The sequence below is a fragment of the Pararge aegeria genome, chromosome 14 (genome assembly GCF_905163445.1).
Source record: "Pararge aegeria chromosome 14, ilParAegt1.1, whole genome shotgun sequence".
NCBI lineage: Eukaryota > Metazoa > Arthropoda > Insecta > Lepidoptera > Nymphalidae > Pararge > Pararge aegeria.
The window spans coordinates 11,355,591-11,610,928 of record NC_053193.1 but is presented as its reverse complement, the minus strand read 5'-3'; the positions used below and the strand labels follow the sequence as shown (position 1 = coordinate 11,610,928).

At 35.7% G+C, this 255,338-nt stretch overlaps 7 protein-coding genes across 9 annotated transcripts; 2 read left to right on the top strand and 5 right to left on the bottom strand.

The window, feature by feature from the left end:
• Positions 1-9,470: 9,470 nt before the first annotated feature.
• On the bottom strand, positions 9,471-25,234 carry LOC120629503 (inositol polyphosphate 5-phosphatase E-like). The gene is made up of 14 exons (XM_039898447.1): positions 25,112-25,234; positions 24,554-24,684; positions 23,892-24,021; positions 22,893-23,025; positions 21,825-22,499; positions 20,211-20,330; positions 19,521-19,649; positions 18,599-18,756; positions 13,720-13,992; positions 12,914-13,014; positions 11,996-12,121; positions 11,512-11,629; positions 10,926-11,067; positions 9,471-9,649 (listed from the first exon to the last, which is right to left on the bottom strand). The coding sequence occupies exons 1-14, from the start codon at positions 25,164-25,166 to the stop codon at positions 9,535-9,537; spliced, it is 2,406 nt and encodes an 801-aa protein (XP_039754381.1). The 5' UTR covers positions 25,167-25,234; the 3' UTR covers positions 9,471-9,534.
• A 4,423-nt stretch (positions 25,235-29,657) lies between these two features.
• Positions 29,658-31,463, bottom strand: LOC120629235. Its single transcript, XM_039898104.1, has 2 exons — positions 30,884-31,463; positions 29,658-30,339 (listed from the first exon to the last, which is right to left on the bottom strand). Exons 1-2 carry the CDS (start codon positions 31,229-31,231, stop codon positions 29,761-29,763), a joined length of 927 nt encoding a protein of 308 aa, XP_039754038.1. The 5' UTR covers positions 31,232-31,463; the 3' UTR covers positions 29,658-29,760.
• A 1,002-nt stretch (positions 31,464-32,465) lies between these two features.
• Positions 32,466-49,669, bottom strand: LOC120629470. The gene is made up of 21 exons (XM_039898411.1): positions 49,507-49,669; positions 49,234-49,426; positions 48,429-48,601; positions 47,296-47,534; positions 46,829-46,928; positions 46,028-46,215; positions 45,498-45,605; positions 44,997-45,163; positions 44,021-44,259; positions 41,528-41,679; positions 40,758-40,899; positions 39,509-39,704; positions 38,472-38,644; positions 37,498-37,736; positions 36,965-36,973; positions 36,462-36,474; positions 35,991-36,062; positions 35,688-35,875; positions 34,965-35,072; positions 34,169-34,335; positions 32,466-32,697 (listed from the first exon to the last, which is right to left on the bottom strand). The coding sequence occupies exons 1-21, from the start codon at positions 49,667-49,669 to the stop codon at positions 32,466-32,468; spliced, it is 3,261 nt and encodes a 1,086-aa protein (XP_039754345.1).
• A 4,755-nt stretch (positions 49,670-54,424) lies between these two features.
• Positions 54,425-126,130, top strand: LOC120629127 (putative inorganic phosphate cotransporter). 3 transcript variants are annotated; one of them, XM_039897917.1, is made up of 9 exons: positions 54,425-54,505; positions 55,434-55,575; positions 112,212-112,396; positions 116,007-116,246; positions 117,346-117,555; positions 118,218-118,382; positions 120,937-121,153; positions 123,613-123,851; positions 124,644-126,130. In XM_039897917.1, exons 2-9 carry the CDS (start codon positions 55,440-55,442, stop codon positions 124,827-124,829), a joined length of 1,578 nt encoding a protein of 525 aa, XP_039753851.1. In that variant the 5' UTR covers positions 54,425-54,505; positions 55,434-55,439; the 3' UTR covers positions 124,830-126,130. The 3 variants fall into 3 exon arrangements, with proteins under 3 accessions (XP_039753851.1, XP_039753852.1, XP_039753853.1); XM_039897918.1 differs by having other exon boundaries at positions 54,425-54,571; XM_039897919.1 differs by lacking the exons at positions 54,425-54,505; positions 55,434-55,575 and adding an exon at positions 86,387-86,594.
• Positions 126,131-129,625: 3,495 nt separating this feature from the next.
• LOC120629126 (RAD50-interacting protein 1) lies at positions 129,626-143,989 on the bottom strand. The gene is made up of 14 exons (XM_039897916.1): positions 143,650-143,989; positions 143,056-143,297; positions 142,493-142,648; positions 141,551-141,723; positions 140,737-140,951; positions 139,625-139,871; positions 138,363-138,540; positions 136,836-137,025; positions 135,204-135,375; positions 134,352-134,473; positions 133,257-133,438; positions 132,378-132,552; positions 130,888-131,015; positions 129,626-129,987 (listed from the first exon to the last, which is right to left on the bottom strand). Exons 1-14 carry the CDS (start codon positions 143,815-143,817, stop codon positions 129,777-129,779), a joined length of 2,559 nt encoding a protein of 852 aa, XP_039753850.1. The 5' UTR covers positions 143,818-143,989; the 3' UTR covers positions 129,626-129,776.
• A 1,749-nt stretch (positions 143,990-145,738) lies between these two features.
• On the top strand, positions 145,739-155,020 carry LOC120629193 (lysophospholipid acyltransferase 7-like). Its single transcript, XM_039898035.1, has 7 exons — positions 145,739-146,060; positions 148,277-148,593; positions 149,402-149,553; positions 150,128-150,339; positions 151,133-151,306; positions 151,780-151,918; positions 154,199-155,020. The coding sequence occupies exons 1-7, from the start codon at positions 145,831-145,833 to the stop codon at positions 154,439-154,441; spliced, it is 1,467 nt and encodes a 488-aa protein (XP_039753969.1). The 5' UTR covers positions 145,739-145,830; the 3' UTR covers positions 154,442-155,020.
• Positions 155,021-160,379: 5,359 nt separating this feature from the next.
• Positions 160,380-192,101, bottom strand: LOC120629098 (pro-resilin). The gene is made up of 6 exons (XM_039897858.1): positions 191,925-192,101; positions 172,168-172,235; positions 167,930-168,064; positions 165,307-165,954; positions 165,069-165,180; positions 160,380-160,550 (listed from the first exon to the last, which is right to left on the bottom strand). Exons 1-6 carry the CDS (start codon positions 191,927-191,929, stop codon positions 160,490-160,492), a joined length of 1,029 nt encoding a protein of 342 aa, XP_039753792.1. The 5' UTR covers positions 191,930-192,101; the 3' UTR covers positions 160,380-160,489.
• Between the last annotated feature and the right edge of the window lie 63,237 nt (positions 192,102-255,338).

The window sequence follows — 255,338 nt, the reverse complement described above, 5'->3', positions numbered from 1 at the left end:
CGTTTCGACAAATACGATACATATCACTGAAGCTTAGTATACCAGTACAGTAAGTAACGTAACCCTAGTACAAAATAACAAAACTCGCAAGCGATCATTTTCGAATATCGAGTTCGAAAACGTGGGGATGGACTTAAATAAACTCGTTTTCTCACTTATTACATTTGCTCTATATTCGGGCAGAGTTTCCTCCTACAAATACTGTTACAGAATAAATGTTCGACAATGCAGTGCCTTTACACGGCTCAAATAACGACCAATAATATTATAAGATATTAGTTTTCTATCAGTTCGTTCTAAACTATATAATGATTAAACTCTTCGGAAAAACATTAAATATTGAGACTAGAATTATAATAAAATTCAATATGAATGAAAAGAATGAAACTTGTAGTGACGTCACAACATGTAATATGGCGTATCTGTCACGTGTCAATCGCTAAGATAATACTTTAAACTTATTAATGCTTGTTCTAAGTCTATGTTCACAAACGAGTGTAGGTACATGTAATAAAACCGCCAGCATATGCGACTGGCAAGGTTGATGCGTATTATTTTGGCGATGTTGCAAGTTCCAACGATTAGCAACGCGTCAGAGCTAAAAGTATAATAATGTGTGGAATTCGATACATAAATATTCTCATAGAAACGCGTCGCGATAGTACACTCGCAGATGGCAACATCCAGCCCGAAATAACGATGATTATTAAGCATTTATTTTAGTTTGATCGGTGGTTAATCAAGTATTGAGTTGACACGTGAAAAAGTGATCCTTGTGAGGTTTGCAATCTCGCACTATTGGTAATAGACTAATGGGTATGCCCACACTTGTCAAATAACAGTCCAAATATGCAAGAAATATGAGTCTGTTTTTTTAATACGCTATCTTTTAAGAATATGAACTCCAAGATTTGCGTGTTTGTGGACTAGCGTAGTCTGGGCACAAGGTAATTTGTTATCAATTAAGTACGAAGTCCCGTTTGGCAGATTTGATAGTTATGTACATTGTACAAGGGCCCTGATTCTCTACGAAACAGAAATTGCAAACAAGCACGAAATGACTGAACATTTGACTTCAAAATTGATACCTCTCCATACAAGAGTGGTCAAATTTAAAATCGTCCCATAAAGGATTGTAATTTTTATGTTACTAATTATTGTGGAAACTAGGTACAAAATCTGGGCTCGGGGCCTTTCCCTATTACATGCTTCTGCCGATTTTAGGGTAAGAGTCACCAAACCTAACCAAAACATTTACTGGGGATTTAAATAGTTAAGATCTGAAATTCATCAGTTTCATTCAACAAAAGCCACTGGGCAACAGTCATAACTTCACTTCTTGACTTAATCTGTGGGTACATGATACTAATAAATTCACCCATATATTAAATTATAAACGAGTGCTTTAGCATTATATTTTATTATAAATCTAATTTTAGGCTGTTTTATAATTTAACTTTAATTATTAGTTATTGATCATTGTTTTTTTAAATATTACTAAATAAGTATGTTATTATATTTATACAATATATGTCGTATGACGTTCATAAATACATAACATAGTCTAAAATTGAATAAAGATTATTGATTAGCAACAAAAGCAATATTGCTAAACTCTCTAGTCTTATGACGAAATTCGTAACATTATCCGCCGCCACAATCATACAATGTAAAATAGAAATTGACAATCATTGTATAAAGAGGTGTCAAAATTTGTGTCATAAAAAGCATTTCGCGCCCGAAGATTTCAATGCCCAGATAGAATCATGGCCCAAGTATTATGTTATTAACAATGAATTAAACTAATCTATTTTATCTGTTATATTACACCATTATTTAATAAAGCTTTCATTTAAGTTTCTAGTTTAGTAATATCGTAAAATAGTAAAAATACAGGGCTACAGTATATTCTCTCTATAATATCTATCTAGTTATGCTTATGTTATGTACGGATAGCAAAATGTCTTTTATAAATTATTGAATTATTAATTATGATAAAACTATATTAATAATTAATAATACATAGTCGAAATATAACTACTGTAAGGTACGGTTTTTTTTTTAATTAAGTATAATAGTAAATCGTGCTCGTAAACTTGAAAAGAAAAGAATTAAGTACATAACATACGCTCAAAGCTCAAGCATAGCACGTGTAAGTTCAAGTTAACAAAGTTCAACTTAATCAAGTTAACATACGTGTCAGTGACTATACTTTACTGTTAAATATTATTATCATTGAAAAAAAGTTATTTCGTATGAAGATGCGTACGCATTAATTCTTCATATATAGCATATAGATAGATTTAAAAATAAATTAATATTCAAGAAAATTGTTTCCGTTGAACTGAAAATTTGCACTTAGGGCACAGAAATTCACGGATTTCAGCGTCAACCTTTAAATAAATAATGAAACAAGGTATTATATTGTTTCTCAACTAGTGTTACTTTTTCGGTTGCACTCGACCCTATGACTACTATTTTAATCTACTGTACATTTCCTGTTGATAGTTACTTACATTATTCCAGTGGCATAACTAATCCAAATTAATATTTTTATATAGTGCTATGTATATTTGGCCCATTATAGAAATATGTAATAGTATTTCTCAACTTTACGCACTAATTCTCTTTATAAAGTAAATTAAAATTGTCATAAATAGTGGTGTCTTTTTCGAGAGAGAAAATAGTAAAATGGAATGTCACTACTTTAAGAGTTTAAAATTTAGTTTAGTTTAAAGAATTGTAAGCAACAGAATCGGCGTGGTTCTCATACATAGTTAGGACTCTTTGCGAGCAACTGATAGATTAGAAATCACTGGAACATTGTAGAACAGCCATATATTACAATTTAGTGCTCGAATAAACGTATTGGATCTTTGGATCCAATACGTTTATTAAAGTTAAAGTTCCAGTAAGTGTACTGGATAAGACTAAACGGGCCGTTAAGGTGATAGATACATGGATCTTGTTGTATTTAAAAATCTGCTAATGTCTTTACTTACGGTATATGAAATAGACTATTTTGTTATAATTGTATTGATATTATTCTAGTTAAAACAGTTTAGCAGTTAACATACCTCTATAACAGCAATTAACTTGAGCGGCCAGTCAGCAAAGTTAATCACTTGTTGGAGAATTTCGGGACATTCGTTTACACCAATATTCCGGAAAATCACTTAACAGGCTGCTTAGGTAACAATCATTGATTCGAGAAATTGTGCCTTAAGATAGCAAAAATCGTTTTTTTTGCATAATTGCAAACTGATGTTGTTTGTATGACCATAGTTTTATATCAATATAATTACAGCAAAATAAACCTTAATAGTTATTTAACATATGGAAGACAATCTGGTTTTACTACATCTGCATTATGAAATATATATCATGTGTCACTTATCGATTCATAGCCTAAAAAATTGTCAAAAATTGTTTGGCTGACTAGGAATACATATTTAGTCTGTGGAATTGTTGATGTAAGTTATCTTAATTAATACCTATGCAAAATATATAGTACTATTACATTAAGTTTACAGTATTTTAGTATACTGTAGTACAATTAGATATGACTTATAAAATATAAATATATACCTAATATAAATTCCTAAACACTGATGTTTAATAATATAAATTTAATGATAACCCAAAAGTATACAAGGCGACTTTTTCAAAGTCTTATAAGACGAATTATACCTACACAACATTGGTAAAATAATTTGAAATATTTGATAATTCATGGTACGGTGCATTAAGAATCATCCCATAACAAATGCGAAAGACGCGTCCAGGTATAGAGCCTATCATTGTACCTTATTTACTCTTTAGCAAAATCGGTATAGCTCCTCATCATAAAGCTTATAATATCCCACTTGATAGTTATTACTAACTAGAGATAGAAATAGCTAATTCCCGTTTAGCGTGCTCGTAACCGAGACCGAAAGCTTAACGTTTTTTCGGGGCCCGAATGAGGGTCGTGCTTCGACTACTAACTACTGTGATCACCAACCCGTCTGCCGAGCGTGGTAATTAGGGGCAAACCTTTCTATGTTGGACTGTTATAGTATATTGATGATGATGACAAAAGTCAATCTGTCATTTGAAAATTTTGGATTAGATTGATCACTATTTCCGATCAGTAGTACTACTTGATTTGAGCAAAAAATTGCATCACTAGTTTAGTAATATGAACACATATTGATAATTGAGTTGTTTTATATCGGATAGATTAAACGGGCCTTAGAATTAAGACGATAAACAAGTTGCCTTGTATAATTTGAATACGGGTAACATATTATCGGTGACTAGTATTTAAGTTGCTTATATCGTAAAATTGACGCTTATTTAGAAACAATTCCGTGTAGACTGAACGAAAAGATGGATGGAAACAAATTTTGACGTTAATTGCGTGAGAGAGAAACAGAGAAAACTGTATACTGTATCCTTTTCTCATACTCGCAAATAACGTCAAAGTTTGTTTTTTATTTTCGCTTTTCGTGGTAAAGTAGGGTTCCAACCCTGATTAATATCTGATACTATCAGGGAGGGATGTACATTTTTTAATTTTATATACCAAGTGGAATAGGGAAAAATATCAAAACAGAAATTGGGCTACTAGAAGCCTTTTCTTGACATCTCCATGTCCATAATACAATATGCACTTTACTTAATAGTTTTTTTAGAATTAGTTATAGAACCTACCTCTTATTTTAGAATATGACAACAATTTAAATCCTATTTATGTAACTGCAGAATCGTAACTGCCTATTTCCCAAGGATGTGGAAAGATGCATAACGAGTTTTAAAGGAGTGTTGTAATTTACAGTAATGGATTAATCAAACAAGTAAAATGCAGCTTTTATTTTAATTTCAACAAATACCAACAACCCACGAAACTATCTTTATTCACGTCATATTCATTAAGTAATTTCTTATGAAAACTGATGAGGTTTCAAATTTCCTAGCACATACAATTTGAGTACTTCACAGAAACATTACTTGCCTCTACCGTGAATCGAAACCCAGCCCTCACTCCTACTTTCATAAGGCAACGGAGTTTGTTTAAATCAAATATCGCTCGCTATGCACTATCGGACATCTTTGGGAAAGGCAGCTTTAGGATCAAGGCTCTCGAAAAACGTTACTTTGTACAAAGAAAAATACATGCGATGTCCAGCGATTTCAGAGTAAAAACTCTGGTCTCGAAGAATTTGCCGCTTCGCTATAGGTATTAAGGAAGCCTTCAGCCTAAATACGATTCCACGACGATTAAAGATTCCTCTACCGCGGTATATTTCAAATTTTATGACGTATGACGTCACTACGAACACTTTCTTACATTTCGTAAATCGTAATACTTCCATAGATATTGACTAGGTTCAAACATAGATCACAGCACCTAGAATTGAAATGTTAACATTTCTCAAGACGGTTTACCGTAGTAAGGCAGTTTTAGATACAATATTAAAACTACGAGTAATCTAGAAAGCTAGAAACTTGAAAAATAAGCTGACATTCTGTCTGCTTCCTAAAGCTTAGACCGAGTCTCAAACTTCGCTCGAATGCATTGGTAGATTTAACACGTGTAACTAAACATACGCCTTCTGTCTCATATGAGCCCGTTAGGATTCCGTCTAAGATTGGGCCGATCATTAAGTTTAGAGGTCTCCTTGTCAGACGAAAAAAAATATAAATTGGGTTTTTTTAATAATCTTAAATCCATTCGAAAAATGAAAAATGTGATAATAAAAACACAAAATACCACACATTGTGGCAAAAACCATAGACAAGTTGGGTAATTGAGTTGCCTAGTGAAAATCGATAGGTGAAGAATGTATGCCTAGAAATCTTCTCTGATTGGGCGTTACTTAGGCATTGCCTTGACAGTCGTTAGTGAAAACGGGCACTAGAGCCTCTATCCAAAGCGGGTTGACGGGTGATGATTTTCACGTGTAATTGATAATAACCGTGACCAAAAGCTTAACGTGTTTTCAGACGCACTTGTCAAACTCTGGTATGGTACTGAGAGTTTATTTATCAAAAAAAACAATACCTAAAGATCCGGGTATCGAAATCCGAACGTTCTAATCTGCATTTGAACAAAATAACTTAACAGCTGGTTTTTTAACGAACTGGCCCGAATACCCTAAATATCAACCGAATTATTGACTAAGAAAAATTTACCCATATCAAATTCAAATAGAGATGAAAATAACATGTGATAAGTGGAATGTGGCTCGGTCTACGCAGATTTACATCATTGGTCAATATACCTACAGAACACAACATAAAGTCCGTCTTTAACCGCCCGTTAGTTCTAACACTTTACAATAAAGACTTGTACTACTCCGTAGTGTTCAACCAATCAAACTATTGAAATACTACTCCGAAACTAAGACTTCTTAATCACTGGCAGCTAGAAGGTATATGCACACACATCAGTCATATCTCCGCCATGTCACAGCCTCACTGATTTTTAAAATAAGTCACATCACGACTGGAGGATCATATACAATTTTGACCGGTAACGTGGCTTGTGTGAACCAAGAGTCTTAAAATGGTGCCCATCTATAAAGATGAACGGTAGTCGTCATAATATTCTGATTGGTGATACCTACATTTCACGTTTGAGCGAACCGTAAGTCTTCATATTAATATGTGTGTTCTTAGCATTAAAGTCCGCATTATATTTCTTTAATGAGAAAATCTACACCGTTGTTTAATTCATTTAAAATCTATATAAATAGTTTCAAGCTCTACAATAAGATTTAGTAATAATATTTTTTTGGTATTATCTTAAAGATCAATACATAAAAGCAATACGTCTTTTCTTTGTTTCATTTTGCATTAAAAGATAAATTAAAGCAACAACATCTAGAATAACACATCTTTTTGTAACATTTTGCATTAAATACTTAATAAATAATAATCAGTTTTTTTGGGAAAAACACTAAAGCACACAGGTCTAAATACTAAAAACAAAAACATTTGATGTCACAATTAAGTTTGCAATATATCCAAAAACTACATACTTTGTCAGAAAGTATAGACTACAAACGCAAAAGAGTTTATCTATACTGTAATATAGCATTCCAAGTTATTAAAATGTTACCTTCATGTAATTTAATATGAAATTATTACATTACATCACAAAAAATCACGACAAACTTTTATTGGTAATGTTATTTTAATGTGGACGTGTTATTTTACAAAAGTTTTATCGTGTTATAGTCTGGACACATAACTTACACATCTGCTATTAACCTACAGTTTTATGTTAACTAAGCTCACAACATTATTCTCGCAATAAGTAAAACAACCAAAATTAGTTATGATAAAATAAACAATATTTATGCAACAAAAAATTGCCAATACAAATATTTAATGAGGTTAACACAATTCTTAATGTTTAGTTTAAAATGCATTAGGTTAGGTATTGCTCTAGGTTCATTACCTCACATGAGTATTGTAATTTAGTCACGTGCATATTTAATTAATTAATTGATGTATCTCTTTTAAAAATCTACTGTTTATGTATTCTGATCATTTCATATCCTTAGAAAGGAAACACCACGACTTATATTTTGTTTGCAACAACTAACTTCATAAATATTGACATAATTTAAATTGATTCAGTTACATGATTTTTGAATAGGACATCTTTAAAATTCGGACGCATAAAGTTAAGTTACATCTCGTCCGTCCCATGCGACATTGGCGGAGTTATTTGTACCCATTTAGTACAAAGGTGAATGCTAAATCAGAATTGAAATTTATGTCACAATAACATTGGACTTTATTTTCACCTCTGTCGTGACTGATGTGAGTGAATGAACCCTAATACTGCCTAACCTAAAAATCAATAGTTATATGACTAATCTCATAAATATTAAACTATAAAATAGATGTTTTGTACTAAATTAAATAACATAAAACTAAACAGGATTTTGTGCGTAATATTAATTATAGAATATCAAAGATACAAGCTACAGTCAAGCGCGTAACCAACGTTGGCACAAAACTTCGATATCTTAAAATCCTAAACACGTAAGTGGATAGCCAATGTTGGATCAGACATTGGTCCCAATATTTAACCTAAAACACTGCCTAAAAAGTTTATATAAGTTATATGGTCAAGAAAAAAGATTTACTATTATGCTAATATACCTTATAGGTTACACACAGGTGAATGATAACTAAAAATCAAATTATAGTTTTGGGAATAAGTAATAATAAGTAACTGCAATAATCTTTATTTCACAAGACTCGGGTTTGACTAGATTTAACTTTTTCATTGACATAATATCTTATTCATAATCGTTTACGTACATAAAATAAATGATATCTACTTAAAGTAAATGTAACTAATTTTTGCTATAATAGCTAATACTGCAAAAAACATCAACTAAAATCCACTAAACGAAACTATAAGCAATTCTTTTAACAATTTTTTTTTCATTTTCAGCAATGTCAATTTAGTTTAGTTTTGTGAATCACAGAATACAATTAATATTTTAAAACTATAAAAACGAATATTAAATAAATAATCAAATTATAAAAAAATTATTAACAAAATATAATAATATTCTTTGGTGTATAAAATACATGCTAATTTTTTTATTAAAAATTAAATAAATATATTTCCGGGAATGACTCTTTTCACTAGTTTAAAATTATATCATTTGCTACTAAAGGAGGATAAAGCTAAAAACATCAGCGTACTACACTGAACTGAATTTATATTTTAATCCCCATGACAAGTTTAGTAAGCTTTTGCTTGCGTTTCTCATATATAAACAGTATAACGTCAAAGAAAAATGGACTTAATGACGATCATTTCAGAGTCGTAAATTTTGTACACCTCATATCATGACATCCACTAAGGGAGCCGGCTGCAGGGACGATTTTAAGCATTAAAATAACGACGACGAACGACGAAGTTACATTTTACTCTGAAGTTTATGAACTTCAAATGTTTCGAAACTCAACATTTTTTTTTAGTTTTAACTAATTGATTATAAGAAATAAGCATTCTTGGCTACTCAAAAACCTTAGGACCTAATATGGTGAGATGCCCTGATGCCGTAGCAATGGTAGTTCTTCCGCTAGGCGGAGATACTGCATCAAGAGTCGCTGGTCACAACAAACAAAGACTCTTAGCGGTGCACGAGTAACGGTTCCTATAATGATGAGCTTAAACCATCCAAGCCACTGGATATGACACAGCAGTGCTATATTCAATTTTTTCTTAAATTTTTTATAATCGAAACAATCTTTTTGCTACCTTTTATTGCAAACCTTATTTTCAAATTGTTAATAATAAGAAATAGCACATCTACATAAAGGAAATCTCATTGTATTGATACTATCTTATCACACTCGTTTTTTTTTAAATTTTAAAAACATACTCTAAACTCAAAAGTATAATGAGTAGATTTTTTACATTATAAGACAAGTCAGTAAAATACGATGTCTGTTTTTAGCTTTAAAAAGTAATATTTTATATGAGCATATTATTATATGATTTTATATAGTGAATAATTACTGGAGGCTACATACAGCAGAAGTTCCGGGCGCGTGGTCCAGAAGTGCGCGTCGACGTTTTATTCCTTCCAAGTAAACTTCCCTATTGAACAAACCGGCCGCCAGTGGGACTCTGGAATTATAAAATTAAAAAAAATATATTTTTCATACTGATACCACGAAAAAAGGTCACGTGAAATGTAAAATTTCATTTTATGGGTATATGTATATATGTACCACCTAACTATTGTCTGTATTTTTTATCTTCGCCATTGGTTGCCTGAAAGAAATGGCTTTGAAGCGATGAGGCCGCAAAATTGTATACGTTGTTTTCAAATTCAAATTCAAATTCATTTATTTCAAGTAGGCCTACTTTATAAGCACTTTTGAAACGTCAAGTATGTATGTTTGTGTGACTCTACCACCGGTTCGGAAAGCAGATTCTACCGAGAAGAGCCGGCAAGAAACTCAGTAGTTGCTCTTTTCCAACATCAACATTTACAATCATTTGGCTATCTTGCGGGAGATGAGAGCGAGGCTGGCTGCTTCCATTCTAACTTGTCATTGAGGAATTCATCAAATGTCTAGTAACCTCGCTGTACTAGATGCGTTTTTACACATTTTTTAAATGTATGCATAGGTAGGTCAAGAATTTCCTTAGGAATCATGTTGTAAAAGCGTATACTCAACCCCACAAAGGAGTTCTGCACCTTTCGCAGACGATATGCAGATATCACTAATTTATGACCGTTTCTGGTAAGTCGATTGTTAATTTCAGCTTTTGATTTATAAAGAGTAATATATCTTTTTTTATGTACTTTTTGTGGTGTGCAATAAAAGTATACTCATTCATTCATTTAATACTCGTGTAGCCTGCGGATTACCAAACACTTATTTTACCGAACATCCGTAATACTCATTCAGTACCTTATTTAAACGGTATTGGGGAATAAAATAACCCTTAAATTACACATTTGTATCCTTTTAAATATTAAACTGCTTTCTAATTGGCTTTCCATTTAACCGTTAATAAATTTGATTAGTCCATCTGATGAAAGTCTGATGTCTCGATCTGATGATGAAGATGACTCTACTAAACATCTTTTTCAACGCTCACCTCTAATTTTCATTACGCTTTCTCAATTAATCTCACAGGTGGTAATGATGCAGTTTAAGACGCTAGCCGGCTAACCTGTTAGAAGTATAACACTTATATTCAATCCAAGACCGCTCTGTGGCATCGTTCCGTAACGCTAGATCGCTAGGCGGCCCCTGCCGGAGATCGTACCTGGGATCTCATACTTCCGTACTCACCACGGCACCATGTACTTTCCATAAGAAGCGCAGTTTGGTATTATTTTGCACCAATTTTGAGACGTGCGCACTGAAACTGCTAAAAGAAAACTTACATATCGGTGCCAGGTCTTAGAGCAGCTGAGAAAAGCGCCCATACAGGTTTGTGGTCGCTCGTTACAACAGATTGCACGGAGTTGTAAGCGATGCATTTTAAGGCAGACGGCGGTGTGGGCAGGCTGTTTATACGCCTGAATCCTAGAAAATGAGGCGACATGAAAAAAATATTCAACAAATAAACATCGAATTATTTACAAAATATACAATTAAATATAACTCGCAATATTTATCTCTACAGTTATTTTATGTGTGAAGTCTTAAAACCAATGTATGGACTACTGTCTCAACCCATATCATTCTAAGAGACTCACGCCCTTTTTTGGGCCGATAATTGGTTGATTAAATATTTATCGCTGAATAAGTAAGAATATAAAAAAGATAAGAGCTATTTCAATAAATAAACTGGGTAGTAAAAGAATAACATTTTGCACTATTATTCTCGTATCCTGGCAAAGCAAATTATCTCCATTTTCCATTCCGTGTAATAGACGTGCATTTTGTGCAAAATTTACAAGGTAACTTTTTAAATATCGAAAATTGGGCGTTTTACCCTAAATGTTTTTATTTAACTTTTAATAATACCTGCAAATGCGGATGACGAATTGTTGCCCATAGACCTCGCTTTGTAGAGTATGCGATCAGTATACGCCGGCGCTCTTTGTTTACTTGAGGTATCGAACTGTTGACTTCCCGGGTCGTACTGTGATGTATAAATAATTATTATTATATACAGAGTATATATAATAATAATAACATTCCAAAAGATATAATTAATTTATTTTTTTCAAACGCTGTCTTCAAAGTGAGGCTCACTTTGAAACATTGAAAGAAAGATTAACAAAGTTTTGTTTGATTATCTGTGCCATCTTTGACAACGTTTATAATCAAAATGTCTGGGTATATTATATTTAATTTAATTTAATTTTACTCAAAATAAGGAAAGAATACATTAAAATCCAATTACTATTATAATTTACTTTTTTATATTAAGGTATTCTTTGCTTGGTACACATGTATTTTATATCTTTCTTGCTCAAAATGAGATTAGATTATAAATAAATATTACCTTGTAAGTAGGGGGAAAAGTGATAGGTGCTTCTTGAAAATCCCTGAAGGCGGCACCATCTTCAAGGACCACGGTCAGTTGATCTGCATGCAGAAGTCCGTGGGGTAAATGGGGGGGTAAGGGGAACTGCGAACAAAATCAAAACTTTATATGTGCATTTCCAATTAAAATTAATAGCACAAGTAAAGTTTACTAAAATTACGAGTTGTAATAACATAATGTATATGTATTGCGGCCAAAATGCAGACAGAAATGATAAAAAATACAGTTTTTGCTATCGATTATAGAGGGCCTTCTAAATAAAATTCCACAAAACAGCCGTGGTCGCCTAGAAAAATCGTATTCTCTTGCCTTGAAGGTACTCAAGTTATACATGGCAGATGACACAGTTGCCGGCAGGGCATTATAAATCCTACCGGAACGTATCAGAAACTTGTATAACAAAACCTTTCGTGTCGAATATCAACCACATAAGGGTGCAAACGCTCACGGCAACTCGCTTGTTTTTATTTTTTTATTATTTGTTAAAACTCTTTATTTGTACACCACAAAACAGTTAGGAAAATAAAGGACCAATAGAGAGACTAACACACACAGAGTCCAAAGGTTCCAAAGATTGCCTGCAAGAGATTGCTTGCAGCAATAAGGCCACCTTTGCATGTCTACATTGTGTACTTTATACTCCTTACTGTTTCTTTTCCTGTATGTTATATGTATATTCTAAGAATTTGATTTATAAAAATATTCATCAGTCATTTTAGTACCCATAACACAAGCTACGCTTACTTTGGGGCTAGATGGCGATGTGTGTTTTGTCGTTGTATATTTATTATTATTATTATTATACGTGCAATAAAGTGTTTCTTCGTATAATCTGGAGTAGAATACAAAAGGCGGCCTTATCAATAATGAACTCACTTTTGTTTGCTCAATCCATCTTAAAACCGCTGCTCTAGGTTCGCCCAGTCTAAAGTTTAGGTCGCCACACCAGAACACGTAGTCGAAATTGCTTGTAACATCTGAAAAGAAGAGTGCTTAGGTAATAACCTGGAGGTTTTCGTTTCAAACTCATTGAAGTTATTTTAAATATCATATTGGACTAATAATCGTTTACGAGAATTTTAAATGTGAAATTTGAAAAATGAAAAGTTGGTAAGGGGTTGACCAGATATTTAAAATCGTATAGGTAGACTCGTTGAGTCGGTGCACATACTTCGAGAATGTGTTGCCGTGAACAAATCTGGTCTGCCTTTTTTTTAGTTCCACTAGAAGCCCTTGACTGTAATCTCACCTGCTGGTAAGTGATGATGCAGTTTAAGATGGTAACGGGCTTTGTTTATTGTTAGGGGTATGGCAGATATATTAAATCCATATCTCTAATCGGTTTCTACGCGGCATCGTACCAGAGCGCTTGATCAAGCGGTAAGTCTTTGTCAGTAAGGTGGTAACTAGCCAAGACCGAAGCCTCTCACCAGACTGCACCAGAGAAAATCGATTTATAATCGAGAAATTATAAATTCCCAAATCGCCCCTACCGGGGATTGAACGGGTCCTCCAATTTAAAACTATAGCGCTCACCGCTCCGCCAGGGAGGTCTTGAAATACTTCGTTTTGCGTCTTTACAGCTAAATTAAATTTTAATATATAATATTCTATTTTCAATTACGATAATAATCACGATAAAATCAGGGTTAAGACACAACAAACTCTAAATCTTAACAAACCTTTACTTCTATGCCGGCACGGCAAATTTTTCGGCAAATCAATTGACCGTATTATCCTCTTGATATCCGAGAGTCGCTCCTTAACTTTCTCTTGATGAGCGGTCAGATGTGCAGTAACAAATAGAAATGTAGAGCCAAATAAGGCGAAGGATATTGCAACAGCCCCTTTAGTTCTAAAGGCGGTTCCCGGACGGACAGATAGACTAGCATCTTCTGGCAATGAGCAGAACCAGATGAGATCTCTTCGTATAAACACTGTCAAGTGAATTGTACCTGGAATGGTATGCGTGTTGTAAAACAAGAGTCAAGTTAATGCTATATAACTCGTTCGCTCTTACGTACAATATGGTCTCAGTAGCTACGGTCGTACTTATAAAACTTATCTCAATAACATATATAGCTTACAGTTAAGAATTTTAAAAACTATTGTCTCCAATTCCATTAAATCTAAATACGACGGTAAAGATCTAGGGCTTTTTAATCATTGTAAAACATTAACTGTTCAGGAACAGTTTAAATATACTTTATTGATGGATGAGTTCTTCTATATTCTAGAAGATACTCCGGAAAAATGAACATCCTGTACATACGCGGACGATGACGGCCAACCGCATGCACATTACGCGCGCTAACAATACATACGGTGAGCGAACGACCGCCTTTTTGGTTCCACGATTCATGAACGAACTGCCTTCAACGTTGATCCAAAATGTAAATATTAAAAACATTAAGGGTAAACTCAAAGAATACTTTTTAGCGAAGTTAGTTAGTTGGCTGACTCTTATTTGACTTTGTTTATATTCATTTATTTTGGTACTTACTGCTATTAAAAATTAATATGTTTTTCCCACAGCTGGTTTTATTATTCTAATTAACACCTAAGGTAATCGTTGCAGATAGGCATCGAGGACAAACCTCTGTGGTTTTTTCGGCGCTTTTATACTAACCATTTTAATGTAATTGTTTTATTTGATAAATAAAAAAAAAGTGTATCTTAAGCGACATCACGCTTTCTATAAGGTTTGTTTGTTTGTTTGAAATATTTATTGCACACACACATTTTATACAAAGTAAACACAAATACAGAAGATATTTAGAATATAAAATAGAGCGTGCAAAGGCGGTCTTATCACTAAAGCGATCTCTTCCAGACAACCCTTGAAGTTAAGAAAAACGAAGGAACGGGTTGGTGCAGCAATTTAAGTTTAAAATATATTATATCTATATATATAAAAGAGGATGTTTGTATATATGTCATCGATAAACTCAGAAACTATTTGACCGATTATTATGAAAATTGGTATGCTTATGTATTTTTTCACGGAGAAGGTTTATATGCTATGCCCATTGATGTAACTCCCCACCAGGCGGCGCTGTCAAGTATCGACTTCCGCCCCGTTCAACCGATTGTCATAAAAATTGGTATGACCATGTATTTTTCCACGGAGAAAACGAACATGCTATGTCCATTGATGTAACTCCCCACCAGGCGGCGCTGTCAAGTATCGACTTCCGCCCCGTTCAACCGATTGTCATAAAAATTGGTATGACCATGTATTTTTCCACGGAGAAAACGAACATGCTATGTCCATTGATGTAACTCCCCACCAGGCGGCGCTGTCAAGTATCGACTTCCGCCCCGTTCAACCGATTGTCATAAAAATTGGTATGACCATGTATTTTTCCTCGGAGAAAACGAACATGCTATGTCCATTGATGTAACTCCCCACCAGGCGGCGCTGTCAAGTATCGACTTCCGCCCCGTTCAACCGATTGTCATAAAAATTGGTATGACCATGTATTTTTCCACGGAGAATGTAAATATGATGTCCATGTTATTAAATATCACCATCATATAGCGCTTCAATGCATTAAGTTCTATAGCGATCAACTGATTCAAAATTTTATATGCGGCAATGAATGCAATAAAATGTTTTCTCATTAAATTCAATGAGTTATTTTAAAACTTATATTAAATAAGAAAATAAAAGAAATAACTAACCTTCATTTGTAAACAAAAAAATATAATTTATTTAAAAAGCAAATCAGCTAACTTCAAATATATCATTTGTTATTGAAAATAAAAATAAAGCAATAAAATAAAAAATAACTTATAATTATTATTTTAAAATAACATGATCATGTACTAAAAAATTGATTTGTAATTTTAATTGTAAGTGTAATTTAATGAAAGTCAATAATACTCTTAATTAGTAAGTATACTCAAGACTTTAATAATAATATTATTTAATTTTTTTTTTCTATTTACAATTTATAAATAGTTAATTTAAATTGTAAATAGAAAAGAATTAACTAATTAATTATTTATGTAAATAGATAAAACAGGTGCTACACAAATAATATTATTTACAATGCCACGGAAAAAATCAAATATCGGAAGATCAACGAGAAATACGAAGCAACAGGCAACCAGAAGAACTACAGAAACACCGCAACAACAAACAACACGATTAGAATCAAACAGTCTTCGAGCTTCGTCTTTGAGAGCTAATGAAACAGATAGTGAACGTGTTGTTCGAGTTACAGACCTACGATCAAGAGCGTCTTCATCAAGAGCTGCCGAAAAACCTGACGAACGAGCTCAACGTTTAGATGATCAAAGATTAAGACAAAATCAGTTAAGAACTAAAACCGATCTTAATAAAGCAGCCTTTAATTACGATAAGAAATATGATTACAAGATCCATCCCGATGTGGTCATTGGTTCAATGAATGTAGTATGTCCGCATTGTCGCGCTAAGAAGTTTCAAAAATAAACTGCCGGTTTGTGTTGCTCCAACGGCAAAGTTCATTTACCACCACTGGTTGAACCACCAGAACCTCTTCTTACCTACGTATCTGGAACTACTAAGGAGTCTAAACATTTTCTTCAGCATATTAGAAAATACAACTCCTGTTTTCAAATGACATCGTTTGGAGCAACAAATATTGTAAAATATAATCATTTTATGCCCACATTTAAAGTGCAAGGACAAGTATACCATCAAATTGGTTCACTTCTCCCAGTACCTGAAGAAAATCCCCAATTTTTGCAAATTTATTTCATGGACAACGTAGAAAAAGAGATTGACCGACGATGCATGTTCAGTACGACAACTAACCGGGAAATTATTACTAAATTACGGATTATGCTTCATGAAAATAATTGTTTGATTAGAGATTTTAAATCTGCATTAGAAGGTGCGACAACAGATGATTTCAGGGTCATTATTAGAGCAGATAAAAAACCTTCGAATGAGCATGAAAGACGCTTTAATGCACCCGTGGCTTCTGAAGTCGCAGCTGTAATTGTTGGTACAGAAATTACAAAAAGAGATATATACAGAAATTATAGCTCGAACCACTTGACGGATTGGGCTGGAATTTTGCACACAGATAGTTATTACAACGTAGGCGTCCGCTAGGAAAGGATTTTTTTAAATTCCATCAGGGTTAAATATGGGATGAAAGTTTGTAAAAAATTCTTCATTTATCAATTTATTTTTCAAGCTACATCAATTAAACTTTGATTTTAGGTTTTCGATTTATAATAAAGAAATACGTATTTCATAGGGGATCAAAATTTATATGAAAGTTTCTGATTTTCTAAGTAATTTCCGTTCATATTTTTCTATAAGCAGCAAGACCTTTTTTTAACCCTTTGTAGTAAATTTACCAAATCAAAAATAAAACTTAACGTGAGCGAAGCCGCGGGCAAAAGCTAGTATTATATAGGTGTGATTATGGTCAATATATAGCCAATACTGAATCACATAAGTTTATTATTACAAATAATATTATACCAAAGATATTTATTTATTTTAGAAAAATATACCCTTTTTTCCAAAATTCTACCAAAAAAAATCCTCTTTTCTTTCAGACTACCAACGAAATGGTACTCACCGAAAATCTGTTATAATACTGCATATCTATACTAGTTTTAAGTAGCCTACTTACTTACTCGTTGACTGTTATCAAAGATAGTAAAATTCTTTTAAAACTTTAAACATTATCATGTCTAGTGAGCTACTTGGAAATCTGTTAATGATGTAAGCTTATACGACAAACATTACATCATGACATCATAATATCAATAGTTTACCCACATTCTCTCTTCCACATACCAATCAGGTGACATGATTTCATTCTGATGCAATCGGGGTAATTGTAACAATTAAATTATTTTCATCTACAAAATAGATTTATGCATGTCTCTAATTCTTTATGCAATTAATAACGCATGAAATGTATTGTTGACGTCATTTTGGCAACACTCCATACAAAACTCAAGTTTGGCGACATATGGTTCTGCCACATAGAAATGAACAACGTTGTAAAGTATTACATAATACGATTTCAGATTACTTTATTACTGAAACTCCTTAGACAAACACTTGGAAGAAATAAAAAAAAAATATATAATAAAAATAAGAAAACAATGAAACACACTTGTTTTCAAGATATCGTCGGAATGTAGACCTTTATTTTGTCAAAGGACTTTAAAATACCTTTTAAACATACGTACCTTTGGTTACTATATTCGAACCAAGCTATATAATAAAGAGTGCAGGTGCAATACCTAAAAGTATACGCATAAACCTGTGTAAACGCACGCACTATAGGTCTTCAAAAACATCTTCGGCGTTCCTTGGTCTAATCGTATTTTTAAACACTATGTGCAACGAAATTTACAAACGGTCAACGGTCAGGTTATCACTGTGAGGCAGGTTGTAGGTAGGTTGTTGTACTAGCATTTTGTATCTCTCTTTGGTCAGTGACTGACCTGATTAGAAAAACCCTGTGTACAGTATAACTTTAGATTACTACTTCAAACATAAATAGATCTAGCGAAAATATAAAAGATAACATAGATATTCACCTAAGTAGTAAGAATGCAGTAGTAAATGTGATGGACCCAAAACCTCCTGTATTGTTATTTCCCATTCGGTTCTTTCGGAATATGACTCTTGTGTGCCAATGGCGAAAATATCTGGCACATGTTCCACTTGGTTGGGAAAAATAAAATCTGCCAGCTCCCTTAAAATATAAAAATTAATATAAAAAATATACAAGGGTATAATATTGATTTTTCTTTATTTAGTCTTCATCTCTCAATAACTTTAACACCATACTACCATAGGTCTTCAAGATTTTTGTATATCTTAATTCGAATTAGAGTTTGCTATCAGCACGGCTAGCATGGGCAGCAGACAATTATCTCCCCGGGGAAAAAATAAAAATCTTTCATCTCCCACAGTTTTATCAACTCTTAGAGCAATGACACACAAGTGAGAATAATATTTGTTATAATAAACGGGTTTGAACTTCTCCTTTTCCATGTTCTCATGCTTTAGCATCATGTTAATTATATCACGGCATCAGGGGACATCAGCAGTGCTAAGCCGCAGAATATAAAAAAAGTGCCCACTCTAATGTAAGTGTGAAATAAATGTAGTAGTTAAGAGGTAAGTTGTATTAATCCTTTCCTAATATTATAAATGTGAATGTAAGTTTGTTTGCTACGCTTTCGCGCGAAAACTACTAAAGCGATCATCATGAAACTTTGCACACGTATTCTTAGAGGTATCAGAAGTAATATAGAATACTTTTTATTAAAAAATTATATATATTTTTTACGAAAGATAAAAAAATGTTTGTCGAAAATCTAATGTATGACTATAGGTGTAGACTATGTACGCAGCGACCCGAAATTTACGCGGGCGAAGCCTCAGGGAATATCTAGTACTTATATATAATTATATACTACTCCACTAAAGTTTTAAGTTTAAAAAATTTCATACCTTGGTGGTGCTTGTCCATTCATATTCCAGGTACCCACAAATATTCTTACTTCTCTATCAGGAAAAACATGTTCTAATTCCGCTGCACCTAACAGTGAATGGGATGCTAATCTTCCATATAAATAGTTCCTATAAGAAGAACAGTTAATACAATATAAGAATAAGGCCTTCTATCAACCAATATTAAAATCTATTGCTAAAAATTTCTATTTGTTCTATTTCTCTCTATTTGTGCATAAGATATATATAATTTTATACAATCACAGTTAGTTATGTTATGTTAGGAAATTTAAACAATGGTTTTGGATGTCACAAAGAAAGAGATAGATAGCATTTTACTCTTCAAACATACAATTTTTCAATATTATGGTTAAGTAAATTGAAATATTTAAAAAGATTTAGTGTTGGTTTTTATCATAAATATATGATATTTATCTTGTTGTTTCAGATAATTAAAAAACATTATTAGTATTTGTTTCATGGTTAAGTCATCATCTAACATTTTAGTAATTAATTAAACGTGAGTTAAAAAGACATATTATGACACACAAAAGCAATGCTCCCAAGCAAAGGTTAGCGTAAATCTCAAGATCAAATATAAATATAGTTTTATGTTAACAGATATAACAAATTTGGGTTATATAGACCAATTGGAAATAGTCAATTTGACCAAGTTTTAGCTGGCCATACCTCTCTTTTGCCTCCTGCGTAGGTATAAGCCTCAGGACCTGTGCAGCAAGCAGGGAATTGCGAACCAAGCTGTCAGTGCTCCCCGCACGAGAAGCTGACCTTGTGATTGTTGACTTGCTCCTAATTAAATGACATGGTATACAATGGACAGTACATCAGCAATACATGAAATGTTAATTTTAAGGCAGTATCATGTTTTATTAGCGTCTGTGTTGGTTATACTGGCATTGTTCACCTCAGTGCCTCAATCAGCAAGTTAAGTAAATTCCCTGTTATTGTGACTAACATGTTAAAATAATGTTTTAAAAGCCCGCCAATTCACATTGAAGCAGCTAGTAGGCCCATGGTGTGACTCTTTTATTAGATAAGTCTTAGCCCAGCCAGTGGACAGTGGACATTAATAGGCTGAGGCTTATGAAGATATTTAATGGGATAAACATTGGATATATATTAAATGTTATACGAGCAAAGACATACACCAAGCAATTTAATGTTCTGGTATGATGGTTTATAGAGACTGATAAGAGAATATGTGTTGCAATAACAGCCAAAACCCTTTATGTCACATATTCTAAACTGTCAGATGAGAAGGCAATGCACAATTTTTTCATCAAAAATAAGATTTGTATCTTGTAAGAGTGAAACAAGATTTGTAAGATTAACTTCGGTTAAGTGATATGTTCACTTGACTGCTTTAATTTTTTGCAAATAAACAAAAGGGATTTTACAAAAACATATACTTGGAAAGGTCACACAACAACTTTTTTCTGTTTTATACAAGCACTAAGATCTCTTTGAGCATACTAAATAATTATATATAATTCCAGAACTCAGTTTATTTTTTATGGTGTTTTAATTCATCTTCAGACAGGATTGTTTGTGTTTCAATTTATAATTGCAATTTTATTTTATTGGAAATTAGTTACTTAGTACCTTTTGTATTACATATATATTAAGAAGTGTGTTCATCAGTTGGTCATACTTTCTTCTAGTAATGGAGCAAATGAACAGATCAATCTTTGGTTTATTGTAAGTTGTGTAGACAGTTAGGGCCTTATTAATTAGCCTAGCATAACGTTGGAATAACATGTTTACACACTCTGACATTTGAAAGGTGCTGTCAATTGAAAAGTGTTCTAACATCATACCACATTTATTAATAGAGAGTTTAATGTCAAATTACAGTATCAGTTTTATTCTTGTGCTACATAAGAGTAACATAGACTAAGTTTTATTCCTAAAATAAATCCACATGGTCAAATATGCAAAAGCTAACTTAGTATATAAAAAATCTTAATTCTAACCCATCTGCTCTAGATTATGTATGAATTTAATAAGAACACCCATTTAAAAAAATCATGTCACTCTACTATAAACAAAAAAAAAATGTGTGTATGGAAGAAGTTATACTCTTTTGTGGTTAATCGCAAATGTTTTTCGCCACAGTAATTTTAACCAGTGTAACATCTGTAGGTGCTAGAGGCTAACTTAGGTTTACACTCAGATTTTCATAACTTACCAAAAGACCAAAACAAGTATAACGTCAAAAATAAATTTTAAATGTGCTAAAACCTTTAAGACCAGTGTGCTGTAGTTAGAGTACAGAAAACATACCTTCGTTTACGATCTAGCGAGCTGCTTCTATCACTTTCCGGAGATGATGAACGGTACAATGGTTTGGACTCATTAGATATCAAATGATCTGCTGATAGCCTCTTAACAAATAACTTACTCTTTGGTTTGATACCTTCAAATGAACCTGAATGTTCAAAATACTTTTTTACATCATCACTTTTTGGAAAATTAACAGTTACTTTAGGTATCTCTTCACTTTTAGTTTGGGATACTGTGTGATCGCTTAAACTATTGTTGCTGGAGTTATTTACTGGACTGCTTGGCCTTGATACTGAATCTTCTTTAGAAGATTGGGGTTCCATCAAACTCTTAGGTCGAGATCTTCTAAAGAAGGTTTTACAACACTTTTGGTTGCTCTCGTCGTCATTGCAGTGGCGATGGTTGCTTTGGATGGAACTATCACTAGCCTGTTCACTATTTGAATTCTGACGATGTTGATAATTATCCACGCATGCCTCCGAGTAATGTGCACTTTGTGCTATAAAGGGATCAGCTGGGGACATAGGGCGAGAGTGCGACTGACCAAATTCATCATTTGAATCTGTATCAACATAGCAGCCAACTTTAGGTGATTTCTTCACGAACAATCGTTTTCGAAGGGATAATTTTTGCTTGGTTCTGGTGGGCGACGTTGTCATGTTTGGTTTAAAACCACTATAACAACTAATTTAACTTACTAATTACATTTTTACTAAATATAGACAACATAACCTACAATATTATCTCTGTGTCATATTGTCATTTTCTGAACTGCCAAAATGACATCTGGGAACAGATACGTTTAATAACTAGGCACTCATGTTTAAAATATTTATCTTTAATTATTTCACATAACATTCCGATAATACAATAGTGATGAAAATTAAGCATTGACAGTATTGTTTGCATTATGGTTACTATGGTAACGTCTTGTTAGTTAGCCGTGGTGAATGTTTATCAAATTGGCCATCTAATTAAAAGCTATGTACAAACCAGAAACAATATTAACACTAATTATTAACAGGTTTCAAATAAAACATAAACTATATTTGCACATAGAATAAACACATAGCAAAAAATAATAGGAGTGTATTAATCTGTCTCGTGATTGCGCTTCCAGTCCCTGGCACAAGAAGGTTTTGTCCAGTGAATGGTGGATTCGGTGACAGCGTTCCACCTACCACTGATTCTATCCCGTTACCTGTGTGATTTAAAGTTACTTGAAGTGCGCAAATTAAAAAACAAAATAAGCTCAACCACAAAAGGGCTCTGCTTTCTCAGAACCCAAGTCCGCTGAGTAAGTAGATAGGTGCATACTTATGCCTATAAGGTACCATAACGGCATTGGTGCCAAATACCCTCAAGTAACTATAACTGTCTCGTAATATTTCTTTAAATTATGTCGACGACCTCCCTGGTGCAACGGAGAGCGCTGTGGAATTAACGGGGAGGTTCCGGACTTGATCCCCCGGAAGGGGAAATTTGGGATTTTATAATTTCTAAATTTTCTCTAGTCTGGTCTAGTGGGAGGGCTTTGCCGTGGCTAGTTACTTCTTTACCGACAAAGACGTGCCGCAAGCGATTAAGCGTTCCTGTACGATATCGCGCAGTCGCCGACTAGTGGGATGGGTTTAATATAATTGCTATTTATATTATCCCTTAAAGGTTTCCATCTAAGACTGCATTATAACCAGCAGATGAGATTGCATTCAAGGGCTAACTTGTAGTGGAATAAAAAAAAATCTCTACACGGATATTGATCTACCTGCCTGCTTTATTTACCGCTACCTGTTAAACTGTTGATTAAAGTAAAATAAGTAAGCTATCCATCTAGTACGAAAAAAGTCATTCTCATTCGAAAGTAGAACGTTTCAGCCACCATATTGAATTTATTTTAAAATTATTTATTTTAAATATTTAAGTATTCTAATGATCCCATAAATCCGAATCTGTTCAGGCATTTAGAAATTATGGTGGAATTAAGAGCATAGGTACACACATACATGAGCCCTGAAAATATAACACTGTTTATTTGGGAAGTCGTGTAATAGGTAGGTAGGCACTTACCAATATTGCAAAGATCATTGGTGCAAGCTCGATAAAATGTTCGAAATGTAGTATCCGTCACTTCATGATTGAGGTAATCTGGCGCATCTTCGCAACCACGTAAGAAGCTGGCCACGACGCCAGAGGGGTCCTGTAAATAATAAACGTAATAATTATGATCTAGACTAATAAGCACTTTAAAATGAGTAAAAAATCAACTCTTAATAAATATTTTCAAGACCCAATCCGTGAGCCACAACACAAAATTTGTAATTTATCAATAAGATTTGTTATAGTTCGCAACATCTGCCGGCCGATTCAGTAACTTTTGCCTTTTGGTGAGAGGCCTTGGCCGTGGCTAGTTACCAAGTGCGTTGACTGTATCATCTCTTACCGCCAAGTGAGATTGTATCGCACTTGGTGGTAAGAGATAATGCTGGGCTAACTTGTGGAGGGGGAAAGTTTCTGTGAATTGTGACATTAGCCAGTGGTCAACTGGTTCAATTTTAATGTGGGGTTCCTTCTTGCAAATAGTGTTAAATCGCAATGGTTAAGTTCCGCGAAGTTTCGTTTGTGGATCGCGAAGATTCAATGATTGCTGTCGCAAGCCTGTCGTGAGATACGAAATCACCCTACGGGGTTTATTGTGCAGCGGATGAAAGTCGTATAGAAAAAATACTTACAATAAACTCCTGACGCATGATTGTGCAATACTGGTATCGACACTCGACCCTACGTGTAGTGTTCGTTATCGTGAGGCAGGATAAGTCGGTGTCCACTGATGAAAACCCGCACGCATAACATCGGAACTGACCTATGTAAAAAAATCCTATGATTACTCTCTTATTTCTTCGATATAGCATATCAATATATTCAATACTCTAATATATGTATTTATATATAAAGTACATTTAAGGTTTCCTCACGATGTTTTTCATCACCGCAGCAAGTGATATTTTAATTCCAAAAAATGCACTTAACTTAAAAAAGTTAGTGATGCGTTCTTGGACTCAAACTCGGCCCCCCGAAAGTGAAGTTAAAGTCGGAAAACTAACTAGCGTATTATAGATAGGTATCTATTGCTACTAGGTTTTAGCAGGCTTTTTGCGTCACGCTAAACTGTTACGTACAGATACCTAATATCAAAACAAATTAGAAACTGCGCCAATGAGCTTGTGAAAAGATTAATGTCTGTTTTAATTTTAAAAGGAAGTGTAACAAGTTTATTCAACTCCACTTACCGGCAGATTTTCCAAAAACACAGACTAATAGAAGGAATATTATTTTTGTATACATTTTCTTTCCACTAAACGTAAATAAATATTCATTACACTGGATCTAGCTACGACTACGACTGATTGCCTTTTGTTCATTATCTAAGTTCTTGTCAATGGAATCTATATTATCTTATCAAATTATTGCTAATGTTAATAAGTTTTTGAATCACAGTGCCGATTTGGTAAATCTTACTTTATATATATACTAGCCCTCCCCGCGTCTTTGGTTGCGTACATTGTACCTAAACCTTGTAAAAGTTTTGTCTAACGCACATTAAATATAAATAAATATACTATGACAATACACACATCGCCATCTAGTACCAAAGAAAGCGTAGCTTGTGTTATGAGTACTAAAATAACTGATTGATACTTTTATGAATAATATACCTACATAAATACTTATAACATATAGATAAACACCCAGACACTGAAAAACCTTCAAACATTCATCACACAAACATTGTCCAGTTGTGGGAATCGAACCCACGGCCTTGGCCTCAGCAAGCAGGGTCTCTGCCAATCGGTCGCCAACACATTCACACAGGCACACTCATTTGCTACAAAATAAACCGTGACCTACCACGTCGCATCGCTCGCCTGCATTATTACGTCGTTTTGCTTGCTTCTAAGGGTCGTAGGCTATATTACTAGCTGTAAATTCTGTGCTACATCTGCTTTGTTTCTTTCGAATATAAACGATATCACCTTCTCTTAATCTTTTCTGAATTTCTTATCGCGCAAAAAGTATTAAAAATTCATAAACAAATAAACAAACTCTTTGCATCTTATCAGCTTTTTTATAAATAGGTGCCTATAGATATTAAATGCGGAAGTGTGTTTGTACGTGTTTTCTTTATCCTTCTTCCACTCATAAACGGAGTAATGGTTACACTTTTTTTGCATCCAGATAGTTATTACAAATATTATACTCAACTAACGTCACTTAAACGTTAACATAAGTCTTGTCATTTTATATAGAGAATCAAACCTCAAAGAGAAAATTTGACAAATTGATGTTACTTCAAAGTTCGAGTTTGTTAGCGTGATAAGTTACACGAGAGCTCTCGAACCTAATTCCCTGTTTCTGTCGAAAAGGATAATGCTTGTTGTCCATACAACGTATGGCAAAAATGAACAGGCATGATATTATTGCATTATATATTAATCCATTTTAATTTCTTTATCCCTGACTTTGTCGGGTCTATTTTAGCAGTATTATTTTCAAAAGCGAGTTTTCTGGACAGACTTTGTCCAGAAACTAAAGAGTAAAGTTCTACAAGAAAATGTTAACAATATTTAAATAATACTGTTTTTACTGATGGTAGTAAGGGGACTGGTCGCAATTAGCAGCCCAGTCCAGGTACAGTACCCGGTGGTTATCTTAATAGCCGTTTCACCGTACCCCGCGCCCGCGCCTCCGACCCTCTGTGCGTAATCGATTGCCAAGCAATTACCGCCAGACATCTTGTCTTGCTAACGGAATGAACGGTGGTTTCGCATTAGACGGATCCCTAGTGAGCATAGCAAACGGCAATAGGCAATTCTTAATAGCTATAGTATAATTCTTAGAGCTTTTTGGGATAGAGCTCGTCCGAGCAAGTAATACGACGATGAATGAATACACTTTTATTGTACACCATTAAAATACAGAAAAAAAACCATGCTTATTTCTGCCGCTAAACAACATTGTTAGCACTCTGTTCAGGTCTGAAGGGCGTGAAAGTGAAATTACCGGCACATCAGTCCATAGGTTGATGGTCACAGGGCGTCTCGGTGCAGGACGTCTTGCTTGCATGCCCTGCGTATGTTGCTCTGCTTGTATACGCTTTTATAATATGATTCCTAAGGTAATTTTGGACCTACCAATGCATATGTTTAAAGAATGTGTTAAAACACATTTATTACAGCGAGGTTATTATACAATTGATGAATTTCTTAATGACAAGGTTGCTTGGAAGCATCCGGCTCCGCTTTCATCTCTCACAAGATAGAAAAATGAATTTTGATGTAAAATGTAAATTGTTAATGTTGGAAAAGAGCAACTGCTGAGTTTCATGCCGGCTTCTTCTCGGTAGAATCTGCCTTCCAAACCGGTGGTAGAGTCACTACACACAGACAGACTTGACGTTTCAAAAGTGCTTATATTAGGCCTACTTGAAATAAATGAATTTTGAATTTTTGTAAAAATCGCTAAAAAGATATTTTTTTAAAACTGCAGATTTTATAGTGCTTTTAACTTTTAGTACATAAAACTAATGCAAATCCTATATTCAGTTACCTTATTTGTAGATTTTTAGCAGTCGACCAATCAGAAAACATCGGTCGCAATGTTGCTCTCTTTATTGGCCTGATTTTCCACTGACAATAAAATCTACGTCGGTCGGGCAATTATTATATAAGTTTTATAAAAAAGGTAAGTAATCCTTATTTGTATATTCACGTTATATTTTCTTCCACCTGTATGCCCAGGGCAATGTTCTCTATAATGTGAAAATACCCTCGTAATTACAGACTGCTTGGCTGCAGCATGTCGCTAAGACCTCACATTACCACTTTGATTAAACACAGTTTTACAACACATGTAAACAGTGATTTTTTTCCGTCAAAAATGGACTGACCCTTTATGTTTAACTAGATAGATACTTAGACTGACTTAGATTTTTGACTGCGGAACGCAAGGTCGTGGGTTCGAGTCCTGGGTCGGGCCAATGAATAGTTTTTTTTTATTTATTCTACTACAAGTTAGCCCTTGACTGGAATCTCACTATTACTGGTGGTAAGGGATGATGCTAAGATGGTAGCAGGCTAACCTGTTGGGGAGTATGGTAGTCATAGCCCTAATCGGTTTATACGCGACAATGCACCGGAACACTAAAGGCGCATTTTCACTAGGCGACATGTCGCAGATACTTGTCGCTCGACATTCACGTAGTTGTCTCTGCAAAAGTTGTGGGACAATGTCCCGCGACATATGACTCGTTCACATTGGCCAGTCGTGATCAGTATGTCGCCCGAGGAAGTAGTGTTGTTCAGTGCAGCTTACATAATTATTCGGAAGACATTAGCAAAACGTAAAAAAAAGAGGTGGTGGGTCCGGGAATATTTGCTCCAAAGGGAAAGTTCAAGTTTAATAACCAGTCTTCGAATGCGCGATGGATCTTTCGAAAATTTTACTAGAATGTCTAGAACCGATTTTGAGATACTTTTAAATATGGTTGGGCCGGCCGTAGTCAAGCAAGATACAAAGTTTCGGAAATCTATCGACCCTCACATCAGACTCGCTATAACATTGAGATACTTGGCAACTGGCGATAGTTATGGTTCATTGTCCTATACTTTTAGAGTGTCAAAATCAGTAATTTGTCATACTATACCAGAAGTTTGCAAAGAATTGATAAAGGCATTAAATTCTTTTGTTAAAGTAAGTATTTAATATTATTTAATCTCATGTACCCTTACTTACAGTAATAATACCATAAACGTTTACCGTAAGTAAGGGTTACGGTAAACTATATTGGTATTTTAAATTTTATATTGATACTTAATATTGTATGTTAATTTATTAATATTATTCTTGTATTTCAGACGCCAACCGATGTAAATGAATGGAAAGAGAAATCTCGTAATTTTGAAATATTATGGAATTTTCCTCACTGCATCGGAGCGATAGATGGAAAGCATGTGTTACTAGAAGCGCCACCCAATTCTGGCAGTGATTATTATAATTACAAAGAGAATTTTAGCTTAGTTCTCTTAGCAATTGTGGATGTTGAGTATAACTTTGTATATGTTAATTGTGGTGCAAAAGGGAAGTCGTCTGACAGTGGAGTATTCCAGGAGACTACATTTTATAAAGCACTTAATGAAGAGCAACTGAATTTACCAGATCCTGAGCCACTGGTCCAAGGTGGTCCGAAAATACCATACGTTCTAGTGGGAGATAGTGCATTTGCACTTTCTGAAAACATGATGAGGCCCTACCCCGGCATTCATGAAAAGGGAAGCTTAAAGCGGATTTTCAACTACAGGCTGTCAAGAGCAAGAAGAATTGTTGAAAATGTTTTTGGCATTATGTCTGTAGTGTTTCGCGTATTTCGTAAAGCTATCCCATTACGTCCAGTAAATGCTGAATTAGTTGTAATGGCTTGCGTGTACCTACATAATTTCCTGAGACGTAATACAACTTCAACCGCGAGGTATACACCAAATACCACATTTGATTTAGAAGACGCTGGTCATAATGTTGTGGAAGGTTCGTGGCGAAGGGAGTTGACAAATAATAATATGAGGAACTTAAGTAGGCAAGGCAGACCTCCTCCTCAATCCGCTCAGACAATAAGAAACCTCTTTGCTGAATATTTCTGCAGTGCTCAAGGAAGTGTCCCATGGCAAACTATTCAATCATAGGCTGCAAGAAATTTGAATGATGTTTTTTATAGCTTTGGGCTAAAGACCAAGGAATAAATGATAATAAACTTAGCATCATATAAAAAAAACTACTAACTAATAAGTTTTCATTATTTTTAAGTATTTATTAACTATTATTTTTTAAAAATCTATGTTTAAGTGACAGAAAATCAACGTTATTAGTATTATTATAAGTATTATAATTATTCTTTGTTCTGCGTTTCTGATTCAAAGTGGGAAACTAGTTCTTCAATATTCTCAATTTGTCGTAATTCTGTGAAAGTTGGTGCAGTTGGTGCTTCATTATCATTATTAACATGAGAAGCATTAGCAGTTACTATATCATCATTAACAGAATTTGTCGAATAGGATGACTGTTGAGGAGCAGAACGGTATCCATAACTTTGAGTATGGCTTGAATTACTTCCCGTTTGGTATTCTGCATAGTTGTATTTTCCCATCCTAGCCTCTAATAAGATATTATTAATAAAGTACTTCGCCTGTAGCACAGCATGTTCATTCTTTATATTTCTTAACTCAGAAGCTACATAGTCGGCGTAAACTTGAAATTCGTCTTTTGGTTGATCCATCCTGGCTTTTGCGCTCTTCATTATTTCATATACCTCACTCAGATCATCTTTTTTCCTTTTATTTTGAGTATTTGGAAGCGGCACCGGTATTGGTTGAGTTGGTAATGGCGGCGACGTTGATGCCTCTGGTGGTTGCGTTAATACTTGCGATGCCACTGGTATTTCTTCGAGTGCCACCGAACTTTCGGATGACTATAAAAGGAAAAAATCAGTGTAAAACAAACATTAAATCACAGTTTCGCAGGCGAAGAACAAAAGACAAGAAATAAAAATAAATTGTATAAAAAACTACAGAGATTTTAATTGTGCATTTATTACCAAAGGAAGATTATCTATAGAATATAAGCTGTATTTTTATACGACTGCTTGAAAAAAGGAGTATATTGTTTTCAGGGTTCAAGTATGTATGTATGTATGTGAGTTCCTATATTCCACCATAACTTCTATACGCCTGAACGGTTTTTATGAATGAGGTATTGTTAGAATCCTTAGCTTATTACATAGGCTAGTAAAATTAAAAAAAAATTGATGGGGTGACTATGGTCCCGCATTAAAGACTGAAGTTGAAAAAATTTTTCGAAAATGAGATTAAGTATACTATCATCAACTAGAAAATGATGAGTAGATTCCAAAAATATATAACACTATAGTTCAATATCCAGTGATGCACAAAAAAAAATGATTTGTAAACTGGTACAAAATAAAAAAAATAGAAACAATATTAACGGGAGCTTACCTGAGTATTCATAGTGTCCATACTGCCTGAACTTGTCGACCCTTTTACTAGGAAAAGCAGCGAATCATACGCAAACCAGGTACTTTTGTGAACATCCCCACTTCCACTTCCAGTGGATTTTGAGCTTGCAATTTTTTTTCTCTCCCTGAGAAACTGAGACCTTAAGTTATGCATTTTTCCCTCGACGTCTTTTCTAGGTATATCTAATGTAGTCGCGATAGATTCCCATGCATCATTTTTTTTAATTTTGTTTTTATAATCACGATGTGAAGTGTCCCACAATAATTGCGAATTTTGATACATCTCGATCAGGGTCAATATATTCTCGTTGGACCACACTACTGCCATTTTCGCAACACAAAGCGACACACGTTTTCACCACTCAAAGCCTGTCCGGCGACTGTCGAGGGACACGAAAGTCGCGCGCGTCGACGCTCGCAGACCATCGACTAGCGACAAGTTGCGCGACCCGTAAATGTCCCAAGCGACGTCGGACGACGTCGGGCGACATCGCGCGAGACACGTGAATTTCGTGTCGAGCGACAGAGTCGCGCTACAAATGTCCCCTAATGAAAATGCGGCATAAGTCGCTTAGCGGCACGTCTTTGTCGGTAGGATGGTAACTAAGTATGTATTATATACGTGATATCACGGGCGGATTATGCGACGCGGTTGATTCGGGGTGCAGTGTAGAATAGCGGAAGCAAGTTTGTATGGGAAACTTTTCAAATGCTAGTAGGTATAATAAATAATAAGTTAAATAATAGTAATAAGTAAATAACAGTAGATAATTTTACGTCATTACACATTTCGTCATCGTGCATCGCCATCTAGCCCCAAAGTAAAGGTAGCTTGTATTATGGGTACTAAGATAACTGATGATTATTTGTGAATAACATAATATATAAATACTTAAAATATACATACCTATAAACACGTCATCGTGCATCGCCATCTAGCCCCAAAGTAAAGGTAGCTTGTATTATGGGTACTAAGATAACTGATGATTATTTGTGAATAGCATAATATATAAATACTTAAAATATACATACCTATAAACACCTAGACATTGAAAAAAAAATTTCCTCATTTAGGAATCGAACCCAACCTTAGACGCCGAAGAAGGGCCACTGGCCACTATGCCAAACGGTAGTCAATAATGTAGGTCTATGTGTACCAATTGTATACAATTGGTTGCAAGATGATAGATAGGATTAACGAGAAATACAAAACCAGATTCAATGTTTTATTTGTGCTACTAAAGGAAATTATTCAGTTGAAGCAGATATGAGAGCTAAGTAATTCGTTGCTGTCCATTTAGGATTTACATCTTCTTTAAAAACCAATCAATTTTTTAATCGAACTTTGAAGTACCTCAGTGAATGACGGTTAACAAAATTTTAAAAATAAAATAAAAGTTGCTTCAATCCTTACGTACTATTGGGCTCAAAAAATCGTGAACATCTACAGAACTACGTTTTTAGTTCTGTGCACAGAACATAAACATCTACTGTCTAGGTATACTGGCGAATAGCAAAATATCACGATTTTACTTAGCCGGCCTGAAGTTGGCTATTCGACGCTATATGCTCCATATACCGCTGTTGCCTCTGCAGCGATGAAAATGCAATATTTCGATGAACATCAGAACAAGAGCGAGTATCATTCCATACACCAACATCAACAGTGCGGGGTAGAAATCAGTCATGTTGACCGAGTCGAATATACCACCGTGGGCTATACAAGCAGGTTTCTTAGCGTATATCATCCTATTGACACGGTCGTTTAGTCCATGTTCGTGGTTTCTAGTCAATCTGTAATATAAGTTTTAGACGAACATGACTTTGATGATATTTATAAGTATGAGTAGTTACGCAGCAAACGAAGATTTCAACGTGGTTAGACACATAGACAAACTAAGTAAGTAAATTTACATATCATGGACTAAACACTATTTATGAGTTACCTACTCCGTATAATTTGCACTGGTAAATAAACTTGTTGTATTCTAAGTATTCTAATATAGACACTCTTAATTATTGATACGTTCATCTATAAACACTTAGTGAAACAACAACGCCTCAAACAAATGATCCTAGAAAGCTGTAGGTACTATTTTGCCATTGTTATATTTGTAATTTTATGTATATTTGTATGTGTAATAAATAGGTGTGGGATTGAGTATTCGCTATTATAATATGATTCCTAAGGTAATTTTGGACCTACCAATGCATAAGTTTAAAGAATTTGTTAAAACACTTTTATTAGGTACAGCGAGGTTACTATACCATTGATGAATTTCTTATTGACAAGGTTGCTTGGAAGCATCTGGCTAGCTTTCATCTTTCACTAGATAGAAAAATGAATGTTAAAATGTAAAATGTAAAAGCAACTGCTGTTTCTTGCCGGCTTCTTCTCGGTAGAATCTGCCTTCCGTGGTAGAGTAATTACAAACAAACAGACTTGATGTTTCAAAAGTGCTTGTATTAGGCCTACTTAAAATAAATGAATTTTTAATTTAGAATTTTTTACATATTGCTTTCAGACTTTGCAGTACAACTGCAACAAAAGTATCTTACTCTTTGGAAACCCGAAAGTAAGAAAAGAGAGTGGGGTAGGGTTCCTTTTGCAGTTGCAGAGCTCTTGAGATCCTTTTGCACATGTAGGTATCTTCAGGAAAAGACTGAAACTCTGTTTTAGCAATTTCAAAAAGTTGCTCTTGTCACGCCAGCACGGAGTTTAGGCATAAAGAGGAATTATACATTAAATAATTGCTTTAAAGTTGCCTCATATCTGAATCCAAATATAATTTCCAGATAAGTAAGTAAGCTCATTTTTTTTATCAAGTATCATATAAATTCAAATCGAATATTTTTAATTTAAATAAGTATATTTTCAAGTTTTGCGTTTTTAAGTCGGGCATATTATATTTTTGATTGCGAAATTGAAGCTTTCTTCTTGTACCGAAAGAGGCGAAAATTACTAACAGCATCATCAACATATCAACCCATTAGCGCCCACTGCAATGCCCAGTTATTCCCACAATGAGTGGTCACTGTAGTGTGGGGTTGAGGCCGTAGTTCACCACGCTGGCCCCAGTGCAGATCGGTGGACTTCGGTTTCCTCACGATGTATTCCGTCACCGTTGAAGCAACGCACACAACTTGAAAAATTGAGATGCGTGCTGGGATTCGAACTCAGCCCCCGAAAGTGAAGTCAAAGTCCTACCCAATGGGCTATCAACGCTTCACAAACTACTTTAGTGCTAAATACGCAAATGGTTACCCAATCTTGTATATTTCTGTGAACGGCGAGTTCTTTTTACAAGTCAGCCACGGCTTGTTCTCTTGTATGTACTGTATCTCTTGCAGTCCACACTTTTCGTGTTCTAGGAAAAATCTTTCAACCAATCTGTATCCTCCTCCAACAAACATGTTGAATGCGAAGGGTTTCTGTAAACACCGAAATAAAGTTTTACTTGTGTACTTCATTTTTAAATTTGTCTCTGGGTGTCTAGGGTGGACTACTGATCTACTCCGAAATTTTATCGTTTACCTTTTGAGCGTTTTTAGTGTGTTATTGGTAGTCTTTCAACTTCTATATAATCTAAATCACGGAACATACAGAAACCGGGATACAACTAATATTTAAGCATCAAATACCACTCCACTTTGGAGTTGTTTCTCGAACAAACGGTTAGTCACTTCATACATCATAGGAAATCTCCTAGTATAGGACTTTATATAGTTAATCTAAATAAGAAGTTATTCATGGTCTCCACGATACAGGTTACCTAGTGTGGAGACCATTAGCAATTGATTTTTGTAATCTTTTTGAAAATAAAGTTATTTTATTTTATTTTTTATACCATTTAGCAGGTTAAAGTGATTATGTTACCTCTAATGTTCTAAACGTTTACCGTAAAATGGGAAAATGAGCAAAAGTTTGTGAGCTAGCAACATTTCGCGAGTGTAAACTGAGACGTGCGCGGGGCTTTCTCACTGTTTTTGGACACAATGCACTGCATAAAATAATGGCTGAATGAGGATTCTATGTATATTCTTAATTCAATGCAACTAACTTTCTGCAATTTCTTGACTCCCTCTTCTAAACTCATAAAACTTGGTTTGTAGCCGCGAGGTGCTATTTTCTTTTCGTAAATAGCTTTTCTAACGGGTTCAGTAGACGTCTGAAAGATTAGTCTAATTACTTAGTTGTCATAATAATATATTTTAAATTGGGTTTAATTATCGCTGATTTACAAACACAATTAGGCGAATTACAAGACATAGCACAAGTCTCCTCCAAAATGAGAAAGGGTTAAGGCCGTAGTCCACCACACTGGCCCAGTGCAGATTGGTGAATGTCTTGTATTGATATTAAATAAAAGAATCAGCTAAGCAGTTCGTGTTGACAGTATCTAAAAAAAAACAACACAATTTGCGTAATTTACATAAACTAATAAGGAAAAACAATATTTTGATTTAAATTTTTATTTCTATTTGCTTCAGTTCATTTTAAGTTTGGGGCTTTTACACAGAATCGTACCGGACGGCTTGGCGGCACGTCCTAATTGGTAAGGTTGTAATTAGCCATGACCGACGCATCAGACTAGACCAGACCATCCAAAATTCAGAAATTTTTATTCACCAAATTTTAACCGTTGGTGATTAAACCCTGGACCTTCCATACATAAGGCCACTACACTAACCACTGCACCACACAGACTATCAGGTATTCAGAATAAGAATAAGTGGCCTGTTAATGATGAATGTTAAAAAAAACTTTAAAATGTAAAACTTACAGAAAAAAAATGCCTGTTATAAGGTGTATCTTCAACACCCAACTCCATTTTAGAATTTAGTAGATCTGTTAGCGTTTGAATCTCGTTGGAGCTCGATTGCAACAAGGCGACGATGTTCGCAGAATACGAGGTGTATAGGAACAAGAATAATAAGAACATGAGAAACATCACTACACGTCCTAAAGTTCCTTACAAAGAAATATTAATTTAAGTTAGTAAGTAAGAAATAAGAATCAAATATTTTTATCTAAACATTAATGCGAGAAATGTACAAAAGTGTTAAGGTTCAATACAATCATTTACCTTTTAATTCAGTATAGGTTCCTTGCTGAGTGACCGCGCCGATAATCATCATTGCAATTTCACCAGTACTTGCTTTTAAAGATGTTATGTGAGGCTATAAAAAATAATGATGCTTAGGTATTAGGTATGAGTAAAACTAGGTATATAAATTCGTATCAAGTAGAATTGAACAAATTACCAGATGAAATCCTTGAGATGTCTATTATTAGGTTCAAAGTTTATATAAAACGTAAGCTTACAGAAAAATCCTAGTATAAAATTAAGGATTACATGTATGATAAATCTTACTTCATAGGTCAACATTAACTGGTCTGTGAGATGGTGATAGCAAAAAAAAACTTGGCTAAGTTTGTTGTGGGCTTTTCTTAGACCAGGGCGCGTTTGGAACCCTCGTAGCTTTAGTTTTAAGTTTACGAATGCAGTTATCACCATCACTAACATTACTGCTAAGTACACGTTAAATGTATGAACGCTTCATAAGTGCCTGTGATATACAATTCTCCTCGTGAATCCAACCTTTTTTGAATTTTTGAATTTTGTTGAATGGATCACACTTACACAAATCTTACCCAGGACCTTGTAGGTTCCGATTTAGATTTTTTATGACATAAAATAATGTGTGTGTACAATGCATGAAATATAATAGTCATTTACTCGTCTCGTACGACATTCGTGGGAAGAGGAAGGGTGGTGAAAACTGTATTCCGATCTGCCGTCACCACAAAGCAAATTCTACTCTTACTTCTACTTATTTTTATTCTTCTAGAATATACCTATTATCTTATAATAATAATAATAAATATAAATATACTACGACAATACACTCATCGCCACCTAGCCCCAAAGTAAGCGTAGCTTGTGTTATGGTACTAAGATGACTGATGAATATTTTTATGAACAATATACATAAATACTTAGAATATATATATAAAAACACCCAGACACTGAAAAACATTCATGCTCATCACACAAACATTATCCAGCTGTGGGAATCGAACCCACGGCCTTGAAACTCAGAAAGCAGGCTCGCTGCAAACTGCGCCAATCGGCCGTCCAAATCTATACAAAGTGTAACGGAATTACGAAATACTGTTGAGGGTTGCAAAGTATATTTCATAAGGAATCATCCTGTTAAAAATATTAAATCAAACGAAGCATTTTTATTTTTCCATACAACGTAATTTAAAACATTCTAAGTGTTTACTTGTGACAACCCTATTGAAGATAAAAGACCGACACGTGCATAGTACCCACGCTACGCGACGCTTACCTAAAAAAGGACCAGGAGTAATTTAATTTTACTTTTCATAGTGATGTTAGGGCTGTTTCTTTCAGTAAAAACTATGGCCATAGTTTACTCAAAACTATTAGCGTTTCGGTTTCACAGATAAGTCTCAGAGACAGTAAATAATGTACCTCTAAAGCCTCTGAAGTATTATTTCGCTTTGTATTTACACGTTGTATAACAACTTTCACAAGTACTGACGGAATTTTGGTAGGTACTTACACTGTCTTTGTTTTGCAGTTTAACACTTTCCCAGCGCGCATTCATATAAATAATGACCATCATCAAAATGATAACTCCAAATATACAAAGCCAAACTGTTGGCTTAAACGGCAAAATGAACAAATTGTTCTGGTACGATAGTGACGGTTGTCGAAACACAAACATAACCGTTGCAGTTGATGGGTATGACAAGTACTCCAGAATTTTCAGTCGTGGTTTCGTTATGAATATTACTGTACCTTTAAAGTAAATAAATTGTAAATTATTTGTATACTAGCTTTAATTGCCCGCGTTTATTACGGTTTTTTGCAAATCATTTGTTTTCCTGGGATTCGTTACTTTGCGGCCTTTTAACGTTCTCCATTACAAAAACAAACAAACAAACACATTTTCGCATTTATAATATTAATAAGGATATTAGCATAAAATGTAAAGCTTTTTGTGACAGAGCTCGTCCGGTAAGTATCACCGTCGAAGCATTTCTGTTATCCAGTCTGAACGACGTGGTTGCTAGTATAACAGGTATGTGAGGTTTAACACCTACACATTTATGATTTATGGACACAGAGCGACTATTTGTAGGACATGCTCCTTGCATGCCCTGTGAAGAGTTGCTCTGTTTATAGTCTTTGGTTTTCCACTTAACATCAGGTAAACTATACCATAATAACTCAAAAAAACAAAACAACATAAAACTTTTATTTCGCTGTTGCCGCCTTCTCCGTCCGTGTTTTAATAAACAAAAAATCTTAATGATTTTTAACAAACCCCGCGGAAACCCTTTGATTTCCTAGCATAAACAATAACCTATGTTACTCTCCGTCCTTCCAACTAACTCTACACCAAAGTAAAGTGTATTATTTGCTAAGTTATGGCGTTAAAAAAGGACTAACAAACAAAAAAAACAAACGCACCGTCGCATTTATAATATTAGTAAGGATTATGGATATCACTCAAAACTACAAAGTACTTACCAGTTAAATCGGCCGCTCCTCGGACCAGGTCACCAATCATCCCATTGTAAGTGCCATTAACGACGTAGCCCCAGGTATCAGTGAAGACAAGGACCCGGGTCGCGTTCATAAAGTCATAAAGTGGAGTCACTTGGCGTGTACTGGCTTTTGATACGAAATCTATGTGCAGTTCGCTCAACCTAGTATATTAAAATAGTTGACACAATATTAAAAAGCAATTCCTTTTTGGTGCCCGGAATCCTGGGCACCAAAAAGGAGCACGTTATTATAAGTTAATTAGTTATTAAGTTAGCGAAACGAAGCGTAACAATTGTTTGAACTAATTTTGTCAAGGTGAATTAGCTTTGAGGAAGAAGATATCTCTAGGCTATTAAAACACCTAGATCTCTAGGTAGGGGCGAACATATACCTACATCGCAGGCGATATCTAGAAAAAATATATCTATATGTTTACTGTGTTTTAAAAGGTAAATAATACCTACTCCCAAGTAGCATTATCTATAATGGCAAAAAAGTAGTATACGATAGTGTTTCAAGATACTTTTTTGTATAAAGAATTAATATATTTTATAGTAAGTCTCTAACTCCCTACAAGAGACTTATATGTATTGGACGTCAATCGGTTGATGATGATGAAAAAATATTATTAAAATCAAACCTAATATACGCCGACAACCACGCCCTTTACTTCGGAATACAGTAAAACTTGGTGGCAAAAATAAGCGTGTCAGCACGGCTAGCATGGCTGGGAGACAATTATCTACCCGGGGAAGGGATAAAAATTGATCGTCTCTCTAAGCTTTGCCAACTCTTAGAGCACTGAGACCATTTCATTACCAGTGGAAATACTATCCAAATAAGATATGTGTATAAACTTCTCCTATTCCATATTCCCGTGCTTTAGCAGATGGACACGTTAAATACATCCCTTGTCAGGGGATATAATTTTTGATTACTGCCTATGCTAGCCCTGATGTAGTACTTCCCCCCTCACCAAGCTCGGTTACAAAAAGCTCTACCACTTCTAAACTACTTACTTGAGATTTAGTGTCAACAAATCTGTCTTCGTTGCAGCGCAGCTCACAACCACAGATACACTTATGGGCATTCCTTCTAAATTCTTCCGTCCTATAGTGATTGAGGTGTTCGAAGTTGTTAAATTCAAACCAAGCGGGGTCCATTTACCAAAGGGTTGAAACTTCCACACATTTGAATTGGATTTTAATTTGTAAACTAGGTACAAAAAGTAAGACACGTGAATACCAATTATAATATAAAATATATAAGTAGGTACGTACATACGTTTACACCTACGCAATATTAATAGCCTACCTATCTTTTAAATTTTAATTGGAAATATTATATGGCAAGGTTAAATTATAAAGTTCACAATAAAAATTATACTACGATAAATAGGTACTAGGTGTTTATTAAAAAAACTAATAGAAGTTTTAATAATAGTCACACTAGGACCTTTCAATACTTAGGTGGCGAATGCAGGAAATGTTGTTTGGTAATATTAAAAAAACCCGGCCAAGTATAAGTTAGATTTAGGCACAGAGGGTTTCTCTTAGAATGGATGTGAAGGTATAAGCGATCAATTGCTTAAACGCCTTTTAAAGAAATAAATATCCCTTTTGTTTAGAAAGTTATCAAAGAAGAACAGAACAGTTAAAGTTAACATTTTCTTTGTTATTATATCAAAGTTTCAAGTTTACAAAATAATCATGGTCTTTTTCTAAATAGCACCTAAATAAAAGTAGGTCCGTACTTAGGCTGTATGTACATAATAATGGTCCTACTGTTAAAATTCACCCATAATTATAGTACTTCAATGACTCTTTGAAGGCAAATTGGCAGGTCAGGTGGCAAATTGCTTCGAATAATTACTGTATAGTGTAGTATTGTGTATAGTATAGTATATAGTGTAGTGCAGTACTGTACCCCTTATGCCTACTTCAAAATCTTGCGTTTTGGAGGAGGCGTTCGGAGGCGTAGGTATTATTTATTTCTATTTTGCTTTGATAATTGATTAAAATTAGAATTTTATTGGATCAACGTCATCATTTTCTGCCTATTTAATGTCCCATTACAAACCCATCCATCACTTCCTCGATGGAGGTAAGTTTATAGAGCTTAGACGCGCCACGCTTCAACCCAATACAATTTGGCGAGTTTGATTTAACAGATAAAAAAAATATTTTGGTCAGCACTCAGCTAAATTATCATCTACCATTTTGCAATCAAGATGGCGATACTTACTCAAATTCAGGGAAAAATTGTTACCATCCTTTTGTGATAATATTACTTCTGAATCCAGTAATATGCTGAGGTCATTCAAATCAATTGGTATTTTGTTATTGTTAACGGAATTCCTATTAATTATCAACCAACGGTAAGGATTGCGAAGTTTTCTTGTTGCATTGGCCTGGATATAACAACATATAATTAAAATAGGCACCTACACGAAATGACTGTCCAATGGGTAAAAATGAATAATAATAACCAATGTTCTAAAATAAAATCTAAAACGTTTTCGGAACCACCGCAGCGAGGCATAGTGCCTAAGATGCTGGCAGCATTGACCTTCGAATGGCCCAATTAATTCTTTGGCAAAGGTAACTGCCAGCTCTAGGACCATCGTTAACTCCTTTTGGCAGTTCTGCCCACTGCCCTAAAGTCTTTACTCCAAAAGGCACAAAAATGAAACTACAGCAGTAGCAGCCGCACCCAGCATTGATGGCGTGCCCTGATTGTGAGATGCAGCTAAGGTATCAAAACACGTAGCATCCCAAACAAGCGAACTTCCCAGACTTCAAGGAACAACTGTCATACCATCAGGGTCTCTGGCGATCGCTAACATTAAAATTATTTGTAATTTTTAAAACTGACATAGGAAGACCCTTGATCTCACCTAGTATGTATTAAAGTTCAAGATGGTAGCTAACATGTTATGGGCTATATCAGTTATTTTATAAGCCTATACCGGTAAAACGTAGGTGTACATGTAGACAGCATGATAAAGTAGTCACAACTTTTAAATTCTTATAATTTACCTGTTTCAAAAAGCCTTTGGTGGCTAATCTATCCAACTCGACTACAATTACCAAATCATTGAATCCAGCAGAATCTTCAAAATCTTTAATGAACTGAATAGTTCTCGGTGGCCGCATGTTATTTAATTTATTAACCAGCTTTATCTTCTTTGCTTCAAAAATGGTACAATTAAGTTTATTAATCTAGTGTTTACTTAAGTAAGTAATAATAATGTATGAAATATTGATAAAATAGCTGTTGGTCGTTTGTGTGTTTCGCTGGGAATCGTTTACTATCTCGGAATGTCTCCAGTATGTGCCCAGCACCAAACAAGAATAGAGAAAAAAAAGTCTTACGTGCTTTCCAACAATCATACACAATAACACTAGTCGGTCTGTTGTAAGAATTTATAACGTCACCAATCATTTCGATTTCATTATCAAATCCGTGCCCATTTACAAACCCTGAAGCAGCTACCAAAATTATACAGATATTCATCATTATTTTCAAAATTACAGATTTCCACTATTCTGTGTTTTACGCGACAGTGGCAGGTTTGCAAGAACACATGATATTCACTTAAACCCGTATTGTTTTGCCGTAACTATTCATTTTGCTAATTACTACCTTTTACACGATAATTACTAGTTGTAAACTACTCGGTTGCTAATCGCATAGGAGGTCTTTGATTTAATATATGATTGCTAACCGCTCTAATGTCACGACAGGACTTACAGTTGAAGAGCCCATCCATCTTTATTCTATACTCAGCCATTGATGTGTCACGGGCCATAGCTGTAAATAGCCAACAACGGAGAGAGAGGGATTTCGTCGCTTATAATAAAACACTGAAAATGCACTGTCTTAAATCTTAAAGAGAGACAAATAGAGAATTGGTGATTTGTAAAATTTTAACTGGCATAAAGACTTTGTTGTGTGCATAAATACAACTTTACTTAAAAGTATGCTATAACAAAATCATGAAATAGTTTGTTGGGCTCTTTGACTAATGTTATTAAGTTCTACCTTAAATGCTTTTCTTTATTCCTATCCTAAAAAATACATAGTATTATACCGGTTCAATAATAAAAACGTAATGTACTCTAAGCTTAAGATTTAAATAGCTAATTTAACAGAGTTTGATTTTATTCCGAAAATAGATGGTTAACTAATTAATTAAACAAAAACTTTTAAATTAGCAATCGTTTATTTTAAGCATAATTAACTTACAAAGGTCAATCACAGAAGGCAATAGCTTAATTAACAATAAAGGTATGGTATAATTATCGGGTAATTACTTGAACACTGGTTATAATTTGATAAACTTGACACTATATTCATTAATAAAACGGGGAGCTTACAAGTTTCGCTTAGAGCAATTTTTATTTATTATTAATCTTTATTTATTTTTAATATTGCTGACATTTTATTTCAGAATTCTTTCCGTACTATGCTGGCAGGTTTCTAGTTTACTAGCGTTTGTTCTCGATAGGGGATCAAATTTGGCATCCATATGTCATGCAAGGTATTAGGCAATTGTTGAAAAGTTTTTGTTTCGTATTTACGGTTACGCATAGAACATTGAGTCACATCGTACGAAAATACGTGCGACACGATTAGTACCGTGGCCAGCACCTCTGTTCGAAGAACAAGATAAGAGAAAGAAATATCTTTGGACATTTATTGATAATGTATAGAAGGCTGGTTGGAAAGGTAATACGGCTTAGTATAGGGAGGGATGTGGTTTTTGAGGAACTTATTAAAGAAAATTTTCTGGATAAGTTTGAAAACAATCTCCCAGAAACAGAGAAATATTCGCAGGGCTTACAAGGAACACGTCTGCAACATTCTGAAGTACATGTTTAGCTTCATCCGGGGATGTGTGCGAAAGCTGTCCCGTGGCCTAACAACCACCAGGCGCCTCGTTGGAACACCGTGGGGTTTTAGTCGGTACGAGTCCGACATAACAACTGTCACACCATGCCTCTCCGTGGTGCGGTGGTAATCCTAAGGATTTCCCCACGGGAAAAAAAGGTGTTTAGCCTCATCGGTGTGTAATAACACCAAGAACCGCGCCCTTCAGACCGTAACACAGCAATGCTACTTGGCGGCAGCGGTAATCAAGGCGGTGTTTAAATTTAGCTGCATTAGGTATTATTGATACTAAAGGTGATTTCCTAATAACTGTTTACTTATCTAAACAAAGAAACAGAAGCTTAATAGTTTTTTTTAAACTTTGATTGTTTTATTTTTATTTTCTAGCATGTGAAGCGTTAACAAATTAATTTCAACACTTTTTTTTTCTACTCGTCAGTGCAAAATTACTGGTGGCAGAATGATTAACGCACAGGGGGACAAACAGACAGACGCAATTAAATTTGTTTGATAAGTGTCTCATTGTAATATGGATCTTTGAAAAGAAGATCGAAACTCCAATGTTTCTTACTAGACGGTGCTACAGTTGCTATAAGCCTAATAAAAATAGGGCATGCCGTAGCTTTAGTCGTAAAGACGACGCATTACGCCATGTTCAACCTTATCCTTGATTTGGTATCGTCTATGGTATAAGATTTCTAATAAAGCAACAACCAAAGCTATTAAGGCTCCATAAGATAGCACCAGCAAAGCTGGATAGCAGTCAACCATGCTGACTGAAACGAAATTAGCCTGCCTTCCCGAGCATTTAGGCCGTTTTTCGTAGAGCAGATGATTTTCCCGGTTCTGAAGCCCATGTTCTTGCAAACGCTTCGTCCTACAAAAAGAATGAATAAATTAATTTGCTTCTTTGATTACTAATAATTTAGCAACCTGAAGACCCTCGTAGGGTTGCCACAGATATTTTATAACATACTAGCTAAACCCGGCCTAACCACCTTTGCTTTTGATAAGTTTGCTAATACGAGTACTTTTAAAACCCTACAAATAAAGTCGAGATAGTTAAGCAGTGTTTTTACATTTAAACTGAGAGCAGTTACAAATGCCAGAGCGTCATAAAACACTGAATAGCTATGCCAACGTTACAGTGTCCGAGAGGTCCATAATATTATACTAAAACAAATTTTGATTTTTTATTCCAATGTAACTGTTCCAAGTTTATGCCGATAGCTAACTATCAAATAGTTTGTGAAATAATCCAGTGTGATGAATGGACAGACAGACAGACAGAAGGACAAAATAATAATCGGTAATAAATAATAAATTTTACGGAGCCCTTAATGATCTGCCATTGAAACACAATGTCATACTAGCAGACTTGAAACATCATCATCATCATCTTATTACCGGCCCACTACAAGACACAACACCGCTATTACTAATATGTATTGATAACACCGACTCACTGAAAGACTAGGGTAGAACGAAATGTTTATACTGCTTATAGAAACAAGCACAACATAAATAATAAATTAAAATAGGTACTACGACAATACACACAACGCCATGTAGTCCCATCTAGAATAAGACACTGAAATTGTACTCGTTTCTTACCCAATTTTGAACATTTCCATAAATGGTGTGTTTTTCCTTACAGCGAGCCACGGATCAATGACACGCAAGTATTGTATTTCCTTAAGACCGCATTTTTCGCCTTCCTCGAAAAATTTTCCAACGAATTTGTATCCAACACCAGTTTCCATGTGAAATGCGAAAAGTCCCTGAATAAAAACATTTTTCAGAAGTCGTCTATTACGGCTACTACACCATTCAATCGGCAGGGCAGAGTACTTTAATCTGTATATCATTTAAATACTTCCTCATAGAACCTTGATTAAACTGAGCCATTATTGTATCAAAAACATTGTGCTTAATTTGGTTGTCTCTGAAGTATTTCAGCGATAATGTGCATAAGAGACATAAAGAGTGTGTATCTGTGATTATCTTCACGTTAAGAAGATTTACCAAATATTGTTGTGTATGAACTTAAACTCAAATGTATGAACATTAAAATGGTAGATTAAACATTAAAAAAAAAGTGTAAGTTAAGAAAACCTTTTTTATTTCCTTGACTCCAGCTTCCATAGTCATGAAACGTGGAGTCGCACCAGGAGGTGCCACTTTGGTTTCGTAAATAGCTTTTCGAACAGGCTCTGTTTCCGTCTGAAATCATATTCATCCTGTCGTCAACAAGGTCATTGGTCTTGTCACCATCATCTCAAATAAATTGGCTTCACTTGTCTCGCGGACTTGTGCCACTTGTGTCCTCCTTATGAGGAGGCGCCCAAAACACATTCAGTTCGACCAGGTCAATCAAACAACGACCAACAATGCATTCCAGATTAAGGATATTACACGGATTCAACCTCTGCAAGGCGTCTTGGTCGGCGAAAACGATTTTTAGGTATCATGTGGACGTGGGTTCGTGACTTAACGCTAGTCCAACAAACCCAAACTGTCCAAAACGTCACAATAATAAAATCATACACAGATACAAAAAGTATCAGATTAACAACACAGATTTAAGTAAAGAATGAATGGACTATGCTTACAAGAGTATATAGTAAGTATTTTAAAATATTTACCGAAAAGTAATATCTATTGAACACAGTGTCGTGTACTCCAAACTTGATCCTCGAGTGTAACAAATCATCCAATGTTCTGATTTGCGAAGAACTTGATTGCAGGAGAGCTACTATGTTGGCGGCGTAAGACGTATACAGGAATGTTACTGTCACGAATAGAAAGATTAAAACTATACGTCCCAAGGAACCTGGTTTACCAAAAAAGGAAATATATTTATTTAATTATTAAATAAGTATTACTCAATTTAACAAAAGCTAAGTTACTTAAGTATACATCTGCAGGAAAGGCCTTTCGGTCACCAGGTCATGTCAGTTTTGACTCACAATTAAAGATTTACACTGCAATTCATTCCTTCTTAACATAGCATATCCATGCTTCTTAGCATACATCTAAGCATTTAGTGAAGCATGCTTATATATTGTTATAAAGGTACAATGGCATAGTTTAGTAAACTTCCCTCGATAGGTCTTTGGCATGTATGTATCTTATTTTAATATAATAGTTCATAGACAGATAGGTACATGTGGTACTTAAGAGATAAGACACAATTTAACTGTCCTAAATTTCAGAAGATGTTCCAGGTACTTCGTAAATTTAAAATTCACACAACATATTTTCATTCAACGTAATTTGTTTATTTTTAATTTGTGATTTTCATTTATTCCTTTTTCTTTTATTCTAAAATAATACGGTGTATGGATTTCATTAAACTTTCACTCTACTTGTTATTGCTTCGTTATAGCAGTCGTCTGGTATGCTTTAATTTAAATATTTCGTGAACTAATTTCCAGTTACTTTACCTTTAAGTTCAACAGTGCTACCCTGTTGACACGTAGTTCCAAATATAAACAAGCCCACATCTATAAGGTTAGGTCTTAAAATTCCTGCATCTTCTATACGCTGCAATGATACAATAACTATACAATTATCAATACAATATACAAATGAAGCCATCCTAACCATTTGCTGACTCATATTATGTATTCACAAAAGATTAACTTTTTTGAATTCTAAACGTTTCTGAAGTTATACATTTCAACTTTCATCATTGGCATCATTATCACTTCAACCGATAGACTTCTATTGCTGATGTCTTTTGAAAAGATTTCTATAAGGGATTCAGCCACCCTGTGAGTCACTTGATATCTTTCATTGAATTTTACATTACTATTTTACTTGATTAAGAAGATACAAGACAAACGGACGGACTCAGTACCATGACCTTACTTTACTCGTTTAATATATAATCTGATATAAAAAAACTTACTGATACACAATGCCTTGTACGTCTCCATTCCCAAAAAGCTACCACAAAGAGGACCAAATAAATCAAAATCAGCAAAACACCAGAACCAATCCACAAGGAATATTTGAAGGACAATAAGAACAAATTGTTTTCATAAGAAAGTTTTGGTTGCTGAAACACGAATTTGGATCGAGTGGGCGTTGGGCTTGAGATGTATTCCACTACAGATAGACGTTCGGAGGTAAAAAACATCGGTGATCCTGAAAAAACATCATAATTTAATATAGAGCAAATAACGCGGTTTGATACTTTAACTTTATTACAGCAATTAAGTTCTTTACTAAAGTGACTCAAGAAATGTTATTTTTGTACGATATGTGCTAGCGATATTTAGCTTTCTCTAACGTATCCGTAATAAATTTTTCAATAAAATTTGGATTATCTTTAATTTATTATTAAAGGACAAGTCCGCATGGAATAGTGACAACAGCTACTGCAATGGCTGTAATCGCCAGACTGAATAATACTATGCGCAAGAATTCCTGCCTTCTGTTACCGGATGATTTTTAACATCAATTAAAAAAAAAATGGAGACTGACTGAATAGCAGACAACGCCAAATATTAATCGGAGGACCTAGAGATTTGAAATTAGGTAAATATACTGAGCCATTATTAGTAACCGTAAAAAAAATAATTCAACCTTTTAAGATTTGTTTTAAATAATTTAGCAAATAAAGTACACCATGTGTTAAATTTAAATTTAACAGTATATTTGTTTGCAAAAATATTTAAATTAACTCTTCTATTGATAAATTTGTGATCCGTCGGTACCGCTTAATCGGTGGCAAAGGGTCGATTATTTGAGGGGTGTGTAAGATAATTGGTTGTAGAAGTCTCTATATTCTAACACCCTCGGGTATTTCAGCTCGGTAATTAATGTATATGTTTCAGTAGCTCTACAATTTACTATACACCTCCGACCTCGTGGTGGCTGCCGGAACGAACGGGCGACGCGATCGGTGTGGTGCGACGGGCGAGACAGCAATCCGCACGTCGCTATTGGAAAGTCATCAATATCGCATGGCCGGCACGTTAGGATTTACTTAAATTACATGCAATTTTTGTATAATTATAATTATGAATTTTTGATTACCTCCAATCTCCACTTCTTCTCTTACCAAGTAGCCAGTCATGCCATTCCAGGTATTGTTGCGTCGGTAGCCCCATGTATCTGTGTAAATGTACTTTCTCCCAGCATTGAGAAAATCTAGCAGCTGATTCGTTGTTGGGAAGTTTACCTTGGTTATAGTGTCTATATGGTCATTCCTATTATATAACAAATATATGAATTAACCTTACAAATAAATAAAATATGTGTTTATCTGGAATTTCAAAATAACTGCATCTTATCAACTGCATACTTGTATGATCATTTTGTTATTTAAACCAGAGCAAAACTGAAATCTGTCTGTTTGTATTTTAATCGTCAGAAACAGTAAAAAAGAAATTCTAAGCGGACGTTGTTACGGGTGTTAATCTTCATCGACTTCAGTTATCCTGATCCCATTTTTTATTTTTATTATTTTGTTTGTTAATATAAGTGAGTACATCGATTATTCTGGGATTTTGGACCTTCAATAGATGAAGCCGTTAAGTCTAGAGTGTATTATCTATAATTGCAAGAATTTTAATAACTGTGGTGCAACCGTTTTTCAAACAGCTTCAATACCTAATAAGAATATTTTGATTGCCATTGTGGAAGCACTTGACTTATAATAGAACAGCAAACTTTAGGTAATTGCTATTAGGATTTTTTAAAGGCTGACTTTAAGCAGTTACAATGACAAATGCAGTGGTAAGTACTAACTTAGTACTTTTTTACTTAGTAACAAGCAGGTGGGTGTTAGAGTACGAATGTTTTAGTTTTAGCAACAACTCTTATGAATTAAAATTCTTACACTTCATCCGTCAGATGATTAATGCTATCATAATCTGTTAAAACATAACAGATTTTAATTTCATAGTTTTCTAAATTGCGCCTTCGTAGAGCGGTGATTTTAGTGAGGTTCGATGTTTCTTGTAATCCATGACTTGTATTCCAGGCGCCGATTGGCTCAATTTTCCATGCACTTTCTGATCCTATTTTGTAAACTGTAACATACGATTTTCGTATTAAAATAACTGCAGAAAAATAAATTTTACGTAGGTATCTATGTTTTAAACAAACTTACTTTTATATATTGCGTAGGTCAAATTATTTAGCTGATACACAGCAAGAACCTCAGAGTCAACCAAAAATTCGACATTTTCAAAATATTCTGGTAGAGTTAAATTATTTTCAGAATCATTTGCAGTTAGACCTATTAGTATCCAACGGTAAGGTGCCGCAAACATTTTTGCTGCACTATACTGTAATTTAAATCAAACATCGTATTCATTTTATTATAACTACGAAACTTTAAAAATTTTAGTGAACGTAAAAACTAAAATTTTGAAAGTTTTGTCATTAGCTATCCATTTAACCAGGCTAATCTTTGGACCAGCTGGACCGATTTTTAAGGGCGTATACTGACAGGAAGAGGAGTTTTATGGAGGCTTCTTTTTATTCTGTAAATATCTTGCTACCCCTTGGGGCATTCGAAAATTGTATATACGTCCTATGTTTTTCAAAGTAAGGCACATTAAAATCTGCAGTTAGGTAAAATGGTTAAATTAAATATATAAAAGATTTTGTTCTAAAAATATTAAAAGGCTTGTATAGGAAAATTTTAATTTTCAGTAATCGTAGGTGGGCTAAGTTACGCCATAACTGCTAGTGAGATAATATCTACCATTTTCATTGAATCCAGAGCATCGGGACAACTAAGGTCAGCCAAAAACATTACATGTTGCTTCTGTTCTAAGTATTGAGGCATATCGCCTGGCTCTACAAATACCATCATATTTTGTAGATACGCATTTTTTTCTCCCAACGCCGTATACAGTTGCACTTTTTTATCTGCGGACAAAAATATTAAAGTACTTATGGCTATTTACCATCTAAAGTTACGGTGCAGATTCCGTGGTTAGGTTAAACATTTTCGGACCCAAACTTTTAAGGCGCTCAAAACTAACAAACTGCTAAAAATGTCTCAAAAAGTTGATGAACCGTAAACTGGAGGTCCACAGAGGTCGTACAAAACCTATAGGTCAGGTTGGTTTATTGAATGGAGAGTTATGGACAATAGGGTTTATGGAGTTACGATTTGAATGGATCAGCTTTTGATCTCATAAAAACCTTGACTTATAAAAAGCCAAAGCTCTTTAACTACTTAACGATGGTGATTTTGACTTATTTCTTACAAGATGACAAGCACGTTACAGCAATAACTGAGGACGGCTTTTCTATAGAACTCAGAATCTCTGAAATCAAGTATGCTTCTATAGTAAACTCTGAAAAAACTACACGCAACGTCAAGAAAAAAACCGCAAAACCGGCTTTCTCCATTGTGCAAATGGGGCTAAGGTTAACGGGAAAATGAAATTCAAAATTGCAAAAGTAACAAGCTTATAAATCGTTTTTTATTCGTGAAAATAAGTTTGAACAACAAATTGGCCAATTTTCGGAAGCCATTATATTAAAGGTTTCAATGGCAGGTACTACGTTATGAATCAACTTCGATCATGGACTCGATTCGATTTGCAATTTTGCCAATACTTTTTTTTTTTTAAACGTATGTACGCTATAGTGTAATAATAAGACAAGATCCATAACTAAAACTATGCACACAGCGACTGATATTCAAAAAACACTAACCACTATTTTTCGAAATCGACGCAATTAGTCATGTAAGTTGCATTTGTCTTAATTAACTTATCTATACTTATAATAAAACTGTCACTGGAAGATTAAATATACATTAAATATATAGTGATGATGATGATGTATTTTGAAAATTTTAGACCGGGGGATGCTTTATAATCGATACTGAGTCCAAAACAGATTTTTATTTAATTTAACAGATATAAATAAAATATGGGGTAGTGGTAGCTGTTATTCCGGGTAAACGGCCAACATATAGGATACTTTTTATTCCGATAAACAATGAGTTTCATCCGGGAAATGGGATGAAATTTTTTATCAATTTTACTTCATAGCTCCGTTAAATTTGAACGGATTTTAAAAATTCTTTTTTATTTGAAAGTCTATCTAGCATGTATTGCGTAATTTTCATGAAGATCTGATAAATATTGTCGGAGATAAAGGACATAACTTTTTACAGCTTCAGAGACGAGTCATAAAGCATTTGGGACAACGATCGAAAGCATGCGTACCATCCTACTAATATTTTAAATGCGAAAGTTTGTGAGGATGTATGCATGGATGGATGGATGGATGGATGGATGTTAATTACGCTTTAACGCCACAACGAATAATCCGATTTGGCTGAAATTTAACAGAGACATACAATATTTTCTAGCTCATAGGCTTTTATCTAACCCGGAAAAGAAAACAGTACCTAAAGAACAGCATCGCTATATTTTCCGTCTTTAAAAATCCGCGCAACGGAGATTTGAAAGACCTGAAAAGTTACAAAGGTTACTTTTGATATATATTACTTATTATATAGAGACATTTTGTACAATAAAAATTAACATCATTTATTCAATATTAATCATTTCATTTACTACACATGTATAGTAAAAATATAACCCTCCTTTTGGAAGTCAGAAAAATAAATCATAGCGCTCAGTACTTTTCGAACCACATTCATAATTTAACACGAGTAAAAATATTTAGCGCATAATGAAGTGGGCACTGGTCAGCTATAATATTATAAAGCTTTTGAATTTGTTTCATTAAACGCACTAATCTCAGAAAACGCTGTTACGAATTCAATTTTTTTTGGATTGGTAGTATCAATTTAGCTTAGCATCACGCCAGCTACCCAACCGCCTACTAATTTCACACTCAAATTGCACTCTCTTCAGTGTACCACATTGGAATTCCCACCAAATGACTGCTCCTGTGCAATTCTCGATAAAGAGTCTTCCATGAGGTATCTAGGAGTAATAATCGATGAAAATCTAAACTGGCACCCCCACATTACAGCCCTTTCTAATAGAGTCAGAAGACTTATTCCAGTATTTAGAAACCTCCGTGATATTGTCGATAATAAATTGATTACACTGGTTTATAAAGCGCTGTGCCAATCTCTTCTGATCTATTGCATATCAGCTTGGGGAGGAGCCGCTACCACGCATATGACTGAGGTGGAAAGAGCTCAAAGAGCTATTATAAAGGTCATGCTTACTAAGCCCCGCAGATTTCCTACAACTGAACTTTATACAATTTCCAAACTTCTTACAGTACGGCAACTGTATATCCTACGTAGTATTACACGGTACCACCGGACCTATCGAATCCAATCTATTAAAATTTCTCCCCGTCGTCGACCTACAATACATATTCCTCGAACAAACAGTGCATTTGCACAGCGTCAGTTTTTGTACTTAGGGCCATTTTTATATAAAAACATTAATAAAAAACTAAAAATAACACATTTAAATAATTACAATGTTACAAATAAACTGAAGAATATGCTGAGTCATCTAAATTATCAAGATACCGAAAATATAATTCGTTCGTTAAGGTAAATTAACTAAATATGTATAATATTTTATTGAATATTAATTTGAATAAATAATAAATAATCACCCACACACATGCACGCACACACACACTAACTACACACACACACACACACACACGCATGCTCGCACACACACATAAACACACACACTTATGTACGTATTAAATACGGGCACAGCACATATGGGAAGACACTGACCCCCAAGACACGGGATATCCTAGTTTGGGGGTCCAGGGTAATTTTAGAAAAAACATTGTACTTCTAAGCAAATAAAAACTTTTTATTATTATTATTATTATTATTATTAATTATGGGTTACGTTACGTTAAGACCAATGGCTATCATTACTGAGAAATGTTGCAAAAACTGCAATAAATATCCTTTTTGAGAGATTCCGATGCGTGCGATGCGTCAACGGTAAACTTTACGCCAAACGACGGAAGTATGTAGTAAGTATATAGGAATTGTCGGAATTGTTTTTTTTAAATTTCTAAAAAACAGTCTGTTACATCATACGAGTATTTTTTAAAGTTGAATCATGCGCAGACGAATACGCGAGGGTCCGCTAGTTATAAACTAAAGTCTACTATAAACTCGTTTGGAGTATGGAAAATCGAGATAAGTACGTTAAGTATTTCCAAATGAGGCTACGATTTGCAAAGTGCAAATATCATACCAAGTAGTAGTAGTAGTAGAAGAGTACTTGTAGATGAATGGCGGATCAGGCTGGAATGCAAAACTGGATAGCAATACAATAATAGATACATTCTTAAGTTTCAAGTGTGTTCGTAATCTGTGATACATGAGTGCCTACTGTACAATAATGCAAAGAGCCTAAATAAATAATTTAATAAGTTATCAATTATCTTGATTACGTATATCAATACATACGCGCATGACCAAACGGTAAATAAAAATCCGTTTGGACATGCGCGTTTTAGTAAATACGTAGGTAGGTACAAAACAGGCGACTAAACTGTTTCCTACTCCACAAATGGGTCATTATAGCTACTTTAGTATTCTTCGGTGAATCTTTTCCTTGGAATAGAATTAATAATATAAGTAACGAAAATATAGAGTAAGAATAGGAAGGAGTAATTTTTAAAATCATTCACATATTTTGCTGTCGTTAGAAAGAAAACAATCATGCTCCCAATATAATTTCTACGAACTGTTAACAACAGTATCTAGTAAACAAATAGTTTTAGACACTAATGACTAAAAATTCCATATTATATCATAGCTGTGCCCATTTTGTGTGCAAACAAAGGTACTTTTCCGTTAATTTACTGTTACTAAATAACTAACTATTTGTTGGCTTGTAGATGTTGTATTTACTTATAGGTTATCAGTGAGAACATCATTAAATTAATAAATTATATAATATCCCAGTGATTGTCCAGTTCTGTTTCACACCAGTTGATAGTCTGACCTGTTGATGTAACGCCGCTGTTTAATTAACTTATATACTATAATTAAATTACTACAAAATTTAATATAATATAAAAACTGAAAACTAAATATTTTATTACTAAGGTTGTTTTAGTCAATACCTAAGTGAGTGCTATTGAGAGTGATAAGAGTGTGTTGGTAAAGAGTGGGTGTTTATTTAATTAACGGTATAAACACATTACCAAAACCCAACGTGTTGCAATGTGACCAAGTACGACAAAATTTAACGCTGATTTTATTTATGACATTGAAAACTCTACTAAGCACTAAACGTATCTTTTGAGACGTTATATTAAAATTTATTAATCATCATACAAGAAATATATTTTTTTACGTCTCGATTATGTTACTGTATAGTGTTATATGTCGCGGGTTTATGCAGTTCGGTGCAGAACCTCCGGCACCACGCGTCTTTCATTCAGAAATTCCTGTCTTTTAGTAAGATTATTTAGGTATTATTTACGACTTACTTACTAGCATTTGCTTTTATCATACTTTTCGCTTTTCTTTTGTTGTAACTATTCTCCTTGCCTCTCCACTTCTATCACTAGTAAAGATCTATTTCAGAAATAAGTGTTTCCTTCTCCACTTCTTTTCTTTTTTATTATTGTCACTTTTTTTGGTACAAAATTAAGAATAAAAAAGATTTGCTTGCACGCGCTTAAAACTAAAACTAGTAACTTATTCGCAATGTAAAATGGGATAGCATATCAGGCTAGTTTAAAAGCTCAAAATTCTGTACAATGCTACAGCCATTACACCTGACGAAACGTTTGTAGTATAAATATGTGTGGTTTGCTTTTACAGCTTCTGTAACCTGTAAAAGTTTAAAAATAATTAGAAGTAATTTTCGTTTATTATTAGTTGTAAGTAAACAGTTTGAGCTTTATAAAATATAAGTAAATAATATATGTAAATGTTGTAATACTCGAAAACGATTCATCGCAAAAGAGCGTGAAAGTCCAGTACTAAGGGTTAGATGCGTCATAACGTGAAGACTGAAGTCACATAGCAACGGGATCAGGTGTCGGAAATATGTTTCTACCGGACATTAATAAGAATTATGTGATTAGGTGGCAATGAACTGTATTGAAAGAATAATATTGGCCAGTAGTTCTATCGAAACTATATATAGCAAGAAGAATGGTCCGTCGACATCTGAATGGACACCGTTGCTGGGACGCCCCAAGAACCAATACGTGAATCCGGCATCTTGTAAGTAACTTTACATTAACGCTATAACTTACTGTATTCCACAGATAACGGGCTCAAAAATAGGTCATTAGAAATAGGTACAGCTATAATATACATCAAATTAGATATACAGAATATATTAGGTGTTGGCCGCGACTTGATCAGCACTTTTCGCCAAGTTCAGTGATTGTATCGAAACTAGGGTACAAACAAACAAACATACAGACACACGTTGCGTTTATTATATTATTATGATTGCAAAATACACTATGATAATTATGATTACACAAATTGTTTATATTGATTCTTAATAGATTTGCACTTTAAAGTTTACAACGTTAATAAAACGATCAATGCATAAAATTAACGATAATGTTTTTTTTAGATGGGTAGATATTATGCCAACGAGTATGTACGTCTTGTCTCTTGGTAAACTTAACAAAAAGTGTTTTATTTGATACCAGCCTTAGAGAAGGTACTTACTTCATTATTCTCTCTCCCAATACCCGTGCACCCTGCACGGGTGGTAATAATATCCAAATAAAAAATGTTTGTCATCAAACGGGGGTAATCATCATTTTCTATGTGGTAGCGCAGTGTGGCAGGTGGATAAATGATTCCCGATTTTATCCCCTGTCAGTGGATAAAATCGGGATGTAAAAATGCGGTCTCCTGCCTATGCTAGCCGTGTAGAACCACTTGCTTGGTCCGTCAGTTATTAAAATTAACAAATCACCGCACACCCTACCATATATAGTACCCTAGTACTTTTTGATAGAGTAAATACCTTAGTGAGGATAAAAGTAAAGAGAGACCCTGTATTTGAAGCCAAAACTAATTTTTAATCAGTATTTTCAGTCATCGTCATCAAAAACCCATTACCGGTCTACAAAAGGACATAGGTCTCCTTTCAGAATGAGAACGCTGGCCCAATGATGATTGGTAAACTTGCCCACGCCCTTGAGAACATTTAGGAAATATTTTAGGCATGCTGGTTTCCCCAGGATGTCGTTGTCGTTAAACTAAGTAATAATTATTTGCTTATAGCGCATATACACAATTAAATAATAAAAAAAGTGATACGTAGGTACACTTTGTAAATAAGTCGTAAAGAATGTTACTAATTAGAAATTATTTGTTACAAGGAGCACAAGTAAACAAGGTTAGTTACATCCACGACACAATACGCTCATAATAAAACTACATACTATAGGTACATCGTGAGGAAACCTGCATTCCGTAGAGCTCTCAATAATATTCTCGAAGTCGCTTGGCCGGCGTGGTGGACCTAAACCCTTCTCATTCTGAGAGGAGACCCTGTAGTTGGCCGGTAATAGGTTTATAATTTATTTATTTATTTATTTATTTATACTCTTTATTTGTACACCACTCAAAAAAACGAGACAAAAAAAGAACAAACACATGAAGAATGAAGCAGGATATAATAATGATAATGCTGTGTGAAATAAGGACAACCGAACTTTCTCATTTTCATATTTATATGATATTGATATCAGTTATCTTGTGCTAAGACCCTCGGTCCCTCACAAGACCAGACTAGAAAAATTCAGAAACTATAAATGTCATCATCATCAAAAGGTTGCTGTAAAGCTGTGGCTTCCCTTCGCTGAGTAATTACAAGCACATCAGGCAAAGGTTGATGGACACTGGGCGGCACTTTGTACGATGTATTCCTTGCATGTCCTGCGAGTTTAAAGGCGTTGGTTTGTATCTATCATCCGGTTTTTACTAACAATCTTCATCTTTATCAACTAATTTATGGTCCAATACAGATACAGATCTACGTAGAAACAGTAGGCATTGGCCGTAGTCCAACTTCCTGTTCCAAGACTTAGAGAGAGATTGGAAGACTTCATACGTCTTTGAGAATATTATGGAGAACTCTCAGGCATGCAGGTTCCCTCAGGACATGCTTAACTCCGAAAAGTTATAGCTGCGTTTCCGGGTATCGATCTCGGTCCCAACGAAAGCGAGGCAGAGTCCTAACTACTGGGCTATCACTGTTTCATTTACTCAGAATTTTAAGTTAAACTAACTCCTTTCCTCTAAGCTTTCATAATTTTGATTAAAGTTAAATATTCCGTGTACTCTATGAGGCATGATTCTGAGTGATTTCATCAATCATGTCTGCTTTCTGACGATCATGGAAATCTTCCACAGTAAACTAAGTAGGTATATACGTAAACAATTATTTCAACTAATATGTTTAAGGAGAAGTAGTGTTGCCCAAATTCAGTCTTGGTCTTGCAGTCTTGGTCTTGTTCTTGCGTTTTTGCAAGACCAAGACCAAGAACAAGACCGCGTATTTTTAGCAAGACCAAGACCAAGACTGACCGTGCAAGACTTGAGCAAGAACAAGACATAGCCTGCAAGACTCTTGCGTCTTGCAGCTAGGACTTAGCGCTATTTCACGGAGTAGTTAGGTGTAACAGTTCGGTGTATAGGTAGGTAGGTACGCTTAGGAATTCTATGAGACGCAAAAAACTTTATCAAAGAATATGAAAAACTGGACCTATGCGCATTACGACTAATACCATAAACATAGCGAATAAAAAAATATCTATTAAAATCAAACTGAGTGCATGCATAGTTATGTTTTAACCATCGGCACTTTGATAATACGGCATCAAAGGTTTTGTACTTACTTCTTAAAGAAATTTGCCGCTTTTCGGAAGTACATGGTTATGATACACGCGCCGGCGGCTTCTTTTGAAATCTAAAACAATCGTTGCCGCCGCGCCGAAATCATAACATTTGACACTATTCATGCAAAATAATTTCGAATTTTAAGAGTACCTACAGGTGTTCCAAAGAATAAATAAGTTTCAGATTGGTGATTTTAGATTGGTGGAGGACGCATGAGACAGAGTATCCGATTTTATCGAAAATGGCCCGTGATTTTCTCTCAATACCTGCAACTTCAGTACCTGCTGAGAGGTTATTTTCTAAAGCATCATTAGTAATTAGAAAACATAGAAATAGGTTAAGTGATGAGTCAGCCAGATGGTTACTTTGTATTAATTCTTGGTCAAAAGAATTGATATAAAGTATCATAACCTAATGATAAAGCTGTTGATTTGTGTTGTATTTTATTTTTTATTCAAATAAATGATAAATCGTAAAACTCTTTTATTAAATTTCTTATAAGTTGAGGGTTCAATCTCTTTCTAGACAGATAAGTATTGTTCTTTAAAATACAGTCAAGTTATTGTAATTAATTTGTTTTTTTACATGTTTTAGCAAATGTAAGCTTATAAATCATAAATGTTTATTAAGAAACAGTTACTTCCATGGAAAACGACATATAGGTCAGTTGATTTTTCGAATTTCTTATCAAATCTTCAGTTATTTATTAATCTGCTTGATCTTTACTATGGCTATGTTAATTCAAGCTCACAATGTTCCAATTCTAATACGTTTTTCTAAGATTTAAAGTAAACTTTAATAAATAGTAATAGACTAATAGGTAATTGCAAGACTTGCAAGACTCTTGCTGCAAGACCAAGACCAAGACCAAGACTGGGAGCGCAAGACCAAGACCAAGACCAAGACCAGGTGTATTGGCGCAAGACCAAGACCAAGACTGGCTAAGTCTCGTCTTGTTCTTGCATTTGGGCAACACTAAGGAGAAGTTGCTACCTTGTGCATTAACTTTTCGGACAGTTACTAGCCAGCGGCGAAGTCATTTCCATATAAAATATTCAATGAGTACACAACCGGCACTGGTTTCTTTGCGATAAAACTCAATATATGTTTAACTAATGTTAGTACATTTCATAGTAAAGTGATTTTACTTAAGTTTATAATAGGTAATACTTAAGGTGTTTGATTTTTTTTTTTCATTTTCTTAACTTGTTGTGAAGTAGAAAAAACGAGTATAAATAAATAAAAATCAGTATTGTAGTTTAAAGTAAATCTAATTTTAAGATTTTTTTATGTTTTATGGGTATTATTATGCCTTTGTCTATACCCTCTAACAGAAATATAATCCATAAAAATTCATAACTTAAGTAAGCAATAATTAACTTAGAATAAATGGTAAACAAGATTTCTTTAGAGTTGAAGGTTAAGCATTTTTTATTTATGAATCCGACAACAGTGAACTTGGCCTTAAGTTGTAGATAAAACAAGTAAAGCGATAAGTAAATGTTAATGCACTTTCATAATGGCACCGGTAACTTGAGATAATGGCAACTGAATGCGTTTAGGAACAATCATATGGAAATATAAAATGATAAAATCTAACCGATTGTATCTAATTTAGTCAAAGACAGTGAGCGATTAAGTGTTGGTTTTTGATTGGGTCATAGAGTTCCGGTAGCGAAGGTATAAAGTGGCTTAGGTTCCCGGAAGGGACTAGATATTTATTTAACCTAAATAAATTATCCGGCCGATCGCTACATAGCGCGTCAATGCTGCCAGTGTGATGGGCACTTTTTGTCCGGGAGTAACCTGACCAGCTATCATGGGCAGGATCAATTATATCCCCGGGGAAAGAATATAAATTTATCTTCTCCCATAGCTTTATAAACTCTCAGAGCACGGGCGCACATGTGGAAATAATATCCAAATACTATATGTGTATTAATAAACAGGGGTAAACTTCTCCTATTCCATGTTCCAGTGATTTAGCAGATGGGCACTTTAATTAAATCCCTTGTCAGGGGATATAATCGGGGGATATAATTTTTATCTCCCGTCAGTGCTAGGGGGGGTCTTTTGGCGAAGCGGCCTACGCTTTTTACGCTTTATCCTGTATTATTATTGAAATTAAGACTGTTATTATTATTAATTGTAGCTTTGAGTTTGTAAATTTTTATAATCATCTATTAACTTCTTAATATATATAAATAATATAATATTTATCATATATATGTCAATCATCATCATTAGCAACCCAATACCGGCCAATACAGGGTGCGGATCCTCTCAGAACGAGAAGGATTTACTCCGTAAGTGATTCAACACGCTAGCCGATTGGTAGAGTTGGTAGAGTTCACACGCTTTAAGAACATTATGGAGAACTCTCGATATTTTCTTCTATAATTTAAAAACGCACATAACTCTGAAAAATAAGAGGTGCGTGCCGGGGGTCGAACTCGACCCACTAGGGCTACGTTATCACCGCTTGCACCGCGTATATAATATAATATAAGTACTTGACTAGAAAAAGTATCTGACAAAAGGGTCAATAGGAACGCGAATATAAAATCGATGAAGGCCTTCTTTTTGCAATTTTATGCAGCGTAACTACCAAGGGACGACAATTTATTTTAATTTTAGAACACGGAAATATTAGTTTTTTTCTTAACCAAAGGTACAATAAATGGCACTTATCTATTGTCAACCAAGTTATTGTGTCTCTTTTCAATTTAGTGCTCTTTTGTGTGCTATGCTTCAACTTGTACCTACTTATATTGAAGTACATAATGGATTGTTAGTTGCACAATTTACAATGTTTACTGCCTGGACATACATACTTACTGCATTGCTATAAATTTTCATGCAATCCTTCTTGGTCCTAGCAAGTTAGCTACAAATTTTTAATGTGTTGGAAAAGAGCAACTGCTGAGTTTCTTGCCGGCTTCTTCTCGGTAGAATCTGCCTTCCGAACCGGTGGTAGAATCACTAAAAACAGACAGACTTGACGTTTCAAAAGTGCTTATATTAGGCCTACTTGAAATAAATGAATTTTGAATTTTGAATTTTGAATTTTGAATTTTGAATTTTGAATGCAATCCAAAGGTTCAAGTCAATTATTTATTATTAATTTTGTTTTTTTTTTTAAATATATAGAAAAGTGTGAAGTGCTTGATTGCAATCACACCTGATGGTAAGTGATGATGCAGCCTAAGATGAAGCGCGCGAAGAATTATAGGTATCTTGGAAGACGGAAGATGGGAGGGCATTCCAGGCCTTTGCGGCGCGGATCGGAAAGGAAGAAGCAAAACGCTTCGTACGTGTTGATGGTATTTCAACAACGTAACGGTGCAGATTTTTTCGGTACCTGGCAGTTCGATGGTAGAAAGCCTTTCGGGAAAGTAATGCGTCATCAATGGCCCTTAACCGTCCACTGTTGGACTAAAGGCTTCTCGAAGCGGGAGGGTTTGTCCATAATCACAACGCGAGACAGACGATTTTTTGATCGCAGGAGATGGTAGTATTCTAGTATACCAGCACAGAGAACGCTGCTGCCCATTTTCCGTTATATACCCTTAGTCGCACGACACCCGTGGGAAGAGAAGAGGGGGGTGAGAACTGCATTCTGATCTGCCGACATCAAACGGCATCACATGGAAACCGTGGCGTGCACTCAGTTATTTACCAGGGTATACATACAGCACGAAGATTGCATCAAATGCCAAAAATTCTCCTCCTATAGGAGACTAGTTAGACGAGTAACTAGTTATATTACAATTTTAGGGTAGGCAGAGCTTTTGTGCATGTATGAAGTGAAACATAAAATGATAAAATCTAACCGATTGTATCAAAATTGGTAAAAGACAATGAGCAATGAATTTGATTGCATCTTAGAGTTGCGGTAGCTTAGGTTTCCGGTAACTCCCACTAGAGATTATTGGAACCTAAATAAATAATGAATATAACTTATTAATAATATATGAATTATGAACCGTTATCATCTTTATCAACATGTTTTCGGGCCACTAGAGCGTACGGGTCTGCTCGCAATGATTCAGAAGAATTTAGGCCGTAAGTAGTTGACACGGGAGAGATAAAGGATTTAATACCTGACCTCTAATCTGTAGTTTCAAGATCGTGACATCGGGATTCGATTGCAATGTGCAATTTTTTTTGCATTTCATTAGTCGTCGGGTTAATCAAAAATAACATTTTATATGTATATTAAAGGGTTTTTCTTACACTCGGATAAATTATCAGTAGAATTTATTAATAAAAACGACCAATGTTGACTATTGTCTGCATAGGTATATAGTATTTGTTATATTTTTAACCCAGAATTTTAATAAATAACGCAGAAAAACGTACTTCAAATTTTAAAAGGTTACTCTGCTATTTTTATTAGTTTTTTAGCTTTTTATATTAGCGATTTTGACCCACTTTAAACGGCTAGATTTCGTTCAAACTTTGTAGATTTATTGAGATATGACAATACACTAATCTGAAAAGATTATTCCAATTTTCAATATAAAAAATAAGATTTTTTAGTTTTTTCGAACTATTAATTACAATTACTACAGCGCCATCTAGACCCAAATGTAAAAAACCCTAGACCCAAAAGTAAAAAACCTATGGCGTTTCCAACAGATGGCGTTCGCGTACCTAACAAATTCCACAGAAAACATTAAGCTACTAGATGGTAGAGGGCGTTAGCTGATACTTTTTAATGGGCTGTTTTAAATAAGTTATCACGGAATTGATAGTAGATTAGATCAAATAACAGTTTAAAATAAACCAAACTAAAAAGTAGAAAATAAATAATAGTTTAAAAAAAACTAAAAAACACGCTTTTTATAGAAAACCGAACTAAAAAATAGAAAAGAAATTTTAATAAATTTTAATTGAGAATAGTGTAAAAAACATTTCAATAAATATAAATTAATAATAGTGTGAATAAAAAAAAGAAATTTACTTAAAAAAAAGCGTGGCGTGCTTTTTAAGATATTAACAAAATAATAATCACTCTACTCATATCTGTCAATAAAATATTTATAATATATTATATTCTTACTTTAAATTTATTAAAATTTATTTTCTATTTTATAGTTAGGTTTTCTATAAAAAGCGTGTCTTTTAGTTTTTTTTAAACTATTATTTATTTCTATGTAGAATGTTTTGTAGAAGTAATCTGGTAATGCGGACAAACATTTAGTCAGAAATAGGGTCAATATTGACATATATTTTTTAGTTGTGAAGAACTACATACTGGTATTAATAGTTTCAGATCTTTCAACCTCCTTTAGCAGCACTCTGAACCTTAAGTAACAAAATACATAAGTACACATAATATATGTATATTGGTTCCTAGCTACTATCTGCGTAGTTGTTTAGTTTATTACGTATAAAATTAAATGCATACTAAAAACATATAATTTTCGAGTTGCGATCGTAAGTCACTTGGCAATTTTGCACTGGATCACATCTCGGAAAATTACAGTCAAGTCGTCAGAACCGGTCCTGCTGGTAGCAGTAATGTAGCCAGACAGTCTGCCGCGCCTAGTCATTATGGGCAACCAATAATTACCTATCTGTAGAACCGGGAATCACAGCATAGCATTTTAATGATTTAAATTCCCTTCGTCATTATCATTAAACTAAGCTACTGAATTATGGAATGCACTTCCACAATTCAGTAGCTTAGTTGCATTAAACATAAGACAGTCGAAGTCATTGGGCATATTTATAAATGCTGTTAAGGCTCATATCTCGCTCAGTAAAGACGTCTATTATTATTTATTTATCCACTCATATTGAAGTATTTATGGTATGTTAAGATATGTATTAGTATATTTATTTTTTATATATAATACCGATATTATTTTTGTATTTGTGTAGTCTGGTTTATGTATTAGTATGTAGATATTCGTATGTACCTAGTACTAAAAAGTGTACCCCACCTATTCGTTTTAGTTTTCCTAATCCTAAGGTTGCCTGGCAGAGATCGTTAATTAGCGATAAGGCCGCCTTTTGTATCCTGCTTCATTCTTCATGTGTTTGTTCTTTTTTTTTGTCTCGTTTTTCTGAGTGGTGTACGAATAAAGAGTATAAAAAAAAATATTGTCGGCCTCCTCGGCGCAGTCGAGAGTACTCTTAGGTCTTATCTTAGAGGCCTTGGAGGTTCATGATTCCCCGGTAGAAATTTGGGAATAAATAATTTCTGTTTTTCCCTGGGTTGGCAAAGGCTACTGATGAATGATGATGAACACGATGACGAGAATTTTGTTATTGTTTAGCGAGGACTCAGTGACGACGAAGTTAATGGGCCTGGCTGAAAACCAGTGCTGCGCTTTTTAGTATGCAGCTATATTGAGCCAGATACTTTGTCAAGTATAAAAAAAAATTATACTTTAACAAATTTATGACACAAATGTAACATTTTACACAATAAAGACGATTTTTCTTTCTTTCTTTCATTAAGAGCTAGTCCGGATTATGGAAAACATCCGCACCTTTTTATCCTCTTAGTTTGTTGGTCTCGTGCGGAACTTCATATAACACACACTACGAACTTTCCGCGCGATTTTTGACGGCTTTTACTTCGACTATTAACTTTAAAACACTTTTATCCGCCACGCAACGCGTGAAATTTGTATCAAACCACGGTTTTTAACGAATTTTAAATCGCGGGTTCGTATACTCTTTGCCTAATATGATTGCAGGATTTCGAAAAAAAACTATTTCAATCAAAGATTTGTTTTTATACGCAGCCGCGTGGAAACTGTTTAGTAGCGGGTATAGGTATGTCATACATCTAACAGGTTAGCCCGCTACCATCTTAAGACTGCATCATTACCACTAGGTGAGATTGCAATTAAGGCCTAACTTGATTTACAAACTTCTGCGTACAGGGACTCCTCACATAAATGAGATACTCGTAGTTGGAGAGCAACGACCCACCACGTGTTAGAATGCGGGTTGGCGAGCTTTAAATATTATAACCACTAACACGAGATAATAATTTAAAGCTAGCTATCTTAACTTGCTCTCCGGGGCACTGAGTACACCCCTAATTTCCTACATCCAGGACCTCGTGAAAATTCCTACCGAGACCAACGAAATAGTTTTGTATTTTATTAGGTATTTACAAATTTTCCTAAACACTACCAGTCCGATTCTGATGGAGGTTTTTGCCTTTGGTAGTCACCTCATGGCAGCAGACCGATTTTGAATGAATGAATGAATGAATAAGTACACTTTTATTGTACACCAAAAAAGTAGTTACAGATATAAACATAGAGCAAGAGAGTACAATTTGGTGGCCTTATTGCGCTACATAGCGATTTCTTCCAGGCAACCAAAGCTGCAAACATAGAAAAGAGGTTGGTGGTGCAATCAAAGATTAGATCAGTTTTAAAAATAATACAAATATATAAATCCCTACGAATATTATTAATTTCAATGAAAGTTTGTTTGTCACGCTTTCACGCAAAAACTACTTCACCGGTCCTCATGAAACTTTGTACACATATTAGTTAGAAGAGATATAGGATACTTTTTGTCCCGACATTAAGCTCGGTTCCGTTGGGAGAGGGGATGAAAGTGTTTGACGATTGTACACCATAACTCCGACAAATTATAACTGCCGACCGAATGGCGCAGTGGGCAGCGACCCTGCTTTCTGAGTCCAAGGTCGTGGGTTCGATTCCCACAACTGGAAAATGTTTGTGTGATGAACATGAATGTTTTTCAGTGTCTGGGTGTTTATCTGTATATTAAAAGTATTTATGTGTATTATATTCATAAAAAAATATTCATCAGCTATCTCAGTTCCCATAACACAAGCTACGCTTACTTTGGGGCTAGATGGCGATGTGTGTATTTTCGTAGTATATTTATTTATATTTATTTATTTATAACTGATTTATATATAATAAATATAATAGTTATATATATTATATCTTGTTATATATATATATATAATATAGTATATTATATATAATTACAATAAAGATAAACATTCATGAAATTACCCATAATAATGTAATCTAATAAAAATCATATACAACATGTATAATTATGTACGATTTTGTATCTCAGTTGATACCAAATTTAGCCACTGTGGAAAGTTGGCTCCCAATTACTTGTTAAATCTATATTTTGCATTCTGAAATCTAAGTTTCCAACTCAGTTCATTTCAGCTCGGCAGGTATAATAAGATAATGTTGGCAGATATAATAACATAATATATGCTTAATTATATATTTGGGCGGTTTTTTATACAAGCTTTCCACAGTGGCTAGCTGAATTTGGGTAGGTACAACTGTGATACAGAATCGCTCTGCTTGAGATATTGAGGTCATAGGTATTTTCAACAAAATTTACTTGTATTACTAGGGAATTGCACATTGGGTATTACTGTCAGTTTACGCACACCGAGTGATTCTCCAACTTAAAATGTTACTTTTTTTATTCTTTATTGCTTTTATAAGTGAATATAAATAAACAAATGTTGAGAAAAAAGACTATTTTTAACACTTATGATATTTTTAAATCTCTTTTTATTATTTAAACTAATTAAAAAATTGTTTAAAAAAGTTCTATCTTTGACGTCCGTGTGTCTGTATGTGCGGATCCCGTATCTTTTGGTCACGACAACAAGCGAAATACTTCACTTATCGAGTTGGTTTTTTTTTATAGGCTTTTTTTGAGGAATATAAGCCTATTACTTTTCACGGTATAATTAGAGGTAGTTTAATTATTATTTACAAATAATCTCAATTTTATTGTAATGAATGAGATTATGAGGCGTGCACTATTGGATTTTCCAACTATTCTAAATATATTAGATTTGAATAAAATTTAATTACAAGCTATGTCGAAACTTGAAATTACTTGATAGTACCTTTACCATAGATATCTAATAAGTGGATAAGTAGTTGCAAAGTAGCCATACAGTCTGCCACGCCTAGTCATTAAGTACCAATATGGAACCGGTGCCTAGCGGAACTGGACTTGTACATAGGCATCTAGTGGACACTTAATTGGGTGTCTACCAATTACTTTTACATACGCACTTATCTATCTTTTTTTTTTATCAACGACAGGTTTGCGCTGGACTACGATCTCACTTGATGCCAAGCACTTAAGAATGTGATACAATTTTCCTTATTTATCAATAGCCTATAGCAGTCCACTTCTGGACTTCTCCACACAGTCCACAGACAATCCTCTTATATCGCAGTAGATGGTAGTAGTAGTACAGAGGAAGCCGCTGCCCGTTCTCTGTTACATCCACTTAGTTGCCTCGTACGAGAACCGCGAAGAAGGGTGTTGACAACTGTCACACGGAAAAAATAATTCCTAAGGAAAAAAATATTTATTTATTTATTTACGTACTAAATTTTTCTACAGTCATTGATTAACAAGTCAAACAATTCAATACCTGTCCAATTCTAAATTCCCTTTATAATTCATCTGATCACAACCCATTACGGGTCTTCTGAGAAGGGTCTAGGCCGTAGTGGACCACGCCTTTGAGAATATTATGGAGAACTCGCAGGCATGCATATTTCCTCACGATGTTTTCCTTCACACTTAAAGCAAGTGATATATATATATTTTTTTAATAAATAAAAATAAAAAGTTCTCCAGTCGTGGGAATTGATCCCGTGGGAAAAAACACATAACTTAAAACATTTAGAGGTGCGTGCTGGTATTCGAACTCGACCCCCCGAAAGTAAAATAGAAGTCCTAACTTAAATGAATAATTGTTGAAACTCACTTATTCTTTGTAAAGTCAACCTCTCCTGACGATACTCCTGGTTTCGGAACGAAACGTGCGTAGAGGACAAATTGCTGAAGATCTGTTTGGTCCGGAGTATAAAGATTTAGAAGAAATTATAAATTACACCATACAGATTCTCCTGCTTTTCGCGGAGTAGGTATTGCAAATCAAGCTCATTTTCCAAATGATATCTTGTTATTAAAAAATGTATTAGAAATATCTGCAAACTCTCACGTTAATCTCAATATTACTTTTCGTTCCTAAACAAATTCCTTTCTCATTTGGTATTTTTGTATTAAAATACATGACAAAATTAACTTCAGTAATTTATAACTATACTACTACTGTTATACCTATCTAATTAATTTCGTTCTGCACTTTTTAATATACCTACTGTGATTGGAAAACTTTTTTTTTCGCTTTATACGCTACATTTTTCTTAGGGATTTTTCTCATTCATTATGGATTTTTCCTGCGATTTATCTATGTACATTCATGCTGGTACTAATAAATGGATGGTTTGCCGTTATCATTCTAGTCTAGTTTAGTTCTAAGTTCAAATGTGGGTTATATTGATAAGGACTTGATTGTTACTAAGTTGGATATGTACAACATTACATTGTATAAAGTAAAGCTAATCTCTGCGTGTGTTTGCATCATATTACACTGCAATCAACTTTTTTGACCCCTAAAAGTCGGATTTATGTTTTTATTTTTATTATATTACTAGAAGGTTCTTGTCTGCAAACTTACCTGGTGGTGAGAGATAAGGCAGTATGAGATGGTACTGTGCTAATCCGTTAGCGGTATAACCGTTATTTTAAACTCATATCCCTTAATCGGTTTTCATCAGGTTCATAGAACACTAAATATCTAAAATATATCTCTATCTATAAATATAGCGTCTAGTAGGTACTACCGAAAAAGACACGGCGCTTAGCGTTCCGGTACGATGTCGCGTAGAACCGAAGGTGAGATGAGAAAACCTAAAGATATATATATTTTTTTGACAATGTCAAATATAATATAAACTTGATCCAAATCCTATTTTATTCATGCAGGCGTATTTATACGAGAACCTATATTTTGAAAGGAACAGTAGTCCGGAAACGGGGTAAGTTTTGTAGGAGATATAGCGAAAAATATACTTATTTATCTATTTTCAATATATTGTCTATTGTAGAAAAATGTCACATAATTTGCATTTAACGGTAAAGGAAAACATCGAGAGGGTTCCATGCTACTCTTATGCTTTTTGATGGGATTCACTCATGGGAAATTATTACAAGAAAATGGCAATTTCCTAACTCCCGTCTGGTATTGAGCATTGTGTGACAGATAATGAAAACAACTGTGCCAGCGTCGTAGACTACGGCCGGTGGGCCGTGGGCCGGTATAATGGGTTGATATGACGATGATTATGACGAATAAAAAGCAAACTCTTGGAAAAGTGTTTGTTGCCAGTTATGAACTCATGGCTCCGAAACGTAGTCCAAACTAATAAAAGGTTTCATAAGAAGGCTCAGAGACTCAGGGTCAATCAGCATTTGATGGATAGAGCTATGACCGAAGTATCTCTACGTGATCAAATCAGGAATGAGGAGATCTGTAGAATACCCAGAGTTACTGACATAGCTCAATCGCGATGCGAAAGAAGTAAAGGGCGGGGTAACAAAGCTCGGACTACCAATGGACATTGAGTTGCTGAAACGGTGACCTCGCACCGGTAAACACAGCGTTAGTGAACCTCAACTAGGTAGACGGATGACATCCAATGGAGTCCAAGGGCCAGCTGGATCCAAGCGGCATAAGACCGTGGTGATTGGAACTCGATACGGAATACCTATGTTCAACAGTGGCCTATTGGTTGGCATAATTATAAGTCTCAAAATCTTATAAACGACCCAAACAGGGCCAACCTGATCTTCGTGATCCTTTTTCCGAAATGATGACCGACAGAAAAAGTTCATATGGATGGCAAATAATAAACAACTGTCGGAAAAAGGTAGAAATTATGCCACACAAAAAGAGCGCTGTTAATGTATGTATTGTAATTCTCATTGTTCTACATATTACGAGAAGTTACCGGCGACCTGGTATTACGGTTCGTCCATTATGTGCTTTATAAAGTAAAGTGAAAAGTAGCGAACATCTCAGAAGTTCTCTTCGTGCCAACCGTTTCTCTTATCAGTTTGTGTCGTACCGGATCGTACAATCACTTGGGGGCAGGTCTTTGTGGTAACTAGCCACGAAGCTTCCCACGATTTAAGACTTTATTTTTGTTAGCTACATTGGCCTATTCACTAGAAAATAGTATACCACGACCACGTAAAACGCAATAAGAGCGACGCGAAATATTACTTCAAGTAAGTAAAATTCAAGAATCTTAAGCACTCAACCGATCTCATTGAAAGTTAGGCTAGGAAGTATAGCCTATATGTTTCATATCTAGATAGGTGGTACTATCAGTGAAAAACCAAAGATCTACAGATCAAAGTGGATACGCGTAAATATTCAAGTAAATTAAATTGTAATGTAGAATTTTTCAAATGCAAACCCAGAATGGGATGCCCAGTGCTCTTTTTGCGTGGAAACAGCTATATTCTTTAAATATATAATAAATCTATACCTTTCTACCTTTGTACAGTGGCTACTGCAATATTATTTATTTAGTTTGTAGATTCTAATGACTTCCCAAAATAACTCTTATTTATCTTAAACAGGACACGACGATTTGTGAGAAAATCAATATCTACAGACATAAGTGCTAACGATTTCGCAGTATTTAACAAGGTCAATACGACACGATTACGACAGGCAGAAAATATTTATGGAAAAAAAATACTTCAATTTGTTTGATTCATTTCTTTTACATACCATGGTATATATGATGTACCTATCTAATATACCTAAACCAATTATTGATTCCGGTATTTCTTTATGCCGTTTCTGTTATTCCTATTTGGAAATATAATTTAATGAGGAGCCTCCTCATAACAAAGGTTGCCGTAAGAAATTCCTTGTAGAAAAAGGACGCATTTTCATGTTTAATTTTATTTTCCTATCTACAAACTTGTGCGGTTTCTATTTATTTTCACATGAGTACAGGAGGGTACAAGGTGTTTAACAGCCTATGTACATACCTAGATAGCCATTAGGTAGCCACATATCCATCTTAAACAACTTTGGTGGTTTACACGGTCACAATTTGCAGTGTTGGAAGGCCACTTTATAATCAACACCCGGTGTCCACCGAATACTCCTTTTTATTTAATATAAGATCTTTGTTATTAAATCAGGGTTTGAAACCTTTAAAGTAGCTGAGTTTAGGTTTCTTTAAAAATGAACATAATTTTTTTATTTTCCTTGCGATTAAATATTTATTCCTCTTCATGCATACGATTTTTTTTTTATAACATAAGTTAGTATATTATTATATGTTTAACAGTCTATGTACATACCTCCTAGCCATTCGGTGCCCACATATTCCACTAAACTTGGATGGTTTTACACGGTCACAATTTGCAGTGTTTGCCAACATCGCAAATTGTTTTTTTTTTTTTTTTTATCAAATAAAACAATTACATTAAAATGGTTAGTATAAAAGCACCGAAAAAACCGCAGAGGTTTGTCCTCGGTGCCTATCTGCAACGATTACCTTAGGTGTTAATTAAAACAATAAAACCAGCTGTGGGAAAAACATACTGCTACACTGTAGAACGATAGGAACTAAGTAAGCCTGTAAATTTTAATATTTAATAGTAGTAAGTACCAAAATAAATGAATACAAATTATACGAGATACAAAAGAGTGTTGATAGTTGATACACCCACCTGTGGCCAGCGAATATGCCTTTTTGTTCCAAGAGTAGGTAAGTACTTACTCTTAGAAACATGAGACTACGAGCTTATAAAGGTGCATTTAAAGGGTTGAAAATAAAATATCTTTTTTGCTAAACTGAGGAAGGGCATATTAAAAGAGTTTTTCAAAAATCGATACTTCAGTAAGTGTTTAAGAACAAACAGCATCGAAACTCTTAGTTGTTTGAATCCGGCTTCCAAAATAAATACCTTGTTTAAACAATGTTAGTGGTATTCCCCACAAGGTTTGTAATATGCGCCAAAATATTTATTTTATTCAAAAGGGTTCTGAATATATTACCTTACATACACGTCCACCGTTTTCCTTTCTTTTTTCAAAAATGAAAAGCTGGACTGACGAGAATTATTATAGTATCGACAATATCTCATTGAAAGTCCGGATTCCGAAATATAACCTATCAAAATTCTGCTGGTGGCACCATCATCATAACCGGCCCACTTTAGGGCACGGGTTTCCTGTAAGAATGAGAAGGATTTAGGTCTCGACCGCCACGCTGGTCAAGTGCGGATTGGTTGTGTTCACACGCCCTTTAGAACTTTTATGTACTCACGACGTTTTCCTGCAGCGTTAAAGCAAGTGATATTTAATTGCTCAAATCAAAGACGCACGTAGCTCCGAAACGTTAGAGGCGCACGTCTAACGTTTTGGAGGGCATCGAACTTACTCATGCGGAGTGTAAAGTTTAAGAAATTATAAATGACTCCATACAGATTCTCCTACTTTTGACGGGTTATAGCAAATTAAGCTTAATATTCATAGTTAAGACTAAATAAACAAAGAAGTTCGCGGGCTCAATCCCAGAACTTTAGAACTTTAGATTTATGATTCTTCCTGGTCTGATCCAGGATTCTATTTTATTATATATGGTGCATTAAACTTCAATTATTTGGATAATAAAAAAGTAAAGTGACAACCCTACTGCTTCTATCAATATTTATGGTTATTTATCCTAACATACATATTTAATTGTAAAATATAATGTGTTTACGAACACTCTTTCCTAGAATTAATTAGTAAAGCTAAAATAATACATTAAGCATATTATCGATCGTGTTATTCTAATTTGCTAGTAGCAATAGTTCGGCAGCTAGGATAGTTTGCACTACAACCAGTCGCTTTTTGGAGACTGTATAACTACATTATTTAATGATTCTTTATAAATTTAATAATAAAACAGCCAGAAATCAAAAAAAAGTTTTCTATACAAAAACAGAACAAAACTTGGTGCTATGGGTACTAATATATAGGGTATAATATACATAAATACTTATTATATACAGATAAACACCCGACACTGATAAAAAAATCATATTCATCACTCAAATATATATTACACTGTGGGAATTGAACCCACAACCTTCATCCAGAAGCAGGGTCGCTGCCCAATCGGCCTTTAATTATTAGGTACTAGCTGTTGCCCGCGACTTCACCTGCTTTTGTTTTTGTTTTTCGATAGATATGTGCCTCATAAATGTGGAAGCACTTTATGTATTTAGGATTGCTAAGCCTGGTGTAAAATCGTCAAACACTTTCATCCCCTCTCCCGAGAGAACTGAGCTTAATTTCGGGATAAAAAGCATCCTCTATTACTTCTAATACCTTCAGGAATATGTGTACAAAGTTTCGTGATGATGGGTTTAGTAGTTTTTGCGTGAAAGCGTAACAAACAAACTTACAGTCACATTTATAACATTAGTAGGATAGGGATTTTCATTCGATATTTTACGAATTTCAAATTATTGCCGTAATATAAATCCGTCATTTCATTAGGTATAGATGATTATAAAACCTAAATTATTTACTAACTGCCGCGTTTTTAGCTGATCACGAGATCCTAGGTTCGCTCTCCGCATTCCGAAAGTAGTTTTCCGGACTGGTTGGCAACCGAAAATAAAACCTAAATCGTGTTTAATTTATGTCCTCAAACTGGACCCAGTCGGAAATCAATCCGAGAACTTAGGCCGAGAGGTCGTCAAAACACAACATGGCATTCCGTCATGTTTATTTTCTTTTATTAAGTATCCGCAGCATTTTAATGAGTGGTTTTCCTTTCGTTGTCCAAGAGGGTTCATTCCATTATACACATAAATTCAAACAATATTTGGTCATTTGCATAACCAACATGGGGCACCCATCCCGTTTGTTTTTACCCTTAGAATGACATTTTTCATTGAAATCGTACAGTCGTTTTCGAGAATCGAATTACTATTACGCCTGAGAAAATTTGAAGGGCAATTAAAAAGTGGAATAGAAATTGCAATAATAATTAGAGAAGAAATCTGTGTATATGACTTGACCTTAATACAATTATCAGTATTAGAATTTAGGATCCATCTAACGGTGTATGTTCCTGTATACGATAGAAGGAGATGTTACTTTGCTAAAGCAAATGATAAACGCTTAACACCAAGGTTATTTTGCTATGGTGTAATGTATAATTTTGTGATTCTTTGTACTCATAACTACACTCTTCCAAAATTCAAATAATACCTAAACGGACTCCACAACGCACATCAGCAAAGTGACTGCAATTGTGCGTTGTAAAGGCATCATTAGCTCGGGATTCTTCGGTAACGAATGTCCAGAGATTAGATAGCATGTTGAACTATGAGTTTATTGTAAAGGTACTGTAGCCTTGGTACACGATTTGCTCATGAGCAATCGAGGAATCGAATAAAAACTCTGTATCGTAAAAGTAGTATGGACCTAATTTCAAAAATAATCTGTATTTCCAATTTTTGTGTCATCAACGTTCTATTAAAAGTCCGAGATAAAGAGAGAGATCGATGTTACTCCGATGTTCCAGTATTTCCAAACTCGAAAACGACTCCTCGATTGCAAGCGAGCGAATCTTGTACTTAGGCTTAAGTATTCTCTAGCTGTGTTTCGTTTCAGGACTCACTATCGAGAAGCCCCATAACAGAGGCAAGGTCGGCCAGTGCCACCGATGCCAACTGTACGGCCATTCCGCAAGGAATTGTTTCGCCCGCCCTAGGTGCGTCAAGTGCCTGGGCGACCACGGCACCGCCGATTGCTCCCGACGGGACCCGACCGTCGACGAACCACCGAGCTGTGTACTCTGCTACACCCAAGGGCACCCCGCGAATTATCGCGGATGCCCAAAGGCGCCGCAGTTTACACGGCGCAGGGGTCCGCCGCCGGCTCGGAGACCCGCAGCACAGCCCGCCCAACGCTTCGTCCCAGCGCCGGTACCCGCTACCAGCGCATGGGCCAAGCCCCTTAACGGAGCGCCTAGCGCCTCCGCCCCCGCCCCCGCACCGGTGCCGGTAGCCCCTCAGGCCACCGCACCGGCAGCGGCCCACCCGGCCTCAGCGCCCTCGCCCATGCACCTATCTCCGGATATGGACCCCCTGGACTTCATCCAGTACCTCGTGTCTGCGGTTGACATGAACGAGGTAAAAGTATTCTTTGCAAAGGCAAAGGTCTCCCTCAACCAGGCTATGCGTGAGCACTCTAGCCTCCTAACAACCATCGGGACTATCCAAAAAGCAATCCGTTAATGGGTAGTACATATAAAGGTAGGGTAAAACCACACTCCCTGGCAGTCAGCTTCTTTAATGCAAACGGCATTATCGATCAAATGCATCAAATCCGTGAATTTATATGTGCACAACAAATCGATATCTTCCTAGTGCAAGAGACCTTCTTAAAACCTAGTAGAAGCGATCCCAAAGTTGGAAATTATAACTTAATTAGAAATGATCGGACCACCAACCGGTTGGGTGGTACCGCGATCTATTACAGAAGGGCTCTTCACTGCACTCCTCTCGATCCTCCACAGCTTACCAACATGGAAGCCTCCGTATGTCAGGTGGGTATGACCGGCCATCCGTCAATCATACTAGCATCCGTTTATCTCTCACCGAACAAAACCTTTTTAGAGAGTGACTTACTCGCTCTCCTCTCCTTAGGTGACTCTGTCATTTTGGCTGGCGACTTCAACGCTAAGCACACCGACTGGTCCCGCTCCACTAACGCGCACGGACGACAACTTAACATACTTGTCAGACGACCCGACCTCAACTTTATCGTAGTTGCCCCAGACTCGCCGACTCGCTTCCCGATGTCGGATAGTTCGATCGACCGACCGGACATACTCGACATAGCGCTCCTCAAGAATATCACCCTTCAGGTGAACTCTGTGGAAGTGCTATCCGAGCTATATTCGGATCACAGACCTGTCAAACTACAGCTAGGCCCCGTAGGCCCCGCGATCCTCCCGACCCGTAAAGTCATCGACTTCAAGAAGCTCTCCGGGCTACTCGAAGCGAAGGACTCTGTGCACCTCTCTAAAATTCCTGACGTCGTAGAGACATTAGAGCAAGCCCAGGCAGCCTCACTGCACCTGACCAACCACGTTTGTGACGCTACGAGCGAATGCTCCCGCGAGATGCCGTGCGGATTTTACCGCATGGTACTCACGGAGGACGCGCGAGAGCTAATCACAAACAAGAATAGGGCATGACAAATATCCGACACGACAGAATCGGTTAGAACTCTGGAGAGCCCAGAGGAAGGTAGTGTCTATCATTACCGCACTCCGACACGGACAATGGGACAGGTTCTTGGGGGAGCTCTCGCCATCGCGTAGTGCGTTCTACAAACTGGCGAAGGCTCTCAAAATGACCCGCGCTCCCGCCCTCCCACCGTTAGCACGCCCCGACCTTCCGCCCGCCTTTGAAGATATCGATAAGGCTGAATGCATGGCTGACTGCCTCGAATCCCAATGCTCTCCGAGCACCGTATCCATTGATAGGCCCCACGTCTTGCGAGTCGAAAGCGAACTCGCAACAATCCTCTCGACCCCTCCCGATGGTGAACCTCTCGCCCCGACGACCTGCGATGAAGTTCATACTATTATCAAGGGTTTCCACTCTAAGAAAGCCCCAGGCCCCGACGGCATTACCAATAAAACCCTAAAGTTACTCCCAGGACAAATTATCAACCTACTTGTGGTAATTTTTAATGTATTCTTGGCAAACTGCTACTTCCCCAACCAGTGGAAGGAAGCAACAGTCATAGGTATCCACAAGTCGGGCAAACCCCGCGACCTTCCCTCCAGTTATCGCCCTATAAGCCTCCTCAACACCTTAGCAAAGGTGTATGAGAGGGTAATATTACACAGACTGAAGGCAGTCGTAGAGGAGAAAAACCTCCTTAACGACGAGCAATTCGGCTTTCGAGCCAAGCACTCTTGCGTCCACCAAGCGCACCGCCTCACGGAGCACATACTGGCAGGATTCAATCGATACAGACACATGAGCCCCACTGGGGCCGTGTTCTTAGACATTGCCAAGGCCTTCGACAGGGTCTGGCACGCCGGCTTGTTGTACAAGCTGCACCATCTGGGCGTGCCAGCTAGTCTCGTTCGTTTGCTGCGAGCGTATCTCACCGATCGCACATTTCGCTATCGTCTAGACGGTACGCTCTCTTCCCCTAGACCCATACGAGCGGGAGTCCCTCAGGGCTCCGCGCTCTCCCCACTTCTATACGCGCTCTTCACGAGCGACATTCCCCGAGACCTACCGGCGACGGTCAAACTGGCCCAATTCGCCGACGATACCGCTCTCTTTGCGACCGATCCCAAAAAGAGCAACATTGCAAGTCGACTCCAAAAGGCGCTCCACCTGCTGGGCAAGTGGTTCCGCCTCTGGAGGATCGAGGTTAACCCCGAGAAGAGCGCAGCGGTGCTCTTCACGGGCAAACCGAGAGGCCGCTTCACGGTAAACCCCGCAGAGGTCACCCTCTACGGGCGTCCCATACCCTGGCAAGACAAGGCCAAATACCTGGGAGTAACGTTCGATCATAGAATGAGCTTCACCGCACACATTCGCAAGGCCCGCAACAAGGCTGCGTATGTGATGGGTCGTCTCTATCCGATGATTTGCCGCAAAAGCAAATTATCCCTCCGTCACAAGGTAACCTTGTATAAAACGTGCATACGTCCCATTATGACATACGCCAGCGTCGTATTCGCCCATCGCCCTCACAGCTCCTACAGGAGCTTTCAAGTCCTGCAGAACAAATTTATGCGTATGACCACGGACAGTCCGTGGTACATGCGCAACGTAGATCTCCACCGAGACCTCGATCTTCCCACCATAGCCCAGTACATGAAAACATTATCAAAGACCTACTTTGAAAATGCAGTCCGACACCCCAACCCCCTAGTGGTCGAGGCGTCCACTTATACCCCCGTCCCCGACGTCGAACCAAAGCGGCGACGTCCGAAGCATGTCCTTGACGACCCTGACGACAAAATAACTACCGACAACGTGTCCCAACAACACACACACACGCAACATTCACAGCGTCTTCGCCGGCGAAGACGAGGGCCCCGATTTCTGACGTCATCCGGACGTGGATCCTTACCACGGTCACGGGGGCGTTCGGACTAAACAATGATTAGTCCAAAAGTCCACCAACAGTCAGATTAACGTCGAACCGAGCCGAGGTCCGAGTCCTCGCAGGAGGCACCCTCGGGTCGACGTCTCCCATACTCCCCCCGATGTCGTCGAGCCCTGGGGCTCTTCTCATGGCGAGCTTTCGCGCTCGCCCCACTCCCCCGGTGACGCCGTAGCAACCCCTTAGGAGGTTATCGGCAAGTGTCCTTCCGAAAAAGCAAAAAAGTAGCTGTGTTTCGATATTCGATAACGTGCCAATTTCACACTAAGGTTACATATTAAGTGGTTCCACACGACAATATTATAAGAGTGGAATTTTACTCACACTATTTTATTTTTATTTTAGTCTCTCCGAATAAACGATTGACGGGATTTTTATTTAAATGAAATTATACCCAATTTATAACATCATCAGTAAATTACTTGGCTTGTTTTGTGAAATAGGTATAAATCTGATAGTTAGGAATTTATTGTATATTTTGATGATAACCGTTCAATGGTCTATTGTTATATGTTAGGTCAGTGGCCCCTTTGGTGAACTTTTGAGTGTCGGGTACAAGGAAAAGTTATACTGATCCCTTTGTGATCATTTTGACCGCTGGCTGGCAGTGGGCAGCCACCCTGCTTTCTGAGTCCAAGGCCGTTGGTTCGATTCCCACAACTGGATAATGTTTGTGTGAAGAACATAAATGTTTTTCAGAGTATGAGTGTATCTTTATATTATAAGTATTTATGTATATAAGAAGTTATGTAATTGCTGGTGTCATTTCAGTTATAACCTTATTATACATTATACATAATATGCAAACAGCTTGGGGTCAGTGTGGAGGGCTTGACTCTAAATCCATCACTCTTATAATAGAGTGTGCCTATACTAAGTACTAGGCTAAATTGGTATTAAATCAATAGTTTGGTAGCTACGTATGTACGTATTATTTTAAACCATCTGTCCGCGTTATGTCACAATGATGTAATATTATAATCTTTGTCAATGTTATTTACCGAAAGACTTATCTTCAGACACAAGCAGCAAGCTGTGTTATAGAATAAGTGTTTTTCACAAGTACTGATGAAGAAGTAATGAAGATAGACTACATAGACCCACCAAGCTGCCAAAATGATGGTTGGTGGCCTTTAACGACTATTTTCACAAGTTAGTACCAATAAATCGATGGCATAACTTGCTCTTCAAGGCACACAGCCATTTTCCTTACTTCAGACTGGTACTGTAAATTTATAAGCAGAAAAACACATCGCCTTTAAATATTTTCACGGACCACTGGACCTCGTGGTCCGTGGATTACCGTGCTAACCACTTGACCAACGAGGCAGTTATAATCATTATAAGCCGATTAATATACCACTATTGAGGACAGGCTTCTTCTTTCATGTTCCCTCTACGATTCTAAAGTGCAGGTTGATGGGTTTTTAACAGTTATACTCGGGAATAACTCCGTCATTTACAGACGGAATAGCAACTTTTTTTTCGGTTTGAAAGGGTTTATTCCGAAACGGTCCCATTTAAATTTCACATACATCAGAAGAGTTTCTGAGACAGATAACGGAACTCTTCAAAATATTACAGCAAATCAACCGCGATTGCTGTTATCGTAGAAATATGCATTTTTTACGCAATCAGAATCACACATAACATATACTCACGCCTGTACACTCGAAAGTGTCATGCAGACGTATTTAGTTTATCGAGGTTCACCCATATTTTCCATCAAAATAATTAGTAGTCGCAATTTTTTTTTTGACAATTGCTAACGCCCCACATTTTTACAGTGATATGAATTTTGTTGGTACCAATAATTTATCCTTTATCTTTTTAGTTACATTTAGTATTTTAAGCGAGTTGATCAGTTTTTTTAAACTAATATGTTTGAAATGGTCTGATGACATTTGGTTCGCAGTATATGATGATGACGGCAGATCAGTATACAGTTTTCACCACCCCTCTTCCAGCGGGTGTCGTACGTGGCGACCAAAGGAAATACCTGAAGACGGGCAGCAGCGTCCTCTTTTCTACTACTGCTATCACTAACCCGTGTGCTATGCGTGGTGATTATTGGCAAACCCTGCCTTTGGGAGAAGCCTTTAGTCCAGTAGATGACTATTATAACACACGCACAGGTAAAGTACATATTTTTTGTAAATTGTTAATGAAATCCCTTGAGACAACCGCCCAGAATAAATATGTCCGTCTTTGGCATTGCCCTAATATTTGGGGTAGCCTTAACAATATAAGTAACGCGTGGAAACCGATTAGGGATATAGTTTAATGTAACTGCTATACCCCTTTTTTATTTTAAAAAGCTTTATTGCCCTAACTATGGGCAGGACGGAGGTTATGTGGGACTCCCCACATGACCTCCGTCCTGCCCATATACCCCTACCCCCTTTTAGTCCCACATACCCCCTTTAGGGGGTATACCCAAAATAAAACCAAAACGGCATGTCCCTCTTGTTAGCTTTGTTAGACGCCCGGGGAACCCATGTAAAACTCCCGGACATCTACCAACCACCCCAACCGGTTGTTGGGGCTCCCGAGAGCGAGGAGGGGATGCACTGCCGTACCCCTTGCAGGTTAACCGCTTACCAACTTAGACTGCATCATCACTTATTGCAGTCAAGGGATAACATGTAGTAGAATAAAAAAAAATGTGGCTGATCATAGCGACGAATATTTTCACGTTATCTAACTTAAGGGCCAAATAATAAACGGGTTCACATACGTAAGTTCCCCCGCCATATCGGATTTTCCAGTCCAGGCCCAGTGACCTACAAGAGACGTAATCGTCGAACAACTGTCAAACATATCAAAACTGCATAATGGCGCTCATTCAATTGGAAAACTCTCTAATCACATGGGTAGAACGAGTAAGTTTAACTATATATAATACCTAGCGGACCCCAGCGCCATCTGTCGGACTAATTTGTGAATCTAAATCATCCAGGGTGCCACCCAAACGTATACCAAAAAAATTCATTCAAAGCGGTCCAGCCGTTTAGGAGGAGTTCAGTGACATACATACGCACACAAGAAATATATATATAACTAGCGGACCCCAGCGCCATCTGTCGGGCTAATTTGTGAATCTAAACCATCCAGGGTGCCACCCAAACGTTTACCAAAAAATTCATTCAAATCGGTCCAGCCGTCTAGGAGAAGTTCAAAGACATACACACGCACACAAGAAATATATATATAAAGAGTGCTAGGCATATTACATTGAGTTTGCTCACGAACTAATTTATGTTTATCTTCCTCGTTTATTTATAATATGAATAGCTTAATGCAGTCTACTGCTGGATCAAAGGCCTCTCCCTTCTCCCTCTCTCCTCTCCTCTCTCGCGCGGCTTTATCCATAATCACCAAGCTGGGCAGGCGGGTCTCCCATCATGGTATTAGTAGAACAGAGGACGATTCTTCGTTATATTAACCTAGTCGCCTCATACGACACCCGCGGAAAGAGGGGTGGTAACTTTATATAATCATCGTCTTAGCAACCCATTACCGGTCCACCACTGGACACCTTTGAGAACATTGCATGCAGGTTTCCTCACGATGTTTTCCTCCACCGTTGAAGCAAGTGATATTTCATTTGTGTAAAACGCACACAACTTAAATAGGTTAGAGGTGCGTGCTGGGATTTGAACTCGGGCCCCCACTGGGCTCATCACTGCTTAGTAAATAATTCCGTTCTTTAATATAGGTATGATATAATTGACGGGCCAAGCAAATTGCCCACGTGATGTTACTAAGAACTTAGTAGAAACCCGATGCCTATAGACAGAGCAACAGTTCGCACGTCTGGCAAGGCCGCAAGGACATGTCCTGGAACCTGCTGCCCTGTGTTCATTAATTCTGAGATGTAGGTGTTAAGCCTCGTATACCTTTGAATACACCGGCAACCACACTATTTAGACCGGAACACAGTGTTGCAACAGTATTGGTAAGCGGCAGAAATAAGCATGGCGGTAGAACCCTGCGGTTCTGAGACGCATGGCAAAGATGGCCTTTTGGTTTTCGAGTATATTCAAATCTAGAGAAAATATAAGCATCTTCTATGCAAGAGCCCAAGCGTCAGTCTATACTCTATACATATTAAAAATCGAACAGGTGGCAGAAAAACGGTTGTAACGTTTTTCTTTCAAATCATTGAACCAGTTAAACCGGGTCATTCAGAAGGCTTTCAAACAGAAAACTATCCTTCCTTAAAGATAATGTAAGGAAAATTCTACGAGCGAAAACTAACAATTTGAGGATGTGCAATGTAACAAAAGAACTATTAAAGAAAACACATAACACAAACAAAGACACATAAACTTTATTTACTTTATCTAAAACTTCCGGATCAAAATGAAATAAGGTTGATGCAGTCTTTTTAACCGAATTCATATTAAGTAACTAAGAACTCAATAATTTTTCCATTAAACTTACGCGGCGATAACATCAATAGATAGTTGGTCAACATTACATAGATTTTTTTGCGTGTATTTCTAATTTAAGCATATTGTACGTAGCATAAGCAAAACGTTCCTTACCTTTAAAGAAAACGTATTTTTAGTTAAATTTAAAAAAAAAAAAAACATTTTAGAGATAATTACATACCATACCATTTATAGGCTGACTAACATCTCTCAACTCTTTTAATGGTTCTTTTTCATTTTTGACTTCGGATATAAAGGGGGAAGAATTATTTGTTCTAATATTTTTCGCCATAATATTTTTTGACCTTGACAGTTTGACAAAATCGGTAGCATTATTTTTTGAGGTGATCATTTCTTGCTCAACAGTATAGCCCGAAGTGTTTATGTCTTTTTTGAGAGTAACATTTTTTCAATTAATGGGTTTTTTATAAAATCTAGATTTTAAAAGCTACGTCTTGTCAGAGTCGGTGTAGTTTATCCCAGGTTTAAAATCAAATTATCCCAAATTATTTATCTTTTTTTTCCTTTTCCGTTCTTTGCAATGTCTTCATTCTTTTTTATCTTATTATTCCTCTGCTTAGCCTACGCATTTTTTGTGCTGTGTCCGATGAAATTATTTATCTTAATTCAAGACATCAGCAATCTTAGTTTTACAATTTAAGGTCTAAACAACCAGTCTTTTTACTTCCTTGATGAAAGCATCGTCAGTGTAACGCAACAATATCTCGGAGTTGTAAAATCTCTTTTTGACTTACAGTTGTAGTTTCGCATCCTTAAAATAAAAAGAAATGGTCTAAGATTTTTAGGTATACAATTGAAGGTAAGTTATTGCAGTCAAGGGAACACTCCGGGAACAACCAACTCCGTCAGGGCGGAACTTCTAGCCCCAAATAACGTTTATATACGAAGGCTGACATACTGGCCAGCTAAAGTAATAAATTATAGGCATACCTATGCAATAATAAACCTTAACAATTTCACTAAAATTTAGAAAATAGTTTAAACACAAAAGTACTTACTTACGTGTCATTTTGACACCTATGTTCACACAGACTCACAACCATTGTCGCTGAAGTGACTAAAATAGCTGCCGTCGCGGCGCAACACCTGAAGCCTTAACAGTGCACTTCAATTGTATTGCTATCACTTTTCCTTATATAGTTATAACTTTTGGAACAACTTACCACGGTTACTTCCAGCCCCGCTATCTTACTTGCAGACAGGGAAAGCACTGAAAAGAAATCCCCTAGCGATCCCAAAGTCCCAAACTTAATAAAATATACTATGCACTATAGTAAATACACCCCTAGTATTTGTTTACAAAACGTTATTGATATGGGTTTTTACGATTATGGAACAATAGGTTACCATCTATTCTACGATTGAAGTATTGAACCGTAAAACCGATATCTTCATATCGACAAGTTTCAGTTTGTGCCGCCTACGTCTCTTTGACATCGTAGAACCACTGAGCTGGATATATTCCACTAATGCGTTTCCTGGTATGGAGTCGCCATTCAAGAACTTTAGGACCCTTATCGCATTCAACAGTTCTCTGATGTGCCCACCTATTGCCACTTTAGGTTTGCAACTCTGTAATCTATATCGGTAACTGTGGATTTTCTGCGGACCTCATCTCTCTTTATTAGATCATGTATTGATCTACTTCGTCGAAAGTTCAAATAGACTCAGGTATAGCATAGCTCTCTCTATCAGCCCTACTTTTTTAAACGAAAAAAAGTAGGTATACAGTATTATGCAAAAGTGCACACTAAACTTGACCGTCGTGTTACAAATAAAACTGGTTCCATTAATAAATGCCCCGGAAGTGTGTCAGTGACATAACGTTTAGGTTAAGTTTGGTTTGTGTAATTTTTATTACCTGACTTCAGAAAAGGAGGAAGTTCTAAACTAATGCGTATTAATATATTTTCTTTCTCTGATTTCTTTGAAATTTTTTAAACTGCTTCATGTGATACTATTTTAAATTGGTAGAGAAAAATCACTAGATTGTGTCATATAATAGTAGTTTTATAACCAATAACTGCAATAACAAAAATCATTCGCCTTATATGTATTTGCCTAATTTGTTATAATAACTGTAAGGCAACATTTCGGCATCAAACATAATAATATGTAGCGTGATTTACACCAAAAAATCTGTCATATCTACTCCCAAAGCTAGCTTTTTATATATATTTTATTCTAGCACAACCAACAACAAAAAGGTTCGTTGTTCAGCTTATTGATTTGTTGTCGTATTAAGCTTATTTGATGCTAAAGTTTGTTCATAGAAGCCAATTACCCGCGGTTTCGAACGCACGGAATTTCCTAAAGCACAAAATAATCTAGCGCACAAATTGCTACACTTTCCTGTCTTACTCACATACATACACACGTTGCATTGATATACTTAATAGTTTTGATTAAATTTAATCTTTTATTTCTAGAGTTCCTCTTAACACAACTATCCATTAATACGGTATGAACTTATTTTACTTATCAGAAATTGTACACTATAAATTGGAAGTACTTAATGTTTGAAACAAAATGGTTTACCATTTGTATTGAAGTTTAATATAAAAACTGCCTCGTTGGTAAAGTGGTTGGCATATTCAACTCTGAATTACGAGGTCATAAGTTTGATCCCCGTGCCGAGTCAAATATTATTAGCTATTAAGTATTTTTTGTAGATACATTCTCAGTACGTTAATACAAGACCCGATTTAGAAAATTGGTGTTTTTTACCCTCGTGTCAGCCTCGGATCAGAAAGCACCCTAAGGGACAAAAATAGGATGTGAAAAAACCACAGTAGGTAGTAGTTACAGTACGGAGTTAGGAAATTGGTGGTGTCTACTCTTATACTCTGAAGAGCTAGTTAATCCGTCGCGACAGTAACGGTTATTATCTCTAACATGTAAACAGCCCGTTAATTCGCATATAAAGAGTGTTTGTTTGTTCGTTTTAAGTATTTATTGCTCACACACATTTTATATAAATTAAACACAAATACAGAAGAAACTTAAAATAATAAAAATAAAATAGAGCGTGTAAAGGCGGTCTTATCATTAAAGCGATCTCTTCCAGACAACCTTTGACGTTAGGAAAAAAAAACGAAGGAACGGGTTGGTGCAGCAATTTAAGTATAAAAAATATATATTTATATATATACAAAATAATTTTAATAAACTACTTACTCATAAATTCTTATACTACATACATATTATACATAATACATATAAGTATATACATATTTAAGCAATATACTACATACTATAATATTACATAGATAAGAAATGGTTTTCCAAACGCTTCTTGAATACATTTACAATTTGAATACATTACAGGGATTGAGCCTTACGTATGTCAGCAGGCAGGGAATTCCAGAGTCTAACACAATTAACCGTAAAAGAGTTACTATAGTATTTAGTAGAGTGGTGGGTTTATGCTCTAAAACCTTCTCTCTTATGAAAGTGGCGGCCTGTGCCAACCAGTGGTACATTAATGGGCTAATGAATGATAAAGTATATAGATGAAGTCGTTTAAAACCTTATCCTGGTAATTGGTGCAGTGTGAGTGCGCAGGCAGGCTATATAGAGGCAAGGTGAGTGCGCGGCCACTTGATTTCACGTCTACGCCGCGTAAACCTCGCGCGCGTTATCGATGCGGTCGCGCAAATCGCAAACTTATTCGCCCACGTTTATCCGATCGTCTAGTTGAAATAAATGAAAGCTTGTGATATCTATACAAAAACACGTTGATTATTAAAGGACTTTACGTGCTTTTTTTATTGAATGGTGAATTATTGTTTTTAAAATGTTGACCGGTTGGCAGTTACTTTTGTCGAAATGTAAGTATTTTTTTTTATATTATTGCTTGCGAATTCATAGTGATTTTGGTCTTTTTTTCAAACAGTATTTGCGTATTAAGGTATATCTGCGGGGCGACTTTTTGCGTCTTTTATAATTTCTTAGGAACTAGGAATTTTTATTCATAGTTACAGGTATTAAAATATGCTTTTTTATATATTATTTGATTGTTATAGTACATAGACAGATTTTAGTTATACTAATTTAATATTTTACAATTTACTTAGGCTTCACTTACTATCATTATTGATCGTCATCCTAATTACCGGCCGACTACACGGCACGGGTCTCCTACAACAGTGAAAATGGTTTAGTCGGGGTCCACCACGCTGGCCTTTGCGGATAGGTTTATGGAGAGCATTATGGAGAACTCTCAGGCATGCAGATTTCCTCACGATGTTTCCTTCACTGTTAAAGAAAGTTATATTTTAATTGCTTAATCGCACATAACTTAGAAAAGTTTGAAGTGCTTGCTGGAATTCGAAGTTATCCTATCATTATTACACCCATCTAATGACGTAAAAGTTATATATAATACCAAATACAAAATGTGACATTAATATTAGATTTAAGTTGTTTAAGTCGTAATAAGGTTGTAGGTATCTAAGCAACTCATATTTTGTATCAACCTCAGTTTTATTCAAATGTTATACGCCAGAAATGTCTGAATGGGTGTAAATGTTTATGTTCACAACAAATAAATAAATAGGGACTAGTAAGTAGAAGTAACTAATAATTCTATAGTAAATAATGCTTGTTAAACTGATTTTTTAATAAGATTCAATAAGTTAACAGTTACAATAAGTTAAGGTAAGATTTTTAATAAGTTTTAAGAAAACGTTAGGTATTATTTATTACCTTAAAAGACTGAGCTCAATAATAAACAAACTGAGAAATTCTCGTTTTACTCTTCATTTTAAAATAGCAACCGCCAATGTTTCTATCAGAGATCTAATTTGAGAGCCTATTTTATCAAAGATCTAAAACCTACTTGTTTCGGTGATCTGTGCTGTGCAGTGGCGTGCATAGAGGGTAGGTATGCACAGGGAATGCAGATTATACAAAATTATAAAAATCTGAGTACGAGATAAAAAAATATAAGGATAGGCTTTGTAAGAGTTATAAAAAGCCCACTCTTACGTTTTTATAACTCGTACTGGATGAACATAACTCATTTTATATCATCTGCATACCCCGTACGCCACTGGTACTGTGGTCTCTTATTAAAGGTTGAACTGTATATGTTACCTTATTATAGTTTAGGAACATAGGTGTCCTTGCTAATATTGATAAATAAACAAGTGATGTTAGTTTTAATTTGAACAATAAATTATGTTCCTCAAAAAAATTATAATAAAATCATAAAATACATAAATTAATTCCATGGTTATCATATGCACTCACGGCCGTGACAATTAATTGATTACTCCACATTTTGCATACCAGCCTCCCGAAACCTGTTATGACAAATGCGTTGAAATAATAATAATTATCTGAATTATATGTAGGTATAGTATTTTAATGAACGACTCGCCCGCAATCTGGGTGTTGTTGCCGAAAATTGAAATATTTAATTATAATCGCATTAAAGCTCAAATTTGCCTACAATTCTTTAGCTCGAGCTTTTGACAGAACGTTGGTAAAACGAAAATCTGAAATACAGGTTTAAAGGCACTAAAAGGAGATACTTTAGGTGCATTTTACTTTGACGATACAGACTTTACAAACACGAGAACGACTCCTCGATTACGAGTCAGCCTATCTTGTGCTAAGGCTACATAGGCTGATAGGAATGTGTTAAGCATATTCTAGTTGTTGTTTAGTGGTAAATATGATCATCTTCGGTGCACGAGGTCCCAGGTTGAATCCCGTTTTAGATCAAAATTTGTTAGTTATTGCGTTTTTTATGTAAGAGAGATTTTGAGTAAGGTAGGTGTAATATGTGTTTTTCACCCCTTCGTGAGGAGGGTATTAGTTCTATTCACAAGTCATTTGTAGTAGTAGACACAGCTTTCGTGACAGTGGAACAACTTACTATTGCCATGCTCATTTATGCTGCCAAGCAGCATTGTTTCACTTCACTGTTTTAAGTTTTCGGTTTCAATTGTACATCTTTTTCTACAAGGAGCATTGTAAAAAAGATAGCCTTACTTTAAGAACTGTCGGTTTAGAGTTAGTGTATAACAGAATTGGTACCAAAGGCTGTTATGCAAGTATCTTAATAGTATTGTAGTGAACAGGGTACAGTAATTGTTTGAATCGTTGCTCATGGAGTTCCAAAGTGCTGTCACAATCAATCAAGGAGAATTAAAGGTTGAGAAATAGGTAAATCTTCTATATAAATCGTGAATGAGGTCGCGTTCTGAAACTGGCATTATTAAGTAAGTGAGTAGATAAAATTAAAATAAAACATGAAGATAAAAACGCGGGAAGGCCGAGTTGCGAAAGTTGTCGGTTTCAGTTGATACCAATCTGTTAAACTTAGAACCGTAGATACTTACCACTAGTACAAGTTACAGTGTAATTCGACTATCGAAACACTGTCATGATACCCAAAGCGTTCTCATAATTTCACGTTAGATCGGAACAATATAAAAGTAACATAAATTTTTCGCCCCCAACGCAAAAACGACAGGGATTTATAAGTTTGACGTCTGTATTGTATTTCCGGGACAGATAAACCGATGCATCCGTTTTTGATGAAAATCGGTCCAAGATGGCCGCCACCATAAAACGGCGAATTACATATTTTTATTTTACGATTCCCTCAATATGGTTATTTTAAATTTTTAATTTATAAATCTTTAGTATTATGTGAGAGCTCGCAAATTCTATTAAAGCCAACTTTAAAGCAGAATCGTTAACAACTTTTATGGTTTTATAGTCTTAAATGTTGTACATATAGTGCTTATTTTATATGATACATTTCGCAGAAAATATGCGCTGTGCTCATGAACTTTTCATTCAATCCACACCTTTGTTCCAAATGCGAAGCATCATAAGCACTACTAATTCGCAACGCAAAAATCTGGAATGCCCGTTTTGTCTTCCCTGATACCTATAATATGGAATACTTTAAATCAAGTTTGAATTGACATCTTCTAAGCAAGCGCGATCCATCTTGCGTTGCATTTTAACGTACAATCAGGTATCACTGCAGTCAACCACTGTTCTATACATAAAAATTTAAAAAAAGTATTCTGCTGGAAGAGTAATTTCCATTTTCTCTGACCTTAAAGTATTTTAAAAATGTTAAGTTATTTGGATACTCGAAAATGAGTATGTCAGGAGCGCAGAAATCTTGAAAGCACTAAGGTTTCCCCTCTTTCATTGTACTCGTAGGTACAAGAAAACTTTTGTTTGTTTAAATAATTCACTTAAACGAATTGATGTTACTTTATTTGACCCTTCTTATGAAAACATTCCGTTTACAAGGTACAACTCTACAATATGTTATAAATATTGTAGAGTTTATAATACATTGAAAATATAATATTTTAGTATAGGCCTTAAATCTAAATACCTACCACGAAACAAGCGAGCTTGAGGAAAATTTAACCGCTGCGAAGGTTTCGAAGTGTCAACACAATTTATGATTATGAGTAAAACAACCTTTCCTCAAATATGCACCCCATTAGGATGAACCCGAACCTAATAATATAATATGTATTTTTTATTTATGTTTGTTTTTATCAACTTACACCATTATATGGCTATTAATGTCAGGCACAAGCCTCCTCTGTCATAGAAGACAAGGTTTAAGAGATTAATTTTATACGTATTAATCCTAACTAATATTATAAATGCAAAAGTGTGTTTGTTTGTTGGTTTGTCTTTTCTTTACCTTGATTTTTGGGATTGAATCAGAAGGACGGAGAGTAACATAAAGTGTTGTAAAAAACAGTAGCAAACTCGGACTAAGAACGCGGGAGTAGTGGTGCAGTGATAGGATATTGGTTAGGACTTCGGTTAAACTTTTAGGGGCCTCAGGGTCACAGTTCGAATCCCAGCACGTATCGGAACTTTTTAAATTATGTGTGTTTTAAGCAAATGTCACTTGCTTGAACGGGATAGGAAAACATCGTAAGGAAACATTCATGACTGAGAGTTCTTCATAATGTTTTCAAAGGCGTGTGGAGTTCACCAATCCGCACTGGGCTAGCGTTGTGGACTATAGCCTAAAGCCCGTCTCATAGTGGGAGGAGTACCCGTATCGTAGTGAGCCGGTAATTCAGTTGAAATGATGAAGATGATGTTAATGATTAAGAAGAAGAACGCGGGCAACAGTTATAATATTCTTAATTTGATTTTATCTGGCGAAGATGAAAATGGTTTGCGGTTGTCATATATTATATCCATCGATGATGAAATTCTACAACGCCGAAATTATTCATTTCAATCTGGCATCTGAATGCCAGATTGAAATATATCTGCCATCTGAAGATATTGGATGCGATTGATTATTTTCTTCGGGCGTGAGTAAAATTCCTGGTTTAAACGATTGCATTACGAAGGATTCTTGAAGCACAATATAACATACCAGCCAATGGAAATATTGTATTGGAATGTTCTGTTTCTATTATTTCCGCGTAAATGAGAATAGATCATTCACGCTTCATAACTAACTAATATGCATAAGAAATGTGATACGGTGCGATGTCATTGTTATCGCAATTGAATGAACTGAATGTGCCATGTCCAAACAAATCAATATAAGGTGTTTTATCTGGAGGTCTAGGATTTAATAAACTCCGTAGGTATTTAAATTAATATAATTAAATCAAATCAAATGTCTGTCTTGTACTTTTTCTTGCCTTTGTACCAGTATTTGTACTGTCAGCACTACTAATATCTAAGTATTCCTTGTCCACCCACTTCCATCAGACGTCACTTCAAATTCGTTCACGCAAACTATCCATCTCTTTTTTGGTCTTCATCTGATCGATCGATTGCGAATTTGCAGAAGTATTTATCACAGCATTTTATCTGGAGGTCTTTGATTTCATTTGCCATTTTTAAATCCATATAAATAAATCAAAATTAAATCTCTGTCTAGTAATTTTTCTTGAACTTCTTCTCGTCTTTCTTCCATTGTTTGTGCTGTCAGCACTACAATATTTATGTCCTCTTTATCCACTCACTTCTATCAAACGTCATTTCATTTTTGACAGCCGGTTGGCGCAGTGGCCAGCGACCCTGCTTTCTGTGTCCAAGGCGGTGGGTTCGATTCCCACAACTGGAAAAATGTTTGTGTGATGATCATGTTGTGATATTATAAGTATTTATGTGTATTATATTCATAAAAATATTCTTCAGTCATCTTAGTACCCATAGCACAAGCTACGCTTACTTTGGGGCTAGATGGCGCTGTGTGTATTGTCGTAGTATATTTATTTATTATTTTACTAGCTGTTGCCCGCAACTTCGTCTGCGTTTGATTTTTTTTTTTTGATTTGGCATTAAATTTAGTTGTAGTTCTAAAAAAATTTAAAGTACTTAGTATAGCTAAGCCTTGAATGAGAGGTTTACTGCTGTCCGCTGAGGAGTTCTGTCCTCTATCTCCAACCACAGTTTGGACAAAATTAAACACAAATTATAACCTCTATAGTACAAAAATAATTATTTAAATCGGTTATAATTTGTCGGAGTTATTGTATAAATTGTCAAACACTTTCATCCCCTCTCCCAAGGGAACCGAGCTTAATGTCGGGATAAAAAGTATCCTATATTACTTCTAACACTTTCAAGAATATGTGTACAAAGTTTCATGAGGACCGGTTAATTAGTTTTTGCGTGAAAACGTAACAAACCAACTTACATTCACATTTATAATATTAGTAGGGATGTATTTATTATGCTCAGCCTTTTCACCCAATCTCTTTCACACAACCCACCCCTCTCTCTTTAGGTCTTGGCCTAATTTTTTTTTCATTCCACATCCCATTTTCTATGTTCTTTTTTATAGTTATAAGTAACCGATGTAACGAACAGATGGCTTACTTGGTAAGTGGAAAACTATCGCCCATTCGCAGAACAACACTTCGCAGGGCATGCAAAGAACACGTCCTACCAATTGCTCTTTGTTACCATCAACTTGAGGCATAATTGTTAAGCCACATATGCCTATAATTACAGAGGCAACAACGCCCTTCAGACCGGAACAAAGCAATGCTGCAGATATAAGAATTGCATTAGCACCTAGTTACTTTCCCGGACGGGTTCTGGCTAAAAATTCTCCTGCTACTAAACTATCTGCTTAATTATATCAAAATCCTATAACAGTCAACTGCTGTTCAAAAGCTTGTTTACCCATAATCACCACGCGATAGTAAAATAAAGAAAGAAAATGAAAAACTACAATGAATTCTAAAGATAAAAAAAAAAAATCAGTTAACATTAGTTAAAATGAAACACCAGTGGCGTGCATAAACTTTTAGTCATGGCGGGCAAGTGTAACAAATCTTATTTAACAAACACAATTTAACTATTGTTACGTAGCTATTAAATTTTTTCAATATATTCGCTCGCTTCGTTCTTTTGTCACAGTTATTAAAATTATTATAGCCATAAAAATATTATCGCACAGTCTGCGAATGAGTGTCATACTTTTTCCTCTGAGCCTCTGCCGCCTAATAATCCGAGCTTTAGAATTAAAATAACTAATTTAAAAACATAGAGCGTATGAAAATGATTGTGATAGGCGTTAAATTCATTATCAATATTATCAGCCCATTATCTATGAGAATCAGAAGAGTTTAGGCCGTAGCTCCCGACACTGCCCGACTGTGTATATATATATATATCTGTGGCATGCATATTTCACTACGTTGTTTTCCTTCAACGTTGAAACAAGTGAGAATAAATTGCTTAAAACGCATATAAGTCCGAAAAGTTAGAGGCATGGAATAAGTCGCTCCGAAAAGGAGGCCTTAGTCTTACGCACTTAATGTCCTTAAGTTCCTGTTATAGTATAAAGGATTACGTTAACGATAAGAAAGCTTGGGCGAGAACTATTGCTCTAACCAGGTTGCTTCTCAAATATTTTCAAATGCAAATGTGAGATGGTGATAACAAAACGAACACCCAGCTAAGTTTGTTTATGGACTTCTTCTTAGACCAAGGTGCGTTTGGAACCTCTCCTAGCCTTAGTTTTAAGTTTACGAATTTAGTTAATTTATTTCGCCATAACTACTACGCATCTAAAGTGCCATCTATGTCCTATTTGAATAAAGAAATACAAATTTACTTTGACTTTGAAAGCTATGATCGTTTCAAATAATAAATAATATACAAACAAGCCTCGTCTACTCATAAGAGACTGGGATATCATTACTACCTAACGAATATTATAAATTCTTAGGTGTATTTGTTTTTTTTTTGTTAGTTCATTTGTCATTGCTCAACAGCCTGAATAAACAAACAATCAACTTGACTTTTGGCATAGTGATAGTTGAAAGTATGGAGAATAACAAATACTTTTTATCCCCAGAAAACTAACCGTTCCCAAGGTATTTGTGAAAAACCGTTGTAAACGCGGACGAAGACGCTGGCAACCGCTAGTAAAATAATAATTAATAATGATTAACCAATCTACCTGAAGTTGGTGTTAAATTTGAATTCACACTTTGCGTACCTTTTCGTTTTTATAAGAAGTAAGCCACTACCATGAACTGTATTATTGGCTTTGAAAATACTAATTAAGTGAATTATATAAATTTTTAATGCTCAAAAAAAAAAGTATAATCACACGAATTAAGTAAGTAGTTTGTCGATTTAAAACCGGATTCTCAAGCATGCAAATAATTTACACGCTCTATACAATGTTGTGAATTTTAATAACCATTTTGTTTGCCACCTTCATTAATTTCGTTGGTTTTTATTGCCATTAGCAAAGAATTCGGCAGCACGCATTAGTGGCTCAAAGTTATGCATGCAAAAAATTTCGGAAAACCTCAACTCATAGTTTCGTAAATGAATTTTAATGAATCTTTACTCTTGACCACTTCAAATTAGTAAACATTATTAAAAAGTATAAAATAGTACGAACTTGTATTATTGTATCCTTAATTGCAACATTATAAATCCTTTCCTTTCAACTTTTCCCATTGCTAAGGATCATTGGAAAAGATAACTTATAGAGTTAAATATTTCAAGTCAATAACTTTTGTAGTTTATTATTTGAAACTTATTTTGCAAAATAATGACAATATAAATAAAAACACGAGTTACTTATCTCTCATTTAACATGTAAAGTAACTAATTTAATACTAAACATTCAAAGAATTAATAAATAGTCCTGGAAAGAAACCAGACTGTGTTAAGTTTTTTATTTTCTCTCATATGCTAGAATTAAATGGTTACAGCTTTATTACGTCATACTTGTAACTTTATAACTCACTAATTTCAACTTGTGGGATAGATACTTCAGACATCAAATTCAAATTCAAAACTTCTTTTTTCATGTAGGCCTATCACAGGCACTTATGAAGCGTTCATACATATAATATGTTTACATGATTGTAAGGGGATGGTGATAACTTCGTTCGCCAACTTAAACCTAAAGCTACGAGGGTTCCAAATGCGCCCTGGTCTAAGAAGGGCCCACAACAAACTTAGGCGGGTAAATTTTTTTTTGTTATAACCATCTCACAGTAAATTTATATTACGCTTTGAAGTTAGAGCAATTCACACCCAAGCTTTTTTATCGTTTAAGTAATCCTTAACGTTATAATAGGATTTTTCTGTAAGCTTATATCTATATATATATAAAAGAGGATGTTTGTATATATGTCATCGATAAACTCAGAAACTATTTGGCCGATCATTATGAAAATTGGTATGCTTATGTATTTTTTCACGGAGAAGGTTTATATGCTATGCCCATTGATGTAACTCCCCACCAGGCGGCGCTGTCAAGTATCGACTTCCGCCCCGTTCAACCGATTGTCATAAAAATTGGTATGACCATGTATTTTTCCACGGAGAAAACGAACATGCTATGTCCATTGATGTAACTCAAAGGCAAAGGTCACTGACTGACTGACTGATTGACTGATCTATCAACACACAGCTCGAACCACTTGACGGATTGGGCTGAAATTTTGCACACAGATAGTTATTACAACGTAGGCGTCCGCTAGGAAAGGATTTTTTTAAATTCCATCAGGGTTAAATATGGGATGAAAGTTTGTAAAAAATTCTTCATTTATCAATTTATTTTTCAAGCTACATCAATTAAACTTTGATTTTAGGTTTTCGATTTATAATAAAGAAATACGTATTTCATAGGGGATCAAAATTTATATGAAAGTTTACGATTTTCTAAGTAATTTCCGTTCATATTTTTCTATAAGCAGCAAGACCTTTTTTTAACCCTTTGTAGTAAATTTAACAAATCAAAAATAAAACTTAACGTGAGCGAAGCCGCGGGCAAAAGCTAGTTTTATATAAACTTGAAACTTATTGAGCACATTAAAAGCTCAGTACGTGTCCCATTATTGGGCACAGGCCTCCTTTTACGTACGAGACGGGTTATAGAACTAACGATTATTTTTTATGTATTTACTCCAGATATAAAATATCTGGAGTAAATAAACTAAAAACTCCCGGTTGGTGCAAAGAATTTCTTGTCAAAATATCCCAACACAAATTTCTGCCCCGCCCTAGAAACCTGTCTTCCGATATACATGGAATAACATGCTACTAGAGCAACGATCGAGTGTCTTAGAGAAACAGAGGCACTTTGACACAAGGAAAACAAAGTAACGAACCCTATAACTCAACCCTTGGTGACCTCACTTGCGCGGTAACCGCTACCTATGGTCATAAAAGTGGGAGGTCCCGGGTACGTTCTCCGGCAGGGTATTTTTGCAATTTTAAATTCTGAATTTACTTTGATCTGGTCTGGTGGGATTGGCAGTGGCTAGCTACCATCCTACCAACAAAGACGTGCCGCGAATCGATTGAGCGTTCTGTAACATGTCGCGTAGAAACGGATTAGGAGTATGTTTTGCCACACCCTTAATTGAGTGCCATTTCAAATAAGAGGTGTAGAACCTTAAGATTCTCACGCTTTTACCTGCCACCCGATTAGATAGATTTCATTAAAGGCCCCAGCAACTCAAATGAATAAAGGATTTAAATTAACTTTCCTCTATTATGTCTTTGGGAAAATCTATCATTTGTGCCGCCTACGCTGTTACGAGTATAAACATGATTTAATGGATTAAGGTGAAAGGGACTAGCCTGCTCGACGACTCTCCTGCAAACGATATTAAAGCTAAGGCTGCACCGCCATTTAAGGCATGATGGCAGTATCAAAGAATAGCTAAAATATTGTATTTATCTAATGTTATTATAATTCATGTATTAAGAAAAAAATATTTTTATTTATATTCGAAGTGAGATTGGTATTTTTGTATTTTTGTGAGATTGGTTTTAAATTAGGCCTAAATATAATTCTCATTTTGGTATTTATGTATTTTGGTACTCTTGGCACTATCCCGTTCCCTTGCTGTAAGCTCTATCTACAAAGCTTGCCTGTAAGAGATTACTTGCAGCAATAAGGCCGCCTTTGCTTGTCTACATTGTGTACTGTATACTCCTTTTCCTTTATGTTATACGTGCAATAAAGTGTTTCTTCTTCTTCTAATTAGAAAAACAATAAAAATAAAAACAAACTAACATTATTCATTTATAGTTATTTATTTAAAAAAAAACTGTAAAATCTAGAATTCAAAATTTTGACGTCCCGTCTATAGAAACATAATTCTTTGCGTTTGAACTTCGAAATTCTCTGCGTACATCGAGCGTTTTAGAGGAGAATTTACGAAATGAACGCCATTGAGTGTTGCACTAAATTAAATCCATATACCTTATTTATTTCTACGCGGTATCTTACAGGCATATGAGGCTTATAGACCTTCAAAAATTCAAATTCAAAGTTCAAATTCAAAATTCATTTATTTCAAGTAGGCCTAATTAATAAGCACTTATGAAACGTCAAGTCTGTTTGTAGTGACTCTAACACCGGTTCGGAAGGCAGATTCCACTGAGAAGACTCTTTTCCAACATCATTTTAAACTTTAACAATCTTTAGAATTTTTCTGTTTTGTGAGAGATGAGAGCGGAGCGGCCTGCTTCCAAGCAGCCTTGTCGTTAAGGAATTCATCAATCGTGTAGTAACCAGGATTTGTTAAATGTGTTTTAATATATTGCTTAAACTTAGGTTAAAGTAGATCTAATATTACCTTCGGTATCCTGTTATAAAAGCCCACGCAGGATTTCTATACTTTTCTCAGACGATATGCAGATATCACTAATTTATGTCCGTTTCTAGTTAGTCGACTGTTTATATCGACTTTTTCTTCGCCTTAGATACTCGTAGATGGACACAGGGCGGCACTTGTAGGGCTTGTTCCTTGGATGGAAGTGAAGTGTTGCTCGGTTTATAGGCGATGGTTTTAAAATAAGGCCTACTTTGTAGGCGAATTACTTTGTCGTTTTTTAAGCTTCTTTAACGTTTCTGTGTATAAACAGCTTTAAGTGTATCAGTTGGTACGCCTGCGAAGGTCACACGTGATTCAAAGATTTACGATAGTTTAGCAAATTGAAGGCTTGTTGGTGTGGTGAAAGGAACTTACTCATATCAATACTAAGTGTTAACATCCAAAGTTTACCAACTAACTCGTTAATACTGTTTAGCTCGTTTAATTCCCAATGTTGAGGACTTGGGCTCAAAAAATATACAGCCAGGAGGTAGAAAGTTGACGTTCTCCACCCGCTTGCCTTAGAACGCATTTCGTGTTATGGATCCAGGTACTAACTGCTTAGTTCGATTAAAGTCAGAGCAGCGTAGTAAGTTAAAGCTAGCGGTCCGCGTCCAGCATTGAGACATAAATAAGCTGATGATGTTAGTTTTTTTTTTTTATAGTTACCATTTTCGGGACATGCAGATGCCTATTTAATTTTAATTGGTAAAACATTACAAGCCTAGAAATAAATAAATAAATAAATATACTACGACAATACACACAACGCCATCTAGTCCAAAAATAAGCGTAGCTTGTGTTATGGGTACTAAGATAACTGATGAATATTTTTTATGAATAATATACATAAACACTTATAATATATAGATCAACACCCAGATAAACAAACCAAAACTTAGTAGGGAATGCTAGCAACACGTCCTGCAAACTGCCGCCCTGTGCCGATCAACCTGAGGTATAGATATTAAATGTCATGTGTATATAATTACGCCGGCAACCAAGCCCTTCAGGTCGAAATGCGGCATTCCAACAATGGTGCTTGGAGGCAGAAATAAGCATAGCGATAATACCTAAACTCCTGTGAGTTTCAGGATGCGAAGAATACTAATTTTAGTAGTTTGTGTTATAATAAAATAAAATAACCCACTTCCGGACGACCTCTGCCACAAAAAAGCTCTACTAAACGCGCTAAATAAATCATGGTAGTTTTCAAACAGTACCTAAGTAAAAAGTCTCACATAAAAAAACTAACACTGGTTTTATGTCTACCTAGTTTCATTTCATCATACATCAAACCTATTAAATACTTAATAATACTTATAGACAAGGAAAAGCTACTGTTTTAAATTGAGTTCCCACGTAAATTGAATATACGCTTTGCTACGCAACCATGGTATGCATTCCATTAATTCCGAACGAGAAATAAACTCTTGAAAACATCGCTGTAATATTATGAATTTTGACTATACTTTTCCTTTATGCCTAAGCCTTTGACTCGGAAAATAATGGCACCTGTTAATAATTACACTAGTCTATAAAGTTAAAACGTTTTTTTTAACACGAAAACGTATATCAAATTTTAAACTACTATTTGCAACAACATGTAAGAAAAAGACTTGGGGCACTGGGGTCCAGGCTTCATTGCACACATGGTAGAATTTAAAAAGATCAGATCTTAATATTAAGAAACTGATTATGGCATCAGAATTGCATTGCATGCATTTCATGGTTGTAACTCCCACTTAACATCATTTCTTCTCCTTGAGACTGACATGGATGAGGTACATGATATACTCATGAACCTGAAGTCCAATAGCGCTACTGGCTGGGACAATATCCCAACCAGCTTTCTCAAGTTAGCTAAACAAGAAGTTGTCCCAATTATTGTCCATTTAGCGAATTTATGCTTTAATAAGGGAGTTTTTCCCTCACTTTTAAAGAAATCTGTTATAACTCCGGTGTATAAGGATGGGGATAGAGATGATGTCAATAATTATAGGCCTATATCAGTTTTACCTTCTTTATCAAAAATTTTAGAAAAACTCCTAAATATTCGGTTAATAAAATTCTTGAATAAATATCAAATACTATCAAATTCACAATTCGGATTCAGACAGGGAAGATCAACTGAAGATGCAGTAACTGCTATTACGTCTTTTATTACAGAGCAAGTTGATTTAGGTAAAAAATGCGTCTCAGTTTTTCTTGATCTCAAAAAAGCCTTCGACACTGTCTCTATCCCGATTCTTGTGCGAAAATTGGAATTGATCGGAATAAGAGGAATAACGCTGGAGCTATTCAAAAATTATCTTTCAGTTCGTACTCAGAGAGTTAAAATTGATCGACACGTTAGTAGGGATTTAGACATTACATACGGAGTCCCACAGGGAAGTGTCCTTGGCCCTACTTTGTTTCTAATATACATAAACGATCTGTGTGAATCGGAGAAAAGTGGAGCCCGTATTTTTTCATACGCCGATGACACAGCAGTCGTATTCACTGGCAATGACTGGGATCTGTACGACGGGATTCGGAATTAGGAATGTCGCGTATTGCTCTTTGGTTGAATAATAATTTGCTAACAATTAATACTCAGAAAACAAATTATATGTGCTATTCTTTAACCAAAAGGACAGAACCTAATATTAGCTTCTCTGTCAAAATTCATAAATACAGTTGTAGCGGTGATTGCGATTGCAGTTGATCGGTTATCCAAAAAGTGGAAAAAGCTAAATATTTGGGTATAGTTTTAGATCAGCGACTCTCATGGCATAATCATATTGATTTAGTAAGTACGCGTATTAGAAAACTTATTTGGATTTTTAAGAAATTAAGGCATGTTGCATCAACTAACATACTTAAGACAATTTACCTTGCTTTAGCTCAATCTATTATAACCTATTGCATCCCCGTTTGGGGTGGTGCTACTAAAGTAAAGTTTTTAAATGTAGAAAGGGCCCAACGTGCCTTACTTAAAACCATGTATTTTAAGCGTTATCATTTCTCCACTGACAATCTTTATAAGCTTTGTGACCTATTAACTGTCAGAAAATTGTATATCTTAAACTCTATTTTGAAAATGCATAAAACAACAAAGTTTGATACTAGTCGACTAAGTGGGAATAGAAGAATATGCAATGTTTTACTCAGTCATAGAACAAGGACTGCTTTTGCTCGTCGACAATACATCACGCAAGCCACCACTCTTTACAATAAAATAAACAAAGAATTAGCTATATACCAAAAAACGTTTTTTGAATGTAACAAAACATTGACAGCCTGGCTGAAGACACTAACCTATGAAGAAACTGAGGTGCTTCTTCAGTTTATTTCTATTTAAAATGTAATGGATATAGACGCACTTAATAACATGTACACACACACTCACACACAAACACACACTCACACGCGCACACACACAAACATAAACACACCATATATACCAAGACACACTACTCAATCGTTTTATTTTAATTTTATCTTGTTTTTGCTATGGAAGAGTAAGGCCTCCTGACACAGGTATTTTGATGCTTACTAGGAGGTCTTTACAACATGTATCATTTACAATGTAAGAAACGAAATAAAAGATTTTTTTTTTTTTTTATAGAATATGGCATTAACAATTAAGAGGGCTCGTGTGGTAAGGTAAAAAAAATGATTAAGAAATTAAAATAGGATTTCTCCGACAATATCCTAGTCAATTTTATTCACATTAAGTTTGCCCGTGTAATAGTTATACGCCTCTAAATACCTAATGGCGCTGTATGCTTAATAAATGCTAAAACAGTATATTATAAATAAAATTACTGCAATACTAAGCAAACCGACGTTACTAGTAATTCAAAGCAACAAAAGATCTTAATTTCATGGTCTTCTGACATTGCAGTCTGAACAAATAAATTTCAATTTATAACCTGCAGCCCACACCTGTATAAACAATTCGTCTAAATTCTTCATGATTCAAGCGTCAAAAATTCATATCAATATACATTTACTTAGCTTTTAGAACACTTAAAAATAAGGTTAATTTTCATTCTCGTGATGATTGTATTACATCATATACCTACTAATAATCAAAGCCATCATTATCAATTCATTACCGGCCCATTGTAGGGGGTCTCCTCTCACAGATGAGCGAGAAAAATAAGAGTTTATACAGTAGGGTGATAGGTCCTATATATCACCATTATTAACATGTTGCCGGTCCACTACAGGGCATGTATCTCTACTTATAAAGGGTTTATCTTATCTTTAAAGGGTTTAGGAAGTAGTCCACCACGCTCACCGATTTCAGATAAGTAAACTTCCACGCCTATGAGAACATTTTGTAGAGCTGCATGCAGATTTCCTCAATCCACGCAATCTTTTCCTTCACCGTTACTGAAAGTAATATTTTTATAACTCGGAAGTTTGAGGAGATGTCGAGGAGATGCCAGATATCGAACTGTGTCCCGCCGAAAGGGACGCTGAAACCCTAACCATTAGGCTATCACCGCTAAGTACCCATAAGTATACGCTTGTACCACGCGTCGAAACCAAAATTATTCCTGCCGAGTAAAGACAAATTGCATGGTATGAACGCACAAAAAATTTATGAAACAAAAACTCCTTATAATTATTATAAAGTTTGGTTGTACCTATTAGTAACGTGACGCTAATTTTTGACCGAATATGAAAGGTTTATTATTTTATTGAAATGATTTTTGAAAATAAAAAAGTTACGAGTAGAATATGAAATACAGTATTTATTTACCTTCTTTAAAGAAGGTTCTCGCTTGACCAAAAAATCATACAATTTAGACCCGAGGTAGGTACCAACTTAATATTCTAGTCATTAATTCCTTTCAGAATCAGGTTATAATAATGAGTGCCACGTTGAGGTATGTATACAACGTAGTACGTACATTAACGTATGCATGTTACACCAGAGATTACTAGTTTAAAAACTTTTTCTGTGCATTAATGCATTTCTTCTATTTTTTAGCAACGGAGTTTTGGTTCCACATGATTCAATTTGGATATTTATAATTTCTGAATTTCCCTTTGTCTATTCTGGTGGGAGGCCTTGGCCGTGTCTAGTAAGGTCTGTCCAAGTCGTGCCACCAAGTGTTTTAGCGACTGATCGGGGGTATAGGTTTATACAACTGACAAACCATAAAAGGATAGGCTGCTAACATTTAACATCTATCATTAGTGTCCAGGGACACGGAGATTATACAACGCTAATTTCTTAACTTTAGTCGGATACTATGAATTTATACTTAGTCAAAAAAGTTTCAATACCCAAATATCTGGTTAGACCCTGAAATCGAACCCAGCATCTCTAGATCCGTAGTCCGTAGTAAGCGTGTGTGTGCGCGCGCGTGTGTGTGTGTGTGTGTGTGTGTGTGTGTGTTTGTGTGTTTGTGTGTGTTTGTGTGTGTTTGGTTATTCTTGAATCTGAACTTGTAAAGCTTACTAAATCGTCGCTGTGTTTTGTCATGTGTCATGTGTTTTGTTGTGTGTCATGGGAACTAAGATCACTGATAAATATTTATTAATGAATAATATATACATAAAAACTACACATACTTAAAAAACCCCAGACACTGAAAAACAGCCATGTCCATCACACAAAGATTTTGCAGTTATAGAAATCGAACCCACGGCCTTGGACTCAGAAAGCAGGTTCTCTGCCCACTGCGCCAATCAGCCGTCTATTATTATTATATTAAATATCCCTTGAATTAAAAACGGAAAAACATGAGAGTGCTTTCGTGTCTCATATCAACTTTTTGTAGTCCGACATGTCACTGGTGTGTTCTTTGGCTAATAGTGCAAAATGGACACCGCCAGCCTGTCTGCCGATGGCAACTGGCCCCGAGCTGCCATTGGTCGATGGGATCGTTCGACACCGGAATGCAACTGCGGTTCAATAGAAATCTCTGCGGGCATCGACAAAAACTAACACTTCTAACGAGTTTCTCAATACCAATGCCAATTTAGGTAATCGAGTCGGCGGGAACGCGCCCGGTTTCTCCACATTGCGACTTTTTTGTAATGCATCATTATGGGCGAGCGACACTGATGATTCGGGCGCACCATGCGTAGGATTACCAGCTCTCTTGGAATGCGGGGATACTTCTATAAGAAAATACACATCCCGATCCAGAGTCTGCCTTTGGATTGGAATGTGTCTTGTTCAGTGATTGGAATAGGTAGTGCAATATAATATTATGATTATAAAAGGTATTATGTTAATTATCTTAATATTATTCACTTAGACTAAATGCTCATTTAGGTTTCAATTAAAATATTGGTGTAAAATTTAAAGGAATCGAATAGTGAAATATTATTTTCAATAATATTATACATATAAGAATTTGAATAGTTACAATTGTGGATTTGAAGTGTGACATAAAAAAACGATTTTCGTTCACTTTTCAATAGCCAGTAAAAACTGAAACATGTCAATAAATTTTAAGCTATATTTTAAGCGTTCTGTTGAAACTTGAAAATTTCTTACCCTGTATCTACGTATTGCTTAGTTTTTCTGTCAGTTCCAAACAGTGTGATCACGTGTCATATCTATTAAATCATTTGACAGCGATGATTTTTGTGTTAGTGTACAAATTTTGAAGTTTGTACAAAGAAAACCATCTCCGTTTTAGACACTGTAAAAGACTCTCAATTATAATTACAATAAAAACTACCATATTTGGACAAATAAACAATCTTCTCGACTAATTTGAACGGATCGAATGCTTAAACTGGGGCATCCTGAAACTATACCTTACCGGGTAGACACCATAGCCACAATTTGATACTTCGTCAACGGTAATTTTAACGGGCGCGCCTGTCTTAATATTCTAAAGGAGTAACTATGAAACGGAAATGTTAAGTCCAATTCGGTGACCGGCGAGGGCCGTAACATAACGAGGCTATTGTTCCAACTAAAACCTATAAAATCCTATTACCTCTTACAAGCATGATATTATATGACTCGTTCTCTCTCGGTTTTATGTACCTATATTATTGAACGCTCCATATAAATTCCTGTGACTGAGACAAGGCGTTGGACCAAGACGATCCTAGACTCTTATCTAGGATCGTCTTGGTCCAACAACTCTGACCAACCAGCTTGACTACGGACTTTCAGTAGGGGAAATATAAATATTATAATTTTAGTTAGACATCATCATCATTAGTCAACCCAACTACAGGGCACGGATTATCTTTCAGAATGAGAAATGCTTAGGCCGTAGTCCACCACGCTGGTCAAGAGCAAACCGGTAGACTTCATAACTACAAATTTCCTCAAGTGACTGACTATTTATCGTGTTTATAATATTTTCGTGCCGGGAATAGAACACGCCCCCCTGCCAGAGCGACCAACGTCCTAATCACTAAGCTATCACCTAATCACTTTTATCGACTGATTATGATGGATTGCTTAAAATACAATTTAAAATCTATTAAGATTCTATTGTTACTTAAAGTAAACATTGCTACCTGAGTCCTAACTCCTACGTAATATACGCAACTTCTTGATAGCAACAAAAAGTTAGCCTCGAGAGTCTTTACGGTACTTAACGGTCAATCACATTGTATTTCAACAATTTTCAACTACAATGAGTAGTATAAAAAAACTATGTCAATCCGTTGGCGACGTTGATCAATGCATTTCATTTGACAATATCTGCAACGCTCCCAGCCTCGACACGGTACAATACACACAGTACGTCATAGGTAAGTACTTTAATGAAAATTAAATTATACACGATGTCCCAGTGACCTTAGAGTAACATAAAAAAAATACGTACTCATTCTAGCTCTACATAAAAAGTTATCTGCAATCGTTGCCAAAAAACTGCGTAGGCATTTACCGCATAAAGGGATGCGACATCCAAGCATGCAAGATGATCGTCATAGGTAGGTAAGCATCTTACTACAAATTAAATTATAGTTGATGTCTCAATGGTCTGTAAGAAATTAAAAAAAGAAAAGAATTGATTTGACTTTTACAATTTATCATCTCATTCTCTCTTGAATTAGTAGGAAGAGAAGAATACCTACTACAATTTTAAGGGTGAAAAGTCTTCTTAGTTAAAAGTACCTCCTTATTATTTTCGCCAAAAAAAACTCAACAAAAACATTCCTTGAATATATCCTACCATTTCACTAGGCTATCACCTCGTATAAAACTAAACATATATATTTAAACCTACAAGTTACTAGCACGTCGTAAAGATTAGGACACCTTGTACCTCCGACCTGCCTTATTCGCCATTCCCATTGTCCATCTGAACAAATCTCAGTAATTATATATGACACAGGCAAGGTTTTTCTACTTGAAATTCCTTATTATCTACGTGACGGGTTTCGTACAAAGCGGAAATATTATAAGGAAACTGGATGTGATGCTTTGTTGTAAAACAAAACAGCATAATTGAAGAGTAACCGAGTTATGTTAAGCGGTAAGTTGGCTTAGGGTGGACACAGACGGTGAAAGCCGTTGGTGCTCTGGTCTATACAGTATGTAAGACTAAGTCGCTACCGGTTTTGTTGGGTTACCAGGCTGATATGGTTTGTATGGTGGTTGCCCGGCAGTCTAGCGATGTGAGCGAGAAGGATATGTGGTGGCTTTTAGTTCTGGTACAACACCCCCCAAACACCCCTCAGCGGAAAGAGTAGCACATGAACTTCGTCCTGCCCACAAGAGTAGTCATAAAATTAAAAAAAAACATATTTTATTTTAATAAAATTTACCATAACGTGGTTTTGAATATATTTTAAAACTTTCTATCATATCTATTAGTTAACTTAGAAATGATTGAATAATGTGTTCAATGTATTATTAAAAAAAATAGAATAAATACAGTTATAAGTATATTCTTAGAGCTTTGCCCACCGCTATAAGGATTCATATGTAGGTCAATTCCTCATAATGGTTGCCTGGAAGAAATCACTATAAGTGGTAAGGCCGCCCTTGTTACACAAATTTAAATGACTATGATGTACCCTTTGTTCTCTTTTATTTATTTCTGTTTTGTTCTTGTGTGCAATAAACTATTTTGAATTGATTGATTGATTGATCTTAATTTCTACTAGTTATGGTTTCCATCCATTTATTTTATATTCAATTCCCTACTAATTATGTATAATAGGTATGCGATAAGCACAAAAAAATAATATTAATTCTTTGAGACAAGTCAATCTGGGTTCTAATCGGTCGTGTGTGCATACCCTTAGGCCTTCTGACGCATCCGATCTCGTTAATTTGCAACCTTTACGGCCACTGCTTCGTAAATTGATAGTAAACTTTTATTGTTAGAATATAACGGAAGCTAATAACGTTGAACGTAATAATTATTATAATGGTGAGACATCAACCTACTTAAATAGGTAGGTAGGTAGATAAATCGATGTAAGATTGCGAGATCGAAATCTTGCAAAATTATAATACTGTGCATTTAGGTTTCTTCACACAGGACGGTACGACGACAAACGATTAGGTTATAATATTTTCCAGAAGACGGCCTTATAAATTATATTAATTCTAAATAAAGTCCTCGAAAAGCAGGAGAATCTGTATGGTGTAATGAATAATTGTTAGTGGCTTGACAAATATTTATTTATTTTATGTATACTCTTTATTTGTAAACCACTCAGAAAAACCAGAAATCATAAAGAACAAACGCATGAATAATGAAGCAGGATACAAAAGGGTGCCTCAGCGCTAAGTAGCGATCTCTGCCAGGCAACCTTAGAATTAGGAATCGAGAAGGGCTATAATATAATATCATCACGCTAAGCTCAATAGTTGCATAGCACAAATGAAGAATGTTTCAAACAAAGGGTTATTTTTCCTTTTGAGAGCTGCGTGCGCATAAAATCATGTATGACAAAGATGTTCCCCTTTAAAAGTTCTAGAAAAAGTCTGCGACAGCATATGTCTATCTCTTGTCTATCTCTTAAGCAGTGGCGTGCATAGAGGGTATGCACGCCACTGCTCTTAAGGTTGTCTGATACGCGGACGAAGTCGCGAGTGACCGCTAGTATAAATACTGAAGGGTAGGCTTTTTATAAATCTTACATTGCCTATCCTTAAGTTTATTTTAACTCTTACTGGAGATTTTCTACATTTTATATCACCTGCATACCCTGTGCATACCCGCTATGCACGCCACTGCTCTTAAGGTTGTCTGATACGCGGACGAAGTCGCGAGTGACCGCTAGTATTAGTATAGATTACAGAGTATCTTACATCATGACTGACTATTGTTTAGTTTCACCAAAGAAACTAAAATCAATAACAATGCTCCAAACTGCAATGTAACAATAGGTACTTATTGCCAGCTGATGTTTGTTGTATACACAGACATTTTTAGCCGTGGTACGCAAATGCTACGTATTATTAATGGGGGTAATTGCCTAGGATAATCGCAATTAGCATACATAGCAGTAATAGAGCTGTCTGTGGTAGAGCTCGTCCGGGGAAGTACCATAGCCGTGCTTATTTCTGCTGCTAAGCAGCATTGTTGCAATGCCGGTCTGAAAGCGTGGTTGCCGGTGTAATTACAGGCACATGAGGCTTCTTCTTCTTCTTCCTCTTCTTTTTCCTCTGGGCTTGTCTCCGTACTTGGTCGGCCGGAACCTTCCGTTGTACGTAGTGCCACTTGTACGGCTCCCCGCTGGGTCACTCCAGCCAGCCGAGCTCACTCCAGAAGCTTAGCAGGCCGCCCAGGTCGCAGTGCTTCAGGGAGTGATGCTGGGGAGCCAAGGTATGCTGCTCGTTGTTCTTTTACTCCTCTACATTGGAGTAGTACGTGAGTCGGTGTTTCATCTGCCTCCATGCATGCTCTGCACAGGACTGTCGGTTATACATAAAATGAAAAGGTGTTTGTTTAGTGAGCAATGTCCTGTTATCATGCTTACTACCGTCCTTAGTTTTTTCCGACTTCGTTTTAGTAGTTTGGTTGTTAGTCGTGTGTTTTGACTAACTAGAAACGGACATAAATTAGTGATATCTGCATATCGTCTGAGAAAAGTACAGAAATCCTTTGTGGGGATGGGTATATGCTCTTATGACATGATACCGAAGGTAATTTTAGATCTACCTTTACCTAAGTTTAAACAATATATTAAAACACATTTAATAAATCGTGGTTACTACACGATTGATGAATTCCTAAACGACAAGGCTGCTTGCAAGCAGGCCACTCCGCTCTCATCTCTCACAAAACAGAAAAATTCTAAAGATTGTTAAACTATAAAATGATGTTGGAAAAGAGCAATCTGCTGAGTTTCTTGCCGGCTCTTCTCAGTGGAATCTGCCTTCCGAACCGGTGGTAGAGTCACTACAAACAGACTTGACGTTTCATAAGTGCTTATTAATTAGGCCTACTTGAAATAAATGAATTTTGAATTTGAATTTTGAATTTAAGTTCGGAAAGACCTCCTTGCACATGAGGCTTAACACTTACGCTATAATGAATGGACACAGGGCGGCATGTTAAAGGGCATGTTATACTCCTTGCATGCCCTATGAAGCGTTGCTCTGTTTATAGATGGATTTCTACTTACGATTAGGTGGACCGAATGCTTGGTCCGTCCGACAATTATTACTATAAAAAAAACCTACCTATTAAACTGACTTCAAAAAGGCGGCCTTATCACATATAGTGATTTCTTCCAGGCAACCATTATGAATTGACCCACATATGAATCCTTAAAGCAGTGCGCGAAGGTTGAAGAATATACCTACATATTCAAGATCAAGAGATCTTGAATATGTAGGTATATTCATTATTATCATGCTAAAATATTTATCCTTTTTAAATAAATATATACTACGACAATACACACATCGCCATCTAGCCCCAAAGTAAGCGTAGCTTGTGTTATGGGTACTGAGATAGCTGATGAATATTTTTTTATGAATATAATACACATAAATACTTATAATCAGTGGCGTGCACTTCATACATGCAGAAAAGCACTGCATACCCAAATTATTGTATATAACTCGTATTGGAGGGGATTTTTTCCATTTTATGCCATGTACCTGCTTTATGCATACCCTGGTCAAAAACCCTGTGCACGCGACTGCTTATAATATACAGATAAACACCCAGACACTGAAAAAGATTCATGTTCATCACACAAACATTTTACAGTTGTGGGAATCGAACCCACGACCTTGGACTCAGAAAGCAGGGTCGCTGCCCACTGCGCCACTCGGCTGTCAAATTAATTCAGTATTCTATTTATTATATATTTTTTTAATAAAACATTGAACACATTATTCAATTCTTTCTAAGTTAACTAATAGATATGATAGAAAGTTTTAAAATATAGGACAGGGTTTTGGTATACCCCCTTTAGAGGGATTCCCACATAACCCAACGGTTGGAGATAAAAATAAAGCTTTTCCACCACGCCAAAAAAAACAAAAGGTATCATGTCTCTACATAATATACATTGTTTATGTCGCATGCCTCTTACATGCTAATCGAAATTTGCGTGAATTACAAAACAGCTCTGCAATAAAACTGGCAGAGGAAGTTGGCGCTTAGTGATTTATATTCGTGTGATTTAACTTGAATTTATTTTAAGAGGAAGGAGGAACTCATTACGCCACTAAATATGCGAGTTGCAATTGATCTTTACACAAATGGTGTGAACGTGTGTTGTGTTTGTAAGTGCAAATCCTAGATTTATATGTATAGATGTACGTTAATAGGTTTATTTAGCTTCAGTGGAGAAGCGGATTGCCTAGTAGTTAGCACAACAACCTCACTTTCTGAGGGACAGAATTCGATCGTTACGTACCTTGGAAGGAAACTTATATATAAGTATACTTATTTTGATTCGAATGATTTGAAAACCCTAAACTGTATAACATTATTTTATTAAAAAGTAGCAGATGATTTTTTTTTCATGTGTTTGTTGGTAAAATACGTTCACAAAACACAATTCCATTAACACCTTAACAACCCTTATTGAAACAAACAAATGCAGTTCTTTCATATGATACGTCATTTAATATGATAAGCCCCCTACTATACTATAGTACTATACTATAATAGAGGTCAGTGGGTAAGCCCCTTTTTAATTTAGTGTTCACCACCTTAGATACAGTTTTTCTAAATTTTCAAATGCAGTATTATAAACAAGGATTGTCTATAACCATTCCAAATTTCGAATCAATGGCATTATTCTTAGGCATGACCAATACTCTCTGTTATAACCAATAACAGACAGATGGCCATGACAGATGGCCATTCGCACCAGAAGGAAACGTTTTACGGAATCCAAGAAAACAACGTACAAAAGTAAATACCTCTTATACTTTCGTGATGTTTGTCTATCATAATCCTTTTAGACAGAAACTACACACCATGTGTACTACAAAGTATTTATTAAATTGAATACGTAATAAAAGCAACACGTGTGTCAGCAGACTTACTTAAGCATCTGAATATTTAATGATTATTGGAAATCTACTTGACGCTGCACTTACTTGCCTAGGTAAGCTAGCTTGCAATTTCCTACTGCATCTGAGTAAATATTTAAAACAAATCACTTACGTGGGAGAGAGAAAGTTTAAGGCATACAGGAAATGCTTTCGCAGTTTGTGGAACTTTTATAACTGGATGTTAAGGTTATGCTCAAATCATGCAGTTCTTAATTCTCTATTGACGTATTACGTTCCCTAATACGTAGGTAGTAGGATTACTCTATTGTTTAATATTTATTCTAGATCGTAAACTTATTTTTAAAATTCTTTCCTACACCATTAATCAAACTCGGATAATATCTGTCCTGTTTTTAAATGAGCAAAATCAAGGAGAGATCTTTATGACAGCGAATTTATCTTATATGATCCATCGATCCATCGATGCGTTTTCGCTATTCGCTTTACGAGATCTTTATAAGCAAATACTTATAAGAACTACCTTGTCTCCGCACTACGCAACGGAACATATACTTGATGAGTCTTATGTGCCAACATAAAAAAACGAGGTCCTGGCGGCTTGGTCCGATTCCGGAGCCTGAAGTAGGCTGATGCTAACAAAGTAAATTTTCGTATTCACTTTTACTTTATTAATACTATAAATTTGTAAGTGTGGATGTTTGTTACTCAATCACGCAAAAACGGCAGAATCGATTTGGCAGAAATTTGTTATCGAGATAGATTTCTAGACGTAGTCTGGAATAGCACGTAGGCTATTATCTATCGCGGGAAATAAGAGAGTCTCCGCAGGAACAAAAACCTTAATCCACGCGGACAAATTCGCGGGTATCAGCTAGTAAAAAATAAACGTTTTATTTAATTGTTCACAGTATTCGTGATACCACAGCGATGGGTGATGGCAATCATGGGTTTCCTGGCAGTGGCGAATGCGTACACCATGCGGGTGTGCCTCAACATAGCAATCACACAGATGGTGAGGCGCCATGCGTCCACAGCTGCCTACGAAGTTGGCTCGTGTCCTGGAGACGTAGACGAAATTGCAGCTGATAGTAAGGTTTGTATAATTAAACTAGCGGTTACTCGAGACTTCGTGGCTAGAATAGGCAGGAGACGACATTTTGGATCCCAGATATCCACTGACAAGTGATGTTTATTTGTCCACCTGCAAAAAGCCCGGCGACAGAGAAAAGGAGAAGTTTACCCCCATTTGATATTGCTCGTATATTATTTGGATATTAGGTACATTATTACCTGTGCGCTCAGCTACAGATAGTCGATAAAAGAGTGGAAGAGAATAAACAGTCCTCCTTTTGTCCTTACCTGTGGAGAAAATAAATAAATAAATATACTACGACAATACACACATCGCCATCTAGCCCCAAAGTAAGCGTAGCTTGTGTTATGGGTACTAAGATAGCTGATGAATATTTTTATGAATATAATACACATAAATACTTATAATATACATATAAACACCCAGACACTGAAAAACAATCATGTTCATCACACAAACATTTTCCAATTGTGGGAATCGAACCCACGGCCTAGGACTCAGAAAGCCGGATCGCTGCCCACTGCGCCAGTCGGCCGTCAAAGAAGAAAATGTCTCCTGTCCATGTATTTCGTTCTATACTTCTCTACTTCCGTTATTCTACACAAAACCTATCGTCAATTTGGCTTGCGCTGTTACTTTATTTGCAATTTTCACTATTTAGTTAACATTCAATCCTGAAACTTAAATTTGTCTCCTTTGAGGTGTGTCAAAAAACCACCAAGACGTTCACTGCTGCGTTATGCGGCTTTTAATGTGTGACGCGATAGTGACATATTGAATCAATAAACGCGAAATGCGAATAAGCGTACATCATTAACATTTTCATCTACCCATTATGGGCCCACTACAGGGCACGGGTCCCCTCTCAGAAATAGAAGGGTGGCCATAGTCTACCACGCTGGCCAAGTCGTGATTAGTAGACTTCACACGCCGTTGAGAACATTATGGAGAACTCTCAGGCATCCAGGTTTTCTTACCATGTTTTCTTCCATACTTTAAAGCAAGTGATATTTTAATTGCTTGAATTAAAAAGGGACATAACTCTGAAAAGTCAATGATGCGTATCGAAGATCGAACTCGGTCTCCATTAATGGAAACCCGAAGCCTTATCCACTCTACTATCGCCGCCTATATGTCAAAATAAAAATGCTTATTATAAACGTGGCGCCATATTGCACAGCGATTAGCATTTTCTTTACGTTCAGTTCATTAACGTTCTCATTTCGCGCGCACCTACTTTTGTTTCGATCTCTTTGTTCTGCGGTCATAAGTCCTACGCGGTCCAATAACAATTTGAATTGAAAGTGGAAGCCACAATTCGACCATGACCGCAAAAACTGGCTGTGAGTAACCCTTTAGCGTGGATAAATCGAAACCTGCAATCTATTAATAATCCACTGCTTACAGGTTAGTAACTTCTCAGGGGAACAATAAACAATTCTTTGGCAACCTGGGAATCGAATTCAGGACCTCGTGATCATATGTGCAAGTCCAAAGAGGCAGTATTTTTTTAATTCAACTACAAGCTAGCCCTTGACTGCAATTTCACCTAATGATGGGATGCTAGCGGGCTAACCAGTTATGGGTCTGGAAGTTACAAGCCATAACCGTTCCTAATCGGTTTCTACGTGAAATCGAATTTATAGAAATAGAAATTATATTTCACAAATTGCTTCTGCTGGAGATCGAACCCGGGACATTCCGGGACCACAGCACTCACAGAGTTATGGATTGTATCTATGCTCGAAAACTAACGGAGCCTACCAGTACAAAATCACGTACCTACTAGGTACAAATAGTAGTAGATAGGTAGTACAAAGTAGAAATGAAATACATAACGCAATTTTAATCATCAACAGCTTATTCGTTTTGGTACGCTTATAAAAAAAAACTAAGTAGTTCGATTTAAAAATCTTTCACGGTGAAGATTGGATATTTTGAATTGAACATTCAATCAAAGGCGTTCGTCAAATCAAACTATTCCGGGCGCAATATTACCACGTTTTTAACGAACCTAAAGAGCAAATGATAAAAAATACAGGTCATGAGGTAAAGAGATAGCTATAAGTCGAACGCTCATTCTGCGGTTTGCAAGACGAAGCGATGCGGCGCGACGCAAAAAAAATTAGTGCTTTTTGCCTATCCCTGCCAGCATTATAAACGCGAAATATTTTCTGGTTTATACCTACTTTCCTATTAGTGCATACAAGACTTTATTGCCCATTCAAAATTTCAACTTGTAGCCCTCAAACTTAGTTCAGGACAGCAAAGCGTCATTACACTGCGCGATGTGTCGCGGTGATAGCCTTGTGGGTCGGCTTCACTTTCGGAGGACCGAGTTCGAAACCCAGCACGCACCTCTAACATTTCTGTGTTATGTGCGTTTTAAACAATTACAATATCACTTGCTTCAACAGTGAAAGAAAACATCGTGAGGAAACCTGCATGCCTGAGAGTTCTCCATAATGTTTTCAAAGGGGTGTCGTCTCTCGAGTCCGCCAATCGGCACAGGACCAGCGTGGTGCACTACGGCCTTAACCCCTTCGCATTGTTGAAAAAGACCCGTGCCCTGTAATGGTCCGGTAAGGGGTTAATATAATGATGTGACGCCTGTCAGGTACACATACAACTAATGAGCAGTTTACTTGTAGAACACGACGTCAATGGGTCCCAAATTGAACGCAGTGATGAATCTTAGATGCTCAAAAAGATAGCACACGGTCATTCGTTACTACAATACATCATTAATCATATTAAATTAATATGTTATTAGCCATTAGGTGATCATTCTTTGAAGACCCCCAACGATGCCCTTCGTACCGGTAAAAGGGTTATTTTTGATAAAAGTACTTTTCCAAGTTGGCTTCTGTCCTCGACTTACGATCTTCCAGAAAACCTCTTTTTATCGCAAAGCGATAGAGTAACCACAACTAACCCTTTAATGCTGAACAGCTTTTATTTTAAGACTACCTAGAAGAGAAGAATGAATGGAAAGGGATAAGAATTACTTATCAATAAAAAACCCATTCCATTCCCTTGTTTTTTTATGAGTTTTTAACAGACTTCATAAAAAAGATATGTTTTTTATGTATGTTCGGGCATAACTCCGTCGTATATATATATATATATATATATATATATATATAGATGGATTTGCAATAAATCTTTTCTGTTTGAAAGGGGCCGTTCCGACATGTTCAATATAGATCTGACGAGTTTCGGAGACTGACAACGGAACTTTTCAAAAATATTTTCTCGCGACTGGAGCTTTGTATCTTTACATTTTGGTATTTATGTATATCTATCAACACTCTTGGCACTATTCCGTTATCTTGCTGTAAGTCCTATCTACAGGTTGCCTGTAAGAGATTGCTTGCAGCAATAAGGCCGCCTTTGCATGTCTACATTGTGTACTGTATACTCCTTACTGTTTCTTTTCCTGTATGTTATACAGCAATAAAGTGTTTCTTCTTCTTCTTCTTTATTTATACAAATATTTATTTACTTTTAATTGGTAAATTATATATTTTAGGTGTTGTTTTTTATTTTTGGAAAAAATTATTATATCTCTATAAATAGTACTTTTTAACACTATCTCTTTTGATTACAGGAAATAAGTGGATACAATTGGGATGAAGAAACACAAGGCATCATACTTAGCGCCTTTTACTACGGTTACATTGTAACGCATTTACCTGGTGGTATGCTGGCGGAAAGGTTCGGTGGGAAGTACTCCCTCGGGTTCGGCGTGCTTAGCACTGCTGTTTTCACGCTGATGACTCCATGGGCGGTGAACATGGGTGGTGCTACAGGACTGATTATACTACGAGTGCTGGAAGGTTTGGGAGAGGTAAGGGATTATAAGATGTTTAACAAAATAGGCTATTATTGTTGTTCTATAAAACAGGGACTATAAGAAAAAGGTAGGGCGATGAATAAAAATAAAAACCTTTACTCAATTAACTTGCTCTTTAAAACACTAATTAAGAAAAACAAGTTTCTACTTACAGTATGCATAATACGATACAGTAGTAACTAGTTAAATATAGATGAATGTAAAAACTTCGGAGATCAGGTTAGGTAAAAAACTCTTATGCAATGTTGGCAAAGCGAAATATCTTCAAGGTTTTTGCATAACGATTATAATAATAACAATAATAATTTATTGGATCAAAAAGGTTACACGCAATATCAATATAACCATAAAAAGAAATAGAATAGGATACAACATAACAAGTAAAACAATTTCACATAAATTGATAAACAAATGTTGAATGCACATTATAATGATGTTTGCCTGTTTTTATTGATAACCGGTGGACTCCACATTAGGCGACCTGTATCGTGGAGTCCAGTTAATAGATTTCCAAAATCGATTGCCCGGCCAGAAACGTGAAATTGTTAAAGGTGACCATTTTAAATATAAATATTACAGAGGTAAAAATAATAATAATGTAAGCAAATAAGTATATCTATACAATCTTTAAATGAAAATCGAAATAATACTCCAGAGGCTTTAGAGGTACATTATTTACTTTCTCTGAGACTTATCTGTGAAACCGAAACAATAATAGTTTTTGAGTAAACCATTGCCATAGTTTTTTCAAGAAATCAGATACAGCCCTAACGGCACATGCAAAAGTAAAATCAAGTGACTCCTGTCACTTTATTAGGTACACGTCGCGTAGGTACTATGCACGTATTGGTCTTTTACCTTCGATAGGGTTGTCACTACATGTGGCACTTAGAATGTTTTGAATAAGTTTGTGTAGAAAAATGAATATGCTTCTTTTGATTTAATATTTTTCCAGGGTGATTTCTTATGAAATATACTTATGCACCCTTCAATAGTATTCTGGAATTTCGTTAAACCTTGTTTTTATATGTATATAGATACATATAATGTAGTAGGTAATGGTAAGATAAATATTATTCTTTGAAATCCTCAGGGTACAACATTTCCTGCCCTAAACGCAATGCTGGCTCGATGGGCTCCAGTATCGGAACGAGGACGTATGGGATCTTTAGTGTTCGGAGGTGCTCAAATAGGGAACATTGCTGGAACGTACTTCTCCGGACTAGTGATCAAGGAGACTGGGGAATGGCAATCGGTGTTTTACCTCTTCGGTAGCATCGGCATTTTATGGTTCATACTATGGGTGCGTATTGAGTAATATATTTTAATATGTAAAATTAAACTAATGCTTTTTGCAATAATACATAACCTTTAATGAAAACACCATTTAAAAGGACTATAAACATATATACTACGACAATAAACACATCGCCAACTAGCCCCAAAGTAAACGTAGCTTGTGTTATTGGTACTAAGACAACTAATGGATATTTTTATGAATAATATACATAAACACTTATAATATAAACACCCAGATACTGAAAAACATTCAATTTAATCACACAAACATTTTCCAGTTGTGGGAATCGAACCCATTGCGCGCGCCAACCCACGCGCGCCAATCGGCGTGAAACTTTGTAGGGAATTAGAAAGTTATCGACGACTTTTTTCGGTCTTTTTACCTATTACAATATCAGCTCGGTTAACCTTCTCATCAGATGTTCATCGGCATTCTTGGCGCAGCGGCAATCACAGCGCTTATAAGTGGTAGGTCCCGGGCCGGCATATTTTTTAAATGAGCTTTAGCGGACACTGCCAAGACCTAAAAAATTGTAGCTAAATGCTACAATTTTTTAGGTACGAGTGAAAAATCCAGGACCTTGAACCGCAGTCAAATACACTAACTACTAGACGTTATGTTCCTGGGCTAATAGAAATTTGATTTTGATAAACTTTATTTTTCAGGCGTTGCTGTGTTACAATGACCCCGAATCGCATCCCTACATTTCCGATAAGGAGAAGAAGTATTTGGAAGAGGCTCTCGGCAGGCACCATAGCACTCAGCCTTCAGCCATTCCTTGGAAAGCAATTTTCATGTCCGTTCCCTTATGGGCTCTAGTTTGCGCACAGGTATGTACCTATCTCTCTTCTTCTTCTTCTTCTTTGAGTCCTTCAACACCTGGTGGTGCATAGGACCGAGACTACTTTTTCCATCCAGACCTATCCCGCGCTGTAGACTTAAGCGTGTTCCAAGATAAGTTTGAAGCCTTCATTTCCGCTTCCCGAGACCGCTTCCATGTTGCCTTCGGCCTTCCGCGTCTTCGTTTGCCTTACTATACCCATAGCTCTCAAACTAGCATATTCGTATACACTATAGGTACATAGGGTATAGGCTATAGGTATGTACGGTGGATGGTTCGTAAGGAACACTTCATCTTACCTACTCTTACAGGGTTTCCTTCCAAAATGAAAAGGGTTTAGGCCGTAGTCCACCACGCTGGACCATTGCAGATTAAATAGATAATAAATAATTAATAAATAAATATACTATGACAATACACACATCGCCATTTAGCTCCAAAGTAAGCGTAGCTTGTGTTATGGGTACTAGGATAATCGATGAATATTTTTATGAATAAAATATATAAATACTTATAATATACAGATAAACACCCAGACACTGAAAAACATTCATGTTCATCACACATCGAACCCACGGCCTTGTCCCATAAGCAGGGTTGCCCACTGCGCCAATCGGCCGCCGAAGCCTGGTGGGGTTTACACGTCTTTGAGAACATTATGGAGAACTCTCAGGCATGCAGGTTTCCTCACGATATTGTCCTTCATCGTCAAATCTAGTTTTCTTATGATTGCTTAGTAACGCACATAACTGAGAAAACTCGGCCCTCCGAGTGTGAAGTGAAGCCGAAGTCCTAACCACTAAGCCACTGAGCCACTGTAGCCTATCACTGGATAGAACACTTGCGGCCTTATTAATAAACGTAGCATAAAATCGATATATCTATAAGAAGTGTTTGGTCGCACATCAATCGACAGCACCTTTCAAATGTCAGAGCGTGAAGAAACACTGCATAACTGTTCCGCCGTTATGCTGCGTTTTTAAAAAAGCGTCTGTTGTGAGTTTTTTCTGTATCGTACAATCCGCATGGTACGTAGTATTACAAGATGGTATCATAATTTTTCGTATTCAAAAAAGGATAGGTCGTATAGTTAACTGGTGGGACACTGTTGACCTCATTAGGTACCCATTCACATAGAAAGTTGATTTTGATTTAGCAATGTCTTGAAATCCGGATGAATTGCAAAATATTTAATTGCATCAATATTATATACTTACTCTAAGTAAGTAGGTATTTGAATTTTATTTCCAAGAAAACACGACGAATTACATTGGACATACTCTTAGCGAAGTTATATATTTCATTTACTATAGAACCTGACATGAGCTGAAACCAGCATTTAGCTTAATTTCAATGCCATTGTAATGTTTATCCGCACAGGACAATTTGTGCGTTAATCTGATTTTCAATGGAAATTTAATTTTTTTTGTTGTCTAAAGTCCTATATCATTATAAAATTAAATAATCGCTGAGTCCTACTCAAAGGTAAAAAGTTTTGCAAAACATTAATTTAACCTGATAATTTTTTTATATTCCAAAAAAAATTAAATGAATCATCACGCCATGTAAAGTGTAGCAATGTAAGCGCTTAAGTAACTTAACATGACGTTTAAGTTTATATGTAAGTATAAACTATTCATATGAATAAACTTACCTAAGTCATAATAAATCATACTGGCTCGGGGATTCCCATTGAATTTTCCAAATCGACTTCAATGCAGGTATCCTACATACACCGGCACCTGCTAACGAATACTTATAAGGAAAACGAAGTGTCAACTGTTTTTATTTGGTACCTATATTTGTCAAGTTACACAACCATGAGCATGTCAATAAATTACGCTTCTTGGATTGCGGACCTCGCACAAATCAATGTTAAGGCTATTTTTAATAGCGGTTCCTTGAGAATTTGAATGGGCCACGTTAAGGTTGCGCTTTTCGCGTATTTTCTGCATACAAAAGTGCTTTGGTTGATTTATGAACTATCTTTGTAAGTTATTAACTACGCTTTAATATCGATTTATATTAGCCCTACGACCTTAACGTAGCGGATATATGTATATAAGAAAAGGCTAAATTGCAAATGAATCATAATTTCAAATTAATTCATTTATTTTTATTCCTACCTATTCTTACTACTAAAAAGAATCAGAAAATAAAAAGAAGCATACCTATTGGCAATCACTGTGAGGCAACCTTAGTATTAGAAAAACAACTAAACCGACAGCATGTAGGAGTATATGATTACTTATTAATTACTATAAACATACATGTTTACGAATAACTACAACTATAATTTGTATAATTTCATTAATATTATAACTGATTACTTAATTACCCTAGGATATACAAAAAGGTGATTTCTAATATATTTTATATCATAGTACCTACTTAAGATCCATCCATAAATTAAATAGAATATTATCTATTAACTCACCGCGCTCACGCCGGTTGTAGATCTACAAGCTAGCGTTCGCTTAAGTCCGCGAATATTTCAATATGTTTAACTGATTTATTGAGAAGGTAAATCTTTTTTGTCGTAGATTGGACACGATTACGGATACTTCACGATGGTGACAGATCTTCCGAAATACATGACTGGAGTACTAAAGTTCGACATACATAGGACTGGAACGCTGGCTGCCTTGCCGTATGCTGTTATGTGGATAAGCTCGATCATCTTTGGATGGATGTGCGACAAGATCGTCAAAAGAAAGTGGATGACGGTCACCAATTCGAGGAAGACATTTACGACTATCGGTGAGTGAGATATTGTTAAACAATCTTTGCCAAATTTTTTTAACTCTAGGTGTTCCTGTTTGGAAGGCTTAATTTTTTATTTTATTTTAATCCTCTACGAATTATATAATGACTGGTATACCACCTTGAGTTTAAGATAGTAGCGGGCTAAGCTGCTGTTAGGAGTATGGCAATGATATTCACCGGTACAATCGGTTTATAGAACGCGAAATCGCTTGGTTGCACGTCTCTGTCGTTTGTTTTAGAAAATGTTTCTCCGGTATATATCGATCTTCTTTTTCGGGTGTCTTATAAAATAACCGATAATATAGACGAGGTACCTTTTTAGAACTGATAAGATGAAAATGTATCTTCGTAAAATCATTCTCATAATCAGATACCTACATCAATCATTTGATAGTTAAATATGCACTAACTACTTAACAAAATATTTACTCGTTCATTGAAATTGCAGAAATTATGATGCCGCGAAACCGTTCTAAATACAACAACAAGAAAACTCTTTAAGAACATCCTACCTAAAGGCGCGCGGAACGCGTGGCGTAGGTTTAAACCTTGTGGTTTAAAGTCATAATAACTGTTATAAGTCCTATTGTTGAGCTCTGAAGTCTTTCCGAGCTCTTTTGTTTTTATTTCAACGTGTTATCATATCTGACCTTTAAGGAACGCATTCTGGAATTTATAACACGGACAGACGCTATATAAAAATAGCCATTTAAATAAATAATATAACATAACTGATGGAAAAACCAAGGGTTTTTGACGGTGCTGTTGTCCGTTAAGAGTTCCCTCCTCTCCTCCTATCACTAAATTTAAATGGGATAGATAGCTATTATCTAACGTCGTTGTCATTTATTACCTATGTTGTATTTATTACCTGTGGCCTACAATGTTCGGTAGGTACATAGGCAGGTACTACATATGAAAGTACTTATGACAAACTGTCAATTATTTCCAAGAGACTTCTTGAGAACTTTTAACGGTACTGCATTTAATATATTCATTACACGATAACTAGTTTGCACAAAACTGCAATTTCATTTTGCAATTTAATTAACATGTAACTACCCTCTCCTCTGCTACCCTAATGATACTTAAGCCTGTTTTCACTAACGACAAACAAAGCAATGCCTAATCTAAGGATATTCCTAGGCATACCTATGATCAATAGTTATAAATAAATAAAAAAATATACTACGACAATCCACACATCACCATCTAGCCCCAAAGTAAGCGTAGCTTGTGTTATGGGTACTAAGATAGCTGTTGAATATCTTTATGAATATAATACATATAAATACTTATAATATACAGATAAATACCCAGAAAACAATCATGTTCCTCACACAAACATTTTCCAGTTGTGGGAATCGAACCCACGGCCATGGACTCAGAAAGCAGGGTCGCTGCCCACTGCGCCAATCGGCCGTCGGGAATCATCGTCGGTCTTAATAAATAGGCATTCGATTTAGGCACAGAAATAAGAATGTTCTTAATTCTGTGGATTTAGGCGATTCCGGGCAATAGAGTCGTAAGTAGCCGCGACCGATGCAACAAAAACACCATACATTCGAACAATGGGATCAGTAAAAGCTCGATGAAAACATACGATCTCTCGCTTGATTACTACATTTCTTAAGCAATTTAAGTAATTAGGTTCCGCTAAAACATTGCGAGTGTATGATCAAGATCCGCGAGGGCCCGATGAATACTAATCAAAGCCGTTTGAGAAAGCGTGCCGTAATGCTTAAGCCGAGCTATTGTGATGTGTTCCGGCAGATTGAGTTAATTGACATTGCAAGGTCGATAATTAGAATGCATGTCCGTTCCTTGCAAAAGTGAAATGTCGCTATGTTTTGCAAGATCGAACACTTAGACCTTTAGAGATTTTACACACGATCTGATAATGAAGACAAGTTTTACCTAACCACATATTTAAGCGTTGCAAAAGCTTCTTGCAGAGTATAATGTCAACGTAGGGCAATACATTTTTTGTTCAAATTCATCGTGCATATAGAAAGGCCTTACAAATAAAAATAAAACAACTTAGGAATAACTATTCAGTTTTGTCAGATTTCAACCGGCAGCCACGCCAAAACAGCGTTGATGATTTTTAGGGTCACAAAAAGGGAAACTACATACGGAAGCACTTCTCCGGACGCGCTGTTACCAAGTTCCCATACTAGTAAAAACGTCCAGATGTTATAAGAAATCGAAGTGCCTAGTTAATTACTTAAAACGCATATAACTTAGAAAAGTTAGAGGTGTTTGCTGGGATTCGAACTCGGCCCCCTGAAAGTGACGTCGAAGTCCTACCCACTGGGCTATTACTAAACAAGAAACCTTGTATTTTCCGTTTCGGACTATTTCAAGAAAAAAAATAGCTTCGTCACCAATTTTGTCTACAAATTCACTGGCCTTTAATTCCATGAAAACTAATAATAGATCTTAATTTACAGCATCCGTCGGACCGGGCATCTGCATGATTCTGGCCTCATACTCAGGATGTAACACGGAAGCTGTCGTGATACTCTTCACAGCATCCATGGGCCTCATGGGTGCTTTCTATCCAGGCATGAAAGTAAATGCATTGGATCTAACCAGCAACTACGCGGGAACCATTATGGCAATTGTAAATGGTATCGGCGCCATCACAGGCATAATCGCACCATACCTCGTTGGTTTGCTGACACCTGATGTGAGTATTTGGCAAACAATCAATTCGTTATCCTATTATAATGCTCGAAAGTATTTGACTACGAAATGCCAAACTACAAAATAGGGGCTTATTTAAATTCTGGATAAAATAGTTGAGCTTAACCTAGCTAACATAAGGTAAATGTTGCAACTAAAAATCTGATATATGGGTAAAGAAAATTTATACAATGCATCTACATAATGCATGCAATTTAAGCGTAACTTATTCTTTTACTTTTCTACCTAAATAAGTCAAAATTTCTGATAGCTTCCTACCTACTGCAAAAGAAGGGATTTAACCGGCCAACATATTATATAACTTGCAACACGTAGGTGTTCAAACAAACCTTCGGGTTCAGTTAGCTTTCTAAACAGTTGAGATATTAATTTTCGTTTTGGATTTCGTTACGTACAGATCTTTAGACAAGGGTAAACTAACTGCCTCGTTAGTCTGGTGGTGAGCATGTTCGACCGCGGATCACGACGTTCTGGGTTCGACACCTGCCCTAAGTCCAAGCAAATAGTATTGTCTTAGGACCAGCCAGGAGTTTTGAAAGTTCCTGCTCCTGATGTTGACGACATTCGGTAGTGTCGGAGCTTCCGTCCCTCTATCCTCTTCTGTCCTTCCACCTTCATGGTCAAATGACTATGTGAATATGAGAGAGGGAATAGAGTGCACCGGAGTTTACACTTATCCATCCCTTATATAAAACCTCTCTGGAGATTGACCACCGTGGCTGAAATCGGTCAGGAAAAAATTGTGTAAAACCTAATACAATTTCCATTTTCACAGAGCACACTTACACAATGGCGATTGGTGTTTTGGATTACGCTGGCCGTTTTCATCGTGACCAACTTAGTGTTTGTCGCATGGGCTTCTGGCGATGAGCAGTGGTGGAACTCCTCATCCCAAGACCCGAAGAAGCAGGAGGTCGAGGCGGCGACGAACCAGACCGTGCAAAGTGAAGTTAAATTGTAAAGACAATAATAGTTGACGTCGGCAAAACACCAACGGTTATTAGGTGAACAAGGTTGACTAACACTGTAACTGTACGAGAATAGAAACGATCGAAACGATGAGGCTATTATCGATATTCAATCGATTTCTTATACCAATTCAGTGATGTAAACCATTACATTACATTACAGAAATGTTCCGACCGCAGGAACCCATTGCGAAACATATCGAACGCAAAAAATGTTGAAACTACAACGGATTTAATCAAAATTCCGAATAGACAAGAACTAAATAGATTTATCGAAAAAAAAATGTGTTGAAAGTACAAAAATCTGAACTTCTTTAAAATAATTAATTTATATACCTTGGTATTTATACACCTGAAGTATATCTTTATATTGGCGATTCATTGAATCCTCTGCCAGTGTTATGTGATAATAATAGTTTAATAGCACATTCTAATGAGGTGACGACGTTTAGAATGTTTAATAAAAAATATTGATACTTAAAGATATATCTACGTACCTACATGTATCACGGCCCCCTCCCTCTCGGGGCTCCCTTTCGGGGCGACCTGCAGGGTGATTACGTCACTTTCCCATACAATAAATAAACAAAAGTGACGTTTGACAGCAGTGATTGCAAGGTTTACGCCTGTCGCGAGATACGTAATCACCCTGCGGATTTGATCGCCGGCACAAACGTCGTAACTTTTCGAAGTTATGCGCGTTTTATAATTGGAGCAATTAAATATTACTTGTTTTAACGGTGAAGAAAAACATAGTGAGGAAATCGGCATGCCTGAGCGTGATTCGTCTACTAATGCGCACTTAACCAGCATGGTGGCGTGGCGGACTACCTTCAGCCTAAAACTCTTCTCATTTTGAGAGGAGAGCTATGCGTCTATTTTAGCGGACTGGTAATGAGTGGATGATGATGTACAATGTACATATTACCATGTCTTTGTTCTTACAGTTAGAATAACGAAATGTGGTTCAAATGATTTAGACAGTGAATAAGTCTTACTGTATAGAAAAGAGCTCGACTGGAATCACGGCTGATGGTAAATAAACATATCGCAGAGCCTGCGAATGGAAGAATTGTAAAAAGTATAGCATTAATTATAGTTATAAGACTATTCATAAGTACATGAAATGAAACAAAATCCTTCCTCTAGTTAAATTTCACGCAGTTTTGCTAAGAGGTTTTAATCGCACTTATTTATTTAATGCCAACTGGGCACATCTTAGTAGGGTGTATACACATTAGCCGTCATATGCCGCTACATAGAAGCGCGGCAGCATCAAATTCAAATTCAAAAAATTAAGTGTTACTTTTCTGGGTATGCTTAAATTAAAAGTGCGTTTCTAATTAAAGCAATTTCATAACACTTTGTTCAACGGTGAACGAAAACATCATAAGGAAATTCCATTATTGCTCATCAAAGGATTCATAACATTCTCAAAAGCGAGTGAATTCCACCAATCCGCACTTGGCCAGCGTGGTGAACTGCGGCCAAAACTCTTATCAATCTGAGAAGAAACCCTTGCCCTGGAGTGGGCCGGTAATGATTAAAATTGTTCTCTTACAATTGTTTCAGTATTATCAAATATTGCTACACTACCTAATGATTATTTAAGGTTTGCTTGTTAAAGTTTACGAATTTGACAGCGATGCTCTACAAAAACCACAGTCGCACTGCTGCACTGCGGTAAATTGCGGCAGATGTGAACACATCATTACTTCTGCATAAGATATTGCGAAGTGCGATAAATTCTGTATTAAGTCGATACTCACATAAGAATGTAAATATTATGTATTTATTACATCTTTATTAGGGCACATTATCGAAACATAGGTACTTAGTTGTTCACATAGAGTTTTATTGTGAAAAATTTATGAATGGCTGTGTACAAACTGTAAATAAGTGTTATTTTGGATACGTTTCACAATGTGCATTTTGTGCCATTCTGTTTGTGTGGTAATGACATTTATCTAATAAAGGCCAAGAGACGACGGTAAAATAATGTAAGTGATGTCAGAGCGTATGCTCGAACTTTATTTAAGTAGTACTATTTGAATTTTACTAAACGGATTTACTACGCTATCAGTAATAATATGTTTACAAGGTATTTGTAATAATATGTTTACAAGGTATTTTGCTTTGTATCATAACGACTTAATACTTTTCTACCTTGGTTTTTCAAAGTATTATTTTGTCTCTATTTTGAAGTATTATCTTTCTTGAGATTTATGCATTCTTTGGTGAACTTAAAACTCAGATCGCCTTTTGCACAGTTTATTTACTGTTCATCTCTTGTACTATAATTCCTTCACTCGTGTTACATTGAAAATGGTTAATTATAAATGGTTATGAATCTGAAATGTAAGCTATTTATGAGTATAACATCTGAGATATTAGATTAATTTTGTACAATAAACATTATTATTGGTATTAATTATTGTTAAATAAAATATGAAGTAACTATTTATGTATTTTATTTTTTTAATCCCATTCTTAATATCATGGTAATGCAACAGTAGCTTATACATTGACGTTATCCAATTAATTAAAATTATATTACCGTGCCAAGGCCAAGGTTTTAATTAAGTCCAAGATATTATTTAAAAAAATATATACTGAAATAAATTGGACGTGTATAAACGAAATTGATCAAACCCTCATTAAAGAAGTTTTGAGACGCTCTGACATGGAAAGTGGCTGTCAGTTGGAATGTGGCAAAACAATGCATAAATATTAAAACGTTATGCCGCACTTATTTGCAAGCAATGTCACAAAACTACCTCAATATAGATTGGATCTTTTTTTTCTTAGCTACGTCCATCTTGAATTGTGTTTTTGTACGCGCCTAGTGTGAGATTTTATACCTAGGTACTTTTACTTGTTAGATAGAGTGAAGGGTAACGATTTGTATGGAATGTAAAGAGCGCCATCTAGTTAAAATACTGATTGCAGAGTGTGGGCATAAAATCTATTAGTCTTCAGTCAAAATCATGATCATGCTTAGCCTATAGCCTATAGCCTAAAAATATCATTTTAGAATAATATTGCTTGAGGCCATAAGCCTCCTTTTAGGAGAGGGTTTAGATCAGTGGAACACAAAACTCCATTTTGAAAATAGCTAATGCGTACGGCGTTGTATTAAAAAAAATTACTTTACACGAAATTACATTTTTCAATCTCGTTTCTCAAAACTATGACTATGGACTTGACTGGTATTTTTTTTTAAGAGCAGCACAAAAATAGACAAAACCATAGAAGTAAATAATAATAACAATTCCTTCGAATATATTTTTTATAAAATCATTTTATAATAAAAATAATAACAACATAAAAAAATTACAAATTAATCAACCTAACGCTTTCATACTTAAAAATGAATCAACGAAATCATGACATATACAGATAATATATTTCTGCATACATTACATTGTAGTGCAATGTCTGCAAATTATACAAAAAAAAATTAAATACAATGTAAAATACACAATTATACAATTTTTACACTTTCTCAACTAGAACTCCAAACATTTATAAATACGCTACACTTACAGCAAACATACATTGTACGAAATCCAATAAATGTAAACTTACTACACTATACATTTTGGACACTTTCTCAACAAGTACAAACAGTTAAACAACGACAGCTAGAGAGATGTATTAAGTTAATTATGTTATTATAGTTAAGAGTTATATATAACAACTTTTGTAGCTAGCACACACTGCGAAAAAAATAAGGGCGATTTTTCCCTTAGATATTCCCAACCACGCACTGTTAATACATTGTCTTCTGATTTTGTATTATGTTTATGGTTTCCCAGCATATACGTACTTACTGATGCATAACTATCATAGTTCAAAAAATAATTTACGGGAACTAAATCCGCACCGCAACGCTTTCAATTTGTATTATAAATCTAAATCTTTGCAAAAGTGTGTGGATCTCAGGAATTGCAAAAAATGCACGCTTTTCCACAGTGCGAGCGAAACCCCTGGACACATATAGGTAAATACAACAAGAGCAAGAGTAGTGTGATATTTATCAATTTACCATTACATTTATATATATAAAACATACCAATACAATTTTTTTTTAATATAATTATATAATTGTGCATGCAATACACAATTATACGATACAACATACTACTGACACCAATAATACAGTATTCAATAAATAATGTATACATAATACATTTATGTATACATAAATAATGTTTGACTTAAATATATGATATTATACTTATTTTTTTATAGGAGGAGGCGTATGATTTAAATAACAGACACGTGAGCTTAACTGGTCTTTAATTATGTCTAGGACTGAAATTGAGTTATTAAGAAAACAAGAGATTAACTAAAGTTTTTTAAATTCATAAAAATCTGATAAGGCAATTTTTATGCTCAGTGAACAGAATAAGACATTTTATATGTAGAATACTCAATATTTACTAAAAACTTGCCAGATTTTCACCATACGTGCTATACTTTCTACCATTAATACAGAGAGCTAAACCTAAATCCTGTAGTATTTAATATCCCTTTTAAAATAAACTCGAGCTTAAGTAACGTTCAATTGTCTACTCACATTAAATCGTTATTCTCATTTAATTAAATTCAGTTTGCTACACAAGTAAATCTTCTTTAATTTTTCAACAGATAAACAAAACTATTGCAATGCGAATACTATGTTTTAAATAATTAATGTTAATATTAAAATTTGCGAACAAGTTGCCCGTTTCGTCCATTTTAGAAAAATTAAAGTCACTTGAAATTTCAAAATGAATGAAAATAATTTGAAAAAAATATGTCAAAATAATTAAACAATTTGTCTGTATAAACTAATATAGAACTATATATATATTCAAAGGAATACAGTTAAGACCAGCCTAAACACTCAAGTGCGATGATATTTGTATCATTTAGAGGCTACCTCCTTCGTAACTTCAGAATAATTCCATCACCGATGTATGTGTCGCCGCACTACTGAGATCGGTTCTCTGGTTTAGGATTCTGGCTACTTGGTCGGGATCGATGTGTGTAATACCACTATTGCTGAGGGTGCAAGCTGCTTCTTTAGGTTGCTTTGCCAATAGGGAGCTCAAGTGTCTCGCAACTTCGTAGTCCAAGTTCAGGAGTTTGCAGGCCTCAATTAGCCTAGCGTGAAAAAAATTCAAAATGTATCATAATAATACAAATACTATGTATCCTCTACTTTATCTTACTTTTCTTATAATGTAAAAACAATCTTTTTGTTACTATTTGTTTTAACTACTTTGTTACTATTTTGTTCTAATTGTTTTTATTTATTTCATCGCACTCGTTTTCTAAACATACTTTACACTAAATAATGATAATAATAAAAAAAATGTATCATAATAATTTATATACAAATACTATATATTCTCTACTTTATCTTACTTGTCTTATAATGTAAACAATCTTTTTGTTACTTTATAAAACACACTTACATAAAGGGAATCTCTATCTACGTTGTTTGTTTTTATTTATTTTATCGCAATTTATTTTTTAAAACATACTTACTATACACTAAATAATGATGAAAATATTGTTGACATTATAGAATGAGTGAGAAAAAATACACTAAAGGTAGTGGCGTGCGCGTCACACGTGCACAAAAGCATTGCCTACTATTCGTATATAACATCTTTCTGCTTTATCAATAAACCTGTGCACGCCACTGTATGTAGGAGATACTATGTTTCACTTATACTTGTATCTCTGTCGAGTGATCTGGGCTCTGGCGAGTTTAAGGGCATCGAAGGCTATAACCTTACGCGAGTGAGAGGGATGCAATCATTCGCCGAAACGAGATAGCAATATTAGAATGCACAGAATTTTCTTTGGGTGCAGGATTCACTCTTCTCTTAATTCAAATCCTATTACAACCCAAAGGTCATATGGATTTCGCTACGAAATTACAACCCCTCTTAGCTTTATGAATAAAACGACATACTTTACCTTAAGACAACAGGTCTTGTAATAAGGCATTGGCGAGTGGTGTGAAAATAAAAGTTTTTTAGTTTTTTAACTTACTTTGGCAGCGGCTTCTTATTCGAAGTGTACGTGTTAGTAGGCGCGAACGCAGGCACAAGGTTTCTCTTCACATCGTACGTGATCTGCAAGGTGCCTCCCGTGTTGAACCAACTCTCTAATACAACCTCCTAGAAGAAATGTACACTATATATTTATTTATTCACTTAGAAAAAACATACGCCGGCGTGATCCTAACGTCGTAGTGGAATAAAAAATGAAAAAAGCCTACATCGCTTGCACTGGCAATCCAATGGACCGGTCCGCATAGTGATTACGTATCTCACAACAGGCTTGCGACAGGCGTAAATCTTGCGATCATCGCTGTAAAACGTCACTTTTGCATACAAAAATTTGCAAGCCATAGAATGGAAGATTGTAGCACGGAAGACGTTATGTTATATTATAAGACCAAATTTGTTAACCTGCAATCATGCAATGAAGATTTGAATTTGAAAAAAAAATACAGTGACGTTTGTCAGTCAAACCTGTCTCGAGATACGTGCCTACCGGGCTTGATAGCAGTAAAGAAAAAAAATAGGTAAAGGAGAGATCTACGTTATCGTTATCTACGTATCTCTACGTGTTCAGATCCGTTGAAGACCTAGACTTATTGGCATAGCACAGTGGGCAGCGACCCTGCTTTCCGAGTCCAAGGCCGTGGGTTCGATTTCCACAACTGGAAAAATGTTTATGAACATGGACGTTTTTCAGTATCTGGGTATCATAAAAATATTCAGCTGTCATCTTAGTACCCATAATACAAGCTACGCTGACTTTGGGGCTAGATGGTGATGTGTGTATTGTCGTAGTACGAAAGACTTGTCAAGCAGTGGACGTCCATAACTATATTATTTATATAGCCCATCCAGTACACATACGATCCCTTACCGATAAGAAATCACATAAATAGGATGAGGATGATCATGATGAGCGGTGATAGCCCATTGGTAAAGACTTTCCTTTCACGGAGACCGAGTTCGATCACCGGCACGCACTACTAACTATTTTAAGTTATGTGCGTTTAAAGCAATCAAAATATCACTTGCTATAACGGTGAAGGAAAACGTCATGAGAAACCGGCACGCCTGATAGTTCTCATAATGTTCTCAAAGGCGTGTGAAGTCCATTAATCCACATTGGGCCAGCATGGTGGAATAAATCTTGTAGGCCTTCTCATTGTGGGCCGTTAATGTGATAATGATAAATAAAATACAAGATTAAAAAAAAAATCTAAATTCATTTATTTCAAGTAGGCTTATTTAAGCAGTTTTGAGTATGTCTATTTGTAGTGACTCTACCACCGGTTCCGAAAGCAGATTCTACCGAAAAGAAGCCGGTAAGTAACTCAGCAGTTGCTCTTTTCCAACATCGTTTTACAATTTAACAATCTTTGTTCTATCTTGTGTGAGATGAAAGCGGAGCGGATTGTTTCCAGGCAACCTTGTCATTAAAAAATAATCAATAGTATAGTAAATCATGAGATATCTTACCTCGAAAATATAATCATCCACGTGAGCGGCGAGGCGGGATCTAAGGTTCACGGCGAGACGCGGCGCTAAAGTTGACGAGGCACAAGACAGTCTTGCACACAACGACGACAGAGGTCCGCACAAAGGCGTCGACACACTTAACGCCAACTGCTCCATTGTTAGCATTGAATGCCACCTGCGTAACCGACATGTACTATGATAAATTGCATAAAGTGGAAGCTCAGTGGACTCGAAAACTAAACTTTACGCTTGATTAATAACCTTAAATCCATACGAAATATAAAAATATGACAATACAAACAAAATACGGCACCTTGTGGCAAGAACCATAAACAAGTAAGGTTATAGAGTTGCCTGGTGAAAATCCATTAGTTAGAGGTTAATTTTTTGGAAACAAAGTTTAGGGGACTCGACAGATGCAAACACTTGATTAATAACCTTAAATCCATACGAAATATAAAAATATGACAATACAAACACAAAATACGGCACCTTGTGGCAAGAACCATAAACAAGTAAGGTTATAGAGTTGCCTGGTGAAAATCCATTAGTGAGAGGTAAATTTTTTTGAAACAAAGTTTAGGGGACTCGACAGATGCAAACACTTGATTAATAACCTTAAATCCATACGAAATATAAAAAATATGACAATAAAAACACAAAATACCGCACCTTGTGGCAAGAACCATAGACAAGTTAGGTTATAGAGTTGCCTGGTGAAAATCGATTGGTGAAATGTAAATTTATAGCCAGGAATCTTCTATGATTAGACGTAACTTACTTAGGCATTGTGTACCTTGTACGTCGCTATTGAAAACGGGCATAAGGCCAATAATTGTACTAGTTCTCGAGCTCTTATAGAATCTCCAAAGCACTCACCGCTGCTTCTTATATTCGCGTATAGTGGCCTTGAATTCGAGCATGATATGTTCCACGAGCGCAGCGATGCCCGAATCTCTCAGATGAGCTTGCAAAGCCGGAGCGTCTCCGAATACGCCGCCCTCCTCAGTATCTTCTTCTGCCAAAGGCTCTGCTACAGCCAGGTTCACTATTGGAGGAATCTAAAATAATAGAACTTTTAAAAACCGAACCAACTTCCATGTATTATACTGACGGAGAGGTGAGCTTGACGACTGTCATGCTTGAGGCAAAGTCATGAAGATATCATGCTTACCAGTTTTTGCGTTGAAGGTTACCAAATATTGGATAGAAGCAAGCGCTACTTTGCGGAAGTCCATGATATTTTATGAAAATTAAGCTTAATTCGCTACACTCCGCGAAAAGCAGGAGAATCTGTATGGTGTTATTTATAATTTCTTCAATCCTTATACTCCACACCAAACAGATCTTCGGCAATGCACTCTTCTCGCGAAACCGGAGCATCCTCAGGAGACGTTAAGATTACAATGAATAATTGTTAAGTGTTCTTAACAATTACTCATTTTACTGTTTGTATTACACTGATTTGCGAGGAGTTTTACCTCCGAAAATGCTTATTAGATCCTTATTGATATTTGCTTGAAAATAAATAGTAACAGTTAGTAGAAATTTGAAGAATATAAAGATCTGCACAAGAAAAAAAAAACCAGGAAGAAATAACATTTGCTTCTTTGAAGTCAAGTCGATAGATAATAATAGGATTAAAAACATAAAAAAGGTTTTTTTTGTCTTTATAATACTGCTTTCATGCGAAACCTCTTTGGTTTATTTCCTACAGTATAGTTTGTATTGTTACATACATAGAACTTACATACACCATCTTTCTTTCATTTATCTATAAATTATGTATATATATATATAAATTAGCGTTAGTGGCCCTGCCGTACTAACAAGATGTAAAAAAAAAAAAATGGTAACTTTTCGGTTTCATTTAAAGAAGTACAATAACAAAGGCTAGAAGTTTCTGAGACAAAGTAAACAAGAATGTATATTATTCTGATATTAGAATCATTTTAAGGTGTTGTATATACTTACAATGGTCAGTGGACTTAGATTCAGTACCATAGAGTTCCTCTTATTCACTTCCTTTAAGGCCAGTATCTTTGCACTCTCTTCAACTTCATTCAAAGATATACTTTCGTCAATCTCCCCTTCAGCTATAACAAAATATAAACTAATAGTAGTTATTAAGTATTTAATTTAACATATTCGTACACTAACTCGAATCTTTCGTAACACGTAGCATGTTGTTTCATCGTAATATGAACACGTTTAAAAGAGTTAACAGTTTAAAAGTAGTGCCCAGAATTTTTTATTCAAAGTAAGTACATTTGGTTACGTCAATATACGAAATTCATAATTTTGCATTTTTTTGTTTACAGTTCGAAAATTTTATCATATTGGCTTTACTACATTGTACTACCTAATTCATGATTATTGTGAAACGAGATCTTAAGAGATAGCTTTGTCGTATTTGCATTTTCTCTTTAAAATCCGAGTAAAATATGTGTATTGAAACGAAATATATATGATTACACCATTTAGATTTGAAGGGTTGTCTAATGTTAAAAAATAAATGATTTACGTTACAGCGGGTTTTCTTAGTTCGAAGCGACACCCTAGTATATTTTTCTAGGTAGTTTTCTTTTATTCCAACACATCCTTGACTGCAATCTCACCTAGTGATAAGTGATGAAGGTACTTCTAAGGTGGTAGCGGGCTAACCTGTTAGGGAGTATGGTAGTCATACCCCTAATAGGTTTCTACGCGGCATCGCACCGGAACACTAAATCGCTTAGCGGCACGTCTTTGTCGGTAGGGTGGCTACTACCACGGCCAAAGCCTCCCACCCGACACTAATTTACCCATGTTTGTATAGATATATACCTTCCGCGTATCCGTGTTTGGTGGTGTCTTCAGTGGTTTCATCATCACTATCCAAGCTGGTGGTGGAAGATTCAGTGTCGTCGACTTCCATCCTTTTGTTCCTGTCATCTGTGTGTTGCTGGTGCGTGAAGTATTGGAACTGACGCCGGTAGTAGTGCAATTGAAGGTAGTGCTGTCGCAACAGAGGAAGAGTATAAGGAAAATGTTTTCCACCTTCTTCTATTTAAAGTCAGAGCTTTGGAAGGAAACCGGGTGTTTTTTTCTAAACACGCCACTTTTGCCTTGTATCTTGCGCTGGACAATCTACTCATTATCTTCATATCGGCCCACTACCAGCCAACTTCAGGGCACGTGTTTCCTCCCATGAGAAGGGTTTAAGGCTGCCAGTCCACCGGAGCGGAGCGAGGCAGCGGAGCCGAGAAACGGAGAAATATTAACCAATAAGATTGCACAAAATCTCCGCTGCTCTTAAGTGAACCAGACACGCAACTGCGCTCCGCATTAGTCCTAAGGCCGTAGTCCGCACAGCTTTGAGAACATTATGAAGAACTGTGAGGTATGTGAAGAACTCTCAAGTGATATTTTAATTGCTTAAAACGCACTTCTTCTTCTTAAGGTGCCGTCCTTACGAAGGTTGGCAATCATTAGGGCTATCTCTACTTTGGACACCGCTGCTCTAAATAATGATTTGGTGCTCTTTCCAAACTATTGTCGTAGATTTTTGAGCCATGATAAACTTCTCCGGCCAGGCCTTCTACTGCCTGTCACTTTAACTTGTATGATAAGCTGAAGAAGTTCATATTCTTTGGTGTTCCGCATCACATGACCACAAATAAAACGCACATAACTTAGAAATTTTAGAGGTGCGTGCTGGGATTCGAACTCCCCAAAGGCCGGCTTTTCATTGGTGGTTACAATCAAATATTCAATATTCCATGACGGGAGGATAGCACTGCTACGTGAATTGTCGAGATCTTTGAGAATATTGAATGACCTTTACTTCAATATTACCAGAGTATCACTATAGTACACTTTATTAATATCATTTCTTTTATAATGTTTAATGTCATCTTTCATTTGTTTGTCTTATAGTTATCCATAAGTTTTGTCTAATTAGTGTAAGTGACCCTGCTATGCTAACAAGATGTAAAATAAATATATAAATAATCTTTCTTACGCATTTTCAAGTTTTTTGGCCACATCTCAAGGAATGAGGGGTCGATTGACCGTTTGGTGGTGCAAGAACAGGTTGAAGTAAAAAGGACAAGAGGGCGGTCACCTACTCGGTGGATAGATACGGTGAAGTCGCTGACCCAGACAACTGTGGTAGAATTTTTTCGACACGCTAACAACCGCCAAAAGTGAAGAAGACTCGCGCGGGAAGCCGTGCAATCCAATGATGCCTAGCGCCATGAAATTCATCTCAGCAGCCACGACCACTCTGCCAAGAGTGCACGACTAAGACTAATCTTTCTTATTGGATACATAGATTTCTTTTCCGCGTCTACGAATATTGTCGATGTTCTAAACTTAAGGCCTCGAAACTCTATTGGAGAAGTGTGGAGGCCTCTTTTATCATAATATGTGCTCAGTACCGAGCATAAATAAACTGTTGATGCAATTACAACTTACCAGAGAATGTGCCCATTGTAATAGCACTGTTCGAGTGTGATGTCCCGCATTGATTATTGCAATAAGTGGGTGTGGGTTGGGCACAAGGAACGACTCAGGTTTCAACGTCGACGTTGCTGCGTTAAGCAGCTGAGTCAATCTGATACGCCACTCTTCTATCAGCTCTAGTTGAAGCTCTAGGAATTGGAGTCTGTAAAGAAAATAAATGTTTACTGAGCGACTCCCAAAAAGCCAGAAGTTCTCTATTGGATAAAAGCACGCTTTACTTTCCGGAAATCCATGGTATAATAAACTTACACCACCATACACATTCTCCTGCTATTCGCGCAGTATAGCAAATTAAGCTAAACTTATAGAAGTTCTCTAATTTGATTACTTTTTTTTGTGTTCAAAAACTCATAATAAAAAAGACAGTATCTTCTCGCTCTGAAAGGAGACCAGTGCCCCGCGTAATGGTGATATGGTGATAAAAAAAAACGGTTAAGTTTGCTGTCGGCATCTTCTTAGACCAGGGCGCATTTGGAACCCTCGTAGCTTTAGTTTTATGTTGACGCCATCAACTACTTCTATGATATATTTAACATGTAATGTACGCATCAAAAGTGCCATCTATGTATTTGAATAAAGATATATTTCACTTTCAATTTGTAGTTGGCCAATAATGGGTCGATCGTGATGATGCTGTCTGTATTTCCATTTGTCCATGCCATATTTAGGTGTCATAACAAATCAATACACACATCGCCATCTAGCCCAAAAGTAAGCGTAGCTTGTGTATGGATACTAAGATGACTGCTGAATATTTTTATGAATAATATACATAACTACTTATATTATACAGCTAAACACCCAGAAACTGGAAAATATTCATGTTCAATCTACAAACATTTTACAGTTGCTGAAATTGAAACCACGGCCTTGGACTCAGAAAGCAGGGTCGCTGCTCACTTAGCCAATCGGCCGTTTAAGATCTTAAGGGTTTCAGGCAAAATGGTAGATAAATTCTTGGTACAGTACTACCATAAATATATAAATAAATAAATATACTACGACAATACACACATCGCCATCTAGCCCCCAAAGTAAGCGTAGCTTGTGGTATGGGTACAAAGATGACTGCTGAACTGTTTTATGATAAATATACATAAATATTTATAATATAGATATATATATATATATATATATATATATATCTATATTATCAGTGTCCGGGTGTTATATAAATATATATATATATTTATATAACACCCGGACACTGATAATATAGATATATTAAATATATATTATATTACTGAGAATATATATATATTATATTATATTACTGAGAAACATTCATGTTCATCACACAAAAATTTTCCAGTTGTCGGAATCGAACCCACGGCTTTAGACCCAGAAAGCAGCGTCGCTGCCCACTGCGCCAATGGGCCGTCTCAAATCACCCCAAGATCCCTTAGATCAGGCAAAATGGTAGATAAACTCTTGGTACGGTACTATGGAACCGTGTCATGGAACACAATTCTAGCTTACCTATGCCCTGGTTGCGGTAACATAGAATATCTGTCCTCGATGGTTTTCAGCAAGGCTATGAACCAGTCGGCGCCACGCGGCACCCATACCACCGAACCAACTGCCGCTCCTACTCCGGCCGCAACCGGTTCGATCCACTGCTCGTTTCCAAGCGTTTCATCCATTTTCGCTAGAGCATCTAAAAATTTGATAGAGCACATCAAATAAATGCAGTTACCTGCCAAGATTTATCTTAACAGATAGGGCTCCCATACGTACATAATATACTCGCTCACACACTGTTGCTATAAAATAAAAAAAGCAGTGTCCGTGACCGATTTCTGACACGGTGGACAATCTCGAGAGTTTTTACAACTACGCTGGAGATATTATAGTGCAAAAAACAGACTTACTCTCTATTCCCTCATTCTCATACTCCGAAGGGACGGCAGATCCGACACGACCGGATATAAATCGACAGATTAACGTTCTCTCTGAGGCAGTGGCGTGCCCTTCATATATTCGTAAAAGCACTGCCTTCCCTAATTTTTTTAATATTACTCTTCCAGTAGGAGGATTTTTCCATTTTATGCCATCTTCCTGCTACCCTGGTCATAAACCATGTGCACGCCACTGCTCTGAAGCCAGACCGCCCGGAGACCGTAATTTGGAGTTTGGAGTTTGGAGTTCCTATGCCGTCAACCTCCAACCCGGGCTCCGAACTGAGGTGCAAAGAATTTCTTGATAGAAAATCCCAATACTAGCGCCCCCAACCCCACGATAGAACTCAGGAGCTCGTGATCTGCAGTTGAAAATGCTCACCACGAGAGATCAACAAGTCAGTTATTATAATATGTATAATAAGAATATAGTGAGACAAATCGGCCGCCCAACATTACAACGAATGAATGCGTCGTCAGTACAACATCATGACCGAGCATTTGTCCCTAGAACACTGACTCGTTCATATTTTCTGGATACACCTAAAAATCGGCTTTCATATTAATGAGAAGAACACCTTTAATCTAAGAAGAGCAACTGCCATTTTTCTCTTCACAGTGCATTTTTATTGAATATCTACTTACATTTCTTTTCAACAGCCAGCCAATGCACAAAAGTTTCTGCTTTAGTCTATACAGATATTACACTGTTTACTTCCGTGCCACTTATTGCTGTCAATTCATTATGGAATCCGGCTACTTGCATATTAAAGAGAAGAATATCTTAGAATAGCAACTGCCATTTTTCTCTTTACAATGCATATTTATTGAATATCTACTTACATTTCTTTTCAACAGCCAGCCAATGCACAAAAGTTTCTGCTTTAGTCAATACAGATATAACACTGTTCACTTCCGTGCCACTTATTGCAGTTAATTCTTTGTGGAATCCCAGTGTTTCATCCACAGCATGGGCAAAAGCAGCATCTACATTTCCCATCTCTCCCTTCGTACCTTGTGTATGATATATTGCTAATACTGTGTGGAGTCTTTCTGCTGCTAATGCGATCAAACCTGCATTGAATTCATCCTAAAAAAAATCATTCGAAATTAAAACCATCATAAGTCTTATTTCACCTCTTGAGACGCGCGAATTTCCTTATTTAAGCGATAATTGAAAGAATTCGTAATGAATAAAAGTTTCTATGCAATTAATGACTATCTCGTAGATAAGGTTTGACATTAATTTGAAATATTTTTTAATATCAATAATATTTTAATTATTATACCTAACCTACCTGACGTTTCAAAAGTGCTTATAAACTGAGCCTACTTGAAATAAATGAATTTTGAATTTTGAATTTGAGTTTAAAAGAGCAAACCATGACATTTAAGACCTGTATACAGGTCTTAAATGTAACCCATATTCGCAAAGAAATAAATTAAATTAATAAATTCATATAACCCATTAGATTGGCAACTTATCTATGCTAACAGAAGGCGGGGGAGTATATTTTTTCCTTTATTTGAACACAATATTCTCTGGAACTACGATTTGCACATGTACGTCCATAGTTACCTTAGGAAACATATTAAAAAAGCAAATGTTCAATCCCACAATATGCGCCTAATTTATGTCCATTTCTAATAAATTAGTTGTTTTCAATACCTATGAGTATTAATTTAATATAAATTTATTATGAAGCTACTGTCAGTGTACCTCTATTTTGAAATAATAACAGAGGCAATAAGGCTTGACTCTGAAATTAGTAACAAAACCTTAACAAAGGGGATCCATACTACTGTTATAAATGCAACAGTGTGTTTGTTTGTTTGTGCTTACTTTACCCCCTAACTAAGCAATCGATCGACTTGATTTTTGGCACAAAGTTCATTGAAAGAATGGAGAGTAACTTTTTATTCCAAGAATTTTATGATACACAAATATTACTTACCACTGCATTAACACCTGTTATTTGCAACTTTTCAGCGATTGGTTGCACATTATTCTTGACAAATTCCTGATGATCCTTTATCCAAGTCAGAGTCTGAGTTAGGAACCATTCAGGACGATCAATCCTGGCAGTTTGTCTTGGTCCAGTGAAATGAAATGCGAAACGTTTTTTCAACGGACGTAGCAAAACTCTCACTGGAAGGCATGGGTCTTGTCCTAGAAATATGAAGCTAACATAAATTCTTGAATATAGTCTCCTATACTCCTATTGTATCAGCTACTAAACATCTGAAATAACTTTAAAATACTACTATATCTTTATATTGTGTGCTGTTTTATAAGTAGACAGATCCTGGCAAATTTATTTAATATGCAACTAATCCAAAATTTTAAGATAACAGATAGAATTGAGTAATTCTATTCTTTTCCTATTATTCCCTGTAGATAAGGATAGAAAACGAAAGTCAATCTGCCAACTCAAGATTTTGGATTCAATTGATTTTATTAATTTCAAGGGTACACATTTTTAGGCTATGTTTGTCATTGTTGTACATGTACACTAGTTTAGTAGGTAAGTTCACATTTTATTATTTACCAAGTATTGCACACTGCACCAATATACCTGACGCTACAAAGTTCTCTTTGGCCAGGATTTAGTCCATTGATTTTGTACATAAACTCTTAGATAAAAGAGGCTTTTACGAGGCTTTTTATTGAATACACTCTTAACACAATTTAGTCAATATAAAAACCTTATGAGTCATTTAAACAATAATTTTAATTTTGTATAAAAAATATCCTTATAAAACTCATACCCTGAATGAAGTCTCCAGTTATAGAAGTAACTAATACATCGCTGGGTTCTTGCACAAGGAACAAATTCTTCGTCAGATTGGAAAATTTATTCAATACTTCCTTTGGCAGAGGCGAATTCTCGGGGCCAGATGTTAGTGGCCATTTAATTAGTTTAAGCACATCTTCGTAATGTCTGAAAATATTATATTTATATACATATATTTAAGTGAGAGTGAGGCTGATAATAATAATCATTTATTTCAGGCTTTACCCATTAAAATTTAACATTGTTTATCTACTAAACAGCTTGCAAAATTAAATTAAATTCAATCGACATAAATACATAAATTTGGAAAGGTGTATGTAAAAATAAATAAATTAAAAATTATATTAAATCAAATCAACCAAATTAAAATTAAAATTAATGCTGAGCCTGACATTGAATTTAATTTAAAAGTAATCCTTCCACACTTATGTTATCTATGCGAAAATGTAATTATCCCAACAACTTCTTTATTAGCACAAGAGTTGAAAGGATGGTGATGTAGCTCACCATCCTTTTAGGCTACTTTTGTTCCTGGAAAAATATCTAGCTCCCAAGGGTGGTTTACGGGAACATATTTACATTAGAACAACAGGTATTTTTACACAAAACGTTGTTCTTCCTTCACATCCAAACAATGCATTTAAACAACTTATTCATTGTCATAACAATGTCAGGCACAGCAATGCACTGGTTGCTTTAAAAGCACTAAAGATGGGTTTTGGGCTTTCAACATTTAAAAATAGTTAATATCTTCTATGTCTGTGAGCTGGCTATTTAGAGGTACATTGAGAGGAATTTCTGGAATTTTTTAAAACTATTCAAAATAGACCAATTGCAATAAAGCAAGAGACTGGTGTATGGGATACTTGTTTAAGACAGCTGTGAAGATATAATTTTAAAACAGTAAAGTACATACATTGTAAGATTGTCCTTTAAAACATTATGCCAATAGTGCTTATACTCCTTTATATAAGCACCCTGATGAGTCTTTTGGTGCTTATTGCACATTTCCTTCATTTCACCATACAATGCTACCAGTTGTTCATCATCTTTGCATTGTTTCATTTCATTACTGAAAATGAAATATAATCATCATCTTCATCCTAACCCATTACTGGCCCACTACAGAGCACAGGTCTCCTCTCCACAATAAGTGGGGATTGGTGGGTTTCACATGCCTTTGAGAAGCATATGTAGAAGTCTAAGGCATGCAGGGTTCCCCATGATGTTTTCTTATATCATTAAAGCATGAAAGTTTTAATTCCTTAAAACGCACATAACTTAGAAAAGTTAAAGATGCATGCTGGGATTCAAACTCAGCCCTCAACAGCTTATAAAAACGAATGGTGCTAATTAGTAGTAGTTATTCAGAATGTTTCCCTCATATGCAGCATTGGTTATAAAAAACAGGCTTCAAAGATTAAGAATATCATTATATAAATAGTAATCAAATTTGATATAAATATTAATAGAACAAACCTTAATTCCTCTATCCTTGAGTATAATTTAAAATAAGAAACCACTTCTTCTAATCTACCTATAGCTTTGAACCTTTTTTCAAGTTCATTTGTTAAAGGTTCAGTTTTAGAAAGAAAGCTTTCTACTTTCTTCATTAACAGTGCCCTTTTTGTTTGGATGCTGTTTATCTGTGTAGAGTTTAGTTCAGCTTTTTTAATTGCTGAGGGTAATTTTGTTGGCACTTCATCACTTGAAGCACTTAACTGAAAAAATGAATATATTTTGCAGAAACTAAATGTTATTGGTGATGCGTTTACTGATATGACCTCACATCAGTAAACACAAATTTAGTAGACCCCCGACAAGGTGGCAAGATGAGATCAAACGAGTCGCAGGAAGCTGCTAGATCCAAGCACAATACAGTGATATTTGGAACTGCCAACAAAAGAGCTATAGGACCAGCAGTAAACATCTATAATAGGTTGACATGTTGTTAATGATAAAATTTTGTTGAATACTCCAAAACATATTTTGCAAAAAGAAAATTTTATCGGCACTAATTTAAAGTGGAATAAAACTTTATAAAAAGAAATATTCCAGGAAAAATTAACTTACAATACTTATTAACAAAGTCTTTTTGCGCATCAATTCAGCTTCTAATGCATATGCACTAGATATATTGTGGATATCACTACCAATTGTAATGTTAAGACTTTGTATTATTTCTTTCTTTATTTCTTCCTTTATTTTTGATTTTCTCTGTTCTATCTGGAAAATGTTCATGTTAACGTGTTAAGTTTAAAAGCGTTATTCTAATTGTATGATTATAAGACTAGGGTAGGTGTAGGGTTGGAATGTTATTTTAAATTTACTCAGGTTTACGAATTAATTTATTTTAAGTTTATTGTGTTCAAAAGATTGGCACATCACACAGACGACAGGGACCACAGAAGTAGAACACTAAATACTAATATGCATTATGCATTGTTTAAAGAATGATTTTGACAGCTCTCAGTAGGGATGAGGTTTTGTAAAATCGTTAATGAATCTATTATTATCGATAAAATTCTTTTATAGAACTAGAAGAGATAGTTGCATGGCAACGCTATATTGTCCGATTATAATTTATGATACAAAATATTTGATATTAATTTTTTTTTTTTTATTAAACTATATATTCCAATTTTACGTGCTTCACGACTTGTAATATTCATGTGTAATGATTTCTAATTATTAAAAACTTTGATAATTAGTTTTGAACGAGTTTTTTTTTACTCTTATAATTGCGTGATAAATAATTGAAAATTTCTTTAATATTTACAAAATATCTTAATTAATATATAATTGTAATCGATTTGTTTTCGATTTTCGATAGTCTGCAGTTGTTCGAATTGCCTGGAATCAACTAAGTGGGCGGTACCCAACAATGAATAACGTTATTATCTTTTTACGAGATAAAATACGAAACTTGTCAGGCGTGCACCTGCCAAAATTGTCATACTTAAATATATGTCATACTTACGTACATCCAATATACTGGATGGTATTCGTTATACACGGACGGTTCTAAAGATAAATGAAATGTTGGGTGTTCCTTTTATGAACCAAAAAATAGGGAAAATGTTAAAGATTAATAGTAACGTTTCTATTATGACTGACGAACTCACTGCTATATTTTTAGCAATTTCCTATGCTGTTTCATCAATTTCCTATGTTACAGATAGAAATATTGTAATTTATTCAGATAGCAAAAGTGCTATTCTTCATATAATGGATTGTGTTCGAGGAACAAGGGGTATATCAGTAGCGTATGAAATATTGAGGGTAATAAATTCCTTACAGTGTAAAGGAATTGATTTAAAATTGCAGTGGATTCCTTCGCACATTGGACTTATGGGAAACAAGATGGCTGATACCCTTGCTAAAAGAGCATTGTCCGAAGGAGATTATATTGAGGTTAAACCAAACTATTGCGAAATTTTAACGAAATTCAAAAAGGAATGTTTGCAACATTACTTTTTGAATTTGGAAATTGGAAAGTGTATTTTGACGAACGGTCAAAAAGTAAAGGTATCTGGTATAAGAGCATACAATGCGAGCCTCCTCGTGTCCCGTGGTTCTGCGAGGTAAGTTGAAGCGCCAACAAGTTGTGATGGCATTATAATGCGTGCTGGACATGATCCTCTAAACAAATTTGGATATCTTATGAAAAGGGTCAGTTCACCTAAGTGTGAAATTTGTAATATAGACGAAGATGTCTTGCATATGTTGGGGGGGTGTGTTCGGAATAGGCCAATGAGGGACCAATTAATATGTAAATTTAAAATAAATCTTCATGATGTGGGGATTTGGCAAAGTATCCTGGCGGCACCTTATTCAGAGGTAGCCAGAATGCTATTCGACTTTAAGTTAAGATAAGAGAAAGGAAGTATCAATTTTTGTAAAGGGAACGATGGGGCTGACATTCTTATTGTTAAGAAAAGTCCCGAATAAATAAAGATTTTAAATAAAATATATATATATGTACAAACTACAAAGTACCATAGGCCTACTCCTTGTAGAGTAGTCAGGAGACTACAATTATACACAGACCAGTTGCTAAAATATCCCATAATGCACACTAGAAGTGGGTGATATACTGCCGTACTGGTAACTGGATTTTGGAATCGTAGTGAATATATAGTGCGTCTGTGGTTGGCCGTTGGCGTCGGATGCCCATGGCTGACAAAATATTTTTAAACAATAATTATTTTGCAAATTGCGTTAAATAATTAAAAATCAAGGTTTATTGTAAAAATGTGGTCGTTTTTTTTAAAGAATAAAAATGATATCATTTACTTATCTTTGCTTTTATTCAGTGTTATTATTGGACCTTACTACAGAAAACTCGGCCCAGTTGATTTTAAGAAATTGGTCGGCTCTCTTCTGGGTATTGGTTTAATATTTATCGTGTCGGGATATAATGCCGCACATCCTATTTTTTCGGCCCTTTTTGGTATAACTGCGATTAAATTTACTTCAATAAAGTAAGTATGTGCTGTGTGTTTCTATCATTTATTGATTAACATGTTTTTTTCATTCTTACAAATTTTAAATTATATACATAAAAACAGCACTACTGTTACTAATATTATATTATAACAAACATATTTTAATGTTGTAATTCTACTTTGTCATTTTATGGAAATTAATTAGTTAATTATTTGAATTTAATAAAAAAAAGCTAAAATTATATAATCATAATTATAAGTTTAGAAGTTTTTAAATCTTTATCAAATATTTAGCCTTTTGTTCTTTTCATATTATACTTACTAGTACTTCAACCTATCAGTGATCCAGCAGTTATCCTGTGGCAACTTTTTCATAGGTGTTCTGTACTAAGAAATTCCTTGCAAGGATATTATAATAATAAAGATGAAGCCTCTTAGGCTTGAACTCAATCACTCTCATCAAAAGTCTTCCGATGAAAGATTCTGTAAGTTAGTTAGTTGGTAGTACTACTTTTGCCTACATTTTGCTGTGGATAAAGATAGCGTACCTAAAAACAATTGTTTGTCTGAAGACTTTGAATAAGGAATCTGACTACTTTTCAGTTTATGTTTCAATTTAGTAGTGTGTGTATATATATAACCATAAAAAAGGTTTTTCATTTCTTTGTGTTTAATGTACCTAAAAACAGGCTTTAAATTTTTATTCTTTAAGGTATTCTCTGTCTCACCATAGCTACAGTGTTTTGCACCATGCTACTAATTAATGCCTATAAGAAAAGTTATTAAACTTTTGTCTCTAATGCCTTATAGACTTAAAATTGTTTAAAAAGTTTTACTGACATATTCAACATGTAACTTATGTTCTTCATTGCTTATAAGCATTTTGTAATATTTTGGATGTCTTGCATAAGCTGTTGCGAATAAATCATATGATGACACTATCCTTTCTTCCCATTGGGAATACTGTATAACTGTATGTACACATTGCACCAATTATAGTTTGGATAAATGTTTTATCATAATGTATTTATGATATGTGCAAGATCTGGTCTACAAATTTTATACCCTCAATTGTATTAGGTGCCTTATTGATAAGTTAATCCAGTTTAGGCATAGTTACCTAGAGTTTTCTTTACAAAGCAGCTGTTAGGCACTCCTGCCTTGTTTCATCATTTTCTATTGCATGAAGCTACGTATCTCTGACACTCTTGCTGCTCGTGTTAAAAATTAACACCTGAATTCTAGGCAATCGTAGATTCAATCAACTTTTAATAAGGCAACCTAACCTACAGTTCAATTCAGAATAAATAAGCTTTCATTTGATGCTTTGCTTGCTTTGTTTTTAATTTTATTGTACATTATTCTATCTTCCATCAGCTTTGCCAGCCATAATCCAGATTGTTTTACATGTTGTATAATTTTGAGGGGTATTCCTGTAAATAGGGAATACTCAAAATTTAAATTTAATTATAGAGTGATATAACAAATGATTAAATAACTGATGAAAGTATGTCAAGCCCAGAGAATCTGGTGAACATCTTAAAATGATTGTCATCTTCTCAAGTGCACCTATATATACTTCCTTGCAAGTTCATAGTCTTTCTTTGTTCTTTATTAATTAATAAAGCCTACATGTTGTATGTTGAAAATACTTTTTATAAGACTGCACTTGAACTTTGAATAATTATACATAGGAGACCTGATACCTAACCTGACACTGATACCCATTGCACAAGTTTTTCAGTATATCAACCAAGCTTAGTATTAATTAGGTTATTAAGTAATGATTTATCAACACATTTCAACTTATCTGTTGGGCAGAGGGGGAAAAAGGCAACCTGTAGTTTTAAATTCCCTTGGGTATGTTCTTTTACTTATTTTTGCACACAACTGGTTTTTCTATAACTAATAACGAGGAGTTGATTTAATAAATTTAATAATTTAATATTATCTGCACACATTTTAACTAGGCGACCTATTTGCGATATGAGGGTATACATTTCTAACACCAGACTAACAAAACAACCAAGATACTGTTATGTTATACATGTGGTGGTTATTCTACCAAAGAACACATTTATAAAGAGGGTTAAAGTCAGGCAGGAGGCCTGATAAAGAAGAAATACCAAACCTTTAACACTGTCTTCTGTTCAGAGAAGAAGCTATACATGTATCAATTCCACATTCCACATAGGCAGAAGAAGAAAGTATAAAATGTAATATGACTAATAAGATGTTTTTCTTATTTTTAGGACATGCCATGTCTTTACATTCTTCTTCATGTTTGGCTATTTAATGGTCTTCCGTTTGACCAACCACTTCAGTTCAAAGGGTCCATCTGGGCAAACTAATCTGATTGAGATGATCATTGTACTACGAGTAGTGGGTGTGGCATTTGAAATAAACGGCTCATGGTTAGCAATGATTGAGTCTAGGAAAAAAGAAAAGAATCCGACAGAGAAGGAATCTGAGAGTCAGCCTGCTAGAGATGATGATTTCGTGGAATTCATAAATCCATCTTTTGTTGACCTTTTTCATTATTGCTTCAATTACATTGGATTATTAACAGGTATGTAATTTCTTGTATTTTATAAAATTCCAGCTAAATAGAGCACCGCTATTTGCGGTTGATGTGGTGCTGTGACTTCAAGTCCAAGTAGGGAAGTAGGGATTATGATGGTACCTGTGTAGATGAGATTTTTTCTGATTGCCTGCACACAATCAAGTACAAACACAACAATCTCACACTTTGCAAGTGTTTTGCCAGTCTTATTGTTAGTGAACACAATACATATAGATACACAACCTAACTTTCATACCTTATTTCTTTGTCATACTAATTTATGTAAGAAATTCTACACTTCACTATCTCAGAACAAATTGACTGTCCACTGCCCTCCTTTTTTATAGGGTTATAATAACCCCTGTATTAGATTGTTCACACTGTTCAACGTTGCTCCAATTGGAGTAAGTAAGTTTAGACTGAAATTTATTTTAATCTAATTATTGACCCTGAGCTGAACTGTCATGTGGAATTTTGATGCATTAAATAAGCCAGCTCTGCTGTGTTACTGAAAGAGCAAATGACCTGTAGTGTTTATTGGTAATATAAGTATTTAGATATTGGTAGTTCATTATGATGTATTGTTGAATTGAAACATACAAATGTGTTTTACTTTAAAAATGTGAGAATAATTAACAATGAATGTGTATTTGACCCAATTTAGCAAGAATAAATTTAGTCTAATTTGTTACCTACTTTGTGTTAAAACCGTTTTCCCTACTGCAAATGTGTTAGGAAATATGTATTCTATAACTATATACAAAATGCATGCAAAATGTGTGGCACATTTTTCCAAATAAAATTTATTTTTCAGGTCCGTATTATAGATACCGTACATTTGATGACTACTTCAATCTGCCATATAGCAAGTATGTGGACTGTCTCAGTTTCACAATCAACACTTTGAAAACTGTGCCATTGTATATTTCACTATATTTGGCTCTGTCTAACATATGGCCTCTGGAGGTAAGAATTTATTCTGAACTACTAAACAAAAGTAAATACATATGTTTTGAAAAATAGTTTTGACGGCCGATAGGCGCATTGGGCATCGACCCTGCTTTCTGAATCCTAATCCTAACCTACCTATTTATGTATATTATTCATAAAAATTTTCATCAGTCATTTCAGTACCCATAACACAGGCTTCGCTCACCTTGTGGCTAGATGGCGATGTGTGTATTGTCATAGCATATTTATTTATTTATTTTATATGTTGGCAATTATGTTTATTAAATTAGTCTAAAAATCCTAAATGAAAATAATGCATTTGTAAACTGATTTTGGTTTTGCAATAAAGATTTAAAAACACCTTGTGGCTAGATAGCGATGTGTGTATTGTCATAGCATATTTATTTTATATGTTGTCAATTATGTTGATTAAATTAGTCTGAAAATCCTAAATGAAAATAATGCATTTGAAAACTGATTTTGGTTTTGTAATAAAGATTTTAAAAAAATCCTCTGAGTATTGCATCATATTGTAGTTTATCATCATTGTATCTATAGTGACAGTAACTCATATTTCAATTTATTTCAGTATATTCTTACTGAAGATCACAACCAGAGACACTTTCTATACAGAATGATGTACCCATGGTTATTATTTGCTGCTTTCCGTCAACGTATCTACTCTGGCATGACACTTGCAGAGAGTGTTTGTACCTCTGCAGGGCTCGGTGCTTATCCAGTGCAGGGACGAAACAGATCTGGACATGGACCTACTGTTGGTTACTTGAATTTGAAAAAAATGTAAGTAATATTTTTGAAATCTGGTATTCATCCATTCATTCTATCTGCAATATACATTTCTGTATCGGATAGATGCAGATGTTACTGCCATGACAATGTTGATGCTTTAATAGTTTGCTAAAATCCGATACAAGGTTACTTATATTACATTTATATTAAACAAAATAACTTATTTGGAAATAGAAACATTGGAATTCTTTCGGTGCAAGAAGTAAGACCTTTTCTCCTAAAGTGTAAAATTAAAAGCTACTTAAATTGTTTGCTACATACCAAACTAATAGGTATTATAAAGAATTGCGGTCATTGATAAAAAGAAAAATAAGGCTTTATAAAAGCAGTCTTTATAAATGCCTCACATTAAGGCTTGGTCCAGGAATATGTATGTTCTGCTATATATACAGTGTGTCCTGGAGCGAACTAGCTAACTATAATTTAAGGGAGTCTTAAACTAATTATTACTGCAAACCACCCACTAGGGAGCACTCTCACTCCCTCCCTGTGATTTTTTTTGTGTATTTACACACGAAATCAGTAATGACCCAAAAGCCTGTTGCTTCAAATGTTTTCAAATGGTCTTATTTAACTGGATCCAAAATCTCCGTCGCTGGACACCTTACAATAATGCACGTTAAAATAACTCAATCAAAAATGACTCAAACTCAAAAAAAAAAAGTTAAACTGAATGTTAATGCTACATTTTGCAAAAATTTGGATGTTAAAACCACATTGTCAAGTCGTCAGCTTTTGAGATAAGCTTGATGTTTATGTGCTCAATATATATACTTGGTTCCAGGCCTGAACGAGAAGCTAGAGTGGCGAAGTATGACTTTAAAACGGTTGAGTCTATGGATGTATGGGGATGTGAAACGGTGGTTACATTGAGAGATTCAATGAAGGTTTGGAACAAGGCTGTGCAGTATTGGGTTGCAGTCGTTGTTTACAAGAGATTCCCTGTTCCTGAATTAAAGTAAGTGTCATTGAATTGCACATGAAATTTTCTTAAATGATTCTCCTAATTTCTCTCATACAAATAAATACTTTGCTATATTTGCCCTTAAAATAGGTTTAACTTCTGTTTCGCTGTTTAAAGTTGGAGATACCGGTTTCGATGCTTGGCCAGGGGCAATTTGGGAAATAATAATTTTAGATTTTTCTCTGATTAATTAGCAAAGACTCAATGCTAAAAGTGTAAAAATCCAGAATAAATAAATATATAATATAAATAATTGAGAAATAGTAAGCACTCCTCAAGCAACAAGTCTTTCTGGTCAGGTAGACCAGACATAAAAGATATTCCCATAACCCATAGACAACGAGTAACCGAATTACGCAATACTGTTGAAGGGTGCATAAGTATATTACACTAGGAATATCTCTAAAAATATTAAATAAATGGAAGTCGCTGACAACAAGTATAAAATATATTTCTGTTTATTTTAGAATCCACGCTGCATTATTTGTGTCTGTGATATGGCACGGTTACCAGGCTGGATATTTCTTCTGCATTTATTTCTGCCCATTCTACTTAATGGCTGAGGATATATACGTTAGACTGTACTACAAGGATGCTACAGGAATCGTAAGTGTTATTTGTTAGAACATTATACCTTAATATTCTGACTTTTTATTTCTAACTAGATGTATCTGCGAATTATAGCTGTGATAGCCCAGTGGGTACAATTCCGACTTCACTTTCGGAGGGCCCGAGTTCGAATCCCAGCACGACCTCTAAGTTATGCGTTAAGCAATTAAAATATCCATTCCCTACATGCCTATTCCCTTCTGTTTTATTTGGGGTTTGACAATATTGTATATATTTATGTATTATTGATATTAATTATACAGGTATATATTAATTATTATCAGTATCTATATATTTTATTGTAAGTTTATTATATGCATATATTATATCTGTATATAAGTATATCATCATGTCAACCAATCGACGTCCACTGCTGGACATAGGCCTTTTGTAGGAGTTCCACGATACACGGTCCCGGGCCGCTTGCCTCCAGCGGCTTCCAGCGACTCGCCTGATGTCATCTGTCCACCTCGTTGGGGGCCGACCTACGCTGCGTTTACCCCAACCCCAACGTCCATCGGTTCTCCGAGCTATGTGCCCTGCCCATTGCCACTTCAGCTTCGCGACTCGCTGAGCTATGTCGGTAACTCTAGTTCTTCTACGGATCTCTTCATTTCTAATTTGATCACGTAGAGATACTCCTAGCATAGCTCTCACCAACGCCCGCTGAGTGACTGAGCCTTCTTATGAGGTCCATAGTTAGCGGCCATGTCTCAGTTCCGTAAGTCATCACTGGCAACACGCACTGTTCGAAGACTTTAGTCTTCAGGCACTGAGGGATTTTGGACGAGAAGATGTCACAAAGTTTCCCGAACGCTGTCCATCCGAGTTGGATTCGGCGGTTCACCTCTTTCTCGAAATTGGACCTACCTAACTGGATCGTGTGTCCTAGGTATATGTACTCGTGTACAATTTCGAGTGCAGAGCTCCCAACAATTACTGGGTGGAGCGGAACATGAGCGTTAGACATAATTTTCGTCTTGCTCATGTTCATACGAAGGGCCACATGTTGAGAAACGCTGCTGAGGTCATTGAGCATCGCATTAAGGTCACCCAGAGTCTCTGCCATTTTGACCACATCGTCGGCAAAGCGAAGTTGAGTGATGTACTCGCCGTTGATATTGATGCCAAGCCCGTTCCAATCCAGAAGCTTAAAAACGTCCTCCAACGCAGCGGTAAACAGCTTCGGGGAGATAACATCTCCCTGTCGCACTCCTCGCTGCAGTTGGATCGGTTTCGTAGTCTGGTCCTGTATACGGACTGACATAAAAGTATATATGCATGTTTATTTAAATGCACCACCTACCTCTCTTGAGCTGTGTTTAACGCCTTTGGTTGCCTGGAAGAGATCGCTATGTAGCGATAAGGCCGCCATTTTGTATACTTTTTGTTAAATTTTTATTTATTTTACTATATGTTTATGTGGTGTACAATAAATGTGTATTCATTCATTCATTCAATATCACTTGATTCAACGGTGAGGGAAAACATCGTGAGGAACCCTGCACACCTGAGAGTATCTCCATAATGTTCTCAAAGGTGTGTGAAGTCCACCAATCCGCACTGAGCCAGCGTGGTGGACTACGGCCTTAACCGGGTAATGGCTTGATTTTATGATGATGATGATGTATCTACGAATTAAAAAAGGCAAAAGGCTTTTCCTTTTCCCTTACCAAAATATCCAAATTTCTACACTGCATGAAAATATCCCTCCGTTACTCGGAAAGCTAAACGTGAAAAAAAAGTGCTAAAACATCATACATATATATATGTCTGTCTGTCTGCGCCTTTTCCCATCATCTGGGGTCGGCTCTCCTTGTCCGTTTCCTCCATTCAAGACGGATCATACATATATATATATATATGTTTTAGCACGTTTTTTTTGGTACAGGATAAACGATTCGGATAGAATGGCATGTTTTATGCTCTGGTGCAATATATATATATTTTTTTGAATAATTTATTATTTATATAAAACGTAAGCTTATAGAAAAATCCTATTAAAGATTACATGTATGATAAAAAAGCTTGGGTATGAATTGCTCTTACTTCATAGCTCAACATTAACTAGACTGTGAGATGGTGATAACAAAAAAAAACCTAGCTAAGTTTGTTGTGGGCTCTTCTTAGACCAGGGCGCGTTTGGAACCCTCGATGCTTTAGTTTTAAGTTAACGAATGCAGTTATCACCATCACTACTACTAGTGTAACTGTATAAAGTATGCCTGTTATAAGGTCTACATGAATAAAACACTTTTGAATTTGAATTTATTTCAGAAAAAGAAGATCATTGGCTTTATAATGTGGTTCCTACGATCGCATTCGGAATCTTACCAAGCAGTGGCTTTTCTCCTGTTATCCTTCGACCGCATTTGGATCTACTACACGTCTATGCACCACTATTGGTATGTAGTTTGGTTTGCGTTCTTGGTTCTGGGGATCATACTGAACAAGGTGCGGAACATCCTGAACCCTGGGATTCGTACACCTTATGTGAGAACTCGGGTGCACGCCCAGTAAACGGAAGATTGTAAAACTATATAATCACTTTACATGAATGTAGTTTCAATGGATGTTAGTTTATTATGTGGACGTTCCGTGTTCTGCCTAGGTATCTAAATGTCCGTACATTCAAAAAATCAGTACAATTAAATATTAATCCATATTATTAAGTATAAATTAAACTTTCGTTCGCACGGGTGTTTCTTTAATCCTTGAAAAAAAGCGTTTGAATAAAAAAAATATAGACCTGTTATCCAGATATGTATCATTTGCGCGATCCGATCAACATATTATTATGGCTGATGCGTATAATGATCGTGATGGAATATGAACACTCCTCCGGAAAGTTTTTGGTTAGAGATAAACAACTTAATAAATTGAAAAGTTGACACTTATAGTATTTTTTAAATAAAAATTTTCACCTTATTACCATGTTATTTGTCTCGTTTTAAATACTGGAGGAGGCCTATACTAAGAGGCACGAATTTCCGGACATTTATAAATTCAAAAACTCGTGTATTTGTTATATTGTTGTGACGACCTCCCTGGCGCAACGGTGAGAGCTGTGAATTTAAGTGGGAAGTCAAGGGTTCGATTCCCGGAAGGGGTAATTTGGGAATTTATAAATTCTGAATTTTCTCTGGTCTGGCCTGTTGGTCGGGTTCGGCCGTGGCTAGTTACCACCCTACCGACAAGGAAGTTCCGCTAAGTGTTCTGGTGCGATGTCGCGTAGTAACCGATTAGGGGTATGACTACCATACTAGCTAACAGGCCCGCTACCATCTTTAACTACATCATCACTTAGGCGTGAGGCGCTGCAGTCAAGGGCTAACTTGTAGTGGAATTAAAAATATATATACATCGTGTGCTTGTATTGTAATTCCGGATAAAGGGTTTTTTTATTCATATGTCAGCGCTTTTCTCTCGTTGTGTTTTGAACACACGGCATTGAGTTAATCGAAGATTCAAGAGTCTTGCTAAAATAATAAGACAACGATAAACACAACGATTTTTAAAGGCCCGTGCGTAAGAGGTGTAAACAAAAATATTTTTTAAATATTACATATTGACTGTAGGAAGGAAGGTAGGAGTATTGAAGGAATATTACATGTTCCTTCTTAAAATGATAAATTAAATAAAATGTAATATTTCATTCCGTGAAACCATAAATGACGTCCTTTTGTTGGCTTGGTAGACTTTTATGCTCAACTTTTTTTTAAATCGTTTTATGAATTATTTATAGTAGGTTAGTATTAACCTAAAAGTCATCTTTGTTAAACGTTTATGAATTTCTATTAAGTTATACAAATTTTTATTTAGTTTTTATTTTTTTAAATAAAGTTACTATTGTTTATTTTTAAGGATTGTGGTGGTCGATATTGATTATTAATATATTATTGGAAATGAAAGGAAATTGTATTAGTGTAGGAAAAAAGAAAATTATAAAGAAAAGGCTGGTTGCTCAATTATCTATTCGGTGCATGGGACTGATAATAGAAACATATAAATAATATAATAAACTGGTTCGCCGCGAATGCAGACCTCATTGTAAGGAAATTATTCTTCTATTTTATAATTGACTGATATACATGCTTGTTGTTTAACTACAACTTTTTTATTCCTATTAGCTTGTATGAGCTCCCTAAATTTAAGTTTTTTAGAACTTTTTCGACTTTGTGTCATACATTTTTTTATAACATTTTTAAATTCCCATAATAATTTACACAGACTGTAACAGACAGACAGTGACAGTGACAATGACAGTGTAATCCATCCAAGTGAACTTCGCAAATTTGTTTCGTTCTGTCTATTGTAAGTGGTTCAGTACGGCTTCGAAACAAATATAGTTGTAATAAACCAGCTCAAAATATTCACGGAAAATAGACGACACGTATTCTATCATACTTACATGTGCAGAGACGTACCTATACCTACCTCAAGGGGCCCGTGCAAAATAGAACGAGGCCCGTAAAAAAAATGATTGGTGCCTTTGGAAATATCGGATGGAAACCTCCCGCAAATAGGAAAATCAACATAAGTAATAGTAGTTTATTTTTAATGAACGCTCAAAGTACTTAAAAACTTGTTAATGTTGATCAGATTAGAGTTAGGTACATAATTGAAAGGAATGAATAACAAACCTAATAAGCTATATTTTATTTTTAATAAGTAATGATAAGATCCTCTTTCTGCCTAAGATTGCACACCTCTAGGTTCGGGCCATCACGATCCACTGGCATCTACGGCCCCGGGACGCGTGATATTTTGCTCATTTCGCCGCCCTATTTTAACGTCACTGTACATGTTTTAACGTTTGAACTTTTTGTATTATTTTAAAACCAAATTTACGTGGTAATTATTATTATATTTTAAATTATAATAATATTAAAAAAAAATTGATATTTTCTATACTAGGCTACTTATTTATTTTAACACACATCTGTACCCCTAGTACGACTTAATAATAGAACAGAAACGAAATTGACTGCGTCATTAAACATCGACCATCAGTTTACTAGAAGTGTAAACTCTAACATGAATGAAACGTAACGCATTTATATTTCTAAAATTGATTTAAATTAATGATCTACTTTAATTATACAGTTCTACTGTAATAATTTAACGTGCAACCTTATATGTATATTATATTGTCATGTAATTTTTGGAATATTTTTAAACATATTAAACTCTTAAGTATATGATACTTAAACTTTTATTACTAAAACAATTTAAAAACTGGTGCAAACGATTTGGAATTTGTCCTATGAGGGTTCTAATTTTTCTATATTTAGGCTTCTTTTTTATGTAAAAACTTATACTAATTCCTTGTACGAGTTCTAATAGTCATCAAAATACGATATCTAATTCATCCATAAATGTTTTATAAGCAAGTCGCAATTTTGTGGACTAGAAATGCATTCCAGTGTACGAATTTCAAGGAGCTTGAGTACAATTTTTAAATTATCAACTAGATGTCTGAACTTGTACTAAGGTACATAATATTTAAGGGTAGAAAATATGAATAATGGGCTAATATTATATTTTAGAGTTGTACGGGTATTTTATACTTAATGGGTTATTAGTGTTAAGCTAGTTGCTTCAATCATTCCGCCAACATAACAACCTTATTTGCCTTACAATAGCCAAGATACAATGCCAAAGTTGTAGAGAAATAGAGCCCAGTCTTAGAACATGATTTGCTCGCTCGCAATCGAGGATTCGTTTAAGAGTTATGTGATTTCTTGACCATCAGAGTGATATGGCTCTTATTCACATTGTGTTAAAGCTCAAATTTGACTACCATTCTTACGCTCAGGCTTTTGTTAAAACGAGTGACTTGCGAGCGAGTTTATCTTGTACTGAGGCTACATATGTTTTACAACTCACGACATTTATGTTCTTCTACACATTCCTTTTGCGCATTTATTGTCTCCTTTAGATGCGGCTACACTGATAGGCGACTTATGCCCGTTTTCACTAACGCAATGCCCAAGTGAGTAACGCTTAATAAACGAAGATTCCTAGGCATACCTTTCGCCAAACGATTTTCGCTAGGCAACTCGTATAACCTACCTTGTGTATGGATCTTGCCAGAAGATGTGGTATTTTGTGTTATGATTTTCATATTTCACATTTCTCGTATGCTAAATGCATAGGGTATAAAAAAATAACCGTTTGACTTGACACATCTGTCAAGTGTCCTGTGTCAGTTTTCGAGTCCCCTTGGCTATACGATCTGCCGAATCGGTGTCGAAACTTTTGACGGCGCTTAAGAGTTCTTAAAAACTTTTTTTTGCTTTAGGAATTACCAAAATCCGATTAAGACGATTCCTACGTTTAGTGTAAACGGGCATTAGGCCGGTAGCATATACGACACGTGTTAAGTAAAACTAAGTCATAATAGTAAAAATATTGTATACTTACTCTACTCTTGTGTTCGTGTGCACCAAGGTCATAACTTAGCATTATCAATAGGATTTCCATCTTGTTTTTGCAGCGTGCCACTAGTAATAAGTAACATTAAGACAAAGCATATTTTAGCCCTATCGGAACTAAAACAGGTAGTACGTATGTTTTTTTTATTATACGAAGACTCTTTTGGCATTTCGATATACGGAATTTATTTATATATTAAGGACACTAACAACTTACAGTAATAAACTTGTACAATTTTCTACACTTATATGTAGATCAATAACAAGTGACCATGACATTCACAAAAAAACAAATGATAATGACATGTAAACACAGTAAAAATAATAACGGAATCAAGATTATATTTCAATTTCGTTACACTTCTAATATTAGTAGTAGCGCTTTCTTGTGACAGTAATCTATATACACTCGTATTAGATAGAGCGGTGGTACTTTACAGTAGACAGTTCTGTTTTATTGACGCATACAAAGCTTCAATGTTTAATTTCGAACACTTACAGATTATTGCGTGGAAAAGAACTTCGTATGATAAAAAATACAATACTAATTTTATTATAATAAGATGCCATGGGCTTGGCTGGATGGGGGGCTGTTAGTTTTGGATCTATGAACCTACAAAACTTAATTAAATGAACGTTTTCTAGTAAACAAACACACTACTTTATGAAAATTTGCCAGTTGTATGGAAATGTCATTCATTTTGGTACATTCGTTAAGTTTGTTAACTTTTAGACTAATGACTTACGGGCGATCCCGGTTTGGCTTATCAAACTTCACTTTGCGGTAACGCAAATCTGTCAAATTTGTATGGAGTAGTCAAATTTTAAAGTTTTGTCATATCAAATGAGACATTGACGTTAACCTGAATGTAAAGTTTGTTTACATGAAAACTGTCACTGATATTATTGGACTACTCTGCCCCCGTGATTCTGTAACTTTTTTTGACGAGACTGTGACCTGTCATGTATACAGGTTTGCGAAATTGTCATAGCAAATGCGGGTCACTAAATACAAATCCTTACAGAATCAGCCCTTTGTCGATTAAGATAGTCGCGCACTAAGTGGCCACATCTTGCTCGTAGCTGCAATCATGGTCGCATATCTGGAACTGGCAAGAGTACTGCCCTTTATCAGAGTTAACTATCTGTATATTATCGTAAACGCTTTTGAAAACAAAAGACGAATGGGTTTTTCTACGATATACCAATTTTTGAAAGCCCTAAAGATAATACAATATAGTAAACTTGGTTAATAAAGCAGGTCGTAACTAGCCGGTCGTTGGCACTTTTATTGGCCGCACCAACTAGAAATTCGAACGACACGTTTTGCATCAAGTTTGTGTATCGTATTACCATGCTCTACTTGAAAGCTACGACAATCGCCCGAAGTCCAGGCTGCTTAGTGCGCGATGCCTTTAGTATATGAATGTCTTTTTTAATCTTTATAATAATTATTGTACTCAATTTGTAATGATCTGATATATTAAACTTTTGAATGGCAAATGTCTCTTTTATTTCTATATATAACCTTTATTAAAAACTATGTTAAGTATAAGTTAAATAAGTGGATAAGACGACAATTATAGGTAAGTGAAGACAAACTGCAAAGAAAACAATAATTCATAGTGCATAATACTGTAACGTTAGATATACTTCATGTCAAGGCATAGAACGGCGTAGTAGGAACAATTACAAACCTTCGTCCGGTTGAAGAGTACTGGTCTTACACTTACATACAGAGCACGTTCCCTGCTCGCGGAGTCCTCGCTCCGCCACAACCGTTATAATTTTCACAGGTTGGCTAATTAGCCAAGTTTCAACGTATTTGTAATGCGCGTACAATTTATCGGAAGTCTTTTCTCTTAAATCATCATTTTGAGAAACATTTATATTTAACACGGAATGTGTTCTTCGGTGGACTGACTTCAATAGATCTGTTTTGAACATACTAAAAACATCTTTTGTAGGTTTGGGTACGTACCTTTATTCAGCTCGGCTTGTCGAAACAATAAAACAAAATAAACTATAAAATACATATATTTATTTTAAATGAATATCCCGAGTAACAAACAACATTAACGTTATAGCATCTTATTAATTAATATATATTATATGTAAATATGTAATCTCGTTATGCATTTATCACGTTCTTGATGTATAGGTGAGTCAGGTACGATAAAATCACTGTGACGCTGAAATAAGAAACGATATCCGTGTAATAAAGCTTATTTTATGTAATGGCACTACTAAAAGATGACTTAGTTTAGACGCCTAAACCTTAAACATATCTAAATATTACTGATTTAGTCCCATAGCTAGATCAAACATCGACAGCTTTAAAATAACTATACCAATTTTTATTTTACGTAGATATTTCATATACCTAAGTATATACAGACAATATTAGAGTGCTATCGTACGTAAATTCATATGTACTGGGAAAAGATCTTATTATACTGGGAGGCTATAGCTATTGGAGGTGTGTAAAAATGTGTGACCGAATTTTATCAATTGAAGCAAGCATCTCAGCTTCCAAATCAATACAACGTTACCAAAAACTGTATTGGTCAATTCTCTTTTTATTTAACTTGCCTTATCCCCCTATTGACCGTAATACGATAAATTAACTTCAGACTTTTATTTCTGTGTAAATGGAGATTTAGCGAAGTTACAAACATTATTTCACAGCCGACTGGCGCAGTGGGCAGCGACCCTGCTTTCTGAGTCCAAGGCCGTGGGTTCGATTCCCACAACTGGAAAATGTTTGTGTGATGAGCATAAGTGTTTTTCAGTGTCTGGGTGTTAATATGTATTTTCTAAGTATTTATGTATATATAATTCATAAAAATATTCATCAGTCAATTTAGTACACTTTAGTAGCTACGCTTACTTTGGGGCTAGGAGGCGATGTGTGTGCTGTCGTAGTATATTAATTTATTTTATTATTTATTAGAAAAATTGTTAAGATTACTTTTAAAGGTACCGCATTTTACCGATTTATGGGTTATATTTCAATGCTCAAGAAAACTATATTAGTTGAGCATGGGATAACTAAAAAGGAAAGAAACCCCATCGTATTAACTTAGGTAAAGTTAAGGCATAAATAAACCTATGTACCTACCCAATTTAGGCTCTGTCTTTGTAACCTGATGCTGAAGACTACACGACCGATTAAGGGATCAATACAATTTAGAAATTAACGCTGATCTAGCTAGATCTATAACCGACAACAAAAGTTTTAACTTTATGGTTTTTTCAATATTTTAACAGATTGTAGATAGAAAGGTAAACACATAAATTACACAGTTTCGTCCGAACCAACACAAATATTGGTATACAAAGTCGGTTTTATTACCAAAGAAAACTTTTGGGAAAAGTTACTTAAGGTTGTAAAGGGTAACGGCGAATTATATGAAATATACTGACAAAATATGCTATTATATTGAAATTGTAATGATAAACTCATAAAAATGCTATTATAAATATAGTATTGAATTTTCTACAAAATAGTACATTTATCTGTAAATAAATGTCTTCGGTAATATTTGTTTTCTGCCGGTTAAACCAATACATCGTTGATAGGTCGATATATTTTTGTTATATACTTACAACGAATGCCAGTCCTCAAATCTTACACAATCAACTCCCTTTAGGGTCTACTTTATAATATTTATAAGTGTGCAAAATGACCTACATCCTAGAAAAACCTCATAGTGCATTCATAAGTTTGAGTAGAGTATTTAAATATAGGAACTTTATAATTATAATAATCTCGTACCTACTTGTATAAAACACTGAGTAAACTTAATACGAGCGAGTTTTCCTCATAGGAATTTTCTACTCATTATTCTAATTATTGTTTAGCACGCACGCTTATTTATATATGCCATATAAGTCGATTATAATTATTTGCTTGTGACATCGGAAATATAACAAAAATTCAAAAAGAGTTAGTATTATTAGCATCACATTTGGCAATTTTTGTTTGAGTGTGTATGTAAACTCAGCTTTATTTTGTCATAAAAAGAGCCGATAAGCGAGGGAGAAGGAAAGCGTTCTACAGATACAAGCATATCCATCTACGTGTTTCACCAATTGTATCTATTAAGGCGCGCAGAATAATACACATAAGTACCTAATTATTTTGCATTCAAGAAGTGAAATGTAGATTTAAAAAAAAAACTGTGCCACACGTTAGCACTTAAATATAGGTAATCTAACTTGAAGCATAATTCTATTCAAAGTTTTTATTATTATTATAAGTAAAAATTTTATTCTACAACTTAGTCCTGAGAGCAACACTTTAAAGAAATAACCATTCAAAATACGCACGTAGTGACGAGTTCATCAGCTGTGTTTACATTTAAGGGCTAATTGGGTCACGGATAACTATGGACACAACAAAAAGGTTATTTACGTTCGTAGATGTTAATAAAAATAATTATTTATGCACGCTTAAACGTGTAGATGTGATTGTCATTATAATAACTTTTTAAAGTATTTTTTTTATGGTACTTGATAGAAAAATGTAGATATTCTATAAATTATTATCATTTCTCTAGTCATTTTTACGGGAAGCGTTCGAGTTAACATTTTTTAACTAGCCTTTTATAATATATTTTTGCAGTCAATTAAATACTTTTTGTCTTGTAACGACGCTAAATACCAAAGTTTAGTAACTTTGGTATTTAATGTCGTTACATTACTACTATTGTCGAAGAATATACAACGATACCTCATTTAATAATATCTTCCAACTCGTATTCTGCTACTAGGTATACATGCTGTGTTATAGAATTGGGAGCCTATAAATACAGATCTACTTATGCCCGACACACATTATTGTACTTTAATCTCGAGAAGCGAAGCGCTTTACTTGTGGTCTTGGCTAACCGATATTTTTGATAATGCAGTCTAAGATTTCTTTCGAATTCTTTCCTTTTTTTTTCGTTAATTAGTTTAACAGCCATTAAAAAAGAAATATCAGTAATATCGGTTTATACTTTTTAACGAAGCGAAGTAAAATAAAAAAATCTCTATTTAACCGGATAAACCACAAAACCGAAAGCTCGACCTAAATAATGTCTGGTTAATGACCGAGCCCTGGTTCTCAGTACCTAACCGAGACACAGGCGTAGCAGGCGAACATAACAATATTACTAGTACTAGGCGCATATTGCCAGACTCGTTTAAAAGTAAAGCACCCTTCGCTTCGTGATTTGAAAGTAGGTGGGTGTACCCATTATCTGGGTTAAAAATGAGACATGGATTTTGTTGCGCGAGTTAAAACAGTAGCCTCAGTCCAAGATTTCCTGGCTCAAAATCGAGGAGTCGTTTTCCAATATCAGATACTCTATCTTAATATCACTCTTTCTAGAGCAGCAAATCCTGTAATTCTGTTTTTGATTTTACAAAAGTTCTGTCAAAAGCCTGAGCTAAAGAATTGTAGGCAAATTTGAACTTTAGTGCGATTCAAATAAGATCAATTTTAATCAGTTGTTCAAGTCTTTACACACTCGGAAACGACTATTCGATTTACTCTTTTTCTCTTCGCAAGCAAATCTTGTACTAAGGCTACTGAGTGCTAGTTCTGTATGACGTGAATAGCACGCGCGAAACTCATTTTGTGACGTCATAAATTGCAGATGAGAAATTAGGAAGGAGATTTCGATTGCCATATAGAATTAGGAATCTGAATACCACCAGCCTATTGTTATGATTGGCATTTGAGATTCATTAGCTACGAGATTGTCAAAATAAAAAAAATGCGTCTTAACAGAAATTCATGCAAGCTTTGCCAAAAAAAAGTTATTGTTTTGGTAGTATCTATTAATTAAATTGTGTCTTTTGTTTTTTTTTTACAATACATTTATGGATGATTAAGAAGAATCATTATTGTTTACCATAAAGATCTTAAAGTATTGTGTTAAAATAGTTAAATATTAATAAGTATAGGTAGAAAACGAAAATTAGTATTTTTATTACATTTTCCTTCATGTTAAAGCGACAAAAAATTAAGTTAATAGAGTATTTTAATCATATTTAAAAAAAGCAGCAAAAAATTCGAGATTGACATAATAGAGCCGAACAATGCAGTCCACTAAAGCTGTTTTTTTTTTTTTAATATATGACCAGCTTCAGATATAGCTCACAGCTTATACTAGTCAGATACTGCTATCAGGTGTGATGGTAAAAGCTGTACGCCTAAAAGATGCCAGTTTACTTTAGATTTCATGGCACCAAACTACAAATGTCAGAGAAAACTAAGGCGGAAAGCCAATCAATCATATATCAAAAACAAGAAATTATAGTATGCGAAATGTACTTGGTTCTAAAACGGATTCAAATAATAAACTTGACATAAAGTCGAAATAATTAGGCAGCGTTTTTCTACCTTCTGATTATCATAATTAGAAAGGTGCTATTTGAAGCGTACCAAAACAATGCATAATAATTCTCACGTTTATTAATTATGCCAGCAGTTCGGCTCTACAATTCGAATCAACTTTTATAAATCCTCTACCTAAGCAAATCATAATTCTGTCAAAAGTATAAATTCTAGTGTATACATTTTATTACAATATGTACAATCAAATAAAGTAAAATAATAATAGGAAGTGCCTTTACACCAGCAGTGCTCATGCAAAGAATTTGATAACACCAATATAAGCCACAGCGCTAGAGGTTAGTCTTTTTGCGGTAAAATTTACCTAACATTCCATCCATAGTAAGCCGGCTTCCTCGTAGTGGCTAGATTGTGCTGGGCGTAATTTGGCCTTACATTTCTATTCTGGGATGGCTGTTGGTTTGTAGGCTGATTCCCTGATGGACAATTTTAGTGATTAGAACCCCTGGAATTAGAGCTATAGGAGTTGTAATTTGGATTCTCCATTATGGGTCTAGTGTTAAAAAGTCCGTTCAAACCGCCACCGTTTTTGGACAAATTACCGAGTATGTTTCCAAAGATGTTAGACAATCCCGCGCCGCCCTGAGGAGTGCTACCTCCATGGCTGTTGCTACCAAAGTTGTTTAGTGTGCCTAATATGCTGTCGAGGGGTCCTTTTCCAGCGGTGTTTGAGCTGGAGCCGAAAGGGCTCGAGCCTCCCGTATTAGATCCATGGCCACCGGCGAAGTTGCTTAAAGTGTTGAATATGTTGTCCAGGGCACTTTTTCCGCCGCTGCCTGAGCTTGGGCTGTAGGGGTTTGATCCTCCTCTGTTGGAGGAACCTCCGTAGGGGGAGTTTCCACCGTATGGAGATGAACCCCCATATGGTGAACCACCAGGGTTGCTGCCGCCGTATGGGGAATTGCCACCGCTACCTCCGTAAGGAGAAGATCCGCCATACGGGGAATTACCGCCGTATGGGGAGCTACCACCGTAAGGAGCGCTTCCGCCATATGGCGAATTACCACCATGCGATGAACTGCCGCCACCGTAAGGTGAGTTGTCATATGGTGAATTTGCGCCGTAAGGGGAGCCGTGGGTGTTTTGTGGGGGTGCGGGTGCAGGATAGCTGGGTGGCGAATCAAAGTTTCTGGTGGGGGTTTGAGGAGCAGGTTTTGGGACGGACGGTTGCGCTGGTTCTGAGTGTGAACCTGAAAAAGGAAAAAATTGTTTTATAATCTCTTTTGCCAGGCAACGATCGCTTTTATAAGGGAGTCAATAATTGTGTTGTACAGCTATGTGACGTTTGTACATTAATAAAGTATATTGTGTATTTTGTGTACAGTAAAGTATCCTGCTTCTATGTTCACTCCCAAAGTCAAAGTCAAAGTCAAAGTCAAAAATATCTTTATTCAAGTAGGCCCATTGGTGGCACTTTTGATGCGTACATAAGAATTACACGGTAGTGAGATGATGGCGATAACCACATTCGTAGACTAAAAACTAAAGCTACGAGGGTTCCAAACGCGTGCTGGCCTAAGAAGTCCACAACAAACTTAGCCGGGTGTTTTTTTTTTGTTATCGCCATCTCACAATGTCATTTTAAATTATTAGAAGAGCAACCTGGTTAGAGCAATTATTTACACCCAAGCTTTTTTATCGATTACATAGTCCTTTATACTATAATAGGACTTTTCTATAAGCTTACGTTTAATACAAACTTTTTAAGAGGCATCTCCAAGATGTCAATTGGTAGTTTATTATAGAATTGTATGCAATTTCCTTTGAACGAATTATGCATTTTATGTAACCTAGTAGGTTTATTGTAAGTTTATTCTTACTTCTAATGTTTAAATTATTGCAGTCATATTTTTCTTAAATTTAGAAATGTCTTTATGAACGTACATTAAATTTTCAAATATGTACTGACTATACACTGTCATTATTTTAGAATCTTTAAATTTATCTCTCAATGACTCTCTCGGACCCATTTTGTAGATCGAACGAACAGCCCTCTTCTGCAGCACGAAAATAGTGCTAATATCAGCAGCATTACCCCAAAGTAAAATTCCATATGACATAATGCTGTGAACTAAAATATACCAGTCTAGCAGTTTCTACGTCAGTCATATGGCGTATCTTCTTTACCGCATAGGCAGCAGAACTAAGCCTGTTCGATAAATTATTAACATGAGGGCCCCATTGAAGTTTAGAATCTAACGTTAGGAGAAAAACTGTCGTATCCTCCAGTTTCAGTTCCTCATTATTAAGTAGTTAGTGTCTCATAAAACTAAACTTGCCAGACAAAAACATATTAGAAAAACTATAATAATATTTAGGTAAAATTACTCAAAAATAATACTTTATCTCTAAGCGTATAAGAAAACTATACTCGAGTTTTGCTAAATATAAAAAATCTACTTTTCTTTTTAATCTATAATATACTCATAAAGAATCTCTAACTTTTTATTACATGGGTACATATAAGTATTGCTCAAAGTTCAGAAAATATCTTCGGTATTATTTTCAATTCTTAAATTTTTGAAAAGCAATTTTAGATATTAAATACCTAAGGAACCCCAGCATATATTTGGGGATTCTAAGTAGGTAGTAAGTCTCATGTGCCTGTCATTACACCAGCAACCACGTCTATCAGACCTGAACACAGCAATGACGCTGGACGGCAGAATGAAGCATGGCGGTATGGTCTCCGGACGAGCTGTCACAAAAAGATCAACTACTACTGAAAAAAGCTCCACTACTACACGAGCTGTCACAAAAATCTCAACTGCTACTGAAAAAAGCTCCACTACTACACGAGCTGTCACAAAAAAATCAACTACTAATGAAAAAAGCTCCACTACTACACGAGCTGTCACAAAAATCTCAACTACTACTGAAAAAAGCTCCACTACTACACGAGCTGTCACAAAAATCTCAACTACTACTGAAAAAAACTTAACTACTACAGGAGCTGTCACAAAAATCTCAACTACTACTGAAAAAAGCTCCACTACTACACGAGCTGTCACAAAAAGCTCAACTACTACTGACAAAAAGCTTCACTACTACACGAGCTGTCACAAAAAGATCAACTACTACTGAAAAAAGCTCCACTACTACACGAGCTGTCACAAAAAGATCAACTACTACTGACAAAAAGCTCCACTCCTACTTGTTTAGTACCTTGAACTTGCGACTTCTTCTTGCATGTAGGGTAAGTTCCACAATTGGAAGTCTGTCCGTATGAGCATTGGTCTTCAGCTAGAACGCACACTTCGCTGTTGAGGCATCCGATGTCCTTGCATGATCGTCCGTATTCTGTAATGGGGAAATTGTGATAAATATTGATACAACATGCTTTTGAAGTTTTTTTTATGTTTACGTATGTTTCTTTATTTGTAATCGATATACTCTGAACCTACTGATTTTCATAATTATTGCATATCGTTAGCTGTTGCCCACGTACTTGGTCCGCGTTACTACGATTTTATACAAATCCCGTGGGAACCGTTAGTTTTCCTGGGATAAGAAGTAGCCTATGTTACTCTTTCAAGTGACTTGGTTAGGGCGTGAAGGAAAGACAAACAAACAAACACTTTCGACTTTATAATAATAGGTTACACATAAACCGACGGACATGACATTAACAAAACAAATCCTTTTTATACTCTGGAATCCCGCAAGAATGGGTGTTGAAATAAGGTTAATATTATAAGTGTGTGTAAAGATGTTTTTACACAACTCGCTCGAAAATGCCTTGTTACATAGCCTAGTATTCAAAGTTTAAGTACGTCAAAACATCCTATAGGCTTAGCGGTAAGTATTGTAAGGGTTTTTATGAATTGAATAAGGATCATCGCGCACGGCGTATCTACATAAAATCCGTTAATCTAATTCTAAAACTGATATCTCGTTCTAACGTATGATGTCGTCCCTGTCACCCACCAGGGTCTGTAAAGCGCGAACTATATAGTATAGATTGTTAATTAAATCTCTGTGCTCAGTGAAGAGCAATCGTGAGGAACCCGCATTCTTGAGAAATCCTTCTGATTCAACCACAACCCATGGGCTAGAAGACAAAAATTATATCCGCTGACAAGGGATATAATTAACGTATCCACCTGCTAAAGTACGGGAACATAGAGATAGGAGAAGTTTACCCCCCTTTTACAGACAGTGGCGGTACTACCATACAAGCCGAAAAGCCGGGCTTGCGTTACTATAAATATCTCTTTTAAATTTTTCTCGACTATTTCGAAATGAAATTAACAAAATAATTAAAACTTGATAGCAATGAGGATATAAATACAATGTTATTGTGTTCATCACGCGTGTTATTGTTTGCGTTACAGCTAGTTGACACTTGACAGATTCATTATTATTGATTAGTAAGTACTTAGTTAGAAGTTTATTATTGTTTTTTTGAGTTGAATAGTGCATTTTACTGGTTTGTTTTCTTAATAATTATAGTAAATATTGTTAAATATGAGCTCAATTTGTGTGCAAATTGTTTCTGTGGCGAAATCAAAAAATAATTGGCGAACAACAGGTAAATTTTTGCATATTTTTTTTCTAATGAAAATAATGGTTGGAACGCGGCTGGTTACGACATAAATTACCAGGCATCATAAGAATTAAAGAGAACAGAACTCAAAGAAACACTTGGGATTACTAAGATTACTTTTTAATTTTGGCAAACATTGCATAGAAACTTCTTTATCATAATTCGCATGCTGACCCTAACCGTAGTGTTTTTCAAAGATTTGTTGATATGGTTTGTCATTTAGCACAACAAGAATGGTGACGAGTTAAATTTGTCCTTTAGGTAACTGGGCTTGCTCGAATTCAAAACCCTAGGAACGCCACTGTACACACATATCATTTGGATATTATTTCCACTTGTGCGCTAGTGCCCTGAGAGTTGATAAAGCTGAGGGTGCAGATACATTTTTATCCATTCCCCGGGGAGATAGTTGTCTCCTACCCATGCTAGCCGTGCTGATCGTGGGAGAAGAACCGTGTGGGCCGGTATTGGGATGATGATATGTAACGCATATTTATCATTCTTTGCATTAAAACATAGGGGACTTTTGGCCACAAAAAATAAACAATTCCTCAAGAATTCACAGATTGCACGCACGCGAGCAAAGTTGCAGGTGGAATCTAGTTATGATTATAGAATTTATAGTAATGAAATAGTCATAGAAATACCGAATAAGTAGATAGCGTAAAGAATTATTACCGGCTATAAAATTTGTATCAATAAAAATAAGATGCCTCGCTCATGAAAATGTTTTTAAGTGCGAGTGCGGGAAAGTAGGAAATGTTGGTACGAACAGAATTTGCGACTCTGCATGCGCGACTTTAGGGGCAATAAAAAGATATAAAAAGCGCCATAAGGTCGAATCATAACTCATTGTTTCGTTATACGGGTATATCATGGCGTTGGGTTTATGTACACATTACGTAATGGATTTGATGGAAAAGATATCCTGCGGAAATCTTTGAAGATTGTACGTTCGTGGAATGTGGGAGCCGCTTGTTTGACTGGGCTAAAAAGTATCTCATGCCCGGCTCCAGGATGACTGATATTTCTATGCAAAATCTCCTCTACATCGGTTAAGTTGTTGCCTTGCGCATAACTTCGCAAAAACAATTTTTTTATTCTAGCGCAGATTATAAACGATATCTTTTTATAATCTTCAAACTATAGTCTAGTTACCTACCTACTTTTTTTGCATCATCATCATCATATCAACCCAATACCACAATGAAAAGGGTTTTAGACCGTAGTCCGCCACGCTGCCCAGTGCGGATTAGTGGATTTCACATGCCACACGTGTGGCCTTTTGTGACATCCCTGAGTTCGTGTCGTATGTCGACTATTTACACATACCTCTCAGTTATTGTAATTATTTCTTATTGTGTAGATACAAGCAGTAGAGCAAATTTCATAGGAAACTTTAAAGCTTCATCGAGAGCTGTTTATTTGGTTAAATAATTAATTAATCGCCCGATTCGAATCACTAAGTTTGTACAGAGTGACTGCTGATTCAAAACAAACTGATAGTTAGACAAGGTTTTACTTTTACTTTACATATGCAAATAGCCCACCAACTCCCATTGGACCAGTGTGGTGGGTCTATGCTTTGAAACCGTCTCACCTATGATAGGCGAGGCTTCTGCCCAGCAATCGGACGTTAATAGGCTGCGGATGATGATGATTATGAGCAAATTATATGGTTTTGTCAAATAATAAAAAAATGAACTTCTAATTTGAGTTTATAAAGAACTCGTAGAACGTACGAGTTCTTTATAACGTTCTAAAGAGAGAAGTCCACGAATTTGCACGTGGCGGACCAGTGTTATCCCTTCTCATTCTGAGAGTGCCCTGAAGGGAATACAATGAATTGGTTTACAAACGTTTTCCAATTTGTTCCGTAAATTTCGTGGTGCCATAAGAACGAAATTAGGTCATGGTCAGTAATTATTATGTTTCTCCATAGGCTGGCAAGATAGCCAACTAACATAAAGAACAGTTTATTTTACTGTTAGCAAAATACATGCGATTGATTGTGGGAGCATTAATCTATTTAAGCGCGAAGGTCAAAGTCAGAGGTCGTAACCGATATAATATACTACGCCGCAGACTGAAGTGGGTATCACGATGGTGGGTAATAACAGGAAACATTTGAGTCGATCTTTATAGTATATCCTGCCGTTTTATAATGTTTTTTTTGTACCTTGTATTGTTAACGAATGAAATAGCAGGGAGTTTATCTTGAAAAAACGTGTAAATGTGTAGAATTTTACAACAGATAAAACCAGAGGATTTCTCCTACGAAAAATTTACACCTACATATAAAATAAAAAACTTACAAAAAAATCACTAACTAACAATTTATTTTTTGTAGTATTTTTTTACTGTTTTGTTTTTTGTCAACCTGAATGACATTTTTAAATATAACTTACAAATTGAAGGACTTTTATGTATTTTTTTTTTCTGTTTAGCCTATTATTTTTCTTAGGGGTGAACATTTAAAAAATTAAGTTATATAGTCCAGATCCTATAGCTATATAGTTTTGAGAAAGGTTCTAGACTCTAAAACCTTCCTTAAAGCCGGGCTATAAACTGTAAAAAGATTTTTAGTCCTAGTGAGATTTAAAAAAATAAGTTATATACCTCAGTTTCGAACGCGTTCAAACAAAAAAACAAATTCTTATTCCGCTTTATTATTAGTATACTATAGATAATAATAATTGTTATAGCTGTGAGTTGATATGAGCAGAGGTCGTAGACTACGAAATAAGTATGTAATATAAAGCTTGGTAAGGTGAAACTAACTCGATATAAAATTTACTTCCTGATAATGAGAAGATGTGCAAAATAAGCTTTTGTGTTTCATATGAAATAAACTTACTTGAGAACCCGTCAGTGTAACACAACAACCCAAGCACCACTAAAGCCGTCCTCCAGTCCATACTTAATCTGAAAATAAAGTGCACTTTACAGCTACGTCAAGTTTAAGTATTATATGTTGGCTCATCATAGCCTTACACAAACATACTCCATGTTTAAAGTAACTGGACTTTTTTTTTTCTATAATTTAGGTAACAAGGATTATACCAAATATAACCTTAATTATTATATTTAATAGCGGTGATAGTATTGTTGTAATGACTTCAGCCTTTCTTTCGGGGGGATCAAGTTATCGGAGATATGTACGCTGTAAGAAATTCGATATCTCTGGCTTTGAAAAACCATCTTGCCTGAGAGTTCTCCATAACGTTTTCAAGGCCGGGTATGGCAAAAGGTAAGAAGGGTTTACCTATTAATTAATTTAGACTCTTAAACTCTAGTTTGGTATTAATACATTTTAACCTGATATTAGGTTTTAATAGTAATAATTGACGGGCAAAGCAGATTGCCCATGGAAAAAACTTGCCTTTACAGAGCAACGCTTCGCGGGCATGCAAGGAACACGACACACACAGCTCGATGTGGGTATAATATAAGTCTTATAGGCTTATAATATACCTACATCTATGATATTGACATTTCGGAGGCTATTTTCAATCCAACTTTTTTAAATCTAACGGCACTTAATTATTGTCAGCAAGCAAGTTGAAATGGCAATGGGCAGGCCATACTTGTCGTAGGTGCGCTTTCCGTTGGATCAGAAAAGCTCTAGAGTGGAGACCACGTAAAAGCAAGCGTAGTGTGGGACGCCCTCCAGCACGACGGACTGACGACATAAAAAGAGTGATGGGGAGTGGGTGGATGAAGAAGGCCGAGTATCGGGTGTGGTGGTGCAGTGGACGTCAGCAGGCTGAAATGATTATGAGGATGATGAAGATGAATTTGAAATAAAAAGTATATACTTAGTCATTTTTAAAGGGTATTGAAGTACTTAATTGGACGCCAAATTAATTGAGAGAACCGACTGTCACTCAAACAAAATGCTCTTTTGCAACTTAGCTAATACCTTAACTGTACCTACCTGCTCAAAGTATCACAAGTAACATTGACGAATGAAGTAAACAAAGTAACAGCACTTGAGTACACAAGCACTCAATAACTAGACAACTAAAGGTGTGCTCTGTACAATGAGTATCTTTCGTGTAGAAACTTTAGGACACCCAGAAGCATTCCGGGAGCAATTCCGCTCGAAACTATTCCCTTTAACCTTGTTACTAACTACTGTTCGAGTGAGTAAATGTTTTGCGGATTATGGCTCGTTTTCTCTATTGAATTCCGCCGAACTAGTAGTGCAGGAGTAGCGAAACAGTGATGGCATGCGAAAAAGTTTTGTTTGCTGCACAGTGAGGAACCTCGGATAGCCCACGGCTTCTTGCTCAACAGCTTATTTACAGTTCTGGTATTAAGGGTTTATTTTTGGGACCTTAGAATAATAACACTTAATCCAAGCTAGCGGGATGGAGTAGGGCCTAAACACTTCTCATTCGAATAGAAGACCCGTGCCCTGTAGTTGGCGGGTAATGAGTTATTATATATAAATAGATAATAGAGTAATATACGGATAAGAAAAAATTGCGCTAACTAGCGTGGCATTAAGTATTTTTTTTTAAAGCAATATTTCTTTAAAAACAAATACTTAACTAAAAGGTTTGTTATCCCTGTGCCAAGTAGGTATAAAGGTTATGATTTGCGTCGTATTTTCCTGGGGTCATCCAATATCGTTATTTATACAAACCTACGACCAATATTATAAATATTAAAGTGTGCCTGTCTGTTCGTTTCTTTGATCTTGCATCATATATTATTATAAATGATGATCTATTTGTGCTTTCATAATAACATTATAATTAGATAGGTTACTTTTTATGCCCGAAAGGGTCAGTGAGCCGATCCACGAAATTCAAAATAGCCTTAATAATGTTTGACTATACTGACCATGACACCATTTAGCGAAAAGGGGGGAAAAAGCTTCCAACGGACTTTTAAAAAATCAGAACAATCGCGGACGAAGTCGCGGGGACAACAATTTGGACATATTGTTGCTTAACATGGATTCCGAGGAAAATTAATATGGCTGACGTTAATCAGTAGGCACTTAGAACTTTCCTTATAATTTATTTCTTGAAAACGGGGGCGTTGGCTTACGAATATACTTTTTATAATTACCGATGTTTAGCGTGTTTTGGGGACAGCTGTTTAAGATAAGTTAAATGTTAAAGTTTTTCTTTGTTCGCGAAATATTCTTCGTTGCTAATCGGTTTCATTTGAGAAAAGCGGCGATAGCGTAGTGGTTAAAACATTGTCCTCACTTTTGGGGGAATCGATAACATTGTTATTGTGCGTCAATTATTATTATTATTACATAAAGCAAACCTAATACTGTTACTAACATTATTTTGAAAATCGAAAACAGTACATCGAGGACCTAAACCGAACATGCTAACGAAAAGACCAAGCGATGCAACGCCAATCTGAGACCTTTGTCTCTTTCAACAATCGCAAAGGCTTTAAAAGTTGCACTTCTCGTCGAGGCTGTATTGTTGCTTGATAAATGCTTAGAAACTGTATTGGAACAGTAACGTAAACGCCAAACAAAGTTAGCGTAGAGTTCCCAGCGCTGAATAAGTTATCGCATGCAGGTATTTCATCTCTACACGTCCATTACTCAGCTAAAAACTTCATTATACACTAGCTGTTGCCCGCGACTTCGTCTGCGTTTGATTTTGTTTTTTGATGTGGCATTCAATTGGCATTTAAGTATTAGGTATCGCTAAGCCATAAATGAGGGGTTTGCTGCTGTCTGCTGAGGAGTTCTGTCCTCTATCTCCAACTACATTCATCAGATCTGCACGAAGTTTTGGAAAAATTAAACACATATTATAACCTCTATATTACATAAATAATTATTTAAAACGGTTATAATTTGTCGGAGTTATGGTGTAAAATCGTCAAACACTTTCATCCCCTCTCCCAAAGGAATCAAGCTTAATGTCGGGATAAAAAGTATCCTATATTAGTTCTAACACTTCCGAGAATATGTGTACAAAGTTTCATGACTTCGGTTAAGTAGTTTTTGCGTGATAGCGTAACAAACAAACTTACATTGTCATTTATAATATTAGTAGGGATAGGGAAGTAGGGTATGAGAAATGCACCCACGAGTATCAGTTATTGAGGCCCCGCTTATGAATCCATATATTTTTTTTTTGCAATTCTAACAAAATATCTGTACTTTGTTCGACTGGAATATAAGGAAAAGTAACTTTAAATTTATATATCTTTTTTATAATCCATTTAAAGTTAGCCCTTGACCGCAATCTTCTAGTAGTAGTAGAGTTTTGTGACAGAGCTCCGTGAAAGCAGCATTGTTGCGATGCTTTGTTCCGGTGTTCTTAACACATGTGGCTTAGCACCTACGCCTCAGGTTAACGGACACAGGACAGCATGTGGCAAGACGTGAAAGGAACACGAGCATGACCTCCAAAGTGTCTTATGGACACTTACCATCAGAGTCCCACAAGGCCTTCTGCATGGTCCTTCAATTACAATAAAAAAAGAAAATACTTCGTACGAAGTGCATTCTAAGATGGAAGCGAGCTTACCTGATAGGGTTATGGCAGTTATATTAAGCAATTGCATTAGACTATTTTAGGGCTCGTTGCTTAATGTTTTAGCGGAAGAATTATATCTATCACCTCACAAAAGTGGTTTTTTATCTACTGAATATTAGACGGACAGTGCTTTTTGTTTAGTATACTTTGTCATATATTAACTGAGCTCATATAGTTAATCGATGTTGGAAAAAGGATTCAGATAAAACAAATTCAGTTCATTACACATAAAAAAAGAAAAAAAAAATCGTCTTTGTTTGTGAAATGACGTTGTTATTTTATATCGCTTGCAGTTTAATTTACGAATAAATTTTATGTGTTTTTGCGGATAAGAGTAGATACTTACGTAGTATTTCTTTAATAAAAACTTTTTGTAAGTGATTATTCTACCATAATATTTTATGCGTCCTAGATACTAATATCGTACTGCCATCTCCTATACGCCGCCTAAAAAGGGGTAAACCACCACGGCCGCGGCAGGGCACACACCATCTCTCTTTTTATATAGAGTTTTTAAATCCTCTACGCCACTATAATGCTGTTTGGCAACGTATCACTCTTAATTCACGGATGTTATCTGGGAGTTAGTGATAATAAACCTGGGCCGACCGGTTCGAAGGCACGGCCAAATTCAATCCTCCAATGCTTCGATTAATAATATACCAGACGTCATTTATAAGTGTTCGCGAAAGAATTAACTCCTGAATTAAAAGCCTATTGGTATTAGTATTAGTATAGTATATATAAGGAAAAGTAAAAGGCGACATACAAACCTTCAAGATTTTGAATGGGAGTGAATATCTAGTAGGCTCAAAATCCTTCAGATGTATCTCAATAAGTTCAAAGTTTGTGTAAAGCGTAAGCTTAAAGAAAATACCTATTAGAATAGGTTAACATAAGCAATAAAGAACTTCATAGCTAATGATTAAATTACTGTGAGATGGTGATAACAAAAAAAAGCCCGGATAAGATTGTTGGTGGCTCTTCTTAGAGCAGGGCGGTTTGGAACCCTCCTAGCTTTAGTTATAAGCTAAAGAATGTAGTAATTCCCGTCACTTTAAAAATATATAAATGTGTTTGAAAGTTTTATATACATTATTGCCTGTGATATATATGCGTTTATGAATAAAGAATTTTTGAATTAGAATTTCAATTCATTAAAGATCTGTCGCCATTTTTTATTGAACCAACTACATACTTTGAATGCTGTACAATAAATAGTACAAGGCAACCGTCTTCGAACAGCATCCCCTTTGTCACGCGATGCATGTTTAGAAGCTGGGCGTGTAACAATAGATAAATTCTCAAACAACTTACATAGGAATACAAAAGCAAGTGCTACTACGCGTGCCCGAGCGGATACGTAATTTCATCTAGCATTTCTAAGTCCTAACTTTATGATACCTAGCAGAATCGCAACAATCTCGGTGCTATTTTATCTGTTTAATCCGTCCAATTCGTCAAATTTGCACTTTCTCGTACACTTTGCTGTATACCGTTAGGTCATTCAGCGAGATCTGAGACTGAAAACTTATTACCATGCTTATTTCTGCCGCTAAACAGCATTGTTGCACTGATGTGTTCCGATCTGAAGAGAGTGTTCCGATTTGGATCAATAAAGATTTTTATCGCAACCGCGTTGCGATAAAAATCTTTATTGATCCAAAATTAAATGAACCATTTACAAAATTCATTATAAGTTGCACAGTAAAATATGACTACGGTGCACGCATTACGCATTTGCGGTGTTACGCATATTCAAGTTTTTTGGCCACATCTCAAGGAATGAGGGGTCGATTGAACGTTTGGTGGTGCAAGATACCTAGCAGAATCGCAACAATCTCGGTGCTATTTTATCTGTTTAATCCGTCCAATTCGTCAAATTTGCACTTTCTCGTACACTTTGCTGTATACCGTTAGGTCATTCAGCGAGATCTGAGACTGAAAACTTATTACCATGCTTATTTCTGCCGCTAAACAGCATTGTTGCACTGATGTGTTCCGATCTGAAGAGAGTGTTCCGATTTGGATCAATAAAGATTTTTATCGCAACCGCGTTGCGATAAAAATCTTTATTGATCCAAAATTAAATGAACCATTTACAAAATTCATTATAAGTTGCACAGTAAAATATGACTACGGTGCACGCATTACGCATTTGCGGTGTTACGCATATTCAAGTTTTTTGGCCACATCTCAAGGAATGAGGGGTCGATTGAACGTTTGGTGGTGCAAGTACAGGTTGTAGGATAAAGGGCAAGAGGGCGGTCACCTACTCGTTGGACAGATACAGTGAAATCGCTGACCCAGACAACTGTGGTGGAATGTTTACGACACGCTACTAACCGCAAAAAGTGGAGACGACTCGCGCGGGAAGCCGTGCAATCCAATTATGCCTAGCGCCATGAAATTCATCTCAGCAGCCACGACCACTCTGCCAAGAGTGGACGACTAAGAAGAGAAAATATGAAGCCAAGACATTAAAGGCACATGAGGCTTAACACCTATTCCTCGGGATGATGGACACAGGGATGCGAAGTGATGTTGTGTTTATAGGCGATGGTTTTAAACTGGCCAACTGGTTGGTCCATCAATCAAAACGCTCCAGTAGATATCCTTTCCTTAAAATTGACGCCATGGTTCCTTAAGACCCTCTATTTAATTTATGCCAGAACAACAATCTTTAGTTATACCTCTTACGAAGATTAAAAATCCCTACTAATATTATAAATTCAATGTAAGTTTGTTTGTTACGCTTACACGCAAAAAATACTTAACCGATCCTCATGAAACTTTGTACACACATTAGGAAGTGTTAGAAGTAATATAGGATACTTTTTATCGCGATATTAAGCTCGGTTCCTTTGGGAGAGGGGATGAGTGTTTGACGATTTTACACCATAACTCCGACAAATTTCAAACGATTTAATTAATTATTTTTGTACTATAGAGGTTATAATATGTGTTTATTTTTGCCCAAAATGTGGTTGGAGATAGAGGACAGAACTCCTCAGCGCACAGCCGCAACCCCCTCATTTAAGGCTTACCGATACTGAATATTTACATTTTTTTAGATCTACAACTACATTTAACGCCACATAAAAAAACAAAATCAAACGCAGACGAAGTCGCGGGCAAAAAGATAGAAACCTACAAGATTTAAGTTTAGCTGTAAAGCAATAAATTAGTAAGTATACCCAGGTGTTTTAAAAGAAATAGGACGTATTGTATGTCCATCAAAGATGCAAGCTACATATATGCCAATGCCAATTTTAAAGACACTTTCGGACATATAATAGGTATTATTGGACTTTCTAGTAAATCACTTTATCCAGCTACTTAATGAAAAAAATACTCCAAATCACAACGGTGTCAGAAGGCTGGGCTCGGGTCGGCAAGGGTGAGGTAATGCCAGAGGTCACTGGAAGGTCGAGCGGCGGTCACGCAAGCAAATTATCTTCCCATGCCATGAATCAATTTAGTTATTTAGTTATAATAAAATTCTTGTTCGAAATAGCGGATTAGATTTTATAAAGTTGCAAACTGTACCGCGACCTATAATGCCAATGTGCAGTTTCCTTTGCAATTTAAACAACCCAAACAATAAAATCAGTAATTACATATTATTATTTTTTTTTTTACTTTTTTGTAAGTTGAATTTTGTTCTTGTAATATTGTGCTACAAAGACTTTAAGTACCTATCTTATTACTAGATGTATAAGATCTAACCTATCTTTTTAAATAAACATTTAAAATAAGCGACAAAAACATCACAAAATCAGGCGAACATAAGTAACTGCTGATTTAAATACTGGAGTCATACCGAAGATAGCTTATTCTTTGTAGTGGTATTTCTCGCAACTATTTATGTAAAGGATATTTTATTCTTCGCTGTATAGTAATAAAAAAAATTAAATTTGGCCTCTCGTTAAAATCTGCCTTCCGAATCGGTCGCTATGAAAGAGACACTACAAACAGTTAAAAGACGGACTGGTTACAATGAATGATTGCGGCAGGGAAATGATAGCTTGAAAAAAATATTAATTACAGACAACACCGAAGACAAAATACCTTCAGGCCGATCCCTGCCGAGATGGGCTGGGCAGTCGAAATAGTCCAACTCGAGCCGTTTCTCTACCCAAACCAAAATGGCCTCCGATAGAAGCTGATGGAGACAAATTATCTGTTCAAATCTAAGAGAGATACACTGAAATAATTCTGAAGTTGAGCAAAAAATGTGCCAGAAAACTAACGTATCATTTCTGTTCCTCCGTTTAAAATTTTCCTAAATGAGTTGTCTTGAAATATAATACCTTGCAAGAACGATTATTTCGGGTTCCAGAAGCCGTCAGAAAGAGCGTCATTATATCAGAAAAGTCGCAAACTATTAAGTTAACGCCGGCCCAGCGGTGAAAATCTTGGCAACTTAAGCCACTACACGCCGCGGCGTCATTTATAACGTGACACTTAAGAAGACAAATTATGTTTATTTTTCCCCTGAAACTAAGCTGAGACTGGATGTGAATATTTTTGGAGTCAGTTTCGTTCGCTTTGGTAAGGGACTAAACGTAACCAAATGTAACTCAACATCATTAACGTGGCGTATTCTGCTAATTAGCAAAGGACGCTCTGTTTAAATTTCGTCTAAATAAGACGCTGTCTTGATACCTACATAGTCTCTAGTACAGTTTCAGCAAAGCAGTGTCACCATAGTAAATGCTTTGCTGAAACTATTGGCATGCATTCGTTAGAACTCGGTTTAATTTTCCCCAGTACAATTTGTTGCACATTCAGGGAAGAACTTTGAACTTTCAACGAAATATGTGACCATGTCTCTGGATGAAACTCACGCTTGCTTCGAAGTACCCAAGTTCTAGCTTATTTGGCCATTAAAATTACTATTATAGAAATGCATCCATATCTGACAAAATAGCAGAAGGAAAGTGTCCAATGATATCTACTTAACAGGTAAATTAGTTTTATTGGTACAAAAAAAAGAAGGGACAATGAGCTAAACTACGAAATTGAGGGTTTAACTGTGCAATTGCGTAATTACTTATACAGAAAATTACTTTTAAATGTAATGTGAATGTGATGTAATTTCCGAAGATCATTAAAGAAGTCCAAGCGTATATTTCATTGAGCTCAACAAATCAGACCCGGGGAGGGGAAAAATTAAACCCAACGACATTACACGTCATAGAGCAGAAATTGGATATCGATACGACGGATATATTGCCCGACATAAAAAGCTATGCCGTCTGGATTTCTATCCATTTCCGACAGACCACTTGTGAAACGTATTTCGGTATCCTTTTTATCTTTTTGCAGGCGCGGTGCGACAGAACTGAAGTGGCAGAGGCACCGAGCTACTTCGCAGCTCATATATCACTTGAAGCAGTAACTGCCCTGTTAACGGGCCATCTGTCACCCTCGTATTTCGCATCCACTATGCCTCTTGACGTGTCAATGTCCTGTATTTACCACGGATTGTTTGGGAGATTTATGACCTGAATTTTTACGTCTGTATAAAAGGTTGATTGGGAATTTCTCGGCATACAACACTGCAGTAAAGCGGCACGATACGCCAGTAGCTAATAATAGCTAACTGGATTAAACTAAACACGCGCTGCTTTCTAACCTACTACAAAATATAAATGTTATACTTAACAGATTTTCTACTAGATATACAATAAAATATATCTCAATAAAAAACAAACGTCGAACCAGTCCAGAAGAAAAATCAGGAGTTTATTCCGACAAATTGACCGAAATATGACCAAAGTAACAGTTTGAGTTATATATATCTTATCGAAAGATTACGATTTACGCCTACCTCATAAAAAGTTCTTTGAAGATTATTTTTACAATTCTGGCACGAAGTTTACACCACTGTTTTGTTCCTAGTTACTGTGAAATTAAAAACATTGATAGTTACACAAACTTTTGAACGTAGATAGATAAGGTAAATTATCACTTCGCGAAGTGAGCTTGCTTACGGTCAGCACAACACTAAAAACAGTTGACCACATAATAAACAAGAGCTAAAGTAGATAACAGAACTTATGTAGATACTTGTCATTAAGGTCGCGCCCAATAATAGCTATATGACTTTTTCATTTATTAGTTAGTATGTGTAAGTGATTTATTTAGACATTTTAAAACTATGAATTCAATGGCAAATACACGATTTATAATCATCATTATCAACCCAGGGCCATTACCGATCCACTACACGGCACGGTTCTCCTCTCAGAATGAGAAGAATTTAGGCCGTAGTATACACCACGCTGGTCAAGTGCCGATCGGTAGACTTTACAAGCCTTTGAGAACATTGTGGAAAAAACTCAGGCTTGCAGGTTTCCTTACGATGCTTTCCCTGGACGTTAAAACGATATTTAATTTCTAATAACGCACATAGCCCCGAAATGTTGGAATTAGAGGACAGTTAGCGGCCGGGGGCCCCTGAAAGAGAGCCTGAGTGTTTAACCTATATTTAGGCTATCAGTACTTAAAAATATTTATGTTTGTATCCATTTTCACTATAGAATGTAATCCATTGTTTCTTGATTTTATAATTACCCTTAGAATAATATACTGAATATAATTGAAACTAAATTATTGGATTTTTGGTATTATCTGAGCCCGCTTACATTATTGTTATCGAATACTTACAAAAGTGAAAACGTAGAGAATTGCGCTCTTCTTTAAAGTATACCCTTAATGACTAAATACTGCGAAGCTAGTGATCTGTATTTACAAACACTGGGTTGATAAGCACCCATGCAAATGAGATCATACACTTTATGATTCGGCGGAATCATATTAGGAAATTCTCCATTATGCGATACATATTAAAAGGAATATATTTAATATGGAAATTTTAAAACTAGGGTAGTGATTCATACAGGATTTTACACATACCTATTAGTCTAACCAGAACAGCATCAAGAACAAAATGATATAACTAATTGTTTACTAATTTCAATAGCGGATAGACCTTTTTATTACCCTATAAAATAAGCACTTGGCTGCAATCACACCTGATGGTAAGTGAAGATGCAGTCTAAGATGGTGGCGGTCTTACCTAAACCCGCTGTTATATTAAAGCCATACTCCTAGTCGGTAACTACGCAACATCGTAGCGGAACGCTTAATTGTTTTGCGGCACGCCTTTGTCGGTAGGGTGGTAACTAGCCACGGGCGGAGCCGCGAACCGGAACAGACGAAAGAAAATACTGAAATTATAATTTTCAAAATTATAATTTCAGTATTTTTTTTCCCAAACTCGGGCCTTTTAACTACACTTACTAACCGACAACGCTTACCACTCCGCCAGGGAGGTCGTCAAAAAACCTTTTTATTATAATGAAAGAGTACAGGATAATATGATATGCCTGACTTCGTAATTAAAAGGGGAACACAACCATGAACCGAAAGGTGGCGATAATTTTGCCAACAAAAACATTCAGAAGGAAAATTCCGACTTCAATTTCCCGTGCGGGCGCGCGGTGTTAAAAATATGCAGACACAAGTCTGTCTTAAAGTTTGTAGAAGATATGTTGGGCCAACCGCACATAAAGTAGGATGAAGCCTAGAAGGAAAAGAAGTGGGTAATGATTTAAGTAGCTATAAATAAATTAACTTAGTTATAAGGACCGAGGAGTTGCTGGATACCTGCGGCACGAAACCGAAGCGTGACACACAACGCCAAGAAGTGGACTTCCATCGGTTTTGATTTGATGGGTTCACGACAAAATAACACTTAGCTGTATGTACCCAGTGGCGTGCATTGCATATATGCAAATAAGCAGTGCATACCCTACCCTCAGGGTCTTAAAGAACCTTCAGATAGGACCATTAAAGTTTTGTAATTAAAAAAACACTAAGTAAAAAATATATGAAAGCGCCATCTAGTAATGAGCGGCCAAACTTCTAGGTCAAGTGTCGCTAGACAGGTGACAGCGCAACCAGCGCGCGCGAGGCGTAGGTATAGCTTATAAAATAAAAATTTCTACTTCGTATTTTAATTTTTAACCGTAAATGCTAAACATTTACCTTTTAAAACACGTAAAAATACCTATATTATCATTTAAATCTCATGTTATCGATTGCAGGGTAAATCAATTATTATGAATCACTCGACATATGACGCCATCTACTGTTGCATAGAAATATCAAATAAAATAAGCACGCCCAAAGAAAGAATCGTTCTGCTAGATGTGTGCGTGCAAGTTAGTAGTGTGTGTCGTGTAATGTTATAATCGTGCGCTTGTACTTACAAGATTAGCATCGGTCTTGTGTGAACAGTTTCATTCATAAATTCTCTATGTATAGGTGTCTATAAGCACTGCTTACGGAAGTGGATAATCAATTACGTGTTTGATTTTCTTATGAAAAGTATTCCAGGAATTATTGGAAAGTGAGAAAGTTAACAATAAATATTGTTTCTATTTATTGTTGACATATCAAAATAAAATAGCGTTCGTACCCATACTTACAAAAAAATTAAATATTTTGACTAATTTCGATTGCAATATTATCATTAGCATATTCAATCGCCATTATTGTTTACCTTCGAACAATGCTCTATGGCGTTGGTGATAAATAAACGGTTAAAGTGCATAAATTCAGCAACTTATAAAAGTTTGAGTAGTGATAGTTTAATGTGTTAACGTTATTTTATAGTTTATTCATTCATTTTATAATGAAAGCATATTCGTGCGGTATTTGTTTGGGTTCAGTGTGCCTGGAAAAAGTACTTAGAGACAACTTTAATTTCTATCCCTTTATCGTAAAATTAGAAATCATTCGCAAAGGAAGGTGTGTACCAATGTTACAAATATCCACAAAAAAAGGTGATAAAGTAAAACGTATGTGTAATAATAAATATTACGAAAACTATTCTTGACTAAGCGGCTTTGTACACACCAATCGATTATTTTGCTTTCCTTTTGTTTTATTGTCCAATATACGTAAAGTTTGAAATGATAGAGGATATTGTGATATTAATAATTTTCATCAAGACGCTAAAAACATGTTGGAAAAAAATATTATCATCTTCAGTGTGCTTAGAAAATGCTGCCGAATGGTGTGTCATAATTTTGTGACGTAAATCAGGGTATGTACTTTTATTCAATTAGCAGTAGATAGACGATAGTATTAAATCAATCAAAAATATAACTTTCGTAAAGTAATTTGAATATAAACCGACATATCTAAAATATAAATTTTACTTTATGTTTGTGCTGAACACCTTGTGCATACCCTGGGTCCAAGGGCTATGCACGCCACTGTATGTACCTACCTGCCTAATCGGTAATACATCGTAACAATGGGATCGTTAGAAAAAGATTAACTAACAACTAGAGTAGGTTCATTATTTCTGACGTAACATCTTATCGCAATCATAAAAACAGCGCAAAATACCGGTTATTGGAGGCATTCTGCTCCAAGTTGACGTAAACATCCTTGAGAATAACCAATTAACCAAACATGGCATTGTAAAAAATCAGTTCATATTTTATGGTATTTGTTTGTATATTCTAGCCGTAATTCAAATACCTAAGTAATTTTCTATTCATATATGTTCCCCTATTTATATACCCCGAACCACCGCGTCACATCGCAAATTTCCATTAATATTTCGCTTAGTTTCTTTGTGACTTTTAATTTTTTTAGAATAAATCTAAGGAAATGATAGCGTTATGTTAACAATAAAGAATTGGCGTACAAAATGCAAGAAAAGATTTCTCAAATCAGACTGACCATATAATTGGCGTGTTCAAACAGAATAACTACTCAGCTGCAGCGCAGGTATATTATGAAAATTAAGCTTAATTTGCTACACCCCGCGAAAAGCAGGAGAATCTGTATGGTGTAATTTATTCAATCTTTATACTCCACACCAAATAGATCTTCGGAAATGCACCCCCTACGCACGTTTCGCTCCAATACCGGAGCATCCTCTGGAGATGTTGACTTTTAACAATGAATAATTGTTGTGACAAATTTGATTTGAAAAAACAATCTCAAATTTGACTATCTGTTTGGTGTGGAGTATAAAGATTGAAGAAATTATAAATTACACCGTACAGACTCTCGTGCTTCTAGCGGAGTATAGCAAATTAAGCTTAATTTTCATAATATATCAAGGAATTCCGCAAAGTAACGCATACTTCTATCCAATATTCAGCTTTGGTATATTAAGCGTTGGTATTATATAAATAGATGTACATTTCAATTACTCTTGTGAAATGAAAGTTTTGTTTGATTCATCAATTGATTGGTATTCTTTTTGCTTTACCTACCCATAATAAATTAATACGGAATATCTAATATTTAGTAGGTAAATAGTCCATTATTTATAATTTTTATGATTGTCAGCAGATACATCGTTTCAACTCTTTAGATTTGTATCTCAAGCAAATATAAAATGTAAAATCGGCCCATATCAGCTCACATACTGAACCACCTATTCATAGACTGTAAAACCATTACTCTCCTGTAGTCAAGTAAAACTAAGGGCAATCTCTTACTAAAAAAACTACCTATCAGCTATTCAAAGTCATGACCTAGTTCTTTATAAGTTATATAAATTATCGTCTTTCACCACCTTTAAGCTGCCATTTAATTAATGGGGATCCTATTAAAAGTTAACATAATTTATGTTCTAATTTAAACGTTGTCATTTAAGCCTCGGCCTATATTTCGGTACTGGCAATGGCTTTCTTGTTAATAGTTTTACATTTTATTCTACATAATTCAAGAATGAAAAAATGCATTTTTAGATACTCCGTCTACCTCAAAAATGGTCTTATTTGACGTGATTAACGAGAATCAATGCAACATGCAAATAATACAATGTTGCAGACCGATACCGCACACAGCTGTGCGCCTCGATTGTACAATGTAGGTAATAGCGTGGATTTTCTTATAAGTGAAACGACTAGGCGGCATCTTTGCGCCATTTGAGTAGACTTAAGTTTATCACTAATGCACTGGTATTTAAGCAATCCACTTGTTGCAAGCTGGATAGTTACCAGGTACTTTTATTATTCATCCTCATTTTAACATAATCTCCGCAACGAAAAAGTTATAGTCAAAGATTTATAATGTTTGAGATGCTTTTACCCCTTAATTGGCTTTTACCCATTTCTGCATGTTAATAGTGATTTAGAGACGTGGGTGTCCCAAAAATGCAGCCTCGTTGTCTTACTAATTAAAAAGCTTGTTTGATTTGGAAACAATTGATATTTAGTTTGAACAAGTTTCGTTTTCGCTTCAGTAAATTGGCCTGGGAACGCTTTATATTATACAACTGTTTTAGCAGTATCGTGCAAGTTTGCACGGAATCAATCCAACTTAGAAGGCACGCACAGCCACGCGCCTCGCTTCTCTACAGTCGTGACGCTCAGCTGAGTGGAAGATCGAACACAAGCGGTCAATCACATCAGTCAACGTCAAACAAGGAAACCGCTAATTACCTGGTAGTTCAGAAATTAATCGTTCCCAAAAATAATATCCGGGACTTATTTAGTCCTTTTTTATCAAAATAACTGTGTAGTACTAATCGGTGTCGATGTAGGCGCATATCTAGGATTAATACTTATCTGTGGTTTATGGTAAACTAAAAGAGCCATGCCAGTATTAGTGCGAGGGCTAGCAACGCAGGAAAACAAGAATTTCAGGTAGACCGACAAGTTTAAACAACAATAAAAATATATGGCAATAATAGATTCATTTTACAAATGAAAAAACCTTAAAATTATTTGAAAGATTGATATTTTATCTGTACCTCTAGGTACGATGCGCACTGAAAAACGCAACGTTCGGGTGAGTGAAAAGGATAGCATGTCTAAAACTTGCCTAGCTGAAATTCTCTCTCGAAAACATTGCTAGCTCTTAGAATATATAGAGTACCTACCTAACGCGGATGAATAGACGTTCAGTTTGTTTCAAACGTTGAGACAGCTTGACAAAACGGCGCGGAAGAGATTCAGACAGAAAAATTATACGGTTTACTACTATTTCTATTGGATTTTGAATAAAATATGAGGAAAGGAAGATACGTTGGCAACATTATATAAAAGTAGTTTCAGGTTTAACTTTTTCGCCTATTTTTATCCGCAAATTTATTGTGGTAGAAAAGTTTTAACTGATATTCTCGCAATTTTCAAGAAGGAATTTCAAACGCCAGTTTTCGTAACGTGTTGTAGAAAACCATAAAGACAGTACTATTATTGTATTTAATAAATGTAACTCAATATACGCAGTAATATGAGATGAAGAAGAGAAAAACCTTAGATAAATAGTAGCATTTTATAATCGCAGTAATTAGCATTAAGTGGTTTCGAGGATACTATACAGCGACAGGCTATTTTCATCTTTCTCTCTTTCTTATGTTTTTTTATGCCCGATTTGATCTAATATTATAAATGCGAATTTGTTTCTTGGGCCTTCCTTTACGCCCTAACTAAGCAGTCGTCTTCATTTATGGCATAGAGTTAGGCTCAATTTATACCGCCATGGAATGGAATGGAAGCGTCAATTTCGCTGGAATGCTCGAAAATTCTCGCGCATTACCTACTGCTAATTCGCGCGACTACGCATTACTTGCCTAGCATGGATCTTATTTTTATATCGCTCATTTGTGTGGCAGAAGGAGAAGAAAATTATCGAAAAATGAATACCTAACCGACTCCCCGTTCGCGCCACTTCCTGCGGATTCCACAGACGGCGCCGACGGTATCTACGGGAAATCTCGAGAATGCGCAAGGATTCCCCGGAAGACGCGCAACCTTTGTTTGGCTGCTATTTAGTTTGTATGTTATACAATTGACATAAAGTTCATTAGGCTATGTACAATTTCGTTGCAAAAGGAAGATTCCATTCCATTCCAAGGACGGAAAGTAATATAAGCTACTTTTGGTACTGGAAATACATCGGATCCCCAAGAGTGGTTAACAGGAACATTCGAATTTTTCCACTTATGCCCTTCCTTCACGTCCTAACTAAGCACCCAAATTACTTATTCACCGCGGTTAACACCGCGGGACGCAGCAAGTTATTTATATAACGGGAACAAATGTACACGTACCTATTAAAATCATACATGTGATATTATGTTTGAAGTACGTATTATGTAAAATTAGCAAATTTTTTATTGATTCACTTGCCGGATTGCGCCATAAAAGTATCCTATAACATATCTGCATTGCCTCATATATCGCAGGGACGTAGTATCATTCAACTGTGTGCTGTAGACTTGTAGAGTATTTTGAACATTTTGGTGGGACGTGACTTATGTCTATTTGACTCTACGTCTACGGCGATATTAGCAAGCTGTTGTTGGCGTACTGCCATAATTGTATCGGGCACTGGGCTTTAACTAGTAACTACACTGGAAAGGAAGTATTCCCTCACATAGCTAGACGTTTTTATGACCGGTAATACGCCGTCCGTGTACTCCAATGTATTTCGTGATATATACGGCTATCTAGCAGCTCAACTATTATATAATAGTTGACCTACTAGATACTCGATTCACATGGAAATAATCGCACACAAATCCTAAACTCTACACTGCTGTTCTTCAACAGGTCTCAAGCGATTCAACTGCTGGAAAAGTTTTCTTGGGGGTTTCGTACATTTGTGACCTGCGGCTCCCCGTGACCTCAGAGTAGACAATAATATCCAGAAATGAAGATTCACGTCAAAACTGTCAATGAGATAGCTACTCTAACAATGCAACAGTAAATTAATACCTTAACTTAGCTTGCAGCAGCTCAATGTACCTAAAAATATACATATAATGTTATAAACCTACACTACAATAGTGCCACTAAGATTTAATTTAACATTATAAAAGACGGATCAGAACACTGAACTAGCCGTTCTACCGAACTGACATATCGCGAGGGATAATTATTGAGAGCTGACTTCCGCCAGACACTGCTTGCACCATTAAGCGAACCACGCCGGCGCCGGCCGCCGGCTTTCCTAGCCGGCGAGGCAACACACACATTAATTTTAAGGTCAAACTGTAAATAAATTGCTGAGATGAGATTACTAAACTAACGGATACGATACTTCAAGACGTACGCGCTTCACTGTGAATAGCCGACACTCGACTAAATTAGCACCTATGGCCGACCATAAAACATGCCTGACAGTTACTTATAATGTCGTCAGTTTCCTTACCACCTACCAAAACTGCGTTGGAGTTGCAGTTGACGTTCAAAATTCACTTATTTCAAGTAGGTCTAATATGTGTAGGCCTACCAGTTCGGAAGGAGCTAGAAAAGCAGCCGGGAATAAACTCAGCAGTCGCTCTTGTCCAACATCAAGATTTTTCTACTTAACAGTCAATTCTCTATATATTGCGAGAGATAATAGTGCAGCGGCGTGATTCCAGGCCAGCTCGTCATGACATTAGGACATTAATGCTCATCAGACAGCCAATCCATGTGACATTATGTCGCTCTCCTTATTTTGATACTTTCGCCTACAAAATTTTGTTTGGCATGCTAAAATTTGTTATTCTTCGCAATTGTGAATTATGGAGTCACTTTTTTTGTATAATCATAATGAATTAAGCAACTAATCTGGCCCGCCTGATGGTAAGTGGGAAACCAGGCCAGAGCAACCTAGAACACATCCTAAATAGTGTACTGTACATCCGTCGTGTCTGTACACAGGCAACCGTCAAACCAGAACACAGCAATACTGCTTACCAGCTTAAAAGACCGGTAATACTTCCCTGATTACCAATGTCACAAAGAGCTCTACTACTATCAAATAACACTGAGACCTGTCAACTTTGGTCCCAACACTGATGAACTCATGTGAGAAGATTTGCGAAATAAGTAGAGTTAGCAACAAACTTAGCTCAATAAAATTATAAAGTTAATGTGGCAATTAGTTGGATATTCAGTTTGGAGGGCCGATTGATGTTGCAGTCCCAAGGTGCTGGAACAGCTATAATCAAGAGAGATAATGTTGACTGATGGACAGAATGTGTGTTGTGTGGTTTTCCTCAGCACTCCATGTGAGCAAATTCCTATGCGATCTACCTTGAGTTTATCAGTACATTTGTACAGGACTATTAAATCTTCGAGCAAGCTTATAAGGGTTGTATTAGATGGTTGGTTGGCAGAAAATGCTTTAGCATTAAGCCCCCCTTTGAACAATTTTTTGGGTCTTCCGATAAAGTTAACAGATAACATAAATATATATTATAGACAGAAGCTTCTCTAAGGAATGAAGATATAATATATGTGCAAATTTCCTAGCACAGGCTGCACCAGTAGCCAATAATTCCTGGAGCTATCAATAAATGGAACCTAGGACCAAGAAATCTGTTGCAACATAAACTAAGCATGCTTGGATCTAGATGAGGTAGTTTAAGCAAGCATTATTATTACTTAAAATTTAATTATATATGTATCCTTGTTTGACTCATTACTTTCAGAGGTCAGAACTATTTTCCTGGTGCTAGACAAATAAATAAAAAAAAAAACATTGCAATTTATTCACACACAGCAGAAGTAAAACTTCTGAAAAGAAGCCTACGAGAGATTGAAATGGATATAAAGTCTCAGGGGTATTAAGATAAATGTAATATATTATATTACTTATATCACATATTAGTCAGTGTGTATTCTATCTCATTCTTTCCTATACATTTATGAGTTTCTTTCTTTATCGTGACGCATTTTCTCTCCATCAAGGTACAAATAAGCCATTTTATAGAAGTTTCACTTCAAAAGTCTAGTAAGTTATGTGATGCTATAAAACGAAAGTATTCAAGTTTGTAATGGTATAAATGTTACAATTCACGGTGCAGGTGTAGGAAGCTTCGTGGAAAAAATCACTTCCACATGCGTCACGTTTAAGGTCATAATAGGTATTAACTACTGAGAAACATGTATTAATTACGAATATACAGTTATTCAATAGGATGAAAATTGCTTTGAAAGTATTACTAATTTAATTTAACGTTTTAATTCTAAAAACTTCGGAAATAGAATAAATAAAATACCATAGGCAAACAAAGTTATTTGATAATAAGAGAAGGAGAACTCACCTCATAGCATAGGCTTAATAGCAGCTGTAGGTATCACGTATTCTTCGTCTAATGGTTATTCACAAGGTCAGCTACGTGGAATATCGAACTATTGAAACAGCTATTTTTAATAAAAGTAGGTTTGTTCAATAATATCACACAACCAGTAGATACCTACACAACAACAAGCTCATAAGTTTTGTAGATTGTCATTATTGACATTGACACTTGTCATTTATGATAAGATTTGACGTAACGTGGTATGGCACTGGGTTCTAGCTATTTTGAGCATAGGTTCATGTGGACCACAGAAGAAATATATACTACAGAATAGTTAGGCACATAGTGCCCAGCACTGGGAAAGTTGGTCACATGTTTTATTAAATTTAAGCACAAGTTTTCTAAAAAGTATATTGACATAGTTACGTGTTAGTTTTACGTTTATTTCACTTTATCTTAACTAGTGTTATAAAAGCATAGCGTAAGAAGGTACTCTTACGTACTAGCTGTTGTTATTTGTCCCTTTCGGGATAGGCGAAGATTGATTACTTACGTCGTCTTACTAATCTTTAATCTGTGATCGAGCGTGTTACTTTATAATGTATAATTTTTGCCCTTTAATTTTGAAAACTAATTTCGATTTAGAACAGAACTCAATTTTTGTTCTCTGATTGATTTTTGAGGCAGTTTAAGATTGATTTTATATTTGTAAGCTCACTGCAGTATAGGATAAGAGCTTAATAAAATGTATGGCAGTTCAGTGACCTGAGCCTTAGGTAAATCGAATCCAGGAAAAAATCTACCATCACATATCGATCGCATCACATTATTGTTTTTTTACATTAACTTATATTCTAGTTGTTACTTGTAGTAAACTAATGAATTATTTAAAAAAAAAAACAGATTTTCAAGATAGTGTACATTATTCTACTAGTCAAGCTTTCATACAGGTATCAAACCCGCATGAGGGAGTTGTGAAGAAATATATAATCCACAATTCTGTGGCGGCGGTTATCTTGGATCGATTTCCATTAAACATACCTTAGAACTTTCGTATTTATATATAATACTAGTACTGATGTGCGACGTAATCCTATAACAACTGATTTGACAAAATTTTGCACACCGTATTCTGGAGACAGCTGTTTAAGGGTTATATTTAAAACCAAGGAAAATAGTGGTTACGTTGGGATTAAAAAAAACGGAATACTTAAAACGGAATACCTAAAAGCTAACGGAACCGCTATTGTTTGGAATACAATAAACATAAGCAAGTTAACTAAAAAGCTCGTAACGATGCAGCGACGTCCATTCGTGAGCATCTATTGGTTGAGACCACGATGCGACTCATACTTAGTTAAAACATTCAAACAGATGCAAAGCTGCATGCTAGAAGTAGGCAAGGGGTATAGACAACACAATCCTATTTAGATAGACGCTTGTCGTTCGCGTTTACTAAAATATCAATGACAGGAATCTACATAATTAAAAAATACGCTTTTACGAAAAGGCTTTAAAGTCTTAATTCGTGGAATGAAGTTTAATTTTGGGTTTGCTTGATCTGTCTATTCAATCCGTTTAGGAATTTTGCTATACCGATTGCAACAGAAAGGTTTTATACCTACCTTAGGTATACTTAACAGACATAATTTTTGATGAATGACATGTTGAATCCAGAGCCGGGCCAGTAATAAGTACATGTGTTTATCTGTAAATAAATTCTCAATAATGGCCCGGAGTTCGGAAAAATGGCGTTCTCCGCCCTCGTGCCTCGAAGAATACGTTAAAAGCAAGTGACAACCTAATTCTGAGAGAGTTTTAAAGATCTTGAGTTTGCAGGCACTTAGGATATTAAACTGGTCAGTTGTTATAATAATTGTTACAAGCCCGCAAACCCGCAGTGAAATAACGTTATTTTAAAACCTTCCATGTGAGAAAGGGCCTGTCCCTATACGTGGGACATTATTCTAAAATAATGCATACGTTATTCATCACAAGTAGGTATTTAGTTAATAATAAAATTGCCCTTTACGGCCTTATATTTAGCGGTACATAGCGTTCTCTTCCTGCCTGGAAGAGAACGCTATGTACCGCTAAATATGTACCGCTATTCGTTAAGTTATTAGTTTTCCAATATTTCTTTTCCTACATCTTTACTAATATTTTAATGAGAAAATATTGTATTGCTTGTTTGTTTGGATCCATTAGGATCCGAAAGTACTGACAGGACTAATATTAATCATTTAATCGCAAAAAGAAAGCTTAACTATCACGAAGTAATATTAGTAAACAAATTGGTTTGTTAAAAAAAACCGTTAAACTGTTAAGAATGCAAGGGACAGGGCATGTGCAACGCTTGAAAGGCACGAGAGCCCCAAAGAGGTTGATGGAGGGGAAATTGGAGGGGCGTCGATGCCGAGGACAACCTAGGGGTCGGTAGAGTGATGGAGTTGAGAGGGATATTAGGGTATTGGGAGTTTGGAGCTGGAAAGGAGCAGCTTCTGACCGCCGCAGATGGAGAAATTTGCTTGACCAAGCCAAGGCCCACCCAGGGCTGTAGAGCTTTGATGATGATGAGAAACTAGAGTGGGTTGGTTACCAGTGGCGTGCATAGAGGGTATGCACAAGGTATGCAGATGATATAAAATGAAGAAAATCTCCAGTATGAGTTATAAATACTTGAGGGTAGGCTTTTTATAACTCTAACAATGCCTATCCTTAAGTTTTTTATAACTCGTACTGGAGATTTTCTTCATTTTATATCATCTGCATATACTGTGCATACCCTCAATGCACGCCACTGTTGGTTACATTAGTACCTATCGCAGTATTAACTATAAATCAAATAAATACGTTTGATGATAATGAAAATACTTAACTGATAACAATTGGATTTAAAAGTTATCGCGAGTTTAAATATTTAAGGACTACACCTAAGCAAAACAGTTGTTTTCAGTTTTTTTATTCTATATATTTGACGGCCGATTGGCGCAGCGGGCAGCGACCCTGCTTTGCCAAGTCCAAGGCCGTGGGTTCGATTCCCACAACTGGAAAATGTTTGTGTGAAGAACATGAATGTTTCTCAGTGTCTGGGTGTTTATATGTATATTATAAGTATTTATGTTTATTATTCATAAAAATATTCATCGGTTATCTTAGTACCCATAACTGCTACGCTTACTTTGGGACTAAATGGCGGTGTGTGTTTTGTCGTAGTATATTTATTTATTTATATATTAAGTGAATTAAAAAATATATTTTTGAAAACCACAACCGATTTTTATTTGCAAGAATTCAACACAAAAATAAACGTGACGTTTTTACGCGCGCGAAATAAATTTCTAACATAGCTATATTACATACAGTGGAATAAGAGAGATGACAACATTTAATCTGCTATTTGACAGTATTATACAAAAAATATTTAATCATTAAGTAAGAAAATTAGATAAAAATGTAGCAAAAGCTTAAGTTTTAATTTTTCTTTCCCACTTTGGTAGCTTCACTATTTTTAAATTGAACTACCGGCGGCGACGCCTAATGGAACCAGCCTCCGCCAGACAGGTCGCATCAAAATGAAAAGGTCGCTCGACTTTCCAAGAGAAACCTTTTCTCCTAAAGAAACATGAAAATCCGCCAGCCTTTTAATTTAAAGACAAATTCGCAGGGTATTAAGTAGTTATTTACAGTTGTAATGGTAAGAGGGAGTTAATAAATAACTCCCTCTTACCATTACAACATTAAAAAAATGTTATAAGTAGCTCTATTTTTTATAGTATTTATTATATTGGCGGACGAAGTAGACGGCCTGATGGTACACTGATGGTAAGTGGAAAACTATCGCCTTTAAATAGAGCAATACTAGTAGCAGTAACGACAGTTAATGGTTATAAATATATTAAATACATTGAGTCTGGTGGGAAGCTTCGGCCGAGGCTAGATGCGTGCCTAGACCTACAACAAAGACGTTCCGTTAAGCGTTTTAGCATACTGGCAAGATACCACGTGATTTGTAAATGATAACTTAATTCACTAAGTATATCTATAGACTATAACTGCCGTCTAAATGCAAGTTAGCTTGTTTCCATTTTAGACTGTGTCGACTGTCGTCACTTACTACCAGGTGAGATTGCAATCAATTAAACAAAAGAAAAAAAAGTTATATCCCTGGAAGTGGAGGGCCTTGTCGAAAACGTGATTGCTTAAAATAAAAAAAAGATTGTCAAATTTATATCTTAACATGACCGGATTCGACTTAGCTTTCACCTTCAACTTATACGTAAGATACTTTTTATCCTAAAGTTTCCTCAGGAATAAAATCAGCCCGCTTTATAATTTTTTTTAACAGGACTTTAACATTTTTTGTTTTATCGAGACTCAATTCTGAAGTCAACACAGACGAATTCGGGAACGCTTCCTGTGTATTTTCGATTTCTCCTGTGCAGATTAGTAAGAAATAATAATATCGATAGGCAATCTACTGCAAAATTAATGTTGATTAGGGAAGTTGAATAAAACAATAATTATCAAGCAATAAGAAATACCGATGAGGCGAAATATTTCCGCAAATTCCTCGAGGCAAGGTATTTTTACTTCGAACGCGTCCGTTGATGTGCGAGAGTTGGACGTGTTTACGATCGGCTGGCAATATTGTGCGTAGCAACTTAATGAAAAGGAAACACCCGAAAATTACTCGGTACACAAACTTCGCTTCCGGTAACGTACAAAATAATTTGCGATTAGAAAAATAAAGTTCCAGCTAAAAAATTGTGTTTTTTAGGGTCTCAGCATGGAGAAACGAAATTCTGGATGTTATACTTTTACTAAAACTATGAAGTATCGCTTTAGAAAGGAAGATAATATATAATTCAATACCTTTCTCACTAAAATATAGTTATTCTAAAATATAGGTATTCGTTATTTCGTTGTACAAAAAAAAATGTCAAAGTTACCTTTACCAAAAACGATATTTGGAGAGGGGACACCAAACCACCCAAAAAGTTATAACTTCTATTCGATTTGGACAAATTACAAGAATTTAGGATGATGATGAACCTAAAACAATATTTATAATTCTAACGTAAACTGTAATTGTGACGAGGCATTTACACGACAGGTGTAAGTGTGTGTGTTTGCTGTAACCATTTTGCTGTTGCTATAGTAATCTGCGTTCCCATTTTACTTAAATGAACTTCCCATTTTACTGAAGTGATGGTTGTAGCGTTTAACAAACCACTTTTTACTAGGGCTATTTCCCTAAACAGGTGATTTCAGGAAAATCTATTGAAAAAAAAACAAAAAGTTTTAAATTATTATGAATACTGTGTTACCATTGGCTTTATACCAATTTTCAGGTAGAGTAATTATACTTTGTGCGTTTGTACATAAAAAAAAAACATACCTACTCAGTTAATTGATAAACACCTATTGAGAGTAGGGTAAAAAGAACAAAGAGCTATCGCGCTTTTACAAAAGATTTTAGGTAAATCAAACTACAATATTTGCCGAGAGGTTCTGTTAAATACTTGGGTATTTACTTGAAGAAATGAGAAATAAGTAATTGAGCGATTTAGCTATTCTAGCTAGAAGCATGTTGGCATTTGATAACCCAACTAGTTTAAATACAACGTTAAGTTTGCTAGCATAACAAAGTATACTTTTAAAAGCTTACTGGGAAAATCAAAATAAATCTACTTCAGGCGAAATCGTTTTATAAAATAAAGTTAATCCTATAACTCAACACTTTGCAGCCCCTGAGGAGAAGTGAGCTATAGATGGAGAAAAATGACTATAATTCAGTTTGCTTCGTACAGAGCATTGTTTTGCCGGCATTGCGGGTGTACCATTATCTACGGGTCGTGCAGTAGGTAGATCCGGAAACAATATATTACATCCGATAGAATAAATTTTACGGCGTAGCCATCTATGAGGTATTTTCAGGAAACTTAAGAAGTTATATGGAATCTCTGAGTAAAATAATATCAAAATATAGGCACGGATTCTTCTGGTATCTACGTATTAAAACAAAGTAGGTTACATACTTTACTTTTTATCGCACATGTTACATACTTCAGTAAGCCTCTTATTAGTAGTTTGCTTTCGGGTGAAATTAACAGATAAATGTATTGAAAAAAAGTGTGATAAAATAAAACTCTCGGTGCTATTACTCGACTCATCCACGTATCCAAGTAATACAAGGGCCATCTTGTATTACTTGGATACGTGTTACCTATTATTAAATGGAAACCCATCATCCATAAAAAGAGCAACACTTCGCAGGGCGTGCAAGGAACACGCCCTAAAAAGTGCCATCTTGTGTCCATCGACCTGGCGTGGGTGTTAAGCATCATGCGCCTGTTATTACATTGACCACCACGCTCTTTTGCCCAGAGTCCGGAAAATATCAAAACAACTTGAAGCAAGAAATAAGCGAGAGGATAGTCCCCGAATGAGCTCTGTCACAAACAGCTCTACTACGACGAAAATTCACTCCAACTTTGTGCCATCGTATCACAAATCTAAGTATTAACCCCTTAAAGAAGTTGTTAGATCTTCACACTTTAATAAGCATCCAATGAAATTTATTTCTGGCATAGATTTAGTTAAAAGAACGGAGAGTAACATAAACTAGTTTTTATTCAAGGAAAACAGAAGGTTCCAAGGGATTTGTAAAAAAACCGTAATAAACGCGGATGAAGTTAAATAATATCAAAACAAAGGCACGGTTCTTTTCAATTTCTATAAAATTTCGTTGCTCCTTTTTGTGCTAAATAAATAGGTTGAAAAATCAATTGAAAAAGAGCCTAAAGACACTAGCCCATGTTAATGACGTGCACAATGTGTTAAACCGTGCACAAAAAATCCGCGGGGTAGACTACAGAGGTGATGCGAAGTTTTATCCTCATGAGAAATTAACTCTTCCATTACTTTTAATTTACCCGACGCTCGCAACGGTTAATTATTTCTGCTACTTCCGTGAAAAAGTTAAGTGAAGTATTGCTTTGAAGCCGAACTTAGACGCTTTTTACTGTCATAATATATTTTCATAACTATAGCAGTCGCTTAATTTTGAACAAAAGTTTCCATTTTTACTAAACATATAGATGGGGTTTTTTTGTAATAGCGCAAATTGATCAACCAAAATGTGGGGGACTCATTTTAACTGTGTACCTATTGCTCATTTACAGATGTTTTTGTTCCTATCGAAGAAATGCTGAAGATATTATGATCTAAATAGTTCAAGGTGGAGATGAGAACGTCTTAGCGATTAATACGATCACCTTTAAGTTTTTAAATGATCTTCCACAAAAAATGCGTTGTTTTGGCTTATTTTCAGTTGACTAGCTGATGCCCGCAGCTTCATCCTTGTTTTTTTCAGTTTTTTTTAAATACCTCGGGGACCGTCAATTTTCCCAGGCTTTAAGTTCCGTTATTATCCATCTTCAGAATGCAAGATTTCGCCAAGATCGGTTGAGCTTGAAGCCGTATCAATGAAACAAAGATTTTTAAACCCTCGGGTCCCGGCCACGTAACCTGGAGCTCTCTGTATTTTTTAATTATTTTATTTAGTATTAATTGACGGACTAAGCAGATGGTCTACCTGAGGTCTACCAGAGCAAAAATCTTCAGGGCAGGGCCAAGGTGCACATCTTGCAACACGCCGCCTTGTGTCCCTATATTTGAAACTACGCCCTTCAGACCAGAACACAGCATTACAGCAATGCTGCTTAGCGGCAGAAATAAGCATCGCGATTGTACTTCTCCGGACAAGCTCTGTCACAAAAAGCTCTATTACTACTATACTACTTCTTTGTCGGTTGGGTGATAACTAGCCACATACAAAGCCTTCTACCAGACCAGACCGAGAAAATTCAAGCTAGGGATCGCATCAGGGACTGACTTGACTGACCAGACCAGAGCGCTCAGTGCTTACCACTGCGCTAAAAAGGTCGTCAAACTACAACGATTACAGTTTCTAAACATCAAAAGCTTTTACGATGCAATACAAAATACCAAACTTTTCGGTATTCCTTGTTCACATTCTCACGTAACTCGTTTGCTATTTTAAATTGAACTACCGGCGCAACGCTGAACCTAATGGAACATGCCTCTGGATAGGCATGCAATGGAATGGGCATGTGTCGCCCAGCATTGCATTGTTTTGGTATAGATCTGTCTTTTCACGCAACGAAGCCAGGCCTCGTAATGTAATAGCAGTCTTTAAGTGTTGTAATTTAAGTATTTTTAGCTTGCAAATTACATGGTATATATTATGCAAATCAAGCTTAATTTGCTATATTCCTTACTTATATTACTTTCTTAGTTTTACTACTACAATTTGCTATACTAAGCATTGCTTTTCGTATTTGAGTTAAGCTTGATATCATGGAATTCCGCAAAGCCCCTGCTTCTATCCAATACAGTGTAATGATCTCTAGTAACACTTTTCAATACATCACCGAAGCAGTTATATCCATTCTTAATATTATAAAAGTGTGTCTGTTTGTTTGTTTGTGTTGTCGGCTCAACCGATGTTCTAATCTTGATGGAGTTTATACATAAGTACAAAACTTGCAACATGGAGGTGGACTTGGAATTATTCTTTTCCCAAAAAATTACCCCGGAGGATTTCTAAATATAATCTATGCATACCTTTAATGTTACATACAATTTTTTTAGATATATGATACTTTTGACCCGGAGTGAGTACAGAAAAAACGATCATACAAAATATACATACATTTATTTCTAGTTGGCGTCATTTTATTATCTCCTGAAGATCTGGCGAGTGCCTCTACTTTTTGGCCTTTGTTTCAGATTTCAGGGTATCACATGAATTCTTACTTCAATTGTTGTTAATTTTCATTAACGCTGTACCGCGTCTTGTACTCAGAAATTTACGTTTACGTTCTCGCCAGGTGTTGCTGTTTCATAAATTCATTTCGTGTTACTTAAACATTTAATTTAGAATTTCCCGAAGTGCTCCCACTGTTTTCATGAGGATTAGAAACTGAGCACACAGAGTGATGATAGGGCGACCTTTGTTTGTCAGTTTGTTTTTCTGTTTCTAATATAGGATTGTAGGTCAAAAATATATGACTCTATATATGTATATACAGTCATATATTTGTGTCAGAGCTCGTCCGGGGAAGTATTATCACCATGTTTTTTTTTGCCGCTGAGCAATATTTTTATAATGCTGCGTTCCGGTCTGAAGGGCGTGGGTACCGGTGTAATTACGGACAGGACTTTAAATGAATATCGACAAAACGAAAGTAATTTGACGGGATAACAAAACCCATATAACTGTCCACGGCTGCCAAATAAAGTGTGTTTCCGAATATGTCTACCTCGGACCAACAATAACCTTAAGCAAGGAGGGACAGGAAAAAGAGATTAACAGACGCATCCACCTCGGGTGGCAGTGGCGTGTTACGAGTTATAAAAACGTAAGGGTAGGCTTTTTATAACTCTTACAATGCCTATCTATATGCCTATTTTATTTTATCTGCATACCCTGTGCATCCTTTATGCACGCAACTGTCGGGTGGATAGCCTTGAGGAAGCTGTCAGACGTCCTTGAGGGCGACATTCCTTTATTAAGCATAAAGGATAAGCTTTATAAGCGAAAAGTATTCGACCACTGTGTCCTACCTACTATGAGCAGGACGTGTACCTTTACAAAGAAGGTGGTGCACCGGCTCAAATTTGCTCAGCGTGCAATGGAAAGAGCGATGTTAGGATTGTCTCTATTAGATAGGGTTCCCAACGTAGAGATCAGAAACCGACCTTGAATCACTGACATCGTTTAAAGAGCAGCGGCCCCATAAATGGAGCTAGGCGGGCCACATATGTCGTATTGGCGGTAGAGCCGAGGGATTCAAGATTGGCAACAGCGCACTGGACACAGAAGCATCGGCCGACCACCAGCTCTATACAGGGATGATATCGTAAAGGCAGCAGGGAAGAACTGGACCGAGATGGCGTGCAAATCAAGAGGCCTTAGTCCAGCAGTGGGCTGAAAAAGGCTGATGACGATGATCTGGTTTTAAACTAGGCATCAGATAGGCAATTAAACTAAGCTTTCAAAGGGTCTCTTAAGGTTTCTGCGTTTGTTATACCTACTTTAACGCTTTGGAATGCAGGCAAACTGTTACGGCCCATGCGTGTTTTCGCTTTTGCTACTCGCGTAATGAAAATATCAGGTTAAAAATTATTGGTTACAGTGATTTATGAGCAGTCTCCTTGAGTTTACATTTTGATGTTATTTATGCCTTGTTTACGGAGGTTTTCAGAAATACTGTTCCCCGTAGGTTCTCTGGTACTGAAATTGTAATTTCAGTAAAGTGATTTATGGGCGAACTGCAGTTTTATCTTGGGTTTATTTTAGAAGCGTTAGTTCTACGCTGCGCAATGTACAATTTGTCGCATTGGATTCTGAAGGTATTCTTTTATTCGATAGAATAACGAAAAACCGATTTGGTTTTTCAGTGAAAATCCCTTGTAGAAAAACGAACACTTACCAACTGATGACCGCTTCGAAAAAAAAATCCTTTTCAAAGGAGCATTTGCTGGGAAAATGTATTATTAAAACGATCTTATTTTACTTAATTCATCAAAATAGTTACAACTTTATAGAATCAGGCGTTCAAGCATACTTTACGGATAGTTTTCAAATGAACATTGCATTGTTTGATATTATAATCCGCCAAAACCAGATAAATTTGTGTCGTACATATTACATGCAAGATGTTTATATTTTAAAGCACAACACAGAAAATAAAGCTTAGGGTTCATGGTTTAATTATTTATTTACACCAACAAACTACATACCTACATTGTTTATTAAATAATCTTATTATAACATATACTGTGTGTTTGTCAATTGTCAATTAAAGTAACGCATGAGACCAATACAAATATACATTAGCTTGATTACGTAATAAATAGGTATAAATACAAAAGTAAGCGGAAAAATAAAACAAAAATGAGGAGTAAAAACTGACACGTATAGTTACGGCCGTTTTCTACCCGCAATCCGCTGATAAGCCGCTTAGCAAAGCTGTTATTAGTTAAAAATTGTATGCATATTTTTTGACAATAACAACGTTGCCAAGCAATAAATCTACAGATAGATTGAATACTGAAAATGTACCAAAGTACGCCCGACACACAAATGTCGTTATAACATGTAAGTATACGAGGAACAGGTGAATTCCGGCATACCAAAGTACACGTGAGAAACCTCAAACAGACGTTTCTCCTGTATTCTTGACCCGAGACGAGATTATGTAGAATAGGGGTTATTTATTTTATCTAACTTCTGTTATAGATAAGACACAGATATGATTCATCACCATCATTATCATCAGCTTATAGAAAAGTCCTATTACAGTATAGAGTACTATGTAAACGAATAATAAAGCTTATGTGTAAATTATTAGTTGCTTCTTTAATAGTTAAAAATTATGTGAGATGGTGATAACAACAAAAACAACCGGCTAAATTTGTTGTGCGATTCTTCTTAGACCAGGGCGCGTTAGAACCCTCGTAGATTTAGTTTAAGTTTACGAATGTAGTTATCGCCATCATCTTCATTCTATGTACTTACAGGTAATGTACGCAATAAAGTGCCATCATTGTGTCAATTTGAATAAAGAAATATTTAACTTTGACATCATCATCACTACAACCCATTACCGGCCCACTACATAACACGGGTCTACTCTCAGAATGAAAAGTTCTTTGGCCGTTATCCACTACGCTGGCTAACGGCATGTCAGTAGACTCCACACGCCTTTGTGAGCGATATTTTAATCGCTTTAATAAAAAAACTCACGATCCTGAGGATCTGTTGTTATACTAACGTAATTGAGATAAAACCGCATTAAAACCCAGTATTTATTTAGGGCCAATATATAATAACCAGCTTCATACAAACATCCCAATTTCACATTTACAATATTAGCATGATTATGTCCCATTTTTTCCCATCTCATAAGATTTAATAAAGAGTAATTAGACTGTATCCTACTAGAGGTCCCTTTATTACCTTCTCTTCCATCTACTGTGACGTTTTGATTTAATCTAAAGCTTCCCCTATCTCAAACTTCGCTTTGACGGGAAACCTTATAAAAGCCACGATCTTCAAGGGTTTCACACATTAGCACCCAGTAGCCTCATTTATTTCGCTTAGTCATTTATCTGTCCCCGGAAAAAGTCTCAGATAAAATATTAGAGAAAAAAATTTCTATATTCACCATATTACTAAGGATTTATTTCAAATATGTTATCTTAATCACATTGGATCCAAGTATGATAGTTTTTTCTTGAAGGAAATAATTAGGAACATATGTCCGAATAAGCAAAACTAAGAGATACATAAAGAAAATGAAGAACTACTTTATTGCACGCAAAATTTAAAGATCAATAAGAAGTTGATAGTAAAAAACATGTTATTCCTAATATTGTTCTTTTTTTTTTTTTTTTACATTATCTTATTTTATATGCTTATAATTAACAGTTTCGAAAGATACAATATTTGAAAAAGAAAAGTACAGCCCTGCTTCTGCGATTTGATACATCGGCGAGGCTGTTCTTCCTATACACATAGATAAACTAAAACTATAAAATTTACACACTTATAATAATTATTACTAAAAAATTTTAATGTTCTTGTAATTCCTTTTTTTCTATACTCACACAAGTTATGCATTTGTCACACTGGCACACATATTTTTCGGTTCAAATACTTTTAGGCAAAAAAAATTAGATTATCAACTTCGCATTTTCAGCGAGACCGTCGCGTCGTGGCAACGATAATTTACTTTTTAACCTCAAAAAGTTTTAATGCTAAGTCGTTACAATGTAATCAGATTTAACTTGCTGAGAGTTCCAAGAGAACGAGGCTTTGGTAAATAAATTCAATAAAAATCTTTCAAAAAATAACCTAATTGAAAGTAGACATTCTTGGCGTTGTTTTTGTACATTAGGTAGAAATTTCCAAAAATAGCGTTAGTTAAGGTTCATCCAACAGAAGCAGAGCTTTTATTATTTCTCAGCTTGCATCTTACCCAATACTGGCCCACTAAAGGCAGGTGTCTCCACTTATAATGAGAAGGGTTTTAGTCGTAGTCCACCATACTGGCTAATTGCGGATTGGTGGTCTTTACACCTACCTTTACTTTTACTACCATTATGGAGAACTTTCAGGCTTGCAGGTTCCATCTCTATATTTTTCTTCACCGCTAGTGCAGTTGGTGTATATTTTCTTAAAACGGACATAACTCCGAACTCAACTCCGACAACTCTCTAAGTTTTTGGGGATCGAACTCGGCCTCCCCGAAAGAGAGGCTATAGCTCTGAGCATTGGGCTATCACTGCTCCACTTAAAGATAAATGTATCACCCGATATGTTCATTACCCAAAAGTAAGATTTTCATCCAAAAAATCTCATTTAAAAAAAATATGATCATCTTTTTTATTAGATCAACAGAGGGCGTTACTATTTACAAGTCCATATTGTACGATAAACTTAGCTAAGGTTTCCAAAAACATTAACTGCGTTTTATAGCCTGTATAAGTAGGGTAAATACAAATGGACAGGCCATTTGTATCTTTATTAAAAATTTGAAAGAGTGTATTAATCGTTTGCATTTAGAACTTTTTAATAGTAATAAAAAGCCTATATAATACAATTACTTTATTTTACTTCACACGCGTCATGTGGTGTTATGTGATTTAAGATCACTCAAGAATTCTGTAAAGGACGTTTTATTAGAATAAACTATTAACATGAACAAAGCTAAGCTTCTTATGCTAAACAATAGCAGAATATAAACCGGTACGCCACTAGTGAATTTTATATGAAGTACTGTATTGTAAGCTCGACTGGAAGCTTCGGTATTTTGTTGAAGAGGTATTCGTATTTACGTCAACGTTGATTTGTAGAACGCCGTTTTCGTTTTCATATTTTATTAAGATACTAGCTGTTGCCAGCAATCATTGTCCGCGTTTATTACTGTTTATTACGTGGGCACCGTTTGTTCCCCTACGATAAAGCTTATGTTACTCTCCGTCCTTTCAACTAATTCTATGTCAAAAATCAAGTTAATTGTTTTCTTGTTGTTAGGGCGTGAAGGAAGGACAAACAAGTCCACCAATCCACACTGGGCCAGCGTGGTGAACTACGGCCTTATCCTTTTCTCATTGTGGGAGGAGACCCGTGGCCTGAAGTGGGCCAGTAATAGGTCTATTTGATGATTATAATGTTTCCAAGATACTTACTTCTGCTTCTATAGCTCACCATCACCATCCTTAGTTTATTATATGCCCACTTGAGGCCACAGACCTTCTCTCACAAAGGAAAAGGGATTAAGAGCTTTAACCCTCCACAGTTCTCCAACTCGAGTTGGTGGGCTTTAACGTTTATTTTGAACTACCACATATTCGTCTTTAAAACCGGTAACGGTCAGGGGATAATTTTTTCCTTACTTCAGACTGGTTTTGCTATTTAATAGTTACTTAGCAATATTTGGCTAGAAACAGGAACCACACCTTACGTTACGTTGTTAAGCGTTAAACACAAAGTAGACTTTTACAGTCAGTAAGCAGTGACTGGAAAAGGATCTTGAATTTCGACAAGAAACGCTGCGACTATATCTTAGCACAAAATGATTCTAACCCAAATGACTTAAACAGTGTTGTTAGTCCAGCGACACTTAGATTAGAACGACAAACAATGAGCATACAAACACTTTATTCTATGTACACTACTAATAATTAATAAATAAAGAAAATACTAAATATACTGTAAGGGTAGCCAGGGTAATGGTTACTAAGATGACTGATGAATATTTTTATGTGTAATATACATAAATACTTATGATATGCCCAGAAACACCCAGATATTAAAAAACATTCATGTTCAACACAAACATTTTCCAGTTGTGGGAATCGAACCCACGGCCTCTGAAAGCAGGTTCTTTAACCATTATCTAAGTAATTAAATATATTATATGAGGTGTGCGAATACTGAGCTTCTTTTTGTTAGACGATGGAACCAGATGGACCGTAACTTTTTACGTTCTCGAAATATTTTATTAAGAACGTAGAATTTACGCTAAATAACCCCGCATATATCTTGTTTTTACCCAACTCTATTAGGTTTCAAAAAGACCGGCGTCGCTTATCGGAAAAACATACACCAGACCGTTCGAAACGCATCGAAATAAAAATATACGGCTCTCTGGAGTTTAGTTTCTCTCGGATTTGTAAAAGGCAAAGATACAAACACTATGTTTTTATTTGCTTTCCATACACGTGCTGGTTTTTTAAGCTCGGTGTGGAAGTACATTTTTTAACCTATTCATATAACCTATTTATTCGATAAATTTGCTACATACTTTGCAAGTTAATATTCTGTCTATTAACTCCGATTGCATTAACGGTAGTGATCAGCTATTAAATTTAGCAAAACAAAAAGGCAGTGGAAAGTGATTAAAAAGAAAAACTTCATTTCAACTGGCTTAAAAACAAGGTTCTCAATTCGGCTGTATGTTTTTTTTGTATATTTGTTATTCAGTGGCGTGCAAAGAAAATCTCCAGTACGAGTTATAAAAAAATCTAAGGACATGCTTTGCAAGAGTTATAAAAAGCCGACGCTTAAATATTTATAACTTGTACTGGAGATTTTCTTTATTTTGTGTCATGTGCATACGCTATGCATACCCTCTATGCACGCTACTGTAGTTACTCGATTACTTCGCCAAAATCTAATTTTTGTGATTCTTTCTTAGGTTGGTTATAACTCCATCTTCTTTCGAAAACTCTATATGCTCATGATCTATATGCTTCATGATCAATTCCACTTGACTGACCGTCAAGTGGAATTGATCACGAAGCCCATGGATGGCCACCGTCGTCATTTGGAAATTATAACTTAGATAATTGCAAATCCACCAACCAACAAGTGTGAAAAGTTCAAGGATCTGAGAGTTGTTCAGGCGTAAGCGCACAGATCGTTTTTTTTTTTTTTTTTTTTAAGTATATAGACAAGTGCTTGACTGCAATCACACCTGATGGTAAATGATGATGCAGCCTAAGATGAAGCGCGCTTGCCTAGAAGATGCCTATTCACTCTTGATTTGAAGGTACCCAGATTATAGGTATCAGGGAAGACGGAAGATGGGAGGGCATTCCAGGCCTTTGCGGTGCGGATCAGAAAGGAAGAAGCAAAACGCTTCGTACGTGTTGATGGTATTTCAACCACGTAACGGTGCAGATTCTTTCGGTGCCTCGCAGTTCGATGGTAGAAAGGAGATGGTTTGACCAAATCGAATAGCTCCTGAGCACACTCTCCGAAATGTATCTTGTAGAAAACAGCCAGACAAGCAACCTTGCGCCGGTGTTCAAGGCTTTGAAGTCTACTGACTACAAGGTCGTTGCCAATGAGTCTCCTAGCACGACGATCCACCGAATCCAAAGCATCGAGCTGGTACTTGGCAGAGCCATCCCATAAATGGCTGCAGTACTCCATGCACGACCGAACCTGAGCTTGGTACAGGGTTAGAAGCTGTTCTGGCGTGAAGTAGCGCTTAACTTTGTTGAGGATGCCAAGTTTTTTGCCAGCAGTTTTAGCTTTGGACTCGATGCATTGTCCAAAGCTTAGATTGGACGAATCGTCTTTTCATTACTTACTTAAATAGGTATTTTTTTGTTTTTATTTAATGGATTTGTAAAAGCTAAGCACCATTTACATTTGAGAAGATATTAGGTATATCATATAGTGTTAGAGTCACTACAAACAGACTGACTTGACGTTTCAAAAATGCTTATAAATTAGGCCTACTTGAAATAAATGAAATTTGAATTTGAATATAGTAGGTGGTAGAAATTAGTATTAAACGTACCTAAGCTTATAGAAAAGACACTATCAGTCATACCAAGTATGTAAAATGTACAAAGTTAGGAGTCATATAATTTTATTCAAAATTAAAAATATAAAATTAATCTACTTTATTTATAAATTGGTAGATGCTCTGTATTTACCATCTCTGAAATCATCCATATAATCTGTATTTCTTTTTAAAAAGTAGGCAACCCTAGGTGAAAATAAACTATATTTCGGAGTATATAAACGACTATTTTCCGACCTGGTTCTTATTCAATCAAACGGGCACTGCTAAGACGGATCACTTATTCGTGGAACTTTACATCTTGTACGAGTATCTTTCGAGGAGTTTAGTGACCGAGCGGAGGAGTTTACTTGGTTGGAATTAAACCTTGTTCGTCTATTCGTCTGTAAGAGCTCTATAACTTCTGATTTAATAGCATACCGTTCTTGAATTCACATACTTCATTAAAATAAACAGGCTTAAGAATATTAATTAAATTATAATTAATAATTATTTCATTATGATAAAAATAATAATGAAATAATTATAATTTGGACGTTGCTCACGAGATTACCGCCATGTGGAATGTTGAGTCGACAGTTATTGTTCCGATCGTCGTTTCAGTCAAGTTATTGTTCCGGTCTTCTCGGGAAAAGCTTCGACCAACATCTTAAGAAGCTTTCGCTTGGTTGTTGGATCAAGGGTCGGATACAGAAGGCAGTAGTCCTTGAAACAGCGCGTATTGTGAGGAAGTTCCTCACTCTGGAGCCCTGACCGCCGCTTGCTTGGACATTAAATAGCCCCGCAAGCGGCGGGTTTTAATAGTGTTTTTTGTTTTTAAAAGCATTGTTAAGAATTAAAAAAAAAAATGAAAATCAATAAATGATAGAATATAATATAATTGATATAATGAGCGTTCTATTTACCCTACATAGGCTTATGGTTAGCAACAACACTTAAAGTAAAGGTATTAACAATTTTTTTTATTATTTTAAGTAGGTTTTCTTTAATATGTTATGCCACGCTCTGTGTACAAATTATATCACATATATTATTAATTATATAAATATGCCTGCCTCCATGTTAAGCTGTGATGTTTGCGACTTTGGTTATCTCGAAGAAATCGTTACGAGTATGTGCCGATAAAGCTTGCCAAATTGTACCTTTCTACCAAACGTGCTATTGCGTATTTCTTTTGTTTTTCCTTGTATATATATATACACAAATTCCTTTTTGATATCTTTTGTCAAATATTTCTAATATTACCTGATGGCAGGTTTAGGTGTGCTATTCTAATTTTTTGTTTGGTTTTAGAGGTTATACTTTAAGATAAGTTTAAAGTATTCACAATAAAGTATTCACTATTTTTTAATTTGTAGTTGTAAGTATTAAGTGGTTGCGTACTTGATCACACCCATCATCAGGTTCTCACTGAAAATCAGCGCTGCAACTTGCTGCAGCTGATGCTGAGTGGGTAACCTTTATTTGGTCTCTCTTTTTATAGTTTATAATTTAAGTCTATCTATATAAATATGTCGCCGCGTAGGATGGGCGGACGTTTATTTGAAAAACTCTATTTAATGATTCCAACTTGCAACTTATTTTCTAACGTAAAACCTCATTTATCAAGTCAAATGCATGGATGTTGGCTTTGGTGTTGTTAATCAAATAACTATTACAATTTGGTAGATAGTTCTACGCGGCTGTAACAACAGATAGCAACATCAGATATAAAATACTCCTAATGAATTTTATGTCTGACTAGCTGACCCGCGCAACTTCGTCTGCACCAAACCGTTTTAATATATTAAAAAAAAACCTAGAAACGCTACCTACCAAGTCCAGTTTTATTTCGAAACCATATTATTCGCGACCCGTCGTCGCCGCGAAACTTCTTAGCGATAGGTTCAATTTGAATAATTTAAAAATGAATTTGCAGGTATATAATCAAGCTTAATATTTACATTATTTTATTTCTTTCGCATTTATAATATTAGTAGGATGGTACGCATGCATTCGATCGCTGTCCTATATGCCGTGCAACTTGCTGTTATCTGTGAAGAGTTATGTCCTTTATCTCCGACAATATTTATGAAATCTTCGTTATAATTAGACAGTGCATGCTTGTAGTATACACTTTCAAATAAAAAAGAATTATTAAAATCGGTCCATATTTAGCGGAGCTATGAAGTAAAACTGATAAAAATTTTCATCCCGTTTCGAGGAGGACACTTATTGTTTATTGGGATAAATAGTATCCTATATGTTGACCCGGAATACCAGCTACCATTATACCAAATTTTACTTAAATCCCTTCAGTAGTTTTCACGTGATGCCCGGACAGACAGACACAAAAATTTAATAAAAATCAGTTTAGGACTCAGTATCGATTATGAAGCATCCCCCAGTTAAAATTTTCAAAATATATTAAATGTACAGAAATCTTCCAGTTACAGTTTTATTATAAGTCTAACCTAAATTTTATAATCATTCTTAATGATTTTTATTATAATTTAATCAATAAAAAGTCAATCAATTACTTTTAATCAATAAATAAGATTATGATTTTGTTGAGAACTTGCAGACCTGTTTTAATAGATAGTGAAAATAGTTATGAAATGTTGATAACTTTATGTAAAGATTTTGCTGTTCAAAGAGTTTGGCTACCAGCAAAATCTACGATACATACTTTGTTCAATTATTATGATGTTTCGATGTCATTTGTAATTTGCTTAATTTTACATTAAGTTTCAAAACGATTGCTATACCACTTGAACAAGTGCGACCAATAGGCATTGAGCACGTTGTCGCTAGTTTTGCTCTGAAGACATGGTGCGCAGCTCTCGGACTCGGTGAAGATGAAGTTTTATTGTAAAACGGACGATTGAGCTCGTCGCAATTAAATAATTATTAAAATTTTGATACATAAATAAGCAGTATTTTCGTTTAGAATGTATGATTGATTATAATCTGTTTCATTTTAAGATAAGAATAATAGCACTACTAAAAAAAAATTTACCATCTGACATCCACCCTAGAATTCAGATCTTTACAAACTCTGTGATGTTATCATTATTAGTATGTTGATAAATTTTTTAATCCAAACTCCCATCGGTTCTCCGAGCCGATATGTAGTTTGGTTACCAGTAATAAAAAACTATGATTTCTTGGAAGTCCTTACTTATTGGAACATTTTATTTGTTGAGTCCTCTTTGCTTCACGATACTACTCTCTGCGTCGCATCGCCCTCCTGCCGTTTTGCTTTTTCGCTCGCCTGACTCGGCTACATCTGTCCTCAAGAATTAAGCGCTTAAATGCAAAAAAGATATTCGAAATCCGTTTTACATGTATTTCGACAATCTAACAAAAATATAAAAATAAAGTTACCTTAACTAATAAAACAGTGGCCAAACCAGATCATTAAATTCGAATTATGTAAGATAAGTGTATTATATATAAATCTTAAACTACAATAAGATATGAATAAATTTGCACACTTCTATTTTTGTTTGTGTAATATTTCGATATTATCGAGTGTCGGGTCGGCTGTCCTAAACAAACTTCTCTCACATAAAGAAAACTAACTTAATATCACCCTCTTGGAATTACCTTTGCCCTTCACAAACTTTCTCAACTCCATCGGGTCTTTTCATTTAGAAGTCGAAATAAACAAAAAGGTTCATTGGTTTATTAAAGTTTCAATATTAGTTTACTTTTAACCGACTTCAAAAATGGGCTCTCTATTCGATTACGTTTTTTGAAGTGAAACTTCTTTACAATCGTTTCGATGTTAAACTCGATGCGAAACAAAAATGCGTCACGAAAAAGAAAGAAACACATGGGAGAGAATTAGACCAAATACATAACACATTTTTGCCTTTCAGGTACCATGGAAACCTGATGGAAACTGAATATATTACTCAGTTTCCATCAGTTATATATTTTACATTCAATTATTAAATAATATTTAAACTTGGTAAAAAATATATATATATTTATTGTAATAATCCTGATACTCTATAGAGCAAACTACTTTTCACAAGTGCACCGTATTTATGTGTAGTGAATCAATTTTATTGAAATTCATTCTTCAGTATCATTATCATCAACGCCCATAGGGTCGTATGATGTTGAAGACAGTTTATTTCGACGGCCGAGTGGCGCAGTGGGCAGCAACCCTGCTTCTGAGTCCAAGGTCGTGGGTTCGATTCCCACAACTGGAAAATGTTTGTGTGATGAGCACGAATGTTTTTCTGTTTTGTCTGGGTGTTTATTTGTATTATATTCATAAAGAAAATATTCAACAGCTATCTTAGTACCCATAACACAAGCTACGCTTACTTTGGGGCTACATGGCGATGTGTGTATTGTCGTAGTATGTTTATTTATTTATTTATTATTATTTCTATAAAAAGAGCCTAAAGACTTCGCGGGTTAAAAATATTAAAATAAAAGATTTGGATTTGTCGTAATACAATACTAGAAACATCTATGCGATTGTTTAAATTAAATTAGAGATTTCTCGGCACAAATAGCTTATTGTTGGAAACAATAATAGACCTTGTTAAGAAGCGATCGGAAAACCGATAACAGTAAGGATGGTTTAATTGTACAGTTGTTCAAATCGGTAGCCATAGCTAAGTACAAGGACGTTGCCAGGTAGAGGTATCCAAAGTATTTGAACCCCTTCTAAAGTTATAGATCGATAAATATTTATAGTGTTCCGGTTCTAATCCAAGCTGAAATTATGGGTATTTGAGTGGGTTATATGAGTCACCTTCGCAGAGCGTTTCTATCTTACGAGAAAATCTAAATTCGCTTCATAATAGTGTAGAAAATTAATGATTTTTTTTTCTGAACTTACGTAACTACGCTTTTGGATTATCTTAAAAAACAATTTAAACTGCGGACTAAATTATTTCTGTTAGGTTACCTAGAATAATTTTGGAAGGGTATTTAATATTGTTAGTTTTAAAGGTAGCACGGTCTAATTATATTTGGAGGTCAGTAATGTTACTCTGTCACGAGTACAGTGTTTCAATATTCGGGTGAGACCAAATTTTTTTTCTTCCTCTATTAGCTAGCCCCTGAGTGCTATCTCACCTAATGTTAAGTGATGTTGCATTCTAAGATTGTAGCAGGTCGGCTGTTATTACCTGCTAGTAGGCAACTTCACAATCTAATACGCGACGGTGTACTGGAACGTTTAATCGCATGGGTGGTAAGCTATGGCCTCAAAGCCCTCCGTCAGACCAGAACGGAGAAAATTCGGAAATTTTCAATTCCCAAATTTAACCCTTCTCCAAGGGATCACCTTGGTCCTTTCCCTTACCCCACAGCACTCCCCACTGCGCAAGCTAGGTCGTAAAAAAACAATGAATATAAATATAAACATACGTGACACTGACAGGCGAGGCCAAATCGCGATATTCTGCCAACGTCCTTATATTAGCTACTTGAAAGACTCTTTTGATTGGCCGTGCGAAGGACGCAAACTTAAAAGCCGTTGTTCATGTTAACGCAGGGCGGACGCAGCTGTGTGGCCGTCGCTTTACTGGTTAGGGTACAAATATCTTAAGGTTAATTAGGGTATGTATTAATAAAGTTTTATATTAAAACTAGATGTCCCGGCGAATGTTATATTTTAATACTTATTATCCTATTCCGGTCTAAAAAGACTCCAAAAAATAAAATATCATAAAAGTTGGTCCAACCGTTCTTGAGTTATAAATGGTGTAACTAACACAACTTTCTTTTATATATAGAGATAGATAGCTTCGAGATAAACCTCGCTAGTGAAGATCCCTCTGATGTGAGATGATACTTATGTTGATATCTTAATTAGTTTTTGTATGTAACTAATAACCGTTAGGCATACTTTTTAGCTTAAAAATCAATAGAAAACTTTTTGTTTTAGGATAGCGTCTGTATGTATACTTGAATAAACCTGACGCCAATGGAGGTCGCATTACAAGCCAAGTACTTTCCACTAATTGGCAACATCTAATCGCTGGTCTACTGAATAATTACAGTTATTAAGGAGCGAAGAGTTCCATAATGACTGCAATTAGGAGGCGTTTTGTTCGTGGACGCCATGGGACGTGTCGTGGGTTCTAATTTATCAAGCTCTAGCCACACATTCAGTTTGAATTCATTTCTGCTGTAATAATTTAGGGCCTTTGAGCCTCGCCTGCCTTTTTGTATAGTGATTAGTTTGTTTCACTAGGGATATTGGTCCTGGGGTCGGCCAAATAATTCTATTGAGACAGAGTTTTCTGTTGAGACATTTTTAGTACCACCTCGGTGTTACGAAAATACGTTAAGCCGGCGCAGGTCGATACAGTAAGCAATTGTGCCGGTAAGAAACTCAGAAATCTATAAAAAAAGACCAATAATTTTCAATGTTTTATAGTTTTTATTTTTTATGTAAAATCAGGGCCAATTAAAATTTATTCCTATTAAAAAAAACATTAGTAAACTCGTCTCAATAGATATAAGTATGACGTGAGTGTATGCGTGTCTGTCTGTGGCATCGTGTAGCCAGAACGCATTAACCGATATTGTTTTTTTGATTGTTGAATTAGTCGTGAGTATTCTTTGGTATGTTTTATGAAAATCGGTCCAAAGTCGTACTAGAACAATACTAAACACTAAGACAAATTTCGAATACAAAATGGCCGCCACCACAAAATGGCGAATCCAATTTTCACAGGTACTTCAATAATGGGTATCAAATGAAAGGGCTTGTAGAATACTTTACACTGTATTGAAAGTCGGAGGTTTTTAAAATTTAAAATTTATATATTATTTACAGTATTGTACACACTTTTGTTATAGCAAATGCCTTACAATTAAGTTTTAAAAAGATTTATAATTCATAATTCATTTATTGCATAAACTGTCTACATGTCATGGTCTTATGAGCTAAAAAAGAAGTTTGCCATTTCAGGCGGGCATTATTATTCGAGCAGTGAGCTTGCAAATGGTTACATATTAAAAATTGCATTATAGTAAAACACGAATGTCATTTAATTAAAACCAAAAAGAATATATAATTCAAATAATGATGTCAATTAAAACAAATGTCATTGTTTTTATTATACAAATTTTATTTTTATTTTTTTATTAAATCCTTTACTCATTCATATTTATTCATTCCCTATTCAATAACCACAGCCAGAGATCCCTTCTAAAGCGCTGAAGTGGTAAGTCACCAAAACCTGGAGGCAATATAACTACCTTACTATAACTACTTTTGGGGTCAAAAACCGAGCTGGATTTAAGTTTATGTGCCTATCAGCCAACGTGTCTGGTTTTCCTCGGGTTAAAGTTACCTGCTTTGATAAAAAGATGGTCATATCGCTTGACAAATATACTGATTTCAAAGATATACATGCACGGAAGTGGGAAAATGCGAAACCTTTGAAACAGCGGACGGCATGAATCTAATTACGAGGCTCCCCTGTCATGGCTCGTATACATTTCTTTTGAGCTATATACTAGCTAGGCTGGTCAACCCCCGTCGAGTTGGACGGACGACATTAGACGGCGTCGCAGGTAGCCGCTGGATTCAAGCGGCACAAAACCGTGGAATTTCGAACTCCCTACAAAAGACCTATGTCCAGCAGTGGACGTCTATCGGCAGATTTGATGACGATGATGACTAGCAAGATATATTTATATGCTTGAAATTGACGTTTCTTGTCGACACTTTTTTCATACTGATAAGATGTAAATAGAATAAAATGAGGGAAATTTCATCTGAATAGCAACTAATGCAATTATGATGTTGATAGATGATTAGCAACATTTCAGTACTTAATCGGGCTTTAATATTATATTGAAATGTAGGTAAATCTTATATCTTTCTTTAAATTGAATAAGCTTTGTCTTTACTGACTGACAAACAACCTACATCCCAAAAAGCTGAACGCAGGAATTTGAAATTTTGTAAAGATATTCTTTGGCTTCAAGTTTGTATGAAAGCCCATAATTTTTCAAGCTAAACCCACCAAAATTGGTATTATAAAATTTTAAAAATCCAACCCTGAAGAGTTAGCAAAACAGGGAATAAAAATTTACCCTAAAATTACATAGGGCATCAGCAACGTCGGAATATTTCATCATCTCAGAAATTCTACGCAGACGATATTGCTGACATCCGTTAGTTTTAGTATAATATTGCTCTTAAGGCGTTTCAAATAAGCAGGTAAGTACGAGTTTAAGATATGAAAGCGATGCTTTTAAGCGCAAAGTTTGAAACTAGCTTGTGAAACTTAATGAAACCTCTGTGACCGAATCAAAGAACCTTTACAGGCGCAGTTGGAAAAAGATAAAAGGAAGTTCTAAAACGCGAAAGGGATATTACTTTGCAAATTTATTCAGAGCAATCTAAAATTTAAATGGGAGTTCATCAAAGTTCTTACGTCGGAATACTCGCATACATATTATATCAATACAACTTACACCGAGAGGCCTGGGGGATATTTTATATTGGAAATATAGGCCAGAACGTTCTGGCCTATATTTCCAATACAATCTTAGATTATGCGGGAAATCTACTTATTACTTAAACAGAGACTTAGGTTAAGTTAATCTTCCGCACGCGTTCTTAGCGCCATGATAAAATAGTATATGGTAATGATATTTACTTGAGATAGTGCGTGACTGTGAATATCCAATATCCCATACAATCCTAATATTAATTAAGCTTTGAGGAAAATATATTTTCGGTACGTACGTGCATTCTATTATTATAATAATCAATTCTTAGAAGGTATCTAAGTATCTTCTTATCCTAGAACATGCAATCATATTATTCATGTCAATCTTTACATAAAATATTATAAAGCTAATGTATCTTTTCATTCTAGGTATAAAACCTAGAATGAAAAGATACATTAGCTTCATGCAGGGGGTACAAGGCCAAGATTCTACTGAAAAGTATTATTAATACTTAATTTATATTAATGATTATAATTTCAAATTATGCGTATTTCAGTTTTTATAAAGAAGTAACCCAAAAAATATTTTTTGTAACCAACTAAGTAACTATGCAAAAAATAGTATTTTCTAAAACATTTTTAAATCGGCGCCATATTATGCCTTTTATACAGTGGAAAGTCTCCAGTAATTTTCTACATTTTTCTTGGCACCGATTTTAAATTTTTTCTACATTTTTTTGTATTGATCTCAGGAAAAGGTTGTGCAACAAAAGTTATTAATTTTTGTGAATACTGTAATACTTCATCTTCCACTTTATCATCAACATCTCTCCACTCGCTACGGTTTTGTGCCGCTTGTATCCAGCACGGTTAGCATGGGCAGGAGACAATTACATCCTCGGGGAAAGGATAAAAATGTATCTTTTCCCACAGATTATTCGCGAAAAGCGCGTAGTATAGCAAAATGAGCTTAATTTTTATAAAATATCAGTAATACCATTCTGATTTTAAAAACCTTTTTTTGCATTTAATAGCCCAATTCTTAAAAAAGTTTATGATATGTTTTACATCACGCTTAGACCCATAAGAGTCCAGGAAACGAAGTAATAGCGCAGGCGGACTAGTCAACGCGGTTAGTCGAGGTATATTGTCTAGAAAAGCAGAAGTATCAGTTGTACGCGCACTAAGTCGCAGGGACCACGAGCATATAATAATAATATCTCTGCCAGCTACCTTTATTTGTATACCTTTGTTTAAATAACTTTATCCAGTAGTCTAATTATTTGTTTTGTTTCAAAGCCTTTTAGTTTAGGCGTAGTTTGGTTAGCAAAGGACAAGCAAATAGGATTACGGATATAACTGATATAACAACTACTAATTACTAGGCCAGGACTACACGTGTCGAAGGGGTAAATCATCAAGGCCCTGATTAAATATCCATGCTAATATTATAACAGCGAAAACGTGAGTTTATACATTTTAACAAATTTTCTGTACAACCACAGCACTGAGTTTAATAAAATTTGGCACATAAATTTCTAATATCCCAGAGATAGGCATAGTATAATTTTTATCCCACGATAGCTGGCAGATGTCACAGGGATTAAAGAAGAAAACATTGACTAAACCGAAGTCACCAGCTTAGTGGTAATCGTGACTAATTGCAAAATATATTTTGTCATCATGTTACGTTCTTAAGCATCTACGAAAAAGGCGAAGAATCTCAATTTGGTTTGGTTTTTGGGTTATCTACAAGCGTTTTTTTTAATGCCACGGGTACCGTTCTTTTTCCGGGAGCAAAAACTCTTTTTCCAGTCTTGTTTTGAAATGCTCCCAGAACGTTAACCACGAGAGTTCTTATAGGGACAAAAACTAACCCTATACTAGCTATATATTTCTAAAAGATAATCAAAATTAATACAGTGGATTTGCTTGGTTTCATTGACGGAACACGGGTGAACCACGTACATTTCGGCATATGCTAAACATGCTACGTAACGTTAGTACCTTGTGCTTTATTGATCGTTTTTCCAAACGTTTTTTTAGTTGGAAACTGCTGTTGCTTACAGGATAATTCTGTGGACTTTTAAATATTATAATAAGTTCATGGTATGAAGAAGGTTTCCACAGTTTTACAGCCAGTTTAAAAGGTGTACATTCTAGATCTTGGGTTACTTTAAAGCGTTATTGCTACACTTAGCATAATACAGTTCTGATATAAGTACGAACTATTTTTCATGCATCAAAAGTACGAGTACCTCCGAATACTTAGGTCTATGAGAATAAATAATGCGTCGATAGTATATATATATATATCTATACTTAGATTATTTATTTTGCATAACAAGGAACTATTCTTACTAAGATTTCTTAGAAATAGTTCAACGGGTACATACCACGATAATATTACGGGATTTGTGGATATTTCGACTCAGTTGCATGAATCGTGGTCACGACGGGACTCCACTATTTTTAAGAATATTTTTAAAAAAACTGGAGTCCCGTCTTGACTTTCGTTCGTCGTGATGAATAACCACAAAAATCTTAGTTTAAAATCTTTATTTTTATTAAAGTGCGTTTATTTGTACTCCCTTTCTTTACGACCTAATTAAGCAACAAATTGCCTTGATTTTCGGCATGAAGTTAGACGTAGGATACATTTTATCCCAGGGAAGCAAATTGTACCAACGGGATTTGTAAGAAACATGTAATACGCACAGACCAAAAATTGCACTGTATAACTTTAATTTTTGCTAAAATTGTCGTGTTATTATTTTGTTTGCAAATTATCGCAGAAATCCATGTCAGTTAGCAATCTATTAGACGTTTTCTCGTGCAGTTAATCTGAAGCTGAGAGCAATTCCCATGCAGTCATGAATAAGTGATTGCAGTTGATTGAACGTAACCGAGAGCTTTGTCAAACATACAGTACATTAGCTGATGGACCTTTTGCAGTAGCACGTAGCTGATTGGAAGTGCAATGAATTGTTATTAATGTGCGATCAGGATATAAGAAGCATCCATCTTAATATAAATACTACTACTTTTTTTATTACTAATAAACGGTTCCCACTGCATAAAAACCGTAATAAATGTGGACGAAAAACGCGGGCAGCAGCTAGTTAGTTAGTATGAAAGTGTGTCTGTTTGTTGGTTTGTTACATATGTTTAACAACTGTACCGGTTTTAGCTACAACATATATAGATAGCTGGAATTTTGAAAACGGCCATAGAATTTTTGTACCTGGGTTCTTTTATCCGTATACGCAGGAATTAAATAAATAAACTTTGTTACGTGTGCAAGGCGTAATCGCAATACAGATAATGATACAATTTTCCATGAAGATAGCGTCTATCCTGGAGACGGACATAGTTTGCTTATTGGGAAGTAAATGGTATTTTTATAAAAAAAATAAACTACGATGAAATCGTGAGAAAAATCTCGATCAATATTAAGGTTTAAAAGTGGGTAATAAGTAGTTTGTTACGCAATGAGAAGGGGTCACATTCTTATACTAAATCAAAAATTACGCATGATGTAAAGGAATTTGAGAGGAGGTACTAAGCCAATGGGATATTACAGTTTTAATAATGTAGGAAAACTTTTGTCCTAAAAATTTTCCTCAGATCAATACTTTTAGAAAAATACGCAGTGACAACCTGCTGTCAGCTGTGTTAATATTCAAGGTAAAACGGAATGCGATGGAAAAGGTGGTCTTCCTAGTCATTAATCCCTAATCCCTAATCCCTAATAATATTATATATGTGAATGTAAGATTGTTTGTAACGCTTTCACGCAAAAACTACTGAACCGATTATCATGAAACTTTGTACACATATTCCTGAAGGTATTAGAAGTAATATAGGATGCTTTTTATCCCGAAATTAAGCTCAGTTCTTTTGGAAGAGGGGGCGACATAACGTTGTCAAATGATAACCGATTTAAATAAATACATACTTACTTTTCTTATATAAGAATACACAAGTTAAAAATTTCCGTAGAATTACACCTAAATTGAATGCCACATGTCTTTTTAAACACAAAAACAAACGCAGACAAAGTCGGGGGCAACAGCTAGTACTTAATAATAAAAAAAAATACATGCTGACACACATGTATGAACAAATAAGATTTCACATTAATAGAGCAGTGCGATTGCAATAAATAATTATTTGGTGTTGTCATAGTTGTTAGGTTACTCATCATAACTGAAATTACTATAATAGTACATATCTGATACTTTCTGTGGGTGTGGTTTGTGGGTAGAACTTTTTGAGACAAATTAGCCCTTGACTGTACTCCCACCGGTTGGTAAATATATGGTATAAGTATTCCACCATAATTTCTGAATGTCTGAACAGATTAAGGTCGTCATATCAACCCATTTACCGGCCTCTACAGGGCACGGATCTCCTCCCACAATAAGAAGGATTTAGGCCGTAGATTTGGTTGTATGGGCATTATTACAAGCCTTATACGGTTTGCCAATGGAAATAGTTTTTTTTCTAAGAAATTTATTATGGTATCTGAATGGTGCCATTTTCAAATGTTAGATTACGAATTTTTTTTTTGTTGATTTAACAGTTTAGTATCATTTACAGGCTGTATAGAATTTTTTCATTTTTTATTTCACTTGAAGTAAGTCTTCACTGCAATCTCACCAGCTGGTGTGAGATGATATAGTCTAAGATAGTATGGTAGTTAAACCTCTAATCAGTTTATACGCGGATTTAACTAGGCTGGTAATTAGTCGAAGCCAGACCAGACCAAAGAATATGCAGGTTTCCCGAATTGCCCCTGCCGGAGATTGAACCCCAACCCCAATTAAAAGACCACAGAGCCCACCACTGCGTCAGAGAAGTCGAAAAAAAATATCATAACTATATTTATTCTGTGGTAGCAATATTGCGTCCAACATGATCAAATATTGCGAACTTTATACCTCATGTAAAGGAGCTTTATAGCTTCAGCTCGAGACGGGATATTCTTTAAGTCTTTTATTCTGCATATTTACAATGGGCGTATGAACATGTTTCAGAAATTCTTGTGCATTTCTTCTTGTTCAAAATATTTTATATCTTACAAGGCTTTACCCGCCCGTTTTATCCCCTAACGGATTGATTTTCCTAAAAATCTGTCTTTCTGCTACTTTGCAACAGAAACTCACGCTTTGGATTCACCGTTTTAAGTCGTGCGTTATCTTCCAGTATTAAGCGCTATGGCTAAAATCATGGGCGAGTTACAATAAGCTTTGAAGTTTTTATGTCAAAAAAAATCAGTGTAAATTCAGAGTTTGGAAACCGTGCATCGGATAACACGTTAAGCCTTCGGTCGCGGTTGATATTTCAAGCTCCCCAAGCCGTATACTAATGCCTCTAGCCCATAGTGGTGTGGGTTTTTGTCCTTAAAACCTTCCTCCTATGAGAAAGTAGAACTTTGCCCCCCAATACGACGTTATTAAATAATGCCAATAATATGATGGGTATAACATTAAAAATAATTGACGGACCAACAAGATGGCCCACCGGATGATTATTGGAAAACCATCGCCTATAAACGAAGCAAAACTTCGCTCGGCATGCAGGGTGCTCATCTAATAATTTGAAATGAGAGATGGTGATAACAAAAAAAATACACCCGGCTAAATTTTGTTGTGGGCTTCTTCTTAGACCAAGACGCGTTTGGGACTCTCGTAGTTTTAGTTTCAAGTTTACGAATATGGTTATCGCAATCATCTCGCTACCGTGTACTTCTCATGTAATGTACGCATCAAAAGTGCCACCTATGGGCCTACTTGAATAAAGATATTTTTTACTTGACTTTACTTGGAACTCGGCCTGTAAAGTGCCGCCCTGTGTCCATCAACCTGAGGCGTAAACCTCATATGCCTGTAATTAAACAAGCAACCACGTCCTTCAAACAGGAATATAGCAATGCCAAAGTAAATAGGTATATGAGCTTTAATATATTAACTGTGGCAGCACTGCTTGGCGGCGGAAATAACATGGTTTATTTAAGTAGGGATAGTTTCCGTCTTTTTAATCAATATGTGGACCGACTTTACCGACGGTCAAAATATTCTACTCATTGGTATAGTGGTTAGCATGTTTGACAGCAGATCACGAGTTTCTGGATTCGATCCTCGTATCGGTCCAATCAATATTATTGGGTTTTTCTACTAAGAACTTGATAGTAAGTACCATGGAGTTTGGCGGGGATTCACCCCTGTGTCTCAGAGAGTGGATTGTCTAGCGCCTGTAGCCTTATTACAAGATTCGCTCGCTCGCAATCGTCGAGTCGTTTTTGAGTGTGTAATACTTGAGCATCTGAGTAAAATGGATCTTATTTGCAGTATTAAACCATATAATTTGCCTACAACTCCTTAGCCCTAGCTATTAAACGAGCTAGAGAACGATTGTAAAACAAAACTCAGGATTTGCAACTTTAATAAAAGTGTTTAATGCCTATTTTTCTTTGATGATACAGAGCTTGATATGCGAAAACGACTGTCCGATTGCGAGGTCTCAAATCTTGTACTAAGGCTACAGATCTCTTTCCGGTCATCGAAGATACCATCCCATGACAGTGAGGGAATAGAGATTGCACCGGTGTTTGCGCACACACTTTTGCACTATAACATATCCCGCGTAGTAGTATTAGCGTAGCAAAATCTCCCTTGAGATGGTCCACCGTGTCCGAAATTGGTCAGGGAAACTGTTTTATAGATCTAGCTGATAATATTTCACTGGTGGCAATGGTTCCAAATGCATAGAGGCATAAATTCTGACAAAGAACGTTGCGAAAGTGTTATATTTCTTTTGTAATAAATTGTAGCAAGTCCGGTCCACTTTTATAATTAACTGCTTTAGAAGCTTACACGAGCAACAGATGGCGGCAATGTTCTGAGTTAGGATATAAATCAATGCTTTTAATGTTCGCGGCACTACAGCTAGTTTCTGATTCAGTTAACTGTGATTAACAGGACTTAACAGCCAACGGGCGATCATAGAATCAGTATGCGTGTCAAAACATTTGGTTGAACAATGGCGTTAAGTCGGCCATAAATTTAACTAAGTTGATGGATTTAAAATTAGTGCTAATTTTACAACAGTCCTTTTGGAGAAGAATAGCAAGATAATGAAAGACATTCATTTAAAGAAGGTTCTAGGCCTTAGGCTATAGAAGCCTGCTTCTATACCCTACAATAAAGGGTAGGTATACCCTTTATTTAAGCAGGTTGTTTATTCTAGCGCGAAGCAAACTAACTCCTAAGCGAAACGTGATCATATACTTCAGCTACTATTCTGGACTAAGATTTACCCTCACCTTTATTGCAAGTATTTTCTGGAAACTACAATTGAAAAGCTGATTTAAGTCCAGTGTCATCGGGTTTCTCATCCAACTACATCCTGAGTGGCCTCAATCGATTCAACAATAATTTGTAGATTATAAATCAGTTATAATTATTATCAATGTGTAAATTTTATAGTTTTATTGAATAGGAAGAACAGCCTGGCCCATGTATCAAATCGCAGAAGCAGGGCTGTTCTTTTCCAAAAAAAATTATCTTACAGAACTCTTAATTATAAGCATATAAAATATGATAATGTAAGAAAACTAAATTAAAAAAAAACCAAAAACCCTAGTGCTTAGTATGGCCTTTCATATTTGTAGCTATCAAAATGGGCTGATAATCGTTAAAACTCATCAACCTTGCTGGTCTAGTAGGTTATGAGTTATAAGGGACTTTGGATTATGAGTCTGAATCCCATTGTTACGTTACGTGTTCAGTTGTTCTATGCATAAATTTTCAGTACTAGGCTAGTACTTGGGAAAATTGGCTGTGTTCACCCCTGTACCTCGAAGAGAGTTAATTCGTTTCACCCAGTTAGTATCGCGAACATAATATTATTGTGAAACTAATCGTTAAAGCTCGCAAATCACCAACACCAACAGCATGGTGGGTTTCATCTCTCTTATGAGATGAAACTCGAACGATGGGAATTTTAGTAGGCAAAGAATGAACATAATGTAAAACATTACGAAAGATAAAAAACATAAATATTGTTGTTAAATATTAATTGAGTTTCTAAGAAGACACATAACAACACAACGCAAAAAACTTCAGTGTTTTCTTCAATTATGCCCGACTTACGTAACTTGATCATTTCTTTAAATTGAACTACCAACAACGGTCAACATAATGAAACTTGCTAGACTTCTAGTTGTAACTAAGTTCTTTAGTCTGAGAAGTTTCTAGAAAAGTTTAGTTGTTTAAGTAAAAGCTACCAATATTTCGTAGAGCCTGAATTGCCCGCATTGAAAAAAATCTCTCGTTGAAAAAATGTGTTGTATTTAGCTGTACACTTTCATTAAATGTTTCGATTAGTCATAAGTTTTTTTTTGCGCATAATTAAAAGTTCATCTATAATAACACCTATCAAAAATGCGAAAGATTATTAGTTTGTTTGTTCATTCGTTTATCTGGGTATGTTCAACAACTGAACTAATCTTGATGAAATTTGGCACTGAGATAGCATGAATCCTAGACAGGCAAATAGCACATTTTTATACAATATATCAATCGTCCGGGAACAGGTTCCTAAGTGCGCACGACGTAACGAATTAACCGATTTTGACGAAATTTTCCCAAAAGATAGATATTGTACATTCTGGAATTTTTTCCTACATAAGGAAGATACTTTTTCGTCCGGGATATCAACGGTTCACCCGTTCATTTTCAAATGCCTATTGCCAGTGTCTTCTGATAAGTTAAATTATCAACTTTCATTTAACGACCGAACGCTTCGCATCCCCCTCCCGTGATCGACTCCTTTTTGTCATAGCGTGTTAAACTTCTCAAGAATTTAGCTATTCTTTAAATCCGACTGAGATTTAAAACATACGCTCTTGAAACATGCAAACAAAAACCGAATATCGATATAACCGAAAATATAAATTACACTGTACAGATTTTTCTGGTAGCAAATGTTGAATGATGTATAACGTGCTTTTCTGCAAACATACAATGACACCTTCCTAAAATGATTTTCAACAAATAATATACGCTTAGTTAGTCTAAGTTAATTCAAATATTCATTATTCATAGCGGACAGTTTTAAACGTAGGTACAGAAAAAAAGGTCGAGGTATACAGTAGGAAGATAATAGCGATAACTACTTTCATAAACTTATGCAACAATGGTTTCAAACGCCTGGTCTAAGAAGAAACCCACAACAAACTTAGCCAGGTAACACTACGTAAGATTATATATTAAAGGAAAGATGATTTTTATGTTCACATTATTTTAAGTATGTGCAGAGCTAACAAGATCGTAGCCTCAAGTTACGTAGCGGTATATTGACATTCTGTTCACACGAGTGCACCCCGCATAATACCGAGCATACGACCTGAAGCAATCTCGTATATTACACGTTGCAGAGCCTTGCACCTACACAGAATGTTCATATCGGGATTTTTATCTCTTTTCTATGGTTCAGATGACATATTTTATTGCGATCACTAATATTTGAACTCGTTGAAAATATTTCTCGCCTACCTGTCAATTTAAGCTGATATTTTGCAATTTTGTAAAGTGGGCAAAAAATTTAACTTTAAATAGTTGTTACTTGATATGTGAGATATTGTTGTGAGATATTTTTAACTTTTTCTATGGTTAAGATTACATATTTTATTGCGATCGCTTATCCTACGAATATTATAAATGTGATGTGTGGATGTTGGTTACTCAATCACGCAAAAACGGCTTAACGGATTTGGATCAAATTTGGAACGCATATAGCCTTTGACATGGAAAAGAACGTAGGCAACTTTTAATCCCGATTCCTTAAGGGGGAAATTGAAGCTAAGCCGCGGGCAGACAGCTTTGAAAGTTTGTATGCATGTCACCTATGCTATGGAAAAGGACATGTAGTTTCTATACCGACGTCTCAAATAATTCCCTTGGTGCGATTAAAAATTGTTAACGAGCGAATCTTTACACCCAACTCTGATGTCCACGCAGACGAAGTCGCGGGAACAAGATAGTAATTAAATAATTCAAGTGATGATAACGATCATAGGTTAGCACCTAGTGAAGTAAAATAATTGAAACTAAATTTGATTTACAGCGAATGGGTATTTTGATAACAATTATTATTATTATTATTTTATTACTAGCTGTTGCCAACGTTCTTCGTCCACGTTGCAAAATCCCGTGGGAACCGTTTGTTTTCCCAGGATATAGTAGTCTATGTTACTCTCCGTCCGCTCGATACGAAAAATCAAGTTGATTGGTTCCTCAGTCAAGTTAGGGCGTTAAGGAAGGGCAAACAAACAAACAAACACACTTTCGCATTTATAATACAAGTATTTCTACACAAGCACCCAAGCACATACATTTGCACACTTATGAACACACGCACACACTTACGCACACTCACACCCACTCACACTCATTCATGCTGTAGTGAATATCGTTACTGATTGTTTTGTATATTTTGTACTTGCACCTATTGATTTATTGTCACAGTTAATATTTGTAATCTAGATTTGGCCTTATTTTAGTAATAGGATAAACCCTTAACCAAAATAATTTGTAACGCTGTTGGATTACTAATAAATAAATAAATAAGTAATATATTTTAATGAATATTAATTAATAATATTTTGAGTATCCTAAATTATAATACAATGCAATCTAAAAAAAACTTAAGTATCTAAGTGCTATTTATTATTTTCAAAACAGAACAACTCTTATCTCTGTGTTTATAAAATATCAGTTCTTCTGAAATAGAACATTTTGCTTAGACGTACTCCAGTATTAAATCTAGATATCCGATTGAGATTCATTTGATAAGCAAAATATAAATATCATGTTATTCAAAGCAACTCCGTTTGCAAGTGACATTCAATTTAATAATATGTGAGTACAGGTTTAAAGAGGGTTTGAAGAAAGATAATGTATAGTAGCGAGTTTAAAATCCGTATCAAAAGAGATCATTTATGGGCTAGAGTAGGTACCTATATTTAAATTACAATGAAACTTTGCAAATTCCAAGTTTAATATCATTGTATCTTAGGTCGCAAGCGGTAGGCATTATCGTATCCTTTATATTTGTAATCATAGATAAGAGATTGGTATCTACTGCGCTCTTATTATTTGACACCGGTATATTGAAGCGGTCTAACCCGTAAGGGGCCAAACCACCAATCGGTTTCCACGCTACATCGTACCGGAACGATAAATCGCTTGGTAGCACGTCTTTGTTGGTACGAGGTGGTGGATACGGTCTACGGGTTCTCCCACCAGACCAGACCATAGGAAATTCGGAAATTCCCATGTCGCACCTGCTTGGGATCAATTCCGGGACTTCGTACTTATTCTTATAAGTCGTTCAATATTGTTCGCAAATGCGCCACGGATATGCTGATATAAGAAAATCAAAGATTTGTTAAACTTAAAGCTTAAGTTAAGCTTAAAGCTACGAAAAATGTGAATACAATATATATTTAAAAAATCTATCATTTTTTTATAAATATTAAGAAAAGCTCCAGAGTAAGAGTAGCTTTTAGTAGGGTACTAAGATGACTGATGAATATTTTTATGAATAATACACATAAATACTTATTAAATACAGATAAACACCCAGACACTGAAAAACATTCATGCTCATCGCACAAACATTTTCCATTTGCGGGAATCAAACCCACAGCCTTGGGTTTAGAAAGCATGGTCGCTACCAACTGCGCCAATGGGCAGTTCGCGGCCGTATATATTTTCTGTTGACGTTTGTAAATATACAGAAAAAAATTAACGACCGAATTTGTATAATATGTTAATTCGCACAAGAAAGGGTCTCCGTAACGCAGAAAATAATTCGCGTTTATAGAAGGCGGTACGATAAAAATACTTGTTAAGTTTATAGATTTTATTTCATAATCGTCTATTTGTGAACTGAGTATCAGTGAATCTATAATTAATATCGTGACATGACCGGATTATTAATTTTGGTTAGAAGCAGGCGTTACTTTGCGGAATTCCAGGATGTAGTACATTGCCGAAGATCTGTTTGATAGAATATCATCTATAATTAAACCTTGGAATAGGTTTTTAAAAGATATTTATACAAATGATTACAAAATTACACCACATAGATTATCCTGCTTTCTGCGGAATATAGCAAATTAAGCTTTATTTTCAAACTGAATTCAAATCACCAGATTTGAATTCAGTTTGCAACGTTGCGATTTAGTTTTTTTGGTTTTCATGATAGGACTATACGTAGATACTCGTATATGTTTGCGGTTATAATATAACAGTGATTTATCTTTGTCAAACCATTTAAAAAAAAATAAAAAACATCGTTCCACACCATAGTTTTGATAACACTACCGTTCTATCCATTTTTACTAACTCTTTCACTACCTATACTTTGAATACTTTTTACCTTTGCCTTTTTTGTGGTGTAGACGGTGCCGTGTAAAATCTAATGGAACAGGCCACCGCTAGACAGGCGTGCAGCGAAATGGAAGTACACTCTACTGTTCCAATATTGTGAGATAAAATCCGCTTTTTCCCTGTTTTCCATTGCCCGTCGGAACTACATAGTTTTAGATGAATAATTCCAGTTTCAAGCAATGAATGTTAGTGATGTGAGAGCGTAAAACATCTTTAGGGCTGATTGATTGATGAAAGCTGAAAGCTGCCTATTTTGCGTAACAAACATGTAATTTACCAGGCCTTCATGATCGTAGTTGTCATGATAAAAGGTTTTATATAAAGCCAGGTAGGAATAATTTGTCTGTTTGTGTAACATTGCAGGTTACTGTTTAAAAAGGTGTTGGGAAGTTTTTTGTTTTTGTTTTGTACTTATTATATAGTTTTGATTGATTTACTAAATTTGTGTTATATTCAATCAGATACATTGTTTCGAAGTGGTGGTAAATTAATGGAGTTGTTGAGAAAGACGTTGTGAGAATTTTAAGCAATTGTATAATATAGAATTCGAATCCCAGCTTGCACCTCTAATTTTAGGTTATTTAAATATTACTTGCTTCAACGGTGAAGGAAAATATCGCGAGGAAACCTGCACCCATGAGTGTTCTAAATAATGTTCTCAAAGGTATGTGGAGTCCACCAATCCGGACTGGGCCAGACTGGTGGAGACCCGAGCTCTGCAGTGGGCCGGTAATGGGTTGATGTGATGATGATATGCCTAATTCACTTACTTAAACGGTGGGGAAAAACATGGTGAAACCTGCATGCCTGAAAGATCTTCTATAATTTTCTAAAAGTTTAGTATCACTGGGCTAGTATGGAGGAATACGGCCTAAACATCATCACATCTTCATCTCGTTTGAGAGGAGATCCGTGCTCTGCAGTCGGTTAATAATGATGATGACATGATATACATATATTACTAGCTGTTGCCCGCGACTTCGTCTGCTTTTGTTTTTGTTTTTCGAAAGACATTTGGCATTCGGTTTAGGTGTAATTCTACACACTATGTATTCAGGATAGCTAAGCCTTAAATTACGGGTTGGCTTCCGTGCGCTGAAAAGTTGTGTCCTCTATCTCCAATCACATTCATCAGATCATTATAACCTCCAAAGTACAAAAGTAATTATTTATATCGGTTATAATTTGACGGCGTTATGGTGTAAAATCGTCAAACACCTTCTACCCATCTCCCAGAAGAACTGACCTTAATTTCGGGATAAAAAGCATCCTATATAAATTCTAATACCTTCAGAAATATGTGTACAAACTTTCATGATGATCGGTTCAGTAGTTTTTGCGTGAAAACGTAACAAACAAACTTACATTCAAATTTATAATATTAGTAGGGATTCTTGTCATCATTCAAATGTCTTTAACTTAAAAGAGATTTATTACTTGTAAATCCACCGATGACCGGAGAGCAGGTCGTTAAACAGACTGGTAAAGCCGGCGAACCACTTCACAAAGTTTCAGCTTTAATTAAACATACCCTCATAATTGCTAACGTCCTTTCGGACCATACGGTTAAAAATATTCGAAATGAATAAATTTAGACCCTATTTCCCTATGACCAACTATGACATAGACAGATCACAGACAGTGGCGTGCATAGAGGGTATGCACAGGGTATGTAGATGGTATAAAATGAAGAAAATCCCCAGTACGAGTTATAAATACTTAAGAGTAGGCTTTTTATAACTCTTACAATTTATTTATTTTTATTTAAACTCTTTATTTGTACACCACTACACAGTTAGGAAAATAAAGGACGAATAGAGAGAAACACAAAAAACAATGCCTATCCTTAAGTAATTTATAACACTTATTGGATATTTTCTTAATTTTATATCATCTGCATACCCTCTATGCACACCACTGATCACAGAGTAACAAAATATCTACGTACTATGGAGTTTTATTATTTGCTGATTTGGCCCATGTTCATAATTGTACGAGTATATTTTATTTAGTGTATCTTTATTACAAGGTTTGTAATAAAGAGTGTTTTTATGTCAGTTTGTTGCAATCTAACTTCTCAATAACTAATCTATTCGAAAACGTCTAATTTTTAGCGACCCAAGCATCATCACATCTCCATACATTGACTTGGGTTGGGAGTTCATGCTTTAATCGGGATGCTAAGTGGACTGTGCTATTTGGGCTTAAGTGGGAGATTTCGGCTTCGATCCCCGGCACAGGCCATTTGGGAATTTACAATTTCTTTACTTTCTTATTTTCTCTCGTCTGGTCTGGTCTCGTCTGGTCTTCAACCATGGCTAGTTATCACCATTTTTTCTATTTTATATGATCTCAAGTTTCTTAAGTTGTTTTTGATCATTGAAAGCATTTTACAACAAAACAACAAAACGACAAAAGTCTTTGAACAGTGCGTGTTGCCAGTGATGACCTATGGCTCTGAAACATGGTCGTTTACTATGGGCCTAAATAAGAAGGCTCAGATTCACTCAGCGGGCGATGGAGAGAGCTATGCTCGGAGTATCTCTACGCGATAAAATCAGAAATGTGGAGATTCGTAGAAGAACCAGAGTTACCGACGTAGCTCGACGAGTCGCGAAGCTGAAGTTGCAATGGGCCGGGCACATAGTTCGGAGAAAGGATGGACGTTGGGGTCCCAAGGTGCTGGAATGGCAGCCCCGAATTGGTAAGCGCAGCGTTGGTCGGCCCCCAACGAGGTGGACAGACCTCCACCTCCTCCTTAAAAAGTTGGGGCATGCCGGGTGGCCCGCACGATAATCAAACCCCCCGATAAACAAATTCAAATAACATACACACTTTCATACATTGCACCCGTGCGTAGCCGGGGCGGGTTGCTCGTAAGGTTATTACTACAGTTACTTACTTGAAATTATAATCATTTCTCTAAATCGACTATCGTCTATCATTCACACTTTGTGTCGGTTTACCCTTTTTCCAAATGAGTTAAATCTACTTTACTCTCTCTCTCTTTGACTCTACTGTTAATAATTGTGAAATATTATAATAAAATAACGGGTAGATTTATATCACGATAATTATTGAAATTTTATTGAATAGTCACACTGTTTGTGGTCACATCGACACTGCGGCGGTGCGGGTTAAACCACAAAAGATACGTATAAATCAGTGTCCAATAGATTTTATACACGGAAAATTTTGGGGAGTGGAATGCCCAAAAACCTTGATCTACATTTTGGCAAGCATACTTGTGCCACAATGTATGTATGCAAATAGTGTTTAGCTAATAAGGAAACTGTTTTAGCAAGTAACAGGTAACTTAATTAAATACTAGCGGACCCGCGCGACTTCGTCCACGAATCAGCCGACTTAAAAAAATATTCGTATGTTGTCGCGTTTTATAGAACTTTAAAGATACAACAATTCCGACAATTCCGATATACTTACTAAATACTTCCTCTACTTTGGCGTAACGTTTACTCTCAAAAAGGATATTTTTTTGACGTTTTTTCCCGAGATTCCAATATAAATGAATCCTAGCTAGATCGATTTATCGCCCCCGAAACCCCCTGTATACTAAATTTCATGAAAATCGTTGGAGCAGATTCCGTGATTCCAATTATACCTATATATACAAGAATTGCTCGTTTAAAAGTATAAGATAAGATTATATTAACGTGATTTTATTACTATAAGCATTCTGAAAATGATTGCGAGTAGGTTAGACTGCAGGAACTTGGGTCATTGCTGTGCCATTTCAAATTGAGCAGCTTTGACTCGCGTACATTCAGGATAATCTATAGTTACAATAATAATTAAGTTAAATATTTTTGTTTAGTTTTTAGTAATAGCATAGAAAGTAAGTCGTAATACTAACAAATGGAGCAAAGAAGATCCTCGAAATAAATTTACTATTATATCAAAACATACTTATATCAACGTGATGGAATGAATGTATACGTATACAATCCAAGCCTTTGTTACTACATAAGACAAACATAGAATTCTGTTTTTATGCCACTATTTACAACGTCATTATAGTAATACGTTTTAAAGAATATACACCAATAAATTGTCCGTCACATTATTTAACTCTTTACGTATTTCCACGTTCATTGTTACTTGGTCTTGAATATTAGGTATATATTTTCTTATTGGATTAAGCGTCGCTTTTTCTAGTGCATTCTAGGTTCTTATGTATATTTATTTTTTATAGAGCTTAGTGAATATAACCGGAGTCGATATTTTGTTCTCTCAAATCGTCAAATTTGGACCTCTACAGACCAAGGATAGTCACTCAAGCAGCTACCTTAACGATTCTGTCACTAAAATTAATGGTTAAAAAAAACTTGTATGAACCCGTTCACATAAACAAACATTGCCATGTTTGTTTATGTGAACGGGTACAAGTCTTTTTTAAACAGAGGTTAGTAGGTACCTCTGTTTAAAAAAAATTGGTTGTCTGTAAAGTCAGCTTACTGACGATAGTTGAACGTGACAACGTCGTAAGAAAATTCTGATGGAATGGTTGCAAAAGAAAATTTTAATTTTATTTGTTTGATAGATATTATCGTTGCTGTAAACAATTGACACCACATTCACTTTTCACTGCACTTCATCCTTGCTGAAAACATGTAAATGTGTTATTGTATAGAAGCTGTCCACGCGGATGCATCGCTCACTCAAGTAAGAGAAAGACAGATGTCGAACGCGGAGGCCGACTGTGCCTCTTTGTCGCCCCTTTCCGCGCTCTCGCTTGCACTTCAAGCCTTGAATGGAACGCCTCAGAGCGAGGTAACGCCGCATACGTCATGTTTTTTCGTGCTTGCAGCTGGCTCCATCAAATTATAAGACGTTGTCACGTCAAAAAGACGGTTGTATGGTAAAAAAGACCTGATGGTAAAACCATTGCCTATGTAACGAACCACTCTTCGCAGGGAAAGCAAGGGACGTGTTAAGCCTCATGTGCCTGAACTACACAGTAAATACGCCCTTTAGATCAAGATAACAATAGCAGCTTGGCGGCAGAAATAAGCAAGGTGAAAGTACTTTTGTCACAAATCTAGCCACATACTAAGCGTTGCTTGTACTAAGGGTTTTAAGAAGACTAATGAATATTTTAGTGAATAATTTTTGACACGAGTTACCACAGTTGACAGTTGATTATTGCGAGTGGCACTGCTGTGAGTATAAATGTAAACTGTCTAATAATATACAGATAACTACTACGAGCTAAAATAAAAAGTGCGACTATAAACCAATATAAATCAGTATCAACTGTCTTTCAGACAGTTGATACTGATTTATATTGGTTTTGGCCATAGAAATCTTAGTAACACTATTGTTTTGAAGATTTTTATCCTCATCGTCTTAACCATATTATCAACTCTTTACCTGCCCACAACAGCGAACGGGTGTCATCCCACAATGTGAAGGGGTTAAGGCCATAGTCCACCACGTTGGTAAAGTGTGGATTGGAGGACTCCTCACACCTTTTAGAACGTTAACATTGGAGAACTCTTGGGCATTCATTTCCTCACGATGTTTTCTTCACAGTTGAAGCAAGTGATATTTTAATTGCTTAAAACGCACATAACTTAAAAAAGGAGGTGTATAAAATTTGAGGTACGTGCTGGGATTCAAACACGGCCGCCCGAAAGTGAAATCGAAGTCATATCCACTGGGTATCCTATAAAACTGCTTATAAAGAACACCTGTTCTATTCATATTGCACTTTAAAAAGCTGATGTTTTATCTTCCTATCAAAAAGCATAAACTGCTTTCCGCTATAAAGAAGAGATTAAATGAAGTGCTATATCGCTTATCGCTATAGCTGTAGAGTTCCAACAACAAACTGCTCACAACAGAGGCGTTTTGCGCCGCTTGCCGGCCATTTCCGCTGGTAGAGCAGTTCCTTGAGCATTCTCTAATATAGGACGAGGTCGAAGTTTGCTGACAACTTCTACTAGCTAAATTACACAAGGCGCAATATTACAACACACGTAGTCACCCGCGACTTCATTCGTGCAGGATTTTGGTACCAAGTACCAGGGGTATAAAAAGCCTAGATAATTATTGATTAATAATGTACTTTCATCCCAAAATCTTTATTCATTATGTCTCTCTATGGTCGTTCCTTGCTGGAGAGAGAGTTATTGCTGGAGATGGGTTAAGATCTCAGCTTCTAGTAGTCCATCGGCTTCTTTAGCAGGAGGCTATTTCGACGGTTTTATAGAACCGGCACGAGTTTGACTCCTTCTACTGGTCAGCACATAGTCGTGGTGACCGGCCTCTAGGTAGTTTGCCTACGGCGTTGTCTGTAACTATATTTTTTTCAGGCTAGCATTTATATGCCTGAAATACGAGACATACGAGATCGAGATTTTTTTCTTTTTTATATTAAGATGCTCATGGGGCTAAATTAATATTATTTTCCGCGAGGTTTGTTTGTTTTCCCAGGATAAAAAGGAGAGAATAAAGTTTTCTATTTCTGTCTGCAGGATGCGAGCTTTTTATTGCAGTGGTTGAGCCGAACATATGTCTAAAACAAACAAACACTTATTTGAACTTATTTTTCCACTGGCAAACTAACTAAAATATAGTACCTATCACTTCTTTGGTGTTATCAACTTATTCCCCACAGGGACTTATTTTTCAAAGGCAATTTTTGTCTCTTAAGAACATAATAGCTACCCATATTATTAGTCGAATTAGAAAGCTTTAATCACGCAAATCAGTCTTGAAGCGTCAAAATAAATATATAATCTAATCTATATATGTAATCTAATCCATCCAGCTACAAAATTAGGTCAGTACTACTCAAACCACAAGAAGTTCAAGATTTGTAATAATAAAAACCCTCTTTGAATTAACTTGTAAGCAAGTTAGACTTCCAGGCGTGTCTCGTAGCTGTATGCCATGTCAAACAAAGCGATTCAAATTCTCTGTTCGCCAACTGTCTCGCCGACTTAGTCGCTTGCAAATAAAATTACCGCATTGCCTTGTAACTTTAGCCGGTTCAAAACGTGTCATGCGACTATGCATGTGTAACACAGTATAATATAGAGTAATAAAATAAGAATTATTTAATTTTTTAAGCATGCTGAGATAACCTCTAAGTGGGTTTCCATTATGACTTATTTTATTATTGTTTAGCTTAAACGTAATAGTTGTGATTTATTGTTTGTAGGTTACAAACAATAAATCACAACTATGTTGGTGCCCTAATTAAATAAATAGATAAATAATAGGTTCAAGCATTTAATTAAGTTTAGAGAATTATTTTTGAATCTACATGTAGAATTCATGTTTTTCTCACATTTGTTTACCACTTGACAATATTGTATGCAATAAGCGTGTACATTTGAAGTTTTGAAAATAGTAGAGGGAAAGAATTAGAATATGGACGGTTTATGACAGAATAAAAAACCCCCTTTGAATGAACTTGTAAGCAAATTAGACTTGCAGGCGTATCTCGTAGTTCTATGCCATGCCAAGCAAAGCGATTCCAATTCTCTGTTCGCCAACTGTCTCGTCGAATGCGTCGCTCGCAAATAAAATTACCACATTGCTTTGTAACTTCAGCCGGTTCAAAACGTGACGGGCGTGAGTATGTGTGCACAGACTCACAATGTCAACATAGATATGATATACCTTTACACAGCAATTATTTATTTATTAAGGGCAACTAACAGGTGATGATACATTAAGCCTTACTCTAGTTTTCTATATACTGGGTTACATATTAAATGTTCAACTTATAGGTCATCACGGCATGCATTTTTAACACTTGTCTGTCAATAACTAACATGCGATTAAATAAATTTAACTTGTGTTTTATAAATATATTAAATCGCCGAAAACAATAAAATGTATAATAAATAACATTAAAATTGTAAATTAAATTGAGAAATAAAATTAAATTCATATGAACTAACTAACCTACAAATGAAGTACTCCAATTATTTATTGCTTAATAGCAATATTATTAGAATTAATATAGACCACTTTCTTCCTACACTGAATGTAACTTATATACGCATACCATATAGTTTCGATCAATCAATCAATCAATTTTTATTTATTTGCTAATACAGGTAAATAGGTGCTACAGAAAAAAATATGTTGACATTAACTGTACCACGCCAAATTGGCATGCAAGTTATTATCAGGGTAGTTTCTAGAAAAGTCCTTCAATATTTATAGTCAAAATAATTCTGGAACATTCCCTTTGTTTATGATTTCCGCGTTAAAGACCTAGAACTTCAAGGCTAGGCTTATTTTTGCTATAAGTGATGAAATGTGATGATATCTTGTGTCCTCTTCTCCATTTAAAACCTTGGAATGAAAAGTTGATTAAAGGATCACCTGAGTCATCAAGTGCTTTTATTCTAAATCCTCAAACCCTAGCACGAACGCTATAATTTTAAACATAAATGATGATTATGTCATCATCATCATCTAGTCATCATCATCGTTTTGTTATACTTTTCTTTTTTTTGTGTACTTTTTGTGGTGTGCAATAAAAGTATAAATAAACAAGGGATTTTTTTATCCTAATCCCTATCCCTACTAATATTATAAATGTCAATGTAAGTTTGTTTGTTACGCTTTCACGCAAAAACTACTTAACCGATCCTCATGAAACTTTGTACACATATTCTTGAAAGTGTTAGAAGTAATATAGAATACTTGTTATCCCGACATTAAGCTCGGTTTCTTTGGGAGAAAGTGAAAGTGTTTGACGATTTTACACCACAACTCCGACGAATTATAACCGATTTAAATAATTATTTTTGTACTATAGAGGTTATAATATGTGCTTAATTTTGCCCAAACTGTGGATGGAGATAGAGGACAGAACTCCTCAGCGGACAGCAGCAAACCCCTCATGTAAGGCTTAGCGATACTGAATACTTGATTTTTTTTAGATCTACAACTAAATTTAATGCCACATAAAAAAAATCAAACGCTGACGAAGTCAAAGCAACAGCTAATAAACAATAAATAAATATTTTTATTTGGGAAAAACAACACTAAGGAATTAACATATAGAGTACACGTTACACAAAAACATATCAAGGAGGGTATATTCATTCATTCATTCATTCATTCATCTTCATCATACTAACCCATTACCGGCCCACTAAAGGGCACGGGTCTCCTCCCACAATGAGAAGGGGTTAAAGCACGACTCTGGCCCAGTGCGGGCGGATTGGTGGACTCTACACACCTCTGAGAACATTATCGAGAAAGTTAGAGGTGCGGGCCAGGATTCGAACTCGCTCCCCCGAAAGTAAAGTCGAAGTCCTACCCACTGGGCCACCATCACCGCGTCAATTTTATACAGCCTATAATCTTCAATTTTGAAGTTTTTAAACCATTGTAGCGAGGTGACGGTAATAATTTTCACCAGTCGTTTACTACGACATAAATTTTGAATATAAAGTGTTTCGATACGCTCAGGAAGTATTTAGTTACCAGGTTTGCTATAAATAATAAATACACATAGCCATCTAGCCCCAAAGTAAGCGTAGCTTGTGTTATGGGTACTAAGATGACTGATGAATATTTTTATGAATAATATACATAAATACTTAGAATATACATACAAACACCGAATACAAATATACACACCGAAAAACATTCATGCTCATCACACAAACATTTTTCCAGTAGTGGGAATCGAACCCACGGCCTTGGACTCAGAAAGCAGGGTCGCTGCCAACTGCGCCAGTCGGCCGTCGTGCTATTTAGACTCCATAAAGATTCTGAACTTAGAAACAGTAGTACTTTGTGAGTTACGACAAATGCATTCACCGTATAATATATGCAATCGGTAAAGTGCAGTTTGCTGATAAATACAAGTTTATACACCTGTAATCTGTATGTATCATATACAATATATCTTACTTGTGTCTATCTAATAATTTATCGAGCTTTGGCAAAGCCTTTCATCGCTTTAGGTATCATAATGAAATAGGGATACCTTGAACATTTCTGCGGCGTATATTAACACTGTGGGACCATAATTATGTCAAGTATTATTAAATTTACGCTCCTACCCGATCTTACGGGTTCGCATCGAAGGCATACCTTTGCTATTACCGTGTGTAATGTACATACCAAATCTACTAGAGTAGTTAGTTTGAAGTAAAGTTGAAACTTGTGTATATAATCTATACCTATAATAAAACTGTAACTGGAAGATTTCTGTACATTGAATATATTTTGAAAATTTTTACCGGGGGATGCTTTATAATCGATACTGAGTCCAAAACAAATTTTTATTTAATTTTTATCTGTATGTCTTTCTGTCTGTCCGGGCATCACGTGAAAACTACTGAGCGGATTTAAATAAAATTTGGTAGGGTGGTAGCTGATATCCTGGGTCAACATATAGGATACTTTTTATCCCTATAAACATTAAGTTTCCTCCAGGAAATGGTATGAATTTTTTTATCAATTTTACTTCATATATCCTTTAAATTTGCACCGATTTTATTAACTCTTTTTTTATTTGGCAGTGAATACTACCAAGCATGTATTGTTTAATTTTAATGAAGATCTGATGAATATTGTCGGAGATCAAGGACATAATTCTTCACAGATAACAGCAAGTCGCAAGGCATATGGGACAACGATCGAATGAAAGTTTGTGAGGATAGATGCATGGATGGATGAATGTGTGTATTTGTTACGCTTTAAGGCCACAACGAATAAACCGATTTGGTTGAAATTTCGCAGAGATACCTACAATATAGTCTGGAATAGCTCATAGGCTTCTTTTTATCCCGGAAAAGCAAACAGCTTCTACAGGATAGCATCACTATTTTTTCCGCAATTGTCTTTCAAAATCGGCGCAACGGAGTTTAAGATGGACGTGGTTTTTCGGATAGGCATATAACAAAGCTTTTAAATTTTGAAAGTATGTTGGAATTGTCGGAATTGTTGTTTCTTTAAAGTTCTATTAAACAGTCCGCGACAACATATGACTAATTTTTGAAGTCGACTCAGTCGACGAAGTCGCGTGAGTCCGCCAGTACGAACAAACTAATTAAATATGTCACGCACCTCTAACTTTTATAAGTTATTTGCATTTATGCAATGACCATATCACAACGGTGTAGGAAAACATCGTGACGAAACCTGCATACTAGGGAGATTACCATAATGGCCTATGGCCTGTAAAGGGCAGTGGGCCGGTAAAGGGTTGATGAGGATAAAAATCTTAATAACTCCAGTGTTATAAAGATTTCTATGGCCAAAACACATATTAAGCAGTAACAAATGTCTTTTAAGTCGCACTTTTTGTTTTAATGATCTTGACGGTGTGTGGAGTCCACCAATCTGCACTGGGTCAGCGTGGTGGACTACGGCCTTAACCCCTTCTCACTGTGAGAAGCACTCGTGCCTTGTAACGGGTCGATATGATGATGATAATGATGAATAAAATGATTTAACATCATTTAATTATTATGACCGCTTGAGTTGGCTATGCTCGACTGTGGATCGAGTGCTCCAGGTTAAATCAGCCAAAGTTATTAGGTGTTGTGTTTTCTACCAAGAATTTCTTAGTTACATTCTGGTGATTGGTAATTGAAGTTGCTCCACCAAATCCCGTGAAAACCGTTTGTTTTTCTGGTTTAAGCAGTTGCCTATGTTACTTGCCTAAAAGATGGATGTATTTTCAACAAACTTTATGCCAAAAATCCAGTCGACTGGTTGTTTAGTTATTGCAAAACGTAAGTACAAGCAAACACACTTGCACGTTTTCAATATTTATTTATTTAGGAAGCCAACTTTATATACAATGCCTTAAATTTATTATAAACATAATGGTAATATTATGAATTATACATTGTATACCCCACTTACAGGCTAAATCTGCATGCATTATGAAATATAGACGTTCTTCAATATACAGAACCTAAAACTTAAGAGATAAATTAAAAAAAATACAAACCATACTAAAAACTATAATAAAAATAAAAATAAAAATTAAGAGAGGATTACGTACGAGTAACAAACAGTTTTGTAATTGCAAAATATTAGTATGAAAAAGTATGAATTCTACTGCATGAGCATCTTTGAATAGGTAGGTAGATAGATATAAAAATATTTCTTAAATTGTAGCTTTCAACAGGAGCTGAATGGACACAACAAAGGATGACAAATAAGATCGGGTTAAATTCTTCCGCGTCGCTGCTATTGTAAACGGCGCAATTTAGGTGGTTCGTCGAAGCAGACGGCCGACACAATACGTTGTTGTAGCTTGTACTTCACGCTACAAGGCATCCAGCTTTGTAATACATTTAATAAAAGCATTTCAAGAATTTTCGCTTGTAATAAACTTACATTGAAAACTATCATTCTTTCAATATATACTTCATCATCATCTTATCAATTCAATTCAAATTCAATTCAAAATTCAAAATTCATTTATTTCAAGTAGGCCTAATATAAGCACTTTTGAAACGTCAAGTCTGTCTGTTTGTAGTGATTCTACCACCGGTTCGGAAGGCAGATTCTACCGAGAAGAAGCCGGCAAGAAACTCAGCAGTTGCTCTTTTCCAACATCAACAATTTACATTTTGCATTTTAACATTCATTTTTCTATCTTGTGAGAGCTGAAAGCGGAGCCGGATGCTTCCAAGCAACCTTGTGATTAATAAACCTTATCAATGGATAGACATCCACTGCTGGATATAGGTCTTTTGTAGGCTTCCTGCCTTGCGTTTGGTGTCGCCTGTCCACCTCGTTGGAGGTTAACGAAGCTGCCTCTATCGGTTCAGGGTCCCCATTCCAGTGCCTGGCCCCAGCGTCCATCTATTTCTCGAACTATGCTTCGTAGACTTCACTCACCTTTGAGAACATTATGGAGAACTCTCTGGCATGCACCTTTTCTCACGATGTTTTCCTTCACCGTTAAAACTAGCAATTTATTTTCACACTAGCTGACCCGCGCAACTTCGTCTGCATCAAATGTAATAAAAATATTTTTAAGCATTTCTATAGCCATCGTAACGTAAGCGATAGGTCCAATTTGAATAATTTAAAGAGGAATTTGCAGGTACATAATTAATTTTAACTATAAAACTATTTATTTGGATAAAGATCTGAGCATCTTAAGATTGTACCAGTGTTTTGATTGACAAATTATAACAAAAAGCGGTTTTGTGCCTTAACAGTTAGACATTTAGCCTCCCGGACTTTTTTTTAAGTGATAATGATTACTTTAAACATCTCCATCGATTCATACATACATACTCACAAACATTTGCATTTATAATATAAGTAAGATGGTATGCATGCATTCGATCGGTGTCCTATATGCCTTGCGACTCGCTGTTATCTATGAAGATTTATGTTCTTTATCTCAGACAATACTTATCAGATCTTCAATAAAATTACACAACACGTGCTTGATAGTATACACTTTCAAATAAAAAAAGAATTAATAAAATCGGTGCAAAAAAAATATTTAAATCGGTTCAAGTTGAACGGAGCTATGAAGTAAAATTTGTAAAAAAAATTATCTCATTTCCCTAGAGAAGCCTATTGTTTATCGGGATAAAAAGTAGCCTATATGTTCACCCGGACTATCAGCTAACACTATACCACATTTTATTTAAATCCGTTCAGTAGATTTCACGTGATGACCGGACAGACAGACAGACAACATAAATTAAATAAAAATCTGTTTTAGACTCGATTATAAAGCCCCGTCAAATCCCCCGGTCAAAATTTTCAAAATATATTAAATGTACAGAAATCTTCCAGTTACAGTTTTATTATAAGTATAGATAATTCCTTAAAGTTAGGGTGCGGCGTCAAACTCGTTCCCTACGGAAGGAACACCGAAGCTCTAACCACTAGCCTATCAACGATCACAATTAATAGCCGACTGGATTTATTTAGCCAAATAATAACATAAAAAACTATTTGTTGAGGGGGAAATTTTTAACTAACATTATTATTATTATTATTAATTAGATGTACATTTTCTGCATTTATCAAAAATTGGTAGTAACTTCAATATTGTGTCACTGAACTCAAGGAGATCCTAAGTAAACGAAACGTACTCATACCTCTAACATTATGTTTGCTTGAGATCTACATGGGATATTTTAAAAGAGCACTCAGAAAGGTCCCCAAGTTTCCCGCTCCATGTTTGTGCGCGATGTAATTCTGATCCGTAAAGGGAGTTCTAGTGCGCCCTTTGCATATTTACTTTAAGACGCATTTGCCTTTTCTCTTTTGGATGAATTGTTAGCTTCATAAATCCTTCTGCCTTATTTAACCATGTATATTGGCTTCATACTAACATTATCAATCCATCGCACCCACTGCCGGGCACGGGTCTCCTATTAGAATAAGAAGCTGCTGAATGAGGGCTGATTTGTCAATCTAAACCATCCAGAGTACCACCCAAACGCGTACCAAAAAAATCATTCAAATCGGTCCTGCCCTTTAGGAGAAGTTCAGTGACATACACACGCACACAAAAAATGTATATAAAAAGATAAACAAACAGCCACAGCCACACAAATATTGATATAATAAAGGAGTTATACAGAAAAAAAGTTCAATTATTGCCTTGCAGGTACCTACTCAAGTTATTCGTGGCAGGAAACATATCATCACCATAATCATATGCAACCAACTCCGATCTACTACAGGACATGGGTTTCCTCCGACAATGAGAAGGGGCGAAGGACATAGTCCACCACGCTGGCACATTATGGAGAACTCTCGATTATGCAGGTTTTCTTATGATATTTTCCTTCACCGTTGAAGCAAGCAATATATTAAAAGCTTAAAACGCACATAACTTTGAAAAGTTAGAGGTGCGTGCGTGCTGGGATTCGAACTCGGCCCCCCGAAAGTGAAGTCAAAGTATGGGCCACTACCCACCCTACCCACTAAGCTATCACCGCTTATCGCATAGGAAATATATGCCATTATATGTAGCGCCATCGACACTTAAAAACATAGGCAGTAGAAATGTATTTCTTCTCTCAATATAAATAAACTTCTAGCATCATTTCCAAGCTTAGTTGGACTTGAATTTTCAAACAGATCCCTTCTTATGAAAACTTTTATTAAGTATGTAAATATTGCAATAAGCGTTTTCACGGTATTAAAGTTATCCCGTAAGAAAATTGCATCCTACACTTTCCCGGGAAGGTAAGCGCGTAAACCGAATCCAATTATGTTGCATTATTGAGGAACAAAAAACAATATGCGGGTATTACCTGCTTACTGCTTTTACAGTGCCCGGTGTCTAGTTAAAGGTAACATACAATTTAAAATTGCTGTATTGCTGTGAAATTTGTTACTTGCTTCTTAATTTCTGCAAGATTTCATACTTCACTTCGTGAAGTAGCAGAATTGTTGAGATTTAGTGTAGGTACTCGGTCATGAATTAGATGATTTTATTTATTCAAGAAATAGACACCTACTGTATATAAACTTAAATTGCAGATAACATTAGTAGGGGCTTAAAGTTCAAGATCTTACGAGAACGTACAGTGTAGGTAAACACTAAAAAAAATATTTAAATAATATTTGTATAAAGTATGTATTTATACTAAAGTTGTAATATAATATCTTTGGCTGTAGGTAATATTTGTGCCTGGCTGGTTTTGATTACATGAAAAAAAAGAAACTAATTAGCAAAATTTTGTTTCCATACTACTTAGTTCTCATTTGTTTCGAAATTCGCAACATTTTAAAAATGTATTACAAATGTTTTGACAAAAAAGGACCGACTTTAAAATGTGTTTTTTATATCGTAGCAAGGAAATTATCTTGTAATATTCTACATTTTACCTGGCACCGACTTAAAATTTTTGCAGAAAATATATATTTCTTGCTTTTTAGTTGTTTCACAAAGTCGGTTCTTGTTGTCGAGTTTTTTTTTCACGTTTTTAGTGGGTAGGGTTGCAATTATATCTAGGTTATAATAGTGAAATGGTAATTGATCATAACCCTATTCAAAATATTGTTTATTGCCCCCTTAGTGGTTGAAAAGTTCTCCCGGAACTTCGCCATCGACTGTTATATCGGTTCGCAATCGATAGGTGTTCCTATATAACATATGAAGAGTTCTCTCCATTTTTCCGCTTTATTCCCACCACATACCCACATTCGAATCTCCTCCTTTATTTTATATCGGTTGAAAAAGGAGAAAATGCAGCGTAAGTTTGTTGTGATGTTAATGGTCTTCATACAGTTGGTTTCATCGTTTTCAATCCGGGATTTTTTATGGCAAAGATGTACCTTGCTCTGGTCACCGTGTTATGGAAAGAATGTTAAGCTGTCAGCTGTTCCTGACAGCATCAATAACATCTGATAACAATCGTTACCCAAGCTCCTCTTCAGAAGAGCGTGGTGGGTCAAAACTCTATTTAAAACGTGTAAATGAAAACCGGAATAATACTTCACAAGCTTTAGAGGTACATTGTGTACTGCCTCTGAGATTTACCTGTTAAACCGAAAACCTAATAGTTTTTGAGTAAACCACTGCCATAGTTTTTACTGAAAGAAATCAGATACAGCCCTTGCATCACATGCAAAATTAAAATAATGTGGCTCCTGTCACTTTATTAGGTACGAGTCGCATAGCGTAAGTATCATGCGCGTGTCGGTCTTTTATCATCAATAAGGTTGGCATAGGTAAAAACTAAGAATGTTTTGAATGTGTTGGCATAGAAAAATAAATATGCTTATGTGGATTTAATATTTTTACAGGGGGATTCCTTATGAAATATACTTGTGCATCCTTCAATATTATTTTGTAATTCTGTTACACGTTGTATTTTACTTTTGTGATAGATTAATTTCTTAAGAGACTTGCCCAAAATATAGGATGAATAAAAAGTCTTTTAAATCTTTCTGTTAGGTATAATGGCTGAACATATTTTGATTTTAGGATAAAATATGAAATGATAATAATAGTAAAAATCACATATCATACTTTTTATCCCTACAAACCTAATCATTTAAAAAAGATGCAAATGTGACGTGAGTTAAACATCTTTGGCGCAGCCAAGCTCGCATTTAAGTATAAACAAGCCAGAAATTAGAGATATACTTACTTAGTACAGGCGAGCGTAACTGTACTTAGAACTTTCTCTGTCTGTAATAATTTATACTCACTATGTAGCTAAGACTAAATATGTAAAATTTGGCCATGTATTTTACATATAAGAATGTTTACTACAAATGAAAACAAACTACGTAGTATGTAGTACTTTTTGCATAAAGTTAGTGCACAAATACGTTTAAGTAAAGACAGCGGTCTTTGAACGCAACTCTACATGATGCAGTTACGGTTCACTTTGAGCAAAGATCCAAAAAGCTCAAGAAGATTTCGAATGGGGAATTTGCTCGAACTTGTGTTTAACTCTATCAGGCACTGTCTATTTGCACACGGACATTCTGATTGCTGTATAGACTGACTAGCTGTGTAACTCTTTGTTACTCTCGGTTTTCTACCTAACCTCTGTCGACGAACGTTATAAATACGAAAGTTGCTTTGTGAAAGACTGTTTTAGGGGTTTGGTTATATATACTATAATTGGCATAGCCCTAACAGGTTAACCCTTTACCACTTTAGAATACATCCGTGAACACATTCTACCTATTCGACCGCGTTAAAGTTACCTACGATTTGTATGGAATCCTTCGAGCGCCATCTAGCACTATTTCGATTGCAAGAGCGCTATCTGCTGTACTAACTAGATGGCGCTCTTTCGTTTTCATATAAATCGTAGTTTTTCACGGCATTCCGATAAGGCTGCAGTCAAGGGTTAGGTAGCTTGAAAAACACCCACTTATAAAACGAACACCTGTAAAGAGATTTTCTTTATCCTTTCTGATACGCACCGCGAGGATTTAGAATGCTCTAAGAGTTGGTGACTTAACCATTTATTAGCTGGGATTTACATTATAAAATTCACATTATATTTTTTATCATAGAAGATCGACAGCCCCTCTAATCTATGCGATCTACAGTAACTCTAAGCATTATTCAAAATAAGTTAGCTAAGTATCAAACGCACTTAGTTTGAATCTTAGCTTAGCTGCTTTAAAAATTTCAACTCGCGGTAGGGTGTTTCTTAAACATCAAAGTATATTTTTTGTTTACCAATAAATATTAGACACATTAAGTAAGACCAAAAATTCACAGGGTATAATGATACATGACATCTTTGTTGTTAAAATCGCACTTTTTAAACTAATAACAGTTCATAAGTCGAACACTTTAGAGCCTTCGTGAAAGTATTAATATATAATGTCGGACGGATGCAACAGCCGGATCTTATCTTTCATAGATTAGTTGCACTTAACGATAATCCCAGGTGGAAAGCATTGCTGTTAAAAGGGATAGATAGTTAAAATGTTAATTAGGCTATTGGATGGATGAGAGGGGAGGGGGCAAGGAGGAGTCTTGTGATTTGGAAAAAAGTATGAGATAGCGGAAGTCTGTCATAACAATCCATACTTACATTATAATATAAAAAAATATGCGAGAAAAATATACAAGATCTAACCGTACAAACAGCGGGAGCTACTTTTTTATACTATATAAGGATTTCCCTGAATGGAATCCCCCTAAGTAGTATTATTGAAACTAGTCGATTGATTAACAACATATAAACCTTCCACTTGAAACAGTCTATCTATTGCTGAAAACTGGATTAAAATCCGTTGCGTTTTGTAATCGTTCGAACAGCGGTTTGTTTTATACTATGTAAAGATTTCCCTGAGTGGATTCCCCCTACGTAGTACTATTCAAACCAATCGATTGATTTGCAGGTATCAGATCAGTTCGTATGATACGGGGGTATCGTCTCGTTCCGGGATTTGAACATCTGGACAATGAATATTCATACGTCCCGCTCTATAATCGGGTTTCCGGTCGTTTCCCTAACAGTCTCCGTTATTGTTAGCATCAAGAAGTGTTACAGTTTGATCATTTTCAAGCTGTAGAGATTTGCAGCCAATTATGGGATTCGAAATTGCTTTGGTTGTTTTGCTACGGAATTTGTTCGGCGGCTTGTTTTGGCGGCCAATTGGCGCAGTGGGCAGCGACCCTGCTTTCTGAGTCCAAGGCTGTGGGTTCGATTCCCGAAAAATTTTTGTGTGATGAGCATGAATGTTTACAGTTTCTGGGTGTTTATCTGTATTTTATAAGTATTTATTGTATTATTCAAAGAAAAAATCATCAGTAATCTTAGTACCCATAACACAAGCTACGCTTAACTTTGGAGCTAGATAGCGATGTGTGCATCGTCGTAGTATATTTATTTATCTATTTATTTATTTATTTATTTTACTTTTCGAATTCTTTGGTTAGGACTTCGACTGCACTTTCAGGGGGCCGAGTTCTAATCCCGGCGCGCACCTCGTTTAAATAATAAAATAAATAGTTTATTTTAGGTTATATTTATAAAACAATTATTTTAAAGAATAAATAAATACTACTGTGCGTTTTAAGAAAGTAAATATCACTTGCTTTAGCGACGAAGGAAAACACCGTGAGGAAACCTGCATGCCTGAGAGTTCTCCGTAATGTTCTCAAGTCCACCAATTCGCACTAGGCCAGCGCGGTGGACTTCGAACTCAACCGCTCCGCGTTGTGGGAGCCCAGCGTCCTATAGAGGGCCGGTATTGGATTGAAATGACGATGATGATATTTCACTCTTTAATATTGACTTATGCTAGAACTGTTAGAATTTGTAATATGATTCCTTCCTTTAAAACTCTATATAAAAAATCAAGTTGATTGGATCAGTAAGGGCGTTAAGGAAGGACAAACAAACAAATATCCTAACATACTTTCGAGTTTACTTTCGCATTTATAATAGTAGTAAGGATGCAAGAAATGCGTCTGTTAGTTTTTTTTATATAGTAGTAGCTTCTACCCGCGACTTCGACGTTAACAATTTTTAATCTCACCACGGAAAATATTTGAGAGATCGGTATAGTAAGTACATGTCCTTTTCCATAGCATAGATGACACGCATACCAAATTTCGAAGCCGTCTGCCCGCGTCTTAGCTAGTAAACAATTTTCACTTTCTCCTTGGGATCTACTAATGGAATCGGGATGGAAGGTAGCCTATGTTCTTTTCCATGTCAAAGACTACATGCATGCCAAATTTCATCCAAATACGTTCAGCCGTTTTTGCGTGCAAACCTATACAACACAGGAACTCTTCGTGAGACCTGGAAAACGCCTTGTAACGTGATGTCCTTTGTCCATCAACCTGAGTCGTAGGTGTTAAGCCTCATGTTCCTCTAATTACACCGGCAGCCACGCCATTGGAACACAGCAATGCTGTTTAGCGGCAGAAATATGCATGGCGGTAGTACTTCCTTGTGTCAAAAAAAGCTCAACTGCTACTAGATAGATAGTTAAATAAATAAATAAATAATAAATATACTACGACAAGACACACATCGCTATATAGCCCCAAAGTAAGCGTTATGGGTACTAAGATAGCTGATGAATATTTTTATGAATATAATACACATTAATACTTATAATATACATATAAACACCCAGACACTGAAAAACATTCATGTTCATCACATACAAAATTTTCCAGTTGTGGGAATCGATCCCCCGGCCTTGGACGCGGAAAGCAGGGTCACTGCCCACTGCGCCACTCGGCTAGATATTTCATAATTATAATAGGTATACTTTATACTATTTTAACAGGAAAATATACTAATCATGTCATATTAATACTGATATAGACTAATATTATCCCTTGATTGCTGTTTCATTTTTTATTTTCTAACATCGGTATTTTATATGAATTGAACTTCTGTTCATTTCTTTCTTTACGGAACAGGTAGATGCTGGTAAAGTGGTTAGCGCTGCAGTGATCTAATTAGTGGAAGGTTTCGGGTTCGATTCCTGGTAGGGATGATTAGAGAATTTATAGTTTCTAAATTCTCTCCGGTATGGTTTCTACAAGTAGACTGGTAATAGCCATCGGCCGTGACTATTACATGCCGCTAAGCGAAAAGTTCTGGTATGATTCAAGGTAAAGACCGATTAGGGGCTGTGGTGTGATATAATATACCCCTAACGAGTTACCACTACTATTTTAAATTGCATTATCACTTAACACCAGGTGAGGTTATAGTCAAGGCCTAACTCTTGGTGGAAAAAAAAATAGCTTAGCTGTAAAGCGGTGGACAAGAGCTCTAATATTCTTAATATAATTTTGTTCATTTTATTCATTGATCGAAAATACTGCTGTTTAATAATTACGCAGCAATTTTAGCTACAGTAGGTACTGTTTGATAATTTGGAACTCCCTAAGGGCTTTCCGTTACATTTCATTATATAGTCTGAATCGGTGTTCGTTTACTCAACATGTTGTATATAATTTTACTGTTCGTAATTTATGTTACTGGTTCATTTGGCCAGCAATTTAGAGGTCTCGTTATCTCGCTGGAATCATATTTCAATGAGAGAATTGGACAGTGAGAGAAATTATTTTACGGCCAATTGGCGCAGTGGGTATTGACCCTCCTTTTTGAGTCTTAAGGTTGTGGGTTCGAGTCTAAGAACTTGAAAATGTTGGTGAGATGATGTTTTTCAGTGTCTGTATATTATAGTAAACGGAAAAAGTATTTAAGAATATTATTCATAAAAATATTCATCAGTCATCTAAGTACCCATAACAAATGCTACGCTTACTTTGGGGCTAGATGGCGTTATGTGAATTAAAAACATAACAGGTTTAAAAGAATAATCTACTTTGATAAATGGCATTGAATTTGTCTGGTTCGTTTGCAGTACACAAGTTAAAAAGCCTCTCTATTCTACAGCTCAACACATCTATTTTATCCGCTCGTATATTAATTACTTATTTTTCCTTTTGAGTTTCTCACATAAGTACGTTAATAATTTAATACAAAGTTATACTTCAAACGATATTTGGCAAACAACTTATATCTTGGGGCTACTACATAATTCATTGTGATCCATCGTTCGGTTTATGTTATGAATAATGTTATTTATTACCTCTGTATTCCCCGCTATGTTATTATCATACTTTTATTTGACTACATCCATTCCATTTCTTTGTATTTCAAGTAAATCTAAAGTAAACGGTGCGGTAATATCTGCCCTAATGAAAATGCTTATGTAAAGAAAAGGATTTGATATAAGTGAAAACGTTCAGGTCTAGTCTGCGGGCTTATAACGTTTATCGTATCAATTTGAGATTGGTTATTTAATGAAAATTGTTTTTCTTTCTTACTTTATTTTAGTTACTGTGCGATATTGCTATAATGTCAAAAAATCCTCATATTTAATATATAAATAAAAACACAGTAGGTAAAAGTTCTAGACGTTTTAGAATCATATAATATCTTTGGACTATCTGCTGATGATCTTTGGTTTATAAAATTCTGCGTTGACTTTTTTTCGTATTTCACGACAGGCTTTCGACAGGCTTGCGACGGGCGTAAATCTTACAATGTTTGTTGTCAAACGTAACTTTTGTATTTTTTTGTGTGCAAAAGTTTTACAGCAATGATCGCGATATTTACGTCGTGATTGTACGATTGCAAGCCTGTTGTGAAATACGTAATCACGCTGTCGAATTGCTGTTTAGCTTAAAATAAATTACGAGAAAATACGCTATTATTTAGCATTCATAATATTGGTATGAATGAACAAAGAAAACTGGAATTGTTGTAAAATGGCATGATTAATGCCCGTTTTCACTGAACCTAGGAATCGCCTTAATCGGATGCCTATCGATTTAGGCGATTCCTAGATAAAAAAAACATTTCACGAATTCTTACGAGATGCTTAACGACGTTAGCCACAGACTAAACCGACACCGATTCGGCAGATAGTTTAGTCGCGACCGATGAATTATTTTTTTAATAACCCTAAAGTCATACGAAAAACAAAAACTACGATAATACAAACAAAAAATACCACACCTTGTGGCAAGAACCATAGACAAGTTAGGTGTCGTAGTGAAAATCGATTGGTGAAAGGTATGCTTAGAAATCCTTATAAATTAGACATTACATACTTAAATATTGCTTTGTCCTTCTTTAGTAAAACGGGTATAAGAGTTATAAACCGTGCAATTAGGCTACATCACTTTAAACTTCAGTGGAAACTGAAAAACATGAATGGCATCAGCTTACTTAGTTCGGTTCTAATTAGTTAACGTGTATAGGCGAGGGCGGGAAAAAGGCGCTTTTATCCGAAAACCCGTGTGACGCTAAAAGGCGATACATTTTCATTTTAATGTGCACTACCTGCGGAGGCATTTCCATTAGGCAGTGGTAGTTCAATTTTGTAGTAAATTGTTTATGAACAAGATGAAGTTTAAAAACTCGCAAGTCAAAATATAAAACACTCGTTGGAGCTATCGCAGTTTATTTCGGACAGATTGTGTGCCTACCTATAATCTGTGACATTCGGTTACAAGCCGTAAGTAACTCAAAGTAAATACATATACTGCACATATAGCAAAATATTTTTTTTAACTATAGCAACTTAGGCTCTTAGAAACACATGTGTCGACCTTCTTGGCACAGCGGTAATCGCTGTGGTTCTAAGTGGGAGTCCAGAGTTCAATCCCCGGGCAATTTGGGAATTTACAATTACTTACTGAATTTTCTCTGGTCTGGTCGGCGCCTTCGGCCGTGGCTAGTTACCACCCTACCGACAAAGACGTGCCGCCAAGCGATTTAGCGTTCCGGTACAATGTCGCGTAGAAATTGATTGGTTTTAATAGAACTGTCATACCCCCTAACAGGTTTGCCAGTTTCCATCTTGGACTACATATGACTTATCACTAGGTGGGATTGCAGTCAAGGACTATCTTATAGTGGTTTGAAAAAAAAAATATTTATTTGACCAAAAAAGGTTACACATGTTGATAAGGCAGATAAGAAGGTACATTTGAAGAAGTTAATTTTAAAATAAGAAGTAATCAATATTATTTTGGTTGGTCTCTGGTGACTGGATTAGGTTTTCCTTAACCATTGTCTCCAGTAACTTTTAGTATTGTAATACTCCGGACACGGCCCGTAACACATACAGGGATGAGTCAGTAAATAATGCCTTCCACTCAAAAAAATTATCTTTTTAACAAATATTATGTCCTCTAAAATAAACCGAGTCAACTTTTCACAATGTTTTCCTGCGGCCTCTACAAACACGAGTTATTTCGTGTCACGTGGACCCTTCCACTTGCGAATTAACATATTATGGCACTTATAACATGTTAATTCAGAAAAAGGTATGAAGGAAACCAGCGGTAATTTTTCCTGTTTATTATGTGAAATTACTTGCGGGAATTATGTATGTGCATGTTATATTTTTGTGGTGACAAATTACACTTTTAATATTTAAACTAAGTTAAAACCAAAGGGTAAGTTCCCAGTTTAGCCACCATTACCGCCCGATGAAGTCCATAACTATATGCTTGATGAAAAACCTCAGAGGTAAGGATAAAACGGGAACCTTTCACTAAGACTCTGCCTTTCTGTATATCTGCCCGCCTGTCTTGCCACCTGCCTGACCACTTGACTGCCTGCCTGCCTGATTGCCCGCCTGCCTGCCCGCCTGTCAGTACGCCTGTCTACCCGCCTGCTTGCCCGTTTGGCGTAACGTTTACCGATCACGCATCGCACGCATCAGAATCTCCCAAAAAGGATATTTTTTGCCGTTTTTCCCGAGATTCCAATATAAATGAATCCTAGCTAGATCGATTTCTCGCACCCGAAACCCCCTGTATTCTAAATTTCATGAAAATCGTTGGAGCCGATTCCGAGATTCCAATTATATATACAAGAATTGCTCGTTTAAAGATATAAGATATGTTGGTATAATTGGCACTATACATGCAATATATGTGCATGAAATAGGGTACCCGTAAATACGTCTACTAACTTGAGATTATTTATTAAATTGTCTAGAAACTAAGTTGTGTGCAGCAGTTATAGTCTAAACTGAACTATTCCATCAGTGTTTATGGCACATGTCTTATTCAACAGAATACCTGCGCTGAAGTTTATTAGAAGAAAACGGTAGCATTATTAATGTACTGTAGTCGTCATCATTTAATTTTGCATTTTCTAGGTGCGATTTTTTGTTTATTTTATTTAGGAAAATAAAGGACGAATAGAGAGAAACACAAAAACTGGAGAAGAATACAAAAGGCGGCCTTATCGCTTAAAAGCGATCTCTGCCAGGCAACCTTAGGATTAGGACAACAAGAGCGAGAATAAATAAAATTATTATAAACCTACAATCAAATAACTACATACGAATACATAAACAAAATATACACAAATAAAAACATAAAATAATCATCATCATCATCATCATCAGCCTATCTCAGTCCACTGCTGGACTAAGGCCTCTTCATTTGCACGCCATCTCGGTCTATTGCTGGTTAGCTGCATCCAGTTCTTCCCTACTGCCTTTACAATATCATCTCTCCATCGAGCTGGTGGTCGGCCAATGCTTCTGTGTCCAGTACGCGGTTGCCAATCCAGAATCACTCGGCTCCACCGCCTGTCCTCCCTTCGACATATGTGACCCGCCCAGTTCCATTTCAGGGCCGCTGCTCTT

What these genes read in the sequence shown, in the direction of transcription:
- LOC120629193 (XM_039898035.1), top strand. Translation starts at nt 145,831, where the DNA reads ATGTGGTCGTTTTTTTTAAAGAATAAAAATGATATCATTTACTTATCT. An exon ending in ATTAAATTTACTTCAATAAA is followed by an intron (nt 146,061 to 148,276) that starts GTAAGTATGTGC and finishes TCTTATTTTTAG; the next exon opens with GACATGCCATGTCTTTACAT. An exon ending in TTCCCTGTTCCTGAATTAAA is followed by an intron (nt 151,307 to 151,779) that starts GTAAGTGTCATT and finishes TGTTTATTTTAG; the next exon opens with AATCCACGCTGCATTATTTG.
- LOC120629503 (XM_039898447.1), bottom strand. Translation starts at nt 25,166, where the DNA reads ATGTATACAAAAATAATATTCCTTCTATTAGTCTGTGTTTTTGGAAAA. An exon ending in CTTTTCCCCCTACTTACAAG is followed by an intron (nt 11,630 to 11,995) that starts GTAATATTTATT and finishes TATACATCACAG; the next exon opens with TACGACCCGGGAAGTCAACA. An exon ending in TTCGTCATCCGCATTTGCAG is followed by an intron (nt 11,068 to 11,511) that starts GTATTATTAAAA and finishes CTCATTTTCTAG; the next exon opens with GATTCAGGCGTATAAACAGC.
- LOC120629235 (XM_039898104.1), bottom strand. Translation starts at nt 31,231, where the DNA reads ATGGCAGTAGTGTGGTCCAACGAGAATATATTGACCCTGATCGAGATG. An exon ending in TGGACACTATGAATACTCAG is followed by an intron (nt 30,340 to 30,883) that starts GTAAGCTCCCGT and finishes TTCCTTTTATAG; the next exon opens with TCATCCGAAAGTTCGGTGGC.
- LOC120629470 (XM_039898411.1), bottom strand. Translation starts at nt 49,669, where the DNA reads ATGTTTGCGGCACCTTACCGTTGGATACTAATAGGTCTAACTGCAAAT. An exon ending in TAGCACTGTTGAACTTAAAG is followed by an intron (nt 46,216 to 46,828) that starts GTAAAGTAACTG and finishes TTGGTAAACCAG; the next exon opens with GTTCCTTGGGACGTATAGTT. An exon ending in AACCTATACTGAATTAAAAG is followed by an intron (nt 35,876 to 35,990) that starts GTAAATGATTGT and finishes TTTCTTTGTAAG; the next exon opens with GAACTTTAGGACGTGTAGTG.
- LOC120629098 (XM_039897858.1), bottom strand. An exon ending in TTACACTGACGGGTTCTCAA is followed by an intron (nt 168,065 to 172,167) that starts GTAAGTTTATTT and finishes TCCCCATTACAG; the next exon opens with AATACGGACGATCATGCAAG. An exon ending in GAAGAAGTCGCAAGTTCAAG is followed by an intron (nt 165,955 to 167,929) that starts GTACTAAACAAG and finishes TTCCTTTTTCAG; the next exon opens with GTTCACACTCAGAACCAGCG.
- LOC120629126 (XM_039897916.1), bottom strand. Translation starts at nt 143,817, where the DNA reads ATGAACATTTTCCAGATAGAACAGAGAAAATCAAAAATAAAGGAAGAA. An exon ending in TTAAAGGACAATCTTACAAT is followed by an intron (nt 141,724 to 142,492) that starts GTATGTACTTTA and finishes TAATATTTTCAG; the next exon opens with ACATTACGAAGATGTGCTTA. An exon ending in TACAATGGGCACATTCTCTG is followed by an intron (nt 135,376 to 136,835) that starts GTAAGTTGTAAT and finishes CTGTTGCGACAG; the next exon opens with CACTACCTTCAATTGCACTA.
- LOC120629127 (XM_039897917.1), top strand. Translation starts at nt 55,440, where the DNA reads ATGAACTGTATTGAAAGAATAATATTGGCCAGTAGTTCTATCGAAACT. An exon ending in AAATTGCAGCTGATAGTAAG is followed by an intron (nt 112,397 to 116,006) that starts GTTTGTATAATT and finishes TTTTGATTACAG; the next exon opens with GAAATAAGTGGATACAATTG. An exon ending in GAAGACATTTACGACTATCG is followed by an intron (nt 121,154 to 123,612) that starts GTGAGTGAGATA and finishes CTTAATTTACAG; the next exon opens with CATCCGTCGGACCGGGCATC.